The following is a 283,180-nucleotide window of genomic DNA, read 5'->3' as shown; positions in this document are numbered from 1 at the left end:
TAACCTTTCTTGTCCAAGTTGTTAAGTGAATCGTTGCAGTTGTTAAATTAATAGCCTGATTGTTAAGTAAATCAGGATTTCCGATTGTCTTTGCTTGTCAGAAGATCTCAAAAGGTGGCTCCCCTGATCCTAGGACACAGCAATTGTCAGAAATATGAACCAGTTGCCAAGCATCTGGATTTTGATCATGTGACCATGGGGCTGTTGCAAAGGTCGTAAGTGTGAAAACGGTCATAAGTCACTTTTTAGTGCCGTTGTAACTTTGCACAGTCACTAAGTGAGCTGTTGTAAGTCAAGGACTACCTGTAGTCCTTTTTTTCTGTGCTGGTATGACTTCAAATCATCACTAAATGAATTGTCATAAACTGAGGACTACCTGTACTGCCACGTTACATCACTACAGCAGGAGCAGTACCTATTGCCATTGTGTTTCTGAATATACTTCAACATGTGGATTATTAGGGTTAACAACGTATATATAGATATGGGTATAACATAAGGAAACTGGATGTAAATTTTAAACAGTGATTTGGAAAGGAGGATTAGAAAAATTTGTTATTAAATATTATGGATGTTTAGCTAGAACAGGACATAAGGATTTAGTGTTAGTGGAGGATTTTAGAAATAGTAATTGAAAGGCCATATGTGGTTATGTATTAAATCTTGGTAAATGTTATGATGAAGGACGCTTAAACAATTATAGTCAAATGAAAATGGAGATATGATAATGGTGACATGATTAAATATTTGAGTTAAAATGCTTGAGTTAATATGAATTATGTTTGTTGACTGTGGAAAAGATGCACGGAAGTCTTTTTGTAACCAACTGATACACTTTCTACAGCATGTAAAGAAGGATGTTGTGTTTGTTTTAAATTAAAAATTAAAAAATATATAAAAAAAGATTGTTACCTGTATATCTTTATATGGCTCAGGGATGGATATCTAAGACTATCATCCGAAATAATCACTAAATGGCAGAGCACCTCTTAGAGACCCCACCTGCTAAAGGTGTGCTGAGAGGTCGGCTAAAGGGAAATATTCTGAATGGCAGTTCCCCTTTTATGGAGCAGCTCCAGCCCAAGGATGACCCAGATCACAGCCCCTATTCTGATGGCCTATCAAAAGCTAATAAAAACTTACAGACCTTTGGGGAATGATTGTAGAGCTACAAATATGTATGAATACAAGAACGGTAGTCCTTGCGTATTGGGATCGCCAATTCTATTGCTATGTTCCATGGAAGGGTGGGGGTGGTGGGAGTTAAGTAAGACATCACTTGCCTGTAATTTGCAATTTTACTGCTGGGTTCTCCACTGACTTTGCTTGTTGAATATTGGCTGTGAAATGTGCAAATAGAGATCATGTGACCGCAGGAAGCTGCAAATCAGCCATTGCTTGCAAAGTCCCCAAATCTCCGTCATGTGGTAGTCATAAATGTGAAGACCATACATAAGATTACTTTTCAATGCTGTCCTAACTTTAAACAGTTACTAAACATGGCAGTTGTAAATCAAAGACTACCTGTATAGGTACACACACTATATATTTATGTCAGTATATTATGTGTTCTTGGTAACCTTTTATTAAATATTACTTATTATATTTTGTTAACAAAGATGTAAAATGTATATATATTCTTACTGCTATTTCTGTAAATCACCAGGATCCGTGCAGACAGAAGCAGTAGATATGTTAGATAAACAAATACACCCAAATAAATGAACTACACAGTGGCTTAATGTAATGGGAGAACACACTTGCACCCAGCTAGATTAGTTTTAAATTAAAATCAAACTATTCAGATTTGAGAATAGTACCATGCCTTCAGTTAATTTCTGTGTCTGGACTTGACTTAATATAAGAAATTATGAAAAATGTTAATTGTATTTCTGGTTTGATCTTTCCTCTGCCTCTCCCTCCTGAAAAACAGACTCACAGTTTGTAAAAAAAATATTGTAAAAATCTTTTTGTGAGACCACCCATGCTACAAGGACTCATTCAATTTATGACAGTCCTATACTTTGCTGATAGAAAGTGTTGTCTCTGTAATGTTTCCTAGTTATTGTATTATGCTACTTGAATCCGCAGCAACACAATTTTTAGCAGCAATGCAATTTTTAGCATAGCTATGATGCAAAAGCACTGCATTCCTTATCTTCATTGTGTACATATTAACCATAATTGGTTCCATAACTCCATTAGCTAATTTCAAGTTCAATATGTCTGTTGTCTCATCTACTTAGTAACATTTAATTTAAAAAATACAAAAACTTTTGCTGACACTTCATAGACATCACTTAATGAAAACAGTCAATCTTAACAGCTGTGTAAAGGCGTCTTGGTATGTTAGTACTGTTATTAGTATGTGGCTAATGTGGCTAATGTAAAGTTCAGGTTGTAGTAGAAAACAATTTCTAGTAAGTTCCATATATACTTTAAACTGGTATATCTGGTTATTTACTAAAGAGGACAAAATTAAACAGCAAGAAAAAGGTGCTTGTTCTATTTCTTTACCTTCCATACAGTATAAATCAAGAAGCTTTGATTAGAAAAGAGGTTTAGAGGATTAGAAGAAGGAATAGAAAGGCAGTTTACAACAAGTTACAAACATCCCATTTTGGCTGCAACATTTATTGATGGTTTAATTGTACTTCGTATAAGATTTGCACTATTTCAAGAAAATGTGTATTTAAAAAAAGAACTAAATTACTCTCAAGCAAAAATTTGGACAATTGTCAAACAGCATTTAAAAATTGCATTAATTTGCTGCAGATGCAGAAAGGGCTGTAAAGCACTGTAAAGTGGTATATAAGTCTAAGTGCTATTGCTATTCAAAAGGTTAAAATAAGACATTGCATTAATTAATTTTTCTGCCAACTTACTCAAGAAAATTATGGTAGCCAATTTGCAGAGGAGGAAAATTGCATGTTGTACTCAGATCATGATGAAATTATCTACATTAATTTAATTGTTTTCTCCTCTTTATCAAATTACAACATTTAAGTTGCCATGAAAAAATGTTCTTTAACCATTTAAAAAATGGTTACCTTTCTGGATAGGTGACCTTGATCAGGATTTAGAAGGAGTGTGCCCTTCCTGATCCTATTTGAATTATTGGCAATGTTCAATAACATTGACACAGTTGTCTTCTGGAATACCTTTGTAGGCTCGAGAATAACGTCACTATTTTGCAGAAGTTCTCCTTCCTAAGTAAACAAAGTCCATTAGAGCAGTGTTTCTCAACCTTGGCCACTTGAAGATGTCTGGACTTCAACTCCCAGAATTCCCCAGCCAGCATTCGCTGGCTGGGGAATTCTGGGAGTTGAAGTCCAGACATCTTCAAGTGGCCAAGGTTGAGAAACACTGCATTAGAGAACCTCAGTGAATAATGCTCAGATTTACTATTACTCCATTGTGGGATACTGTGGCATTTAGTCCTCTCCTCCATGTTACTTAACATCAGAGCCAGCCCGGAGCACCGGATACCATTCCAGTATGGTGCTCCAGAGGGCCCACCCTCCTGCCCTCACTGCTTACCAGTGTTTAAAGGCTTCTGCGCTTCCGCACAGGCGCATGGCACGTACAGGGCCTGTGCAATGCTCCACAGAGCAGCTGGAGTGTTGCAGAGGTGCTAAGCCGCATGTGCATGCTATGCATGTGCCCACGCACACTGTGCACATTCATGAGGATGCCGCCAGCCCCGTTCCAACCGTACAGGTTGGAATGGGATTTGAAACGCACCATTGCTTAACATCAACATGAAACCTCAGGGAGAGGTTATCTCCAGGTTGGGCAAGGCTTCATCAGTATGATACATCAGCACCTCAGGCCAGGTAGGATACAGAGACTGTGAGAACCTGGTTCATCAAACAAGCAAGATGGAATTACTGACCCTATCTTGGCTGGAGCTTAAGCACCAGATGGGGTTACTCTTTCTGTAAAGGAGCAAGACTACACAATGGGGCTCCACCTAAAGTTATGGATCCTACTGGAGCAGTGAGTACAGTGGCTAGAGACCCTTTTTAATACATTTATTCAGCCACCCACCTCACATACTTGATGCTGAATGGTATACGAACAAAACAATACAACAAAAACCCAACAAAAATCATTAAAACCATAACAGCTATTTAAAAAACAGCAAGCAGGAGAGTGTGTTCAAGTTTTCTAGAAATACATCAGCTTTATAGGCTGCATACCTACATTACTAAATCTCTGGCTAGATGTCAAAGCCATGTTTTCAGCCCCCTTCTGAAAGGCCAGCAAGGTCACGGCCAATCAAGGCATCAAGATGTTCCAAAGGGCAAGTCAGCTCCTGGGTCCAGTCAGATGACATTCTTTCATAAACAGGACTTGCATTTAAGACTTTGTCCACCTTTAGCTGGTATGCCAACTGCAAGCCTGCTTGGATCAAGAATCCCTGAATACAGTGCTTGCCACGCAGAGGTAGTATTCAGCTGGTTCTCTCCGTTTTGGGTGAATCGGTAGCGGTGGCTATGGGAGGCTCCGCCACCTGCCCCAACATCCTGTGCGAGCACTGCACATGCGCAGAAAGAGGTGTGCATGCACAGATGTGGGGTGTGCACTCACATTTGCCAACCGGTAGGAAAAGTAAGTGAATCCCACCACTGTTGCCTCCTCATGCTTAAATACTGCAATACATGAGGTTGGCTTTGAAAATAATTCAGAAGCAGCAACACTTAGCTGTGTACTGTAACATAGATAGTATGTTTCACTTGCTGTGCTGGTTGGCCATTGTTTCCTGCTCCAATTCAAATCACCGGTTATCACCTTTAAAGCCCTACATGGAAGAGCTCCAGGTATCTACTGGACAGTTTCTCCTGCCAAGATTTGACCTGCTATGTACATTTTTCTATGGAGGCATAATGAAGGATTCCATATCACATGGAGTGGGGAAGATTGGAAGGGGATCTTGACAACATGACTACTCTGCAGCTATCCCTGGGCTGTGAACACTTTGCATTTCAAAGTACACAGTACGGGAACATCTTCATATTTCAAAAAATTATTAAAACCTGCCTGTCCCATTGAACATTTGAGGTCTAGGGTCCATGGACTCCTTTGTCAATAGAAACTGAATACTGATTTGACTGAATCAGAGGTGGGTCCCTACTGGTTTGACCCGGTTTGGCTGAACTGGTAGTGATACTGGTTCAGAACCAGCAGCGACCCAGGCTGGCCACGTCCCTGAACCAGTCGCCATCACCACCATCGTTTTGGGGAGTTCTGCGCATGTGCAGAACAATTTCCACTGAATTGTGCATGTGCACCCACAGTGCGCAGATGAGTGAACTGGCAGTAACGCCGGCTAGAACCCACCACTGGACTGAATGTATTATCTCTGAGGGTTTTTGGTTTGGGTTTTTTTGCAAATAGCCTTGAATTTGCAGAAGTAGGCAGTGTATAAAACTAAGGCATTACTTTTTTTTAAGTAAAGAAGACCCTATTAAGAGTTTACACTATTGCAAGCCACCATGTGACTTCTGAATTTAAATTTAAACTGAAATGCAATGGGAAAATCCTTAAAGTGATTTGGAAACAATAATTGTTCTTTTTCAATATTATAAAATGTACACCAAGACCTTTTGCTCATGGATCTACCTATGTGATCACTGACAGTCAACAACAACCTGATGGCACATAATAATACCATTGCAATTAAAGGTATAGAAAACAATCCATGTAGAAACCATTCTTTACTTTATTTTCATTGTACGTACATACACATTATACACATACAAGGAAATTCACATAACACCCAGAGACCAGGCCCAACACACATAACAATCCCCAAACACACCTCCACCCCCCCAAAAAAAAATCTCTGCCCCTAAATCACCCAAGCGTCCACACAACAGACCAAGTAGAGCAGTCCAGCAGTCCAATGGTGGCCCTTTAGTTCATTGTTGAGTACAATTATAGCTCTGGGATAAAAGCTATTCAGAAGATGTGTGGTCCTAGTTTTAATTGTTCTGTATCTTCTGCCAGAAGGCAACAGTCTAAAAAGATTGTAAGCAGGATGGGAAGAGTCTCTGAGAATGTTATGCAACTTCCTCAAACAGTGAGATGCGAAGATGACATCCAGGGCTGATAGCTGGAGCCCAGTGATAATCTGGGCAGTTTTAATGATTCTCTGTAGAGCTTTTTTGTCCACTGCAGAGCTGCTCCCATACAATGCCAAGAATGCTGTATGTCAGGACTCTCTCAAAGGTGATGCGATAGTAGGACAGAAGTAGATGCTGAGATAGATTTATCTTCCTTAGCATTCTCAGGAAGTACAGCCTCTTCTGTGCCTTCTTCACAAGCATGTTAGCATTCATGGTCCATGAGAGGTCCTCTGAAATATAAATGCCCAGAAATTTAAAACTACCAACCCTCTCCACCTCCTCACCATTTATGTACAATGTACGTCTCTCTTCCTCCTGAAGTCAATTATAAGTTCTTTATTTTTTTGGTGTTAAGTGTAAGATTATTTTCTTTAGACCACAATGTCAGCCCTTGTACTTCCTTCCTATAAGCAGACTCATTCTTATTACCACTGTTGTGTCATCTGCAAATTTAATAATTGTGTTGGTGTTATACAATGGGGGACAGTCATGTGTGTACAAGGAATAAAGGAAGGGGCTTAGCACACAACTCTGGGGGGCTCCTGTGCTTAATATCAGAGTAGAAGAATGGTGAGATCCCATCCTTACTGACTGTGGCCTATCTGTCAGAAAATCCTTTATCCACAAACAAATCCTCTGATTTATACCCAAATTGGACATTTTAAGAAACAACCTATTGGGTAGAATGGTGTTAAAGGCAGAGCTATAATCCACAAATAGCAACCTTACGTGTGTTCCTTGTTGTTCCAAATGATTTAATACAGTATGGACAACAATCAACATAGCATTATCAGTTGATCTGATGTACAGAACATCTGGTTTTAGGTGGTAGATATCTTGATGGTCACATTTCTAAAAAGGGAGGAGAGTTTTCATTTGTGCTCAATAAAAAAAATCAAATTGTTTTCTTTTGAATAGAGCCTGTTGTGGATAGAGCATAAAAGAAAGCCAAGAACATCAGCAAGTGACATAAGGTAGGAGAGAAAAAGCAGGCACTGGAAAGACAGAGCAGAATAGTGACACACGACACGATAAAATATGACCTCAGCAGTGGTGAAGATAGCTGCTGAACAGCTGGAAGGGGTAGATGAGGCAACTGCTGCAATCTGGGATTTTGCAATAGCAGTTGAGAGAGAGGAGGACAGGAGGGATTATGGAGTTTTGGAATACAGCAATGGTGATAGGCAGTTGCTCAAAGATGGGCTGGTGAAAATACATTAAGCTGGGATATCTGCAGTTGTTGCTGAGAGGATAAGGGGAAGTGAAGGTACTTGGAAGATGGACAGGACAGTGAAAAATGCTACACTGAAGATGCAGAGGAGATAGCCTCAAACCTTTCACTACTTGCCCCACCTGGATTTTTTAAATCTGAAACAGCATGATCTCTTCCCATTCATAAATTACACTTGCACAAACTTTAAATTTGTGGATTTCTAAATAATCCGCCCAACATGCAATGCCACAAATAAGTCAATCCCATTTTAGTCTGATGTGATGTGCAAACTCAACTTTAGAGATTTTATATCTGCAGAAAACTTCTTCCATGTCTGGTGCCATTTCTCCAATGTGCTGTGATAAGTCATATACCTCATATTGGTCTTTATTTCTGCTCCGTAGAGATCATGTAATGAGGCAACTTCCCTAACTGTCAATAAGATGAACTGACTGCCAGCTAGAAATATAACCCACTGCATTATTGCCATGTGCAAATGACATGCTAAGATGACAAGTGTCCTATTAACTAGACCACTGGCACCCTTTCCCCATCTAGCTCTTTAAAGAGGACTGGGCTTGGCTAAAGCTATGCATGTCGTTCATACTTGAAGCCTCTATCATTTTTGGCTAGCACTAGTTGGAATTTGAAATCAAGTACTTGTTAAGAGATTGACTTATTGTACTCCTCAAGTGAATGGGGTGGACCACTCACTGGTGGCCAAGAACTGCAATTTTACTTTTTCAAAATGTTTTAGTCCCCGGGAGCTGCTTTGCCAATGGTGCAACAATGATATTGGGGTGGACTAGATTAGTCCATTTTCTTTGGATTGAGTTTAAAGAGTCAAAAACAGTGATTTAAATACATGTAAATCACTCTGCCTCTTATCCTTCCCTACACATTAGTGAGGGTGCATTACCAACTTTTTTTTTTAGTTGGGGTGGTTAAACACACACATGAAGCCATCCATTATGCCCTCCCCGAAAAACCTAGAGGGGAAAAATAGTGGCAATGCCATGAGACCTACAAAATGGATATTGAGGACCTAACATGAAATCTGAAGATGTTCATAATCCAACTGCAAGTTCATGGAGTTCATTGTTCAGTATTAAGCACCAAGGCCAAGCAGACATTTGACGAACTGTCAGGCTGCAACACTGAAATTAAAACATATCTTAAATCCTTAAAATAAGATTTGAGATAAGTTTCCATTGTTTTCTGCAAATTCAGCCAAAGGTTGAAGATTAACACAGGGAGAAGAGTAAATGCTGAACTAATTACAGTCAGATGGCAGGACATGCCCTTCGAAATAATCAAGTACCCCTGTACTTGTCCAGGCCTATCCAGAATTTCACACAGAAATCTGAGGTGTCACTTACCACTCAGGTTTAAAAAGTATTTTTTTTTCCTTTTGTGGCGTCCTTGGTGCTCTCTGAGTTTGCTTGCTGTCTTGCAGATGTCTCATTTCCCAGACTAGGTAACATCTTCAGTGCTAGTGATGATGTTATCTAGTTTGGGTAATGAAACATCTGCAAGAAAACAAGCAAGCCCACAGAGCATCAAGGACCCCACATTTCAACCCTGAGGTGCAAATATTTCTCCTTTATTGATTTTCATTTTTTTTTTATTTCTTCCATTTTCATGGCCATCCACTTGCCATCTGGATAACCATTTGAGGGTTATAAAACAGTAAAAGAACACTGAAATAATTAAAACCTGTCACACTAGAAGCAACTCATATTCAAAACATTAAAATAGGGCTCATATAACAACCTAGTGCTCTGCTGTTTAGTACCTTATAAACTCTAGATTCAAATGCAACAAAAGCAGAGTGCAGGCATCTTTAGTAATCTTTAGATACAACAGCAGATATTTGCAACCAAACTGTTTCCCACAATACCTTAATCTAAGGGTAATTTATCCATAGTTTGCTCAACCAAAGTGCTGGTGTTCTTTTCACCCACTAAACCAAAAACTAGCCAAACTAGCTTGCTTCACTGAGTATACTAGGCTGACATGTGGTGGGCGTGTAATTTGTAATTTGAAATATGCTTGGCAGAGTTTTAATTGTGTGTACGGTGCAATGTAGTGAGAAAAAGAGAGTTCCATTTCAGGAGAGACATACTTACAGTAATAACTTTGATGCAACGGTTGACTTTAGCGTGACATCTAAAGATGCTCTATGAGAAAAGAGATTGCACCCCTGAAATTCAAATTGATCTGATGTTAGATTTGAGAAAAATTTCTATTACAGGTAGTCCTCGACTTACAACTACGATTGAGCGCAGAATTTATGTTGCTAAGTGAGAAATTTGCTCCATTTTACAATTTTTCTTGCCACATTTGTTAAGCAAATCACTAGAGTTGTTAAATTAGTAAGGCGGTAGTTAAATGAATCTCATTGACTTTGCTTGTCAGAACATCGCAAGACTCTCGGGACACTGTAACAGTCATAAATATGAATCAGTTGTCAAGCCTCCAAATAAAAATCACACGACTATGGGGACACTGCAACGGTCATAAGTGTGAGAAATGGTCATACATCGCTTTTTTCAGTGCCGTTGTAACTTCGAATGGTCACTAAACGAACTGTTATAAATCAAGGACTACCTGCACTTTCCACAAATTCAGCAAAAGTGAAAGGTTAAAGACTCCTTAATGCTATTAATCACACCTCTATACTAGATGTAGGAGAGGCAGTTAGTTGTAGCAGTTAAGGCATCAGGCTAAAAACTGACAGACTATGAATTCAGCAGTGGGATTCATATTTTATTACCACTGGTTTGCGCCCCCCCCCATGCCCGCCCCCTTCCACGCATGCACTTTGCTTGTGCCTGGGCCTTCTGTGCATGCGCTTGGCCTCAAAAATGTGCCTAAATAAGACAGGATAGAGCCAAGGCAAGTGGGCAGGGCCACCTGTGATTTCTGGTACTAATTTGGGTGAATCGGTCCGAACCGGCTAAATATTACCTTTGTATGAGTTATAGTCCTGCCTTAGGCACAAAGCCAGCTGGATGACCTTGGGTCAGTGACTCTTTCTCAGCCCTAGGATGGACGCAAAGACAAAACACTTTTGAAAAACCTTGTCAAGAAAACTGCAGGGCTGTCCAGGCAGTCTCTGAGAATCAGACATGACTGAACAGAAGAAGAAAAAATTCAAGATGTGTGGATTTTAACTCCCAGAATTCCCCAGCCAGCATGCTGGCCATGGAAACTTGAAATTGAAATCTACATAACTTAAAGTTATCAACATTGCCATTGTTCAGGCAGTCAAAAAAAGTGGCTGCATTTCCCCTCTATTTGGAAAATCAACAATCTTTAAATTGAGCAGCTTAATGCCTCTAAACATCTAGGGATCTACTTTCAGTGGTCTATATCCTGCAAACTCCAACCTTCAAACTTCATGCTCCATGTACATGAAGCGTCTAATGCAATAACCAAATACACAAGTTGTAACCATGTGTCTGCAGTAGTTCAACTTTTCAAAGCTATATGGCACACAATGATTTCCTTACTCTAGAAACTACCCAAGTTGCATTCCTAAGAGCTTTGTTTTAATTTCCTGCCCCACTTTAGTTTGAGCCTCATTGAATAGCTGTGGACACTGAATCACTGAGTCTGTGCCAGTTAAAATATTAGCTTAAACTTATCTAGAAGCATGAGTCTTTAGTTCACCTTATTGTACATTGATAGACAGATTCAATTCCCCATGGAAGAAACAAATGATAACTGTTCTCATATAGATTATTGTGAGTTTACCCTCCAATCTGTACTTGTGTTGTGGTTGGACAAAACCTGGAATGAGGTCAAACAAAGAATCCTCAATCATGATGTACTAAGGAATAGTCTTAACATCTCATTCTCTAGAAGAGAATATTTGCAACTCAGGGTTGAGCTATGAGATCCTTAGTACTCTCTGACCTGGATTGACATTTCATTGCCCAACGAGGTAACACCATCAGTGCTAGAAGGGTGTGGTGTTTGCTCTATCTTTAGCCCAGTGGTAGGTTGCTAACCGGTTTGCTACCAGTTCGCTTGTGCAACGCTTCTGTGCATGTGGGTGGATGGAGCCTTCCGCTGCCACCACTACCGGTTTGGCTGTACCGGGCTGCACTGGGAGCAACCCACCTCTGATTTAGCCACTTGTATATAAATAAAGAGCAAACCCTACTCTCTTCTAGCACGATGTTGCTTAGTTGGGTAATGAAAGGTCTACAAAGAAAACAATCAAACTTAGAGAGTACCAAAGACCCCACATCTCATACCTCTTCTTAAAACAGCTCACATTTTAGCATCTCCAAACATTTTCATTATATATTTGTACCCTAATATAGGGAGATACTCAGATTGCTATTGTTAAGACATGGTTCTCAAGGGCACTGAGGGGAGATTTAATTACATCCTCTATCAAGAGCATTTGTGCATATGTCTCAGTCTGACACTGAAATTGAAAGAATTGTACATGTGCTTCTGTTTTCCATCTACAAAGGGTGGAGTTAATTACTGCCCTAATTGCTGATTATCCAACTTGTTCTAACAGCCGATTAGTTCTAACAGCCATCACGTGTTTCTTATTAAATGAGACCCATAAAGTCTCTACAAATGTTCTGTGCCATAGCAATTGTTGTCAAAAAGCATTGGGCTGGAAGGTAATGGGTGAATGCCTAACTTCAACTGTTAATGGGCTTGTATGTTAGATATGTTGGCCTAAGTGTGCATTCTTTAATAAAATAAATATGATATATCGGTAGATACTTTTTGACTAAGACAATTAACTGGTATCATCAGGAAATGAAATAATGTGCAATGAGTACAAAATGACTTAATTTTCAAATTTCCTTTAATCAAACTCTCAATCAGCTAAAAATGAAGCTACATAATCCACATGAAGTAGCATACAGAATCTAGTTATCAAAAATGTTTTTCATACCCAGATGACTTAAACATAGAATTTCAAATGAGCTTCTTTTTAATTAAGAATATTAGCAAGCACTCAAGCTGGTGTTTTCAGGACATGATAGAATTCCAACGATCATATATCATAGATCATTTAAGTGACTTTAGATCATTATACAGTACTAAATGTCAGTGTTCTCAATCAGGTTGCTATACCTAGTATTATTGTTATTATTTAATCTTCAATTCGATTCAGACTGATAAAGACTTAACAGTTCAGGTTCTAACCAAAAACCTAAGAGCTATCAAGGTAACATCTAAGTCAGTGGTTCCCAACCTTTTTTTGACCATGCCTCACCTAAGTATCAGGGGTGGGTTCCGGCCGCCACTACTTCCGGGTTTACTCAGGGATGCGCTCTGCGCACATGCTGTGCATGCATGCGCACTGCAACAAAAATTGGTCTGGCAAAAACAAGATGGTGGCACCTATGGTGCCATTGAGAGAACCGGTTCAGGGGCGTGGCAGGCCTGGGTCGCTGCCAGTTCCTGGCAAATTACTACCCAGGCCTGGGTAGCTGCCAAGTTACTACCGATTCAGTCGAACTGGTCCGAACCGGTAGGAACCCACCTCTGCTAAGCATCTCTAAAATCCTGGTGCCCCACTCCCACGTGTAATTCTTATTTTACTCAAAAAGTGAACTCTACCCATGTGGAGGAAGCCTAAAAGGCCATTAACTTGGTTTAAACAAGATTCAAATCGCCCACATTAAAAATCAAATTGCCCCCCCCCAATTGGGAACCACTGCTCTACTTATATAGGCAGTTCCAAGTACAGTGATTTTTTTTTACAAAATTAAAAAAGTCATTTATTATTATTGTTGCTATTATTACTATTATTAGCACAGTCAGCCAGATATATATATATATATATATATATATATATATATATGATTTTTACAACCCCTGGTAAGCCCCAATTATGGGAGGAAGCTAACAGGTTCAAATCCCAGTAAGGGTATGGCTAGCTGATGAGAGCTAAATAGCTTGAAATAGATCTATACTAGTCTCCCTTTATATATATATATATATATATATATATATATATATATATATATATATATATATGTGTGTGTGTGTGTGTGTGTGTGTGTGTGTGTGTGTGTGTGTGTTTATTTGTTTTTTTATTTATTTGTTTATTTGTTTATTTTTATTTTTATTAAAAAAAACACAAATATAATAAAAGGCAACAGTAAAAATATTGGGTTTCTGTCGTGATGGACTCTTGTGACGAGCCGATTGACAGATGTTGGAAGCAGTTAGCTTCCTCCCATAATTGGGCTGTGTGTGTGTGTGTGTGTGTGTGTGTGTGTGTGTATGTATGTATGTATGTATGTGTATATATATATATATATATATATATATATATATATATATATATATATATATATATATACACACACACACACACACACACACAAAATTTGTGTCCTAACTTTTTAACAAAATGTACAGAATGTGTCAACTTAAATACCACGATTTTTAAATTATATAAAATTACAGCAGAATTTAAAGCTAGACACAATCTAGTGGGTGTATATAATCGCTGACGCTCTGGCTTCTTACTTTTCTAATTGCACGATTGCTATTTAGATATAAAAAAATAATCTGCACATACGGGCTTGGGACACCTGGTTATTTCCACAATTCGCTGGACGAAAAAAAAATCAGCGAACGCTTCCAATCCCTTGAACGAGCCAGCATCTGAGGAACCCTCCGATGAATTCGAACTACAGCTCCCAGCATTCCTTATCGTTGATCTTATTGGCTGAGTCCGCTGGAAGTTATAGTTTAGCAAGGTCGGAAGTGCCATGTTGAAGTGCGTCAAGTCTCTCTAATGTTTTGGAGGGAAAGAAACTACAAGTTCCAGAAGCCACTGGGGCCCCACATCCGTTTCATACCTCGTCTCTTCTCGGCTAAATCCTGATGCAAAAATGGCTGGAACTAGCACCGGGTTCAGAAATAATGTCCCCAATTATGAGACGGTGGATCTGAACAGTCGGGCGTTCCACGTGGGCGGTTTTGGAGCTCTTTGGAAGGAGGCGCTGCGCCAGGAAGACGTGTCTCTCCAGCAGGCAGAACCTGAGGACGACGAGGCGGCGGTGATGGAGGATTTTCTCTGCACGCCGGAGATCGCGGCAGAGCTGAAAGCTGTGTGCAGGTAGCTCATCCCGCTTCCTGGCTAAGTGTGTCGAGTTGCAATTTTGAGACGTACAGTTTAAAACTCATCGCTTGAATGCTTTTTGTTTTGATCTCAGTTTTAGAATAGAATAGACTAGAATAGAATAGAATTCTTTGTTGGCCAAGTGTGATTGGACAACACAAGGAAGTTATCTTCGGTGCATAAGCTCTCAGGATACATAAAAGCTAGAAATAATAAATCGTGATCATAATCATAAAAATGCATTCATAAATCATAAGATACAACACTTACTGATAGTCATAGCATAATAAATAAGCAATCAACATACATCATACTAGGAAACTAAATATAATATAAATTGTAAAGAACAAACCTGTGTTTGTTTGTGGTTTATGTACAAACAAACCTATTATCAATTACAGCTCATCTACACACATTCCTGGTTGGTTGGTTGGTTGCTCCATCCATCCATCCATCCATCCATCCATCCATCCATCCATCCATCCATCCATCCATCATATTTGTATGGCCAATCATCTCACAAAATATGACCATGGACACAAAAAATAATAAAAACATTCCACAATTAAAACGTTAATAATATTATTAAAAGGCTAAGAGAAAGCATTAGATCTTATAAACAAGATAGCTACCTCATTAAACAATTAAGCCCTACGACCCCAAGCCTGTTGACACAGTCAAGTTTTGAGGAACTTCCAGAAGGACATGAAAGATGGGGGCTAATATTCCTTCAAGGGAGATGATGTTTCACAAGATGGATATGGGTGACAAAAATATTCTGCTAACCCTTTCTTGATGATATGATCTCACATCTAACCCTGGTTGAGGAACAGTCGATGGTCAAGAGAGTCAAAACTTTCCCCAATACACATTCTCTCATATGGCAGCTGACGATCACCCCATTCTAGGGCACATTGACCCAGACAGGTTTGCTGTGGGATCACACCTCATATCTGGCTGCAGGTTGTGCATTTTTGTAACTATTTGTGCTGTGGTAACAGAGAGATGAGATTCCTTAGTAGTGCAGTCAATTCCTTGCATACTTTTGGCAATACAGAGCTGGTAGAATGTGGATCTTACAGAAGATAGAAGATTAAATTAAAATCATCACAGGATTGCTGTGGCTACCCTAAATATCAAAAAGTTAGTGTTCTTATGGCAAGAACTTTTAAAAGGGTTTTGTGATTTCAGTCTCTGTCACAAAATTAGATTCCGTGTGAACTGGGGAATTACTACAAAGAGTTTTCAAGTAGTCTCTGAGTATCTTCTCCAGCAAAGCAGAGACTAGTTGTAGCAAAACTTGGGGGCAGTTGTAGAAAAATATTAACCTTGATCTATCTAAAATCGTTTCCCCAAAGTCTGATCTGGAACAAAACTGGAATTCTGGGAGTTGAAGTTACCAAGTTTGAGAAACACTTGGAACATAAGAGAGATGGAAGATAATGAGTAGGGAAGGCCTGAAATACCCATAATCCTTGACTTGAAACATTCATTTAGTGACTGTTTGCAGTCACAATGGCACTGAAAAAAGTGACATGACTGGTTTTCACACTTACAACTGTTGCAGCATCCCCACGATCATATGATCCAAATTTGGACACTTGACAACTGGGGTGTATTTATGATAGTTGCACCATTTGTAACCTTTCCATCTGGCTTCTGAGAAGCAAAGCCAATGGGGAAGCCAGATTCACTTAAAAATTGCATGATTCACTTAACCACTGTAGTGATTTGCTTAACAACTGTGGCAAAAAGGGCCATAAAAGAGGCACAATTCATTTAACAACTGTCTTGATTAGTAACAGAAATGTTGTGATTGTAAGTCGAAGACTACCAATACCGCTAGTCCTCAATTTATGACCACAATGGAACCCAAAATTTCTGTTGTTAACTGAGACATTTGTTAAGTGAGGTTTGCTCCACTTTCCTGCCACAGTTGTTATGTGAATCATTGCAGTTGATAAGTGAGGAAACTGGTTGTTAAGTGAATGTGGCTTCCCCATTGATTTTGCTTGTCAGAAGGTCGCAAAAGGTGATCACTGAATCTTGGGACACAGCAACAGTCATAAATACGAGCCGGTTGCTAACCATCTGAATTTTGATCACATGTTCATGGGATGCTGCAAAGGTCATAACTTTGAAAAAGGGTCATATCTTACTTTTTCCAGTGCCATTGCAATTTTGAATGGTCACTAAATGAACTGTTCTAAGTTGAGGACTATCTGTACTCTAACTCCATTTGTTAAGTAAACATACTGCTGTTGATTGGGGAAGGGATTGTCGTGTGTGTGGACATAGCTGTTTCCTTATAGGAAGAGCAGTAGCTTAAAAGAGAAGTGGTTCGAGAGAAAAGTATTGCAGGAAGCCGATAGAGTACGGGTGTCAAACTCGCGGTGTCCAGTTTTTCTCCTTGCAGAGCTGGGATGAACGTGGCCTGAACGGGCCTGCAGGCCTGCATCCGGCCTGCGGGCCTCCAGTTTGACATCCCTACGATAGAGGCAAAGAATACACGATCAGCTTCTGTTTATGTTTAATGGAGTAGTGTGAACCTCATTAATGACCATAGTAACAGTATCATAGAACTGAAACGAACCATCTTCAAAGAGACCTCGGAGAAGAACCTGCTTGAAATCTAAATCCTGCCCAACTGCACATTCATGACATCGGCTGGTAGTTGGTTTCCCATTGATTAATGACAAATACCCACCACCCCATATTCCTGAAAGTAACCTGCATTATCTTCTGGGGAAGCGGCAATGCTAGCAGCCATGTTAGAAAGGCATGATTAAAAATACTGCTTTATATCAATATCTTTCCACCTTCTCAATGCCTGACAGTTGCATCGATGTATTTGTGCAGAGGTTTTTTTAGAAGGAGCATGAAAGTGTTCTGTCTTTACCTTTTTCTAAAATATTTTTTGAAAAGTCTCCCACCTTTATATTCCCTGGCAGTTTCCCATTCTGCTTACCGCATAAGACGCACCTTTTTCCCTCAAAAAAGAGGATGTAAATCTGGGTGAGTCTTATACATTGAATACAGCATTTTTGGCCTCCCGAAACCTCACCCCCTTTGCAAAAATGGATATGCAGAGGGTTTGGGAGGCTTGCAAAGTGTTCCTGGGCGCCGGGGAGGGCAAAAATGAGCAAAAAATGGGCATTTTTGCTCATTCCCCCTGCCCCCAGGATCACTCTACAAGGCTCCCAAGCCTTTGCATGTCCCTCCCCTTTTTTCTGCAAAAAACGTGGCGTGCAGACGGTTTGAGAGGCCTGCAGAATGCAAAAACTTTAAAAAAAAACTTTACCTTTTCAAAATCATGGTGCGTCTTATACTCCGGTGCCTCTTATAGTCCCCAAAATATGGTAATTTCCAAATTTCCAAGTCTAATCAAGTTCAGACAAGATTGGCCAATATTAACACCCCTTGAGTTCTGTTCTCACTTCATCAAGTCCTATTAAATTCAGGGACTCATGTTTTTTTCAGTGTAAACATAGCTCTGAAGTCCTAATTATACTTTCAGCCTGATCATGTATACATTTGCTTAGAATTAAGCCTCTCTGGGATTAATGGAGAACTATAACACAAAGTATCGATACGGATTTAATGGCAAATATTCAGTCAATCAATAAAACGGTACTAGCAAAAATGGAACGGTAGCTTCCCTCAAATGTACTTAGGCTACATTATGGACCAGCTATTGCTGTCTGCTGGGCTTTGTCATTGCCTACTGAAAACTCTGGATGAAGACTGAAATAGATTTAAAGTCTATGGACTCTGTGTTTGAAGGGTGGTAGGAATGCTGTCAGTCCTGGAATTCTTCTAACTGTTCAGCTTCCCTTTGGAATTGCAGCCTTAGTGTTTTGTCCTTATCCACTGCAGCAAAAATGTATACTGTCTCAAAGAAAAAGTACAGTAATTTGGTTTCTATTCCATCTTTCATTCAGGTGTTTTGAAAGTTGTGGAGACGATGTTCTCTCCACCCTATTTTTCTATGTAACTACAACCTTGTGAGATTATGAAGAGAGAGTGATGGATCCCAAGTCACTCCAGTGATCATGTAAGGGTGAATGCCTCTGTTTTTGATAGGAATGCTCTGCTTAATATTAGAAGGGTTGAGAATGGGATGGGATGGAAATAGGAATAGGAGAACAGAACAGAATAGAATTAGAATTAGAATAGAATAGAGTAGAATAGAATTCTTTATTGGCCAAGTATGATTGGACACACAAGGAATTTGTCTCCAGTGTATAAGCTCTCAGTGAAGAGGTGGGTTACTCCTGGTTCAGCCCAGTTTGGCTGACTCAGTAGTGGAATTCAGGCCTGGGTTGCAAGGCTGCCACACTCCTGAACTGGTTCCCTTGCTGCCGCTCGGTTGGCGCCATTTTGGTTTTTAGTGACTGCGCATGCACAGTTCACTGTAAATTGTTCTGGGCATGCACGCAGAACAATTTACATTGAACAGCGCACATGCGCACAGTGCACGTTGTGTGCCCATGCAAGTGGGTTGCAAACTGGTAGTAAAACCGGCAGCAACCCACCACTGTCTCAGTGTACATATAAACAACAAAGTGATAGGTCCTATATCATAGATCGTAGTTACAATCATTAATCATAATATACAAGTGATAAATCATAGATACCAACAAGAGAAGGGACAGTAGGAAAGATTAGAATAATATCAATGCAGCCTACTACATAGATAAATATATTCAGGCCTAGGACAGTGCTGTGAGAATTATGTATTCAGCAGAGTGATGGCACTAGTGGGTGGGACTATCTTTGAATCTAATTGTTTTGGCATGCAATACTTTATAGTGGCATTCAGAGGGGAGAAGTTGAAACAGTTGATGTCCAGGATGTGAAGTGTTTTTAGATATTTTCTCAGCCTTCTTTCTGGTTCATGCAGCATACACAATGGAAGGCAGGCTAGTTGCAGTTGTTTTTTTGGCAGTCCTGACTATCCATTGAAGTCTATACGTGTTCTGTTTGGTTGCTGGCCAAACCAGACAGTTATTGAGATACAAATGACAGTAATTCCTCTAAATATCAAAAAATTAGATGTCAACTCTACAGGTGCACTATGACCTCTGGATGTGTTCTTTCCACATGAACATATACTGAGTCCTTTGGAATAACATTATGCTATGTGTGTGCCTATATGTTTTAGAACTGTCCTAAAATGAAATGCAAACAGTTCAACTGACCGAGGCAGATATTGCAATCTATTAGGCTCTGTACAAACAGATTTTGCAAGGCACTTTCTACTTTGGCTATTTCTAGGAAAGACTTTGGTCAGATATGGTATGAAGCAAGTAGAAGGAGATGGACTTTATTTTGAGGAAGACCAACTCTTGTTTTTTAAAATAAAGTTCTTACATCTGGCTTTTGTTTATAACAAGACATTTCTCCTGACGTTCTATTTTGTATATTTACCGTATTTTTCAGAGTATGAGACACACCTTTCCCCCCCCAAAAGAGGGTGAAAATCTGGGTGCGCCTTATACACTGAATATAGCATGTTTGGCCTCCTGAAACCCTGCCCTGCACATCCACTTTTTTGCAAAGTGCTCCTGGGAGCCGGAGAGGGCACAAATGAGCCAAAAATGGGCCCCTTTTCAAAAAAAATGGGGCTGTTTTTGCCCTCCTCAAGTCTCCAGGAGCACTTACAGGCCTCCTACATCCTCTGCACGCCTCGTTTTTTGCCTCTCAAACTCCCCACATGTTGCATTTTTGCCCTCTCCAGCCCCCAGGAGCACTTTGCAGGCCTCTCAAACTCTCTGCAGGCCCCTTTTTCACAAAAAATGGGGCATGCAGAGGATTTGGGAGGCCTACAGAGTGTTCCTGGGTGCTAGGGAGGGCAAAACCTCTTTTTTTAAAAAATTACCTCCTCAAAATCTTGATGCGTCTTATACTCTGGTGCGCCTTATAGTCTGAAAAATACGGTATATAGTTTTATTGCAGCCAAAGATGTGGGAAAAGAGAATAAGCATCATTAAGATGATGTTGGGGTCATGGGAAAACTTCAAAACATATTAGCAGATTTAGAGCTGCTAATTTTTGTCTCAACTCCATATTTCTTAATACAGGAATACTTGATTTTTTACTAAGAGAAACAGGAAACAGTAACTAGTTTTACTAACAAAGGCTGTTCTCCTATACAAAATTAGTACTGGCTCTAGAGGTTACCGGTAGTCTGATAGACAAAAAATGTTTTGTTTAATATTGTGTGTTACTGTATTATAGAACTGTTAATTTTTTATTTTGCTTCCCATTTTTTTAAGCATAAAAGACAATTCATCTTTCAGATGAGTACCAGCTGGGGGAGTTTTAAATTGAGCAAAAAACGGGGCGTTTTTTGCTCATTTCTGCCCTCCCCAGTCCCCAGGAGCTCTCTAAAAGCTTCCTAGAGGCTCTGCACAACCATTTTGGTGAAGGGGTTTCAGGAGGCAAAAAATGCTGTATTCAGTGTGCAAGACGCACCCAGCTTTTCAGCCTCTTTTTTGAGGGAAAATGGTGCGTCTTATACTTCGAAAAATACGGTATTTATATATTTACAGGTTGACTTTTCCTACAATTATGCAATTAATTTTTGTATTGTTTTTAGCATTGCTGCACTGAAGAGCTCTGATAAAGAAGATACAGAAGTGATACCTGAAGATACCAACTTAATAACTCTTAAGTATATTGAATTATATTTTCAGTTGCAATTCTGATTAGTTGGAAGTTTGTTCTAATCCACAAGTAATTTTAAGAATAGTTTATGAACTAAGGCAATGGGCAGATGGATACAGCGTTCCAAACCAAAGTAGACAAACTATGATATGTTAGTTTGTCTGATTGCATACTACTAGTATAGACTTTAGGTCATTATTCAGTACTAAATTTAATTTAAATTTAAACAAATTGTCATAATTGTATTTCACTATACGCTAACATGCAAAGAGATGTTGTGTTTATCTCTGTAAGGCCTTGGGTAACCTCCTCTTTACAGACTCTTTGGATAAAGCCAAATATTCTGTTTACAACTCTTCCCAATAATTTTATGACCACATATTTGATTCCAATAATGCTTCCATTATGCTGGATCGTTTACTGTATTATTGAGGGTTTTTTTGCTAGCACAAAGCTGGCCTACATCTGTATTGTATTCTCGCTATCAGATTAAATCTGTTTCCTAAACAGTTTGTAATTTATTATGTGTTTATTAAGCTGAATCAGCAAGGCCCTGGACACCTTTGGAATGTTGAATGCATGTCATTGGTGCTCTTGCAAACTGCCTTGGCCAATTATCAAATGCCTATTGAGGTACAGGGGGCAAAAGAGACATAGATATGGATGTTCTTGGCTATACCCTTCCTTTAGAAAAGCTTATGTCCTCAAGAGTGGTCTTCACTTACAGGCTTTGGGGAAATAGCTAATAGTATTTAAACACATACATGATCTATATTGATTAAGTAGCTATGAGAAAATGGGTACTATTGTAGTTTGTTATTGCTTACAGTTTTATTGTTTTTATTACATTGTTTTTAAATTGTGATTTGGTATTTTTGTACTGCCTAAAGCCTCTAGAGCAGAGGTGTCCAACCTTAGCAACTTTAAGCAACCGTGGACTTCAGTTTCCAGAATCCCCCAGCTAGCCAGCTCCCATGAATTCTGGGAATTGAAGTCCACAAATCTTAAAGTTCCCAAGGTTGAAATCCCTGCTGTAGAATGAAGCAGTATATCAGTCTTACAAAGAAATGTCTAGTTAACAGTTGCACAGTTGCTCTGCATTGTTTGGTGCAGGGAAATGGGTGTTTCAGAAGAGAAGAGAGAAATAAAAACGTAACTATAGAGAAGAGATGTAACATAAATGATGTCCGCTTGCCTATTGATTTTTTTCTTCTAATTTTTCTTCTAATTTTCTATAAAGTTCCCAATCGACCTTATCTGAGAGGCTGAGGCATTTGGTCCTATCAAGTTAAACCACTTATTTTGATTATTAGTTGTTCTGAGGAATGAGCTTATCTATATCAAATACCAAAATAGCATTAAAAGTGATTACTGCTCTTTCACTGTGATTAGCCTTCTTCAAATGATGTATAGGTAGTCCTTGACTTATAATGGTTCATTTAGGGACTGTGCAAAGTTACAACAGCCCTGAAAAAAGTGACTTATAACCATTTTCCACACTTACAACCGTTGCAGTATCCCTGTAGTCACATGATCAAAATTCAGACCCTTGGCATATTTATGATGGTTGCAGGGTCGCTGGTCACATGATCAACTTTTGTAATCTTCTGAGAAGCAAAGTCAATGGGGAAGCCAGATTCACTTAACAACTGATTCACTTAATAACTGTGGCACGAAAGATCTTAATGTGAGACAAAATTCACTTAACAAATGTTTCACTTGACCACAAAAATTTTGAGCTCAATTGTGGTCATAAGTCAAGGACTACCCGTATTTTCAATCATCTTGATCAGGGAGAAGTGATGCAGAGTACAGATATGCCTCCCTGGGCCCCAGGAAATTCCCCTCTTCCCCCAAAGTGTCAACAATCTTTAATAATCAGATTGCAAGCCACTATACTGAAAAATAAAATATCAGCTTTTAACATTATGAATGTTTGCTAATTAAAGTCAAAGTACATTAGTTTTGGTCATTGACCAGCTTTTTATTTATTAATCACTGACAAGCCCAGGGACAAAGTTAAGGGGGAGAAAAAAGGGCAAAGTTGTGCATCAGGGGTCAGAAGAAATGATTGGGAATCGTTTTTTGATTGGACTTTCTGGTAAATGGATTTTGTCTGAACATGTCTGCGTGTTCTCAGAATCCCAGATGACTGATCAAAATGGACTACTCCTGTATTAAACACTTTGCAGAGCTGCCCAGGATCATCCCATGTATCCATCCAGAAAACACTTATCTGTGAAAGCATTCTGTGTAATTGGTTCTCACAGGGTGTAGTCAAAAAGCTCAAGATGGTAGTTAATAGTAGTGTGGTGGTGTGATTGGATCTCCACCTATTTTTTTAAATCCCAGATTAAAAAACAGGCTGAGCTCTATTTGCATCATCCTGAACATGATGTTGACTTGTTTTGATCCTATTTTGCAGATAGCTCATATCGCATTGGAATAAAAAGTTGTTGAGTTCTAATGTGGTGCTTAATTCTATTTTTATACGTTTGATTTAAAAGAGTATTAAACCCTACATTTAGATTTAGGGACTTATCCTTCACCTTCTTTCCTTTTCTAAAAAAAGATTAAATCATGGCAACTGAACCAAAGTTTATTAAAACTGAGATGTTTACTTGGGTGAGTAATGAAACATCCCAGTTTTAATGAACTTTGGTCCAGTTGCCATGATTTAACCTTTTTTAAAGATACTTTTGAGCCTGGGTGATTGAGTCTTCATTTACCCCTTCTTTCTTTCTTCTCATTTGTAGAATTCGGCAGAAAGCTCTGGAAAGACGAGAAGAAACCATCCTTGTTGATCGTGCATGTAGACAAGAAACATTTGTTCATGAGATGGTAAGCCTTCCTTTCTCATTTGCTGCCCTTCCTGTATCAATAGAATACAATAAAATAGCAGAGTTGGAAGGGACCTTGGAGGTCTTCTAGTCCAACCCCCTGCCTAGGCAGGAAACTCTATACCGTTCCAGACAAATGGCTATCCAACATCTTCTTAAAGACTTCCAGTGTTGGGGCATTCACAACTTCTGGAGGCAAGCTGTTCCACTGATTAATTGTTCTGTCAGGAAATTTCTCCTCAGTTCTAAGTTGCTTCTCCCCTTGATTAGTTTCCACTCATTGCTTCTTGTTCTACCCTCAGGTGCCTTGGAGAATAGTTTGACTCCCTCTTCTTTGTGCCGACCCCTGAGATATTGGAACACTGCTATCATGTCTCCCCTAGTCCTTCTTTTCATTAAACTAGACATACCCAGTTCCTGCAACCATTCTTCATATGTTTTAGTCTCATATATCATATATTGAAGTTATTCCAATTACATAATAATTACAGAATTTTGGATTTTACATTCTAATCTCAAGAAAGCTCTGCCCCAATAACTGTCAAAGGGTGTCATTTGATGGAAGTGGCATGACACATCTTAACCTTGTGTCTTACTGGAAACCAAGTGTGACATTTTGGCAATTTAATTGGCAGTCCATAGCCTAGGAATTTGACTGAGGATTGTGTGGGAAGTAAGTGCTGCACCCTTTCACTTGTTTAACTAGCATGCAACAAACATTGGAATCGTTCCATTAAGATGACTTTTATCATTCACATTACTTGATCAAGTTCTACTTCAAATAGATTTGTCCTGCTTTCCCAACATACTTGGAAGATTGGTAACGGCAGATAGAATATCTATGCAGGTGTTTTGATTTCTATTATCTGAAGCATCTGACTCACATTCCAATGTATTTTCCCCCCTAGGAATCTCATGCAATTGGAAAAAGGCCCAAAGATCCTGGGAATATGATTGACAAAGCTGAACTTGTGTTAACTCTCAACATTTTTTATCCAGTTATATTTCAAAAGGTTGGTAATTGAGCTTAGCATCTATTTTAATGGCTTCTTAACAAATAGATCAATTTATTCTCCGGAATCTTGTGTGAGGAATCATAGCCTGCTGGTGTGTGGTCCTTTGGCAACATGACAAAGTAGAATCTACTTTTCTGCAGAAAGATTTCAAAACACAAGGTGCCCTTTATTTTAAAGAAAAGTAATTCCAGCTTTGGCTGGATCCCACTTAATTAGGGAATGTGCTAATCCTTCCAGAATTGCCATAGAAGGTGAACCAAAGGTGCTTTTTCAGGAGGCAACTGGACTTTCTTGTTTTTCTTTCATCCAAGAAACTTCTTCAGCTCTGACTAGATTGTGGGGACAGCTGGTCATCTGCATTCTTTTAGAGAGTCATTGAGGCCATTTGGAGATTTATTTGTGTTCTTAGGGTCACCTGAGGAGTGCAAATGGGTGTGTAGCCTTCTTGGCTGCAGGATGTTTTCTGCTTGGTCTGGTTTTTTTTTGCCATTTGAGGTCAAAGGGACTCTTACTTGCCAATCAATACAGGGACCCTATTGAAATGTCTGCACTAATGATCGAATTCTGTGACTAGATCACATATCACACTAAGCTAGAGTTTATTTAACGCTAGGCATTGTTGAATACAATTACAGTTGAATAGAATATGCTTAGCTAAAGCCAAATGAAGAACAATATGTAAAGTTTGTGTTGTTTGCACCTAAATGTATTTCTCATTAATGTTACTAGATTTGGATTGCAAAAATTCAGATTACTGCTAGACAGCCACAAAGACATTCCCTAGATTTGGAGAGTTCAGATCTGGTAGCCTTCATGATACAAACCTCATATGTTGTAATTTTCCAATATGGATGATATTTACTCTTGGTTTCTTGGACGAAACAGTCTAAGGCTGTGATGGTTAACCTATGGCATGCATGCCAGAGGTGGCACACAGCGCCCTCTCTGATGGCACCCGAGCCGTTGCCCCAGTTCAGCTCCGGTGTGCATGCGTCCGCACCCCCTGCCGGCGAGCTGGCCTTCGGGTCTGCTGCGCATGGTGCGTGTGGGGGTGTTACACATGCATGCATAGTAGGGCACATACGTGGCGTCACATGTGTATGCACAGGGGTGCTGTGTGTGTGTGGGTCATGTACACATGCATGGGGGCACGGTGCATGCGCAGGGGACATGTGTTGCATTTTGGGGGTTTGGGCGCGTTTGCGCTTTTAGCTCTTCGTCTGGAAAAGGTTAGCCATCACATTTAGATATGGAGAAGTAATGATAGAGTTGACTGGTTATATTCCTTGCAACGGGCTGATTGGCTGGTTTCAACTTACTAAACCAGAACTACACTATGAAATAACCTGATGTGTAAATTCTGCCTGTTCAGAAATGTTTTGATTGATCTTGTTTTGCCCTCTCTATTTTACAGCATAAGCTTCGGAAGCCGTATCAGACACTGTTGGTCCTCGGGAGCCAAAAACTTACTGAGCTTCGAGATTGCATTTCTTGTGTTAGTGACCTTCAGATTGGTGGCGAGTTCAGCAATAATCCTGCTCAGGCCCCAGAAAATATCAGCAAGGTAGCATAATATTGATTTCTAAAGCCTTTCCAAAAAAGAAATTTTAATTTCAAAACAGTTTCTTAAAGTTTGAATTATTGATCCCTTGTATGTTTATCAATTCCTGGGGAAAAACAAATGAAGTGTTTTCTTCATTTGACAAGTAATAAGTAGGTGAATTTAATGTAAGTAGGAACTGAATGGGGCTTTTTCTATTTTTAAGTCAGCCTTTTTATTTTTCTGATTGATTTATGAATTATACTTTTGGATTGCTTAATATCTGGAATTCTCAGAAAAGTGCCACAAAAATTAAAAATGTAAAAAAACCCCTAAGCATTCAGCCATGATGATAAATTAAAATGACACGGAAAAAGGCTGATGGATATCTAAGACAGGAGAAAAAGGGAAGGAAATAAAGTCTCTGTGCTATCAGGTCGACTTGATCCTTGTTTCCTCTGAGGAATTTTTGTAAAGGAACAATTTTTCTTTAAAAAAACCCTATGCATGTTTTTGTATTGATAGTATTTTAAAATTTACATTTCTTTAATATAAAACTTTAATATAAAACTTCATATTTCTTTAATATAACACTTATTTTTACAGAAAAGTATTAATCATAATTTTGTTGAATTAAAAACAATATTGCTAGATTTGAAATGTATAGAGTACTCTTAAGATGATATGCTTGGAAGGTAGTTTTTGAGGAGTTGATGTGCCAACTCCTGGTTTTCTATAAAAGCAGGACGACATGCTGCTGTTTTCTTGTTGTGTAGCAGGAAATCTGTCTGAATCACTTTTGTGGTGGAATGTAGTCTGGATTCCAGCAGGGAGGGGCTGCATTCGAGAGGACAAAGAGGCAGCAAAATTTGGAAAGTTTGGTTGAGAGAACAAGAGTTAAAAACTCTCCTCCCTAGGGATTCCCAGAGTATATTTATAGCAGGAGTGGGCAATTGATTTTACCAACGGGCCACATGAACAAGTGTGACTCTTGGGGATGGCTGTCGCCATTCTGCCACCTGCACTACTGCTGCCCCACCCCCTGTCGCTGCTGTGCTGACATCCCACCTTCCAACATTGCCACACTGCACTGATGATGCTGCAGGCTAGACATGGCCCGCCCACTGAGCAGATGTGGCCCACAAGCTGTAAAATGCCCAGGTCTGATTTATAGTGATGCGAATGGTTACTTTAGTTTGGCAAGATTTCTGCCTATAGATCAGGAACAATGAAGGAAACTACTCAGCAGGAACTCCATGTGTCTTTCTTGGTTCTTGGGGCCTGACACTTTGAAGGGGGTTTGACAGTTGTAAGGGTCAGGTCAAAAGGAGACCCATCTATTAGAAGCAAATATTTTTCCACTCAAGACTGGATCAAAGATTCCTAGAAGGCAAGTAGTGGTTAAGAGCAAGAAAGACTCCATCTCCATCTAGTCTTGCAGCCCCCTTTTTCTGGCCCATAGAGTGCAACCCACATTTATCTTGATGCATTTTAAGGAAAGCACTAGACTATGTAAATGCTTCCATTGAGTCTTGGTTTTTTTTTCTTAAAATGCATCAATCTATTGCTAAAAACCTGGCTACTGGACACAATAATGTGATGTAATGATGAGTTAGGTTGGCATTTCAAAAATTTAACTGGAGCTGAAGAAGATGTGATAATCATCCATATATGTAATTCTGTGTATTCTAATTAGCAAACTATTTTTTTCCTCATCTTTCTTCCTTTCCCCCAGGATCTCTACAAGTCTGCCTTCTTTTACTTTGAAGGTGTTTTTTATAATGATAGCAGGTATGCTGAATGCAGAGATTTGAGCAGGTAAAGAATAATTGACATTTGTGAACCCTAGTCTTACTAACCTAGACTGCCTCTCCATCAAGTTAGTTGCAACTACCGTGTTTTTCTGACTATAAGACACACCGGACTATAAGACATACTGTATATACTCAAGTATAAGCCTAGTTTTTCAGCCCACTTTTTGGGCTGAAAAAAGCCGACTCGGCTTATACTCGAGTCAGTGAAAAATTTGCCCGAAATGGAGGAGAAAAAGGGGCGGGGCCATGCCGCTGGGTGAGGCTCGTGAATGGCCCGGCGCCCCTGTGAGTTTCCCCTCCCTCTGTGTCAGTTTTCCGCGCAGCGCGCACCGCACCATCCCCCCTCCTCACGTTCTAATGTAATGCAGGGCTGTCTTATGATTCCCCTTCCTCCCCCTCCTGCCGCTCTGCAACGATGTCCCACCTCCTCCTTGTTATGGCAAGCAGCCACATAGCTATGTCCCACCTCCTCTGGTACAGTGATCCAATGATAGGAATCACTGTGCCGTGTGTCATAGGAGGCGGGACATCGCTCCCGCGGCTGCACGGGACATCATCATCACAGCGGGACATCAGCATCATGAGGTGAGTGAAGTATTTCATTGAATACACCGCTAGTTTACTGTTTTTCTTTGAAATAAATATTCAAAAACATTATTGGTATCTATTTTTATTTTTGAAATTTACCGGTAGCTGCTGCATTTCCCACCCTAGGCTTATACTCGAGTCAATAACTTTTCCAGTTTTTTGTGGTAAAATTAGGTGCCTCGGCTTATATTCGGGTCGGCCTATACTCGAGTATATACGGTAACTAAATTTACAGGAGGAAATTTAAAAAAATAGTTTTCGGCCTCTGCCCATCGTGTTTTTGCCCTCCCCAGCTCCTAGAAGCACTCTGCAGTGTTACACATGGCCCGTTTGCATCAAAAAGGGACCTGTTTTTGCCCTCCCCAGCCTTCAGAAGCACTCTGCAGTACTCTGCACGGCCTATTTTTGCCAAAAATGGCTCATTTTTGGGCTCCCAAGCCCTCTAAGCATCACGTTTTCACCCTCCCAGATCCCCAGAAGCAATCTGCAGTGCTTCACACAGCCCAATTTTGCCAAAAATGTTTTTGGTGAAAATGGGCCATGTGAAGTACTGTAGAATGCTTCTGGGAGCCGGGGATGACGAAAACACGATGTGCAGAGGGTTGGGAGCCAAAAAAATGGGCCCGTTTTGACAAAAACAGGCCATACGGAGCACTGCAGGGTGCTTTGGGGGCTGTGCAATGTACGGAAGAATCAGGAGGCCAAAACAAGACTATAAGCACCTAAATTTTCACCAACTTTTAGGGGGGGGGGAAGTGTGTCTTATACTCTGAAAAATATGGTATATGGTTGAATTTACTGATTTAAGAAGATATATATTTCCATGACAGTTTGCTTCTTGATCAGGACTTAGTAGATGACAGATAAACTTAAAGGGTAGACAAAAAGGACAGTTAATAGGAGAAAACTCTTGCCTTCTACTAACCAAGATCTCTTGATTTTCAAGATCTTTTGAACTCTGAAGACAGGGCTTTTAAAATGATGGGACTTGGATTGCAGAGCAAAATTTGGAAGCAGATGGATTAAGCATTGCTCTTTTGCCCATTGATTTGATTGTCCAAATGCTCTGCAGTGCATGCTTTATTTTTTCTCCAAAAGAATTTCTAGTTCTGGTTCTCAGCCTTTGGTTTCCAAATATTGGTGTGATATCCAGGAGTTCTGAGAATTATCACTGTTAGTCTTCCAGTTGGAATTTGCTGCATGTCTAAATGCATTAGAAGTTGCCTCCTGACCCTTGAATAGGTTGCCTCTTATTAAAATTATGGAGGTCCCACTATCCTTTGTACAAGTTATGTCTGATCACGTTACTTCTCCTCTTAAGGCAGCAGTATTAACAATGTAATTGTATCATGTATTTTCTACCTGATCTGTTTGTAGTCCCCATGGATCATGCTCTAGGGCAGGGATGTCAAACTCAAGGAGTACTTAAATCTGGCCTGCGGGGGTGCCCTGAAAACAGCGAAGGACTGGCCCACAGTGCCTCTGCCAATGAAAATGGAGCTTGGCAGGGTTGCGTGCAGCCCTCCCAGGCTTCATTTTTGGCTGGGACGGCCTCCTGCGGCCCTCTGCCAGCAAAAACAGAGCTGGGGAGGGGGCACGCATGGTCCCCCCAAGTTTCATTTTTGCTGGCAGAGGACCACACCCACACGGGCCCGGCCATGCCCCCCTCCCCCAGCAACCCTGAGGTCAAACACAACCATGATGCGGCCCTCAGTGAAATCGAGTTTGATACCCCTGCTCTAGGACTTAATTTGAATGTTGTCCAGCATGTTGAAACAAAATGTTTTTTTTTTGGTTGTGAGGAACACGTTTTCTATTCTAGCTTGGACACCTGGTTTATTGATTTTTTTTCCCTCTTTGATAATTACTCTAGCAAAAATAATGGTAGTCCTCAAATTACAACCATTTGTATAGTGACTGTTTGAAGTTACATATAGCCATTTTCAGACTTCAGGAGCGCTGCAGCATCCCCATGGTCACATGATCAAAATATGGGCACCTAGCACTGGCATGTATTTGTTACCATCGCGCTGTCCTGGGGTCATGTGATCACCATCTGTAACCTTCCCAGCCAGCTTCCGACAAACAAAATCAATGGGGGAAGTCGGATTTGCTTCATGACCAAAGGATCCCCTTAACAACTGCAGTGATTTGTTTAAGAACCATGGCACAAAAGTCATAAAAAGGGGCAAAGCTTACTTAGCAACAAAATTTTGGGCTCGGTTGTGGTTGTAAGTCGAGGGCTACCTATCATCAATTTAGAGAATGAAAATATTGTCTCTGCTAATTTCAGGACAATTATTGAATGGTCAGAATCCCATGACCGAGGTTATGGAAATCTTTATGCCACTAAAATGGAAGACTATACCTTTAATGATTTGAACATAAAAATAGGTTTCCCGTACCTTTATTGTCACCAAGGAGATTGTGAGCACATTGTTATTATCACAGATATCAGGTAAGACCCTTGTTTCTTGGAATTTGAGATTCTTTGTGTTTCCATTCTTCATGTGCTAGCATTGCAAAAGGGGTTATTACCTATAATTATGCTTTCTCTGCTGGTGTTCTGGGGATCCATTACCTTTTCATCTCCTCCCCAATCATCCCACCATTCTTGTTTGATTCGTACAGGCTGATTTGCGTGTGGAAAGGTATTTAAAGAGAATTCAGATTCTTAGTTCCTGCTTCCCTTCTATTCACCCTTGCTCCTTTGTTTGGGCATTGGCTTTCTCTAAATGATAGGTGTATGCTTATTCTGCAGCCTTGGTTGCCTTGAAACAAATACTATCAATTATATAAAGGTGCCTGACTCTCTTTCCCTCTCATTGTACTAAGGTAAAGGTTCCCCTCGCACATATGTGCTAGTCGTTCCCAGCTCTAAGAGATGGTGCTCATCTCTATTTCAAAGCTGAAGAGCCATCACTGTCTGAAGACATCTCCGTGGTCATGTGGCCGGCATGACTAAATGCCGAAGAGCACGGAACGCTGTTACCTTCCCACCAAAGTGGTCCCTATTTTTCTACTTGCAGTTTTACATGCTTTCGAACTGCTAGGTTGGCAAAAGCTAACAAATAATGGGAGCTCACTCTGTTATGTGGCACTAGGGATTCGAATGGCCGAACTGCTAACCTTTCTGATCGACAAGCTCAGTGTTTTAGCCACTGAGCCACCACGTCCCACTTCATTGTACTAGTGTAGACTAATCAATTCCTTTCTCAATCTTTTATCTGACAAGGCTTATTCATCGAGATGACTGCCTAGACAGAAGCCTCTACCCCTTGTTAACAAAAAAACATTGGCTATGGACTAAAAAGTGTTTTGTGTGCAAAATGTACACAGCCAGGTGAGTAACAGCGCAGATGTTTCCATTGGAGAAAGTAAATTTGAACCACACATACACACACAATAAGAATCAAAATCACTGTAGGCAAGCAAAGCATTCTGGGACTTGAAATCTCAAGGTTGCCAAGTTTGAGAAACACTGAGGTAGCATATGAAATAGGCTTTTTGCTCAATTTACATTTTAGAGCAGTGTTTTTTTCAATATTGATAGCTTTTGTGTGGATTTCAATTCCCAGTTTTCTTGGGGAAATTGAAATCCAAACATCTTGAATGTTTTTCCCCCCCTTCGGTTCACTCGTGTCCAGTTCTCTGAGATTGCCTGAACAACTCCTTGTTGTTTTCTTGACAAGGTTTTTCAGGAGTGGTTTGTTATTGCTTCCTTCCTAGGACACAGTGTCATCTAGCTGCCTTTTTGCCTAAAGTTAGACTAGAACTCACAATTTCCCAGTTTCTAGCCTGATGCCTTAACAATTTCACCTAACAATTTCACCAAAGTGGCTTTCTACCTTAAAGTTACCAAAGTTAGAAAACACTATTTTAGAGTATTATCTTGAAAAAATATTACTGCTTGAAATGCATCAAGAATATAAATAAATCAGCCTTAAATATATTAATTAAGCAACTATTTTGTGTTCTTTGTTTTTTTTTCTTTATGCCCTTGGAAACTGAAGATTTGATATCATTTAACAACCATTTCAGGCACGTAATACAAACAAGAACCACTTTGCAGTTAATTATTTATCTAAAATTATCATGTGAACCCATGCCAATATAATATATTTATCTTCGGAGTTTTGTGTTATCTCTCACCTATAACCCCGAAGCAAATAATGTTTCTAACTAAAAGCAAATAAGATTTGAAGTAAAACAATGTTGATTTATTGCTTCATCTTCCTGAAATACTGTAGGTTTCAAGCAGTGCTATGTGTTTGCTTTTTTCAGTAATAGAGGTAGCATCTCATTTTAAAGCACAGGGGATGTGTATTCATAGAAAATCCTTTTTTATTAGCTTCATTCTAGATAGTGTTTTCTGCTTTCCCCATTACAGTTATTTAAGCAGTTGCCTATCTTACAGAAATAACCCTAGACAGCTTACAGGTGGTTAGAAACATAAAAACAAAGGAACAAAACTAAAATCAGGTTAATGTAGTAAGTAAGGTGCTGGGTGAGAAAGCAAGGGGCTGTGAGTTATAGACATGAAAGTGGGCTAGGTGACTTTGGGCCAATCACATTTTCTCAACCAAACCCACTTCATATGGTCGTTGTGGGGAAAATGGGATTATCAGATATGTTCTGTCCCTTGACATAGAAGAGAGACAGAGATAGAGAGACAGATAGAGAGAATATAATAAGTAAAGAAAATATAAGCAAAAGTTCACTCCAAGAAACAAACTATCTAAGGTATAGCAGGGCTGCAGTAATAACTAAATATCTTGGATACAAAATCAACAAACGAAAAAAGCTAAACAGTGCACCACCAAAATGGTAGATCAGGTTGCAAAATAAGAACAGCCTGTTGAGATCAGATGAAAGCAGGCTAGAACAGATGAAAGATGTTGAAGAACAAGAATGTCAAAGAATCCTTGATCAGGAAATATTACTTCGAAACAAGGAAGATTAAGGCAACCTTGACTGTAAGGAACCTAAAAATAACAACCGTAGCCAAGATCAGCAGATACAAAGCTCAAATTGCACGTTGTAGGCAATATTTCCGCTTTCAGTTGAATCACAATCATTTCTACCAATCCATCAATGGGGAGGATGCAGAGAGCCAGCCAACACCTGACAAAGAAGAATGCGTGCAGTTCTGGGAATAGTATGAGACAACCCAACATTTACCTATCCCATATCCTTTGGGTAGATGGATAAAAATGCCTGATGCTGTCTAAATGTCTGGCTGACTGTGCAACCAATCATATTAAAAAAACCAAGGCAAACACCCACAACAGAAAATAAAATAACCAAGGCTAATCATCGTATCTTCCACTTTTTCACTTGTGAATGGGATCATCCCACACTGACCTGAGTTTGAGGAGAACCAGGTTTTTAGAGCCTTGTAGAAGGTCACCAGGGTTGGGGCATCCAAATCTCTTGAAAAACATTGTTCCACGTTGCCCATGTAACTACATTTAATAGGTTAGTAACAAAATGCAGAGCAATACATTTGTAGGTAATTTGTTGGATTATTTGCTATTAATATTATTCCATAAATGAAAAACTCAGAAAAAGTGGAGAACTCTTAACAGTATTGCTGCTTCTGACATGAAGCAGGAAGCGATCAGAGATGTATTCAGCCAGTTCTGACAGGTTCCAGCATCTAACAACCAGAGAGAGAACTAATAGTCATTCTGGCTCCCTCTTATGGCCGATTGAGGAAAAATAGCAACCAATCACATTTTACAGTATGATTTAAAGAAACATACAACATTATTACATGATTTATATATTGCCAACCCAACCGTTAGATTATATTCCTAACAAACATCTTTCTTTAGTAGGGGGAAAAACTGAAGTCTGGTTAGATACATGTCTATTTTCAAAATTAAAAATTGGCAAGCTTCACTCATTTTTAATATTTAGGAGCCTCTGCAAATGTGTGTTTAAATATGCACTTAGGAACTGAAGCAAGCAGGTTTAGAGGTACCTGAACATGGAATGAATCTTTATTGGTTGGTAACTTATGGTACTATGGTATTATGCTTATAATAATATAATTATGGATTGTAGGTATTTTTGATAATATCAATATTTTTAATGTTTTTAAAATTATGGTATTTATATGTATGTTTGTAAGCTGATTATAGAGTCAGATATTGATGCAACTTCAAAGCAATGAATGAATGGATTTCTTCACAAAGTGACCCTCTTTGCATTGGACCTTACAGGTGGGTAACCAATGAAGACAGCCTTGCTCCACAAGAGCCCTCATTCTTTTGTGATGTCTGTTTCCAAACACTCCATTATGATGCAGATGGGAACAAGCTGGGAGAGTTCCTTGCCTACCCTTATGTTGATCCAGGAATTTTCAACTGAGGTCAAGAAGAAAGAAGACCAAATCATATGGTATCATCTGCTTCACTGCCTGTTGGAACATAAATCGCCCTGTAATTAAGCAATGGACAACTTTTTCAGTATTTCTGCTTTATGTTTACACGCACACACACTCACGCATTCCAATTTATTTTTACATCTTAATCCTTGTCCCAGATACAGTTGTTCATAATCTTATTTCAGAGGCCAATGAAAGTTAAACTCTCCTGCCTTACACTCAGAGGTGGGTTCCTACTGGTTTGGGCCGGTTCAGCCGAACCAGTAGTGCTTTGCTGGCCTGGTTTACCGGAACCAGCAGCGGCCCAGGCCTGCCATGCCTCTGAACTGTGTCCCCAGTTGACGCAGCATATTTTTTCCCATTTTTTTAATGTTCTGTGCATGCACAGACCTATTTATGGACAACTGCACAAAATTGTGCTTGCACCAAACGGACAGTAAGGCCAACAGCAACCCACCCCTGCTTACACTAGTATCAAAATCGAGGCAAGTGTAGTGTGTGTGTCTATCTTCTCTTTCAGGAGAAGAATTACTTGGCAGAGAAAAGACCAATGATGAGAATGGTGTCCCTGCTCCAGTTTGGCATCCTGTGACAATGGATCCTTATTCATCTCTCTATTATTTTGTTTTTTGAAGGGCAAGATATTTTTTTTGAAGGATATCATCAGATTTTTAGGGTTTTTTTTTTAGTTTTGTTGTGTTTTACTATTAACTTTGTTAATAAATGTTCTCTATATTTTATTTAGCAATCATTTTATTAGTGGTTGTAACACAGCATTTCAGGATCGCAAAATTGACAGTTTGGTGTTTGGATCTCTCCCATGTTTTTGCTAAGAGTCTCCGGCTTCTCTCTGTGAGAGATTAAGCATTGCTATGCAGACGATATTGCTGTGCTGCCACAATTAATTCAGCTATTTCACATCACTCACTTCTTTTGGGAATTCATGTGCATCTCAGTTGCTTTGAGTGGCTGACCTTTCAAATATATTTATTTAAATATAATTGGATTTGTGAGCCTTTTTTAAATAACTTGCCTCCTTGGATTATTTTCCTATCTTTCCTTCTATCTTTTCTGTGGTCCTTTTGCCACTCGTGCCTCCCAAACTATCCCATTTTCTTATTTGTTCTAATGCCTTCCAGGAAATAGAACAAAAGGATGACCAAGAACAAGGTGGGTGGGGTTAGGGATAGGTTATCATGGAGAAAATCTGTGCGCCTGCTAAGACTAAAAAATGACTTGCTGCCACATAATAAATCAGTGGTAAGGAAAATCTGAGTTATAATCACCCACAGTTCTAGATCCTGAGAACATCCTAAATGAGTGCATATTTCAGTATCTGCAAGTCCATGGTATGAACTGGGGAAATACGGTTTGCAAATACTTTATCAGATCAGCCACTATTAAAGACTATGGGTGTGTAGCAGTGGTGGGATTCAAAAATTTTACGACGGGTTCTGTAGGCGTGGCTTGGTGGGCGTGGCATGGCTTGGTGGGCGTGGCATGGTAGGTGTGGCAGGGGAAGGATACTGTAAAATCTCCATTCCCTCCTGATCAGCTGGGACTTGGGAGGCAGAGAATAAATAGGGGCAGGATCAGTCAGAGGTGGTATTTACCAGTTCTCTGAATTATTCAAAATGTCCACTAGGGTTCTCCAGAACTGGTCAGAACCTGCTGAATACCACCTCTGGTGTGTAGGTGTATGTTACACTGACTCTATTGCATCCCTACCTTCACTCCTATAGCGGGTTTACACAATGAACAATAAATCAGGTAGAAAACATTACAACTCTAATTCCACCAATCCCAGAAGCTGCCATGGGGAACAGCTGGGTCTAGTTTGTATTCAGTATTGAAGGAAGAAATGACTCCTCTGAGTCTCAGCCAGAGGACCCAGCTGTCAAATTCTAATTAAATTTTCCTCCCACCAGCTGTGTATTTGTGTTTTGGCAACTTGTTTAATGATGTTAGCATTTAAGTGGTCAAATATCAAAGCCCAGATTGTAGCAAAAGAAATAATTTTTCTTCTCTTCGGATCTAGTTCATTATCAGGGGAGAGGGAGAGAGAGACTCCATTTTGGTTTGACTTATCATATTTACACTGACGATTTATGATTAGGTGTTCTGCATCCTTAAAATACGTTGAATATTGGGGCAATTTAAACTTATTTAAAACCAAAGTTTAAATTCCTATGTTGGTTGAAATCGGGGAAGGAGTGAAAGAATAAGCTTGCATTGAGAATGCAAGAATTCTCCCAATCCGATGGACCACTCCACGAATTCTGATTCCTAGGCTGCGTTGGCAATGAGACACACACGCACACTGCAGGCTGGGTGAAAATGGTGGTTTCTGGCTTAACCAGAGCACTTTTTATTAGGAAAGTTCAAAGAAACTGGTTCATCGGTGGTTAGTACAAACACAGGATTTCACAGTATGTTACAAATCACTTCTTGATTACACATCATGGCAGGGAGGAGGAACAAAAGGTTTTACTGTTGCTTTGATAAGGAGAAATGAGGAGGTATAGAATTATAAATCACACAAAGAGCTACATTAGGCATCTGGGAGTAACTGATTTGTTACATGAAGCGGCAAAAGGATGCAAGGCTAATTCTGTGTGTTTATATCTCAGATAATAGAGGCCTCTCATCTCTGTGTGTATCTGTGTATTGCTATTCACATAAACACTTGAAATGAATTCGGCTTCCTTATCTAAAAGCTTTCCCAGGACTGTTTTTTCCATATGGCTCTTGGCAAATGTTCACTGGGATCAATTCAAATAGTTTATTATTCTCTTGATCTCAGCTAATCTACCTGGCCAATTATGGGGCAGATTCCCACATTTCCTCCTTTTTTATTTTTTAAATGGAGGGGGCAATTGCCATGGGTTGTTTCTTTCTCACAAATCCCCCTTCCATTGGATATCCAGGAATTATTAATTCTGATGTGTTGACACTTATTAATAATGCGTGATGCTTCTGGATAGCAGCGTCCGCAATACTTTGCATAGTGGATCTCAATAATGGTATTATGCATGGCAACATAGTTAATCCCAAAAATATCATTCCGATAAAAAATAACCCTTGCTTCCAATTGTTAAAAATACCTCCAAGCCAACCATCAGTGTCCAATATGCCTTTCCAAGTTTGTACAGGAACATGTGCAGTTTGTATCATAGTTCGAGTTATTTTTTCTATTACAATTCCAGAATCATCAATTTGTATACAACAATTACTAAGATTAAATTTACCACACACTCCGCCCTCGGCAGCGAGCAAATAGTCTAAGGCTAAACGATTTTGCATAATATAAGTTCTTGACAATACACTTTCTTTTGCAAGCTTAGTTAATGCCAATGCAGTTTCATTTGTAATTATTTCTAATACAGCTTGTAATCTAATAATACGATTAATCATATATATCGGCGTTCTATATCCCCATGATCCGTCTTGTGCCCACGTCGCAGGATCATAATATGCAATAATTCTCTCGGGGCCACTCATCATCCTTCCAGTTACCTATTTTTATCCCTTTAGAGAGATCTATTGATCGTTTTCGTCTTTCAAGAGTATCATATACAGGGACTCCCAATTTCTGTTTTTTCTCTATAGGCATTAGGAAGAAAGAAGGTTGAATTGCCCCCAAAATGCATGAGCCATACCAACCTGCGGGTAACATATTATAGGCAAAATTACCACATATCCAATATAACCCATCAGGTGAATTCCACACAATAGTATCATTCTCAGGGTCTGAAAGTCCTCGTAACTTAGTTACTTTCAGCAATGAGTTTTCAGGTTGGGTCATATTAGTTTGTGAAACCCAAGTGTTATTTTCCCACTCATTAGAACATTTTAGAAATCCCATAGGTTTATTTCTTTTAGTCTGATTATTTTTATTTCTGGTATAACATATATGACCTATTATATGGGAGGTAACTTGCCAGGTTTCATTGAAGTTGTTATTAAAGGTGAAATTCCCTTTCCATTGAGCTATTTCAGTATAATTTGCTTCTTGTACATGCCATGGCCAGCGATCTCCCATAGTGGTTCCTCCACATACAAAACAATTTTTTAACATAAGTTCTGTAGCAACTTCTTGAGCCAAATTAATAAACATATTTTTTGCTTTTGGAGGTGTAGGTAGATCGTTAAGTTTAGCAATCTCCTGCTCATAACTCCAAAAAAACTTTACAGGTTGATTTGTTAATTTTGTTGCTTCAGTCTTTACAATAATATATCCATAAGGATCCTTCCCTGCTTTATCTATACCAATACCATAATGATAGTATCGGGTACCTAAAGTACCTGCTACCTGCGCAGAAAGGCAGAGTGGTGTGCAGTGATGGGATTGACAATCAGTAGTGACTGGAGTAATAGAAAGATCAAAATTATTAGGTCCATAGCCACTTGTATACCAATATACACTCGGTAGGGTATAGCCTCCATGTGATGAAAGTGTCGAGCGAGTGAATAAATATCTACGGTTTTGGATATATGATTGTTCCCATGACTGTCCTCCACAGGTTACCCCCGCGGATCCTGTTCCTTGCCCTATATCAATTGCTAAACATGTATCAAAACAAACAATAACAGGTGCTATTCCCTTTGAAACATTATGGGCTATGTACCCTGATAATCTTTGTGCTGTAAGAAATTGATGTTTTAAACTAGATCCTCCTTTATAGCCATAAACATAGATGCTACTTGTTATAGGTCCTACCGCTTTTGGTTCATAACATTGTATCCCATTTGGTGTATAGCACTGATTGTATTGTGTATTATTATGTGTGCATGGTGGTATTAAAGTTCCATTGCATTCAGGTTTCATAGTATAATATATTAAGGTCATAGAAATTTTTGTGCCTTGTTTGGTTTTTTGTAAACAGGCTGTGCAAATGTCCTCTTTTATCTCTCTTTTTGTAAGGTGGCGAAAGCTGCCTCCTCCTATCTCTTGTTGATAACTCAATAATGTTAAGAACCACTCACTAACTGGGGGAAATTTTATGCTTGCTCTTGAAGTTACTTCTGTTTTTATCATTTTATTAGGTAACCCTTTTTGATATTGTATGCATTGATACCAACCTATAGAATTCTCTGTAATTTTTACTTTAATGTGTGATAAACAGCTGTTCTCTTTCGGGTGTGAAATACCTCTCACATACTGGAATGCCTTTTTGAATTTTGCAGGCAAAAATTGCCATGTAATTAAACACGCTGCAGCTGGATTTTTCAAATAACAAGTTTAAGGTAACTTGTGTATTGGCTTCTCCGTATGTATTGTGAGGGTAGATGCATATCCCTTGAGAATTGCAGTTTTCCCCATTGGAGTACGGAATGATCGCTCTTTTTGAGCGGTTGTGTGTGAAAGGAATTTCTTGAATATCCCCCACTATTCCCTTCTTATTTTTGCGTTCATATTCACATGCCTCCCATACAATTAAAAGCACAATTCCCACCCCCAACATCATTAGCAAAAGGTGCAACAGAAAATGCTTACAAGACATCGGAAGAGCCCAAAAATCCCAAAATCCCATTTCCTGTCCAGGTGACGGTCCTCTGAAAAATGGGCATCTTGGTTGTCATGCTCTTGGGACATAAGGACGGCCAATGACTTGCTCCGGACGGATTTTCATTTTTAGCACTAGACGTCAAAAGAGGGATCAATAGATCTTACGTGATAATCGTTAGAAAAAGGATTATCGATAGCTTGTTGTACTGTGGGTGTAATACGAAGTTCAGTAGTGATACGGGAGGGATCGGTGTAGTTAAAATATTCCTCAAGATATTGTTCAATTATCACAATGTCACACGGGATTTTGCAGTCAACACACAGCTCACAGGAATAACAGGGAGCAGCAACAGGCTTCGCAGGGGCACGGGCAGAACCAGCATATTGGTCGCAATAGAAATTTTAGTCGTCTGTTGCTTGAAACAAAAGGGATAGGCTTGCTTCGGGATCCTTTGTATTACCCGTCTTCACTGATTTCTCATGAAACGGTCGTATGCATCTTCCAGGAACCCACAACACTCTGTCCGGGAGTTGCACGGCAGCGTAACCACGTCCCCAGGTAACGAGCTCCACTGGGCCCTTCCACTGAGGGTCTGGTAATTGTCTGTAATAAACAAGAGGGCGGGGAGAGACTACGCTATTCTGAAAATGTCTTTCCCCAGCTGTGGAGGCTATAGGTGAGCCTGTAAGATTTAAAAAATTCTGTGTGTATAAGGCTTTACTTAAACGGTTTTGGATTTCAGGCAGCCCTATCTTAAAGGGGCCTTGCTGCTTATCAAGCATCATTTTTAGTGTTAAATTTGCTCTTTCTACAATTCCTTGTCCTTGGGAATTGTATGGGATGCCAAATTTATGGACAATTTTCCATTGATCACAAAAGGTAGCGAATGCAGCGCTACTGTACGTGAGTCCATTGTCTGTTTTAATCTCCAGGGGACTTCCTAAAACTGAAAAAGAGCGCATACAATGGTTGATCACTTGTTTGGTTGTTTCCCCCCGCTGTGGGCTTGCAAAAATAAAACCTGAAAAGGTATCCACCGTAACGTGAATATATTTCCAGGGTGCAAAAGGAGGATATTGAGTGACATCCATTTGCCAAATCTCACAACGCTTAATTCCTCGGGGGTTAACTCCCATAGGAATTGCGTTACCTTGCCTGCTATAGGTTGAGCACTGCTGGATAATTGCGGCAGCCTCTGTTTTTGAAATTCCAAACATCTTCATTAAGGCTTTTGCATTTTGATGAAAGTACTCATGGCTTTCCCATGGAGTTGCAAATCCAATAAAACTTTCTCTAGCGGCTTTGTCTGCATAATCATTTCCTTCTGTTAGTATTCCAGGAAGTGACTGGTGACTCCTAATATGAGCCACAAAATATTGAAATTTTCTATCCATAATTAATTGTTGTAACTGTAAAAACATATCTAACAATTGCTTATCTAAGGCTGGTGAAAGATAGGCATCAAACAAATTATTAATCACTTGGTAAACATACAATGAATCCACAATTAAATTAAATGTTTGGTCTTTTAATTTCTCAAAAGCTAATATAGAGGCAGCCAACTCAGAACGCTGTGCTGAACTCTGAGGGGGGGGTGTGGTAAGTCACCCATTGTCCTGAAATTTGATACACACAAGCTCCCCTATTTTTAGTTCCGTCAGCGAAAACTGTGACTGCATTTTTAATTGGCAATTTACTTTGTAAGGAAGTCAATTGTAAATGTTGTAGATCCAGTAACAAAAACCTATAGTCTGTGGGATAGTGGTATTTAATTGTCCCTAAATAGTCACTTAAGGCCAATTGAAGTGCATCTGATATTTGAAAATATTTCTCCCACCAAGGTAGCGGATATGGAACGTAAATAGTTTCTGGATCCGTTCCCATTACAGCTCGAGCTCTCTCTCTTAACTTTATAATTATCTGGGATAACAATAGAGGTTCTGTTGAAACTGTTCTCCCCGGGGTGTTTGACAAATGTATCCATTCAATCACTAACACTTTTTTCTGTTGTGTTTGCAACAAACACCCTGTGGGCAAGTTTTTTGTATTGAAAATAGCTGCTGAAATAGGAACGTGTAAAATCATCCTATCTACCCATTTCTTTGCTAGGGCCGCTTCAATGACCTGAATACACTGTTTCTCTCGGTTCCCTATCGTGAGAACTACAGCGGGCTCTTTTCCTCCTGCCAAAAGTGCAAATAAGGGTTGTAACTGACTTGTAGTTAATCCCATGTAAGGGCGTGCCCAGTTAACTGAACCCAAATATTGTTGTAACTGTACCAAACTACATTTATCCATTTCAGGTAGTTTTGGAATTACTGGTGAGGCATGGGATGTCATTATTTTATGCCCTAAGTATAAATATGGTGGCATGGTTTGAATTTTTTCTGAAGCAATTTTAAATCCTTTATCATTAAATCCTTGTATGATCTCTTTTATTACTTGTGAATGTGCATCCTGTGCATTCTTTTCTATTGCTAGCAAGATATCATCCATGTAGTGGTAAAATAGGATACCTCTATACTTGGCTCTAAAATGTTTTAAAATATTATTAATGTAATATTGGCAAAGCGTTGGGCTATTTAGCATTCCCTGGGGTAAAACTTTCCACTGATACCTTACTGTTGGCTCACTATAATTTAGTACAGGAATTGTAAATGCAAATAATCTTCTGTCCTTTTTATGTAGGGGTATTGAGAAGAAGGCATCTTTTAAATCAATAACTGTTAATTCATAATTCTGAGGAATGATGTTAGGATTTGGCAGACCGCATTGCAAAGGTCCCATGGGCTGAATTACTTCATTTATCTTTCTTAAATCTTGAAGCATTCTCCACTTTCCTGATTTCTTCTTAATTAAAAATACAGGAGTATTATAAGGGCTATTTGACAATTCTATTTTTTTATCTAATAACAACTGTTGTACAATTTCTTTTAAGGCTTCTAATTTAACAATAGGAAGTGGCCACTGATCAATCCATATGGGAGTATCATTTTTTAGTGTAAGCTTCATTAAAGGATCCATTTCATTTATACTTAATACAAAACATTCATTACCATCAGTTCAAAGAGCTATACGTAAGCCAATGAGTTCTATTTTCTCAATGTCCCTCTAGGTCTGAAAGCAATTACACACACACACACGCTTCTCTCTCTCCCCCCTTCTCCTGTTTCCTTTCAAAGAATGACTCAGGGGGAAAGAGGGGGGTGAAACTCACGCACGCAATCACTTAAGTTAGCTCAGGGCTGAACGATTCTACAAACAGCTATCCTGCTCTTTAAAACATGTTTTCTCTCAACAAATTTGGAAATGATAACACACAAGCATACACACATATACCATTAAACAACTTTGCAACTTACTGTTTCTTACTGCCTGTGTAAATTAATTTCACATACAGAAATCCCACTTCAATCATTCTTCAAGCAGCGGGGATATTCAAAGAGCAGTTTAAATCCTAACTACTCTTTTTTCCCTCACGGCTTCAAGCCCAAATAAACTTAGCTAGCTGATCAAACATCAATTAAATTCAATTCTCCTCTTTCTCTTTTACCTCTGTTCACTTTCTTTTTCTCTCTACCTCTCTCTCACTCTTTTATCACTCTTTCTCTCATTCCAAAGTTAAGGTTGCCCCAAACTGAGACAACAAATCTCTCCCCCACAAGTTAACATGCAATTTTAAAACGACCGGTCGAATACGTGCCTTAATTATAGAACCTGGGATGGACACCTAAGAATTTTTTTAACAGACATTACATCAAAGTAATCAAGTCCAATTACCTAGGTCTTCCCATTCAGTCAGGCTTTACCTCATTACTTACTAAATTTCTTACTTTTGCTCGAAGTTATGCCCATTCTATCTCCTTAAGCACATCATTTGCATCTGGGTGGGGCTCGAGCTCTACTTTTCTTTTAAAAAACAACTATTACAGCTGCAACAATTTTCATCTGATGGTGGCCAGAAAATCAGCAAATTTGTTATAAAATTGAACACTTTAAAATCCCTGTCTTTTGGATTGAAGACATCTTATCTACAATTACCTTGAGGGTGCACAAAAACTTAGGCACACATTCATGCACGCACAAAAACATTTTTTCTCCATTCCAATTCAGATCTGACACGGGCTTTTGTAATTAGAGCTGCAAAAGGTGCAGGTTTCTGAGAAATGAAACATCTGTGAAAAAGTTTCAGGTGCTCAGGCAGAAAAATGTGCTCAAAGCAATCAGAAGAGAAATCAGAAGAATCAGTAAGCAAGAACTCCTTGAGACATGAAATTACGATGAGGAAAGACTAAAAGTGGCATAATGAAATAGAAATAGCCGGAATCACCGGAGGAAAATAGGAAAAGCCTGGCAGATTCACTTGCCAAGAGATTGAAATGAGAAGGAAAATAAAAGGCAGCCTTTTGTGTGGGGCTAGCTGAATGCCCCAAAATTAGTCCCCCGAAGCATAATGCTGAAGAGCTTCAAAGGCTGAAGATAACAAAGGCATGCATACAAGGGAAAAGAAAGCCTTGGATTCAGAGTGTGAATTTAGCAAAGAGGTTTCTGAATATAGCGGGGGGGTGTCTGGTCCCCCCATCACGGCTTGTTCATGAGTTTTTAAACATTCCGTGACGATCTGCCAAGTGGAAAGTATTTTCGCTGCTGAGTACCATTCATTTGGCAATAAAACATAATTTTCAGACAAACTCTGCAATAAAACTTGCACATATGGAGACAATAATCCATAAATTGTTATGGCTGATTTTAAATCTTTTAAAATATTATGTGACAAGGGGGTGAACACAGGATTTTGTCCTGCAAAATCAACAGGAAAGGTGGCTAACATTTTCAAGTCATCCAATTTTACATCGTCCCCACTTCTCTTTTTTTGCATTCCTGCAGTGAGGGGACCGAGTGAGCACTCAGTACTTTTTAAAACTGGATAAATATTAGATTTTTCTGCCTGAGGAACTTGTTGTTTGATCTCTTTTTCCTTAATTTCCTCTGCAATTTCTGTTGTTACTTTTTCATATTTTGGAGGAATATCAGATTTTTCTGGGGTGTTGGATTTTTCTTCTTGAGGAGTTTGCTTTAAAATCTCCTCTTTGCTTTCCCTTTTCTCTCCCCCTACAGCTTTTGTTGTTATTTCCTCATACTTGGGAGGGGCAGTGGGGTTTAAAGATGCTAATTCATCTGCCTGCTTTTTGGAAAGCGTGAATGTGTCTCCGTGATGAAGACAGAGAGCGGTTAAAACAGCCTTCCAGCTGATTAATATGATTGTGGGTGCTCTGGGCTCCTCGTGTAAATAGGAGCCTATTTTCGTCCATGTGTCTATATTAAGGGATCCAAATGTTGGATAACACGGACAGTTCTGCCAAATGTATCTCATTAATTCTTTAGTGTCTTTCTTTGTGGGAAGTTCAGTTTTATCCTTTAATATAATTTTATGAGCTCCAATAATCTGTCCAATTTCCTTAAGGTGAGCCTTCTGCTCTCTGGACAGGGGTCCTGTTCCCTTAAGGTGGGCCTTCTGCCCCTTAGACAAACCTGTCCCCATACTTACGAAATGCGCTGAGTAAGAGATGAGGATATTGGGCACGCTGTGGGTCCGTCCGACCTGTCCGGGCCTCCCTGCGTCGCACCTCGACTGACTCCTGGCGTTGTAAAATGAATCACGTCGGGGTCACCACTTGAAAGAATAAGCTTGCATTGAGAATGCAAGAATTCTCCCAATCCGATGGACCACTCCACGAATTCTGATTCCTAGGCTGCTTTGGCAATGAGACACACACGCACACTGCAGGCTGGGTGAAAATGGTGGTTTCTGGCTTAACCAGAGCACTTTTTATTAGGAAAGTTCAAAGAAACTGGTTCATCGGTGGTTAGTACAAACAAAGGATTTCACAGTATGTTACAAATCACTTCTTGATTACACATCATGGCAGGGAGGAGGAACAAAAGGTTTTACTGTTGCTTTGATAAGGAGAAATGAGGAGGTATAGAATTATAAATCACACAAAGAGCTACATTAGGCATCTGGGAGTAACTGATTTGTTACATGAAGCGGCAAAAGGATGCAAGGCTAATTCTGTGTGTTTATATCTCAGATAATAGAGGCCTCTCATCTCTGTGTGTATCTGTGTATTGCTATTCACATAAATACTTGAAATGAATTCGGCTTCCTTATCTAAAAGCTTTCCCAGGACTGTTTTTTCCATATGGCTCTTGGCAAATGTTCACTGGGATCAATTCAAATAGTTTATTATTCTCTTGATCTCAGCTAATCTACCTGGCCAATTATGGGGCAGATTCCCACAAAGGGGCAAAATAATGCAATGGGGGCAAAAGAACAATGTTACAGTACTTGTCAAAATGAAGCTTTTTGCCTGAGTTTGCAAAGGTAAGTACATGACTTATAACTCAGCATTGTAAGATTGCATTCCTTGTATATTTTTTAATTCCGTGTATATTTTTTAATTCACAGAACTATATTCAGACTTTTCAGCTAAATGCATTCTTCTGCTCTAGGATTTGGTTAAGAGCGTGGCTTAATATACTGTTCTTTGCCTCCCACAATACTGTCACACTTACTTTTGTTCCCATCCTCTAAAACTGGGCTGCTTTAATCTCAGCAACTTTAAAAATTAGTGGACTTCAGCCAACATGCTAGGGAATTCTGGGAATTGAAGTCCATACGTCTTAAAAAGTTGCCAAGAGATTGAGAAACTCACTCCACTGTGGCCTAATTAATTGCTTGCTTGCTTGTATTATTGTAGCAATTTACATGGCGGTATGAAAAGGTACCTCTATTAGTGGGATAAGAGAAAGAACAGTTGCAAATTAGATGCTTCTAGTTTCAAACTAGGGACATGGTGGCTCAGGGGCTAAGACGCTGAGCTTGTTGATCAGAGAAGTCGGCAGTTTGGCGATTCGAATCCCTAACGCCATGTAACAGAGTGTCCCAGCTTCTGCCAACCTAGCAGTTCGAAAGCACATAAAGATGCAAGCAGAAAAATAGGAACCACCTTTGGTAGGAAGGTTATATTTAATTTCGTTGTATTTAAGTACAATGACAATAAAGATTATACTAAGGTAACTGTTCCGTGCGCCTTTGGCATTTAGCATGACCATGGAGACATCTTTGGACAGCACTGGTTGTTTGGCTTTGAATTGGAGATGAGCACCACCCCCTAGAATCGGGAACGACTAGCGCATATGTGCAAGGGGAACCTTTATTTTTACCTAGTTTCAAACTAAAGCAAAGAGTTCCAGGAGTTTCAGCAGCAGAGGATTGCCATCTGCTCCTTTTCCGAATGTTGCATTTCTAGACTTCATATTTCATGTTTTGAATACATTCTAGCCTAAAAAGCATTTCACTAACACTATATGATAGTGTGTTTCTAAATTGTCCATATCATTTTAAGTTAGGATAATGGGATTAAAAAAAAAAACCCCTGCTACTGTGATTCTAGATTCTTCCACCTCTGCACTTTTCTATCCAAATCTATGATTTCCTTGGTTTGCAAAATGTAATAAAACAGTTTATAGCATTTCTTTGCAATAAAAGCTCTGCTTGGGCAGTCCCCAGGCAGAGAGAAAGAGATTTCCCAGAAAACGTAGACTCAGAATATTTTCCCATGGAAATGGGTATGAGTCATATCAGCACATCCTCAGAGTTCATAGTTTTCATACACAGGTTTTTGGAGATATTACGTATCTGATATGGGGGAAAATGTTGCCTACTTGAGGAGGTCTGAATATTTTGTATTTTAAGAAACTATGTTTAAGTTCTGCTCTTTGGGGAAAAGCTTTTGAACGGCAGATTGGAACAATTTCAGAAATGGGCTTCTCCCAAATGATACTGCTTTCTGTTTTTCCTCCTATGGCTTTTGGTTTGAGGGCTGGGGTGATTTCAGATTTCCTGCACTGCAGGTGTCCACAGGATGATCATAATATACATTACACATAAAAAACCAGACAGTTTCAATTGCATTGTCTTGCTTCTTTTGACCCTATCCTGTGGCCCGGAATCAAACAATTGGCCATAGATGGCTGGCCTTGCCTGCTTCACCCTGGCACCCCTGCTGCCCCACCACAGGCATTCCTGCCTGGCTGCCCCTTCCTCTTCTTGTGACCCCTTGGGCACACCTGCTACACTGGCTTATTTGTGTCTTCAAACCCATTGTCGACATTTATGCGTTTCTTGCATTGTGTTTTCATCCAGTATACTGCAAGCTCTATTGGGAGGTGGTGGGGGCAATGAAAAGTTGTGAAACTTAACAATTGGCAGTTTTATTATTGCAACCTATGCTTTTGATGGAAAAGTCAGCTATTGAGCAGCTTTCCCACTTATTACCCACCTACTGCAGAACATCTTAGATCAGTGGTTCCCAAACTTGGCAACTTTTAAGACTTGTGGACTTCAACTCCCAGAATTCTCCAGCCAATTCTGGGAGTTGAAGTCCACAAGGCTTAAAGTTGCCAAGTTTGGGAACCACTGTCTTAGATAGATGGCAAAGGATTACACTTGTTTCCTGACATGCAGCCAGGAAGTAACTTGAGTAGCATCATTGTTTTATGTATGTTGGGCCTGTGTAGTAGCCACTAACAATCTATCTTCTCAGCTCTTTATTGCAAAATTCTTGTTAAGTCTGAATTATGTAATTGCCTACCAGTTTTTCTAGTTATATTTTTATTTCCAAAACTGTATGGGAATCTGATGGATATTATATTTAGGACTGTTTCTGTGCAAAGCTTGATGCCTCTGAACTCATTATTTGTATATATCCAAAGGGAAAGGTTAAAAAAATAAGAATGCTACCCAAGTATTGCTTTTGAATGTGCTCATGTTTTTTTTTCTACTGTATGCCTATTTTTAAATCACTAAGGGAGCTATGTATTTACAATCCTAGTGAGTTTGTAGATTTTACAGATAATAGTTTCCATGATCATGTTCCTCTAAACTTCGCATACTTGAGAGAAGCTGTACTCCTTGGTAACAGATACACACACAAAAAATTGGAATACACTGTAGGAGGAAAGATATTATCATCTTGCATTCTGCTAAATAACAAATAGCTCTTCAAGTGAGGCAGATTCTGTAAGAGGACATGATATACTTGAAAGAGGAGGGGCAGGTATTAGATACAAAATGAACCATGAGACAGTACAGTTTAGTCTCATTAGCAGTAACATTGGGGGGAAAGGAAGAGGCCTCCCTGCCCTGAAGAATGTAGGAATCACTTGGGTGTCCCTTGGGCAATGACACAGAGTCAGCTAATTCTTCCATGACAGCAGCCAGACAATCCTTGAGATCTCCTGGCTTAAAACACATCACTATGAGCAGTAACACACAGTTGTTTTGAACGCATTATGGCAGGGGGCAATGCTGTTCGCATGCTTCATCAACCCAGCGTGGTTTAGGAGAATGGCTATTTCTCCTAAACTGAAGATGGGCTTCAGCACAAGTCCAAAAGCTCGGAAGACAAAACCTCTGGTCTTGGTGACCGACACAGATTGGATCTTGCAAAATTATCCTGGGACACGTATATTCCCCTTAATTCGTAACGGCTGTTTCATTTATTAATTTGTTTCATAACTTCATCAGTGATGAAATCACCCATTCAAAAAAGGGCCTCAAGAGTACTACTACTACTTCTGATTTTGTGGCAGCTCTGATTAACATTGACAAATATTTCCTTCTAGAAAGCCTCTCTGGGTCCAGAACTGATGGGGTTAAGTTGCATTGATTAAATTCAGAAGGTAATCATGAGAATCAATTGGTTAGAGGTGATAGTCTCCCCTTCAGGTGATATGATGAAGTACAGGCCAAACAGCCATTTGTCATGGATACTTTAAATTGAATAAATGGGCAAATAATGAAATAAATACAAATTGGATTCCTGCAGAGAATTGGATTTGACTCTCTACCATTCTTAAGAATTCTACAAACCTCTTGCCTGCATTTGACAAGGCTGCTGAAAGCACATTGCTTTTATTCTGTCAGGCTCAATGGGAACATTGGAAGAAATTATATAAAGGTACTTTGGATTTTTTTGGGTCATCTCAGGTAAAAATCTAAATACTGAATAGAACAGAACCAACTTTGCTGTAGGAAAACTGCTGGCAAAAAAACAATTACTTTGACAAATAGACCGGATTTAGTTGGGGCCCTGGAGGAAAAAAAAAACCCACTTACTGTAATTCCCCTTAAGATGGTTGAGGCAGTTAAGAAAACACAGAATGTGGCCTTTCATTTTTAGCCTTTCCCCTGACCTCATCCTTGCTAGTCATATGACTGAATAAAGTTATTATGAAAGGGTTGCAAAGAATTCTAAAAGCCATGCTTTGCTTGTTGTCACCTGCTATGTATTTTACAACCTAGCTGCATATGTTAGTGATTTCAACAGCATTTCCTTTTCTCCAGGGAAATGAAACGTGCAGTAGCCTGCAGTGCTATTTTGCAGGTAAAAGCAGATGGTTGATCTGCGGGCTAGTTCAGAGAAAATGCATGGTAGAGAGCCATTGCCCAACTTTGCAGAGGGCATTAATGGCCTGGAAAACTGGAAGGGCCAGTTGGTATGTTGAAGTCTTTGTGTCTTGTAATACTGCCCTTTAGAAGTTCCTGCCAGCTTGTGCCCTACGGTGGATGTTGGCCATAGACTGCAGGAGAGGATTGGCCAGGGAACTTGGGGCAGGAAGCATAGGTTGTTCCAGGGAGAGGAAAAGGAGATGGCCTTCCTAGGAAGGTAATCTCTGTCGAGCAGAGAGAGACAAGAGTGTGAATAACAAGCTCTGTAAATCAAAGGATATGAACAAAAACAATGAAAAACTTCATAAACAGCAACAAGAAAGAAGCAAAACAGGTTTTTGATTGCTTTTAAAGGGTTTTTTAGATTTCCTCACCTGGATATGATTCTGAGGAACTATTTTCCAACAAGAAAATGATGTTCTGTTTAATGAAAACTGCCATCTAAATGGCCAGAGTAAAATGGCTATTTCACAATACTAGTGTTTTGTTCAATAAACTTATTTTTAGTAGCAGAATGTCACTCATTTTTAACTCACTTTTCAATTTGCAAATCAGTTTATGAAAAGGGCTAATGAAAATGTGGATTCCATCCTTCTGAGGTCAGTAAAATGAGGACCCAGATTGTTGGAGGCAATATGTTGAGCCTGTAAACTGCTTAGTGCGCTGTAAAGCATTGTGAAGCGGTATATAAGTCTAAGTCTATCGCTATTACTATGCCAGGCTACTGAATACTTCCTCATATAGCAGTTCTGATAATTTGAGACTATCTCTGCAATGTATCCCCCCCCGCCACCCTTCTATGGATTACATGGGAACACTTAATGTATTCTTTCTCAATCTAGATGGGAAGGCTGGTTCAAGAGCATAAACAATAAAGAACGGAAGTGAAAATGGGTGTGTATAAAATTTTTATTCTCTATTTTGAATTATTTTTACACAAGGGACTAGACCAGCTTAAAATGGATGTGAGGAGTCCAGTATGTGGTAAGAATCAATTTGATATGTTATATAAATGTAAGAAATTTGGGAAGTATGGATTCCTAAATTTTCTCTTACTGGCTTTGGTTAGAATGGACAACGGAGCAATAAAGTTTAATAAGAACATTTTCCCATATCTATATTATAGCTTCTGGTTAATACAATTAATGGCAAAAGCAATTAAAATGCCACCTTTATCCCCACTGCTTTTCTTTATTTTTGTCCATAAAGGGGCAAAATCAGTGATTGTTGAAGTATAATTTGTGCAAAGTTAGGAAGATAAAAGCATGCATGCAAAATCTGTAGCAAAATCTTTCCTATCTCATTAATCTTTTATTTACACCCTCACTTTTTTAATTGAAAATGTTAACAATGGTAAGAATTAACACCAACTAAAATAGAACAAAAATAAGAAAGAGAAAGGGAGAATTAAAAGAAAAAGCTAAAAATGCAAAAAAAAAATCTTCAAAATTAGAAAAAAAGAAAAAAATGAGACTGGCTTCCAATGTTCTTCAAAGCATTGAAATTGTAAATACAATTATTTTAATCTCTCTAGTTATATAATGACCCTTATTCTATAATCTATCCTGTGTAATCATCAAATCCATAAATTACAAGTTTTTCCCCTTTTTTGCAATAGTCTGTAAGGGATTTCCACTCACCAATAAATACAGATATTGTTTTTTCTCTAATAAAACTAGTCCTCTGAGCAAGCAGTCATTTTCACCAACCACCCATATTTGTGCATATAATAATCTCGCTGTAGTTATGATATATAAAGAGTGTCCCATGATTCTTTTCTGACTTTTCCTATTCTACTAATCTGAGCAAAATTCTGCTTATTGGTTATGTGGCTCATATTTTGTTATTGTATTCTAGCCAAAAGCACATGGGTTCTTAAAAGTGTCTCCAAAGTTTTCCACTATAACCAGGAGTTTCAGCATTTACAGCCTAAATGTGATTATGTTAAGGCTAACCATAATCCCATTTCCACATTGAAAGTTCTAAAATACTGTAGCATCAAAAAGTGCTTTGTGATCTATATTACAATTATTTTAAATGTAATAGTGCCACCTGCTGTCCTTGTAGCAACATTAGAGTAACTAGTTTCAAGGAATGCAAAGAGGTTTGAAATAGAATGCAATTTTTGCCTCAAGAAATACAGATGTGTTCATGTGACAATCAAGCTCAGTGCTTTAGTTCCCCAGTCACAATAATCTTAATTAAAATAAATGTAAAATATTGGATTATAACTATAAAATATCATATTCCCTATTGCATTGTTTTCAGTGGGCAGGCTGTTTTTTTCTGGCATAGATGTATACACACACATCTGTATGTTCTGCAGTACAATCGATAGCAGTTGTCAAATTCATATCCCGTGGGCAGGATGTGACATGTGCTAGCTACACTGACCCCCATTTTAGTGAAGAGGGAAAAAGTTGCCATATATCACATGATGATGTCACGCAGCAAGTTTGATCCCTGGATGTCTATATGGTATTGATTACATGTACATTTCTCACAGAAAAGAATAGAATTTTAACCATCAACTAGGAAAGTACACTTACTTTGTTAAATACTTTTGCTGTCAATTACAATACAAATACTTCAATGGTTTTTTTACCTTGTGAAAATGAACCCCAAAAGAGTACTTAAATATTTCCCCAAAGAGACATTGGGATTGAAATCTCCAAATTTGCCATTAAGCAAAATATATGACCTTAATCACTATAATTTGATATTTTGTTATTCTAACCTGGTAAGGAGCAACAAGGATCAAAATGGAGGGGAAAGTGAGAGATGGTTGCCTAGTTTGGTTGACTCATTTGAGAAATACTTCAGGTTGTACAGTTTTAACTGTCCTTAAATGTTATAGCGAGACCCAATCTGTTAAAAGAAGTTTTAAGAGCAATATTTTAAACGTCATTGTGGGAATATAACTTTGATATAGCAATAGTTGGTCACTAAGGCTGGAATCAACTGAGATATTGCCAGTTAAAATGTAGAAGGTTTTTTAAAATTAAAAAATGGTTTTAAGACAATATGTTATGACCAATGTGCATCAATGCCGACTGAGATACATGAGCATCTTTAGTACAGTATCAAGAATACAGAAAGCAGGAAATCAAAGCATATTAAATTGGCACAATTACCTCCAAAGAACAAAACTAGCTTCTTTTTTAATAAACCAGACGAATATACTCATACATAACTTCTCCAATGCTACAAAATTTGTTCAGCTTCTTACAAAACACAGTAAACCGACACTTTGGCAAACAACAACTCTGAAAACTATACACAGAAAAACATGGGTAAAATAGATTTATACAAGTAGAGCATTTTGGCAATTTAAAAGAAAAGTTACTTTTCTTATCATTAATCAAAAGGTAAAACATATAGTAGTCAGTAAAGTTACTATAGAACTAATCCTGAAACATATAAACACTTTTAAATCTCTAAAAGAATATGATCTTTTCATCTGAACTATTTTGATTATTAATACTGAGCCAAATGCTATCAGGATGTTTAAATACTTTGAAAAAATGTTTACCTTGACTTTACATACCCCTCACAAATTGTACACATTAAAAAATTATGCCTATAAAATTATTTAAAAGTTATAGCATTCTCTAGCTGCCAACCCTTAAGTCCTCTTTAATATGTACTTTACAAAAAATTATGTTTCCTTTATTCATTTTCAGCGGTGGAACCCTTCGTCTTTTCTTGCTCTCTTCCATCACTAGACATCCTATAGAAGAAACACAGTACCAATTATGGAAAACTTCACTTTGAATAACTGCAGACAAAAATATTTTGTATCTTTCTAAAATATATAACTTGGATTGATTATAAAAATGTGTTTGATGTATAAAATAACTATACTAAGTGTAGTATATATAAGAAAATAATTGAGTTAAAAATAAAACTATAAATAATATTTCATTTCTGCTGTTCAGAAGAAGCAAACAAGAAGTTGTATAAAACAGAAGAAAATATTAAGATTATAGTAGAGGTCTGGAATTGGTCCTCCCTTGCCTTATGCCAAATAGATACTAATTTCAAGAGAAAAATTGGAAAAAGGGTGGAATCAAGATTCGAAATGCACATTTCACTAGAGCCGTGATGGCGAACCTATAGCATGCAGAGCCATCTCTGAGGGCATGCAAGCTGTTGCCCTAGGTTAGCTGCAGCGTGTATGTACACACCGGCCAGCTGATTTTCAGCTTTTGAAGGGCCTGCGGTGGGAGGCAGTTTTCTCCCTCCCCATGCTTCAGTAAAGCCTCCGAAGCCTGGGGAGGGGGAAAAATGGGCCTAGAGGAAGTTCAGAAACAGGCTATTTCCAGCTTCCGGAGGGCCGCTGGGGGAGGCCATTTTCACTCTCCCCAGGCTTCAAGAGTGTGTGTGTGTGTGTGTGTGTGTGTGTTGTGCGTGCATGTAAGGGGCAACGGGTGGTGGTGGTGGTCATGCGCGCATGTGAGGAGTAACGGAGGTCGTGCGCACATTCATGGGGGTGGGACGGAAGGGAGGCCATATCACATGTGTGTGCTTTCGGCACCCGAGCCAAAAATGGTTAGCCATCACTGCACTAGAGTTTTGCCTAGTTGGTCATTTTCCAAATCCAAAGTACTATCACAATCGGTAGCTTTCTAACTAATCCACCTTATTAAAACACTGTCCTGTCCCTGAGTGGATTATGCACATTTTACAACAGCCAAAAGATTGTTGAAGTAGCATATTTTCATTATTTTTTTAGGATTGGAAACCTTGTACTTACTTTTTCTTATTGCCAGAATCTAGCTTCTCTTTTTTTTCATCTGTGGTATCCCCATTTTGTTGTGACTGGTTTGTATCTTGACCTTCAGAAGCACCATTCATTACCTTTGTGCCTTTAATGGTTTTTTAAAAAAATATTTATTAGCATGTTAAATGATTCAAAAAATAAGTTAATTACACATCTACCGTTTTTTTCGGAGTATAAGACACACCAAGATTTTGAAGAGGCAAATTTTTAAAAAAAGTTTTTGTACTATTCAGACCTCCCAAAAATGGCCCATTTTTTGCAAAAAGGACGCATTTTTGTCAAAAAAAGGGCATGCAAAGCCTTTAGGAGACTTGTAGAGTACTCCTGGGGGCTGGGGCAAAAATGGCCCATTTTTCGCTCATTTTTGCCTTCCCAGCCCCCAGGAGCACTCTGGAAGCCTCCTAAACATTTTATAAATCTCTAAATTAGGGGTGTCAAACTAGATTTCATTGAGGGCCGCATCAGGGTTGTTTGACCTCGGGGGGGGGGGGGGGGAGAGTGGGCATGGCCAGGGTTGGGGTGGCCAGCTCATTGTAACTCGTGTCAGGGTGCCTGTGGTGGCCCGTGCATTCTGCCAGAGAAAAGGCACTGTGGGTCAGTCCTTCGCTGTTTCCAGGTTGGCCCCGGAGGCCAGATCTAACCACCCCGTGGGCTGGATCCAGCCTCTGGGCCTTGAGTTTGACACCCCTACTCTAAAATCTTGTAAAGATAGATGGAAGCTTAACATATCTAACTTTGTAGAAAAGCTTGGGACATTGTTTTGATGTACAGGAGGAATCAGAATAACTACTGCCTTGTACTATTTACCTTGTATTCTACACAAACCACTTTACAGTTTGAGCTGAGTAATATTGAGCACAAAGTTGGACCCAATTTAATTATGTACCAACTTGTTATTTATTGTATTATTTACAGTAATATACTTTAAGATGCTTGCTATTCCCCTATAGGGAGATCTTATGACCTTTTATTTAACAAAACTACAAAGTTACAACAGCCTCAGAAAAAATAGCTTTCAACCCACCCAAAATAAGATTTACATAGCCTAAAAACAATAATATCATACATCTATGTGTTTGTTTGCGTACATTTCACTATTAAATGTTTTTTAACATTGAAATGGTTTAATTCTTCTCCAAAATTTAATGTGATAAAAATGTTTACATTCTGATTTTCAATATAAATGTGTTTTTATTCTTAATTCAGAGGTCTCAAACTGACATATAAATGATTATATGCATCACAGTTGGGACAATGAACATATGCATTTTTAGTGAATTGTACAGACCTGTTTGTTCTTTGTCTTTTTCAGATTTCTTGTTTGATCCTTTCTTCCACTGTTCTTTGGTTTTGTTTGCTTCTTCATGCTGTTTTTGCTCAGCTAATGACTTATTTAGTACTTGTGAAAGAACAGAATCGCCTTCCCCAACAAGAAACATAGTCTTGAATTTATTATAGAGCATAGTGGATTTTTCCATTATAATCTGGCTAACCTTAAACTTTCGTATCTGAAAAGATATTTGGGCGGGGGGAAGCATATATTTTATAAATGAGAGTACAACATGTAGCTGTTGAATGCCGTATTTTGTGACAATAGTTTGTAATGGATAAACCAATGGACCAATTGTAGTACTAAACTATAATTTTATTCATGAAAAATTTAAGATTATAATGAAAATTCATAAAAGGTTATTATTTTTAATTAGCTGCTGAACTTACTTTTTTGAGTGTGGAAATCATTTCTGCATGCTTCTGAGCTTGTTGCATTGTAACTTGAAGTGATGCAAGTTCATCCAAAGCCTCAATGCATCTGTTCACATCCTATTATAACAACATTTGAAGTTTCATTTCTTAGGGGGGGAAAACTCACTACTGTTACAAATTTAGCAAGACATTAAATATATGCATGAGTTTAATATAATTTTACAGGAGAAACAATTAAATGATTTTATTATTCACTGAAGTTTTAAAATATAATTATATTTTACTCTACTTTAGTATCAGTATAGTATCTCAAGTCTCTGAGAGTTGTAGTAGTAACAGATTGTATAAATATGCAAGTGGGTCTAAAATGGTTCAAAAATCATACAAAAAAATGAAATAAATTACATACGAAGTAAATAGCTTTGTGACAAAATTTGCAACTTTGTTTTTCTCATTACAAAATGGAGTCAATATAACATACATACAAGATGATCAATCTGGAGTGAATTCTTTATTTCTGCATGTATCCTTTGGAGCCGAGAATCCATTGACGTCTCTAAATGTTTTTTAAAAAGTTAAGGGATAAGTATTTTGAATATTTTAAAGTAAATGGCAGAATATATATCAAAAGGGTGAACCAATAAAATTATTTGAATTATAATCAAAATAATGTTGTATGCATATGGCTGAAACGTAGGGAATGCTGTTTGCTTACAGAGAAAATAAAACTGTTTTAATAAAACCAACTGTTCAAAGCAACACTACTTATGTTATCTACATATAGAAAAAAGAATAAGTAGATAACTAAGCTATACGAGAGGATGCTGAAGAGTATAATAATAAAGATCCTGCAATGTTATTTTATAGCTCACTTTTTCTTTGGGATCTAATTCAGAACACATATCATCCTCTTCTTGCAGTATTTTCCTACAGCAAGAACTTGGGAAGTAGGTTGGGCTGAGAAGTGTTAACTATCTGAAGAGGAACTGGTCCTTAACAATTTCAGAGCTTAAGCTACAAAGCACAGCAAACACTATGCAATATACAAACAGGAAGAGCAAATCTTGACCACTATTGCAGCTTTCATGACATAAAGCAAATTTATCCTACTAGTCAGGCAGAAATTAAGAAACGGAAATGGAAGATAGATAGATAGATAGATAGATAGATAGATAGATAGATAGATAGATAGATAGATACACACACACACACACACCAGGGCTGGGTTTCAACCAGTTCACGGCGGTCCCCGCCAACCGGTTGGTCGGCGAACCCGGAAGTAAGTAACTTCCGGGAACGGCGAAGGGCCCACCCGCCCGCCCTCCTTACCCGGTTTTGACGAGTTCTGCGCTTCCACGCATGCGCAGGATGCATACAGCGCCTGCGCGATCCTCCAGGAGCAGCTGGAGCATCGCACAGACACATGCGTGCGCTGCGTGTGTGCACGAGGATGCCACCGGCCCCGTTTCAACCGAACCGGTTGGAACGGGGCGAGAAACCCACCCCTGACACACACACACACACATATATAAAGAGAGAGAGGGGGGGAGGGGGAGAGACCATCCAGACAGATTTATCATCACAAATACAACACAAATGTAACAAAGGCAACAGTAAAAATATTGGGTTTCTGTCTGGATGGTCTCTTGTGACGAGCAGATAGACAGAGAATGGAAGCAGTAGACTTCCTCCCATAGTTGGGCATACCAGGGGTTGTGATTCTAAATACATACCTATTTCCCTGGCTCAGCTGATAAGGAGGAGAACCTTGTGGCTTAGTAGTTAACACATCTGCCTAAGATGTAATACAGCACAGGTTCTAATCCCAGTAAGGGTATGGCTAGCTGATGTGAGCTAAATAGCTTGAAATAGATCTATACTAGTCTCCCTTTATTTATTTATCAGTACAAATACAACATATATATATATATATGCAATTTCCGTTTGCTTATACATATATATTGATATATATAAGCAAACAGAATTTATATATATATATGTTGTATTTGTGTGTGTGTGTGTATATATGTGTGTGTGTATGTGTGTGTGTGTGTGTGTGTGTGTGTGTGTGTGTGTATATATATATATATATATATATATATATATATATGTATATGTGTTTTTTTTTATTTGTGCTGATAAATAAATAAAGGGAGACTAGTATAGATAAATAAATAAAGGGAGACTAGTATTTATCAGCACAAATAAAAAAAAACCACAAATATAACAAAGGCAACAGTAAAAATATTGGGTTTCTGTCGTGATGGACTCTTGTGACGAGCGAATGACAGATGATGGAAGCAGTTAGCTTCCTCCCATAATTGGGGCTTACCAGGGGTTGTAATAATCTAATATATATATATATATATATATATATATATATATATATATATATATATATATATATATATATATATAAAGTCACATATTTAAAGTTATATTTATCAGCACAAACATAACAAATATATATACCGTATTTTCACCCATATAACCCGCCCACGCAAATAACCCGCCCACGCGAATAACCTGCAGATTTTCAAGATCGTGTAAAATGTTTCCCGTATACCCCGCCCACTTATATAACCCGCAATGAGTAAGCCATCGGCAAACATTACATTAGCGCTATTCCATCGGACCTACCCATTAAAACCAATCGGAGGAGAAAGCCTGGGCGAGCTGGGGAGGGGTTGGAGGAACTCAACTCAAGGGAGAGATCTTGAAATTCAATAGAAAAAAAAATGCTTGGGTTTCGGGACGCCTTCGTGAAAACCCCACCCCTGGCTATGGGCAAAGTGACCAGGAAGAAGCAGGAGGTGAGAGGAAGCCTTCTCTGGGCTTGGAAGTCCGGCAGGAAGGGAAGGGGAGGAGGCGGCGGCGCGGCTGTGGCTCCGTTTTCACACACACACACACACCTCCCTTCTGCTTTGCTCTGTGAAAGGGCTTCACTGCCGAAGCATTTTGGTTTAAAAAAAAAAACACCGTCCCTTTCTCTCTCCAGTTAACAGGGCCAACCCAAGTGGTGCATTTTATCTGGGAGACGCCACGCAACGAGGGAATCTCCTTTTGGGGGGGGGGGGTGAGACGCTGACAGAAAAAGGGCAAGCAGTGGCCGTGTGAGGCGGCCTTGAGTGCTCCAAACGATCTACCGTACTGGCTGGCGAGGTTAGTTCTCTAAAGGCCGTTGAAAGCTCCGGGGAAACCCCTTTTTCCGCCCTCGGAGCCCCCGGTGCTTCCTCAACCCCCCCACACTTTTTCCTCTTTGGTTCACCCCACCCCCGCCCTCAAGGGCCCGGGACTCTGGGAAAGTGTGCAGCTGGGGGGCTGGGGAGGAGGAGAGCGTCTACCGTTCCTCACGGGAGGCACTTCGAGCCCCGCCGTATCTGAGAGGCTCTTAGTCGTCGGTGTGGAGAGGAGAGAAAGGTTAAAATGTTTTTGAAACATAAAAAGAATCCTTTGTGGGCAAACTTAAAGCTGCTGGGCTGCACGGGCTTGCTGTAAATTGAGGGCATGTTTTGCCTTTATTTATTTTGCCGCCTCCCCTTCCCTTCCTCGGAGGGGAACGCTCGGAGCAAAAGGGACCCCCGCCTCGTTAAAGCCGCATCCGACGCTTCACCTACAAACGATCCCGATTCTCCCGCGTCCTTCCTTCCTTCCCTCCCTTCAATGTACCGTACTCTTCCTATAAAGAGAAGGGAAGCGTGAACAAACTCCGGGCAGGAGATGGGCTCGCGTAGAGGTACCAGAAGTTTAACCGTTTCACCTAAGCCACAGCTCGTCCTCTCTTGGGACAGCCTTCCGCCGACATTAAAACGATGCGTGAACTTGCGAAAAACTGTGGCAGGCACGGAGGGGAGGGAGGGAGCGAAAAAAGAAGCGAGAAACGGATATTTTCTCCCTCTCGCGAAGGGGGGAGGATCTGGTGCTTTCCGGCTCGGGCTCCTTTTCTCCCTTTTCCTGCTTGGGTTTCGGGACGCCTTCGTGAAAACCCCACCCCTGGCTATGGGCGAAGCGACCAGGAAGAAGCAGGAGGTGGGAGGAAGCCCGGATTCTGCAGCCCCTCGCCTTCTCTGGGCTTGGAAGTCCGGCAGGAAGGGAAGGGGAGCAGGCGGCGGCGCGGCTGTGGCTCCGTTTTCACACACACACACACCCCTCCCTTCTTCTGCTTTGTTCTGTGAAAGGGCTTCACTGCCGAAGCATTTTGGTTTAAAAAAAAAAAACACCGTCCCTTTCTCTCTCCAGTTAACAGGGCCAACCCAAGTGGTGCATTTTATCTGGGAGACGACACACACACACACACACACACGACACGTGCAGCAGGAGGAGCGGCTTCCTCCGCGCTCTCGGCTGCCACAAACGCCACGCAACGAGGGAATCTCCTTTTGGGGGGGGTGAGGCGCTGACAGAAAAAGGGCAAGCAGTGGCCGTGTGAGGCGGCCTTGAGAGCTCCAAACGACCTACCATACTTCGTTTTCACACACACACACACACCTCCCTTCTTCTGCTTTGCTCTGTGAAAGGGCTTCACTGCCGAAGCATTTTGGTTAAAAAAAAAAAAACACCGTCCCTTTCTCTCTCCAGTTAACAGGGCCAACCCAATCCCGCGTCCTTCCTTCCCTCCCTTCAGAGCGAGGAAGCGGCAGCTCGTCCTCTCTTGGGACAACTTGCGAAAAACTGGAGGGAGGGAGCGAAAAAAGAAACAAACGGATATTTTCTCCCTCTCGTGAAGGGGGGGGATCTGGTGCTTTCTCCGCTCGGCGACTAAGAGCCTCTCAGATACGGCGGGGCTCGAAGTGCCTCCCGTGAGGAACGGTAGATGCTCTCTCGCCTGCCAGAAGGGAGCAAAAAAATAACAAAGGAGCGGAGAAAGCACCAGATCCCTCCCCCCTTCGCCAGAAGGGAGCAAAATAAGAAGCCAGAAACGGATTTCTCCCTCTCGTGAAGGGGGGAGGATCTGGTGCTTTCTCCGCTCCTTTGTTATTTTTTTGCTCCCTTCTGGCAGGCGAGAGAGCATCTACCGTTCCTCACGGGAGGCACTTCGAGCCCCGCCGTATCTGAGAGGCTCTTAGTCGCCGAGCGGAGAAAGCACCAGAAGGGAGCAAAAAAGAAGCCAGAAACGGATTTCTCCCTCTCGTGAAGGGGGGGGGGGATCTGGTGCTTTCTCCGCTCGGCGACTAAGAGCCTCTCAGATACGGCGGGGCTCGAAGTGCCTCCCGTGAGGAACGGTAGATGCTCTCTCGCCTGCCAGAAGGGAGCAAAAAAATAACAAAGGAGCGGAGAAAGCACCAGATCCTCCCCCCTTCACGAGAGGGAGAAATCCGTTTTCTGGCTTCTTTTTTTGCTCCCTTCTGGCGAAGGGGGGAGGGATCTGGTGCTTTCTCCGCTTGGCGACTAAGAGCCTCTCAGATACGGCGGGGCTCGAAGTGCCTCCCGTGAGGAACGGTAGACGCTCTCTCCTCCCCAGCCCCCCAGCTGCACACTTTCCCAGAGTCCCGGGCCCTTGAGGGCGGGGGTGGGGTGAACCAAAGAGGAAAAAGTGTGGGGGGGTTGAGGAAGCACCGGGGGCTCCGAGGGCGGAAAAAGGGGTTTCCCCGGAGCTTTCAACGGCCTTTAGAGAACTAACCTCGCCAGCCAGTACGGTAGGTCGTTTGGAGCTCTCAAGGCCGCCTCACACGGCCACTGCTTGCCCTTTTTCTGTCAGCGTCTCACCCCCCCCAAAAGGAGATTCCCTCGTTGCGTGGCGTCTCCCAGATAAAATGCACCACTTGGGTTGGCCCTGTTAACTGGAGAGAGAAAGGGACGGTGTTTTTTTTTTTTAAACCAAAATGCTTCGGCAGTGAAGCCCTTTCACAGAGCAAAGCAGAAGAAGGGAGGGGTGTGTGTGTGTGTGAAAACGGAGCCACAGCCGCGCCGCCGCCTCCTCCCCTTCCCTTCCTGCCGGACTTCCAAGCCCAGAGAAGGCGAGGGGCTGCAGAATCCGGGCTTCCTCTCACCTCCTGCTTCTTCCTGGTCGCTTCGCCCATAGCCAGGGGTGGGGTTTTCACGAAGGCGTCCCGAAACCCAAGCAGGAAAAGGGAGAAAAGGAGCCCGAGCCGCCGAGCCAGCCCACTGCCGCGAGGAAAGTGGTGGTCCCAAGCTCTCCCTTTAGTTAATCTGTGTAAAATATTTTACGTATACCCCGCCCACTTTTATACCCCGCAGGGGGGCGCTGTGCATGTAAAAACGCATATAACCCGCGGGTTATATGGGTGAAAATACGGTATATATGTTGTATCAAAATGCTTACATAATTTCATTCAGAAGGTTAATACTGTTTACATTACCAAGTAAAAATACTTTAAGAATTAGAAAACAAGCTTTGACCACTGACCTCGTTTTTTCTCTATCTTCTTAATTTCTGGTTTCTTGCATTCTTCTCTATTCTGCCTATTCAAAATATTCAATTTAAATTAGACTACAGATTCAAAGAATAAAATGAGTACAATGTCATGCTAATCATTACAAAGTAAATAACTTGAATAAATGACTGATTTTGTTTCAGAAAGAATGTAAGACACAACATTCATCAAATTGGGAGGTTGCTTATGATTTTGTATAAAATCTAGAGTATTACATCGAGTTCTAAATAGCTATTGCATTTTTGCCCTTCTCCATCCAAGCCAGCTCAGAGTTTATTATAGGTAAAAATAGGAAAGGGAGCATCACAAATACTGCCTTCAGCTCCTAAATGAAAAGGCACTGTACAAATCTAATAAAAAGTTATTTCCCTAGTGCTGCCATTATCTCAGTCAATGTTTCTAACATTGTTCTGATTCAGAATGAGATAATTAATGTAGCATAATAGCTGATTTCATAAAGTATATCGAACTGCAGGATATGAAGCCCTTGGTTGCAAACAGCCTTTGAAAGCTTTGTGTTGTATCCAGAAATCTCCCAAAATTATTACTATTACAATCTGCAATTTTTATGTGACAGAAGGGAGAATTATTAAATACTGAAAAGTAGATCAAATAACTTTTAAAAATTTAATTAAATCAAAATTTAACCAATATTAAATCTTAAAAGTTGGACTAAGCTCCTGACAATGATTTAGGTTACCATCACTCTTATCCCAGAATAAATTCTACACTGTTGTCAGCTGAGTCCTAGTTTTGAACTGGAAATGGATATGAAACAAAAACATTTTGGAAGCCCAATCTGAAAAGGCCCATGAACAAGAATTCGCTAATAGGGATGATTTTTGTATTTTTTAATAAACTAAACAATATACAGACAGATTGCAAAAATCATGTTCAAACATTGTTTCTATAGTACAGTGTTTTTCAACCTTTTTTGTGCAAAGGCACACTTTTTTCATGAAAAAAATCCCGAGGCACACCACCATTAGAAAATGTTAAAAAAAATTAACTCTGTGCCTATATTGACTATATATAAAGGTTTTTCCCACGGCACACCTTACACTATGTCACGGCACACTAGTGTGCTGCGGCACAGTGGTTGGAAAACACTGCTATAGTATGATATGGATATTTTGAAAATCGATTAATGTTGAAAAATAATTATTTTGGAGCTTTTGCATGGCCCTATGATAAAATAAAAGGGCTTATTTCATGTTCCTATTGTTTCCTATTATGGAATACTAAGAAGAAATGAAAAACCCTATTTATTTCAAAACATCATGTTAGAACATTTTGGATGCTGTTGTAATTCTCTAATAAATAGCCTGATTTAGCTTTCTGGTTTGATTGCAGTTTTTTATTATCAGTTTCATGAGGAAAAAATGAAATTTGCCCACTGGTGTTTTTATGTAAATCTTAGATAAAGTTAGTTAGCTGTTCTTCATTTTCTTCTGATATGGCAGAATGGTTAAGATGGAGCTAGGGAGAATCTTGCACAAAGCCATCCTCAACTGGGTAACTCTGGGTTACTTTTTCAGCCCAATATATCTCATAGAATTGTGACCAGATTCTAAAGAAGAGTGTGCTATATTATATTGTCTTGAGAAAGGCAGATAAATAAAAGAAAAAGTTATAAAGCTAAGTAATAAAAGACTGAATTATACAGTACATGATTCTTACTGAATTATTCCTGTAGCCTTGGAATGTGAAAAGGTAATTAATCATATAACCATTTAATGTCTATAAAACTAACTGCCTGATATACTCACGATTCTCCCTCCATTTGTTCTTCCTGTTTACGTTTCCTTTCTGCTACTTCACGTTCATGCTGGCCTTTTAAAATGTTTCTTCTATGCGATCCTTGAACATTTCTTCCTTTTTTCTTCTTTTTCATTTTAATTTGAACAGGAATGAAAGGTTTTAGTTGTTGAAACAACTATTATTGAAACAACTGTTTTAGTTGTTGAAACAACTGTCTATTCTAATTTTACACCAGGTGAATGATCCTGAGTAAAAATTCTATCATTCTTAAAAGTTACATGTAATCTACATTCCATTGCATTGCTTCTCCACTGCATTTTAAAAATTTACTAATTCCTATGAAATCCTGTTTTACCCAGGTATTTGAAACTGAATTAAACTTTCAACAAAATGAAAAGAAACAACTGAGCCACGACTGCAGGAATATTTCATGATAATTTAGCTTTCATAGTGCTACTGGATGAAAGAAAAGTTATAGCTGATGAGAAGCATCCTAAGAAAAGGCAGCATCAAATATAATATGTCATAATGTCAGTATTTATATTTGAATTTATCATGAATCTAAACACTCCTATTAACATGGGACTCAAAATACATCAAATAGTATCATCTTACTGTAGGAGATGACTAGGCTGTGCCTGACAGCAGAGTCAAACATATCATCAGTCTGGAGTCCTTACCCCCCACCCGAAAGAGACCTATGTCCGTCCCCGCTTGAAGTCCGCTGATTCTTATCTGCCATCAATTTGCCTTCACTATTAGTAGATCAGATTCTTGTATACACTGCATAGAATAAATTCTCAATGCTTTTGAACTCTAGCCTGGCTCCTGGTTTCTTGTGCCTGACAGTACTTAATAAAAAATAGCTCAAGAAAAATTGCTATGCAATATATAAAGGACATTTGTCTGAATCTGAAATGAAAGAAATAAAATTCATATACTTTATTCCCTTCTTGCTCTTCTCCATCGTCTTCACTATCAGAGGCAGATGCTGATCCCACTTTAGTAGTATTTTTCCTTTTCAGGTCTGTGTCTTTTTATTTTCCTTTTTATCTGGGTCTTTTCTAATTTTGTCCTCCTCTTTTTGACTCTCGTCATCTCTTCTCTGCTGTTTTTTGGGTGGCTTCTCTTCAACACTCTTTTTCTTACCCCTATCTTCCTCATGAATACTAAAATATATCAAAACAAAATAAATATTAGCTTCAAATTTAAAAATTATATTAAAAAAGCAAATTTACCTTTAGTTCTGTGTTTGCTAAAAAAAAAAGTATTATCTCTTGATATGATAACATCTACTTAAAAGAAAATTGATAATCAAACTTTGAAGACAGTGAAATCTTTGGCAGTTCAATAAACAAGCAGCTGAATGGAGAATCCCGGTGCTTGAAGTAATGTTCATCAAAATTTCAGAATGATGTATGCTGCATACACTTTCCTTTAGGTATTTTGGGTTATCTAGTTTAAAGAAAACTATTGCACTTGTTTAAGAGAGCGAGTCTGTTTATCTGTAGAGTTTAAAGAGATTCCCTTGCGATTGCACTTATGACTGGGTCTTCTGGAATGCGGTTTTCAGATTCTCTACTCTAAAGGTCCATTTGAGATGACCCCCCCTCCCTCAATTCACAACGTAGAAGGAACAGATACTTATCAGAAAAAAATAACCACCCAAGTTTCATGAGGGGAACATCTATTTTAACAGGAAAACAGAATCTTTCTTACTGATACAATAATCTTTTAATCTAAATCCTACAATTCACCTTCAAACCATTAGCCCACCATTTATTTTTTATCATCTATAAATGCCACAATATTTTGATCCCCCCAAAAATCTGGACTAATAAGAACAAGTGATGGGTCCAGAACCTCAGTAAGAAAAATACTCATAAGGTATAGTCCCCACCTTTTGACTGATTTCTTTTAGGACTACTACAGTGGCATTTTAGGTAATGTATGCATTCAGATTTTTCTGTGATAAAATAACATCTTTATTCTTGGTTTCACTGTTCTGTTTGGGATTTTATTTTATCACAGTAATTTAAGAATGTTTGCATTATTTTTATGTTGGCTATTTAATTATGACATAGTGAGTGCTCTTTTAAAAAAAAAAGTACAAAGGCTCACAATTCTAATATGGGATTGATGAACCACAAATAATTTGCAAAATATATTGGACATAACTGAACTTAGAAATCTGGTTGCTGTATTAAATGAGATGGAAATTCCTCTAAAGCAGATCCATGAAGTATGGCAAAACTCTAATGTAGATACAAATAATAATAGGTAACTAGGCAGATGACACTTTAGATTTTTCAAGGATCTGTAATACCAGCTTTTGGAAGCAGTCAACTACGAAAGCAGTGATTCAAATTTCTAACCAACAAAGCCTGCCAAGAATGCTTTCAAGCACTAAAAGTTATTGAGAAGTCTAAAAGAATGCTTAAGGTCACAATCTATATGAAAATTGCATGGGATTAATTCTCTACATGTGAGAAAGAAATAGTGGATAACAATGAATTATATATATATTTTGTAACAATATGCATTTCAGCCTCATTAAGGCAGCTAAATCTAGATCCAATGCATAGAATTCTATACAATATCTACACTTAAACATGGTATATTCATATCGCTATAGAACAAACAGCAACATTTAAAAATAAGCTTACCTGTCACCCTCTGGAGGACAATGTGGTTTTATCAATTTGGGTCTCCCTCTTGGTTTCGGAACTTTTATTTCAGTAGCTAGTGTCATTTAAAAATGATTTAATTAACTGTATTAACTTTCAATATCAGTATTTGTCCAAAGACAAAATTTAACCATTAATAAGTTAATAAAGCGTACTTATTAGAGTATATCTCATAAATTTAATTTTATTTAAAATGCAATTCCTTCATTAGAATAATTCCTATTAGAAGACAATTTTTCAAAATATATTTTAAACCAAGATGCTTATAAAACAAAGCAAACTAATAATGACTTAAAGATAGACCAAACTGCTGTTACTCTTCTTGTATTACATAAATATAGCTATTAATGAACACAAGTATATACATTTTATACTAGATATGAAAATAAATGTTGACTCTTCATAGATTCCACCCTTTATTCAGGAGTTTGCTTGCAACAGAAGCTTTTAAACATTAGAGTTACATAAGGTGCTTTACTGAAGAGAAGTCATATTAACAAAATATCTGGCTCCTACAAAATCTAGCTATATGTATTTTCTTCAAGTTTAAAATTCTAGGCCTTTTCCTCCCATCCATCTGAGTCCACATATTTTTGGCTATTTGCTTCCTGTTCCAGAGAATTCTCAGCTCAATATTTATGTAATAAACTGACCACGTATTCTCACCCACACAAATTTAGGTCTTACAGAAGTCTAGTGGAATAAAAATACTGTATAGCTTTATGAACTAAGGCAGGCATGCCAAACCTGCAGCTCAAGGATGCACACGGTCCTGGATAGCTAGCAGTAATGGAAGTTTGTTATTTATATACATTAATTATATTATATATTATATATATGGCCCAAGACAATTCATCTTCATTCAATGCAGTCCATTTAATTTAATTCAATTTAATTTTAAAAATCCAATATGAAAAAGCCTTGTTTGATTTTTTTCAATCACAAATATTATTTGCTTTGCAAATAAATTCACTAATGCTTATTATCAAGCAATACTAAGGAACAGAGTATAATGCCTAGCAGAATGCATGTATCAAAATTTCTGTTGCTTTCTTTCCCTTTTAAGAATGCTTTATGTGTTATAACTCACCAGCAGGCCTTCCTCTTTTAGGACTAGCTTTTGGAGCTGTAATTGTTGCTGTTGCTCCTGCCACCACCACTGCTGCTTCTTCTACTTCTGCCTGTTTTTCAGCCTGTGTTAAAATAATGTATTTACGTAAACTTGACCGAATTATACTACTGGTTCCAAATGGAAAATTACTTAAAAATGAATTACTGTTTTATTTCTTTTCAAACTTTGGAAAATACTAGCAAAATTAACAAAATGCTAATGAAAAGCAAAATCCAACAGAGGTGTGACATATGTGCACACTAAGGCCTGCACAAAACCATGTGTGTCATTGCATTTTGCACCAACTAGAACTTCCAGATGCTCTTCAAGGGCAGCCCCTTTCTTCAAGAAATGAAAACACAATCCCAATAATCCTTAGGAAGATGTTGGAGCAAGTAATAAAATAAACCACTTGGAAACACACTGAAGACAATGTTATAATTTTAAGAGCCAAAATGGTTTTGTCAAAAATAATCATGCGAGAAACATCTTGTTTCCTCCTTTCAGAAAGGATATAATATATTTGACTTAAAAAACATTTGACACAGTTCATTGATTTAAATGAAGTGGCAGCCTGGGAGCAGAAAAGCAGAAATTTCTACCCACTAGGAGACCACCATAGGTTTTTTGAATATGAGTAGAAACAAAATGGAAGATTCCAGTGCTTATTAATATGGGGTAGAATAATTCTCTGTTTGTCTCTCTTGCTTCTATAATCTGTTCATGTTTTGAAGTAGGTGAAAAGAAAACTAAAGAGAAAAGTAAGATGTCTTTGCTAGTTTAAAGATCCATGCCTATTTAAAGTCATTTTGTGAACTGAATGACCCTTATTTTTCAGACAAACTAACTTTTCATGCTCCTTGTGGAAAATATATTTACTGGATCTGACAAGAACAATCTTATAAATGCCATAGCCTAGCAAAATATCTGAAAGAGTATTCTTTATTTAAAGTATATATTTATTGTTTGAAATAAAATCAACATCGTAATATATCTGTATAAGTTAATAAGTATTACCTTTCTTTTTCTCCCCCTTCTAGCAACTTTAGGGACTGACGTATCACTTGTTTTATTCATATCCTATGGATAAGAACATTATTAAAATCATTCTGAATTACTGAACTTTGAGTTCTTAATACTCAAACTAACATTTTAACATAAAACAAAACTGCAATCAAATTTACCAAAAAATCTACACCAAAGCAGTTATTAATTTAAATCAATTTGCAATAAATATATATACTGATTATTAATAGCCTCTACTTGACTAATATTCCTCCCAAAATAACACTTAGAATTCAAAGAATCAGCAAAGTACTTGAGGATATTTAAACAAGTTTGACAACAAAAGTTTCAGAAGCAGTTTGTAGGTCACATTGTTCTAATTACCACTTTTAACCAATTTACTATTAAGAAAACCTAAGTATATCTGCTCTAAAATAATTTTAACTAAGCCTCAATGTATCATTTTCTGAATCTATCAATCAATGAATATGTAATATCATTTGGTGATTTTCTTTGAGAAATAGCAGAGCTGTAAGTATGAGTGAATGAAAAATCCCAATTTTTCATATTGTGTGAATTAGAATGCAATAAAATGCAGAATAATTCAAATGCTTTACATCAACATACTTCACTGCTAGGTTTTTCTGGAGAATCATCATCTTTTAAAGTTTCCAGTTCCTTTTCTTCAATTTCAGCTTCAGAAGTTTCATTGTCTGGTTTAGCAGATCCCTGAGAACAAGACATCAGAATATTTTTTTATGAACATGGTCAAAATAGCTCTTATTCTTATATTCTATCAATCCGTCTTAATTTTCAGAAGGGATAAATAAATATGCCCAAATATAATATTTGTCATGTTTTAAAAACTCATTTTTATATTTACTTGGAGCAGGTAAACGTAAAATATTTTTTCTTGAATATCCTCATTTCAGCTTCTTTGTTCTGCAAAAAGGCCATTGTTGCTATCAGAGAATGCATCAGATGTTTAACATATGAGAGATGGAACTTACAAAATTATATATACTATCTAATTAATATTTAAAGACATTAAGGCTGAACCTCCCATTCTGGTATTCACTAGACAATAGGTTAAGTGAAACCAACAAATCCTATTTGTCTCACATTTTCAAGTGGCTTGTAAAAGCTGCTGAGTTATCATCTATTAAACTCAATATGCCTACACTCAGAATTAATTCTTCCTTGAGTATGATTGCCCTTGTCTGAAAACAAAATTAAGCCTTTTTAATCTTCAAACCAATGATGCACATCTTTAGATTTACTCAACTATTATTTTGATATTTAAATTAATTATATAATAATCATATAACAATTAACCTGAGTTGCACAAATATTTAATAATAGTTTGGTTAAATTCACATATTGAACCACTATGTGATTGTTTAGTTTAGTTTGGCACATTGTATTACTTGCTAAATTGTAGCCAGTTGCATTTTATCCACTAAATCATTTATATACAGGCTACCAGCTATTTGTTCAATAATTATAGCTAAACTATGGCCTGGGGCAAAGTACAAAGCCTTTTTTAAAATATGAAATTGAAATATTTTTTTCTAATCCTCTAATCCATAGTCAGATTATATGTTTGCTAATAACAACCAAATATAATAAATATACACATATATACATATACAAAAGTCTGCAACCATATTTTTGAGATTCCAAGGGAAAATATTACCAGAGGAAATACGTATGAGACAGTATGCATTTAAAAGTTGATGTGATATTGAAATCAAATGCACACATTCAAGTTTCAAGAGCTGGAAGCCCAGATAAAATTTTATGAAGTATCAGCATTACTATCCTCTCTAAACTACATTTTGATTTTTAAGTTGCTCTAATTATTGTACATATCAAGGCAAAATTGATGTTTCTCTTGGAGCTTGTTTATAGAATCACTCCCTCAATGAACCACTAGGAAGAACAGCATCAAGGATACATTCTTCGCATTATCAAGTTTTTTGGCATTTGCTATCTCTTTTCATTCTTATATTGCTTATTATATTTGGTTAATCATGCTTATTATATACAAAGTATAATTTTTATACAATATGTATTTCTGATCTGAACAAGATAGTCTATTTGCTTTCTCCATATAACAATGGTAGATGATTTTTTTTTTTGAAATTACAGATTGCTCACACGGTAGTACTTGAAAAGGGAGTGGAAAGATAACAAAGACTTTCCTGCAAGATACTGACCTGGCTTGTATATAAATTAAATCATTATTTTGAAGAAACTACAGTGAGTTTGCATAAGCTAAGATAAAATGAAACAAGCAATATTGAAGGGTAGTTTTTAGCATCTACTTTTGGTTTGAACTATTGCTGTTTGTAAACAACAAGATGTAAGTTATCATATTGTACAAATACAATCACTACTTCAAACTTCAACACTCAGCCCTAACTTTCCCATAGCTGCAGCATTGATGACACAAGGTTACATTACAGGAAATGCTGGAGACAAGTTGAACCTCCTGATACTGCCACAGCAGGTGCAGACTTTTAAAAGTTTCACAGATTAAAAAGCTATGGAAAAAAGCCACAAGCAAGTGTTATAATTACAGTATGCACATAGTCCCACATTTTCAAAACAATCCTATAACAATATCCCACACAGAAAACAGGCATTTCATTTTTTCCCCCTTCTAACACTGTTTACAATTATCAATTTTTCTTCCTTCCCTTTACTTGGGATTTCTTTTTTTTAATCTAGTTCCAAATAAATGATTGAAGTCCTTTGAATAATCATGCCAACACTTCAGGCAAACACAGAAAACTGGCCCAAATTTTGGAAAAAAATAGATTCATGCAATTGCAGAAAAAAAATGCTGTTTGCCAGCTGAGGTTGAGTTTCAACTCATTGTAATAAAAAGAAGTAAACTGAAAAGAGGATAGAGAAAGGGTTAATCCTGTTTATAGATACACTCCTATATATTTTGACCAACAAGCTTAACATATTCAATGAAGCAATGTTTAAGTGACAGATCACATAATTTGAAATTAATACTTCACTTTAATAATTCCATTTAAGGATTCTTACAACAGTGAGCACAAACGGTATGTGCTATTTTTGTACAAGAGAAAATGTGCTTACTAGATTATGGTTCAGTGAGCTATTTGAACTCCCCAAATATGTTACGCATCAGTGATGGGTTGCCCATTTTTTTACTACTGGTTGGGCGCGGTCCCGTGACACTTCTGTGCATAGTATCTGGGCGAGCCTCCAGGAGCAACCCATCTCTGTTATGCATGCATAAAAAAAATAAAGTTAAGAAATCCAAACTCTCACTCAAAACCAGCTACTAGTCCCTACCAGCTGGCCTGTTCATTAATTAACCTTTTCTTATCATTCACATGAACTTCAATTACTACAACAGAACAAAACATTGCACCTGTAGTTATGCTGCATATTTATATTACTCTTATATAGTCTAGCAATATTTACATTTTCCTACAATGATTTCTAGCATTTGTCTTTAACCCCATCTCTTCTTTTTACAGATATGCATAAGGTGGTCATTTTCACTCAATTATTAACCCAAGATCTTTTTCCTGAGCAGTCACCGGGTATAGTTGTAATAAGGGACATAAAACTGATGAGGTTGGATAATTAGATCCTTATAATGGTGTGATCAACAGTTAATAATTAAAGATAGATGTTCTAGTTTTCACTGTTAGCAAAAACTTCATCTCTTCAATATTTATGTTTGCCGTCTGCTGCTAAAAAAGGGCTTCTGCCAAAAGATCACACATTGCCTCCTTGGTAGCGTCCGCCGAGTCCCGCCCAGCCGCCCTGTTTAGGATAACCCGCTCCCTCCTAAATAGGAGGGAGACGGGGAACCCCCTGCAGGGTAAGGCTGAGGAGTATGGTCAGTTCTTGGCGGACAAAGTTGCTCGGTTTCGATCGGAACTGGACTCCTCTCGCAGATCCAGCCGAGACACAAGGGAATGACTTGGCAGACCATCTCTGGGTTGAGTTTCAGGATGTTGCCTCTGGGGATGTGGACAAGGCTATGCGAGCTGTGAGTTCCTCCACCTGTATACTGGACCCGTGTCCCTCTTGGCTGACTGCCAACAGCAGAGAGGTGACACGAGGCTGGATCTAGGCGGTCGTTACCGCCTCTCTTCGGGAGGGATACCTCCCCACCGCGCTTAAGGCGGTGGTGGCGAGGCCCCTCCTGAAGAAACCGTCCTTGGATCCAGCAGTTCTTAATAACTACCGTCCAGTCTCCAACCTCCCCTTTGTGGGGAAGGTTGTTGAGAAGGTGGTGGCCTTACAGCTTCAGCGTACCTTGGAGGAAGCTAACTATCTTGACCCCTTCCAGTCTGGCTTCAGGCCCGGTTACAGCACAGAAACCGCTTTGGTCGCATTGACCGATGATCTCTGGAGAGCCAGAGATGGAGGCTACGCGTCCATCCTGGTTCTCCTTGACCTCTCAGCGGCTTTCGATACCATCGACCATGGTATCCTTCTGCGACGACTGCGGGAGGTGGGGGTGGGCGGCACTGTTTTACAGTGGTTCTCCTCCTACCTCTCGGACAGGTCGCAGTCGGTGTTGGTGGGGAGGGAGAGATCGTCCCCGAGGCCCCTAACCTATGGGGTGCCGCAGGGCTCGGTTCTGTCCCCCCTGCTATTCAACATATACATGAAACCGCTGGGCGAGATCATTCGGAGGCACGGGATTAAGTACCACCAATATGCGGACGATACACAGTTGTATCTGTCCGCCCCGTGCCAACTCAATGAAGCGGTGGACGTGATGAACCGGGGCCTTGAGGCTGTTAAAGACTGGATGAGAGCTAACAAACTGGTGCTCAACCCGGAAAAGACCGAGTGGCTGTTGTGTTTTCCTCCCAAAAATTCGGCTAACGTTCCATCAATCAGGCTGGGGGGGCAAAATTTATACCCCTCAGACAGGGTCCGCAACTTGGGAGTCCTCCTGGATCCACAGCTGAGTTTTGACCACCATTTGTCAGCTGTGACCAGGGGGGCATTTACCCAGGTTCGCCTGGTGCGCCAGTTGCGGCCCTACCTGAACCGGGAGGCTCTCACAACAGTCACTCGAGCCCTTGTGATCTCTAGGCTGGAATACTGCAATGTGCTCTACATGGGGCTACCCTTGAAGAGCATCCGACGACTTCAGCTAGTCCAGAACGCGGCCGCGCGAGTGATCATGGGCGCACCACGGTTCGCCCATATAACACCGATCCTCCGTGAGCTGCGCTGGCTACCTGTTGATCGTCGGGTGCACTTCAAGGTCCTACTTACCACCTATAAAGTGCTCCATGGTAGTGGATCTGGCTATCTGAGAGACCGCCTCCTGCCAATTACCTCCCTGCGTCCCATCAGATCGCACAGGGTAGGCCTCCTCCGAATTCCATCCGCCAGTCAGTGCTGACTGGCGACTACGCGGAGGAGAGTCTTCTCAGTTGCAGCTCCGACGCTATGGAACAACCTCCCCGTGGAGATCCGTACCCTCACCACAGTCCAGGCCTTCCGCACAGCCCTTAAGATCTGGCTATCCCGTCAGGCCTGGGGATAGGATTTATTCTCACCCCGCCCGAATGTTGAGTGAATGTTGTGTTTTATGGTTAATTTTTTTACTCACGTTTTTCTTTTCTTTTATGTCTCGTCTTGCACTCCCTTCCCCCATTGTTGTAAGCCGCCCTGAGTCCCCTCAGGGAAAAGGGCGGCCTATAAATGTTCAATAAAATCTAAATTCTACTGTTTAGTTTTTTGCCTGTAGGCAATATTTCAGATCACAGGGCTGATATAGCCACTTCTCTGTAAGGAATATAAAGAGGATTCAAACAAAGTGATTATGTAATCCACAGTAACCAAAACCTCTTTTGAAAAGCAACAATATTAATGTTCATTCTGTTCTCAATGTGTATGAAGATAAGGCTAATTTAAAGAAAAGCAAATAGCACATCTCTTCACTAGACATTCATTTTATTTCTTAGAAGCAAATTAAGCTATTCATAAACAAACTTTTATCTTAATACTGTTGTTCTGTACTCAAAGTACTTTTCATTTTCCCCTTTAGTCAATTATAGACCAAGATGCTGACATTTATTTGAAAGTAAATCTAACTGAATTCAATTAAAGTTAATTATTTAATAAAACGGAAACTCAAATCTTGATTTTTCTTCTTTGATTGCTTTCCCACTTCTGTTCCTTTACTCAATTTTAGCCTTCTTGTCCAAAATTTTGTAATTTTTCCTTCTACTGTATTTCACACTGCTGTCTTCAGTCCATTTCTCATTTGGAAAATCTCCTTTGGAATTTTATTTGTCTTCTTCAGTTTGATTAGCCACTGATGAGAATGCTGAGGGCTCTATTATAACTATTAAACTGCATTGTGCATTTGTACTTATTAAACAGTTGTATCTATATCCAAGCATATTTTTATGGTCTTGTGAGCTACAGTCTTTGATATGCCAACAGTCCAGCATGCACTTAACTCAGATCTTCTTTTGGCGTGCCTTCTATATTCTTGTTCACAACAGCATTTGACACAGAAGTCTAGGAATCAGTTGACAAAGTTGAGCAGGTTCTGAAGACTTTCCTTGTTCACCAAGGAAAACCCCCTTTTATTATTTATTTTTTTAAAAACCTCTAAGGAGTGTAAAACAATAATATAGTCAAAAATCAAAGAATATGCCTCAGCTGCCCCTTGAAATGGTTCTTCAAGATTTAGTGTACATACTTCACAAGAATTGGAAATGCAATCTTTTGAAACTGTATAGTTGTGTCAGAGTCAAATTTGTCACTTTCCTCAGGTTCAGAACTACTCCATCTCTTGGTTGTAAGTAGGGAACAGAAGTAAGAAGAACCCAAGGAAGATTGTGAAGAGAACACAGATATTGCAAGTGGCATGGGCGGCCAACTGGTCAAAAGACAGCTACCATGTGACTGATAGGAGAAATCAGGGAACAAGCAAAGAGACAATAAATAATACTGTGCTATCCATAGTGAGGATCTAGGGGCACTTGGGAAGTTCCCCCAGGTCTAGGTTGAATCAAACTATCAAGGCTATCTATCATAGTGCCTCTGTAGAAATGGAAATTTTGAGTGGTAGGAGAAAAGGAGAAAAAATTGTAGTAAGACACACTTGTATCAATTCTTCTCAAATCCCTGCTAACAAACTTCTAGTGCTCCAAAACTGTTGTAAAGATCCTCCAATCTCTATAAGAAGTACATTTTAGGGCTTATTTCCTTTTGATGTGCATATGTTTATTTCTTGTTGCCTCAGGTTCTATTATAAATTTCTTCCTTTACTGGATAGACTTGACTACAGGCTGTAAACCTATTAAGTTATAAGATGATTCATTCACACTTCTTCACTTAACCTTTTACTTAGTGTATATTTTCCATACCTGGCTGCACTTGTATATACTGTATAGGCATCTTCCATTAAAAATGTTTTTTTTAGCAAACTTAAAGTGCCTTCATTGTGTTCTTATTTGATTTGGTTTTCAGCAAACTTGAAAGCAGTAGAGTATACAAGGCTTGAAATTAAAATTGAATGCTTCAGAATGTGTAAGTATACAAAACAGCACCTGTCTGTAATTCATTACAATCACCATGTCTCTTTTAAACTATGGAGCTATTGTAGGAAGATGTTGACTGCAGCCACAAGACTGTATTTATGGAGATTCTCAGTCATCCGGGTCATGGTTGTCCCAAAGATGCCCCCCCCCCCCCCAAGAGTAACTGGACTTTTTGGGGAAGCTTCTTAGATGAGAAGCGAAAGGTCTTCAAAGAACAATCAGATCTTTCAGAAGTCCAGTTGCCTATTGAAAAAGCACATTTGGGACAACCATGACCTGGATGATTAAGAATCTCCATAGGCATTCAGCTCCTTAAAACTTTAAAATCACTTACTTTAATAAGAGCTGTTAATTTTCTTCGCTTGGGACCCATTTTTTGTTCATTTTCTTCTGTAGTGTCTATGCTTTCTTCTTGATCTGTTTCTTTAACAACTGTAGTGTTAATTGATGGCTGAGACTGAAAAAATGCAAAAATGTAAGTAACTGAGCAATAGAGACTGGAAAAAAAGTGCAACAATATTTTCCATTCTTGTCAGTTAAAAGAATGTCCATATAAATATTTTATATTGCACATCAGGGTTGTGTGTTTGACCTCAGGTGAATCGGGGGGGGGGGGGCATGATCAGCTCGACGTCACTCATGTTGGGGGCGACATGAGCTGTTTTCGGCTGTGATGGCCTCCTGCAACCCTCCTCCAGCGAAAACGGTACTCCAGAGGGCTGCGGGCAACCCTCACGAGCTCAGTTTTCAGCTGCAATAGGCACCACAGACCAGTCCATCACTGTTTCCAGGATGGCCCTGCAGGCAAGATCTAAGCACCCTATGGGCTGGATCCAGCCCATGGGCCTTGAATTTGATACTCCTGATTTATCTGATTTCAGGGCAATGTATACAGTATGGTAAACAGAAACATCCAATTCTAGTTAATTTCAATTTGCTACTACCCAAGATGTCAATGTGTACTAGTCATTTCATTTTTCACTATGTAAAGGTTTCCCATGTTCATACTTTTTAATATCCCCAGCTCTTAGTAGCATGTTGAGTACCACCTGATACAAGGTCTCCATCATCTGATACTATCTGTTAGTCATTTTATACTATCCGTAGAGTTTTATTAGCAAAATTAAATGAGCGATTTTTCAATTACATTCTCCATACAGGTGAAGGTTGCCTTAAAAATTGTCAGTAAAATTACCAATTACCTCCAACATCTTCCTATACCATTTTTGCCAATTCAAGTGTCTCCCTGCTTTAGCTGGCTAGGTGATATGATAATCAAGCGTTGGATGACTCAGCTGGGAGCCTACATTGTTGATGGCAGTTAACGTGGCCTAGAAACCAGGAGATTGTGAGTTCTAAGCCTGCCTTAGGTACAAGAGTCAGGTGGGACTTTTGGCCAGTCACTCTCTCTCAGCCTAACCAGGGTTGTTATGGGGAAAATAGGAGGAAGGAGTATTATGAATGTTTACTGCTTTGAGGTACTTATAAAGTTACAAAGGCAAGATTTAAAAAAATATAATAAATAAAGAAACACTATAACTTTCTTCTCTTGACTCATCTCTCTTAGGAACATCTTACCATGAGGATGGTCTAAGAGCATCTCATTATAATATTTAAATATAGCTGTTCAGTAAGTAACAATGAACTAAGTTTAATTAGGTAATACTAAATGAATTAATTACCCCGGGTGGGATTTTAGCAATTGTTCTCTTAAAATTGTTATTACATTATTTTTAAAAACTTGCATCAGAAAAAAACCCTAATATTTTCAGGCTTGCAGGATAAATGTTAAGTTCAATGAAACATAAAATTCAATTAATTGTAATGACTGTTGTACAATGGAAATCACTGCCATGTCAATGGTATGGCATACATTATATTTTTAATGATAGAAAACATGGAATCAAGCTTCTCCATCACTCTTTCTATGTGCTACTTTGGTTTCTAAACGATTTCCACAATGTAGAATGTTTCTAGAATATTTTGTATACTCCTGGAAATGAGAGATATACATATAATACTTATATCTCTCAATTATTTTGTCAGGGAATAGAGAAAAGAGGGCTTTCATTCTAAAATCTTCAGAACATTCCTTCTCTCAAGAATAAGCAGAAATTTCCAATATCTGGGAACAAATATTTATAACTGTGTGAGATGTCAATCACGCAAATAGCATATAGGTGCTGGAAGTCCTTTATAACTATTGCTTCCTATGGAAAACAGTAATAATGGATGTTACAGGAGAACTGGCTTTTGACTATATAATGGGTAGCTATTATGGTCTACTCTGGTAAGCTTGGTCTATTCAACTACAATGAAGATGTTTTGAGATTTACTTTTTCTATAATCTATCCAGTACTTTGGATTATAGCACATAGAAACATGGATATTCTGAAAGAAATCTTGAGATGCAAATTATTAATAGAAATCAAATTATAAGATAACTTACCGGCTGACTGGAAAATTTAACTTTGGGATTGTTCTCAATTTCCCACAATCCTTCATTAAAGCCCTTCCTTTTATTTAGCTTGCCATATTTGTCTTTATTTTCAGTATAGGGAAATATATCTTTTGGTCCCAAAAATGCACTACAAAGGAAATAATGGGGAAAAATCTGCATAAGAGTATAATATTTACTCTTTACAAAAACTGTTTACAATATTTTTAAATGCTAGGATTTTATACCACTTTGGACAGGAATAAGTACTCTTGATAAATATAGCATACTATGTGTCTTCTTACTAAATAATAATGAGCCATGCAATATTTACTGCTATGCAATGTAAAACTGGAAAGGAACAAGCAAGATACTGAAGTTTATATTTGATACCAATTAATCCAATAACACTCAACTAGCTCAGCAACATTGTTGCAGTGACAACCAAACAGAAAGAACTGTATAATGCAAAATAGCTATGCTATGCTATATAGCTATGCTATAAAAGCTATGCTTTTATGCATATTAAGTTAGTCCTCCTTTCTCTTAACTCTTCTCTATTTGGTATTACATTTCTGCCTTTCTGATAAAGAAATATCCAGATAAACATTTGTTTTAGTAGAATGCAGGCAATGTACTGTTTCATTACAATACTTAATTTTACTGGTAGTTCTGGGCAATTATGCAAATTCTGTCATAAAATTGAGGCACCTATGTGACTGGATCCAAGTTTATAATGGTTACTAAGAGAATCTGAACCTATTCTTCTGAGTGGGTGTTTTTCGCTGGAAACTGGCAAAAAAGTCACACATTGAGGTCACGTGACTGTGGAATGCTGCGAAGTTATAAATGTGAGCTAGTTATCAAGTGCCTGAAATGTGGTCATGTGATCACAGGGGTGGGGTGGTGCCATATTTTATGACACCCAGAACTGTCGGTAAGTTGAGGACTATCTCTAGTACTTATGGCAGACATAAATGGGTGCTAATGCTAAAGTTATATCTGTCTAATTCTAAGCACTTGGAGGCACGGTAGAAAACAAGAATAAAATCATCACCTTCTAAATGAAAATCAAAAGAAAGCCAGCTTGTAAGCAAAGAATGACTAAATTCTCTTGTTGCATAAATATTAACGGAAGAAATACGTTCTTGCATTTTAAAGTTGTACTGTCTACACATCATCAAACTATAAGAATTGTAATGATCTGATATTGTAATTAGGCATGTTATCTGCCTATTTATCTTATTCCAGTTTTAGAAATGACCTTTAGAATAAAAGGCTTGGTGGCAATATTTTCAGACATTATTAAAAGAAATAATAAAATATTAGGGATTATTTGTCCCGTTGTCTAATGTAACTTTGCCCCCAAAAGACTTACGTTCATGAGTGCCAAAAAAGAATATAGGCATTTTATTGTCGGTGGTTTCACTGCTCCATCAGGAACTTCATCAACCTACAGCAACAAACAACAACTAAATAAAAAGATAAATCTAATCCAAATATTTATAGGTAACAAAGGATTTTTAAAAAAGCAATGTGTTAAATGCAACCATAACATTTCTGTATTCTCATGAAAACTATAATTTGCTTCCATCCAAGACTGAAAAATGTGATTCCTCTAAGATTTACTTTAATAAGACAGTCCCTTTTAATAGTGGCATGCTTGGGACAATGAATGAATGTATACAATATCACTTAATAGAGATTAATCTAAGTATATTTGTGGCAAAAGCTTACGCAGTATCTGAACATGGGAAATATAGATTTGTATATTACATTCATTCTGTCACTTGTAACAGCATCCTATTTGTGTCTATACTAATAATTATGGAATATTTTCAGATTCTGACTTAGTCTCTTCATCTTGCTCAGAGTGACTCTGGATAATGAGATGGGTGGCATATAAATTTAATAAATAAATCTAGGTCAAGGCACATGAAAAACTAGTTGTTTTATTCAGTTTGCTTTATTTGGGCTTAGTTTAATCTATGTACCCAGGTTTACTGTTCTTTAGAAGAAGTCTACTGACAGTTTACAATACAGGAAATATTATTTATTTTAATGAAGTCTCCCCCAAGTCAAGCTCAACTTCTAGTTCCTGTCTAAGAATATATGTGCTATTTATGTTTATTTTTCTTTATAAACAGCATACTGGCTTGCTACTTTTGTGGATTTTTTTTTTTAAAAGTCTTGCCATTTCCTGGTAGTCTTCCATTCAATGATACCCAAATCCAATCCTGTTTAGCTTTTGGGGATCAACCAGGATTGGAGAGAAACTACTTATTTTGACTTTTATTTTCAACAGTCCATTATTCTAAGGAACCATTCAGTGTCAAGATAATAGAAGGTTGCATGGTATAGTTGCCTGTATGTCAACGAAGAAAGTTTAAAGGGAATATCCAATATATAAATGCTCAATTAGATTTTATCCAGAATAGTTATTCTATTTATTTAACATGAACAAGAACAACTGCTAACTATATGTCAACTAACAGCAAACTGAGATCAGTTTTTTCTATATGTTCAAACTTGTCACTGAATTTGATACTCATTAGTTTTTCTACTTTAGAGCCATTTAATTCTCCATTTATATTTCATTCTACCTAGATATATACTTCATTAATCAACAACAGTTAACCACACATCAGGTATGAGCTTCTGAATGCTCATGGCACAATACAGGTGTGAATCTTTGAGTGCTAAAACTTTTTTGGTTTCTTGTATTTTAGCATAATCATGTAATTGCTAAGGATGTGGTACACTTTGCATCAGAAACCTAATGGTGCTTTGAAGTGGGTATAGGCATGCATACCATAACTGTCAGTGTCTTCTTAAATAAGATGCATCTTGTAGAATTTCCTGATAGCTGCCAATCACAGAAAAATACCTTATTTGAGCTAAGAAAGGGCCCACAAGCTATTTTGGAGCAGGCATTGGTGCACTGTCTGTGCCTTAAGCCAAATGCATATTATTCCTGGGATCATGCAACTGTGTAATCCCTGGTAACATAGCTTCGTTTGGTGAATGGAGGAACGCTATCTCCAAACAACATTTTGGTTGTACATCTATGTTTTCTTCTGGAATACGAGATTCATATAAAAAAGGAAAACAATGCAAACATAAACCTTTCTGTCTCTATTTACTCATTAATGCAATAGTCCCTTAACATATTGAATAAGCATGTTATAATCCAATTGTGATCATTTATATTTGTCGGATGTAAACTGTTTAGAAAGTGTAGTTTGGCATTAAAATGAAAAAAGAGAAGCTAATAAATTTTACCAACTGCTACTTCTACTACTTCATGTTGTTAATCAATAGTTTGAATGATGTAATTAAAGGAGTGAACATAATGTGTTTAGTTGTTAGGTGAAAAAAGGGAAAATCCAGAATTGACGGGTTCTAATATCAAGACAGATTTTGTTCCACTGGCTTACTACAAAGCTATTTACTTCTACTATAATTGCTAATCTGAAAAAAAAACCACAACGATAAAAGAGTTCAGCTGCAAAATTATGAAGACTTGGCTGTGAACTACGGTAGTTTTCTACATTTTGAAAAGCTGGATCTGTGGTTTGTTGAAATCTTAGTTACATTTAACAGCAATTATATAACTTTACTAAACACTTTTGGGCATCTATACAATTTCTGCACTGCATTCAGTAGCACTAGTAAATTATCTGATATTTTAAAGCTAACAGTAATAAAATTATACATTTAAGAGTCCTTTAAAACGAGGCTATCATTTTAATTACTTTTAAAAAGCTTTCTCTACAAGGAGGTTACCAAGTTACAAACCATCTGATTTGGACAAAGTCAAGGTTACATCCCTAGTGCTGAAATTGTAGTCACACAACATGCTAACTCATCAACATACTGAAATGTCCCGGTCCACACCTTCGCCTTTCATTTTGGCGAAGATCAGGTCTCCCGGTTTGAAATCGCAGCTCATGCTGCTCCTTCTAAGCAATAAAACTCAACAGGTTGAAGGTGCTGAATTGAATCCAAAAGTAGCCTGCCACTTTTAGGGTACTGAATCGACACTATGTACCCGAAGAAGTATATCAGAGTAACAAGAGTTGGAAGGGATCTTGTAGGTCATCTAGTCCAGTAGTCACCAACTGGTGGTCCATGAGAAAATTTTGGTGGTCCGCAGAAAAATTATTTGCATTTTTATATTGCACTAAATACTATTTATTTTTTTTAAAAAAAATCATAGTAGTGGTCCGCAGGATTTAAAATTATGAATTAAGTGGTCCCAGAGATCTGAAAGGTTGGCAACCCCTGATCTATCCCAACATCTCCCCACCAAGCAGGAGTCTCTATACCATTTTTGACAATCTCTTCTTGAAAGCTTCCAGTGATGACGGACCCAAAACTTCTGAAGGCAAGCTGTTCCTTGGGTTGATTGTTCTTACTCTCAGAAAATTTCTCCTTAATTTTTAGGGTGAATCTCTCCTTGATCAGTTTCCATCCATTATTCCTTGTCTGGCCTTTGGGTGCTGTGGAAAATATGTTGTAGGTCACACCCCATCAAAACAAGAAGGCTAAAAAAAGAAGCATGTGGGGTATCTGGGTATGGAACTGGGTTTGTATAGTTTAATGAAAAGGACTAGGGGAGACATGATAGCAGTGTTCCAACATCTCAGGGGTTGCCACAAAGATGAGGGAGTCAAGCTATTCTCCAAAGCACCTGAGGACAGGACAAGAAGCAATGGGTGGAAACTAATCAAGGAGAGAAGCAACCTAGAACTGAGGAGGAATTTCCTGATAGTTAGAACAATTCATCATTGGGACAACTTGCTTCCAGAAGTTGTGAATGCTCCAGCACTGGAAGTTTTTAAGGTGTTGGATAACCATTTGTCTGAAGTGGTGTAGAATTTCTGCCAAAACAGGAGGTTGGACTAGAAGACCTCCAAGGTCCCTTCCAACTGTTATTCTATATGTAATGACACTTCCACAAAACAAACACGCCCCTCCCCCAAACTAAGGCCAAGGAGATACATTAAGTTCAAAGGGAGATTTTCAAGGACCTGCCAGGGACCCCACAGAGCCAAAAGGGTCGATCGGCCAGGTCCTGAACCATCCGGAGCCTCCCCACCCCCTTTAAACCGGGAAAACAGCGGGAGGCGAAAGGAAAGGAAGGGACAGAGCCGAAAGGGGGCTTACCCGGGCTGGCCAATGGGGATAGCCTTTCATTTTGGCGAAGATCAGGTCTCCCGGTTTGAAATCGCGGCTCATGCTGCTCCTTCTCGCGGCGCTGGCGGGGAGGGGGAAAGGCGAGTCAAGTCTGCGGAGGGAACCGAGCGGGGCTGCTGCAGGAGAGCGCCGTCCTCAAAAACATAAGCCGCTGTTCCGCGGGCGGAGCGAGGGAAGGAGAAGGAAAGGCAGTAGGGGAGAGGCTGAAGGGAGCAGCGCACGGCTCTTAAGCCCACCGGTGCCCTTCACCCCTTTCCCCCGAAGGGTTCGGGGTTGCGCCACAGAAACCTCCCAACCCGCCCTTCTCCCGGCGGCGGCGGTTCCCGCCAACCCAAGCCTTCATCCTTCCCGTTTTGGCGGGAAGAAAAGTCCCCATCATCAGGAGAAAGAAAGAAAAGGGCAGCCACCCTCTTTCTCCCTGCCGCCGCCGGAGCGCGACCATCCCCGATCCCCGCTTACCTGACCCGCGCGCACGCGCGCCGAACCCTCTCCCACACCCCCACCTCCTCCTACCCCGCCGCGGCTATCCCGTTGCTCTACCTTCCCCCTCCCCCCGCAATAGCCAAACCGCGGCCGCCGCGAGATCGAGGGCGCGCACCCGCCGCTCCTCGCGCCAGCCTCCTCGGAGGCTCGCTCCGACTCGGCGCGCACCAAAAGATTTGCCTCGAAATCAGGGGGTGGTGAGGGGGGTGAAAGTCAGGTGGGAGAAGCTGCGAGTACAGTTCTCTGGCCCGTCTTGGTTTTCTTACTGGGTAGGGGATGAGCGGTGTATTGAAGTCGAGAGAGAGAGTGGTGGGGAAAAGTCCAAGAGCCGGCCCAAGAGCCTCATTGATCGGGATCCTCCTCCTTCGAGCACAATGGTTCGCTCCGCCTTTTCCTCCTTCTGTTGGCGCGTTCTTGCAAGGCCGAAAGGCAAACAAGAGGGAGTTCGTTATCAGCGCGGGGGCGGGGTGTGCTTCAACTTTGAATGGGCCTAATGGTATCGCCAAAGGGTCAGCCGCAGGTTCCCTTAACATCCTATGCAGAGCCAGGTTTTGTTGGTGTGGGGTACTTGATCCTGCTGTGACAAACAAAAAAACAAAAAAAGGTCATATTTATTGGGTATCCTATAATGCTCCGTGGATAGGACATAAAAGGTTTGCATTCAACCGGATGCAGAGTGTTTTCTTCGGGAATAAGTCAGCCTGGCTTTGATAGAAACTTGCTCCGGATGAAGGTTTTGCCAAGTATAATTTTAGTAGGTTTGTAGTAGGATTCATGCTCTAGGTCGTTAGTTTTACAATTTTTCCATTCTCTTCCGAGATGAAAACAAGGCAGTGAAATGTAAAAATCATGGCTGAACTCTCCGGAAAATGCTGCCAATCCAGGCAGATTTTTTTTTATAATGATAGTTAAGGACGTATTAAGATTTTAAAAAGTAAATACATAAATAATATGGGTTTTAAATTGCACTGTACAATATGACTTGATTAAAGTTTTGTATTAGGAAATTGTGTCGCCAAGCAGAATCTTGATGTAGCTTTTAATAACAGTAGCTATTAATAAAAAAGACTGTTCATATAATATGCTTTCTGACTAATAGTTAAATTTATACTTAACTCAGTTTTGTAGTATATCACACTGAGCCACAACGGCTGGGTTTTCATACCTTGCTTATTTATCAAATTGTTATCTCACAAATGTGACTCTTTTATGTTTAATTTTGCCAGTATAGTTACTACTAAACTGGTGTGACTAAAGATATTTAACTCACTGGCTCTTTTCAAACTGATTATGGCATTGTGAGTTCAATATTCTGTGCCAAAATTCAGCAGAGACCTATCTTCATTTTTGTATAGAACGCATACTAGAATGTAGACTTTTCAATGTTGATTATTTTATAGGTATGACTAATTTATACTCTACCTTTCTTTCAGAGGTTTGAGTCATGTTTATAATCCTGGCCCCATTTTTGCCCTACAAAATAATGTGTGAGCCTAGACCGAGAGTGACAGGCACAGAGGCACAATGGGCCTTCACAGCTGTGATAGACCTGAACCAGCCTAGTACTTTAATCACTATATCATTCTAGCTTTTTACAAAATAACTGTAATTAAATCTTTTCTGCTAGGTTTGCATAATACTCTAAGCTAAAATGTGATTGTTTTGTGGCTCAGAGTGTTGTAAAATGCAGTCAGTGAGGTTAGTTTTCTGTTTCTTGAAGTAATAATTGGATTTATTTGGTATACAGAATTTATTAGCTTTGTGATAAACAGCTGCATAAAGCAACATTGTGCCTCGGATAGCAGCATGAATCTCCTCAGGCTGGATGGGTAGGAGATGATGCATGTGGCATGACAGAAAGTGACCCAACTCTCTTCCTGATTTTCCAGAAGTCTTTGCTTGATTGCCAGAGGGAACAGAATTATAGATCATCGGAATATTGATTTAATCTTATATAACATGTATGTACCTGCCATCAATTCAAATCCATATTCAACTAGAAAATAGGTACCCTGGAACCTATTTTTCCACTCAGTTAAATTGGTCATAGTCTTATAATGACTTAAAATACTGCCATGAGCTTCAAAAAGGGAATAATGAATACAAATGCAATAAATCTAGTGCTCACATCTTCTAAATAACATGAAATGCTGCCATTTCTTCATGAGTAGCTTTGTGCAGGTGATACTAGCTGGATTTATACAATACACTAATATTAAACACAGATGGCTAATTCAAAGTGTAAGGTAAGCATTGTCATATTAGATACAATTGTATATTCAATATTGAAAACTATGATGGTACAAAGAACAAAAATATATGCTGTGAAGTTCAGAGTGCCATTTCATAACCTAATAAGTGTCTGTAGTTGCATTCTAACTAATATATACTTAATATGTTGCTTTAGAAAAGTAGCCTTGTGCAATATAAAATTATACTGATTGTATTTGCACAAGACACACTAAGGAATGAAATACATAGCCACATTTTATGCCAGTATATACTGCAAATTCAGTTATTGAAGGTTTGAGTAAAAGAAGAAATCTTGCATTCCTTAATGAAATTGGCTGTGCTTTCCAATTACTCTTGACTCCTGGTAACTGCCTGAATGAGTCCCTACAGTTTCCTTGGCAAGTTTTTCAGAAGCGCTTGCTTTTGCCTTTTTCCTAGGGCTGAGAAGGAATAACTGGCTGAGAGTTATCTAGCTGGCTTCATGGCTGAGGCAGGACTTCATTTAGTCTCCTGATTTCTTTTGCAGTGTTTAAAACGATCACATCTATTGGCTCTCCTAATGAATCTATTAATTTTTTATAGCTACTCGTCTCGCTTATGTGACTGTGGGTGGCTTATGAAGTTAAAAATCCAGAAAACAATACACCCAACTCCACCCCATCCCAAAATTAAAAAACAAACACTTAAAAACTTTAGAACATAATCTGTGGAGATTATGTTGTATCTAAAAGTACAACCTCTTAGCAGGCTTTCCACCAAGTTCTGAACCAATTGACAAAAGCCATGTTTTCAGGCTCTTCTGAAAGGCCAACAAAGTAGGGACCAATCTCTCCTCAGGGCAAATGATATTTCAAAGGGTGGGCTGTCAGAAAAAGGTCTCTTGGGTGCCATCAGCTGACATTCCTTTGTAGACTGGATCTGCAATGTGCCCTTTCTGCCAGATCTCATGGGACTAGTAGATGTAATTGGGATGAGGTGATTCCACAAATATCCCAGCCTCATGTCAAGTAGGGCTTTGTAGATCAGCAGCAGCTTGAAGCAAACTGATATCCAATATAGCTTGCAGAGCAGAGGTGTAATATGTGCTGATTTAAGCACACGTAATTGTCCATGCTGCTGCATTTTGCACTAGCTGAACCTTCTAGATTCTCTTCAAAGTCAGGTCCATGTAAAGTGCATTACAGTAATCCATCCATTCATAAATCACTGCATTGAATACAAACAAAAATGCATTTCAGAAACCAAAATTAGTGCTTTCCATTATCTGAATGTCTAGATTTCCAGATTGGATACAGAAAAAGCAGTACTGCTAGAGCAATGTTGAATTTATGTTTTTCAGGAACGGTTTTAGGAGTATAAACAGATTAGAGCTGTCTCACAATATTTGCTGGCATGCCTGCTTTATTGTGACTCTTTAAGGAAAAAAACTGGAGCAGATTAAGTCTCTGTGTTTAGTTTTGAATAATAAAAGCAGGCTACCTTCCTCCTAGGCTAGTTCAAATGCAGATTTAAAAGAAAACAGGTATAATAGTATCCACAAACTGTTGTAGTTTTGCTAATGTTTTTACCCCACAGGGAAAACTTTGATTTGAGCTGAATTGCTTTGGGTACAAAAAAAACCCCCTCTGAAACTATTGATGCTATTCTTTTAAAAATGATAAATGTTCCTGCTGTAAGGGAAATAGCTCCCAGGATTAGATTGTATTGTAAAACATGCTTACAGGATTATGTTCAAACTCTGACAATTAACTTCAACCTTGTATCCTTTCTCCATCAGTTTCCAATAGCACCATCTTCAAAATAGGAAAAAAGAAGAGTAGAAGAATATACTGTACAGTTACCTAATACAATCCATGTAATTGAGTCAATTCTACAGAACAAGAAACAAAATAATATGTTTTAAATTATTACTAATAAAATTGGAATCTGCTGATCATGTAGAACTCTTGAATGGTTTGAAGGCTCATTTTTTAAAAAAATGTATTTGTGCTTATACGTTATATCTATAGATACATCCTACTCATATCAGTGGATTTTGTACATTGGTTAATTTCATTGCGTTCATATGAATGAGACAACTAAGTAAATTTAATGATTCCATTATATAGACTAACTTTGGGAATATTGTTTCTGAAAGCTTTATTTCATTGTATTAACTTTTGATGGGAAATAATAGCCTGGATTAAATGAATGTATATCGTTATTCATCTTGCTTCTAAAAAGATATTTTAGCAGCAATGATTTCCATCTTTGTAGAAGAATGCACTGAAACCTATATTGTAATGACTATTGTCTTGCTTAAAAACTAACTGTAAGGTATACTTGAACCAAATATTCATTTGACAAGCAGCATAGATAAATTAGATCTCCCAAAGAGGCCAATTGCCGCTCAAGAATATCTCACTTTGGCCAAAGTTGACCTTCATCTTATGCTTTCTTAATTCAAACTGATACATACCGTAATTTCACAAAATGTAAAGTTCTTCAGGTAGTGTAGAATATCATGTTTTACAGGTAGAATTGCCTTTAGCAATTAATGGAAATATATTCCAGGGCATAAAAAATAGTTGCTCGGAGTCAAGGATTTCTTTAGGAATGCATGAAAGTAAATAACACAATTTAGAAATGTCTGTCTGTTTAAAAAGAAACATTTGTTCTAAAATAGTCCAAAAATTATAATCTGCAAATATTCAAATTAAATAGTAATTACTATGCACAAGTACTATAGCAGAAGGCTGAATTTCTACCTATATTTTCACAATTTCTATTTTATATCCAATTCCTCCAGGAATAGGCCAGGAATAGTGGACACGCGTCAGTCCTTAATTTTGGAGTTGTTTCTTTCTGTGACAACCTTGATTAAGAGACTGAAGTAGTGTCATTTTAAAGATAGCTTGTCATTTAAATTCAGATATTAAGTTGAAACAATATTTTAACACAATTTGTTGATTGTTAGCTCACCTAAACCCTAACTTCCATCCTGTTCGGTCCTGGGCAGAAGAAGTTAACCCTTTCTTCTGAATATAGACACAAGTACGATGGGATGCTATAGAGAGCCAAAAATGGATTGCTCCATTTGTGGTTACTTTTTCTTTTTTAATAACTCTCCCTTTCCTATATGAATGCATAAAATAAGTATACAAAGTACCACTTCTGTGATGGTTCTTATTTTGACTGGGCCACTGTGGATCTTTTTTTTTTTTTCCAATGTTGATGTGAGTTGGTCAAGATGCTGTTTTCTGGGAAACTCAGGCTGCTTTCAATCATTTTGATTTTTTAATATTTTATTAATCAGATTTATATTGCTGCCCATATTATACAAAGCGATTTTGGGCAATGTGCAACCATAGAATAAAATGGCATAGATAAAAAAAAAAACATTTCAAATGAGAATAGTATCATTTAAACCCCAGAGAATGCAAAAATACCAATCACAGTGGAACCATTTATGGTTGTCTATATTTTCCAAGGACCCCCAGGCCTGATGATATAACCAGCTCTTGGGGGATTTTTTAAACAATTGAAGGTTGCCTAACTTGGTGGGGAATGGGGAGAGCATTGTGTAAGGTGGGTGTCAAGGCAGAGGACACTGGCCTGAGACGAAGTATAAGTCCTGCCCTATGATAACATGCCTTCACCACAAGAGCTAATGGAATGGGCTGGTACAGTTAGGGAAAGGCAGCACCTGGAATTGGGCCGGAAACAGATTGAAACCAACACAGCTTATGAAGATGAGGTGTTATATGTGCTCTTCAAGGAGCACATATAACCTGTGCCTCTGTATTCTGCACCAGTTGAAGCTTCTGGATATTCTTCAAGGGTAGCCCCACGTAAAGCACATTAACAGTATTCCAATCTGGAGGTGACTAGGGCCTGAGGGATTGTGAGTGGAGCCTCCTGATCAAAGGAGTACAACATGCATAATATGAAGCTGTGCAATGCTCCCTCAGCCACAACCTCTCCCAGTTCTTTGAGGAATAGTGAGTCTAGGAGCCCAAGATTGTGCACCAGATTTGTCTGGGACAGTATCACCAGATCAGCTGCAAAAGTCATACACAGCACTAGATTAAGCTAGACAGGGCTGTCAAACTCCTGGCCCATGGGCCGGATGTGTCACATGTTGGCTATGCCCACTGCCAGTTTAGTGAAGGGGGGGGATCCAGATAGGTCATGTGATGCTGCTGTACCAATATAAGTTTGACCCCACCGAGCTAGTATTCTTTGGAGACAGTGTAAGACCAAAAGAGAGAGTGGATCATAGATGTTCCATCTGGGGTCTTTGCAATATGCGCTCTTGAAAAGTAATGATTTATTGTGGTATATGGAGTCAGTGAACACAATTCATTGTTTATAAACAATTGTAATCAAATGACACTCCGCAAGACTGCTGTATGAATTGCAATATATTTTCTTTAAAAAATAAAGATTTTTTTATTTTGAATATTACAGTTGCAATTTAATAAAAATGAACTGCAATACGTAAAACAACGTGAAAATACATTCGACTGGATCCAGGAAGCTAAAATGTTAGTACCCGTGCTATAGTGCCGAGGACAGCAAAAACAACTCACGCATCTATTTTCTTCCCCATCCATTATTAGCGTCCACCCGTTAACAGCGCCTATAAATTCTTAAAGCGGCAAACAGAGCGGGAGCAAAATGTTTACAACTCCTTTAGCGCATGCCCAGTTTAGCTGATTGAAGCAAACAGAGTGCGGGCGAATAAACCTCCCGTTTAGAACGCATTACGTCACAATTTCACATTCTTCCAATGGGTAGCCTGAGACCGGAAAAAGACGGGAAGCCGCTGAGCGAACCGCTAGTAGTTGTTCTCTAACCGGAAAAAGCCGTTGTAAAGGCAGTGTGAAGCTAGCATGAATGTCCGGGCTTTCCTGTTACTCTCTGGGTCCTAAAGCCTGCCCAGAAAAAAAAAAACCCGGTGCCTTGCAGATTGTTCATATCCGATAGCTTGGCGATCTCATGATTCCTGTTTTCAAATACAGGCGCGGCAAACAGGTACGAAGATGGGAGGGCGGCAGATTTCGACGGTGGTGTTACGGTAGATTGATAGGAGGGAAGAATTGAAAACCAGAAGGAGGAGGAATGTTTTGCTTGGGCTGAAGACAAACAAACACCAAAGATGTATTAATTGCAGGTCTCCGTTGGTTAATCCGGATTGATCAACAAGGTGTGAAACAGGGATTGCAAGCAGCGGTAATAAATCCGGCAAATTCTCCTACGGTTGTTGCCCTTATAAAGAGGAATACTCGTTTATAGGAAGCAGGATGAAAGTAATATAAATTCACTTACGGAATCTTCCGTAGCCCTGAGGCGGTATAATGAGAAAACTGCCACTTGTTGAACCCTTGAGGTTTTTCTAAAACTATGAATTAGGGATTTAGGTGTGAAGAAGTTATCTCAAGTCCTGCCCGATGTGAACTTGCTCTATATAAACGATAGAAACTTGACAACGTACAAATGACAGCTTTTGCCCCTCTTTCAAAGGTGCTTTCCTGGTAGATGATATAAAAATCTTACTCTATGCCAACTGATTTAGGGATGGTTCCGATTTGTTTCAACCATTTAAAAATAAGATAAATAAGACTTGTTGCTAAGCAACTTGACTTGAGCACAGGAATGAAGCTTTAGGGCAGCCTGATGGCAAAAAGGAATGATGGGACTCTAACTGGGTATGATTTTGACGTCCCTCTATTTAGTAAACATTAAGGAGATGGGTTGTATCCACAGTTCCATCCTCTCAGCCCTTTGAGGTTGGCTGGATCGGGAAACAGACACACAAAAGATCCCAGAAAAGTCTCTTTATTGTTGCACTGTGTAATAACTGAGTCTTGAAAATTAGACATATTGTCTCCCTGTCCCAGTTTCCCCCATATCAGAGAGGATCAAGGTGGAACAATCTTGAGTTTCTCATTCCCTTTCAAGGATTTGTTGATGTTTACACAGCAGCTGTTGATATACTTTCTTCAAGACCATCTTGTACTCACATACTTTACACCAGGGTTCCCAAACTATGAGTTATACCTCCCTTGAGGGAACTCCAGAGAGAATCCATGTGTTTGTGCATGCAGAATGGTTTAGTTACGTTGTTATAAGGTGTACGTTGTCCACCTTTCGCAAAGTTTCATATTATCAATTTAATTATTTGTGTTCATTTTTACATTTGTTTTTTTAGGGGAAGCATGAACATCAATATTATATTAAAGAGAGATATAAAGGCAAAAAGTTTAGGAGCCCTGTCTTGAATTGACGAGCTAGGCAGTCTGTATGATCCAGAAAATTTATTTGGATATAGTTTGGGGTCTTTGTTTTGAGTTTTAGATTATGGTAGCAATAAGGATCTGACAAGATTTATGTTTTTTTCTTAAGCCTATTTTTTATTTCCTAAACTGTTCCTTAAGCCTATAATCTATTTTTGTAACATGAAGATGAGTGGAGATGGAAATAATAAAGTTAATAAATAAAGTTAAAGTTAATTTTATGATTCTTGGGATTATCATTGCTTGCTTCAGTAAACTATTGGGCATATACTTTAATAATAAAGAATTCTACAATTTGTGATTAAATCCGAATACATTACTGAAAAAAATGATGTGACCGAGATGTTTGTTTAAATTTGTGTATTATAGGAGTTGGAAAACAAATGATGTTTGAAATCTTGTGGTGCAGACAATATTACCTATGACAATAGCATTGTATGCTATTCAGAGAACATAAAGCAGAAAATTAGTTGTAATGGATTCTCAAGTGAATTACTCTGTCTCTGAAATGAAACAGTGAGTTTAATTCCTATAATTAATAAAAAATACAGTTATGAAAATTTCTATTCTCTGAATAATACTCTTGACCATGCAATTTTCTGCCAATTTTTAGTTCTATAATATGAAATTTCTAATAGAATGTTAACTGCAGGAAATGCATATTTGGGAAAAAATGTTTAGTACAGATGGCAATTGAGAATGTACAAATCATGCTATTAATACTTCATAATTTTATATTTCACAGTAATATTACTGCAGTAGCTAGCAGGTAATTTAAGCCATCCATAGTGCTGGTGTTTTAGTGGAAGTTCAGCTTTCTGTAGGATTGTGTTAGCTAACTATAGTTGCTTTTAAAAGTAATTCGCAACACCTGCATCATAAAATCATTAGCAAGTTTTGGTTGGAAATAACACACAAATATGGGATTGTGCTATAAATGTATCTAAGACAACATCCATTGATAAAGCATTTCTGAAATTCCTTTAAGAATATACACACATACATATAAACATGTACTATACCACCCACCCACCCCAAATGCATATATGGTTTTAATGGGTTTCAGTCCAGTTTTGCTAATTAACAAAACATCACTTATCAAAGCAAAAAAAAATAACTTATTTTCCAAATTCTGTATTTTACTTACCAAATACAATGGCAACTATTAGGGTAACAAAACTGATAAAATTTCAGCTTCTGTTCTAATGAACAGGACCATTTCAACTGTGAGATTAAAATTATTCAGAGAAGTGTACTTAGTCCCCTTCAGAAGTTTGTTTCCATTTTCTCTTCAAGATGTGATATTTCATGAAATCTTTTTAAAACTTTGTGTATTGCCTGCTGACAATTAAGGTTTTTTTTTTAAATGGAGCAGCTTGGCTTTTCTTCTTGTTTTATCATGTTTATATTTTTATTTTCCTGCTTACTATCATGTTATGTCATATCTGTATCACTGTTTTTATTCCTGAATTGTTCTGCCAGTCACTTCCTATGTTATATGAAAAGTGGATGCAGTACTTTAAAAAATTGCTTAGTTTTCCATGGTATATTATGTAAAATAAAATGGGTATTTTATCACACTGTCAATGCAAGGGAAAAAACCCTTGTTATTCCATTGGAGTGGTTGCCATAGTTACCTCATTAACTTAGGTATAAGATTTCATTTCGTTTTGTGAACTTCTCCCTTTTATTTGAGAAGCTGAATGAGGTTTGTGAATTAAAAATTATATGCAACTTTCATATATTTTATATTTTGGTGCCTAAAAAGATAACATTAAGAGAGTTGTGTGTGTGCACCTTCCACTAATTATGAATTAATAGTAATTAGAGTTGAGGCTGGATTCATCAGGGTAAACTTATTTTCCCTGGACATCAAGGAAGCCAGTCAACATCTCCCTCTGTTTCTCATTTAAATGAATGTATAGGGACTGGCAAAATGCAAAACATCTATACTTTAAAAGCTTTGCACACGAAATATTTTATTTGTTGCAGTTATCATGATAAGCCATTCCTCCTGGACTTTCTCCTACAAAATTATTAGAACTGCATTATTAATGATCAATGCTGCCACGTTTTTTAAGTAGAGTAGAACAAAATAAACATTATTTTTAATTTTATTTCTTCAAGAGAGAGAAAGTAACAGATGTAAGGTTTGAAAAAGATTGACTTTTATCATGAGTGGCATCATTTGTGTTTATTTCTACCCTGTCTTCATTTTTCAGGGTGACTCACAACCCTTTATATATATATATAGTTATTTATCAGCACAAATACAACACACACACACACACACACATATTGATTGATTGATTGATTGATTGATTGATTGATTGAATGGGACTTAGTTCTGAGTAAGAAATTCAACCTTGCTGCCTTGATTATTTGAAAATTCAGAGCTGGTATGACTGAGATCATTTGTGGTGAAAACCCCTTGTATTTTTAAACAGGAACTTTGGAAAGACATTTCTCCACAAACACAGTGAAGCTGATATGGAAACAAAGGAAGATCTGAGAAGGAAACTCCATCAAGCCAAGAAAGATAAACTTGACATAACCGCTAAGCATAATGCAGAGGTAACAATTTCATTGTTGTGGGGCTGGGTGTGCAACATAGTTATACAAACTACTCATCCTATTGATGTTGAAGGATGGCCTTCTCCATCTTGACACATTTCTGATATATCTATAATGTTAATGAAAGGATTTGTATTAGACTTGTGTACTCTTGGACCCTGATTTAAAAGAACTTCTCTCAATCTTGTCCCAGTCCAGTCTTTGTGGTATTAAAGTTAGTACATCTCTTAGAACAGCTGTAGCATTTTTTCATTTTGCAGACTCACACTAACGCATAAAAGAGGAAGCTGCTTTAATGAGTACCAGAGGTACTGTGCTTCATGAGATCCAAAGGACTTTTAAGTCATAATCAGAACATGGGAAGCCATATTTAATATACTTCCGAATGTTTCTTTCTTTGTTTTTCTTGGAGTTTTTCCACCTCATTTTTTTAAACGAGAAACCAGAATAAGGGTATAATTCTCATAATTCTCATGGGAATAAAACTTCATTTATTTTTTTAAAAAAACAAATGGTAGGTTGTATGAGATTAAACAAAAACTCAATAATCTAACTTAGTGGGATCTTCTAAGGTCGATGTGCTTCTAGCATTTTAAAAAAATGTACATAATTTGCTTTTCACGTTGGAGTTCCCAGCAATTGTTTCTAACATAGCATTTTTTATTGTCCTTTATTTATAAAATTGTATCAATAAAATTTGTTTATTATACAGTATTATACAATGCATTATGTTATTTTTGTACAGTGGTATTTATACAGTGTTGACTAGAGATCCTTAACACTGTAAGGTTTAGATGACTTAGGCTATTCAAAAGAAAAAGAAATGGCATTATATACTGTGTAAGTTTTCATGACCCATATCTCTTGGCAGGGTTTAGTGATTGTGGTCTAGAAAGCAGATTTCTTGATGTTTCACTAGGAACTCTACAGGCGCCGTCCACATTTGCCAGGAAATGTCAATCAATCTGTTTTCTAGACCACAATCACTAAACCCTAAAACCCATCACTGCCCAAAAGGTATTAATCAGTATGAACTGTTTAAGATGTTGATCTTAATAAACATAGGATTATTTAGCTTTTACAACCAAAGCTGAATGTAAGGGGATTGTTGTTTAAGAGATACAAGTCAAAAATTCCCGAGGGCTCATGGATTTAATTAACTACTTAGATTCCTGCTGTAATTTCCATTTTGCTTGTAATACAATTCCTGTTGGACTTGGAAGACTGGAAATAATGCATTTCTCCTCAATGGATGAATAGCTTGGAGGCTGCGTACAGCTTCCACCTCATTGAGATTGTTCTGCAGAAATTCAGCAGCAAAATTAGGAAAATTTGATTTTTTGATTTTTGCATGTTTTTTAGGCTTTAAATATAGGAATAAAAGCTGTTTGCCTCCCTGAAACCTCCTATTCCTACCTTTAATCTTTACCATATAAAAAATAACAACAACCCAGCTTCAAAAAGCTTCCTATCTTCTTCTCATTTCACAAATATGAATGGATAATTTCCCGCAGTCCTTATAAAGTTGGGGTGCTAAGATAAGCTCCCCAATTTTCAAAAGTGAAATATTTTTTAAAAAGCAATTTCCAGTGTTATTTCACACTGAACTGCATTGCTGTTCACTGATGACTGGAAAGGGATCATACAATAACAAGAATATAGGCCTGGCTGGTAAGTTCTCACTTAACAACTGCACTTGGGACCAACATCTCCCTTGCTAAGCAATGCAGTTGTTAAGTGAAACATCACATGACCATGTCTGACTTATGATGCCAGTTCCATCATGGTTGTTAAGAAAATCACTTGTAGTTGTTCAATGCAGCATTACATTTTCTGTGACTTGCAAGTTTCTGCCAGCTTCCCGATTCACTTTATTTGTCAGAAGCTGACTGTGAAGATCGCAAATGGAGATCATGTGAGCCTGGGGCAGAGGAGGGTTGCTCCCGGTTCAGCCCAGAATGGGCAAACCGGGAGTGGCAGCGGGAGGCTCCACCCACCCGCCCGGATGCTTCTGCGCATGCATCCACAAGTGAACCAGTAGTAAAAAAATTGGCAAATCACCTCTGGCCTGGGATTATTGTAAGTTCAAGGACTGGTTGTAAACCTACTTTTTCAGCACTGTGGTAAGTTTGAACAGTCCATAAATAGGGTAGGGTAGTCAAGGATTTACCTGTATAAAATAATTTAGAGCAGAAAATAATAAAGAGTCTTGACATGCAAAGCCTGTCTTACATTGCATATGAGCTACTGTAAGTCTCCTTAATTCAATAGTAAAGAAAACACTTCAACAATTAACAAGTGAAAAGTTTGAACTTAAAATCAGCTAACAAAGCAGCATTCAAATGAAAGGAACATTTGAAGTGAAAAAGTGACTGACATTGTGAAGGAAAGTATGATGAATATCATGCAAACTTCGTGGTAATTTAATAGACTTAGACTTTCACGTTCTAATTTTCAGAACGTGAAAGTGAATTATGAAGTTGCTGGTGGTAATAGAAATGAAGCAAAGATCTGCATCCTGATGATAAAGAAGCTATCAATGAAATTGATGAAACAGCACAGTAGATCCTCAGCTTTGATGGCACAGAATTTTTCTAGAAGAGAGCGTCAAAAAGAATATACACTTCCAAAGAGGAAAAGACAATGCAAGCTTTTAAGGCTGTGAAATATCAATACATGCTTTTGTCTGGAGCTATTGTAGCAGGAGATGACAAACTAAAACTGTTTCATCATTGGAAAGCCTTTCTCCATTTAAAGGCATCAAGAAGACTATTCTTTCTATCTATACATTATTATCCAAATCCAAAACCTTTTGGAACTCAACAGTTTTATTTCTAGACTGGAGATTCATCAATTGTTTCATTCCTAAGAGGGAAACACACTGCAAAGAGGAGGACATGCCATTGAAGATTTTTATGGATTTGTAATGTTTTACAGTAAATATATTAATTGCTAAGTAGGTAATTTAACAATCATGTAAAGGCATTTTGGCATCTTAACAATAGTCAAAAGAAAGAGGAAAAAAGGAAAATCAAAATGATTTCCACAAACCCTTCAACCCAATTTGTTTCAAGGCATCTGAGTGTAAAGAGTTACATAATGAAGGTAAAGGTAAAGCTTCCCTCGCACATATGTGCTAGTTGTTCCTGACTCTAGAGGGTGGTGCTCATCTATGTTTCAAAGCCGAAGAGCCAGCACTGTCTGAAGACGTCTCTGTGGTCATGTGGCTGGCTTGACTAAACACCAAAGGCGCACAGAACACTGTTACCTTCCCACCAAAGGTGGTTCCTATTTTTCTACTTGCATTTTTACATGCTTTCAAACTGTTAGGTTGGCAGAAACTGAGAAAAGTAATGGGAGCTCACTCCGTTACGCAGCACTAGGGATTCGAACCGCTGAACTGCCGATCTTTCTGATCGACAAGCTTAGCATCTTAGCCACTGAGCCACCGCGTCCCTGTTAGTTACATAATACGGGTATTCAAAAAATAATTTATGAGTAAAGTTACATGTAATTTTTTTAAAAAAAGTGTTATTTCATTTATAGCTATCAAACTATGAAAGCCAGATTGCAAAACTACGAGCAGAAGTTGAGAAGAGTGAAGCTGTCCGACAAAGTCTGGAGTATGAATTAGCCGTAGCAAGGAAAGAAGTTGGCATAGAACGGCATTCATCAGAAGAAAAATTAGGCGGAGCAAACAAACAAATAGAACAGCTGCAAGGTAAATTCAGAATATTTACAATAAATAACGAACAGATTTGTGAACATATCCCCTATTAACATAATTTAGTAACAGTGCTTTCCTGACATAAATAGGGAGTTATTATTTTAGGAACACCTTATAATGTTCAGGTCTGAATCTCCTGGATCTTTCCCATTTTGTTACCATTACTGATTGTTTGGTTAAGATCATTGTTATGTTCCTTACTCAATTTCTCAGATGTAGAGTTTTTAATTTGTTTGACACTTTTTTCATAGTCAGTTTCATTGATTCTGAATTTAAAGTCTATTTTTATATATGTAGAATGTAATCTAATAATAATTTGTAATTTCTATAATTTTTGCTTGGTTAAAAAAGATTCTCTTTGTATCAATGATGCATTCATTTTTTTATTTTATTTTGTTTTCTAACAGCAGTTGCTAACAGTTTAGAATAATGATTCATAAAAATGACATTTGTAATATCTACATTTACTAAATCTTGTATTTTTAGTAATGTTTTATTACCCATCACTTATATCTCTTATACTTTAATGCAGTAAATACATCAGAATTATTGTTTTTCTTGTCTCCTGATTCTAATATTTCATTCAATATTTCAAGAGCCAAGGTGGCGCAGTGGTTAAATGCAGCACTGCAGGCTACTGCTAGATCAGCAGGTCAGCGGTTCAAATCTCACCGGCTCAGGGTTGACTCAGCCTTCCATCCTTCCGAGGTGGGTAAAATGAGGACCCAGATTGTTGGGGGCAATATGCTGACTCTCTGTAAACCGCTTAGAGAGGCCTGAAAGGCCTATGAAGCGGTATATAAGTCTACTGCTATATTCCATTCTATTCCATTTTCTTTATTCTGGTTTATGTTTAATAGAGTAATATTTATAAGTATCTTCATAGCATCCTATATTATACATATTTCAATTTCTACCTACTTATTAATTTGGAAATATTTCTGGATTTCTTTAAAAAAACAGTAATCTCATTTGTTTTTAATAACAAGAGAGTCAGTGTCTATATAAATTAAAGATGGGAAAATATTTGGTCCCAAAGTCCTTGCAGAACTCGTACATACATAATTTTGAAATTGTTGTGATTCTGTTGGGTGCTCATTACTACCTAATTAAAAAGATATTAACATGATGATTATGTTGTATACTTGGCTGAATAGCAGCTTTAAACCACAGCTAGTGGATTATTTGCTTTCCAAGTATAATAAACTGATGCCAAGTAAGCACATTCATAATTTACGTATAACTAGTAGCATTTTTCCTCCATTTAAATTTACTCTTTTCCATAAATCCATTAAATTTTATATCCTTTTTCCTGACCAATATTAATTATCTGTTCCTGCATTCCTGCAATTGTTTAATGTAAAATGTTTATGCAAAAAAACTACTTGTTCCTTGTTAGGGCTGTAGATTGGCCCCAATATGCATGTGCTTGTCTGACTTACTGTGTTCTTAATGACATTGCAGGACAGTATCTGTCTAACACTTCAGCCTTGGCCACTTAGGGATAGACCTGTGGTATCTTTAAGATTTATATATTGACATTTTAATTTCATTGGTTTAAAAGCTCTGACTTAAATACTTTAAGGAGACCGTTATGAAAATAAATAGGCAAGAAATTGTAGAAGACAAAGTACTTGTTGAGTGTTTAAGGCTAGATATTTAGCCTTAAATATAGTTTTATATTCATGGATTGTTTACAAAATTATCATTTGGGATAGTATGTTGTCTTGAGTATTTTATTTATTTGTATCCTGCCATCATCATCATCATCATCATCATCATTATTATTACAAATAATAATGGTAAATACATCTAATATTCCTTCCTCCTATAAAAACCCTGTGAAATGGATTGGGCTGAGAAAGAGTGATTGGCCTAGGGTCATCCAGCTGGCTTTCATGGCTAAAGCAGGATTTGAACTCTTAGTTCTCCCAGTTTCTAGCCTGATGCCTTCACCACTAGACCAAACTGGTTCTTTGGTGTAACAAATATGTATAACAAAACATCTTCATTAATAGAAATGTCTTTTAACCTGTTTTTGTGTGCTGTTAATGTAAAATGACTAATTTGAAAGGATTGTTGCTTTTAATAGAATAGTTATTGCAATGTTCATTGTAAAATATTTTTCTTTTTGCATATTGTAGGAGAAGAACCTATGCCATTTTAATTCACATTTTAATTGTATTTGAGAATCACTTTGAATCTCTTTTCAATAGAAATCATCAGAGCTCTTCAGCAGAAATTGAATGAGGCAGAGAAAACATTTCACATCAATAAATGTCAGTGGGATGATAAACAGCGAAGATTTATCAATGAGTTATCAGAAAAGGAGTTGCTTATTAGTACCTGTCATGCTGAATATGAAACCCTTTTGAAGGAAAGGATGAGATTGGATGATATTTTGAAGGTAAGCCTTTATTTAGTGGTGTCTTCAGGGAATTCATGATTGATGGTGATGGTTATCATTGGAGCGGTATACTCTATGGCAGTATTTTTCAACTTTAACATTTGAAGATGGGTGATCTTCTGCTCCCAGAATTCCCCAGCCAGCCAGTTTGGCCTAGTGGTGAAGGCAAACACTCCATAGAGTATAGAGCTTCAATGATAACCATCATTATCAAGCATAGCTGGCTGGGAAATTCTGGGAGCTGAGGTCCACTCATCTTCAATTGATCAAAGTCGAGAAACATTGTCTATGGTATATGTCAACATAGGACGTACTGTATGTGTAAAGGGTAGGGCTTAGACAGCATAGAACTCTAGGAGCTGAAGTCCACCCATCTTCAAGTGGTCAAGCTTCAGAAACACTTCTGTATGGTATGCATCGGCATATCTGTCCAAAAGGTCAGTGTGGTTGCAATTCTTCTGACCCACTTTATGGCTGTTGCTGTATTTAAGAGAAATTTTATGATTCAGAAGAACGTAAACACATAATAATAAGAATATTATTAATGTAGTATTTTCTGCTCTGTTTTTCCACAAAAAAAGTTTCTTAGGCTCAAAAAAACACCACCTTGCAGTTTAAAAGATATGACACAATCTGAAGAGGGATTCAATGGGAAAAAGAAAAGAGAAAGTTTTGGCACTTGCTTCTGATTGCAATATTCTGGAACTGACTATCTGAAGGGATCTTTGCTTTTTGGCAAAGGGTTTACCTTTAAAATGAGTTGATGATTACATGTTTTCTAAAACACAGTGATAGAGAGAGATTAGTTTTTGTCTTGCTCTGCAGGATTGGGGGGTGGGGGGGAGGATTTTAAACTCAGGCTTGTTTCCCTGGCTAAATATAGTAAGTCTTATTTTTCAGGCACAGAGGTAAGCAAACTGCTAAAAACTAGATGATTAAGTGGAAGATTGATTTTTTTTTCTCCTTTGAAATGACAATGTTCCTTGAGGTGAAGGAAAAATGTGTTAATGGCCAGTGAAGAGTCTAGAGGAGTGGTTCTCAACCTTCACTATGGACCCCCATTAAATAATTTGTGTAGCCATGATCCCCAAGACGTAACTCAAGATTTAAATAATAATAATAATAATATTTCTTCAAGCCTTCATGAACCCCCAGGAGGTCCACAGGCCACTGGTCTAGAACATAGATAGCCAACCTTTTATTTTGCTTGGACCTCATTGAGTGAAGAGGAATTGTCTTGGGCCACATATAAAAGTTATAATATAGTTAATGTACATAACTTACATAATGTTAAACGTATACAATCTGGTCATCTTCTTTTAATGACCCCATAATCCCTTGCGGAGTCTGGGCAACTAGAATGGAGCCAAGTGTTTACTGGCTGGATGCCCTTTCTGTCACCAATGCAGAGTTATATTCAGCAGATATATTCTCATGGTGCCTAGAGAGAGAAATATCTAACTTTGCCGAGGATCAAACTCATAACCTCCTGATGATGAGGCGAGAGCGCCACCTCTAGGCCACTGTACCACTCTTAAAAGTGTACAGTCTGGTGGGGTGGCATTATTAGCTGTCCAGGGACACATGTAGCCAATGGGTCACAGGTTGGATTTGCATGGTCTAGCGTGTGGTGTTCTTATAAATTGCATTCCTTGCTTCCTCCAAGACATTCAAGGTGAAGAATGTAACTTCCTACTCTCATCTAAGAGTATAGGTTGATGTTCTTTTGGGTAGGGATGTTCTTGTCCAGGGTAGCCAGATGTTTAAAGCAAATGTTTCATGAAAGAAAAAAATAGTGATTTGTAGCTGAATTCAGCAGGGTCAGTTGAGAAATAGAAAAGAGTGAGAGCTTTTCACACGTTAAAAATTAGCCTGATCCACAAAGCGGAGATGGACATGGTGTAACAATAGTTTTTGCTCTGCAGTTCCCATCAGCACCACCTGTTCTATCTACAGGAAAGGCTTGATGGAACTTGCAGTTCAATAATGTTTATAGTGACCAAAGTTACTGTCCCCGTGGTAAATTATTTGCTTGAGGCAGAATTTCAAACCTGGTTCAAACAGAGTTTAGGATTTTGATTTGCAAGCAGAACGGTTGGAGCTGTGATTTGTTCAGATACAATGGCAGTTTTTCTTGCTTATTAAAGAACGATGTCTCGCTTTCCCTTCCGTGTAGCAAAAAAATATTATTTTTCTTTCAATCTAAGTAGTTTCAACGGCAGGTAGTCCTCAAGTTGCAACCACAATTGAGCTCAAAATTTATGTTACTAAATGAGAAATTGGTTAAGTAAGTTTTGCCCCATTTTACGACTGTTCTTGCCACACTTGGTAAGTGAATGACTGCAGGTGTTAAATTAGTAACACAGTTGTTAAGTGAATCTGGCTTCCCCATTGACTTTGCTTGTCAGAAGGTCGCTAAAGGGGATCATGTGACTCTGGGACGCTGCAACCACCACAGATATGAGTCAGTTGTCAAGCGATCTGAATGTAAATCACATGACCATGGGTATGTTGCAACGGTCATAAGTGTGAAAAATGGTGATAAGCCACTTTTTTCAGTGCCATTGTAACTTTGAACGGTCACTAAATGAACTGCTGTAACTGGAGGACAACTTGTACTGTATCTGAATAAAGGTAGAATCCATTCCGACTTGATTCACTGAGTGCACAGGAAACCTCATAAAACTGTTTCCTCCTCTCCCTGGTAAAATAATGAAATAATAACATGGATCTGTAACACCATGTTTGATAGCTTTAATTAATTCCTGTATGTATATATATATAGCTCTATGTAAAGCCTGCAGTATGTTATGATTAAGTTCATTTTAACCTGTGTCCTCACCAAGGAGACTTTGGAATGCCAGAAGGAACAGAAGGACATTATAGAGTCAGAGATCATGAAAGTGGCAGAAGAAGAATTTAGGTGTCAGGCAGAACATTGGAAATCAGAAAGAAAGGAACTCCAATTTTTGTTGCAGGTATCTTTTGTTTCGTTAGGCAATGCTGCTAAACTAGACCTAGTCATATCTTTATTATAAGCCAAAAATAGTATTGGATTAATTGTTAAAAATACAGGTAGTCCTTGACTAATGTCCACAATTGAGTCCAAAATTTTTGTTGCTAAATGAGACATTGGTCAAGTGGGTTTTGTCTCATTTTACGACCTTTCTTGCCACAGTTGTTAAGTGAATCATGGCAGCTGTTAAGTTGGTAACACAGTTGTCAAGTGAATCTGGCTTCCCCATTGACTTTGCTTTTCAGAAGGTTGCAAAAGCGGATCAGATGATCATGGGACATAAATATGAACCAGTTGTCAAGCACCCACACTTTAATCACATGACCATGGGAATGTTGCAACAGTTGTAAGTGTGAAAAACTGTCATAAGTTATTTTTTAAGGGGTGTGGTAACTTTGAATTGTCACTAAATGAACTGTTGTAAGTTGAGGACTACCTGTAATGGCAGTACTATTATATTATTTCCTGTTAGCCTTTTGCATATTGTAAGCTGATGTCTCTTCTTACAACACGATAGTCAATCTATAGTGGTAGACTGTTCCTTCTCCTTAATTTTAATCTTTTCTTAAAGGTATCTGTTTATGCTATCTTTGGCCAGAATATCTCAGTCACAATAATTCATAGATACATATAAAACTAATAGCAGAAAATAGCCATTGAGTCTGTCCTTTGAAGTTTTTTTTGGCTTGGTCCCCCCCCCACTTTATTCGTTTATCATTTTTAATTATTATTTATATATTTTATTAATGTTTATTTTTTATTTTTGTTGGATGATGGAAAATTGTTTATCCCAAACATGTTTAAACTTACTGATAATTGATCCACTATCTCTGCTGGAAGTTGGTTCCAAGCTTCCACTTCTTCTTTCTGTGAAGTAATACTTTCTAACATTACTTTTGAACTTCCCTGCTGACAGTGTGAGGTTATGCTCCCCCCATGTTCTTGATTTTTGCTTAATATTGAAAGGGCACTAGTAGAGTCCAAGTTTCTAGACCAAATGATTATAGTACTGCATGTCTTAGATGGGTATGCCGTAAGAGTTAGTTAGACCATGGGCTGCAGCTAGTGCAAGGTAGTTAAGGAGGCAGCCTACTGCAAAAATATTTTTGCAGTTCAAAGGGTAGGATGCTGTACAACAAGATTCAACACTTTTACTAAAATATTAAAGTCTGCCTAGCCTGGATATCTGGTTGGTCAACTTCTTTATGTACTGGCCTAGTAAAAGCAGGGATGTCCTCTTTCATGAGGCTGTATCTTTAGAAGTTTACAGTCTTCTAAGAGAAGGTACTCCTGACCCTGCTAATAGAAGTTTCTCCCTGTTCAGTTATGGTTGGCATCACAAATTGTACCAACCGAAGATTTACTTGTGCACTCAGGTTGTTACATTTGGATTGCTAATATTTTTGTAAAGTAGTTTTAATCTAAAGTAAATTTATACTTTTATTATATAGAACATAGAATAACAGAACAAAATAACAGTCTTTGCTAACAGGTTGCAGAAATGGGTATCTGTTGCTGCTGAAATGTTGAATTACAGTTCAGCCATGGTAGTGTAGCCAAAATGAAGGACACAAGGATTTTTAATTCAATTATCTCTGAACAGCCACAAATTACTTACTGTTGGGTAATAAAGTGTCTGTTTGTGTGTATGTGAGTTCATAAATGCATATAAAATCAAATGGGGGAGGAGGCATTAATTTGATCTGATTATGGTGAGTGTCGATCCTTAGAAGTCACATAGATAGATTCTTCTATGCCAATCTGTCCTAAACCTGATTATTCAGGTCTACTATCTGTGTTTCCCCCAAAATAAGATAGGGTCTTGTTTTCATTGGACCCCCGAAATAAGCACTTGGCCTATTTATTTTTGAGGTGCAGGAGGCGGCGAGTGTGGTCACCTCATGGCTGTTGCTGTTTTGCAATATTTTTGGGGAGGTCTTATTTTTTGGGAGGTCTTATTTTAGCACATGAGCTCAAAAGCCCGATTGGGCTTATTATCCAGGGAGGTCTTATTTTCAGGGAAACAGGGTAACATTGCATCCACTGTAATTAAAACTGGCCATATTGCTGCCAGGCATCCTCTCATCTTTCCTTCGATCTTTCTTAGCATTATTTATATTTTTAGGTAAATCTGGTATTTGTTCATTGCTACTTCAACAGTTTGATTTTTAAACTTTCCCTTCTGTTATCTGTGAGCAATTATACTGCAACTTTGAAATGGAAAATCTAGTCCCTTAAATAAGTCAGTTGAACCAGATGCAAGCTATGGCTTGTAAATATTATTTTAGACGTATCTGTGAAAATAGAATAAAAATGATTGTCTGTAGCGAAGAGAAGTGCAATCATAAGCCCTTAGAAGAATTTTTAGCAGAGGGATATATACCGATGGGCTTTTAGAAGATGTATATCAAATCTTTTGCCTACTTCCTAAAAGAAGATTGGATTTTCTGTAACAAATACAACAGCATCATCTTGTGGCTAACAGTCCAACATTGCATGAGAAAGTTCTAAGCTTACTTATAACAGAGGAATCTTTATTTTAGTTATACACTATAGACCTATTTTAATTCCACTGGAGTTGTGAGGATTAAGTATTGAAATCAATATCCTTTCACATAGTGAGATTGGATGGTAAGAAATAACTACATTTTATACTTGCTGTGCTTTCAAATGCCATTCTAATGTAGCAGTATTACATTTCAGGGATCATGGCTTGCTTTAATAAGCTGAAATGTCAATACATCTTTTTTTGAGCGCATGTAATCCCTTCCTCCCCCTCCACCTTTTTGCATAAGTAAAACACAGCTTCTTTCATCTGAACTGGAAAGCTATGATTTAATGGATTTGGAATGCGATGAACCTATTGTTTGCATTCATACATTGGTTTGTTAAAGCCATAAATCATAGTTTTCTGATTTGGATGAAATTGGCTTTCTCCTGCATGACGGGAATACCAATGTATCATTGATTTGGCTTATTAAGCAGATATATGGTCAAATTGATGCACGCTATCCGGTCATATTGTGATTGATTCCTCTCTTCCACTTTTTAATGTATCTGTAAATTTAATTTAGCTGTTATTAGTTTAACTTAAATTTCCATTTTAATCGCCATTTCAGAATTTTTTTTTTAAAATGTTTTTGTTACCTATATGACTGGTGTCAGTGTACTTTGCTTTGTAGGAGCTATTTATCACTCCCAGTTTAAATTTGGCTTTCATAATTGGCCCTCTCATTTACAATTTTGATGAGTGGACATTTTAAGTGGCAAAATCTGCACCAATTTTATTGCGTAAAATTCTCAAACCACCTCCCAGAACAAGCTCTGATGCCATTGAATTTGCAGATGTGCTTGCCTTTGACATGCAATGAAAACCTGGCGTAGTCCTTGACTGATGGAAGTCCCATAAATCTTTTTGATTGAAATTAGCATTAAGTTGCAACAAAACAGAACGTCATTTTACTAAAAAAAAAAAAGGGTTGCCTGCTGAACTATTTAAATGCAGTTAATGGCCTGTTATACAAACAAGTATTTGCTAGTCCATTAATAGAACATGAAGACATCTCCTTCACGAGGTGAAGAGACTGACTGGGAATGATGGAATTAACATCATTCTAAAAGGTAAATGTAAATGTTCCCCTTGCACATATGTGCTAGTCGTTCCCGGCTCTAGGGGGCGGTGCTCATCCCCTTTTATAAGCCGAAGAGCCAGCACTGTCCAAAGACATCTCCGTGATCCTGTTGCTGGCATGACTAAACGCCAAAGGGACATGGAACGCTGTTACCTTCCCACCAAAGGTGGTTCCTATTTTTCTACTTGCATTTTTATGTGCTTTTGAATGGCTATTTTGGCAGAAGCTGGGACAAGTAACGGAAGCTCACCCTGTTACGTGGCACTAGGGATTAGAACCAGCTGAACTGCCGACCTTTCTGATCGATAAGCTCAGTGTCTTAGCCACTGAGCCACTGCCTCCCCCACATCATTCTCTATCCTACACTAAAAATTGTACATATGTATTTATAGCATTTGTACTTTGACAGATTCATGATGAGCTTCTGGCAATTTATTTCAGAAATCATCATTAGCAAACCAATGTATACTAAAGCATCAAAGATGAACTAATCAGTGCATTATTACTAATAAAATATAATGCCTGTAAATAATTAAGTAAATGATATATTTTTCTAATAAAATCCCAAATGCTTGTTGGAAAAGCTCTGACTCTGTTTCCATAAGGCAGCGGTCAGGTCCTGAGTGACGAGCAAACAGAAGAAACAAGAAATAAGAACATATTAGGATGTCTGAAAAGATATTTATTGCTGACTACCCGATAACCTGGCGTTGCCTGGGTATTTATTTATAGGGGGGAAATGTCCAGACCAAACGTAATTTCTAAGATTGGATTTTCCCCCTTACCAGAAGGAGCCCGCTTGTGGAGTACTGTTAAGCTGTTACCATGGCAACTCCAATGTACTGTACAATAGAAGTCAGTATATCAGTACAGCACAACAGGCTGTATCTTAACAGAACACACACTTCAATGGGTGCTAGGAGTGTCTTACCCCCACAGTATTTTTCTCTAGAGAGTAAGTCATCTGTGTACCAAATCTTGTTGAAATTGCTTGAGGCGTTACAGAGTTATGCTGGAATACATACATACATACATACATACATACATACATACATACATACATACATATGGGATAATATAATAGAATTCTCCAACTCAACCTGTACTTAGCATAATCTAAGCATAAGTATTCAGAGTCTCTTTTTTATGCTATCCCCTCCAACTGGGCTCAGATGTGTCTTTTGCAACATTCTTGTTTCTTCCATTCTGCCCACATCTATTAGATGTTCCAGTCCACAAAGATGAGGCTAGATAACAGTGGTGAGTTTGGACCGTTTCGGCTGAACCGGTAGTAGTTTGGCGGCCTGGGTCGTTGGAACTGGTAGCGACCCAGGCCTGCCACACCCCCAAATCGGTTCTCCCGGTGGCACCATAGGCTGCACCATCTTGCGTTTTGCTTCTGCACATGCGCAGAGCAATTTTATGCAGTGTGCATAAAGCATGCATGCACATTGCATCCCTGAGCAAAGCGACAGTAGTCTCTGCCAGAACCCACCCCTGTTAGACAAACTTCAAAAGGCACTAAGTCACAAAATAAACTCAACTAAAAAATTGTAGGCCTCTTTTGCCTCATCTCATGAAGGTGGTAACAACAGGCAGTTTCTCCCAGTTTTGTTGTATTAGGTAAGAGGTTGAGGAAGGCAACTTTTCAGCAGCTCAGGTGCTAACCCACATAAAGAACTTGATAGCATGTCACAAGCATTTTGTATTGTGTGTGAGAACCTACTGGTGGCAAATATAGGGCTCACAATACAGTTGTATGTGCTCATGACAATGACTGCCTGGTTACAAATTAGCTGCTGTATTACTTGCTAATTGGAGTTTCTGGGTGGTCTACAAGGATGGCTCTATGAAGAGGACATTATGACATGCCAGTGTGAGTTGCAATAAGAATGTGAATCACTGTTGTGAAATCCTTTTGTTCTAGATAGGATGACTAAAACTTCTCCCTTTCCATCTGGTAGTAACTGTTAATTCACAAAAACCCATAAACAACAGACCTACTTTCTCAGGGGTAGTGCCTCTCGCCCAAGAGACATCATTGGGGCTGACAGACAACTATGAGAAATAAATAACTTTCAAGAATTAAGACAGTATTCTTAGCTGGACTTGAGGTGATGATATTCAGTTGGAAATTATGTGCTTCCAAATCAATGGATTATGTGACCGGGTGATGGCATGGAGATGCTGAAACCATGGAAAGGGGTCGGGGGGAGAAGACTGAATCTAGGGCTCTTCATATTGGAGAGGCCGTAGGGCTGACCATTCCTATACCACCATCCCATGGAACTGTCTGCTAAAGGAAGACTGGAATGACTGAAGAACATTGTAGCTCATAGCAGTTGACAGATTTTGTTGCACTGTGAGGTAGCAGAGAGTAAATCTGCTCTCTTCTTTCTTTCTCTATGCAGCCTCTATCCCCACAGATAAATTGATGACCAGATTGATCAGTATCTCTGGGCTGAGGAGAACCTGCTTGGAAAGAACCAGATGCTTGTGCTGTCAAAGCAAAATGGCCCCAAAAGGCAGAGACTAAAGGGGAAGAGTTGGGTCTACACCAGGAGTGTCCAACCATGGCGACTTTAAGACCTTTGGGCTTCAATATGTCTCTGGGCAGGGGAATTCTTGAAATTGAAGTTGCCAAGGTTGGTTACCCACCTGGTCTTCTTTTTGAAGTGACCAACAGGTGCTTAACTGATTTCACCAACCAAATGGCAGGCGGGGAGGGGGGCGGGTGCGGAACAATTGCTACAGGAAATTTAGATGAAAGTGGGGAAAGGGCTAACTTTACCCATTGAGCTAAGTTGTTGCAGCGGTTGGTTCTATTTTTTGTTCTGTGGGAATCCAACTTCATTAAAGCATGGTTTAGGGTCATGCATAGATTCAGGGGTTAAGTTTTAATTCAATAGGAGAGAGGCCTGGTTGAATTAGTGGGAGAATGTATGAAGTGGTTGTTAGCAATGTTCCCTCTAATTTTTTTTTCAGTGTGTGTGGAAAAGTATAGTGTTTGAGCGGCACATTTTCATGCCTGAGCACCTGAAATTTTTCACAGATGTTTCACAGAGCAATTGATTTATAGGATCCGAATTGGAATGGAGAAAAATGGTTTTGTGCGTGAGTGTGTGTGTGTGTGTGTTTGAGTGAGCGAGGGATCCGGTAAGGGAACTGTGCCTATTTAGAAAAGGTAAATTATTGCAAACAAGATCAGTCGAAGATAAGTATGGGGACAGGTTGGGCGGTAGAGAAAAAGTGATAAAAGAGTGGGAGAGAGGAAGAGAGGAAGAAAAAAGAGGGAAGAGAGAGAGAGAAAGAGACAGGAGAGAGAAAGTGACAGAAGAGTGGGAAAGAAGGAGAAAGAGAGACAAAGAGAAAGAGGGTGAGAGAGACAGAAAGAGAGGAAGAGGAGAGAGAAGGGAGAAGGAGAGAGAAAGTGACAAAAGAATGGAAAAGAAAGAGAGAGAAAGAGAAGAGAGACAAAGAGAAAGAGGATGAGAGAGACAGAAAGAGACAAAGAGGAGAGAGAAGGGAAAAGGAGAGAGAAAGTGAAGGAAGAATGGAAAATAAGGAGAAAGAGAAGAGAGACAAAGAGAAAGAGGATGAGAGACGGAGAGAGAAGAGATGTGCAAATATTCTCTTTGATTGGTAATTTTATTTGTCCATTTACTACCCAATACTCTCATTTCTCCTTAAGTTCATCAAGAATTCCCTTCTTTTTATTGAATTTATCACAATACCTTGAGAACAACTTTTTCAGCATAGCTTTACAGCTATTTAAAATATATAGTAATTTAGGTCATGTTTTGAGAATATTAGTCTATTTCTAAGTCACTAAATGCAAAGAAACAGAATTCAGAAAGTTGGCTTCCCTTTTTGTAATTGCCAATTGCCTGCTTAATTTTCTACCTACATTGTTGATAACTGATATTCACTGTTGACCCAAGAAGCCCATCGTAGAAAGAAACCCTCCCTATGAACTTTGTTGGGTTTCCATGGAATGAAGTTTGATCTTTTTCTCAACCATACAGTAGCATATTCTTTCTAAGGAGGATATAATCAAGATAGTCCATAATTGCCTATCAATCTAACAGTATGGCGATTGACAATCTCTTTATATTTCAACTCTAACTCTTTCAGTCTTAAAGGTTTGGTGAGGAGAAATCCAAAAATTCTTTTAAAGAGGAAAAAAATGCTTGCACAATTGCATCCATGAAGACATGTATATATACACAACATACAGAGAAACAAACTTAACAAAGTGCTAAGTCTGCCCACTAACGCTCTCTTTCTCTCCCTCTCTCTTGTGTGTGTATCATTCCTTCCTTCAGCCCAACACTCTCGCTGGCATCCTGGCAAGACAAGAGGGATTGCAGAGGGTCTCCTCGAGTCTAGGGCAGTGAGTCATTCGATGGGAAACTTGCCTCTTGGAAGGAATGACCCGGCTTGACTCCCACTTTCGATCTGCTGCCCAACGACCGAACGGAGAAGCGAAGAGGCAGGAGAGACAAAGCAGGAGCCAAGTCGGGTCATTCCTTCCAAGAGGCAACTTTTCCATCAAATGACTCGCTGCCCTAGACTCGAGGAGACCCTCTGCAGTCACTCTTGTCTGACCAGGATGCCAGCGAGAGTGTTGGGCTGAAGGAAGGAGGGATACACACACTCGCACTCTCCCCCTCCCTCCCTCTCCCTCTCTCTCTTGCAAATGGCAAATCCAAGCAGCCGCTGCTGGGAGCCCGTCCTATGCCTTCTCCCAACTCCCACGCCCCTTCTCTCAGCTACTTTCTGCCTTGTGGACCTAGAACTGATTGCTGTCTCCAGGCTGGCTCTCCTCTCCTATTATCGTGGAAAGTGTCTCACAAAAACCACTGCGCGGCAGTTGGAAACTACTGCACAGTGTTTTGTTGCCAGGTGCACGGCCGCACAACCTTGCAGCTTAGAGGGAACATTGATTGTTAGTACAAACTGAAGCTTGATGAAAATAAAGGGTTTAATCCAACATGGTTTTGAGCAGCAAGTGAATAGAGATGGTGAGATTGGAAAAACTAAAAATATTAGAAGGCATGTTACTGTTAGGCCAACCAGTAGGGACCAACCTGCTTTGTTCTACTACATCAGGCTGTCACCGTGATTGGATTAGAAGGCTTGTTCTACCGTAAGACTGCAGAGCTAGTTCTAATTTGGTCATCTTTGAATTGTCCGTTTTTTGTGAGCCTAGAATCTGGGATTAAGACTGCAAATGTTGCTTCAGGGAGAATAAAATTACTAGTTTTCAGTGCAGCTTTAAATACTCTGATCTTGCTGCTGAATTCTTATCAGGCAAACAAGCTAATTATATCTTTCTTCTGCTCACAGAGGAGTTGTAGGCATCTGTGCTAAAACAAGACCAAGAAGCTTAGAAATTAATGACAGAGAAAGCATTGAGTTAGACAGTTAAACAGTGGCAGTAAATACATGCCCCACTGAGATCGTTTTGACTGATGTAGCAAGGGAGGAGGTGAAGTGCTCTGGCAGACTAATAACCAGCCTGCCATGTTCCCCTTTCTAAATTGATTTAATGCATTGCAATGAGAATTTGCAGATCTGAAAATCCATAGTCTCAAGACCTTTGCTTTTAATTTTCATCGTGAAGCTCTTTTGGATTATGTTTCTCGGTGATTAAAACACAGAACTATTCAATGATTTCTGGATTGGACTTGCTTTACATCATTACATTCTCCTCCTTGTCACAAATGCTCTTACATAACAAAATTGAGGCAGAGGAACATGCTGCATTATCAGTTAATAAAACAACGAGCTGTTTACTAAAAGCAAAGCCTTAAAGACAAAACATCTCAGGTTTTGCAGCTGACTTTATTAAAATATCACTTCTTCGGTACAGGTACCATATTTTTCAGACTATAAGATGCACCGGAGTATAAGACACACCAGGATTTTGAAGAGGTAAATTTAAAAAAAAAGTTTTTGCACTCTGCGGCCTCCCAAACCCTCTGCATGCCTCATTTTTTGTGAAAAAAGGGGGCATGCAGAGCTTTAGGAGGCTCGTAGAGTGCTCTTGGGGGCTGGGGGGGGGGAATGAACAAAAACGGCCCATTTTTTGCTCATTTTTGTCCTTCCCAGCCCCCAGGAGCACTCTACAAGCCTCCCAAACCCTCTGCATGTCCATCTTTGCAAAGGGGGTGGGGTTTCAGTAGGCCAAAAATGCTGTATTCAGTGTATGATGCACCCAGATTTTCACCCTCTTTTTTGGGGGAAAAAGGTGCATCTTATACTCTGAAAAATACGTTAGTCCTTGATTTACAGCAGTTATTTTAGTGACAGTTCAAAGTTACAACAGCGCAGAAAAAAGTGACCCATGCCCATTTTGCACACTTACGACGGTTGCCGCATCCACATAGTCACAAGATCAAAATTCAGATGCTTGACAATTGACTAATATTTATGACCGTTGCAGTGTTCCTGGGTCATGTGATCACTTTTGTGACCTGACAAGCAAAATCCATGGAGAAACCAGATTTACTCAACAACCGTGTTACTAACTTAACAACTGCAGGGATTCACCTAACAATTGTAGCAAGAAAGCTCGTAAAATGGGGCAAAATTCACTTAACAACTTTCTCACTTAGCAACAGAAATTTTGGGCTCAGTTGTAGTTGTAAGTCACCGGACTACCGGTGTTGAAAAAGAGGTTACACTCTGTGTGATGGTAGGAGTATATACCCACTTTTGAGCTAAGGAATATATTTGGCTAGGCTTGATGCTAGGAGGATTCTCTAAAAACTTACTGTATCAGCCAACAAAGAAAGTGAAACAAAGGCAGAAGCAGAAATCGTTTGAATTAATGGAATGTTACGTTTTAACTAAATATTGCTATAATAATTGCTCTTGTTTTTATCTGTTGCAGTAATAATAAAAAAGCTCTGCGGTGATAGCTTTTTGAAGGACCCTGGGACGCTCATGTTAAGCATAATTGATCATACTGTACAGCCTAGATCAGTGATGGCTAACCTTTTCTGGACCAAGTGCCCAAGTGCGGTCCCCGCATGCGCCCCCTTGCACATGTGCGCACCTCCGTGCAACCCCACCCCCCTGCATGTACACGATTCTCCTCATGTGCCCCCTCCACGTGCAGGTGTGCCCCCTTCCCACGTCCCTGCATGCATAGCAGAGACCCATCTCCCAGCTGGCTGATGGGAGGTGCACGCACATGCGCGGTGGAGCTGAACTGGGTGATGGTTCGGGTGCCCACAAAGAGGGTGCTGCATACCACCAGTGGCCTAGATGATTGCATGTGCGTGTTCCCCGCACGCAATTAGGAAATAAAGGGAACCAGCAAGGAGCAATGGTTAACACGTAGGATTTATTGTGGAGCGGTCTGGATACAAATATATATTAAAATTGGAATTTCTCTGGGTAATCTTCTGGACTCAGTGCAAACTGGCACTGATGCTGAGTGCCAGACATTGGATGAGTGGGAAACGAAGCAGAAACTGGCTTGATACCCGTGGCAAAAAGGTGGAATGTAAAGGAAAGGAATAAATTAAAAAAACAACAATAGCCATAATGACAATAGAATAATTTTAGTCCTGTTACTTTTACCCAGACGTACTGTGTTATGTAAGTCTGTGCCGAATCTGAAGTTGAAACAGTTAAAATGGCATGCAAACTTCTAAATGTCCTAGGTAAATGGAAGTTCTTTAGGTAGTACAGACGAAGAAAAAAACACCACTAAAACATTTTACTTAGAAACTTATTGATAGTGCAGATCCTGCTTCTAAGTAGTGGTGTTTGGGGCTACTGGTAGTCAAAAACCATGGGGACCTTTCAGTGGGACAATTGCCAATTAATGTGTGGTTCTGAATTGTGTGGACTCTTGATCCTACTCTCCGATTTAAAGACCAAGAGTAAAGCGTCTCCAAATCTTTCTCTTCAGGGAAAATGCTGAAGTTGGAACTAATTATTATTCTCCCACTAGGAAAGCACCAGCACAGTGCAGAATGTCCACAAAAAAGTAGAAGAGCTAGAAAGAGAACATAATGGCTGTTCAGAAGCCTTGAGGCGACAGGCCAGCGAACTTCAGTTTGGTGCTGAGCGAGAGACTCGGCTTAGAAAAGAACTTGAGGTAAGAACTTCACCAAATAATGAGGTTGGTATCCGATAGCTACCTTCCGTTTTGTTCCTGGGGTTTGTTTCATTGCAAAGGAGTTGTTGAGAGCGAGGAGACCTTGTCGAGGCCCTTTGGAGTAAAAGTTGATAAGGAAATACCAGTGAAAGGCCTAAAGGAAAGGACAATACTTTAAAAAGCAGTTTCTTCCGTAATTTAAGTCTGATGAAGGAGGCTTTTCTCTTGTTTGCACAACTTTGATGTAATGAGTTTATAAATCCCTGTGAAAGGCTTTGGGCTTTGGCCAGATATTTCCGCTCACATGAGAGAGGGTTTTGTCAACTCCTGTTCTGTTTTGCATTGTGTTATACGGGTAATCCTCAATTTATATCCACAACAGAGCTCAAGATTTCTGTTGTTAAGTAAGACATTTGTTAAGTGGATTTTGTCCCATTTTACAACCTTTCCTGCCACAGTCGTTAAGTGAATCCCTGCGGTTAATAAGTTAGTAACCCAGTTGTTAAGTGAATCTGGCTTCCCCATGGACTTTGCTTTTCGGAAGGTCGCAAAAGGTGATCACATGACCTTGGGGCACAGCAATGGTCGTAAATATAAACCAATTGCCAAGCATCTGAATTTTGATCATATGGTCAAATTTTGATCATATGGTCATACGGAGATGCTGCAGAGGTTATTAGTAGGAAAAACGGTAATATAAGTCACATTTGTAGGTGCTGTTGTAACTTTGGTCACTAAATGAACTGTTGTAAGTTGAGGATTACCTGTATTCTATTTATATTTGGCTTTGTCCTGATACAGCCTCATATCCATAATTTTAAAAGAAGAGCTTTTATTACAGAGGTTATCTATTTGTGGTTTAGGCATCAGATAAGAAACCAGGAGAGTGAATTCTAGTCTCACCTTAGTTACAAAACCAGCTGGTTGATTTTATGAATATAGATACAGATATATTCAATAAAATGGGAAACGGGCGCCGGGAAGTGATACCCTCTGCCAGTTGAGTGCCCCCCAGAGGAAGTCTGTCGCATAAGCAGAAGTTGGCTGAATAGAAGAGGCCTGAACGCTCCACAAATAAACCTCTGAAATAAATTGGCACAAGACAGCGATCTCCAGCCTGACGCCTTTTGCAGAGCAGCTCCCATTTACCCTCAATCCTAGAAATTATAATTCATTATAATACTGGCAGTCCTGGACTTGTCCCCATAATTGAACCCAAAATGTATGTCGCTAAGTGAGAAATGAGTTAAGTGACTTTTGCCTCGCTTTACGACTTTTCATGCCACGTTTGTTAAGTGGATCACTGCAGTTGTTGGGTTAGTAACCCAGTTGTTAAGAAGAATCTGGCTTCCCCATTGACTCTGCTTGTCTGAAGGTCACAAAAGGGGGCGACGTGACCCTGGGACACTGCAGCCATCGTAAATGCGAACCAGTTGCCAAGCATACCAATGTAAATCACATGATCATGAGGATGTTGCAACGGTCATAAGTGTGAGGTCACTTTTTTCAGTGCCGTTGTAACAGTCACTAAATGGAACTGTTATAAGTCGAGCTCTACCTGTACATCCGGAGTGTATCAGGTTGGGTAAGAATGCCAGGAATAAAATAGGGAGGGTAGATATAGAGATAGGATCCACTCAGAGGTCGTATTCAGCAGGTTCTGACCAGTTCTGGAGAACCGGTAGCGGACATTTTGAGACTGGAGAACCAGTAAATACCACCTCTGACTGGATCCGACTCCATCTATTCTCTGCCTCCCGAGTCCCAGCTGATCGGGAGGAAATAGGGATTTTGCAGTAACTCCCCTGGAGTGGGGAGGAAATGGAGATTTTACAGTATCCTTCCCCTGCCACGCCCAGCAAGCCACACCTGCCAAGTCACACCATGCCCACCAAGCGACACCCACAGAACCGGTAGTAAAAAAAATTGAATTCCACCACTGGATCCACCCCAAATCATCAGTGTGCTATAGAATACAAAGAAAAAGAGGTTGCCCAAAAGTTTGTTTGGGAAAAAATTAGAGTCCCTTGAGAGGTTTTTTTTTTTTTTTTTAGTGAGCAAACTAGTTTGCTTGGGCCTATGGATCTACGCTAGTGGTCTCCAACCTTGGCAACTTTAAGACCTGTGGACTTCAACTCCCAGAGTTCCTCAGCCAGCAAAGCTCTGGGAGTTGAAGTCCACAAGTCTTAAAGTTGCCAAGGTTGGAGACCACTGATCTACACAGTTCAGGGATAGTTTTTTTTAAAAAAGAACAATTAAAAAAAAGCCTTTTTATTATACTAATATTGAATTAAGAAAAACCTTTAAAGTCTGGAATTACAAAGGAGATGAAATTAAATGGCTTGTGGTTATACTCAAGAGCGGAAAAGATTAGGCATTAAATAATAAATCCTAGCAGTTTGAGATAGCTGTTGCCCAACCTTATGTGGAAAGCCCTCTAAATTTTCCAAGAAGAGGCTAATCTGAGTATTGGGTATTATTTTTCTTTTAGGTAATTAAGATATTTTTAAACACAGCACATGTCAATCTGATACCAAAAGGAAAATGTTGTTTTAGCGTTAGTGTTCCTTTGGTGCCCTCTAGTGGTTTTTGAGGTCAATTGTAGAACATGTAACCTTGATTCCTTGGTTTAACATTTTTTCAGTCTATACATTTTCAGGCATCCTTATCTCTATTAGAACCAGAAAACTGCTGATATGCAATTTGCATTTCACACACTCTTGGCTTAATTTTTGCTTCTTTTTCTTTTTTGGTTTTGAACCGTAGCTTTTATTATGTATGGACTAAACGTAATCTGAAATATGAGATGAAGGAAATATTTTAAAAGTTTATGTGGAGGAGATAAGAATTTATAGTCTGAATAAATTATTAGGTTATTATGTTTTATGAATCAAGAGGCTACCAGCTCAGTTATCTGGAACTGGAATCCTAATTTGATTTATTTACCTGCCAAAATCCTATAAAAAAGAAATGTGTTGTAAATAAAAATATCACTTCCTGGCTTCTAGACGTTCTCTTTATTGAAGTTAGCACATGCTGCCAAACCTGCATTGACTTTATAGATAAGTCTTTATTTTTTACCCCAGTGTCTTAATGTTGATGGTACCATTAGGTGCTGGAAGAAATAATGGGTCTTAATGTGTTTAGATGAGCATTTTTTAACTAGTATGAATGTTATCAGAGTAAGTTATCAGAAAAACAGAGTTGGAAGGGATGTTGGAGGTCTTCTAGTCCAACCCTCTGCTCAGTCAGGAAACCTTATGCCTTTTCAGACAAATCAGTGTCAGAACAGTTCATCTGTTTCTTTTAGAAGAGCCAGAAAACCTTAATTTTTTTTCAAAGAAAAACTGGGAATAAAATTTCAAGCAATCTACTCTGGAAGTGGGGATTTTTGTAGTAAAAGTCTCTTTATTCATTTGTTAGCTCATAACTCCTAGAATAAGGAGAAATTTCCTAGCAGTGAGAACAATTAACCAGTGGAACAGCTTGCCTTCAGAAGTTGTGGGTGCTCCATCAGTTGAGGTTTTTAAGAAGAAACTGGACAGCCTTTGTCCGGAATGTATAGGGTCTCCGGCTTGAGCAAGGGGCTGGACTAGAAGACTTCCAAGGTCCTTTCCAACTCTGTTATTCTGTTCTGTCCTGTTTATCTCTTTGTTAGACTTTCTACAAGAGGACAGGTAGTCATCCTTTCAAGATGGTAATTGAGAGTGGCAACTTTGTTGCTAAGCACCCTGGTTGTAAAGCCTGATGTTACATGACTGTGCCAACTTACAATGGTCATTGCAGCAGTTCCATTTGACTTCATTATGAAAATCCTGTGCGGTTGCAGTGTGTTGTGGTCATGTGATTTGCTGTTCGAGATTTCCTGCATGTTTCCCCAATGACTTTGCTTGTTGGAAGTCAGCAGTGAAGGTGTCAAATGGTGATCACGACTGCAGGATGCTGCAATGGCATAACTGTGTGTCAGGTGCTGAACACCCAAATTATGATCAGGTGATCATGGGGATGCTGTAATGGCTGTGACAATGAGGACTTGTCATAGGTCTTCCTCATTCAGCACTGTCCTAAATTTGAAAAGTCATTGAATGTTGTTCAACAAGGATTACCCCTATGCAGTATGGATTGATTATGGAGGCTGTGTAAATCATTTAGAGGTGTATTTCATGGAAGCAACTGTTCAAAATGACCGTTGAAAGGATCTAAAACCAGCATCCTCTCAAATGGCCAGAGTAGTCACCACAAGAACTGCTATATGTTATGAGCGTATAGGACAGTAATGGCTAACCTTTTTGTCGTGTGCCGAAAACGCATGCGAACAACAGCGTGCATGATTGACAGCATGCACATGCGTGCTCACCCCCCTGCACCGGCATGCATGACCCTCCCCCCTGCTCCTGCCCCCCATGCATGCGTTCATGACCCTCCACGCCCCATTTTGGGCCTAGGAGCCCTCCCTGAAGCCTCCTGGGACCAAAAATGGGTCATGGGGGGCACACCATATCCCCCACACTTCCCCCGTGAATGCGCGAGTGTCCTCCCCACTTCCCACGCATACGTGGTAGAGACCCGATAATCAGCTGGCCGGTGGGAGGCCTGCACCCCCCTGTGGCCCATTTTGGGGCTAGCAGGCCTCCCTGAAGTCTCCTGGGACCAAAAATGGGGTGTGGGGAGCATACCGCCCTCCCCACGCTTCCCCCCGTGAATGCACGAGCAACCCCCCCCTACTCTACACACATGCGTGCGTGTCTCCAGCATGTGCGGTAGAGACCCGACAATTAGCTGGCCAGCAGGAGGTGTGTGCGCATACGTAGTGGAGCTGACCTGTGGTGATGGCTTGCGTGCCCGCAGAGAGGGCTCCGTGTGCCACTTGTTCGTCGTCATGGGTATAGGAAGTCCTCAACTTACGACTGTTTGTTTAGTCATGTGATTAAAATTTGGACACTTGGCAATGGGCATGGGTTTATGACAGTTGCAGTGTTCCAGGGTCATGTGGTCACCTTTAGCTACCTTTTGACGAGCAAAATCAACTGAGAAGCCAAGTTTATTTAACAAATGTGTTAAATAAATCTAACTGAACAACTGCAGTGATTCATTTAACAACAGTAACAGTAGAGGTCGTAAAATGGGACAAAGCTCACAACAACTGTCTTGCTTAGCTACATAAATGTTGGGCTCAGTTGAGGGTCACAAATCGACGAATACCTGTATGGGTTCAAGGACAATTGATGATTTGATCATCCTGCTGAAGTGAACTGTGCATCAAGCAGTGCATTTCAAGGGCCTTTTACTGGTTTTCTCAAAGGCCTCCTCTGAATTGTTTTACACAGATATTAATTATAATTTATAATAAAAACTGGAGAGGTTTAAAAACATGGCCACCCTAGAGAAAGTGTCACAAACCATGTAGAGGCCAAGGTTAGGCAAAATAAGGAACCTTGATGGCCTTTTAAAATGGTTTCAAAGGCGTTTGTGAGCAGTCTATTTGTAGGATACTGGATTCTGAATATTTCTACTACTATGGCACCACCCACTGAGAATACCTCCAGGCAATAAAGTTCTTATGAAACAAATATCTGCTGATTTATATATGAGAAGATCACTTAGGTATGCCGAATGTGGCCCTTGTAAAACTTCACAGAACATGAATCAATCTGGAAGTAGTTAGGAGCCAATGCAGTTGAGCAAAGTTTGGATTGATATTAGTCGTACTTTTGAAGCTGAGAGTTTCGAGAAGCACTTGAGGGGTGGGTGTGTGGGTGTGGGCGATGTTAACCTCTTCTTAACTTTTATTTTTTTAACAGCTAGCTATGGCCAGAGTAAAAAAACTGGAGGAAAACATTGAGGCAGAGAGGGCTGCACATCTGGAATCCAAATTTAATTCTGAAATAATTCAGGTAAATTGAGAAAGCACCATGTGGAACCGATAAGTGAATTGCAGGCTCTTTGCACACCTGGATAGTCAGCCCGGGTTTAATTATTTTATATTTAATGTTATGCTTTTGTGTATGAAATGTTTTCCTCTTTAAAGAGAAATTCCTTGAAAGTGCTTGGACAATTGGTTTGTAACCAATTAACCAACAAAATAGAACATGTTGGACAACATGTTTTATGCCTCAGTCAGCAAAGTGAAGTTTAAACACCCCGGATTGGGTCCTAAATTGATGTAGCCTCACAGGCCATCATCCCAGACTGGATCCACAGTTATTCTCCTAAGGTTAAATCTGTAAAATACCATTCAAGGATGGTAAATAGTGATGAGTTGGCTATAGGGCTATGTAGCCTTCTTCACTATTTGTCTGTTTGTCTTCCTCTGTTGACCAATTTTGTTGTATTTAAGTACAATGACAATAAAGATTATATATACTTATGATCTCAAAATTCATCCTGAAGCAGAACTCTCACAATGCAAGTTCTGTAACTAACTGTACACCCTGCTTTCAAGTCTAGGAACTAAACTGAATTCTTCAGGCTGATCTGCAGAAAATAGTAAGAGAATGAAATAGCTTCTGGGTGCTCCATCACTGAAGGCTTTCAAAAGGGACAGCCATTGGACTGAAATGATATAGGGCCCCCTGCTTGAGCAGGGGGTTGGACTAGAAGACCCCGGGGGTCCCTTCCAACTCTATTTTTCTATGTTCTATGAATACCTCTAGAGCAGGGGTGTCAAACTGAATTTCACTGAAGGTTGCATCAGGATAGTGTTTGACCTGGGGGGCTGGGAATTGATAGGCGTGGCCAGGATGGCTGTGGCTGGATGGCCTCCTGCTGCCCTCTGTCAGCAAAAACGGAGCTGGGGGGGGGCGCATACAGCCCCCCTGAGCATTGTTTCTGCTGGCAGACAGCAGCAGGATGCCATCCAGGATAAAAATGAGGGCCCAGAGCTCCGTTTTCACTGATAGAGGCAACACTGGCTGGTCCTTCACTGTTTCCAGGGCGGCTCCGAGGGCCAGATCTAAGCACCTGTAGGCAGGATCTGAGTTTGCCACGGGCCTTGAGTTTGACCCCTTGCTCTAGAGGGATTACAGACTACAAATATCAAGGCAAAATGATGCCCACAGGATACCATGTCTCTTTTCCATTTTAGTCATGAAATGTACCGTATTTTCACGACCAAAAGCCGCACCGGATTATAAGCCGCAGTATCAATTAACGTTAATTTTTCAAACTTTTTCCACATATAAAGCGCACCGGGTTATAAGCCGCACGTTTCCCGACGCTTCTGGACATCTGTTGCAGTCGCGAGGAGCGGAGAAGAGCGCGAAGGTTCTTGGCGCTCCAGGAAGCCACGAAAGCAGCTGGGAGAGGCGCACGGCTTGGTTTATCCTCCCAGGACGTCGCAGCAGCAGCCCCAAGCACACCGATCTCTGTGTTTTTCGCATCGGGGCATGCTCTTGCAGCACACCCCGATGCGAAAAACACTGAGATCGGTGAGTTTGGGGCTGCTACTGCGACATCCAGGGAGGAGAAACCAAACCGCGCGTCTCTCCCAGCTGCTTTCGCGGCTTCCTGGAGCGCCAAGAACCTTCGCGCTCTTCTCCGCTCCTCGCGACTGCAATAGATGTCCAGAAGCGGCTTTTGGGGCTAATGGGGATTGGATTTCCAGCTCGATAGCCCCTGCCGCTTCTGGACGTCTATTGCAGTTGTGAGGAGCCGAGGAGAGCGTGGAGAAGAGCGCGAAGGTTCTTGGCGCTCCAGGAAGCCGCGAAAGCAGCTGGGAGAGGCGCGCGGTTTGGTTTCTCCTCCCTGGATGTCGCAGCAGCAGCAGCCCCAAACTCACCGATCTCATGCGAAAAACACTGAGATCGGTGAGTTTGGGGCTGCTGCTGCTGCGACATCCAGGGAGGAGAAACCAAACCGCGCGCCTCTCCCAGCTGCTTTCGCGGCTTCCTGGAGCGCCAAGAACCTTCGCGCTCTTCTCCACGCTCTCCTCGGCTCCTCACAACTGCAATAGACGTCCAGAAGCGGCAGGGGCTATCGAGCTGGAAATCCAATCCCCATTAGCCCCAAAAGCCGCTTCTGGACATCTATTGCAGTCGCGAGGAGCGGAGAAGAGCGCGAAGGTTCTTGGCGCTCCAGGAAGCCGCGAAAGCAGCTGGGAGATCTTTTTCCACATATAAAGCGCACCGGGTTATAAGCCGCACTGCCGGTTTTGGATCAAATTTTAGGATTTTCAGTGCGGCTTATAGTCGTGAAAATACGGTATATGTTTCTGAACAAATAAATCTGAGAGGCTTGCCATGTTGATTCTATGTGCTTTCTCAGTTCTCTGTCAAATTCTGAACCAAGGCCCTGTGAAGGAATGTGTTTAAACCTGTGTCCTAAGTAATTTATATCATTAAGATCTTTTGCCCCATTGCCAAGCACCACAACAGTGTACAAAGCACCAAGCTAAAAGAAAATTGTTTGTGCACTGTTCATCCAATAATAACTAAGAAAGACGTACATTTCCTGAAAAAGGAAAAGCTAAGCAATGCCGATAGGCATTTTTTCTCATCAGTTTTCTCTGTAAAATTTAGAATCTGTTGGATCCATATGATTCTTTTCAAATGTTTCGAACTGTTTGCACTTTGGTGTATATGTCTCAGTGCTTTGATTTTTCTATTGATCATGCTCCAACAGAGTCATGGTTAAGGGCAGCAAAAGCTCACTCTGATTGGGCAATTGGGATTGTGTGTTTGTGTGTGTGTGTTTGTGTGTGTGTGATGATTTTGGCCTACCTGTTTGGTCTTGCCTCGTTTTGATCTGACACAGAGCAAAGCTCTGCAGCCTCTTGTAGCCTTGATTGTTGTTTTCCTGTGATTTTTGCAGTTACGGATCCGAGACCTTGAAGGGGCTTTGCAAGTGGAGAAGGCCAGCCAAGCAGAAGCAATCTCTGACTTGGAAATGTTCAAAGGCAAATTTAGAGAGGTGGAAAACGCCTATGAGAGAGAGAAGCGTAATGCTCACGACAACTTGGAAAAATTCAGCATGTGAGTCTGGCTTCTTTCCTGATTGAGAATTGGTATTTCTTGAGGGGAAAGACTGACATAGTCCCCAAAATACTCATCTGCCCCCACGGGTCACAGTCACACAGCACAGAACAGATGGTAACTTTAAATGGGTGATGTGATATGGAGTTAATGCAGTTGCTGCGTCATTTGGCTTCTGTAGTGGTCATTTTCACGATCCTAAAAGAATTCCATGCCTATGGATCCCTTTGAAAACTTAGGCTGCAATATTTTGCCAGGTGTTTTGGTTTAACTTGTAGATTGTTCAGTGCTTAAGTAAGGCTTAACCCAGAGGTGGTATTTAGCTGGTTCTCTCCGGTTCGGGCAAATTAGTAGTGGTGGCTGTGGGAGACACTGCCCACCCGCCCTGACATAATGCGCGAGCATTGCACATGCACAGAAGGCGGTGTGCATGCACAGATACGGTGTGTGAAACGAGAGTTTGCACTTGTGTGCTCACTTTTACGAATCGGTAGGGTAGGTAAGTGAATCCCACCACTGGCTTAACCATTTGGAATTTTCAATATTTCAGCATAAAGATGAGTAAAATGTGATATGCTTTGCACATATGTTCTAAAACAATATAAAGAGAACCAAATTCAACATATGAGTCAAAATATTACACTTGTTCATTTCTTCATTGAGGAAAATGATCCAAATGATCTCCGATACATTCTCTAATATGTACCTTTTGGAAATCCTTTAGTAGTGATACTAAAATTAGATACAATGCATTTGGGATAATAGTTAGTTCCCTGGAAAGCTAAAAATGTTAGTTAAATTAATATTATAAAATATGCAATAATTTTATTATTAACTTTAAAGATATAGCTATTCATATAGATATAGATATAGATTTATAGTTAGTCTTCATCCTTAGAAGGCTATAACTGACTACTCCTGATTTAGTAAATGTGCAAAATGAGAACTCAAACCAGTGTTTAAAACATTTCCTTCCTTCCTTCCTTCCTTCCTTCCTTCCTTCCTTCCTTCCTTCCTTCCCTCCCTCCCTCCCTCCCTCCCTCCCTCCCTCCCGCCCGCCTTGCCTTGCCTTGCCTTGCCTTCTCCCTTGCTTAGGAATGTTAAAACAGACCCTTTTCCTGCTTGTAGGAAGAGTTAGAGCAGTATTGAGCTATTTCATGCCAGGCCAGAAATGGGAAATATAAAAAAATAAAATTTAAATAAAAAGTGCAATAAAGTACATTAGAATACATATTGAGTAAATATTTCTGAATATTCCTGTCTTATTTTTTTAAAGATGGTCTCACTGCACCTTACAGAATTCTTTCTTTCACATATCTGGTATTAAAAAGAAACTACCAATTCCCTCCATGTTATTTTACTCTTATTACAAATAGCCCAGATAAAATATTTCATAGATAATATCAAACACCATTTTTTCTTACATCACTCATAAATTATTGATCAGATTGTTTTCTTCCAGGATGTTGATTTCAAACAAAATATGATTTATTGATTCTTTTAGATTTCTAAGTGGACCTGTTAGTAATTTTCAGTATGTTAGTCCAGAATTCCAATATTGTTTGAATATTCTCTTAAGCGATGGATATGCATATTGGAGTAGAAATTTTAAAAAAGAACACCCATAAAAATTCTCCTTTATAACTATACTCCAAATGGTTTCTGTCTTCTTATCAGAATATCCTTGGCATTTTACTACTGCAATACATCAAAGCAATCCCATAGGTGTAGGAAGGTCTGTGTGAATTCTTTTACCAGAGGAACACAATATTAGCCCTGCTGGATTCATGTTGGTAATGCAGAAGGGTAGCAAGGCTTGAGGGTGGTTCCTCTTCCCCTCCCTTTATGGTTCTTATTCTTTAAATGATTTTTTCTTTTCTCCGATTTTGTTTGATATTGGAGACACTCCAGCAGCGGAGTTGGCCATCATAGCTAGGAACAACATTTGGATTACATTTTCTCATGTTATTTTGAAATGTATTCATTGTTCTGACCGAGGCTTCCCAAAAGCGTGAAGCTGACTCCACATCCTGATAAACCCCCTTTTATTTAGTTTAAAGTCAATTCCTCTCCAGCAAAGACCTGGCCAACAGTTTTTCAAGAGATTTCACAACTACAGACCTTTATCAGGCTTGCAGAGTTGCCAGGCCGATATCTTCCAAACACTACTCTGTAGCAGATAATACTTGGCAAGAAGTCAGGAACAGATCTTCACCCTAATGAATTGAACGAATTATCTTCTGCAAACTCCACTCCCCTTTCGCTCCTCTTTATTCCCTATGGGAGGGGCCATTTACCGTCCACCTGTGCCTTTAATCCTGAGTTGGCTCTTGTTCCTTAGCTGTTCTCTTCATCTGGCAACTCTGCACATGTGCACGTTGGGAACAGGCTCCAGTTGTTCTTCTGCCCCACTGATGTCCAATTCCAGAGGCAGCTGATAACTGTCAGATGGCCCTGGCTCCATCTCTGCCTTCGACGTAGAGCACTTGTCAGAGTCTTCCCCAGAGTCTATGACTGGCCCATGTCCCTCCCCAACCTCCTCACTGTCCGAATCTGCTGCCAGATCCACTGGCTGTTGGCGGGCCACAACATTCATTGTAAAGAACATGAAATGAACATGAACAGTTTATTACAGTTAGTCCTCAACCTACGACCACAATTGAGCCCGAAATTTCTGTTGCTAAGCGAGACAGTTGTTATGTTGTTTAAACATTCACTAAATGAAAGATCGCAAGTTGAAGACAACCTGTATTTCAGATTTTATCTTTTAGCTAGCCAAATATATTTGACACCATTCAATGAGTTTAAATAATCTGATTATTCCCAGAAGATGTACTGGATTATTGAAATAGATAAAGGGTACCACATCTATTGACCTGCTGTGCCCAGTTCACCCTGTGGAAATGTTAGTGTTTATTTTATTTATTTATTAGAAAATTTATATTGCTGTCTACTTGCACATGGCAATTCAAGGAGGCTTACAAAGATGTAAAAACACAGTATAAGAGAAATAATAATAAAAAAGAAAAATAATAAAACAATAACCCCCCCACCCCAATATATATTGCTAGTCCATGTATAATGTGCCATACACTAAATAAATATGAACCCCCTATAGCTTATGATTGCAGCATGTGTGTCTATTGGTATCTTAGCATTTCTTTAGATTTTTTTTCTGGTTTTCTTAAATGTTAGTAAAATGATAGCATAGACGTGTTGTTGGTTCGTCGAGAAGAGTATATAACAAATTTAAATCTTCCCAAAAATGCTGATCTGTGTTTTCAGATTACAAAGGGAGCATCTAGCTGCAAACAAACAACTAAACGAAGAGTTAGAAGAAAAGAAGAAAGTAATTAAAGACCTCTCTGAGACACTCCAGGATAATGAAAAAAGTTACAAAGAATTACAGACTGAACTTCTTCTGGTAAGAGAGAAACCCTGAGGCATTTCTTTTATTGGTGCGAACATGCTATGCTTATTGCTATATTCTTTTTTCTTTAGGAACCTTTCTATTAAAAAAAAAACATTTAAAAGAGTGTCTAATCTTGTTTAAGGCTTGTGGACTTCAACTCCCAGAATTCCCCAGCCAGCTGAGGAATTCTGTGAGTTGAAATCCACAAGTCTTAAAGTTACCAAGGTTGGACACTCTTGTTTTAAAAGATACCCTTTGTCTATGTGTATCAGACTTGTAACCAAATCTGTTCATGAAATAACACAATTCATAAGTGAATAGGTTCAACTTGTGGCCAGCTCAACAGTATAAGTCAAGGGTATCAAACTTGATTTCATTGAGGGCCACATCATTGTGTTTGGTCTTAGGTGGCTGAGTGGGCGTGGCCAGGGTGGGCATAGCCAGCTTGATGTCTGCGGTTTGCGCATGGCCCTTCCAGGCTCAGTTTTCAGCTGCGACGGCCTCATGCAGCTCTCTGCCAGCAAAAACGGAGCCAGGGAGGGCTGCTCACAGCTCTCTCTAGCTCCGTTTTCATTGGCAGAGGCACCACAGGCCGGTCCTTTGTTGTTTCCAGGGCAGCCCTGTGTGCCAAATCTAAGCACCCCATGGGCCGGATCTGTTTCGTGTGCCTTGAGTTTGACACTCCAGTATAAGCATATATTTGACAGCATCCATTAAGGACCAATAAAATGGATGTTGTAATTGGGGAAGGAAAGAATATGGATGTTTCAGAAGGAGCTGCATGTTACACAACTTTTTGCATGCAATGCACTACTCATGAGTCCGCCTGATCACTAAACCTAACCTTTCAATTTTTGCATATTTTCCCCTCAAAATAAACTTCTTTTGAATCTGAGTGTGGCTGTTTTGAGGTTTATATTGGTTTTTCCAAAGAACCCATGATTGGTTTGCCGAAGATATGAACAAAGAGAGTTTATATACTGATCTGGAATTTAGCCTTTCAGGTTGTGTCAATGCATTCTTGGGAGTATGAAAAAAAGTGATTTAATTTAAAATGTTCTACTCTAAGCGGGTCGTGACTTCTTTTTACTATCCCTGTGTGTAATCCAGATTCATCATTTTATCCCAAACTGTCATCAGGTACAAAATCTAGTTGTGAGATGAATGTAATGGCGGTTAAATATGGCTATGGATCAGTGGTGGGTTCCTAACTGGTTTACTACTGGTTGGCTGAGAGGGTGTTTTGCGCGTGCTAGCAAAGCGAATAGCGCCCGCCTGCCGCACATTGCTGCACATGTGCAGTTGATTGAAAACTGTGCAAAAATATGCTGGCAACAGCAGAAGAGACTGGGGAAACGGTTTGGGGGCATGACAGGCCTGGGTCACTGCTGGATCCAGCATCCTAGGCCGCCATATCACTACCGGTTCGGCCAAACCGGACCGAACTGGTAGGAACCCACCACTACTATGCATCCAGATCCTTTCAGGGTGTTAAAATGAAACACACAATGGCTCTTTAAACAGCACCTATGAAGTAACTGCATTTCATCAACTGAATGGGAAAGAAAAGGGTTGTGCTCCACATAATATTCTCCATATCATTTTTAAATTTCCTATCAATTAGCTAGAAAAATAGCTGGAGCATACTAGTAAGGGGAGCCTCATTTAGTCCAATATTCTGTTTCCTGTAGTAGCTAGCCATCTACCTAACAGAAATCTAAAAAAGGGTAGGAGCTACCTCTTCCTAATGTTTTGCAGCTGCTAGTACAGTAAGAGACGAAGAAAGCTACTTTTTGTTGTAGAAATAACAAGTAGTCACTGATAGCTTTATACCTTATTGCACGAGTGTCAAACTTGCTGTGTCATGTTGCCATTACATGACGTATCACAATGTTTTTCTCTTTGTGGAGTTGGAGTAGGCGTGGCCTGCATGTAATCCATGTGGCCCATAGGCCACCAGTTTGACTCTCCTGCCTTATTTACCTAATCACCTTTTAAGCAGATCAGCTTGATAGCTACCATTGCATTCTGCAGTAGTGAATTCCATTGATTAAGTAGATAATGTGGGAAGACATATTTCCTTTTGACTGTCTGGGCCTCTTCTCCTTCATTGAATGATTAGGTTTTTCAATATTAAGAGGGAGAATTCTTTCTAATTAGGTGACAGGTGTGACCAAATAGATGGAAAAAAGTTTTTTAACCTTTGAGCATTCTGTTTTTCCCTCTACAACTTCACATTTATGTTGAAGTTTTTTCCCCCACATACCCATCGTCGATAATAATTCTCTAAATTAAACTTAGATACTATGGATTTAAGTATTCTGTGGCTCCATGTTCACGTACAAGTGGACTGAGAATAAAGGGGACTTTGAAGTCCTTAACACTTAAATCTTTGTGTCTTGATATCTTTTGCTTAGATTGTATAGCTAAATTTTGGATTACATTTCACTGCTTTGGTTTTGTACTTTTTCTGTCTATGACTGCATATTTAAAAATGGACCATTTTTTAGAATATTGTTCTGTTTTAAAATAATTGAAAAAACACTCAAGAAAGAACTTTCGTTAGACATTAAATAAGTAAGGGTTTTAATAGTAATTTTAGTAAACATATAATTAAAAAAATAAAGAGTAATACACACTAAAAAGAATAAAAAGAAAAAATGGAAAGTGGAGAAAAATAAAAAATAGAAAGAAAAATAGAAATGAAAGAAAAAAAATACAATATACTAAAGCAAAAGAAAATATACAGAGATATCACATCAGCCATCATCACTACAAATGTAAACAATTTTACTTTTAAAATATACCATAACAAATGATGTTGTCTTTTCATATCTCATTTCTTATCTATAAATGAATCTTTAAATCCTTATTATTCAATCCTGATCAGCAGTAGGCATATCAGAGATAGCAACATATCTATTTTAACCTTGATCAAATAACCCAACTTTATATTCCTTCCTTTTACTTTTAAGAATCTTGATCTTTAAAAATGGAGCTGTCTTCAGTACATCATTTCTTCCTTGGAAGTGCCAGGTTTTTTTTAATGCTATAATCAGTTGGTTCCATTTTTGCACTGAACTTCTTAATTTGGTATAATGTACAAGTAAGTGTTTGATGTGCAAGAGCAAGATACAATTTGTTGCTCCGACATTTATATTGGCACACTGGAGGATTGTTGAGAAAGTAGTGTGGGCCCCTTTTACTCTTTGTACATGCTAGAAGTAACAGTATAGAAAGTGTTATTTAGCTGGCGGAGGCAATATATATATTCTTCCACATGTATGCTTGAAAGAAGTTACTTAGCAGACCTTTGTCGATTGAACCACCCTTTGGTTAATGCTGTATCCATTATATATTCGTAATATTAAGGTAAAGAAAACAATACTTGATCCATACTCTAACATCTTCCAAGTTGAGGGGGAACAATACTTGTTTAAGAGTCTCATAAACAAAGAGCCCCCCCCCCAAAGTATAGAATCAAACCATCTGTAGGTACTGTTTACTGGAGACCTTTGTCTTCTCTAGAAATACCCTTGCTTGTAGATACTGCTGTCTAAAGTTATAATAAAGTTCTTGATAGGATGTGCTACCAGACCATCTCCAGGTGTTATTTGTTCTCCCTGTTTATTAAAATCTTGGGAGGCTACTGTGTATTATAGGCAGTCCTTGACTTACAACACTTCATTTAGTAAACATTCAAAGTTACAATAGCACTGAAAAAAGTGACTTTTTTACACTTACGACGGTTTCAGCATCCTCATGGTCACATGATCAAAATTCAGATGCTCAGCAGCTGGTTCACATTTATGACACTTGCAGTGTTCCAGAATCATACGATCATGTTTTGCGTCCTTCTGACAAGAAAAGTCAATGGGGAAGCCAGATTCACTTAACAACCGGGTTACTAACTTAACAATGGCAATGATTCCCTTAACAACTGTGGCAATAAAAGTCGTAAAATGGGGCAAAATTCATTTAACAAATGTCTTGTTTAGCAACAAAATTTTGGGCTCAATTGTGATCGTAAGTTGAGGACTCTACCTGTATTACTGGCTTTCAGAAGGTGTGCCTGCTGTTATTCTCATAGTTCCTGGCATGCTGAAAGGATGTGGATTGGAAATGTTTCTCTGTTAACATTAATATTAATTCAAAAAAATCCTAAATAGTAAGTCACCCTAGTTTGAGTCTATTGCTTTCAAATCCTAGCATACCTATTGAACAGAACATTATTACTATTAGATAAACTTTCCTCTTTTTGCATATCAGTTCTTTCACTGTGCTATCTTGATATACTATGAAAGCAGTAAACTCCATTTTAATTCTGATTTTGAAGAGAGAAAACAATGTACTCCCTTGCTTTGTTGGGGGGGGAGGGGGAAGTTCAAACTTTAAATTGAACAATGGAAACCTCAAGTAGATTCATTGTTGGAAAACACTTAAATGCACTTCTCCATTTCAAGAACCTTCTGTGGATCAAAACTTATTATGTGCTCTCTTGCTATTTTATCTGCCCCAACTGGTATTAAACCTCTTTGTGGTCTCATTCACTGACCATAATTTGGATACCCTTTAGCTGCTTCTAGACTATTAAGTATGGAAGCAATTTAAATTCATATACTTTTAAGACCAGTTAGGGGACTATTACAATTATCTAGTCTGACCTCATATGCATACTGGCTACAAAATTCATCCTGGTTGAATTGAAGTGTACCTTCCACAGAGATTTCATATTTCATTTAGAAACTCCATGCAGTAAGTTGTTTGATAAGTGGTTCACGGTAATCATACACAGTATATGAAATTGAATCTCTTTCTTTATTTGTAACTTTTGCTTTTAGGGATTAAAATGTGTTTCACGCTGTATTTGCATTGCCAAGGCCTCAGTCTCTAATGCAACCCTGAAACATGGTTGAAGGATATAATAAAGCCACAGGGTTAAATACTTGTCCATCTTTCTATAGGTGATTAGACCACAATTAGAGGTTATGCGTTTACTGTTGTTACTTTTGCCTAACACTAAATTCTAACTCTAGTTAATAAGCTGTGATGGACTATTAGTAAAATGAATGGGAAGAACTGAAGTGGAATAGAGCTTCATTCCAAGGTCCATTTTCAATTACTTCAAATAATAAAATAATTATATTAAATAAACTATTTAATCCTATACCTAGAAATAAGATGGGTAAATGGTTGCAAACAACCTGGAGATAATGTTTGAAGGCTAATTTTCTAAATCCACTTCATTCCAGCTTCACGTTCAGTTTTGGGACAGGCATGGACATGGTTGCCACACAGGTAGATAGTGCCGTCTGAGCTTGGTTGTTTTCTTGCAGATATTTCATTACCCAAACTAGATAACATTATCAGTGCTAGTAGACAGTGGGTTTGTTCTCATTTTATATTCTAGTGCTCACTGTGTTGGTGTTGATGGAAGTGATCTTGTGGGTTCTTTGGTTGGGCTGTTTATTATTAGTTTCTTTGGCAACTTTTGATTGTTTGTCTAATGTTAATCTTGATGTTAATCTATGCTCATCTGGGTGTTGATAGCTGATGGAGAGATGTTTTGGTTTTTCTGTTCCCTTTTTGGCTTGTTGATTATTATTATTTTTTGAATCGTACATAAATGTTGTTTATGTCTATGTGCATGTTGATGCCTGATTTGTTAAGAGTGCCAGGCTTCCAGAATTCTCTAGCATATTTGCACTTGCTGGTCACAGTTCCTAGTTGAACCTATGGTTACGTCTGGTCTGTGTGCTATGAAATTAAGGAGTTTTCATCATGTTTTCTTACTGTTACTTGCTATTCATAGATACACGCAATCAAGGAACTGCTGAATAAGCTAACAGTAAACAGCCCAACCAAAGAACCACCAAGACTACTCTCACCAACATTGACAGAGCAAGGCAGTAGAATATAAAATGAGAACAAACTCCACTCCCTGCTAGCACTGATGATGTTACCTAGTTTGGGTAGTGTAACATCTGCAAGCCAGTAGTGAAATTCAAATGTTTTTACTACTGGTTCTATGGGCATGGCTTGGTGGGCATGGTGTGGCTTGGTGGGCGTGGCTTGGTGGGCGTTGCAGGGAAAGGATATTGCAAAATCTCCATTTCCACCCCACTCTAGGGGAAGGATACTGCAAAATCTCCATTCCCATTCCACCCTGGGGCCAACCAGAAGTGGCATTTGCCAATTCTCCAAATTACTTAAAAATTCCGCTACTGGTGCTCCAAACTACTCAAAATGTCCGCTACCGGTTCTCCAGAACCTGTCAGAACCTGCTGGATTTCACCCCTGCTGCAAGCTCAGGGAGCACCAAGGACCACTCACTGATTAGACATTCTGGCAATTGCCTAGTGGGATTCTGGACACAAGGTTGCCTTTGCAAATTTTTAAAGAAATATAGAGTCAACAATTTATTCACTTAGTTAAATTATAAGATGCATTTCCTCCAGGAGTTCAAAATAGATATAATTGTTTCATACTAGTGCTCTTAAAGTTGTATTGGCTACTAGTCCATTGCAGGATGAAATTCAAAGATTTGATGTTAGTTTTTAAAAGCTGTGAATGGCTTAGGACCAAAGTATCTCCAGAAATGTCTCCTCCCTTATATACAGTATATGCTGAAGCTCTTTGGTCATTTTCTGGGTAAATTGAGGCAGGTAGGTATATGTATAAGACTCTCGCAGTTGTGCGGCTTTGTCTAGGAAACATACATCCTTGGAAGACATATTTGGCACTAATATTGTTGTCTCTTCAGGCTAGGTAAAAAAGTTCCTTTTCTGAAGGAATCTTCATCTAATCTGATGTGCTCAATAAAATTGAGCAGTATCTTCAACGTCTGAGGGTTCCTGATTTTTTTTACCAAGCTTCATCTCCCTTTATTATTACTTTTCTACTGTGTTAGACAACCATGGGCCTAAAACTATTGGTGACCATCAAGCTAATTTGAAAATCTCCACATAAGGCATAATTTTAGGGTTTTGGTAAGTTCAATATCTTCTGCTTGGGAGAGATTAAAAAGAAGAACGCAAAAAATCATGCCTCAGTAATATGTACATTAGGATAGATGAACATACATGAGGACATAAGCAGTCTTTCTTCAGAAATCTTCGTCGGGAAAAATATCAAAGATACTGTTTTAAAAGGAGTGAAGAAGCAAGAAAGCCCCCAAACTAGGCCTATGTCGAATCCATGAATCTGCAGCAGATCAAAGTCATTCTCAGACAGGAATTTGTAGACTAAACAAGGTGTTATTGTATATATTTTTGTATCAGATTATACCTAATATTCAGGAGCACAAGAAATAGTTGTTCTCACCCCAAATTCTGGGAACACAAAAACCATAATCACCCATAGAGGGTAACAGATTGGGGAGGGGAAATGGGGACTGTCTGAAAAAAAAATGATGCCTTCATCAGTCTTTGATTAATCTGCGGGAAACAAATTGCCCAGAAATGTTTCCTCCTGTAGGACATTAGTAGACAGTCTCAGAATTTAAGTTTTCGAGGAGGCCCCGTTTTAGTATTGCCACATTCTTCTTAAGCTATGATCCTTCCCTTGTGTATGGTATTTTAGTAGAAGTCTGGACTTTTTTTTTCTGCTTTTCCCATGGTCATCCCATGAATGCGAGGAGCTTATGCTGTGAGGCCATTACCAATTGCGATCTCTGAAGGGTTGTCCAACAACCAACTTTTCTCATGTCTGACTTAGTTCAGTATTGGAAGTGACAGCTAGAAAGGGAGGATTATGTGATGTAGCCAGGGAGTTTTGCACAGCCGTTGCTGGTCTTGATTATATTGCTTGCACTTATTCTGATAGTTCCCAGATTGCTGCGTGGGCTAGCAGGGATCAGCACTGGGAATTGGCACTGTCCCCACACAGCCTCCAGATCATGTATAGATGTGTGTGTCTTGTGTGTGTCTTGTGTGTGTGTATATCCGTACGGCCAATGACACTTGAAAACTCTTCCAGCTGGAAGTATTTAAATACATTTCCGAGTAGGCTTCTGCTAAAATGAGTCCTCAGAATTGTGAACGATCATGGAGTCTTTGTTTTAGGATGCATAAAGTTATAAGGCGATTGCTTTATGAAAGCTGGGCAAGTTGGATCAGAAGACAGAGAATTTATGCTGCTAAAGAAGATAGAGATGTAGATTTATTTATAAGATGTAACTTGCAGTATTAGGTTTGTTATCTGTTTTGGAGGACAAAAATATTTTGGATTCCTCTTTCACCCAGTTATTTATTTTATAATTTTTTACTCCATTTATATCCATATATCTGCAAACCTACAACGATATATTTTTAGCTCTAACTGGGCCAGTATTAGCAATAGCACTTAGACATATACTACTACACAGTGCTTTATAGTCCTCTCTAAGCGGTGTACAGAGGCAGCATATTGCCTGCAACAATTTGGATCCTATTTTACCAGCCTTGGAAGGTTGGAAGGCTGAGTCAACCTTGAGCCTGGTGCAATTCGAACTGCCAAATTGCTGGCTGCCAGCAGTCAGCAGAAGTAGCCTATAGTACTGCATCCTAACCATTGCACTACTGTGACTCTCTGATTATCAGAGGTCAAATTAAACATAGCACTGCTATATGATTGGTACCTAACTGGTTATTGTCCAAAGACAGCTCGTTAGAAACAAATCACCATATTTTTAGGAGTATAAAACACACTGGAGTATAAGACGCACCAAGGTTTTGAAGAGGAAATTTTTTTAAATAGTATTTGCACTCTGCAAACCTCTCAATAATGGCCCATTCTCCCCCCCCCCCCGCCAAAAGACATGAATAGCCTTTGGGAGGCTTGCAGAGTGCTCTGGGTGGAGAGGGGGACAAAAACAAGCAAAAAATGGTCCGTTTTTCACAAAAATGAGCCCATTTTTCATAAAAAGGGGCATGGATAGCCTTTAGGAAGCTTATAGAGTGCTCCTGGGGACTGTGGGGGTAAAACTGAGCAAGAAATGGGCTGTTTTTTGTTCATTTCTGCCCTCCCCAGCCCCCAGGAGCTCTCTAAAAGCTTCCTAGAGGCTATGCACAGCCATCTTGGTGAAGGGGGTGGGGATTCGGGAGGCAAAAAATGCTGTATTCAGTGTATAAGATGCACCCAGATTTTCAGGCTCTCTTGAGGAAAAAAAGGCCATCTTATATGCCAAAAAATACAGTAACTAAGCTAAATTCAGGCCCGCCTGAAAATTAATAGGGCAAGTTAGTCATGGCTAAACTTTCATTATAGGTAGTCCTTGGTTACTACTATTTTCAACCCTTCAACCAGAGGTGGTATTCAGCCAGTTCTGACAGGTTCTGGAGAACCAGTAACAGAAATTTTGAGTAGTTCGGTGAAGTGGCAAATAGGCTGGCCCCACCCCTGGTACCTCCCAGCCTCCCAGCTGATCTACTTTTGTTGTCCTGAACAGGAGAACAGAGCTGGAAAGTAGGTTAGTGGGGTGGGGAGGGTATCCTTTTGCAGTATCCTTCCCCTGCCATGGCCACCAAGCCATGCCCACCAAGCCACACCACACCCACAAAACCACACCCACAGAACCGGTAGTAAAAAAAAATTGTATCCCACCACTGCCTTCAACCCTGTGATGGTATTCAAACAAGAGGTACCTTTGACTTACCCTTGGAGTTCCAGACATTGCAGTATCACATGAGCACTCATTTGAAATGTTTTGCGGGCTTCTGACAATCAAAAATCAATGGGAAAGCCAGCAGGAGGTTTCAAATGGCAACCACGTGATGTCTTCAATTAATAACTTGCAGTGATTTGCTTAATGATAACAATCAGGATTGCTGGAACTTCTCTTGTTAAGCAACATTCATATCATGTTGCAGCTTATGGGCCGGTCGCTTAGCGACAGAAATTCAAGTCCCAATTGCTGTTGTAAACCGAGGACTGCCTGTAGTTTCCACAGGAACTACATTCAAAATTTATGCAGATTAAATTGTTTGTCTATTTTCTTCCCTTTGGGAAATTTATGTGAATCCCTGCAACCCTGCTGGAAGATTCCCCCCCTCTTTTTTTTTTTGCTCATTTTTAATACCATTCTTCTTGGCTGATTTGATAATCCAACTTTATTGGTATTTACCTTTTTAATATTAAATATTAAATATTATTGGGGAATTTTAAGATAAGAATGAAACTGCTATAAATTTTAAGCATTAATAGATTCAATATTTTCTGGAAATCACTGAAAATAATAGGTTATCTATAGCTAGATAACCACAGAAATTCAAGAACAATTCAGTTATTTAGCATGGGAGGTGCCTCCAAAATAAATACAATACATGCAATATTTTGGATAAAACTGGTGGATTTGGCTATATCACCAATTTGGATAGTGATAAGCTTGTCATATAGTTGGGCTGAAATAAAAAAAAAAGTAGATAAATGTTATTTTTCTATCTTTTTAAAATCCTTTCTGCTGAAAAATGAACGTGAAAGCTATTCTCAGTGAAAAGTGCATGTTTCTCTTGCTTATATGATAGTCTCTGGTGGGCTGGCTAATTTGTATGTGTGCAAAGAAAGAGTAAGCTGAACAAATATTCTCTGTACTATTATGAAAATTTAAAATCCCCCAGTGAGCTTTCACACATGATAATTTATATTTTAAGACTCATCCATTGACACTGCAACTGCCTTGTATTTTCCTAGTTGTCATATAAGAAGTGGAGATGGAAATAATTTGGTGTATGCGTGTTGTAATGATTTGTTGTTGATTTTTGTTACCAATGAGGGGTAACTAGGCAATTTCCTATTGTTTTCTGGTTGTCTTCCCAACTCATCTGTTCACTTTAATTTGCAAAAAAATATGCAAAGAAAGATGAGATTGCACATCACTTTTCAATCACTTATTACTTTTGCCCAGGGATAAATGCCCTGAGCCTATTTTTTTTTTCCTTTTCCAACAACCAGAAGGGGAAAAAACTGAAACATTTTTAAAAAAAAAGATCAATCTCCTTTCTTTTATGGCTGAAATAAAAATATTGCTTTTGATATCCCACCTTATATGTATAATTCAGCTACCCAAAGCAAGGCCTTCTATGTGCCTTAGAAGTATAGATTATATACCTTGGGAAATAAATAATAAAATAATGTAAAAATCTGTGGGAAGGGAAATTGCGCATTCAAGAGCCAGTGAGGAGAATGTTATATGGGACAATTTTTTTTAAAGAAAGTGTGAGTTGTGTTCATTTGGAGATTTGAAGATGCTGAGCTTGTCAATCAGAAAGGTCGGCAGTTCTGTGGTTCGAACCCCTAGCAAAGTGAGCTTCTGTTATTTGTCCCAGCTTCTGCCAACCTAGCAGTTCGAAAGTATGTAAAAAATGCAATTAGAAAAATAGGGATCAAAAATAGGGTGGTAAGGTAACAGCGTTCCGTGCTCCTTCATGCCAGCCATATGACCACGGAGATGTCTTCAGACAGCGCTGGCTCTGGCTTTGAAACGGAGATGAGCACCGCCCCTGGCATCGTCCGTCAGGAACGACTAGCACATATGTGCGAGGGGAACCTTTACCTGTATCCTAAAGTTCACTTAACCATTAAGATGAACACTTATTTATTGGGGTTGTATCCTCTATTTCCTCCTAGGAGCTTGAAGTGTGCATATCATTTCATCCTTAATTTTGCCTGAAAAACAACTCTGCAAAATAGTTGAGCTGTAGGAACCTGGGTCACCTCAATTTTGGGCCAACACTTCAAGTCTTACACTGTGCTGTTGTATGTTATGAACCCCCAAAGCCCTAACATTCTTAAATACCTGCCCTAACATTCTTACACACACACACACACACACACACACACACACACACAGACGTGAACAAAGTGGAAATAGGTAAAGATATCAGATTCGGATTTGAATCACGATGGGTTAATGGTCCACTGGAATTCTTGGTTGTATTTAGAAAGCAGATTGCTTTTAAGGTAGAGGCAAAGTCAGGGATGGAATTGCATAGCAGTAGAGAGCTGGCTTGGGAATGCAAGGAAGTAGAGAAAATGTCAGTCTGCTAGATATGAAGCACGGTAAGGAAGAGAGACTAAATAGACAGGGAAGATTAAAGGGACACATGGGCAAGCAGTAGGGTTTAGGTACCGGTTAGGGAGCCATTCAGACAAGCCCAGATTCAAACTTCTGAGTGTGGAAAAGCCAGACTAAACCCAGAAATAGTTCTCTCCAAGTCAGATGAATAATCCATGAGGAGCTATGCCAGAGTCTCAGAACAAAATATCCAATTTCCCTTTCTTTGCTGCAGTGATCAATGGCTCACTTTATGCGGCATTCGATGGAGTTATGGGAAGCCAAGCAGCTGCTGTACACCAGATGAGTTCATTAAGTTAACACTTCCTTAATGACTGCCTGTCATTCCTTCATCACAGGACTCGTTCAGTATTGCAAGTGAGCAAGTTTGCCAATACCTGTATTAAAAACACTGGCTGTCCTTTTGTAGTGCCACCCTGTGGGCAAAGCATCACATAGCTTTTCTGACCAGTCGCAGCCAATCAGCACTCGTCTACCCCCAAAAGTGCTTCTGACGATAAAAATACATCAGCTGCATCTTCAGATGTGTTGCTAAATATTCATAACTGCTTATATTAAAAAGTAGTAACTTCACATTTTATAACATGCCAGACATTTTTGTTTTGATTGAAAGAGATCCATACAATTAAGTTGATTTATACAATTCTAATAATGCTAATAAGCTCATCTTCCAAAATAAATAACATCTCCAATTTAGTTCTGGTATATAAATTAAATGAAGGGGGCAGGAGGGAGGGTTGTTGGCAAATTGCTCCATGTTTTAAAAAAATGCTTAAGGTTTTATCAGAACTGCGGCCAATTTCAGCAAATGAAGCTAGCTGTCCCAATCATTCTTTGGGGAAATATTTATTTACTCAATGATATGATACATAGCTAACTTTTGTACTGATATCCAGGGCAATAAACAATCTTGTTTTGTGAAGTGGTTTTACTAATGCAGCGGTCACTCCTGAGTGTATAACAGTGTTTTGGCAGTGGGTCCAAAATGATAATGAAATATCTGTGAAAGTTGAGAAAATTAAGATAAACTGGGCTTGTGGCAATTTTATTGCTGTCTGCAGATATAAAAGATACACAGCCATTCGTTCAAAAGAGAGAGATTGCTTCATGAAAAGGTATACAGATAGTCCTCAACTTACAACCACAATTAAGCCCAAAGTTACTGTTAAGTGAAACATTTGTTAAGTGAGTTTTTGCCCCATTTTATGACTTTTCTTGCCACAGTTGTTAAGTGAATTACTGCAGTCATTAAGTTAGGGATACCATTGTTAACTGAATCTGGCTTCCCCATTGATTTGGCTTGTGAGAAGGTGATCACATGACTTTGAGACACAGCAATGGTCATAAATATGAACCAGTTGCCAAGCATCTGAATTTTGATCACATGATCATGGTGATGGTCATAACTGAAAAACAGTCATAAATCACATTTTTAAGTGCCATTGAATGGTCACTAAATGAACTGTTATATGTCAATATGTGTACTTCCAGATATAGAAGTCGATTTCTGTTTTATCCGCAGTGACTCCCTTGCTTCAACGACTTTGCTGTGTTTTTTGTGTTTTACTTTCGTGTATTGTACATGAATTTTTTTAAAGCTTTCCATAAGGTATTTGAATAGTTTAGGATTCCCCAATCTTGGCAGCTTTAGGTGCACACGATCCTCAACTCCCAAAATTCCCCAAACAGCATGGTGGCTGAGGAATTCTGGGAGTTGAAGTTCATAGGTCTTAAAATTGCCAATGTTGGGAAAACATTGGGTTACATACCGTATTTTTTGGAGTATAAGACATATCAGAGTATAAGATGCACCAAGGTTTTGAAGAGGCAAATTAAAAAAAAAAAGCACTCTACAAACCTCCCCAAAATGGCCCATTTTCACGAATTCTATTCTTTTTTTGAAAAAAAAGGGCATGAATAGCTTTTAGGAGGCTTGTAGAGTGTTCCTAGGGGTTGGGGGCAAAAACAAGCAAAAAATGGCCCGTTTTTCATAAAAAAAGGGCATGGATAGCCTTTAGAAGGCTTATAGAGTGCTCCTGGGGGCGGGGCAAACTTGAGCAACAAATGGGCTGTTTTTTGCTCATTTCTGCCCTCCCCAGCCCCCAGGAGCTCTCTGGTTGTTAAGTGAGTCACACCCAATTTTATCACCTTTTTGCCTTGGTTGTTAAGTGAATCACTGCAGTTGTTTGTTAAGCAAAATCTGGTTTCCCCCATTGACTTTGCTCATCTGAAGCCAGATCACAAATTGAGATCATGTGATCATGGAGATGCTGTGATGGTTGTAAATGTGAGAACCAATTGTGAGTCACTTTTTTCAATGCCGCTGTAATTTTGAATGGCCGTTAAACAAATGGTTGTAAATTGAAGACTAACTCTGTAAATAAATATAGTTCTACAGCTGGAGAAGACCTTCATATTGCCTAAAACTATAAATCTGTTCTAAATCTGTGGCTGTGGGAGTCACCCATATTTGATATTAACTGTGAAGTGATGAGTGATTAGCAATTATATTGTTTTTGATGTAGCTAATGGCTTTTTATTTTCTGTATCCCCCTTTTTCCCCCTCTACACTTTTGGAAGTGGGTGTTCTGACCTAGGCTTCCCCAGCAGCACGAAGCTGAGTCCTAAATAAACCTTTTTAATTTAATTTACAGTGAATACCTCTCCAGCAATATCCTGGCCCACAGTTCTCCAAGATAGTTCACAATTACTGACCTTTATCAGGCTTGGACAGTGGACAGGCCGATATCTTTCAGATGCCGCAATACTTGGCAAGAATCCAAGAATGAACTAATTGTCTCCTGCAAACATCCCTCCCCTTTCACTCCTCTTTTATTCCATTTGAGAGGTGCCATTCACTGTCCACCTGTGGCCTTACTCCCAAGACGACCCTTGTTCCTTAGCTGTTCCCTTCGTCTGGCAACTCTACACATGCATACACTGGGAACAGACTCCAGCTATTTGTCTGCCTCACTGAAGTCTGACTCCGAAGGCAGCTGATAACTGTCAAAGGGCCCTGGCCCCATCTCTGCCTCTGATGCAGAGCATTCGTCAGAGCCTTCCCCAGATTCCAGGACTGGCCCATGTTACTCCCAATCTCCTCACTATCTGAATCTGCTGCCAGGTCTGCTAGAGAGCCACAACACTGGGATATTTTGGGAAAGGAGGACATAGCTACACTACTGTATAAGCAGCTGCATCTTGGAGTTGACCCTCCTAGTATTTTACAGTTCATGTGCGCAGAATTTTCCAGCCAGCCTATTTAGGGTCTCCCCAGCACACTGCAGGAAAGGCTACAGAATTCCTTTCTGCTTGTTATGCTGAAGGTTATCAGTGCTGTTGTTGTCAAATGCGGTTGTCCTCAGTCTTTCTACTTATTGGTATAGGACACGATGCTTAAGAACCGTATAACAATCAAGGATTCCAATAGGGAAATAAATTACTTTTTAAGTGGGTGGCAGGCAAGACGTTTAATGAGCTACCGACTTTGAAAGTCACTTTGGAACAGAATGAAGATCACCGAGGGAAACTTTACGGTAAAATAAGGATCACTGACTGTGCTTTTATTGAAATGGCTTCCCTTGTAGTGCTGCGTTTTCATCTGGAGAAGTCTCTGAAGGTTAGAAAGAGCAGGAAGCATTGGGATTAGTGTAGCTTTCTATCTACTCAGTTTCTGCATCCGTTTACTTGTTCTGCTGTTAGCATGCTTAGTCTTTAAGACTAACGAGTACGGTCTTCTCTCTGCTAGGGAGAAGTCCTCTTCCAGTCTATGGCATTTATCTTTGCAAAATCGATCTTTGACGTGAGCAATCTTAAACTCAGAAGCTGTAGCCTAGTTTACATATATATTATGTCCCCAACACACGCACGCATGCATGCACACACACACACACACACACACACACGTTGAAGAGATAACGGAATCACTAAAAAAATTGCATATAATTCTTCTTTGTTATTACATATGCCTGATTTAGATGTGTTTACAGTTTTACCAATACAGGTAACAGATATTCTGGTACTTAGCAAAACCTGACTGATCTCAAACAAATACAAAAAAACCTGAATTTGGTTAGTGTGTGGACAGGAGACCAGCAGAAATCCCAGAGTTTTAGATAAGATTAGTTTAGACTAGACTAGACTAGATTATAATATACAAATATCAAGGTGACAGGTGTGACTGCATGATGAGAGCCCCAGCTTTGATGGCACATAAAAGAGGGGCAAATTTGGCTGTATAGTTGCAGCCACCATCTTGATTGATTTGCCCGCTTCCCACACAGATAGCCATGTCTTGCCTCTCTACCTATGTGTCTTCCATCGCTTATTGCATTATCACGGTTATTTTTAGAGGGAGCGTAGTCAGCTCAGAGCTGGGCAAATTCTAAGCTCCAGCGGGGAACTTTCTTTCCAAGCTTCTTCAGCCACTGTTCTTCCTCTTCCTAGCCATCTGCCCCTCTTTGCATGCTTTACTTATTTTTTTCTATTCCACTGTCGTTCAGAATAATCTTTCATGAAATCATAGTCATTTCATAGGAGCAATATCTACCTGGCCATCAAAATTGGACTTTCCAGTTGTTAAAAATTCCAGCCATACTTTTGCTGATGATTATCTCGGGTTATTCAGAGGCCACTCGTTGAAATCTTTGCTCATTCATCCAACAAAGATCACAAACTTGTTATATTGTCATTTAGATGACTTGTTAGTTTTCCAGATGTTGCTCAAGGAGGTTCTGTCTGTTTCAGCTAGAGCTTAATTTGAACATGCAATAAATCATAGGTTGAAATGAGTTCACATCTGAACTCATTGGAAGAAAGACTGAAAAGAATTTTCTAAACATATAATGTATCCTCATAAGCAACAGGTGATATAATTTAAGACCTGAGTGGATGGTTTGCTTAAATTTGCAAAGTTAGCTTTTTACTCTTGATAGCAAATATAGTTGTCATGTTTATGAACACAATTGTGTAGCTTTTCTCAATCTACATTCCTCAAAGTATGAGAAAACTCAAAATTTCCAAATAATAAAAAAAAAAATAGAGGACAAAAGAAGAAACAGCATATATGAACTCATTCTGGCCAATCTTTAAATGCATCTGTAAATCTTGGCACATGGAATAATATTGATTAGCCTTTTTATTGCTTTGGTAAAGAGACAAAGTGTTAAACAAAAAGTGAACACCTCAGTTTTCCGAGATAGTAAATGTAAAATTCCACTGTCTTTGAAAAGAAATATTTAAGGCTGCTTTTCCTCATGCTTGATAAATATAAAATATTTGATATAGTGAACAATTCCAATTTGCAATATATAATTCAAGACTACATCCACAAATTTAAACTATATTCATCTTTGTAAGATCATGCAAACAAATTTATTGTTATTAAGCCAAAATGAAGCAATAGCGGGTAACCCTTGAGTTAATGGCATTTTATGATTCTATGGAATGTCCGCTAAATATGATCTTTGTTATTGTTGTTGAGTTAACTGCAACAGGATAATACTTAATATTCTTTAAAGCCACTGATTTTTTAAATAGGAGATATTTGACTTCTTTATTCCAAACTCCTGGCAAATAATGCTAGCAAAAATGTTTTATCATTTATTAAATTAAATTAAACAATTTAAATTAAATTAATAAACCATTATTTCTTGTTTATTAAAATGTAGTGTTAGACTGCTCTAAAGTCTAAAACAAGTGTCCAATACTGATAATAATTTAAGGGCTTTACACTGTAATGTTTTTGCATCAGGAGGAAATTATGATCAAATATTTTAATTACATGTAATTTATTGATAGAATGCATCTCTATTCCACTTCGACTCTTTCAGTTCTTGATGGTCATTTTGCATTTCAAGTTCACTTTAAAATTTGATTTTAATAAGATGATTCAAAGTGATAATCTTTTATCTAAGATTATCTGTATTAAAGTATCTAAATCTATATATATAAAAGTGAAATACCACTCACGCAACATCATGAAATTTCCAGAACCGTAAAGCCTACAAACTTGAAATTTGGCATGTATGTCCCTCTTGGCTTCTAGGTCCTCGCTAAGAAAGGATTTTTCAAAATGACCATCAGATCATTAGTATTTCTTACATTATTATCAACACTCTCTGATGCTAAGGAATTAGACATTCTACTCCCCCTCCCAACCTGAAAAGAACTCTGTTCCAACTGCCACTTGGGTGTGGCCAGCGCATGACTCATCCTGCCTGCGAGCTGGGAATTTGGAGAGGCCTCTGTGGGGCAAGCCTGAGGGAGAGAAGGGGAGAGTAGAGACGATCATAACTACTCATTAGTTTTCAAGCTGTAAGTGTCGATTTATCAAGCCCAATCACATAGTTTTGTAGCAGAGCATGGATATTCAGCTAGCACTTTAAGATAGTTAATCCTCAAATTACAACAATTCATTTAGTGATTGTTCAAAGTTACAACAGCACTGAAAAAATTGACTTATGACTTTTTTTCACACTTACGACCTTTGCAGCCTCTCTATGGTCATGTGATCAAAATTCAGACACTTGGCAACTGGCTCATATTTATGACGGTTGCAGTTTCCTGGGATTGTATGATCTGATTTGCGACTTTCTGGCAACAAAAGTCAAAAGAGAAGCCAGATTCACTCTACAGCCGTGTTACTAACTTAACAACTGTAGGATTCACTTAACAACTGTGGCAAGAAAGGTTATAAAATGGGGCAAAACTTACTTAACAAATGTCTCACTTAGAAATTTGGGGCTCAACTATTACCCAGAGGTGGGTTGCTACCGGTTCGGCTAGTTCGGTCGAACCGGTAGTGGTATTTCGAACTGGGTCGCAGAACCGGCAGTGATCCAGGCTGGCCACACCCTTGAACCGCTTCCCTGGTCGCCGCTGTCATTGCCAGCATGTTGTTTAGTAGTGCACGCATGTGCGCAGTTCACTGTAAACTGTTTTGCACATGCATGAAGAACAATTCATATTGAACAGCGTGCGAAGTGTGCGTCTGGCGTGCACGAGCACAAAGCAAACCAATAGTAAAACTGGGAGCAACCCACTTCTGCTACTACCTGTAGTTTTGTCTTTTGATTGTAGGGCTACTGTAGCTGGGCTGCGAAGTCTGGATGACCATGAGATAACCACAAAGGAACCCCCAAATATCTAACATACTCTCATCTTAGCTCATTGAGATTTTTGCAGTGGTCTTATCTCTCTGGGCTTAAACCTGGTTTTCTTATTGTAGTTTAGCACCTTAACCACAAAGGCACGTGTCAATAGTGATTCTATCAAATGGTGGCATTCATTTGGATTCTGAGTTTAGGGCATGCAGTCATTTTGAGTGCAAACAGAATGATTTGAATATGGAGTGGCATGGTAGGCAGGTTGAAAATCAATCTGATGTTTTATCATGTAACTAAACGTAGTGAATACCTCCAAGGCTTCGAGGAACTGATGGTTCTGCAGCTGCGTTTAGCTGCATTTGGCCCATTTCAAGGTATACTGTTTGGTTGTGTGTCCTCTTGGTAGTTGGAAAGGCATTTACATATAAATTGAGTCCCAGGTTTGACAGGCTGCAACAGAGCGGCTCTTTGATTAAGTAACAGTGGAGAAAGAGAAAGCTCAATTAGCTGCAAATTACACCAAAGTCAGGCGCTAGCATCTGTGTGTTCCTCTTGCACCTTGCTGTCAGGATTCTCTTGCTTATATACCTTTTTCCAGAGGATCAATATATGTTGGACAAGAGGCAGAATGCTGCCTGGGAAATCCAAGCCTAAGTAGCTCATTCTGAGTTTCTCATTCACATTGTTGGGAAGCTCAGATATGAAGAACAACTTTTCTTAGTCTATGCATACGTTATTTTAAGTTGCTTTCAAATAGAAAGGACATTTGGGGAGCCTCATGTAACTAGGGGGGCTCAAGGGAGAAAAGAATGCAAGGGGTTGGCTGGATAAAGGTAAAGATTTCCCCTATCCAGTAGTATCTGACTCTAGGGGGGCAGTATTCATCTCTGTTTCTTAGCCGAGGAAGTCGGTGTTGTCCGAAGACATGCCCCTGGTCATGTGGTCAGCATGATATTGTTGGAAGAAATATCCATCTGGGTTCAGTTCCAAGTGGGGAGAAAGACACTGGAAATATGGTGGCTGTTTGAAAAGATGGTTTTAATGGTAGACAGGATCACATGCCTTGAAGATGTTGGGTGAAGAAAAAAAGGGAAGAATGCTGAGTGTGCCTGAGTTTTATACCCACTCTGGACTTTTGAATTTGAGCTTGTATTGTGATTGGTTGTCAGACTCCCATGGGGCCATGCAGGGGTAACTCTGTAGGCTGTCCTGAGTCCCAGGTTTGGTTGAACCCTGCTGGGTGATGTAATCTTCCCATGTGCCATGTGGTGAGATGGGTAGAGGGGTAATCCTGCCTTTGTTGAATCTTGGATGAGGGCATTTGCCTATGAATAGACCTAGCTATCTCTATCTCTTAAGTGCGGACATATGATGTGGGCTATTGTGGGTGGTGGGGGCTATTAAGAGTGAGTCTGTTTTCTGCCTTAAAACATGTTTCTCCATTTCTCATCCAGAGAAATATAATATTCTGCCTTTTTAATATTTCCTATTATATTTCATTTTTCTAGGAGAGGGGTGAGTGCTAACTTCCTACAATATCATGCCACAGCGCAGAGTATGTGATGAAACATGAAAAGCTCTTTCTTTCCCACTAAAGTGGTACCTATTTATCTACTTGCATTTGCATGCTTTTGAACAGCTAGGTGGCCAGAAGCTGTGGCACGGATGGGTGATCGCCTCATCATGTGGTGCTCGGATCTCGAACCCAGGCTGTCAGTGTTCCAGCTGACAAGCTCAGCTTCTTAACTGCTAAAGTCATTGCATCCCCAATTGGCTGGAACTAGAATGTACACAGGATTGCTGGAAATTTTTAATGTATATGTATATCTTGGGGTGGGGGGGATGGGGGGAGAGAGAGACAGACAGAGGGAGAATTTTGAAAAAAATCAAGTAGCCAAACTTGATTTACACAGGGCCAACATGAATTTAAGATGTCAATACAGAAAAGTTGCACCAATATAAATATATTAATATATGGCAGATTAAAAATAAAGCATCTGTGTGAAAAGATAAACTGCTCTGTGCTGTTTGAACAGCTTGCCTAAACCTTTTGTGCTGGAAGAGATTCTGCTGGTGCACAGTTTGAGTATCTTCTGATTCAAATGCATATACATGCATGAAAATATTTACTTTATTGGTGTGACATTGCTTTTTATGCTGTTCTGTGGGCAATATGCTTTTTCTGTGGGGACGGCAAAATAGGGTTGACAGAATTCTGTGTAGTTCAGCATTCTAGCCTATTTATACCCTGTAAAAATTGCATGCATCTTTATACTTCTTTTTGGAATACTGATGTTTTAAGAAAGAAAAAAAATCTCGGCATGAGAATTCCATCGGCACTGGAAATTCTTTGTGATGTATAGTACTAACCATCACACAGGGAAGACCATGTAAATGCTACTGGGGATCAAACACTGAAATGTATATGAATAATATATTAGTAGATATACAGAACATATAATTAAAATTGAAATGGTAGAGCAAATTTATAAAATATTTAAGCAGAATGGTGGAGAACACAGAAGAGATCCGCATACATTCCAGTCAGTCATGATCCACTGTTGGCTCATAACGGAGCTCAGTTAACAGGAAAAAGATGTTTCTCACCATAAAAACCCTGAATCCTTATCTTCAGGCTGACTTTTTGTTGTGGGAAGTGCTGATAACTCAAAAGCTCAGATGACTGTTACTCAAAATTGGATTGTGGGTCACTGGAGTAAAGAAAAAAAAAGGAAAAGAAAAGAAAAGAAAAGAAAAGGGGAGTTGACCTGTATAGAGGTTTTAGAAAGTTGACACAAATTGAAGTAACATATTTTTCCTGTTCAGTTTAGAAGAAAAGTTGATAAGGGATCTATTTTATTTCTTCCCCCCTCCCGAAATAAACTGCCTGTTAATGTTTTTGTTTTTATTTTTTTAATTATTTCCAGTCAAAGAATAAAAATAATTAAAATGCAATCTAGAGAAAGAAAAGTACATGACAAAAAGGGGAGGTCTAACAAGAAATATGAAATACTATGCAATCTTTTGATAATTAACCAGTATTTTCGATCATAAACCAAACTCTGACCCGGTATCTACTAATATCAGTGACAAATGACTCATTTTGGCAACTTTTTATAAGTTGTGCCCTTCTTTACAGATCATCCTGCAGGGTTAGTTAAAATGAAAGTTGTGAAACTGTAATGATGTTCGTCCATCGTGTTCGAAGTGGACCTTGACATCTAACAGATTGTGGGCTGTCCATGATATATCCGCAGGTGACTGATCAGGCCTATATGGGCATGAAATGTTCTGCCACAGATCGAGCAGACATGTGTGGGCACCATTGTTGCAGCATTTGCAGCTCTGGCTTTGCGGAGTGCCCCCTTCTCTTGTGCTATGGTTGTTCTTCTGTCCTCAGATGTCTGGCAGCCTTAGTGGATCAGTGTGCGCCATGTTGAACAATCTTGTGCCAGGGTTTCCCAGGAGGTGGTGTCAATTTCAAGGGACTTGAAGGAGGCTTTCAGCGTGTCTTTGTAGTGCTTTGTATTGCTTATTAAACTGTAGCACTAGATATAATACAGTTGTACTATAACAAAATGTGGAAGACCATCTTAATGGTATTGTTCAAGTTTTATCTCATAAGTAGGAGCATGGTGGCTTGAGTGGTTGGGACGCTAGGCAGGAAGTTAGCAAGCCTGTTTTCAGGAGGGGTAGTGTGTCCATCCTGACTGTACTTGATCTCTTGGTGGCTTTCAGTACCATTGACAATGATCAGCTCTGAGGATTGGGAACAAGTAGCATAGTTTTATGCTGCTTCTCTTCCTTCCTAAGGAACTGACACTAGCTGGTATTGATCTGGAATGGGAGATCCCACTATCAGCCCTACTGTGTGGGATGCCTCAGGGTTCACTGTCTCTCCACTTCTGTTTAACGTCTACATGAAGCCCCTGGGGGAGATCATTCATTGTCAGGAGGTGAGGTATCATCAGTAACTTGTAATACTCAGTTAGATGCCTCCATCTCTGGCAAACTAAGCAAAGCTGTTTAGCTCTTTGGCTTCCTACACAAGAACATTTTCTCAGCCCTTTTCTAAGAAAATAAAGGAAAATACTTTGGATCTTCCTACCCCAAAGCCCTAGATTATGGAACTTAACTAACAATGTGCTGCTCATATACAACTGCACAGTTTTACATGTAGAAATGGTAAATATAAAGAAAAAAATAAAAGTAATGAAACTCAGTCTTTAGATATGAAAAGTGGAAATAAGAAAACAAGGGCAAGAAACAGTCACATACAAAGAATTAGGAATAAAATCAATATAATCAGTTCACTTGCTATATCCTTGAAGAAGATCTTGGATTCCATACATGTTTATTGCAGAGATGCTGGCTGAAGAAAAATCTTCTCACTGTTTTGATGTATGCAAGAATTTTTGGTTCCTCTGACTTCTTTCTTGCTTTGCTTTTTTTCTGAATACTTATCCCTAATCTCACAGAATGTGAATGAACACCAACTGCCTCTTTAGAGAGACTTTTTGCTTTGCCTGGTCAAGGATGACATTTCATCTTCATCTTCATCTCTAGACTGTCATCTAGAGGGTCTAGGACAGATCGCCGTAGCCAACTTGCTGGAGCCATCTCCTTGTGGCCAATTTGCCATCTTGTTGTGGCTATTTCCACACGGCCATCTCGCTGTAGCTAGTTCACCATGAGTCAACTCGCTGTGGTTAACTTGCCATAGGACAGTTCCTTGTAGGATAACTCAATGCAATGTTATCCGCCACTGGCTTTTCGACATTATTTCCATTTTTTGTCAATAGAAATAATGTTGAAAGAACAATTGGAGATAACATTTATTGCAATAAGTTATCCCACATGGAATTGTCCTGCAGAGGGTTGTCCCACAGAGAATTGGCTGCAGCAAGTTGGTTGCGGCAAAATGGCCGTGGCGAGATGAACACAATGACTTGGCTCTAGTGAGTTGCCCTGTTCCACATTTAGACTAGTGCTTCTCAACCTTAAGAACCTTAAGATGGGTGGACTTTAATTCCCAGAATTCTCCAAGCAGCCATCCTGGGAGTTGAAGTGCATGCATCTTAAAAGTTCCCAAGGTTAAGATATGCTGATTTAGACACTACATCAGGAAGGTACTTTCCTAGTTATAAATGCAGAGTCTAGTTTTCACCAGTTGGGCGTCCTATAGGTGAGATTACACAAAAGAAGTTACTTTGGAAAAGCAAAATTAAATACATCTACCAGACATCTCAGCAGAGGACCAATTTATCAGACTTCTTCAGGGGCACCTTGGTGCCATGCCAGATTTTGGGATTGCCATATTTCCTAGCCAGGATGTCTTTTGCAACACAGAAAAATATGAATGGTTCCTGGGTAATGTTTTAATTAGTTCCTGACGGTTTACTTGGACTTTGCTCTAGCAGCAGAACATTAAAATGATGCAAAATCCACCATTTACCTGGAAATTAATCTGGAAAAGCAATAATCATGGCACTACTTCTTTGATATATTTTCCACTTTTTTCTTCAATTTTGTTATTTTGGTAACGGGAAATTCCTCTGATTCGTTTTTGTTTCACTTAAATATTATTCCACGGTGTGTCCTGCAACAGTTTTGGTGGTTATGAATGACTCTTCTATGCCCTTAATATCTATCTTCCCCCCCCCCCCTTTCTTCTCACTCCTGCCAAATGAAGACCAGGAAACGCCAGGCCTTCCTAGCAGAGACATGTGAAAACAATGTGAGAGCACTGGAGTCACTTCTGGACAGCTTTACTATGTCAAGCCAATGGACAGCAGGTTAGTTGAAGCTATGAAATGACAGATGCATTTGTCAATGTTCCAACATCACTAAATAGGGGAATTCTGCAGATGCCTCTTACATTCCCTCTTCTCAACATGCTTTGATTCGATGACATGCTAAGAGCAGCTCTCACAGCAGTTGAGTGGCCTCACTGGCTGGGATGGGGTGACTGAATGCAGGCCTGCTAGTGTCAGCCCAAACTTGATTTACAAGTGTTGGATTGTTTGCGATTGGCTGGGAAAGGTTGTGGCGAAAGCCAAATGAGAAAAACGTCCTGACAGCAGACTTACCAGGGGAACAGATGTTTTTGATTGAACTGAGCCAAATTCACAGGCAACCTTCAGCTACTTAAAGGTTGTGTGTTCAGAAAAAAAAGTCATGTAGGACACAGAGTTTATCACATGACTCCTAACAATGTTAGTTTAAAGTGATGCCAATGCAAATTCCACCCCAACCCAAGTGCAGAAGTTGCTTTTTCCCACCTCATTGTCTGCCCTGCATCATCAGTAATGTTAATTTCAAATGGAGGAAAGTGCTGAAAGAAATTTCAGAGATGAAAGGTCTTTTTCCCTCATTCTTTTGAGATTTGTTGTTGAGCCACTGTAATTCCATCTTTACACACATTTGTCTTCCTTTCCAGTTGGTCTGGTTCTGGTAGACAGAAGAGTAACCAAGCTCACAAAGGAGAGTTTAATTCTATTCTACTTTGGGTAAACACTTGCATTTTTCAGAGGCAGAACAATATGCATTAAAATAATCTCCTAAAATGGTATCAAGTAGTCTTAAGCATAGCCCCCAACCCTTTTCTTTTTTCTCCAAAAAAGTGGAAAAAAAGAACCATGTTTACTGAATTCCCCCCCTCTTCTACTCTTTCTGCATAAATCTGTCCTATCACTTGTATTATTTTTCAAGACTAGGCTGCCAGTGGGCCACCCACATTATGTCAGAGGGGAAGTAATTCTAGACAGAAAGGATCCTGATAATACATCTTTTTACAATGACAGAAGTGGCACTGGAAGACTTCTGGCCTTCAGTTCCATGGTGATACAGCCCCAGTTTGTATTAATCACGATTTGGAAGCAGGGACTTTCCCACTACATAGTTGAGATTTGTTTTCTTCTTTCACACAGCAGGGATTTACTTGCTGTTCCCTCTTGCATTTCAGCTTTCACTGCAAATGAGTATTGATGTAATTACCATGAATTTTTCATGGCCCTCCTCCAACCCAGCCGAAGGTTTGGAACCAAAATCCGTTCTGCATCTGGGGAGATAGGGAGACACGCAGGACAAAGCTTAGAGAAACCAGGGGAACTGAGACTATTGAAATTGGCTAGGAGCGCATTTCCTTCTTTTCAGAAGCATTGAATAAATTTCTGAACAGAGCATTTTGGAACAACTTGGTTAGAGCAGAGGTTTTGGCAAAGGAGATTGAGCTGCCTGGAAAGAAAGAGCCAAAGCAAAGCAAGTTGAAAAGAATCATTCACATGAAACATATGCTTTGGTATATAGGTATTATTTTTAGTTTTAATGTTAGAGTTGTCTTGGGGGAAAAGATGATGATGGGAAATATGCCATTATCTTATTTTTTGGGACAATTTTTTGTCTTCTTTCTATAGACTTAACATTTTTGTAATGTGCCACTACATCAAGCAGATTCATAGGCAGGTTATGTCTTGAGGCTGAACAGAATAGGTTCATATTTGGTTGTTTCCTTAAGTCTTTTGACCAGGGTCATGTCTTGCTTTTCAGCACATTGAAAAAAGAGAGATCAAATGAATGGTTATGGCCAATATAATAAAGAACAGTGACCCAGTTTTTGTGTAAAGCAGGGGTGGGGAACGATGGCCTGTTTATGACTTGTGGACTTCAACTCCCAGAATTCCAGAGTTGAAGTCCACAAGTCATAAAGTGGCCATCGTTCCCCAACTTTGGTGTAAAATAAACCATACATTAAATAAATAATTTTTTGTGGGGCTGAGCATTTCAACACACAGTCTTCTAAGAGTAATATCAAGTACAGTGAGTATGGCAACTATTGTGGTTTGCTTTAGTTTTGCTTTAGGGCAGGAGTGGGCAACTGTGGTCAACTTTATGACCTATGCACTTCAATTCGCAGAATTCCTGAGCCATCCATGAAGTCCACAGGTCATAAAGCGGCCATAGTTGCCCTCCCAGTAGCGTAGCACTGGGAAGAGGCGGAAACACAAGGCTGTGCCCATAGACAGATCTGTGGATTTGTTTTCTAAGGAGATCCTAGAATATAGAGTAAAGAAAAACTGCCTTGCCAGAACGTAGGAATCACAGAACTGGAATGGAATTCATACTTAAGCTGCCTTTGCTTATGAGTTTTAGAATTTTAAAATATTTAAACAAATAGAAAGAAACATGCAGTGTGAGAAGCGAGCTCATAGCCATCAGTTTTACCTGTTCTGTGCTTCTGATGAAGTGAGCTGCAGCTCATGAAAACTTATGTCTTTTAATAAAATTGGTTAGGTGGATGAGGTGCTACCAGACCGCTTCTTAACAGATATATAGGACATGCAGTGCCTTTTTAACATTAGGTTATATTTTTTTCTTTTAACGTCTTACCTATTAAGTTTATTATTCCCTCTGAGGAGCCCAGGAAGCTTCTCATCCCAGATAAAATATTATTACATTTTAATATCAAGTGTCTTACTTCAGGTTATCCCTTCTATCCAATATATTTCTCATAAAACACTTGTGCTTGTTATATTTATTTAACGTTTCTTAGTACATTACTTTTTCTTGAGGCAAAGGTTAATCAAAAGACCAATTGTTGCTCTGATTTGCTGGCAACACGTACAGAAGGCTTCCCCACACTAACACAGATCCAAATTATAATCCATGCACAAACTCACACTCTACACTCCTGTGTATACATTTTTGGAAAGTATATATGTTACTAATGGGCATGAGAGACTGCAGCCCACAAATTTGTTTGAAATTTGTATTGCTCTATTGTCATTGACAGATCATCATTCCGTGGTTTGTTTTAGGCTGATCATGGTCTTGGAAGCACAGTTTATCCTGGTTCTGTTGCTTTCATTGGGCTGAATTCAGAAACTGGCATTAGGGGACAATTGTTCTGTATCAGTCATTTAACTAATGCCTCTTCAGGGTTCTACCTTATTGCTCAGTGTTGCTCAACATCTATATGAAACCATTCTCAAAAAGTATCTGGAATTTTTGAGAACTGGTGAAAATTACTTAAATTTCATAATGGGTTAGATAAAAGAGAATAAGCCGAAATTACATCTAATCAATCTAAAGAGATTGTTGATGAGTATAAAACTGAAATTCATCTGGCTTTGAGTTGTTTTGGACTTCCCCAAAGGTGCAGATTTGCAGTGCTTCTAGATCCTTAACTACAGTGATGCCTGTAACGAAGAACAGTTTGTATGTTGTCTGCGCAGATACCTGTGCCAGCTGTTTTTCTTCATGATCTGGTCAGTGATGGCCATGTTGTAATACAGGATACAAATCAAATAAATAATATCAAAACATTCTTGAGTTAAACACTTTCATTATTCTCTCATTTCAATAACTTTATTTCACTTTACTATTTGTATTTCAACTTTCATGCCAAAGAGACTGGAGACATCCAGGGGAAAATGCATTAGAATATTCTTTGCCACAAGTTGTGAAGGCTTCTGACTTTCATGGTTTTTATCAAAAATAATTGTGGCTGTGGCAAGCAGAAATTTTGGTTGCAATAACAACAATGAATGGATGAGAAACAGGAGAGGTTCAGTGTAGATACAGAGCACATTTTGGATTGAAGCTCCTTGGAGTTGCTTTTTCTTCAAAATAAATTTAGTCAATTTAAAGAGTTTTATTTTTAAAGAAAAGAAATGTGAATAAAGTGATATGTCCTTGGCTTGAAGGGTCTTTAATCTTTAGAATAAAGAATTGTGCTGGCTTCGTGTTTATTTAGTTATTTCTCAAGATTTTTTTAGATTTCTTTTTTATATGACAATGATTTTGAAATGTGAGATGCAGAACGAATGGTCTCCAAAACCTATATGTATGGAACAACTCTCTTAATAAAGGCCATACCTTTAATATCTCAAGAAATCACAGTGATTTCCAATCATCTTCAGAAAATTACTTGCATATTCTTTTAGATACGTTTCATAAATACACATTTTTATAGAAGCTAACAGTGCTCAGTTTTGAAATATTGTTATAGAATTGAAGATTTTGGAAACATCTGTTTAGCCAACATGCAGCATAAGACCTTGCTGTATTTAATGATCATTTTCACTTATGCCTTTTGAAAGGCAAAAGCACAGTGGCTAAAAGTATATGCAGATCATGCTGTATATCCAGATCATGCTGTTTCCTGTAACTTTAGAAAATTATTTTTAAAAAGAATAGCACCCATTCAACCTATACCTGTGTATGCTATGTACAAGTTCATTTTGAGTGCCAGTTCTCAGGAAGAGCAAAGCAGAGCAGAGAAGAACAGAACAGAACAGAATAGCTGTCAGGGTTCCAAGTAATACCCCCATAGCAAACAAAACTCTGAGGCAGGTAGATTCCTCAAAGAATAGTTTCATTGGATGTATCATATTGGCACTGTTTTGGTGAAAACCGATTCTGAAGTTTTCTGCGGTTTTTCACCTAATTAAAAGTAAAAGTTTTTCCTCTTCCTTAAACAATCAGCCTCATGGTCCAATTAAGGTGCCGTCCGGGCGGCTAAAAATGTTGCTACTCCTCTCTTTGGACAGGTGCTAGAATGTCCTTGGTTCCCAGGGGAAAGTATTTTATTTTGGCTACAAAACCCCAGCTATCTCTATTCCCCCCCTCACTATCCCTCAGCTCCAGTGTGGCAACACTGAAGCCTCAAAATGGCTTTTGTCAGGTCAGCTTCAGGGCTGCAATAGCTTTATTTGGCCAAGTGTGATTAGACACATAAGGAATTTGTCTCCTGTTCAGAAGCTCTCGGTGTACATGCAAAACACAGAGTAATAATGATAATGATATCAATAAGAAGTCAGTTATCGTAGTCTGAACTCTCAGACATGGGGTGCTAATGAAGTGGCCATTGTTTGAACTATTGATTTTACACTTGGTTACAGATGACATCTTTGCTGATGAACCATGATTAAACTCTTGATTAAGGTCTGCCATGACTTAATTAATGAATAGTGAAAAAACAGTTTTTGGGAAAAAGAGGAATTAGGAGATGCCACTATTGACAAATGTGGCCATCAGCTAAATTAGGTTAGATAATCATTTGGGTTTTATTTTTCCTTTTTTTTCTGTACAGGGTATGAGAAGAAATAATATTTTGAGGTTTCAAGTCCTTTAACTTGCACCCAGGCAAAATAGGAAGCCCTGCGGTCCTTTGGCATAGAAAGAAAGTTTCTTTCCAAAGTGCATGGCAGAACATGAATCATTGAAGGCACGAATGTTCTGCGCTTGAAAGCAAATGTTTGTTTCGTTTGGAGGATGATCTTTTTTGAACGACACGCAGACTTGCAATCATTAGATACCTTTAAATAAGATTGGAGGTAGGCCTCAAGATGTGTAGGAAAACAAGCCAGAGTTCATATTTTTTCATGTGGTGAACTGTAGCCATAGCGCAAAAATTCTTCTTCAGCTTTATTTGATATTAAAGAACAGATCCACCAGTGTGCCTTGGAGAAAACACAGGGGTTGTTCAACATTCTGTATTGTCACTGGAGCCCAACTGATTTAAATATCTCTGTTGCTCTTGGAGATATTTTCCTGTCTCTCTGTTCAGCTCTAAGGGTTTTGTTTTGATTCTGCATTTTTCTTCAGGCATTCACAAGGACAAAGATAAACCTCCGAGCTTCACTCTTGTCCTTGAGACTTTGAGGTGTACCTTGACAGATTACCAGAACAAGCAGGAAGAGGCATCTAATGAGGTAACAGTTGCACTGCTCAGCTCCACGTATATTGCCTTCAGCCCACAATGCTAGAGATTCCTTGCTTGTTACAGAGGTCAAAACACTGGGAATGTTGAGTTGACAGCTTTGCAGAAAAGAAGAAGAAATAATCTTTTGTCACAGCTCTTCCTTTAAGCTTGCCCTGTGGTCATGATTCACTTTAACTTAAGAACGTGTTTAGCTCTGTGTATGTATTTATGTGATTATTATTATTTTTTGCATTGAAATGTTTCAATGCCCAATTATTTTAAGCTAAACTCTGTGCGTGACTGATTTTTATTACCCATTTAAGATTTCACATACAGTGCAATATATAAAACTATGTTCACATAGTTTTACTACAAGTGTTTACACGCAGTACAAATTGATAGCAGGTGGAATAAATGTAGAGACTGTAGCATCGGAGGGGTAAGTGTTAGAATTTGATTTCTTGTTGTTTTAATGTAAATGTAAGCATTTTAAGAAAGATGTTTCTGGAGCATTTTTGTTAAGGTCCTCAAAGGAGAAATAGTTCAACCTGGTTTTAGCTTTGTTTTTAGTGTTTAAAATTAATAAAATAGATCCTTGTGCCCCCACAGTGTATATAAGCAGGTATTTTTTTGAATGATTTCAGTTTGGATTGTAATGTTGCATTCACTACTCAAGGATAAACCTAATTGAACTTTATAAGACTTCTTATATCTTCATCATATCTCTTATTACCTTCTCAGAATGTTCAGTTCACTTTAATGAGGTTATTGATAGATCTATAAAACATATCAGTTTTATGCCACTTGAGTACATGAAAAAGATTAGATTTTTAGCAAACTGTTACAATTTTGACTTAAATATACAAAAATACAAACTTCTTACTTTAGAATGTGTTTGATCCACTCTAATACTGAAAACAAGAGCTAAGTTTAAAATCTTTTGCAGTCAAATCTTTCCTGCTATCTGAGAGCCACCAGATAAGTCCCAAAGGGAGCAGTTACATGTCTTGGTATACTATCACCCTTACTTGTTTCTTTTGTTAACAACTCACATGCTTAGTGGCCTTTGGAGGTGAGAGGCCCTTAATTCCCACTGTGAATTGTTATTTGGGAGAATGAACATCACCTGATCTTCAACACAACTGAAAAGCCAACTCAGCAGGCTTTGGCTGAGGAACATGTTTTGTTGCGAACTGATGCCAGAGACAGGATAAAAAAAAAGAAGAAAGAAAAATTCTGTCAGCAAGAAGAATGAACTGTCAGGAAAATAAATTGCAAGCAGCCCAGGGCCAACAGATGACCTGCCACAAGACTTCCCAGTAGGACTCAATGGGACTGACCCTGAAGTTGTCATATGGCGCCAGAGACCACAGCATATCCTCCTGATAGGCAGATGGGGTAGCTCTGTGCCCTTTCTTTGCCTTCTTGATAGCAGTCCTGTCTTCTGGTGTTCTGTTTTCTTTGCACTGTAATTAATAGCTAAACTTTTTTTGTTTTGAGCAATTAAGCAATAAGATAACCAGAGCCATAGGGGGGGGGGGTATTGTGCTTGTAAACTTTGCACAGCCATTTAAAAAATGCTTATCATGATAACCTTTTTCTACTGATTTGTTCAGTTAGAGCAACTTAGTAGTTTTACCACTTAAGCCAAGTCAGGCTGAGACTGTGAGGCTAAATGCATTTATCTATAGGCTCCTATTGAACTTAAAGACTTGCAAGTAAATGTGTGTGCAACTGCTGCATTAAATTAATAAATTATTTGGGGGGAATCCAATCCTTGCAAAATGGAAAATATACCCAAGGCAACTAAAGATACTAATATAGAGCAGACAGGGACACCACCAGAAAGGGAACATCTTTAATTTAGTGTCAAACTGCCGATTGCTGTGATATCGGCCAGGAAAATCAGTCGGCATGAAATTTCAGTTTTACTCTGTAGGCAATTAAAATGAAATTTCATTTCTCTTGAATATGATGTATTGTTTACTACATTGTTTTTTTGCTAGCTAGAGAAAATGACAGCTCTTTCTGAGAAGATGGCAAAAGAACTTGAGGCTTCCCAATACCAGCTAAGATCTCAAAGTCAAGAACTTCAGGTATCTGTGTCTTTAACATATCTGTTAACTTAAAGTTAAATAAATGTATATTCTTCTAATAAGTTTTGTCTTGATTGTAGTTATAACCTTGAAAAGTTCTAATCAAAGGACTTGGTGGTGCAGCAGGATACCTTCAGAATATTTAAGTCTATTAACGTGTGGTGATGGTTTTGAAAAATGTCAGTGCAACAAGCCTAAAAGTAAAATAACACTTCCACAGAAGTCCCACAAGTGGGACTTGTTTAATTTAAATTTAAATTCTGTGGTTTGCTTTATTGTAATTAACCATTGGAGTAAACTGTCTTGTTTGTGCGACATCCAGACATGTATATTTGAAAAGAGTTATCAGATAAAGAAGGTTGTATTTTATTGCATGAAGCATTTATTTTTCCTTTTTTATATACTATTTTAGGTAAAACATGACAGTCTCATTGATAACAAGAAGGAGTTAAATAATCTGCAAACTAAGTGTGCAGACAGAGAATCCTTAATAGCTACATTAAAAATGGAACTACAAAATGTATTGAATTGCTTGGAGAAAGAGAAAGCGTGTTGTGCAGAATATAAAAATGAAATTCAGACACTCATGCAGGCTTATGAGAAAAATACAGAGGTACTACCAGAAACAAGATGTCTGTCAAAATATTATTTAATCTTTACCTTTCATATTTCTCTATATCAGATCATTTGTTTTGTACATAAAGATTTATGCCACTGCAATAAGAAATCTAAATGATTGCTTTCCAATGTTTTTGTGGACTTTTATTTCTGGCATTATGTTTTGATTTTATTTTTCCATTTAAAGGTAACCTGGCTTGTTTTTCCATTTTCCCGCCATTTTTAGCCTTTTGTTTCTGGTTTCTTTCTCATTATTGCCTTGAATATTTTAATCCATATGTAAACTACACAAAGTTTCTGGGAATCGGGTGGCATATAAATGTAATAAATTGTTATTGTTACTAGGATTTAAAAATATTAACTGCTCAACTTATCTGATTCTTTACATTTAAAGAATATCGTTGTTCTCTTGAGACAAAAATGTAAATATATGCCTAAGGAATTTTTGAAAGTTAATGTTTAGCTGAATGCAAATACACACTTTCCAAATATGTCTGCATTTGGAATAGATTAGCTGTTTAATCCCTTGGCACCAATCCCTATTAACTGTTTCAAATGGCAAGTCCAAGAGATGAGAAAAACCTGTATCATTTTACTCACCCATCAACAAAGTCAACTTAGCTTGCCTATTTTGGGGATAGCAACTGATTGTAGCATTGTGTATAGTAATTGTTTCATGAAGTGTTATTTTGAAACATGCTTTCCACCCTGATGTTTATCCTATTTTAAAAATACATCGTTTGCTTGTGTTTAGAGTTTCATTTTCTTTTGCGCTCACAGCTTTTCTGCGATAGGTATATTAAATGTATTCTCTCTCTCTTTTTTAAAAAAAATCGATTGTGCTGCATATTGAGCTCATTATTCTAACGAATCTAAGAAAGAATGCCAAGCGACTAAAAGGAAACATTATTTCCACCCTTCTTCCAGTCTGGGATTTAAATTGTGTCCATATGAATCAGCTGGAATTGTTCTGCTCATCAGATAGTGATTAAAGTAGAGGAAACTAGAAGCCTGACAATATTGTAAAGTCAGCATGTCTACAGTATTGTGGTTGGGTTTAACATGTGTGAATTGATTCTAGGCCTTTGGATTCCTTTTCCAGGCCAAATGGATGATTACTATGCTTGGTTTATCACAGCCCAAGCAAAAAGGACAGAATGGCGACATATTAAATTAACAAGGAGAAGTGAAAGACTGCATGGAAATGCTTTTGTTTCTATTTTCGCCATGTGTTGTTGGTGTTTTCTTCTGAGCGATTTAAACACCGAACTAGGGTTTGAAGAATCACAACTGTAATTCTGCTTTTAGTGCTTTTGTAAAGTTTATTTGGAAATGGCTTGGGTTGAACTGTATCTAAAGCACACTAAAAGCAGTGGAAATCTTTTCATTGAAGATAGTGGGGCTTCTCCCTGTACAAACTCTTAGTATGATCTTTTTTATTCATTAAAAAAATGCCCTCAGCATTTTATGAATAGATACAATAATAAAAGTACTACAAGGTCTGATTCTCTGTAATCTTTAGTAGGCTATGCATTCTAAACTTTACTAAACAAGGGGAAACCCCTCACTGTTTAAATAAAAGGTCTTCAGGTTGTGCCCTAGTGTAAATATAATAGGCTATTACCTATTTTGTGATTTTGATTGATTTCTTGAACTTAGATCATCATTTTGGAACACTCATTTATTTTTATTTATATTAAACTTTTCGATGTAGAAATATTTGCCATTAACTCTTTCTTCCTCTCCCCTTCTTTTCCTCCCCCCTGAAAAATATGAATTGCATTTTGCAGGAGAAGTTAACTTTCCTCCATACTTTGTACCAGCACTTGGTAGCAGGCTGTGTTCTTATAAAGAAATCAGAAGGCATCTTGGATAAATTCTCTTGGTCGGAGCTTTGCACCGTCTTGCAAGAAAATGTTGATACACTGATCTTAGACCTCAACAAGGCTAATGAGAAGGTACTGTCCTCAGGCACCAGACACCTCTATTAAATTCAGTGACATTTGTCCACATCACAATATCGTTAAAAAGGACTGACATTCATCTTATTTCAAAAAGAATTTGGGTGTTAATAATTCAGTACCGTTAATTATGGCTTGTCTACAGCTCAGTTTGATGCCATTGCTGTGGGCATGTAAATGTGACTGAAGTCTGTATGAAATCTCTAAGCTCCAGCTTCTGTTCAGGACTTGCTAATACTATTAGCCAGTGTTAGCCACAGGGACCTAATTAAAAGAAAATAAATTAATCTTACTGATGAAGCTATTCAAAGGACTGAGTCATTTACACTAATAAACCAACTCTTTATCTCAGCATAAAACAGAAACAAAACGCACTTGTTCGAGGAACATCCTCTTTAAAATATTTGCTGTTGGGTTGGAGGAATTATTTGAGGAAGGAAAAAAATGTTTCCATGAAATGCCAGATGCTCTTTGATCCTTTTGGATTTGTAAACATATATCGAAATTGCAAATCTATACATCATAAGTTTAAAAAAGATAATGTTTAAGAAAGCTTAACAATGAAGTTCAAGGATATGTTGACATGAGTTGACATTAGCTGAAGATTAGTAAAACAAGGTCAGACTTTTTTTTTAAAAAAGAAACATTTTTGCTATGTACAAATAGTTGTACCACCTATCTTTTAACATTTCCATTCCTCCGCATTCCTGACTTGTTCACTATTGCCATAGTTTTCTGTGATCTAGGAGAATTATAGAGTTTGGTCCTCACTTAGGTTAGGCTCCCCAAGGGTAGGAAGAAAAGCATTTCATATGAGCCGAGCCATTCATCTCACATTCAGGTTTAAGGCAAGCCATAGGAAATGAAGTATAACTCTAAGGAACTTTATTTTTAAAGTTTAAGAACCAGTTGATGCAAAATGATAACAGAGAGTGCAATCAGAAATTCAACTAATGTCTTAACCTAGAAGAAACCTGCTGATATGAGCTTCTGGGCAAATGTCCCAGATGGAGTAGAACGTGCTTCTAGGAGTTGTCAGGAGGGCTTAACTAGATTTGTATTATTGGCTAACTTTGAGCAAGTATAGTTTTAGTCTGCTTTTTAGTCCTGTTAGATGAATAAAGTTCAATTCAGTTTTTAACAATTGAAGAAATAAAATTGGAGGCATAAAGGAAAAATGAAATCAAGGGCTTATAAAAAGTGTGGCAAAATAATATGGTATTGGTTGCCTCCTTAAAAGGTCTATTCAAAAGGTCTTTGTTTCGAAGGCCTCTGTATTATCCAATATGAAAATTATTTTTGATACCCGTTAAAAATGGACATTAGCACATTTAATCATTAGCACCATTTTGTATGAAAAGTTTCTTCTGTTCCCACTACAAACTATTTGTATGGTTTAGCTGACTGCCAGTCTTTTCCCCATGAAAACTCTGTGTGGTTGCTGCAGCTACAGCATCTAATGTTATTATCTATAAAAAATGTGATATGTAAGACAAACAACAACCCAACCACAACCTTCATCATTTGGACTGCTTTCCTATACAAATGTATTACCCATGGAGTAACATCATATCCTTCGTTAGTTTCTGTTGTATATACAATACTATATAATAGCAGAGTTGGAAGGGACCTTGGAGGTCTTCTAGTCCAATCCCCTGCCTAGGCAGGAACCCTATACCGTTTCAGACAAATGGCTATCCAACATCTTCTTAAGGACTTCCAGTGTTGGGGCATTCACAACTTCTGGAGGCAAGCTGTTCCACTGATTAATTGTTCTAACTGTCAGGAAATTTCTCCTCAGTTCTAAGTTGCTTCTCTCCTTGATTAGTTTCCCCCATTGCTTCTTGTTCTACCCTCAGGTGCCTTGCAGAATAGTTTGACTCCCACTTCTTTGTGGCAACCCCTGAGATATTGGAACACTGCTATCATGTCTCCCCTAGTCCTTCTTTTCATTAAACTAAATACCCAGTTCTTGCAACCGTTCTTCATATGTTTTAGTCTCCAGTCCTCTAATCATCTTTGTTGCTCTTCTCTGTACTCTTTCTAGAGTCTCCGCATCTTTTCTACATCGTGGTGACCAAACTGAATGCAGTATTCCAAGTGTGGCCTTACCAAGGGATTATAAAGTGGTATTAACACTTCACGTGATCTTGATTCTATCCTTCTGTTTATGTAGCCTAGAACTGTGTTGGCTTTTTTGGCAGCTGCTGCACGCTGCTGGCTCATATTTAAATGGTTGTCCATTAGGACTCCAAGATCCCTCTCACAGTTACTTGTTATTGAGCAAAGTACCACCTATATTGTACCTGTGCATTTCATTTTTGTTGCCTAAATATAGAGCCTTACTCTTTTCACCATTGAATTAGATAATGCCCAATGTTCAAGTTTGTCAAGATCCTTCTGTATCTTAAGCCTATCTTCTGGAGTGTTGGCTATTCCTGTCATCTTAGTGTAATCTGCAAATTTGATGAGTTCCTCATTTATTCCCTCATCCAAATCATTGATGAAGATGTTGAAGAGTACTGGGCCTAAAATAGCCTTGGAGTACTCCACTGCATACTTCTCTCCATGTAGATGCAGTTCCATTGAGGACTATATGTTGAGTGCGTTTGGTCAGCCAGTTACGAATCCATCTGGTAGTGATGCTGTCTAACCCATATTCTTCTACTTTATCTAGTAATAGGTTATGGTCTACCTTATCAAATGCTTTACTGAAGTCCAAGTAAACTATATTGACGGCATTCCTCTGGTCCACTAATTTTGTCACTTTGTCAAAGAATGCAATAAGATTAGTCTGGCATGATCTGTTTTTGACAAACCCATGTTGGCTTTTGGCTATTACTTTGTTTACTTCTAGGTGTTCGCTAATTCATTGCTTGATTATCTTTTCCAGAATCTTTCCTGGTATTGAGGTCAGGCTGATAGGTCTATAGTTTCCTGGATCTATTTTTTCCCCTTTTTTGAAGATGGGAACCACATCAGTTCTTTTCCAGTCCTCTGGCAGTTGCCCGGTGCTCCAGGATCTCTGAAAGATATAGTTCAGTGATTCTGAGATCTCGCCTGCTAGTTTTTTCAGAACCCTGGGGTGTAATCCATCCAGTCCTGGTGATTGAACTGGTCTAGGGTAGACAGGTGCTCACTTGCCATTGTCTTCCCTATTTCAACTTGTGTTCCTAATCTGATTTTTGTGGTGTTGTTTTTGATAGGTTGGACTGTTTTATCCCTTTGTGTAAAGACAGATGCAAAACACGAGTTAAATAGTTCTGCTTTCTCTCTGCTGCTTGTCACCTTCTTGCCACTTTCTCCCAGCAATGGACCAAATGTTTCCTTAACTTTTTTCTTGTTTTTAACATGTTGGAGGAAGCTTTTTTGTTATTTTTTTTACTTTTGTGGCAAGCCTTTCTTCATTGTGAGACTTAGCTTTCCTCACTTCATCTTTACAGGCTTGGGCTATTTGCTGATATTCTGCCTTAGTTATGTCCCCCTCTTTCCACTTTTTATACTTATCTATTTTTTGTCATTTAATTTGCCAGAGAGTTCTTTATGCAGCCATGCTGGTTTCTTTTGGGAGCTGTTATTTTTCTTTTTCATTGGTATTGTGCTAGACTGGGCTTTTGTAATCTCATTTTCCAAAATATCCCAAGCTTCTTGAGTTGTTTTCCCCTTGAGGATTCTCATCCATGGAATTCTTCCCAAGCTCTAAGTTTATTGAAATTAGCTCTCTTAAAGTCTAAGACTCTTTGTTCTACTACTTGTGTTTGCATAATGTTGAATTCCAACATTGCATGGCCACTTGCCCCCAGGGTTCCTGTGGCTTCAACACCTTCTATCATTTCCTCTCTCTGTTAGTGAGAATTAAGTCCAATATGGCTGATCCCCTTGTTCCCTTCTTTACTTTTTGGGAAACAAAGTTGTCTGCTAGGTTTGTTAGGAACCTGTTGGATATAAAAGACTTACATATTGTGTTTCCCTGAAAATAAGACAGAGTCAGAGTCTTATTTTCTTATGACCCCCTGAAATAAGTGTGTGGCCTTATTTTCGGGGAGGTCTTATTATTTTTGAGGCGCAGGAAGCGGCGAGCATCGTCATCTCATGACTGCTGCTGTGTTGCAACATTTTTGGGGAGGGCTTATTTTTTTGGGAGTGCTTATTTTAGCACATGCGCTCAAAAGCCTGATTGGGCTTATTATCCAGGAAGCTCTTATTTTGAGGGAAACAGGGTGTTATTAATTTAGGAGGGGAGTGTTTCAGCATGAGGCCAACTCTTTGAAAACTGCAGTAGCAGATACAAACAACAAAACCAACAACTTGCCCAGAAATAGATCAAGAATTGCATACTGTATTGCGAAAATCCAATCACTGTGCTCTCTTTCAGATTCATGTTGCATTAAAAATTGGTAGACTGGTACAGAAATTTGGTCCTAAAACTTTCAGCATTAGAAAGGGTAGTCAAGTATAGATAGTAAAAGATCCAGTCACAGGTGACCAGCTGAGGAAATTTGACTGGAAGGTTTCCATTGCTGAGAAATGGTACTTAATTCCTTGTGGGTTATGGGATTAATTATAGCACCCTAAATGTATTATTAATGTCTGTTTTAAAATAGAACTTTGTTTGAGAAGATTGAAGGACTTTTTTTTAATGCCAATCACGTAGGTATCACACCTTGAATATGTTTGTAAGAATAAGTCAGATACAATGAAGGAGATTCAACAGACCCAAGAAGAGACTTTGAAGAAATTTGTAGAACAGATGAAAGCTCAAGAAAGCTGTTGGTTAAAGCAGAAGAAAGACTTGGAACAGCAATATTCTGGACTCCTTGAGGAAGTTCACACCAGAGCCCAGGTACAATATTTCTGTCAGGAAACTATTAACTTTTAAATTCATTCTTTAAATATTTAGGATATTATTTTGGCAGTTTTGTTCCAATGCATTTTAAAACTGCTTGGGAATTTTACTACGCTTTGAGAGGTGGGTGTTTTTTTGGATTTATGAGAAGGCACTCCAGAACCTACACAGTCTTGGAATCCTGCAGTTGTATTTCTCATTTAGTTACCATGCAAAAGTAACCTACAGAGTAAAAGCATTGCTTCTTTGTGTTATTACGACGAGTACCAGATGCTTGCCCCCCATGATAACTATTTTTCTATGGCTTCTAGCAGTAGTTTCTGAAATTTACTTTAAGGTGAACTGTGTCTCAAGCATAAGCTTGTAGGCAAGTTGCTAACAGTAATAAAAAAGATATTGAAAGGCAAATCTTCCAGATTAGACAGGAAAATAAATTAAACTGGTATATCTCAGGGAAATGGATGCTGTCCCAGATAATTTCTACTTCACTTATTTTTCTGAACTTCACAAATGCTAAAGACCATTACCTTTTTTGTGGATATTGTAGAAGTCTACAACAAGTATTCCTTTGGAAAGGTCATTATTGTTTCAGTTAGTTTAAGACATTGAAAAAAATGGATTACTAAACCAGTTTATTATGTAAGACAACACACACCATGGATCAGAAAGGATAGATGTTTCTTTTACTCTCCTAATATCACCATGGGCAAGTGCTCACTTCCAATGGACTCCCTTATGTTCTCCCCTTGGCCGTTTGGTCAGTGTCCAATAGTATTCAAATTCATTGTTTTGGTAACAGTTCTGGATTTGGCACCTCTTTAGTGGATGTTTGCATTCCGTTCTCACGGTTGTGTCCCAGATCTCTCAACCATTGTCTCTGATTGGCACTTCTATTTCCTGTCATTATCTTTCCCTGTGTTCTTTTGTCTCCCCCCTTTATGTCAAGATGCCATTAATGCGAAGTGAACCTGAAGTAGTATGATGGCAGATCTGACACATAGGCACAGAGTTACTTGGGGTTGCAAGTGGATGAACTAAATTATGGTACGGATGCATGATTGGAAGTCTTGAAAGACCAGGTTGGGGATAGAGTGTAACGGAGAAAATCTATTTGGTTGCTAAGAGTCGACACCCACTTGCTGGCATATAATCAATAAATCAATAGTTGGGCGTAGAAGAGGGAATGAAAATGATAAAGATGAGTATTAAAAGAAGAACATTCCCATCTGTAATTTTGCCTTTCTCCATTCTTCTCTCTATTCTCTCTCCAAATAATGGTTACCTGTATGAGAATAGATGAACTGTGTTTTCAAGTGCCACAATCCTCTGCATTGTTGCAACTGCAAACCCCTCCCATCCTTCTAGGGGACCCCTCCCCCCCTTGTTATTATTTACATTATATTTATGATCTAAATCAATTCTACTTCTATTTTCTTTTAATTTCCCCTTTTATCAGTCTCTTCTTTTTAAAATATATTTTTGTTGAACATTTTAATTACACTATTAAAAGCAAACGCAAACTAAATTCAAAATGAGGAGAGAGAGAAAGCTAAAACTTATATATACAGTATATAAGTTATTTCTGATCTTCATCACAATAAGTATAAATAAACTTAATAGCTCTTTTCCCCCTATAAGGTTATAAACAAATATTTCTTCTTCCCATGCCCCATCCCTTATCTACAGTATATGCAGATCCATCAATTTATCAGTCCTGATGTCATAAAAAAAAGTCTGAAAAGGTTTACCAGAGCTTTGTTGAAACATGCCTTATTTTAATCTTGGTCAAACAAACCAATTCTATATTTTTCACTTTTACTTTTAACAATTCATTTAGGTGTTGCATTGGAGTTAGTGTTTAATTTTTTGATTCTTTATCATTTTTGTGCCAAAAACTAACATAGCTATACCTCTAGAAATTCAACAGAGTGGCAGATTATTTGAGAGAGAGAGATGTTTAACAAATGCCCTTCTCTCTATTTAGCTAAGAATTTTCTAAATTACGTTAGCTTGTTTAGAATTCAATGCTAGAATCTTTTTTGGGGCTACGGGGTGAATGATATCAGGAAAAGGACAAAAGTAAAGCTGATATGTTAATACAAGTCAAATGATCATGGTGGGGCACCATGGCTACAAATTTTTGATACCTATCATTGGTTTTTAATCTAAAGGAATAAAATAATAATAATGGACTGTTATTTTCAGAAATGGTTTTCAAAAAGTGGTTTGAATCTATCCCAAGTACAGCATCTTCCTGCTATTCATGGAAGCAATTTAGCATTTTAAAGGCTTTCTTGTTAACCTGAAAGTGAATTTTGATTGCTTTAAGAATCACATTGAGTTGTCTCCTTAAGGCAACACCTCTTTTCTAAGGCTTACATGGAAATCTAGGGATCCTGGTAGTAGAAATGTACTTTTTTCTGAATAATACTGATCTTGTGCTGATTCCAAAACCACTACTTCTGAATAATTGTTGAGTAATCACAGCCCCACTGATAACTAATATATCTAAAGCTACCCAAGGAATTATGGTGAGTATTTAATCTATACAAGGAATAATTTCATTATTAAGAAAACTAATATTTTTGCATCAAGAGACAGGGACAAAGATAGAAATGTATCTATAAACAACTGAAAGCAAATAAGTCCTTTAAGGAATGTAAATACCAAAACTTCACCAACCAGAAAGAAAAAAAAAGAGTCTATAAGAAGGAAAATTACCTCCTTTGAAGTATTGACTTGCTCTTTTAAGGAGCAGTGCTGATATCAGAACAGGTGAATTAGCTGAAGGCCGGACTATTCAATATTATCAAGAAGAGAGTTGTAAGAGGGAAAAATAAAATATAGTTGGAATAAAGAGAAGCCTTTTGAAGTTCAAATATCATTAATTCACAGTTTGTAGTCCTGCGCTCTAGCTATTGATATAGACCCAGCAAGAAACAGGATAAAAATTAGAGTTGTACATTCAAGGGGAGTGACTGATCTCTCCCTCTCCCTTTCCCTCCCTCTCTTCCTCCCTCCCTCCCTCCCTCCCTCTCTCTCTCTCTCTCCCTCTCTCTCTCTCTAGAATTCTTGAAGTGCATTCTAATGTAGTAAGCTATTTCTCAGGGTTTCTCCAGTCCAGAAAATCTTTTAAGGCACACACTTTGCTGTTCTTTTCAAGGAATTGTGCTTTCAAGTTTCAATAGAAACATTTGGTATAGCATAGTGCTGAGACAAATGTCAGAAATTTATTTATTTATTCATTCATTCATTTGTTTATTTATCCATCCATCCCTCCTATAACAAAGTTAGATTAGCAAGAAGAATACAGAGTAAGTACAAAGTAGTTGCTTGGATTTGACAATTGGTAGTCCATTCAGTTCATGCTTGCATGCTAACCAGAGTGCATCACATGGGGTGGACTAGTTGCACACTCAGAAAATTTCAACAATGTTCTACAGCATCATTCAGGGCTTCTCCCTCCACCAATGTTGCTTTGTGCTCAAGCATCACATTGGGGAAAGTCCAGTACCAGCTGGGTTCACACTACTATACAAAATGGCATTATTTCCCCCCTGAAGTGGTACCTATTTATCTACTTGCATGTAGCATGCTTTTGAACTGCTAAGTAGGCAGATGGTGATATGTGCTCACTCCATCATGCAACGCTAGGGCTTGAACTGCCAGAGTACAGACTTTCTCTAACTTCATTAAGCCATTAAGACACCAGGCTGTTCCTAAAAGGAAATAAAAGATTGATAAGTGCAATCAAATCAACCAGGTTACTTTTAGGTGTAATTTGTAGAACAAATCATGAATTATTGGCATCAAGTAAACAGGTTAAACCTAGACAATTAAATCATGGGAAATTTAAAACAATGGAAAGGGAGAAGAGTTATTGTAATACTATATGACATGGACATAGGAAAAAAAAATCCCAAAATTCCAGAGATGAAAAGATCCACACGTCTTTCAGGATCAGTTGTTGTGTTAGCTAGAGAAAAACTGGATGAAAGCCTTGGGCAACAAGATGGATGTAGCTGACTCAATGCAGAATTTCACTGTCAAGCAAGAAAAGACAAGAAAAAATATTCAATCATAAGGAGGAATATTGCGAGAAAAGAAAAATGAGACTCTTTTAGAGAAGATCAGATAAAATCACAGGCAAATTTACAGCTATGACGGTAATACTTAATAGTAAAAGAGACCTGATAGAAGAAATGAGATTAAAAGAAGATGGAAAGATTGTCCTAAATCCTTTACAGGTGGGATTATAGAGTGCCAAAACATCTGTAGAGATAATATATTCAAGTACCAACCTGTCTAGAAAATAAGATACTACAGGTTAGTAGATCACCAGCCACAGATGACATTGGAATGAGACAACTCGCTGCCGCCATCTCACCACCCCCAGCTTGCCACTGCTAACTCCATACGGTGAACTCACCACAGGGACAACTCACCATGGGCAGCCGGAGGGAGAAACTTTATGGTGGCGAGTTGGAAGAAGTGAGCTAGATCCAGTTGATATAGCCACTAAACTTTTAAAACTGCAGGGAAAGAGGTTTTGTTTTTTAAGTTTTAATAGCTGTACATCAGAAATATGGATGAGGGACATGCAGTTGAGACATTGGAAGACAGCATCTGCTATTTTGTTTTTGTCAGTGTCAGAACATTGTACTACAATCTCCGCCTCTTTGTTGTAGGGCATGCATAGGGCAGAGCTTGTGTAGCAATGCTGCAATATTGTTTTTTGTTTTTGTTTTGTTATCATTCTGTCCTCTGTTGTCCTTAGCCTTGTGGAGATCTCTGTTGGAAAATAGAGGCATAGATACTCGAACTAAAAAATAAAGGATAATGTAAGAGGGTGTGCAAATTTGTGAATCCCTATTAATTTCTTATGCAAACAATATTTGGGTTGAGATCTTCACCAATGAATGTCACCATTTAAGCAGAGAGACATGCCAAATGAGGAAGCTGCTTTCGGAAAAAAAGAAGGCCAGGAAATCAGATAGCTAACATTAGATGAAAATGGATAAGGCAGGAAAAATATAAAGAAACTTATCTTCATTCACCATAGCAACTTCTCCAGTAGAGAAAATAATGCAGTAATGTGGAACATATAATCTTAAGGACAAGAGTTATGACAGAACATGCCATTGTTCTTTTGAGGAATCTTTAGAATAAACAAGAAAGTACTGTAGTATTTGGAGAAAAAGACTGGTTCAGGCAAGAAAATGAGAAAAAAATGCCTGTTGCATCCACATTTTTTTAATTTACACAATAAAAATGATTATTAGAATTGTGATAGCTGAAATCAAAATTGGAGGCTAAAACACTAATAGTTGGGATAATGTAGATGACATTACTTTGTTAACTCAAAGTAAAGCAGATTTAGAAGAGCCATTTATGAAACTAAAAAGTGAGAATCTGAATTAATGTTAACTATTAAGATGTTAATTAGGGTGATCTCAACCAGCATGCTCAATGAACTGATGAAGTGATAAAGTGAAGATGGTAGAGTTTTGTTTATTGGGTCCAAGAACAAAGATGGGCAGTATGATGGAGGAGTTAATAAGAGGTTAACTTCAGAGAAGTCAATGACAAACTTAAGAAGTCAAACCAAACCGTTATAGAAGTAAACATGACAGACTCAATAATTGATAATACTGGAAAAAGAAGATTGGCAAATTGAACAGAAGAAAAGAGAACAGAAGAGAAAAATAATGGCTAAAGTAGATGAAGAGAATCTAAATGAATGCCCTTTGAAAGAACTACAAGAGGAATGTTTGTCAACCACAGTAATTTTAATATGTGTGTCACCTAACTAGCTAAACGTGGAGCAGAAAATAGTTACAAAAGTACTGATCAGAAAAACATTCATCTCGTCTGCTTGTATGAATATTGTGCCTTCTTTCTTTTAAGTACAGTATCAGATTTTGTGCCTGTCCCGGAGTTTATACAGTATTCACTCCTAATGTCTGGGCTTTGAAATGGAACTTAGGGAAAGGCATGTAACGTAATGCATTTATAGACTCCTAAGGATAAATGAGAATAAATTAATGTAAAATTAGATCTTGTATTTCTGTTTAATAGAAACGTTAATATCCATTCTGTTTCCGCTTTATATATTCATTACATGTGTGTACAAATACAGTGATTGAGGATTATCCTCATCATTGTCACTGCTTCTTTATTTGTTTTATTATGTATACAACCCAATCATATTTCACACATTTTTGCAAAGTGGTTAACTGACGGCTTCCTCCCATCTCCTTTATTCCTTTTCTTTTTATAAAGGATACTTCTTTTTCTTACAAAAACCACAGTAATGCTCCAACAAGCTTTCCTGATTGGAACATTTTCTAGTACAATTATGGACAGTTGCAGTCAAAATTACATTTTATGCTCCATACTATTGTGCTCTATTTTGTATTTGTTTTCTTCCTCTTCTTGTTTAAATGCAGCTATTCTTGCTCAGGAATTAAAAGCAATTAAAAAAATGCAATAAATATGAAATATGAACTAAAATATTTTTAAGGCTTTGATGAAGGGAAACCAGGTGGTCTTTAAGAGGCACTATAGGTGTTTCCCCGCCCCCCTCCCGCAGACAGCTCTTAGTTTTGAAGAATAGGGCTTTTCAAGATTAACCATCTTGAAAGAGATGAGTGATACAGAAACGAATACAGAGATGTGATGTTAAGAATCACACGTGGCTTGCAAAATCTTTCCAAAAAGCTCACTCTGAATTGTAGTATTGAATATAACAGAAGATGGAAATTATTGCTATGGGAAGTCATTAGTAAACGTCATCATTATGTAAATCCAGTTTCTGTTTTATGTTTGGCTTGCATGTCTTCTGTTTGAATATTTAACTACTATACTATAAAATCCCAGTCTGTATTTATTCTTTCAAACAGAAAAAGAAAAGTTTTGATGACGGAGAGTGCTTGAATCTTGCAGGACTTCATCTGTTTCTTCTATAACAAGAGACACAGGAAAAGCCGAAAGTATCTCTATTTTACTTTAAATGACAAGCACTCTATGTAACAAAGGGAGAAATAATCAAGAGGTTTACACCTCTTGCTGGTCCAAATTTCATTCTTTATGGTTTATTAAAAAAAGAAAGAAAACCACTCATGCATACACTCAACTGGTTGGTTCATCAGCCAACTAACTGGTATTTAATAAATGATGAAAGTTTGTTTTCTATAGGTCCTGTTTATAGCAAGCTGTAGGTGATAATAGAAAGATTGGGATACTGATTTTGTTTATTGCAGATTCAAATCCCAGTTATAACAATGACTGAACAGTCATGTGATTTCAAAGTACAAGGGATTGCGACAATAAGGAGGAAATTTTTTATAGATAGTCCTTGACATGACCACAATTGGGACAGGGATGGGACCCAATTTTATGATAATTTTATGGCGGTCATTAACTGAATCCTGAGGGTGTTAAGCGAATCTAGTTTTTCCAATAGGTATTTTTTGCTGAAAATCAGCAAAAAAAAAAGAGTCTCAAATCACAACCATGTGACCTTAGAATGCAGGGACAGTCATCAATATGAGCTGGTTGCCAAGCACCCCAATTACAATCATGCGATTGCGGGTGTGGGTGTGACACCATAAGTGCGAGTACAAGTCAGAAGTCCCTTTTTCCGAAGCCAACCTAACTTAGAATTGTTGTTAAATGAGCAGTTGTAATTTGAGGTCTCAACATTTTAAATTGTGAAGAAGGGTAACGTAAAGCAGTCATCATATCCAGCTCTAGTTGTGTTGCCTTTCAGCCAAAATAGCTTTTGGATGCTTTATGTTAGTGACACAATTGCCATATTTTATTTTTTGGTTTGGCTAGTGTCATCGTGAAAATAATTTTCTGCTGGGAGCTGCTGCAGAGTCAGCATAGTTCTTGGATTTCACTTATACTATTTGTACAATCTTAAGGCTTCTTCTGACTTTTCCCACACAATAGCTCATATCTGCCCAGTTTTTCTTTTGTCCTCATGGCAAATATTGTTGATTTAAATGGAGGGAGGTTTTGGCTGACTTTTATACCTCCACGCTCTATTTCATAACCATTTTTATGTTGATTTTTTTTAAGCTTTAAAATCTGATAAAACCTGAGAAATGGCATGTTCCGGCTCCCATCTATAAATTAGTGACACTTTGGGGGGAACTAAACGTAGACATCGTTCCTGCCCTCTTGACTAGCATTCCTCCAGAGCAATAGTTCTTAAACTGAGGTAATCTGGGCATATCCTGGGGTTAATATGGATCCATTTGTTTGCTTGAGAGTCAAGGATGCAGTTTGGGAACTGCCACTGCCAAGATCCTTATATAAAGCAACATAGTTTAGGATTTTTTTTTGAAAGGGTGTGTGTGTGTAATGGCATTAATCAAGACTAGGAAAAAGGGTCACTGAGTCCAATAGTTTAAGAACCACTTCTCAAGAGGTTTGAGCAGTCCTGGGTCTGCTTTCTTTCAAGCCAACTCTGAAAACGTAGCTGTTTCCCCAGGCCTTGAGCCAAGATGGGATGTGTCTCCACCAAGGGATTGAGTTTGCATGCAGGGTTAGCTTTATGGCTATTCCTCTTGTTATGACCATCTTTTTTGGAGGGCTGGTCCTGAATGTGATTGTTTTTTTTTAAACTTTGTACAGCACCCATGATCAGTGAGATTTGGACGGCCCTAGAAATCTCAGTTAGACATTTTTAAAACTATAACAACTAGGCAATGTCTCTTAGTCGCTCAAGCTCATGCCCCTCCATTCCGTAGCAAATTTCCATCCGTGGTCATCATTTTTGGTGGGAAATCAAAGTACCTGTGGATTTCAGAAAAGCAAAAGCAATTTAAACAGCTTGTAAACTTCCTTAAACTATCCAGACCAAGATTAAAAATAATGAGAGAAAGACCCTTACTTAGCCTTGTAGACAACACAGGATCTCCTGAATGTACATTCAGCTGCTGAATATAACAGGAAAAGGGCGAGGGGGGGGGGACCCTTGATCCCTAAGTAAATAATTAATATTCTACACCATCTTTTCCTTTGAATTTATTCAGGCAGACTGGCAGTATCTTATAACATTTCTAGGGAATTTAAAGGGCTTCCAAAGGAAGTTCCTATAGGAGATGACCAGGCTGAGACAGAGGGAGGGGTTGAATGTGCCATAAGTCTGCGTACCCACAAGACATCTAAATCCAACCCAACTTCAATGCCTCTCTTATCTCCCACACATTTCTTTTAACGGTCAGTTGGCCAGATTCTTGTAGAAATCTTAAACTTGTAATAAATCTTTATACTCATTCGGACTGCTTCAGTCTCCTGACTTCCCTGGCGCATGTCATTAATCTGACCAACTCAGAGTCAAGGGAAATGTGGGGGAGATAAGACAGGTATTTAACTTGGGACTTAGATCTCTTACACATGTAGGGACTCATGATTTACAATGCAATCGACTTTTTTGGTTCAGCCTGGTCATCGCCTACAGTTCCACAGTGGTAATCATAGTGAGGACCATGGAATGTATAAAGTTACAACCAATTCAGATTTAATCTGGATCTTGAAAAACATTTCTTTGAGCAATCCTGGATTCTGACCTACAAGTTCCAGTTGCCATCATCTCCCACCTCTTTATTCATGAACTAAGAAGGTGATTTGGAGCATTAGTAGGGCTGTAGCTTAGAGGGACACGGTGGCTCAATAGCTAAGATACTGAGCTTGTAGATCAGAAAGGTCGGCATTTCGGCAGTTCGAATCCCTAGTGCCGCATAACAGAGTGAGCTCCTGTTACTTGTCCCAACTTCTGCCAACCTAGCAGTTCAAAAACATGTAAAAATGCAGGTAGAAAAAATAGGAACCACCTTTGGTGAGAAGGTAACAGCGTTCCATGCACCTTCAGCATTTAGTCATGCCGGCCATACAACCACGGAGAGGTCTTCGGACAATGCTAGCTCTTCGGCTTTGAAATGGAGATGAGTACCGTCCCCTAGAGTCAAGATCGACTAGCATATATGTGCGAGGGGAACCTTTACCTTTACCTTTGAACAAAGTCATCATTTGATATTCTTATACTGATATCTCTGTAAAATTCGTTCTCTCATGTTGTGCGTTGTAAGAAATATTAAGTCTTTATGCTGTAGTTAATGTCCTTTAAGGCTTGAGGTTTTTCTTCACATTCATTTTTCTGCTTGTTGGAGTAGCAGGTTTTATAGTTGTGAAAAGTAAAGCGATGTATGATTGATAAAATAAAACAAAGAAGATTCTCTTGAAAATAAAATTCTTCCTGAGATATAATTAATCTGTGAATATATAAGTAGGGGGTTGATTACAAAGTAATTAAAAGATCACCTTTACTTTCCTCTTTCCAGCTGCTACCTATCTATTTCTGTCTCTGCAGGTTTTCCCTAGTTCACTATTCTCTTTTGCTAAACTAACTTATCCCAACCATGTGTCATCTTTGCAAAGCAGGATAATTTTTCTTCTGAATCATAGATCTTGCTTGTTTTCTTCTGTATAGATAACATGATTAAGATGTGCTGTACTCTTGGATTTACTAGTCATTAAGTTAAGCAGGAAAGAATAATGGACACTTTCTTGTAATGTGCCAGGTCGCAGCTTTAACTAGCAAATAGTGAATAGCTAGGTCAGCTTCAGCATATTATTTCAGACTGATTCAGACTGAGCAGCTGATTGGCGGGTGGATCGGCCTGCCGGAATACCCTTCAATCAGCTGTTCCAGGCTGCAGAGATTGCCACAGACCATCGCCTCCTCCGTGCTTCATGATTTTGGCTACATTTGGTGTATAAGACACACCCAAATTCTCACCCTCTTTTAGGGAGGAAAAAGTGCATCTTATACTCTGAAAAATATGGTATCTACCCACCCACATCTCTGCCCCTTAGCCACCATGCTCTGTCCTGCAATTGCTATAACTAAAAGCACAGATCATAAGTCAATTTTTTTTCTGCACCATTGTACTTTGAATAGTCACTGAATGAATGATTGTAAGTCAAGGACTACTTGTATATTTTAATTATTGTAGCAACAAAACAGAAATTAGTGTTGAAGTAATGTTTAAAGTCTCTTTTGTTCCACAGATGTGCATCTTGATCACTGCAGTTTACAACTATGTGATTCCCCTCCCCCCATCCCCCAAGAAAATGGGATTTATGGATAGTTTACTGATAATGGCATTAAGGCTGAATCTCAAAGCTTGTTCAGAAATGCGTTTTGATATAGCCAATATGATGTAATGGTTGGAATGTTGAACTTGTGTTCAAACTTATTCTTATCTATGAGAATCAATGTATGACTTTGGCCTACTCAATCAACTGTCAGCCAAACACATTTCACAGAATAGATATAAGAAAAGTAGATCAGCTTCATTTACTCCAGACCGGTCATCAGTAGACTGATCAATTCTCATTCTGTATCCATATTTTGTAAAAAGCTAACATCTTTTTCCTCTATCCAATACAGAAATATCAAGACATGGCAGAAAAAGCCAAAGAGAAGTTCTCTGCTACTGAAAAAGTCCAGGAGCAATTAGTCCTTGAGAATTCACACCTTAAAGCTTTGTTGACGCAGACTCAGAAAGAACATAGATCTCTGCTAGCAGCTTGCGCGCTGTTGTCCGGGGCACTGTATCCCCTCTACTGTCGGTCCTGTGCCCTCTCAACTCAGAGAGATGTTCTCCAGGATCAGGTCAATACCTGTGACATGTTCAAGCAAGAAATCAGGAGACTGGCCAGTGCATTGTGTGAAACTGAGGAGAGGAGGCAAAGCAACAGCAAGGTGAAGAAGAAAAGGCATTCCAGAAGCTGGATACACCTTTTCCGAAAAAGTGTTATTGCGGTGCTGGCTGTCCACAGGCTTCAGATTTTGTGCAGCCAGTCGTGCAGCTCCCTTTTCTCCTGGGTAGATGGTGTCAGAGAAGGCATAGCAATCCCTGTCTGCATTGGAGATTCCAAGGATGTGCATAATCTGTCAAGTAAGATAACATGCTAATGTTTTATATATGTTGTGTCAAACTACACTTTTAGTACTTAAAGTAACCATCCTACTAAGTTGGGGGAGAGGAGAACTGATGCTTCACAATTTGAGGGGAGAATTTATGTTTAAAATGTCAAAACTAAATTTAGTAAGTGAATTAAATCAATTGAAACCCCCAGCGTTGGTATAAATGTATTGGAATGTTTACTGAATTGATAATAAACTGGAGCTGAATTTAATTGCATTTGGATAAGATAGCATGCTAAGTAAGAATTATGATGCTTGGGTTCAAATGTCATATTAAACTATAAGAAGGAAATCTTTCAATGGTAATTTTATTAAAATTACTATTGCAAGTACAATTAAAAAGGTGAACTAATAGAAACTAAAAATAATAAAAGAAAAAATAGAAAGTGCAGAAAACAAAAATAGAAAAAAAATAGTAAAGAAAAGAATATAGATAGCAAAATGACTTTTCCATTCATCACAAGTTTAAACAAATTTTAGTACCTTAAATCATCTTCTCTTAAAATACAACAAATTGTTTCTTTTTCATACATGTTATCTCTTATTTATAAAAAAAATATATCCTTAAAGGTTTGTTGTTTCAGTCCTGATCATCAAACATCCTTGTGGTGAGATGGGCAAAAAACAAATTAAACAAACAACAAAAAAGGGTTACAAAGATGACATCATAAATGTTTTAACTTTGATCAAATAAACCAACCTTATATTCCTTCCTTTTACTTTTAACAATCTGTAGTCCCTTCAAACAGTGTCCTAAAACTTGTCATTTTTCTTTTTTTCCCCACAAAATTCTTCAGTGCTTTAACAAACTTCTTTTGTTAATGTAATGTAAAAAAATTGTCCAGGTCACTCCCTTGGTATTTTATTTGTATATCCTTTTTAATTATTGAGAGATCGGTTAGTTCTTTTGTATGTCCAGTATTTCCATATCATTCTTGTAGCCTGTCATTTTTAAATCCACTTTCAGATCAATCACAATCTTGTTAAAGTAAAATTTGTTCTTCTTTTGTAACTGCTTTGAAACATAGTCTTTCTACAGAGGCAGACACTTTTAAAATTAACTTGTGGGTACATTGATAAAAATGAACTTGCCTATTCATTCATTTTATTTCATGTGAAGCTTTATATCGATCACTAAATCTATACTTATGGTGGATGTATTTAATAATTATACTTTTAACTTCTGATTTCATGTGGAAATTGTTTGTTTCACCTTTCTTTGAAATATATTAGAAAGATTTTATTGTGCATTTTTCGGAATTAAAACAGTTTCTTTTCCAAGAACAATATGAAAATAAGACTCCAGAAATTATTTTAAAGTATATTCAAATTTATCATATTAAAATCAAAATTAAATGTGCCCAGTTCTGATTTCATACCAAGCTATAATGAATTGTGTAATTAATAATGTCTGTTTCTATAGGATGAAAAAAAAATATTTTCCCCCTCTCTTTTGTAATGTAGGACAACAAAAGGAGGAGATTCACTGCCTTCAAGCATTCAGTTGGTTTACCAGTTGTGACCTTCTTACTGCAGTCCTTAATTCTATGGCTGAGTTACAAGAAGTAATTAGCAAGGCAGGTAATGTCTGAGTTTCTTCATTGGATTAGCCTTGATAAATCAATTCCTTTAAAAAATAGGGGTGAGGCAAACTGTTGATAGCATGAACTACTATTACCTAGAAATAAGTGAACTGGCTATAATAACAATAGCAATAAATCTTACATATCACTTCACAGTCCTTTACAGCCCTCTCTAAGTGGTTTACAGAGTCAGCATATTGCCCCCAACAATTTGTGTCCTCATTTTACCCACCTCGGAAGGATGGAAGGCTGAGTCAACCCTGAGCCTGGTGAAATTTGAACTGCCAAAATTGCAGGCAGCAGACTAGCCTGTAGTACTGCACTCTAAACACTGCAACACTGTGGCTCATAATTATAGTTGGATGTTCTTATGGGCATTTGAAAGAACCAGAATGGTCCAAATCAATGCAGAGTTCTATGAGTCTGGTGAATCAACTCCTAACTTGATTCCTTCTTTCTTATTAGGCCAGCGTATGTTTTCAGTTGTGACCACTGTAATTTAATTAAAGGGTTCTCAAACTGTCAATTAGGACTTCCTGAGCAGTTTTGACAACTTAGAGTAAGGCACACTATTTTTAAAAAAAATCACTATCTCGCAAGAAGAAGGGGAGCATTGCCAAAACTTGCTTGGAGTCTGCTTAGCCCACTGTCTAAGCAAGCCAGCTGCAGAATTTGCCTAAGCAATGTGAGGGTCCATTTTGACAACGTCCCTGCTTTGTTGGCAAAGGCAAAGCAGTGAGGCTTTCAAAACTCATTTTAGGCTCTTCCTATGCAGATCTTCAGTGGGCAAGGTATAGTATAAGTACCACCATGTCAAAAGATCCTTGACTTAAGCCGTTATTTCTGAGTTTGCTTACAGAGTCCTGCACTGACTTTAGAATAGAATAGAATAGAATTCTTTATTGGTCAAGTGTGATTGGACGCATAAGGAATTTGTCTTTGGTGCATATGCTCTCAGTGTACATAAAAGGGAAAAAAGAGAGGAAAAAAATACATCAGGAATCATAAGATACAACATTTATTGATAGTTATAGGTTACTAAAAAGTAACAATATAAATCATAAACATACAAGCAACATGGTTAAGTGATTGTCAATACTATGTTTTCAAATACATTTTCCAAATTGAAAATTGAAAAATAAGGAGCTGCAAGAAAAGATGTGACTTACCTTAGAATTACAGATGGTTTTAATAAAAGAGCTGGATAAAAAGCATTGGTTCATGACTTTGATCAACCACTTTGCACGTAGTAGTAGTGGTGATAAATGCAGTGAGAATAAGTGATGCAAGAGTGTTCTACGTTTGCAGTTAATACCTGAACACCTCTGTACATTACAATTGGCAATTTTTAGAAACAATGCAGTAATGGAACACATGACGTCCTGTACTCATTCACACATTAATTCTATGCTTATGCTCAATAAATGAATGTCTTAATATACCCAAACTTCAGGGAATTAAAAAGTAGATGAAACAGGTAGTTCTTGACATACAACTGTTTGTGTAATGATAGTCTAAAGTTACAAGGGTACTGAAAAAAGTGACTCATTACCATTTTTCAACTTAATAACCGTTGCTGCATCCCCATGGTCACGTGATTTACATTCGGATGCCAGACAACCGACTCATACTTGTGACAGTTGCAATGTCCTGGAGTCATGTGATCCCCTTTTGCAACCTTCTGGAAAGCAAAACTATTGGGAAAGCCGGATTCACTTAACAGCCATGTTACTAATTTAAGAACTGCAATGATTCGCTTAACAAATGTGGTAAGAAAAGTCATAAAATGGAGCAAAACTCACCTAACAAATTTCTCATGTTAGCAACATAAACATTGGCCTCAATTGTGACCGTAAGTCGAGGGCTACCTGTACTGCATAAGCCAGTTAGTGTTAAAAATTCCAGCAATAAAGGCCATGGCATATTATAGGTGTTGAACATCTAGCAACATTTCTAGAATGTCTTATTTGTGCCGAAGACTGATGCCTGCAGACTGGATGTTGTGGCTCAGAAGCTGCTGACCAATATTCACATATATGATTCTGGGTAGAACTCTTTCTGCCCATGCGGGCCCATTTTTTCAATTCACCCCTTGAAGTGATGTTTTAGGTGACTATGATTTTACTGCTTAAGAAATGTCACGTCTTGGCATGCCTGTGCGAGGTGAAAAATATTTACACTTTGCACCAGCTCTCTTTGGTCAGAATGCATTTCTTAATCAGGTTGGTGGTGGGGTGGTGGTGGAGGGGATTGCAGGTTGTTCAAACATAGTTGCTCAAGCAAAGATGAATTCCACTGAGGGCTCCAGATGGCACATCTTCAAAACTATCTTCAACGAGGCAAGGAGCTTTACCTTAAGTTAAAATGTACAACAACAATCCATGATTTGAAGAACGCTGCAAGTAGTTTCATGTGTCGAAGGGTACTTGGGTCCTGCTTTGAAACCTCAGCCAACTTTGTTTGACCACAGCTTTTGGAAACTGAGAGTGGTTTCAAACTAGCTAGATAGGATGTTGAGGTCTGCTATTCAAAGGCACATATAAACATACAATCCCACTGGGCACGTCGCACAACCTCTAGAGTGCACGTAAAGTAGCTTTTTGGAAGCAGGCCATGGAATGTATTCTTACACGATGGCTATTTTTTAACACTAGACTCAAGTTTACAGGGAAGCCAACTCTGTTGATTTGACAGAGTGATTGTGAACATTTGCAGTTCGGAATTTCAAAGGTCCACGATCTTTTTGGCATGTAAATATCAGGGAGGAATTTTATCCTTCTCCTCCTCCTTCTCCTTTGTTGAAGAAGAAAAATGCATGCCATTCTCCCGTCACCCGAGTAATATTTGTCACTTTTCATTGGGTTTTGCTTCACTTGCTTCATTTGTTTGTTGCTCTTTGTACTGTAACTGTTTGTATAAGACATTTCTCACACACTCATCATAACATAAATTATTTAGTGCTTTTACTGTAATTCCTAGATATTTGTGGCCAGGTACTTAAAGTGTATATATTCTTTTCCCTCTGGTTATAGATACAGCAGAATACAGTACCTTCTGGAATTGTGTTCTATTCTCATTTCACCTCTCAAAACCATGAATGATTCTAACTCATACATTTCTTTGTTTTAGTCAAAACCATTATTCATTAAAAATTGACTAGAGGTGATGCTTTGCTTTTAGATAGTATATGCTTTTCTGTCCTAGATAAGTTTTCTTTTTTCCCTGTCTCTTTTTAACCCTTCAAATCTGTCTGGCAAGCCTTAAATACAATTGTTCTGATATTAATCTGAAAATTGTGTTTATCACAGTCTATACTTCTAATTGTATATGGAATGATATGGTTAAGTATTATGATATTTCAACCTGTGTGATTCTAGTGCTTGACCAGATTACAATTTTATTTAAAACTCTTTCCAAAAGAAGATGAAAAAAATATTTAAAACATTATCAGATTTTATTATTTAATTCAATTCATCTCCCAGTCTCTGATTCCATACAATGACTAGAAAAGCTAAGAAATTTACATAACTGTTTTGACATTTCTAGTTGGAATTTAAGATCAGATTCCAGCAGTTGGTGCTTTCCAGATGTGTTTGGACCATATCTTTCAGAATTCTAGAAGTTTCCAGAGTGATCTGAGGAGCCTAAGCTTATGCTCTCAGAGAAGAACCCTACCCTGTCACCTAGGACACCATTTCTGAAAACAATATGGCTTTTTAAGCCCAATTTGTAAAGAAAGGTGAATGGTCCATAAATCAAAGATTTCTCCAATAAACAAACAAACAAACAAATAAATAAATCCATCCCTCTGAGTAAGCCATCCAGCAAACTTTGGATCTCTGCCAAGGTGACATGTAATTGGAAAATATTATTTTATAGATGAACAAGTTTTGTACATACTAAGATTTTTAAAAAATGAATGCTGCGCTTATTATTTCATAGAAAATAAATTGATTCAGCAGCACCTACTTTATTCAGATGTTACCAGATCAGTTTACATCTGGTAACAGATGGAAAGAATTTTCTGGAACTCTTATTTGTATTTCATTTTACCTCGAAAATGAAAATCACTTCATTTTCATTCTTAGCAGTGTGTGTATATGAGAGTATGTGTCTGTAGGAAGCTGGCTTGCTCTGAAAATATGCCTTGAGAGGCTTTCTACTTTAAACTTTAGAACAAATATTTTAATTCTCTACAGCAACAAGAGATCTGGTATTCTCCTGAATAACTATAAGCTCTGCCATAGTTGTCATCTTACCCTGATAATATCACAAGACAAGTAATGACAGATTAAGACCTGACTTGCAGAGGGGAAACTAAATTACAAGACTTTTATTAAGGCATAAATAAACCTATTAGCCATTATCTAGAATACCAATTAGTAGAAGGAGCACTGACAATTTTATTTATCAACATTAAACACAATTATTAATTACAGACCTGACGAATCTACCAGTAAGCAGAACATGTTGGGTGTGCTGGAGGCTTAAGCCCATTATATGAGAAGGCTGATTACCAGAACCCTATGGGGAAATAAGTAATTGTAGTTGTAAAATTTTAATTGCCTTGGAATAAGGTAAATTATATTCTCTTGTCTTAGAATATAAATAGTATGGCATTAAGGTACAAGCCTCAGTAGTTTTAAGCAGCACATGATTTAGACATCCAAGCTATAAGAAACAAGAAAAAGAAACAGTTATATTTGTAGCAGTTAACTTATTTTTTGCTTTGAATTAGTAAATTCATTGATGGTGATAAGCAGCTTTGTGTCTGCTCCTCCGGCAAGTCTTAAGTGTCATATATTGTTACCTTTGGATTAATGAAAGAACAAAAATGCCCCAGGGTTGCATAAGAGCATATAGTTGTTCAACCAACCAATCCATTGTTTCTCTTGAACCAGTGTCTGTTATTGAACATGGAAGTGCAATCTGAATGGTTATCAATAGGAATTTAATATCTCTATCTGTGAAGCTGGACCAAAAAAAAAAAAATCTTTCTCACCAACAGCATTATAGCTTCAAAGTGAAGCAAACCTTCTATTCCAAAACTATTTGCATCACACCTTTTAAGAGGTTTATCTAGAAAGTTTCATTCGGCCTTTTCTAAAATTCAAATGAATTTTCATGAAAAAATATTCTGCAGAAACTGCCTGGTTTTGATTGTAGACTAGATTGCTTGAAACCACTTCACTAAAAGAGGTTTTGGGAAATCAGCTACGTGGTAAACAACCCAGCTTTCTTTTTCAGTAGAAATTCAGTAGAATTTCTTAATCAGCTTTCAGTGAAATTGCTTAGAATGGGAGCTTTAAGAAGACTCTACCCTATGCAAGAACCTGTCATCGATTATTACCGCCATCAGATATTTCCAACCCCCCTTTTTAAAAAATGTGTCCACAGATACAACCCAACTCTATTTACAGACTGGTTCTTTTTCTTTCAAAGATATGAAATCCTGGCTTTCGGGGCACTTGCTCACCAACGCAGCCAAAAATTCTTTTTCAAAACTTATGGAGAAACTTTGCGTTGTGATGGAAGTTACTCCAATGGACAGCAGCCGGAGTATGACTTATGTAGAAAAAGACTCCTTGGTTCAAAGACTGGCTCGTGGGCTCCATAAAATAAACGCACAGACCCTTGAAGCTGGCATAACTGACAGGACCCCTGCTACGGTTGGTATGATCAGTTACATTATGGAAGCTTTCCCATTGTGCTGAAATGTTAATCCTTTCTTAGTTTTACTCATCAGACTGCTTAGCTCTCTAAAGGAAAATTAAAGGAGGTGCAAGAAAAGAGGCAATATTTTTCAGGCTTTCCCTCAATTTGATATTATTTCAGTAATTCTTTCCCAAAACCTTTTAGCATTGTTTCTGTCATTTGCTGCTCAAGGCAATGTGCAGTGTTCTTTTAAAATGCCCCTGTAAGGTAATGGATGATTTTAATTTCAAAAACCCTGTGATTACCCACTGCATATTCGGGATGCATGCTGTTACCAAAGACATTTCCCCCCCAAAATACAGTAACTGCTCTCCATACTTATTTTCATTTTAAGAAAATACTGTGTGTGTCTATATCTATCAATCATCTATCTATCTATCTATCTATCTATCTATCTATCTATCTATCTATCTATCTATCTATCTATCTATCTATCTATCTATCCATCCATCCATCCATCCATCCATCCATCCATCTATCTATCTATCTATCTGAGTTGCTTTGAGAATACTTTACACTTATGGCTGAATTTAGAAAAGGGAAGCTTCGTCTTAATTTGCTCAGGTATTCCAAGCTACTGATTTATTACCCAATCAGCATATTTTCTAGATAACACATTGTTCCTGTTCTTTTTTTAATACCAGAAAACCATAGCATTCTTGCAGAAGCAGATATTTGAATTTACACAAAGACTGCACACAGCAGAAGTAGAACGGCGGTCATTGCGCTTGGAGCTCACAGAATTCAAACGGAATTTGAATGAGATGAAGAAAGAGGCTGACAAAGCTCATAGTTTTCAAGAGCAATTATATGTGTTTAAGCAATCTGTAAGTCTATTTGATTAGAAGGAGGGAGGGAATAATCAGCTTTAAAGGAGGGGATTCTATTTAGCATGCTTTAAATATCCATTGAAGAACTTCTACGTACTTAGGTGGGATTCTTCATTCTTGCTTTCCCTAACACTCGCACAAACCCCTCTCTATGTCTTGTGAATTCTCAGCTGGGAGTCAGTTCTATTAAAAGAAAAGGCCAAAGACACTCCTAGTACAATTAGTCCATTATATTGCAGAATAAGGTAGGTTAGTCAATAATCTATTCAGAAAAGCTGAATTCTTGGTCTGTTGAATTAGGCTGTTTGCGCTGTAGGAGAACTGGAATTTGAAAACTCAAATGATCTATGGACAACATCACTCAGTATGTTTTTATATACATTCTATGTGTATTCCACACTGCATTTTGCAAATGGTTGGCAAAATTGGCGAACAAAGCAAGTCTTCTGCACGTGCTGCAAAAGGTCTACATTTACCAGGTCTACATTAGATTGAACAAGTGATCTAACAAGGATTATTACCTGGCAGCTATACAGGAGGCAGTTTATTTGCAGATGGGCAGTATTTGCTGCTGCTTCATGTGACTGAAGGTGATCACCATTCATGAAGGTCCGCCTGTTGTCACATGTAGTAGCTTGGATTTCTGAAGGCTTTTCCTTTACATGTCAACATTGCTTGTGTCGAGGACCTTTGTAAAAGCCACATGTCTTCTGGAAATAGTCTGAATTCCTGGGAAAGGAAGAATAAACATTGACAATACTAAAGAATAAAACAGAATAGAATTCTTTATTGGCCAAGTGTGATTGGACACACAAGAAATTTGTCTTGGTGCATATGGTCTCAGTGTACATAAAATAAAAAATACATTCATCAAGAATCATAAGGAGAACACTTAATGATAGTCATAGGGTACAAATCAGAGGTGGGTTGCTTCCGGTTTTACTACCGGTTCCCTTTGCGTGCACTTTGTCTTTGTCTTAAGCAGAGAGACAAAGTTTTAACTGTTATATATTTCATTTTGTCTTGCAACATGTAAATTGACAAGAATGGATAAATAAGGACTAAGGTTCTATAGGTTGGTAGCCAGTTTTTCCAGAACATTTTAGGCAGTGCCAAATAAGACATTAGATGAAGTCTGGGTGACTCTGTAATTAAACACATGGAGCAATATGGAGATTCTGTTCAAATTAACTCCTTTTGTAGAATAAATAGTAATAGTAACAACAACAACAACAATTGTAGTTTCCTGCAATAACACCAGCAGAACTGCAAAAAACATTGCTACTTGGAACATCGTATATTTTAAGAAGGTACTTGGTTGATACCTAGGACGCTGGCAGCCACCTGTATCAACCATTAGCATCAATCAATGGTATTTGTGATGCTTTTTGAATGTTCAGTTAACTGAGTTTCATGTTTAATAAATAAAATATAATAATAATAATAATTATAATAATACTAAGTGGAACTGCAAAAAACTATGCTACTCGGAACAACATACATTTTAAGAAGATACTTGGTCGATACCTAGGATGCTGGCAGCAACCGGTGTCAACCATCAGAGCCAATCAGTGATATTTGTGATACATTTTTAAATGTTCAGTTGACTGAGTTTCATGTTTAATGAATAAAATAGGTAATATTACTACTAATAGTAGTAGTCATAATAATAATAATAATAAAATCTTTCTTGGGATAATTTGAAAGAAAAGCTTTCTTGATGCCTGCACTTCTGCTTCAGCTTTTTGAGAAATCTTGCAAATAAAAATCACCTGGCATTAACATTGTCTAATGGCCCTGGCTTGGAGAGAAGAGCCTCTCTAGGGCAAATATATTGAGCGTTTTAAAACTTTTACATTAGAATGTTGCATATTGGCAAGTGGGATACTGAAAATCAAGCATATAAACAATGCTGCTGCTTCATGACAGAACACAATTTATTTCCTTTATCAGAAATTGATCACCCACGAGAGGTTTGAAAGTGCATGTGAAGAACTAAATAATGCATTACTCCGGGAGCAGCAGGCCCAAATGCTTTTGAAGGAACAGGCGCAGCAGCTCCAGGAGTTGCAATTTAAACTGGAATTGCATTCTTCGGAAGAGGCAGACAAAAAACAAACTCTCAGCGATGCTGTAAAGGTAGGATGGTATTTCTTCAAAAGTAAAAAAAAAGAAAAGAATAAATATGCGACATTCACTTGAAAGCAATGTTTAGGTTTTTAGGAAAACAGAAACGATATAAAGTGTAGCCGCTCAGGTAAACAGAGAGCTGATGTAGGAAACCCACCCAGATAGAAAGAGAAAAACAGTCCGTGTTGAGGGAAGAGTGGAGGGGGACTTCTTAAAATTAAATAAAATATAAAGATTGAGCCTGGGTTTGTTGTTAAGAAAACAAAAGGACACAGGTCCTGTCCATTCCTCCTGGCCCCAGTGTGTTGAATTTAAAATGCATGTAGTAATTCATTTCATCCTTCTGACATCTTTCAAAGAATTAGTCTGGACAAAGAGGAAGTTGTTTAAAATCAAAAAGGAGAAAGCTCATATTTTTGTGGTCAGCTCCTGATCCTTAAGCCATGGTTATTTTTCTTCGTTTGTTCTTCAGAAGGCCAAGGAGGCAGTTAATTGGCCAGTTGCTCTACAAATTTGCAGTATTTATTACATATGCATGTTTCCCTCTGGGGAACGGGGCAAGCTATGTAATCAGCGCATTTTCCTATATAGCTCTGCTGTTCTACTTACTACTTCCTGAAAAAGAAGATGTAACCGGTTTTCCTTTAGAGGTGGGGGCCGATGGTGGCTTTATTGCTGCAGCTCTTTTTCTCTTATCAAGAAGGAAAAGGGGGATGAATGGGAAGGAAATATGGCTACTTGTATTGCTCAAACAGCTCAATATTGCAAGGCACAGGTCATCCTTGACTTATAACTACAATCGAGCCCAAAATTTCTGTGGCTAAGTGAGAAATTTGTTAAGTGGGTTGGGGAATTTTACACACTTTTCTTGCCAAATTTGTTAAGTAAATCACTGCAGTGATTAAATAAGTAACCCTGTTGTTAAATGAATCTGACTTCCCCCTTGACTTTGCTTGTGAGCAGGGGATCACAAAAGGGGATCATATCAGAGGTGGTATTCAGCAGGTTCTGACAAGTTCTGGAGAACCAGTAGCGGAAATTTTGAATAGTTCAGAGAACCGGTAAATACCACCTCTGATTGGCCCCGACCCCATCTATTCTCTGCCTCCTGAGTCCCAGCTGATTGGAAGGGAATGGGGATTTTGCAGTATCCTTCCCCAGCCATGCCCAAGCCACGCCCACCAAGCCACGCCCATAGAACCGGTAGTAAAACAAATTGAATCCCACCACTGGATCACATGAACCCCAGGACACTGCATAATACATATGAACCGATTGTCAAGCACCTGAATGCAAATCACGTGACCGTTGCAACTGTCGTAAGTATGAAAAATGCTCATAAGTCACTTTTTTCGGTGCTGTTGCAACTTCGGACAATCACTAAGTGAATTTGTGTAACTCGACGGCCATCTGTACTTTCATTCCAGGATTGCCAACATCTCTTTGCAAGACTTCTGCCTGGAAATAAAATTGATGTCTACAGAATGGCAGACTAATTTCCTGGCAAAAGTGGGAAGACACACACCCTCTCCAAATCATCTTTAATGGCCACACTGTTAAAATAGACAAGGAAACAGAACCAAGAAGTAAATGAGTCTGTGAGAAAAATGAAATGCTGTTTATCGAAATAAGTGTAAGGGTGAGGGAAAACAGAGTTGATTAAATTAAATTTTAATTAAAGTTAAACTAATTAGATACAGTTAATGAAGTTAATCTCTTAATAATTTGAGACTTTCTTCCCCTTCTGTTACTTTATCCTGATTACCATTCCAAGTTTGAACAGGGTGTCAAATGTTGATGCACCTGGGCAGATCACCAGAGGAGATTAATCATGCTTGGATATTAAAATTAGTGTTTTCAAGAATTGGATGTTAAAATTAGTGTTCAAGAATGTAAACAGATGTTATTATTTAAAAAAACCATTTCTCGGTATAACTGGAATCAGTGAATAACATGTCAAAGATTATAGCAAGTGGTTCTCAATCTTTTCTTCACCATGGACCGACCCCCTTTAAATACCTTTTGTGGCCACAAACCATGGCCAGTGGTGTATTAACCATTAAGCAGACTAAGCATGTGCTTAGGGCACCAGGCCCAAAGGGGGCACCACAAAGTTGAGAAAGGAAAAAAACCCGATGAAGCTTGGCTTTGTTTATACAGTATGTGCAAAGGAGGGGGGGGGGCACTAAGATTTGCCAGTGTTTAGGGCACCAATGAGCCTTAATCCGCCAGTGACCATGGCCATAGACCACCAAGACTTAACTCAAGATTTAAATCATAACATTTCTTCAAGCCTTTGTGGACCCCCTGTGAAAATATCACAGCAAGGGTACACGAACCACAGGTCGAGAACTACTGGATTACAGGTAGTCCTTGATTTACAACAGTTTGTTTAGTGACCATTCAAAGATACAAACGCACTGGAAAAAGGTGACCGTCTTTAACACTGGCGCAACGTGCACTAAGTTCACCTGGTCCAATTAGACTGGGTGTTTAGCAGGATTCACTGGACTGGGGATTTTCTGTTTTTCACTGAGTTGTATTGTGTTGTGGGGGTGCATAAAGGGAGGCTCAGCCAATCTCATTGTACACATGTACTTTGTCAATAAAGGTTTGAATTTGAATTGAGTTGAATTGAACTTACAATCATTGTAGCATCCCCATGGTCACATGATCAAAATTCAGATGTTTAGAAAGTGATTCATATCCAGGAGACATGAGATCACCTTTTGCAACCTTCTGACAAGCAAATCAATGGGGAAGTTAGATTCACTTAACGGCCATCTTACTAACTTAACATCTGCAGTGATTCACTTAACTGTGGCAAGAAAGCTGGTAAAATGGGGCAAAACTCACTTAACAAATGTCTCATTTAGCAACAGAAATGTTGGACTCAACTATAGTCGTAAGTTGAGGACTACCTGTATAGTATTTTTCTATGTAAAGCACAATGTAAACAAATAAAGAATAATTAGGAATAACATTCAAACTTTATCCAGTTTTTTCCCCTAGAAAAACAAACTGAATAGTAAGATTCTTCACAAAGATGACAGCTAATTATAGAAGCACCTAACTCAATTGATGCATAAAATGTACTGATTCAGAAAACAATATTTATAGGAAAAAATATATTTTGTCTATTTATTCATTGAGTTTGAAAACCTGTAGTTTTTAAGAACCTTTAATATTAATGATTATAAAGGCATCAAAGAATAAAGTTGATAATTATATACCATATACTTTGGTTTGTAAGATATATAACATGTATTACTAAGTAGGCAATGTACATTATTCTGTTATTTTCATCCAGTAGGTTTAAAAACTCAGTTGATTAATTTTGCAGCTTTATCGGTTTTAATTATAATCCCATATTTTTTTATCTACCCAATGGTATATCCCATAGAGACAGGCATGCTTGCCAATTATGTTTCAAGGTCAGTCAGAGCTAAGCATAGTTCTTAGATTATTTCTTATAATCTAAGGCAAGGAAAGATAGTAGCCTAGCTTTCTCATTTTGCAACAAAAATTTATGCTTACAAGAGCAAGAATATATACTGTTTTGCACAATAAAACTATCTGGTAATTTCAAACAATAAAACATACTGCTTGAAACATTTTCTATGTCCACAAATACTAGAAACACCTAAGGTTTTTTGCTGTTTTTTTAAAAACATGTGGCCCTTCATCTTCTCCAAAATGTATGGCTGAAAATATTTCATGAGAGAATTTTTGTTAAGTTTTATATATTGATCTTAAGCATATATCATCCATGCAGACACTCAAGGCACATAGTCAGTCATAAAAATAGCAGATGCATACATCACTATTACAAATCAAACAGCAAATAGCAACATTCAAAGGCAGGAGTGGCCCAACCAGAATAAATCATGATAAGAGAACTGACAAGTTACTGATCTAGTGAAAAGTATCCTGAAATGACAGTGTCTTCACTTCCATTAAGTCAACTTGCTGGGGACAAAGAATTGCACAAAAGAGGGTTGAAACAATCTTTGGTACGGTAGGTAGTCCTCAACTTACCACTGTTCACTTAATGATAGTTTGAATGAAGTGCATGTAAAGTACTCCTGGCTATCACAAAAAGTTGCCTACATGGAAATTTGCAAGCTGCTGCCTCTGCCTCCTAAAAGAACTTCTTGTTTCTTGAGGGTGGTCAAAAGAGCTCCCTGCTAAAGGATCTCTGTGCCTGTTCGCACAGAGCTGAAATCCTTTGGCAGATCCCATTTATCTCTGTGGGCCAGCTGAAAGAGCTCCCAGCTGAAGGATTTCAGCTCTGTGCAAATAAGCACAAAGGATTTCAGCTCTGTAAGCAAGTAGAGAGCTGAAATCCTTCAGCAGGGAACTCTTTCAGTCAGGGATGAGAGGGAGCTGAAAGAATGTTTAGCCCCAGAGTGGATAGGCAGCTCAGTAAGAAAAGGAGTGCAGGGTGCCTTGGGGTGGGGAAAGCTTGGCATAGGTGACATATAAGCTTCACCCCACGGGTTAAAAAAAACAAACCCTGAATCATTTTCCAGATAGAGTCCATTTGTCTCTTCCAGAATACCCAGTCAGTATTATAAGCAGTTGTATTGTCTGGATGCTTCCAGAGACTGCCAGGTTGGAAAACTGCCCATCACAATTAGAACTTGTACTTTACATTATAATCTACAGCACGGGTGTGTGTGCGTGTCAAACTTGCAGTGTCACATTGCCGTCACGTGATGTATCATTTAGCAACTTCTATGCTCCTGACTGTAAGACGAGTTGATAATTAATGCATCATAGTAAGGTTGCAAGATTGTATTGGGAAGTATTCTGAGTGATTACCACATAATTATGGGATTCTTAATGAACAGGGATAGAAGCAGGGGTGGGATTTTACTGGTTCGGACTGGTTCTGGTGAACCGGTAGCTCCGACCATCAGCTGGGAGCGAACCACTTCGCTCTGATGATGAAGTGGGCCTGCCCGCCCGCCCCTGTGCTTAACTCACCTATATCTTCTCAGCTGAGCCGCGCAGAAGAGCGGATTGCCGTGCCTATTTGCCTCCCCAGCGGCAAAATTGCATGTGCGTGCAGTATGCGATCACCGAACCAGTTGTTAAACTGGTAGGATCTCACCACTGGATAGAAGAATATGTCATTGCAGGTTTTATCTATTATCTTCATATGCAAGGATTAAGAATGGTTGGTACTAAGTTAGTACTAAGCCTATCATAAACTGAAACATTAGCATCTATAGATTTAGAGAATGATAGTAAAGCATGCATAATCTCAACCTAGTGCCTGAGTAGACTATAACTTATTGCTTTTCCCTTCTCCACCCATTGATTGAAATACTTTCAGGCACTTGGAGTTTAGCAATGCCATAACATAATACTGGACTTTGTACATTCCAAATGTATTTGCTAGGAAAGCTGTCTGATTGTAAGAATTCTCAATCCTACTGCCAAGTGTAATCAGCATATGTTAGGTGCGGCTCTCTAGACTGTGAGTGTTCGTTTGTGATTTTCTTTGTCTCATCCTTTTAAAAGCAGTTGATGAAAGTCTCAGATGCGAGTGAAATGTTCATTGTAAACTCAGAACATAAATTTGGGAGTTTCGTTTAGCAATACAAAGGAATGCTTCTTTTTCTTTTGCCTCTAGATAATAGGCTAGATTTAGATTGCTCGAAGGAGCCTTGATGAGTGCCAGTAACTGTGTTGTCACTTTGGCAAGAAAGAGCAATTCTAAACACTATCTATTAAATTAAAAGCTGTTGTTCATTAAAGAACATAATGTAACTGATTATTCATTAGCGAACAAGTTAATAGTAGACTGTTAATCAAATGTATCATGTTAAAGCAAGCCAGAGAGAGGACGAGAGATCCCCTCTGAATTGTTTGGAGACTAAATTTCATAATTCATTCATTAGTTAAAGGATTTAGTTGTTTAAAAGTTTTGCAGAATGGGTATACTCGGCACCTAAATAATTGATAAAAATTGGTATGAAACAGACATTTCTACCTGCCCTTTGTGAGTAACACAGATTCTTATTCAATCTGTTCTGCCTAAAAAACAGCCATTCTCGTGTAGTATGACAGTGTCTTTGGTAGATAATACCACCACCACCATCATTTTAGCCATTGTCTATCCACTGCAAGATGAAGACCTCTTCCGCCAATTGGACCTGCAATACGATGGTGTCATAGATCCATCTTGCTTTAGGTCTCTTTCATGGACGCTTTTTATCAAGTGGGATCCATTCTATAACTCCCTGGTCCACCTGCCTTCAGTTCGTCTTGCTATGTCACTAGCCCATTTCCATTTCAATTCTTCAACTCTTCTGATGATATCATAGATAGTTAATGTAAGTGTAATCATCTCACTACCTCCTCAAACATATGAAAGAGATGGGAGAAAGATATGCTCTGAAGTTTCCTCTGTGCTGATTTTTCAGATGTTTGCTTTCTCACTGTTGCTATGTCATGTTCAGAAGACCATGGTGGAATTCCTAGGCAACTTTCATTAGAGAACTGAGCTTGATGTTGTGCATTATATGTTGCATCATCCTAAGTTTGAGATGAGATAAGATTGCTGAATGATGGCTCAGTGGTTAAAGATGTTGAGCTTGTCAACTGGAAAGCTGACAGTCCAGATTCGAGACCTGAGCACTGTACGATGGGATGAGTTCCTGTTCTTGCCCAAGCTCTTCAAACCCAGAAGTTCTAAAGCATGCAAATGTGAGTAGATAAATAGGTACCACTTCAGTGGGAAGGTAACAGTGCTCCATGTGCCTTTGCATATAGTCACGCTGGTTACATGCCCACAGAAGTGTCTTAGGACAACACTGGCTCCCTCAGCTAAGAAACTGAGATGAGCATCACCACCTAGAGTTGGACATGACTGGACAGGGGAAACTTTTACCTTTACCTAAGTTTTGTATTATTTGGGATGAAGATTTCCAATACAATCTATCATAGGCTATTAAAAGAAAGCGCATATACCGGTGTATGAATATTCCCTAACAAATGAAAATGCATTTTGAGGGTTTTCCATGCTTTTCTTAACTTAAAAATATCTTCTACGCCTTTTTTCTTTTCCATGGTAATTTTTTTAAAGTCTGTCATTATAGGCTTAATAAATTACTTCATTTTGGTAATTATACTAATAAACGCTTCTGTCCATGACCTTGAAATGCAGAGTGAAAGGGAAAAAGGTCTGTTGATATAGATATGGACGGGATGAAACTGTTTATCAAAGCGCCAAAGTGTACTTCCGTTTAATTTATCTGATATATCTGAAAATGTTTATGGATCTTTAATTTTTATTCAGAAGACAAGAAGGCTTCTTGTTAAATCCAGTTTCCTGAGAGATTTTTGTTAGTGTGCTGAATGAACTGTACAAAGCAGCTATATTAGCTTGAGAGGTATAGAGAGAATCAATAGACTTATAAAACTGCATAGAAGGTTTTTTTTTAATGGTTTAAACTCTATTTTTTCTAGTAGCTTTAATATCAATACCCAGGACTTTTCTTTGGCTTCTGCTATTCCAGTTCTTTATGCGTAACAGATTTCTTTTAAACTGGAGTGTTAATGTATCCCGCAACTATTTTGTAAATGTCTTTATTAATCTTAAGCACCTTTCCCCCTCTTTTCCTTATGTGTGAAGCTTGTGTTTATAGAGTGTTTTAAAAAATGCCTATGAAATCATAATGGCTGTTCAGATAATGGTGTTGCTCTCTGTGCTTGGCTTTTTGCTTGCAGATATTTCATTACTCAACACCATCACTATGAGTGAAAATTGGATTTGCTTCCTGTTTATATACAGCAGCTTGCCCTGCCAATTTTGGTGGGGCTATGTTTTTTTCCTCTTGGTCGCTCCATTATTAGAAAATTATTGTTGTTTTTTTTCCTGGTGTTAACTGTTGGTGTTTCCTGGTATGAGTTGCTGGAGAGGATATGTTCAGTGTTCCAATATTTGGGGGGCTCCTACAAAGACGAGACTATTTTCCAAAGCACCAAAAGGCAAGGCAAGAAACAATGAATGGAAACTAGCCAAGGAGAGAAACAACTTAAAACTAAAGACAAAATTCTTAACAGTGAGAGCAATCAACCAATAGAATAGCTTGTCTTTAAAAATTGTGAGTGCTCCATCACTGGAGGCTTTCAAGAAGAGATTGGACTGCCATTGGTCTGAAATTGCCTGAAGTGATAAGGTACCGTATTTTTCGGTGTACAAGACGCACCAGAGTATAAGACGCACCAAGGTTTTGAAGAGGCAATTTTTTTTAAAAAAAGTAGGGAACTAGATAGAGGGATAGACAGGGAGAGAAACAGAGAGAAATACAGTAGGTAGGGAGAGAGGGAGTAGTTAGGTAGGTAGGTAGATAAAGGGATAGAGAGAGAGAGAGAAAATAGAGAGTGTAGGTAGGTTGGTAGGTAAAGGGATAGAAAGAGAGAAATACAGTAGATAGTAGGGAGACAGAGTAGGTAGGTAGGTGGAGAAAGAGAGAGAGAGAGAGAGAAATAGAGAGAAATACAGTAGGGAGGGAGGGAGAGAGTGTGTGTAGGTAGGTAGGTAGAGGGATAGAGAGAGAGAGAGAGAGAGAGAGAGAAATACAGTACACAGGTAGGGGAGAGAGAGTAGTTAGGTAGGTAGATAAAGGGATAGAGAGAGAAATAGAGATAGAGAAATACGGTAGGGAGGGAGGGAGGGAGAGAGAGAGAGAGAGAGAGAGAGAGAGAGAAAGAGAAGGTAAGTAGCAGTGGTGGGATTCAGCCAGTTCGCACCACTTTGGGAGAACTGGTTGTTAACTTTCTGAGCAGTTTGGTGAACTGGTTGTTGGAAGAAATCATTAGGGCAGATAACCGGTTGTTAAATTATTTGAATCCCATCACTGGTAGGTAGGTAGGTAGAGGGATAGAAAGAGAGAAAAAGAGATAGAAAGAAATACAGTAGATAGGTAGGTCTTTCTGCTGGCACAGCACTTGATCAATGTAATTCTCATCAGTCAGTTAAAGAGCTTTCCAAAAGGAAAAAAAAAGTTTTTGCACGCTGCAAACCTCCCAAAAACAGGCCCGTTTTTTTTCAAAAAAAAAAAAAAAAAAAAAAGACATGAATCGCCCTGCGGGGTGGGGTGGGGCTTGCAGAGTGCTCCTGGAGGGTGGGAGCCCCCAAAATGAGCAAGAAATGGCCCGTTTTTCACAAAAACGAGCCCATTTTTGTCACAAAAATTACATGCATAGCCTTATGGAGGCTTATAGAGTGTTGCTGGGTGCTGGCGGGGGAAGGCCTGTTTTTTTACTCATTTCTGCCCTCCCCAGCCCACATGAGCTCTCTGAAAGCCCCCATAAGACTATGCACGGCCATTTTGGTGAAGGGCTGGGGCTTCGGGAGGTGAAAAATGCTGTATTCGATGGATAAGACGCACCCAGATTTTCAGCCTCTTTTTTGAGGAAAAAAGGTGTGTCTTATACTCCAAAAAATACGGTATCTTGCTTGAGCTGTGGGTTGGACTGGAAGATCTCCAAGGTTCTTTCCAATTCTATTATTCTATGTTATATGTCTTTTTGTTTCCTTTTTAGCTTTTTTATTATCTTGTTTGAATGGTGCGCAAATATGGTTTATTTCTATGTGTCTATTGACGGCTGATTTGTCTGAATGCCAAGTTTCCTGGAATTCTCTAGGAAGCTTAACATTTAGAGAAATGTCAGCAAGAGAAGCATGCTACAGGTCCTGTCTGTCAGGGAACTATATGATGGGTTAGAAGGGGCATGCCTTCTCTGCCATTGTGCCCACCTTATAGAACATTCTTTCCCCATCAAAGTTAGGTCAACTACATTCCTCATTATTTTCCAAAAGGCTTTCAAGGCCTGGCTTTGTTATTAGACCTGGAGTCTCAGGGAACCAGTGAGATTTTGAGGGGACTCCATTGCTAATTGAATCGTGTGTGTCTGTGTGTGTGTGTCTGTGTGTGTGTGTGTGAAACTTTTAAAGTCTAACTATCTTTGACAGGTTTATTGTTTTATATGTTTTTTTGCTCCATGCCACTCAGTCACTTCTTCTGAGAGGGGAGACAATATAAATTTGATAAATAAACCACTAAAGATAAAACCCCATCCTCACTGCTAAGAGAAACTTAAGATTTTCTGTGAGCTAATGATTACTATGTAGTCTAAACTGCTCCATTGTGCTCCAGAAGTCAAATAATAGTACTGAACTTTGATGGACTTTTTTCCCAACTTCTTTTATCAACCTGTATTGAAAAAAACTCTTCATAAAATTTACACTTCAAAAGATACAGATATTTGTATATTCTAACAGCTATTCACAAGTGTAAACACATTGCATTAGTCCCTAAGTTGAACTATAAAAGTGGTGGACCAAAAGTCAAAGCATTTTATAAAGGTAAAGGTAAAAAGCCGTGGTGGCCTAGTGGTTAGAATACAGTGCTGTAGGCTGGCTCTGCTCACTGCCAGAAGTTCAATCCTGACTGATTCAAGGTTGACTCAGCCTTTCATCTTTCCGAGGTCGGTAAAATGAGGACCCAGATTGCTAGAGCAATATGCTGATTCTGTAAACTACCTAGACTAGAGAGTGTTGTAAAGCAATGTGAAGTGATATATAAGTCTAAATGCTACTGCTATTCTCCTGGTCCAATCCTGTCTGGCTCTATAGGACAGTGCTCATCTCTATTCTTAGCCAGTGGAGCCAGCATTGTCAGAAAACAATGGTGCATGGAACTCTATTACCTTCCCACCAAAGTGGTACCTATTTATCTACTTACATTTGGAAGCTTTTGAACTGTTAGATGAGCAGGAGCTGGGGCAAGTAACAGGACCTCATACCATTGCGCTCAGGTCTCAAACCCAGGCTGTCAGCTTTCCATCTGACAAGCTCAGCTTCTTTAACCACTGAACCTTGTACTGAACTACTACTGGTTTTTCCCCCCATGTTGTCACGCCTTTGAAGTGGGCCAGGTCAGCGAACAGACACCACAGAACCTGATACAATTCTGTTGCTGTGAGATAATTTTGTGTTTCTTTCTCACTATTTCTTCCTTTTTACACAAGCTAACTGTTGTACACCTTCTTCAAGACCATCCCCATAGTTTTCTATAGATTGCTTCAATGAATGGGTTTGTAGGACTGCTATATTTCGATTTAAGTTTTTGGAGAGCCTTGTTTACATCACCAGAAGGATGGGTGAGAGCGGAATCAGTGTAAAATATATGAAGATGCCTATCAGAACAGGCTGCTGATAGTTGTGCTACAGGAGAATAATTAAGTAGGGCCATAGAACCAATAATGGGGAGAGAAATGTGGATTAAGTCTGTCAGGGAGTAGAGACACTTTTTCTCTGGGGCCTATGGAAATTGTGACCCCTCTTCTACTAGCTGGGGGAAAATCCCCATGCCCCGACCTTTAATGGTACCTATCAGCTGCCCTCAAAAGTACCTGGTTCATGCCTGAGTAAAATTTTGTGTAGCATTAAGACCTCCAAGGTGCAGCAATTCTGCATAGCACTTTTCAAAAGGAATAGCAAGACATGACATTGAATGGATTTTTCCAATGCTGTGCTTAAGGGTAGGTATAGTTGCTCTGTGCCAGCTGCTTTTCTTTTGTGTAGAAAATTGTCAACCAACGCGTGGTGATAACTGTTAAGGCAAGGTTTCCTTTAAGTCAGTTTCCACTCTGGAGAATTCATGGACTCATCCTTGTAGTTTCTGTGGTAGCAGTAGAGATTTGGCCATTGGCTTTGTGTGGGTCATTTTCATTATTATTATTTCCCAGTTTGTCCCAGAGCACTGTCCTTTCCTAACGACCTACTTTCCAAGTGCAAACCAAGTCCGACCCTGCTTAACTTTTAATTAGGTGCATAAATGTAAACATAATATCATCAAGATGTTTGGGTTGCTACCATTCCTTGTATTTTGCTTTCTACCATGCTCTTTTTTAAAAAAAATGCATGTGTTGATGTTTGGTGAGAGAGTAAGGGTTTGTAACTAATCCTATCACAAATAGACATGGCAATCCTGGTGGTTGAAATATCAGCTGTATTTAATGGTAGAATAATTGGTCTCACATAATTAAAATGAGTTTTAAAAGTTTTTTGCACAAAAGAGTACTCGCCATTTCAGCTCTGTTAAAAGTGAGCAATCCAGAATGGGCCTTTGTTTTGTTTTTATTTTGTTTTTTCCAGTCACACTCGGCTCCTTATTCAACTTCAACTTTTGAACAGTTTGAGCTAGTCTCTGGCCCCGTTTCCAGATAAAGGTGGTTATCAAGCTTTGAAATTTTCTTCTTTTTGTAAATATTAAGGCCCAGGGAGCAAAATAAACGGATATATTGTGGATTAAGTGAAATATCTCAAGGCTGTGCTTTTCTGATAAGTGAACCTGAAGTGACCTTTCTCAGACACAATTACAGAGCTGTATGTTTTTCCTTTAATTTCATCAGGGGTTTAATTAGTATACAAATAAAACTTCTCTTATCTTCTTTTCTACCTAATTGGCCTGTCTTCCCTTCGATACAAAGCATGTGAGAGTGGGCTGTAATTAGGGTGACCGTGTTAACCTCCCCCCCTTCTCAAAAGCACTCCTGCCTCAAGGCCCAAAAAACGGCGCTTTGGATTTATTGCTTTGCAATCTCGGTGATTCTCCCCTAGGCTTTCTCATGAGCAGAAGGGCTTTGGGTGCTGCCAGTTCCCACTGCTTAACGGGGATCTTCATTCTTCTCCCCTCTAAATGTTTATTGATTATCTCACTGTTCCACATGCGGCTTCCAACAACTTAATATCAGGTGACAGTCAAGAGAGTTTCTCCAAGTAATTAGAGTTGAGCATTGGGGGAACAATTAGGACCGGCGTTATTAAACTTGATTTATCCTATTCTCTCCTGAACACTTTCTGGGATAGCAGAGCATCACCCTTCCTCAATCTATCCTGGTTGAGAAATTAGTGGCTAACCTGCTGCTTATCATTGTTTGCTTGCTGCCTGGAGGCTCACCCTCTTGGTTTCAGTCATTCAGCTGGAAATATTAGAGTCCATAAAGTTTATTGGGGTTTTTAATTAGATCAATCGGAAGAAAAGGATGGTGGAGGGAAGGAGGAGGAAGATTTAGCAACTGAAAATATGTGACTTCAAAATACTGCAGACTGTGGTCAAACAGTTTTAATGGCTTATCTTTAACCCCTGAAGATCAGGACTTAAATATAAAGAAGAAATTTTCTTCTGAAATCATTTATGGAGTAGTAGGGGTGACTGGAAAGAATCTGTAGCCAGAACATTATTTTGTCTATTTATATCATGGGTGGTTTATTTAATGGGTGTCCAGCCTTTTGGCTGCCCTGGGTCACATTGAGTGAAGAGGAAATATCTTGGGCTGCATATAAAATATATAATATAGTTAATACATATATCAATCGTATAATATTGTGAAACATTTATGATCTTGTGGAGCCACATTACTAGCTGTCTGTGGGCGCCTATGACCATGGACTGTGGGTTGAATACACCTGCTTTACTTGGCTTTAGGTTTTCACTTTAGGTCTTGTAACAGCTTATGTTAATGCCTTGTTTTCAAAAGCAGTTATCACCTCACAGAAGTACTGATGGTGGAAATAAATATTTGATGCGTTTGTATCTTCTCAGAGGCAATTTGATATCCTTCACCTTGATATCCCAAGAGAATCTGTGTGCTAAATTGGGACACCATTATTGATAACTGTGTTCTCTGATTGATTATGACACTGGTAGGTGCTCCACCTTCAGGAGATGATAGCTTCAATACTTATCTTAAAAGTAATTAAGCAAGAATGCAGAGTTGCTCCTTTAATTGTCCATTTTTACAGGAAGTCCCCAACTTAGAACCAATCATTTAGAACTGCTCCAAGTTACAATGGCCCTTAAAAAAAAAAGACTTACTACTTGCACTTAACATCCATCACAGCATCCCCAGAATCACATGATGAAAATATGGGCACTTGACAATTCTCATGTACAGGTAGTCCTCAAGTTACGACCACAGTTGAGCCCCAAATTTATGTTGTAAGTGAAGCATTTGTTAAGTGATTTTACCCCATTTTACGACTTTTCTTGCCACAGTTGTTAAGTGAATCACCGCAGTTGATAAGTTAGTAACAGGGTTGTTAAGTGAATCTGGCTTCCCCATTGACTTTGCTGGTCAGAAGGTCGCAACAGCTGATAACATGATTCTGGGACATGACAACCATCATAAGTATGAACCAATTGCCAAACATCTGAATTTTTTATCATCTGACCATGGAGATGCTACAACAGTTGTTAAGTGTGAAAAGTTGTCATAAGTCACTTTTTTCAGTGTCATTGTAACTTTGAACAGTAACTAAATGAACTGTTGTAAGTCGAGGACTACCTATGTTTACCATGGTTTCAGCACCCAGGGTCATGTGATCACCATTTGCAACTTTCCCAGCTGGCTTTCAGACAAGCAAAGTCAAAGGGGGAAGCTGGATTTGCTTTGCGACTGTGTGAGTCATTTAACCGCAGTCATTCATGCAACAACCATTGCAAAAAAAGGTCATAAAATTGGGCATAATTCATTTAACAACTGCCTGCCTTACCAATGAAAATTCTGATCCCAACTGTGGTGTACAAGTCCAGACCTATCTATATCAGCATCATCATTCCAGCTTTGTCTAAAAGTGAGTTTTGCTCAGTAAAGCTGGCCAATAAATCTACATCCTCCTTCCTTCCTTCCTTTCTGTCTGTGCCGCAGTCTTTGTGTCCAGGATACAATGTCTAGAAGGCAGAACTTGAAATCCTAAAACATTTTGCAGTGAAGAAAAATTGGCTGTCGGTTATTGCAAAACAAAAGTGGTTCAACTTACAAAGAGGCATGCTGTTTGCACAATTGGCACAAAAATGGTTTCTATGTTGAAAAGTCAAGGATTTTAAATTGGTGGAGGGGTTTTCCTCTACGTTTGGAAAGAAACGAAGTCGAAGCTGAAAAGATTTCTAATTCTATAATTCAGTGGCAATAAATTTGTCCTAATCAGGGATAAAATGTTGAGGGTTGTACTTTATTTTCACTGTTTTTCTAGTGACAATGACACAACGGACTCAGAGGTGAGTAGAATAATCCAAATTCTTAAGAGCTGTGCCATAATTCCTGCTGTGCGTCAAATGCTCTTTTGCATTTGGAATCTGGTCTTCCCTCCATAAAATTGGGACACAGTGGCTCAGTGGTTAAGACGCTGAGCTTGTCAATCAGAAGATTGGCAGTTCGGCAGTTCAAATCCCTAGTGCTGCATAACGGAGTGAGCTCCCATTACTTGTCCCAGCTTCTGCCAACCTAGCAGTTCGAAAGCATGTAAAAATGCAAGTAGAAAAAATAGGACCTTTGGTCTTCCGTGCGCCTTCACCGTTTAGTTATACTGGCCACATGACCATGGAGATGTCTTCAGATGGCGCTGCTTCTTCGGCTTTGAAATGAAAATGAGCACCGCTCTCTAGAGTTGGGAACGACTAGCATATATGTCCATATGTGCGAGGGGAACCTTTACCTTCCCTCCATAAAAGGCACATGAGAGCTTGTTCATTAAAGTCCTGGAAAAATTATCCTTTTTGAAAGGATTTCAGACCCAGTTAGTCCTATCAGTAAACTTTGTTTATTCCTGGAAGAAAGGTGTAACTGCAGATTTAAATTGTGGTTTGTTACTCCAATTCTTGTTGCTGGGATTTAAAAGAGCAATTTTAGAGACATGGTGAGTCCTTGACCTACATAATGGTGGCCTCTACAGATAGTCCTCAACTCATGACCACAGTTGGGGCTGGAACTTCTGTCAATAAAAAAGTTAGAAAGATTTGCAAAGCGTAAATATGTGTATGTTACCATCAGGGTATGAAATTTTATGGAATGCCCAAGAAATCTATAAAATGCTCAAAATGGTATGTCAAAGTATGACATGCTTAATATTTCAAACATTTCTGGGCATTCTACGCAGTGGCAATAGGCAAACTGATAAAGTAAAAAATATTCCTGCTAAAATTCCATTCTAGCTTTCCTTCTTGCAACAAATAGGTCAATACTAGTCTTTTTCTCTTGGTTTTTCAATAAGAAAGTCCTGTACTTTATTTTGCATTTTGTCCTTCATTTTCATGTATGTCTTTCCAATAAAGGGTTAGAACTAGCCTAACCCTAACCCTTTTCATGACTCCTTTCATACTTTGCCAAAATAGTTCTTGTCAATCTGCATAATGGCTAGGTATTATATACAGTGCCTACAGATATTTCGTACTTTTTCTAAAAACATCACGCATTCTATAGATTTCCTAGGCATTCAATACAATGCCAATGTCAGCGTTCCAAATATCATGCAGAATTAAATCAGAGTCCAAGGCAAAGCTATCCTTAAGGTTCCAATTTAATAAGACAGACATGTTGGCATCGTGCTATGGAATCCCAATACTGGAAATGACATCAGAATTCCACCCAGTTAAAAGTTCATGATCTTGTCCCCACACCCACAATCCATCACATGGTCCAATCTTCTTCTTCCACGCTGGCATCCACACCCAGCTGCTTCCGGTCAGGTGTACTGGTGCGGAGACAAAGGAGGACCTTGGCTTCTAATAAAGAATGAAAACAATACATTCCACAATCTCACTCCTGTCTATTCCCCCCTCCCATCAACTATACTAAAGAAACAGCATAATGAAATAAGAGAAAGTGTGGCAGGCCAAAATTCTAAAAGGAATATAATTGCAGACCTGACAGCCAGCTTTTTACGTATTGCTGGTAGCATATACAGTACAATTCCTGGCTTCATTATAACATTTTTTAATTTGTCCATAAAGCATATAGGAATTTATTCCAGCCACAGAAAACCTTTAAGTAAAGGTAAAGGTTCCCCTCGCACATATGTGCTAGTCGTTCCTGACTCTAGGGAGCAGTGCTCATCTCAGTTTCAAAGTTGAAGAGGCAGCACTGTCCGAAGACGTCTCTGTGGTCTTGTGTCTGGCATGATTAAATGCCGAAAGAGCACGGAATGCTGTTACCTTCCCACCAAAGGTGGTTCCTATTTTTCTACTTGCATTTTTACATGCTTTCGAACTGCTAGGTTGGTAGAAGCTGGGACAACTAACGGGAGCTCACTCCATTACGTGGTGCTAGGGATTTGAACCACTGAACTGCCGACCTTTCTGATCAACAGGCTCAGCGTCTTAGCCACTGAGCTACCACGTCCCTAGAAAACCTTTACTAATCGTCATAGTAGCAAAAATAAAATTCATTTATGAAAAAGCATCTTTAGAAATTACCTCTTTGTGCAAGTAAGTATAAATGCCATAAGGAAGAAAGCATATTACCATGAAGCAAATATAGTGCTGACATTAGAAGAATGTCTGTAACGACTTCCTTTGGGAGGAGCCTGTCGCCAAAGGAGCTCAACGGAGCCCCTCTCAGAGTTCTGGTCTGTATATCTAATTAAGATCAATAGATATCACCCCTTTCTGGCAGAAAGGGGCAGGCAGAAGCTCAGGTGCTAGGATTTATTCGTAGTTCACAGCCCCCTTTCTTTTTTTTTTGGGCTGCGAACGGAGAAGAGATCCAGCGTAACTGAGCTCTTATCTCCAGCCAGTTCCTCGCAGCTGCCTTTTTGCAGCCCTAGACAGGCGACCCCCCCCCACTCAGGACAATGATAAATTGTTTAAAGCAACTTAAGCTAACACGAGCGGGTCTCACTCCTGTGATGTTTTTTTTTTATATAACTATCTAAACACCAGCCTTGTTTTTCCTTTGAAACTTCTCTGTGCAATTGGGATACAAAATGGCGTTTTTACTGTGTTGGTGATTGATGACGTAATTAACCGGCTTTATCTCCCCGGAGACTGCTACTCATTAACAAGCAAAATCTACAAATAATTTATTGAGAACTGACCAGCTGAAGACACTGTTTATCTGTTTATTCTCAGCTTTTATCTATAATGCCTCCCAGGTCTAAGCAGGCAAAAAAATCCCCCCCGCATGTGCTTAAAGAACTTGTTAGTAAATCGCTGCCTTTGTCTCCTACACCACCTACTGGAGATTCCTTGACACAGGAGCTTTTCTTTCAAATAATTAATGACTTTAAACAAGAAATTAAAGAATTTGTGCTGGATTTATGCGATAAAATACAGACTAAAATTGCCCAAATAAAGGCGGATATGTTTGAAGTTACGTCTACTTTGACAGATTATATCGAAGAAATGGAGACTAAACTGGAAACTTTGGAGGGGGCTAATTTTAATTTGACTTCTAATATCCAAGCATTACAACAAGAGATTAGAGATACTCAAACACAACTTACAATGATAAATTATAACAGAAAGGCGTCTGCAATAAGAGTCAGAGGACTGCCCGAAAAGAAAGGAGAGAACTTGAAACAGACGTTTGTAGAAGCTTTCAGCCAAGTGGTGGGAGGTCCGGGACTCAATTTTGATTGGAATATTCGAAAAATCTATCGCCAGAATTCGTGTGTAGCAGAGCAACGACAGCTTCCAAGAGACATAATTATATACTTTTTCACAAGAGAATCCAGAAATGCGATCACTCAAAAGTTTTACAATAACAGGCTCCGAATCGATGGCCATGATTTGTTTGTCTTTAAAGAAATCCTGCTCCAGATGCTGCAAGCAAGGAGAGGCTATACTTTTTTAACCCAAGAACTTAGAAATCGTCAAATACAGTATAAATGGGAAGCTCCAGTTGGAATCACAGTTACATTTGAAAATCAAAGATTTCGTATTAATTCTGTTTCGGAAGCTCGGGACTTTTATTATAAAACTCTGAAGGCGGGGCTTCTTGACTCACTCGGAAACACGGAAGGACAAGGTGAAGGAAAGACAAGCAGCAAGTCACTTGGTTACAAGAAGGAGGGAGTTGTTCTCCCCCTACTGGAGAGGCAGAAGAGCGGAAACTGAGGATTCAGTCATATTTTCAAAGCAGCGGGACACGTGGTTATAAGGGAGAGGGTAGCCTTCTCTTTCCGAAAGGGCAGAAGAGTAAAGAATATAGATCCAGCGATGTCTTTAAAATACTTTCTAAGCTTTTGGACTGATTAAAACTTTAGGATTTCTGTTTGGTATGAAATGGTAAAGCTGTGTACTGATGAGGAATGGAAAGAAGCATTGCTTATTCTAGACAGATATTATACGGGACTTTTACAAGACTTATTTGAATCTCAATCCAAACTGCGCATGAAGTGTTTTCTGTGAGGAAAGCGGGGACTAAGATTTATTTGAATTGCGGTTTGGGATGAATGGAGTTGGGAGGAGTGGGGCAGAAAGGAAGGTGGAGCGGGATATTGATGAAGGGATCTTGGGATTGAATGAACTGGTATGGATTTTGGGCACACATTTTACGGATTTACATGCTTGAAGTATAACATAAAAAGCTCAGGATTTTAAAGTGAAGAGCGAGATCCTAATCTTATGCAATTTGGGCTTGGGAGGAATGGAGACGTGAAACGAAGGGTAGGAAGATGAGTAGCGAAAGTATGATTAGACTGCTCTGTATTTGAAGATAAATTGATTTTTGTATAAACTAATATTTGAATATAAGGTTAAGAAAGGCTATCTGGAGAGTCTACAGGAAGATGGGGGTAAATATCAAAGAAGTAAGGGACGAGGACAAAATATAAATGGAATGATTCACACTGTTTAAATTTTAAGAATGATGGGAGGCTGAGCATAATGCAAAAGATTTTTAAATTTTTTTATTTTATTTACTTTTTCGTTTTTTTTTTTCTTTTTCGGAGTGTTCTTTTTATTTTATTTTCATTATTATTGTTAATAAGATATTTTGAAGGTGAATGGTACTGAACTGTGCCGGGTGTGGGACCTGGGAAGTCGGAGGGGGTTAGGGAGGGGGGTTCATTGGGGGTGGGTGGGTGGGTGGAGATATAGTTTCAATATATAGAATAAGAAGAATACACTTGTATACTGTTGATCCTTATATTTTCTTTTTATTTTTCTCTTTTTTTTTCTTTTTGCTTTTTTCCTTTCTTTTTTCTTTTTAGCGTAACTGAATAGATTAAGGAATAGAGAAATGCACCATAGTGAGAAGTAGAGGAAAGGAAGAGGGAGAAGTAAGGAGGGAGGAAGAGGGGAATGTAAGGAGGATGAGAGGGGAAGGAGGGTGAGGAAGGCGAGAAAGGAAGATAGGAGGGGAAAGGGAAGTAGGAGGGGTGATCGTTGGAGGGAGAAAGGAAAGTTGGAGGGGGAGAAGAAGGGGTGTATGAAAGCGATAGGTTGGGTTTATGAGTTGTGTTTAGGTTGGGGTTTTTCTTTTCTTACTATTATATTATTATTATTGCAAATATCCAGTATATAAGTGAATGTACAAAATTGAAAATGAAAATGAATAAAACATTTAATAAAAAAAAAAAAAGAAGAAGAATGTCTGTAACAATTGTCAGACCGTCCAACACTTGAGAAAGCCAAATAAAACGAAGCTTTGAATTGAAACTGTACCACAGCAGTTCAGAACCCTTTGAAAAAATATAACCTTACAGCAATTCATATAAAAGACTTGTTTGCATTTTGCATGCAAAGTTGTTTAGTGGTTCTCCTTTGGGAAACAGTTTGCATTTTATCCATCTGAACTAATTTTCTAGTTGAAGCATTGACTATTAGAGCCTATCCTGGAGCAACCTTGAAGGAAGAGAAACTATGCAATCCATTTTGAAAAATGACAAAAATGTGTATATCGTAATGTTTATAATTGGAACTTTACTGAACAGTTAAAAGAGCTGTAGGATAGGTAGGGTTTCCTCCCCCCCCCCAAATTACTTCTTCTATTTCCTGCTTTTCCAAGCAGCAATTTTCTTTGTCTTTCCACCTATGGATCTAGATGCTCCATGTTCTTTGCTGTGGGAGACTATTTTTTGTAGGCTTCCCATAAAATCTAGCTATTGCTCTTGGAGCAGAATCTTGGACTACTCCGACCTTCGGTGCAATCCAGCATAATTCTTCTTTTAATTCACATTAATGAACCCTAAGATAATACGTATATATTTATGGAGCGCCTTTAGCATATGTGTTCATGTACAGATCGGGACAGTTCTTGTTTTTATTATTAATATAAAACAGTTAAATCTGCAACGTTCTGGATGTTTAAGAGGAATCCTGTGCTATTTTCTTCTTTGAAAATAGCCCCAATCTATTTCACAGTCAGTCTGTACTCCTCTTTGTTTAATAGCCTATGGCATAAATTGAAGTTAATTATCAGAGCTGACAAGTAACTCTGTTTTCTGTCTGCTCTCAGAGTCTCTCCGAGGCAAAGATGGAGCTGAGAAGAAAAGATCAATCTTTGCGTCAGCTCAATAGACATCTTACCCAGCTGGAGCAGGACAAGCGTCGGCTGGAAGAGAGCATCCATGATGCAGAGAGTGCCCTCCGCATGGCAGCCAAGTGAGCACGGGGGGCCTTGGGGAGATCACTTGAAACAGACAAAAGATCAATTCTTACTTTCATGCAAAGGATTTTTAGTCCTGGATAATGCAGCGCTGGAAAACAAAAAGTACAGCTGCCCGTCTTTGAAATGGTAGTAAAAGATCCTCTTGAAGAGAAAGAACTTAGTTCAAGATATTAATGGCCCTTTTCAATCATTTCAATGTCCTCGGACGGGTCATGATCAACAGAAGCATGAACTTGTCTTGAGTTTTGCCCCTAAGGTCTACCTGGGTTGAACGAACCATCAAAGGTCAAAGTGGTTTTGATGGGAAGAGACATTAGTATATGCTGGTATAAATGCTAGTTGAATGGTACAGCACATGTATCAAAATACTCATGTACCTACAAGTACACCAGATGTGGTGTTCAGCAGGTTGTGACCAATTCTGAAGAACTGGTAGCGGAAATTTTGAGTAGTTCATGGAACCGGTAAATACCACCTCTGACTGGCCTGCCCCCCCCCCATCTATTCTCTGCCTCCCGAGTCCCAGCTGATTGGGAGGGAATGGGGATTTTGTAGTAACCTTCACCTGGAGTGGGGTGGGAATGGAGGTTTTACAGTATCCTTCCCATGCCACACCCACCAAGACATGCCACGCCCACCATGCCACGCCCACAGAATCAGTAGTAAAAAAAAATTGAATCCCACCACTGAAGTACACATTGGCCCTGAGGTTGTAACAGCGCACAAGTACAGTCATTCTTGTATCTCTTGACTAAAAGCTCAGAATTGGCAAGTAATAAATGAATAGAAAAAGCAAGCAGCCCATCGTTCTTCTAGGGCAGTGATGGCTAACCTTTTCATTGCTGCGTGCCGAAAGTGCACTACATAATGCAATACGCATGCGACCCTGCGCATGCGCCCACAACCCCTGCATGTGCCTCCTGCTCCCCCACACATGCATATGCTGCCCCCATGCTCCCCCACTGCCGTGCATACACACATCTCCTGCATGCCCCTGCACACCAAGCATGCGCAGCAGAGACCCAATAACCAGCTGGCCAGCGGGAGGTGCACACGCATACAGGGTGGATTTGAGCTGGGGCGACGGCTCGCATGCCTGCAGAGAGGGCTTTGCGTGCCACCTCTGGCACACGTGCCATAGTTCACCATCACGATTCTAGGGTAATCAAAACAGTCTATACCAGAAAGTACACCTAGTACAGCTTTCATACAAGACAAAACCAGCAACTTTTCAGCAATATTTACACAGACAAAATAGCTTTTTAGATACGTTCCCTGTGTCAAGTTTTTCTTCAGATTTAAACGGGTAAGAAAGCGTTCCACTAAAGATTAGGGCAGATAAAAACTACATGAGATAATCATTGTTAGTCCATGCTTTTGAATCATAGACCATGTAGAAAACCAGGTGTTATATAGATGTACCCACATACTAGCACCCAGAAGATGCTACAGAGTTTCCAGAGACTTTCACATTCATGTTCCACCAAATAGCCTATGAGTGAAAAATATTTGAAGATAGAAAGGTTTCTTCATCTGCACAAAATGGATTATTTTGATCTAGCTGTTTCCTTCTTGCTCTGGTTCTTTCAGTGGTGCCAAGAAAATTGAGGTTACGCAGCCACTTCATCTATCTGACAGGTTTTTTTTTCTTACGTATTTAATTCATGGATTGATGACTAAACAAGAGCGTTTTTTACTCCTCAAAAATTCTTATTGAGTTGTACTTGTAGAGAATTCTAGAATTTTTTCAACATTTTCTGAACTTCTGGAAGCATGTGCAAAAGTTCCATAACAAAACTTAGAAAGACAGTCATCCCTTCCACTTGATACCCTTTATAAACTAGACGTGATATTAATCAACCGTATGCAAGAAACATAGAGTTGACTCTAAAGCAGCAAAAAAAGAATGGAAAGTATTGCTTGTGCTAGTTACTTTGTAGTTAATTCAGCTAAACACTTTTGTATATGACACTGAAATTACCTGAAGACGATAAATTTTGGGGCAAAGGCAATGATGAATGTCACATATAAAAGCTGCTCTTCAGCTTCTGTTCAAAGAAATAATATACAGTTAAAAATTAAATTTATAATGGAAATGGTGATAGGTAACTAACAAAAACATTCATTATAAAAATAGACCACAATACAAGAGTAAAAGCAACAGAATAAAACTTTAAAAGTAAAACAGGAATAAGAACAAGATCTTTTTATTTATTCAACAGAGACAAAGAATTAATTGTTAGTCATATGAAATCAGTGGAATCTATCTTTCAAAATGTAAGTAATATTTTTTTATAACGCTTCATCATCTGCTGGTATAGCTGTATTTCAAGCAATTGTACTTTCTTAATGCTTTTTCTGCTAGAAAATGCTAATGGAACTTGAAAAATATAATTGTAAAATAATAACCAGTCAAAATATATACAATAAAGTTCTCACTATTATATGCTAGCAAATAGGTTTGTTTTTACAATTAAAGATTTAGAAAATACACTCTTTTTAATTTTTTGTGGTAATACTCTCACTGTAGTACTGTACAAAAATATCCAAATAATAGTATGTATTAATATTTTAGTCAGTTATTTTTCTGGCCTGATTTTCTAGATTGCTTGTGTGTGAGAGAGAGAAGGGGGGAGGGAGGGAGGGAGGGAGGGGGAGAGAGAGAGAGAGAGAGAGAGAGAGAGAGAGAGAGAGAGAGAGAGAGAGAGAGAGAGAGAGAGAGACTTTATAGATAATGTTTTTTTAAAAAAAACCCATCACAGCACAGATTTTGTATGCTTTGGTAAATCATTTAAATATTCCCAGCCATGTGATGTTGAGAGTGACACCAGTAAGGTATCTCTGTGTTTTGGATCACTAATGTTGCTGTCAATTTCATCATATCACCACTGGAAATGAGCAAATTACTTTCAGTCTTTAGTGTTCAGAAAATAATTTGTGGTTCTTTCTAGTTCAGGAGCACATATTTATGCCTATGCTCACATGCACACACAAAGGGATTGTCCCCCCACCTCACACAGATTGTAGTGTGGGCCACACCTTGAGGGAAGGATACATTCTGTATCACATGTAAATGAAAAGCCAAAAGAGAATATTAAGAAGGCATACTTCAGAAATAATCTCAGACCAATTCTTTAATCATTTGCCCTCTAAGATGAGCTGTGTTAGAATTTGGGAAGCTCAAATAACTATTTAAAATGCCTTAGCCAGCTTAGCAGAGCCTTACAATGCTTATTTAACACAGTGGCTTATGTTTTTGAGTGAAATGGAATATTAATCTGTTTTTGTCAAACTATTCAGTTGAGGATGAGTTTCTTACTCCCTTTGGATTTGGTGACCTTTCCTTCTTTTCCCTGGTTCTAATCTAGCCTTCAGTTTACCATTCTCTGACTCTGAATTCCGAGTACCCAACCAAATAATTATGCTGGCTATGGATTTTGGGAGCTGAAGTTCCAGTAGTCTGGAGTTACTAGGTTGAGTTATGTTGTTTAAAGCCTTTCATGCAGTTTCTTCTCTACGGCTTAGTTTATTGCTAATGCATCCTGTCTGTCTGTCTGTCTGTCTGTCTGTCTGTCTGTCTCTCTCTCTCTCTCTCTCTCTCTCTCTCTCTCTCCTATAACCATGTTGCTTGTATCTTTCAATTTATATTGTTGAGCCAAGGTGGCCCAGTGGTTAAATGCAGCACTGCAGGCTACTGCTAGATCAGCAGGTCAGCGGTTCAAATCTCACCGGCTCAGGGTTGACTCAGCCTTCCATCCTTCCGAGGTGGGTAAAATGAGGACCCAGATTGTTGGGGGCAATATGCTGACTCTCTGTAAACCGCTTACAGAGGCCTGAAAGGCCTATGAAGCGGTATATAAGTCTACTGCTATTGCTATTGCTATTGCTATTTTATTTGTTTCATAGTATGATTTGATAGCTTATTAGTAACCGTGACTATCACTGTTGTATCTTTTTATTCTTGATGAATGTATTTTATTGGCTTTGTGGCTTTGGATGTTGCCCCCGAAGGACAGCCCAGATAGTCCGTCCTTGATCCTGGGGGGTGAAAATTTACACCCCTCAGAGAGGGCCCGCAATTTGGGGGTCCTCCTGGATTCGCAGCTGACACTGGAACACCATCTGTCGGCTGTGACCAGGGGGACCTTTGCCCAGGTTCACCTGGTGCACCAATTGAGGCCCTATCTGGACCGGGGGGCACTTCAAACGGTCACTCACGCCCTTGTCACCTCAAGGCTGGATTATTGCAATGCGCTCTACATGAGGCTACCCTTGAAATTCTAATTCTATCTATCTATCCATCCATCCATCCATCCATCCATCCATCCATCCATCCATCCTTTGACAAGAAATATGGCACTGCAAACAGATATAGCTAGAAGTCATAACATTGGTCTTGAGAAAATAATTCTTTAGTACTATAATTAGGAATTATGTTTCATATTTGTTTCTGTATTTTGGTGAGCTGGGCAGAGAGCTCGAGTGACTGGCCCAAGTTCACCCAGCTGACATTCATGGCTAAGGCAGGACTTGAACTCACAGTCTTTCTACAGTAATAAATACATGTAATAAATACATTTAGACAGTAGAGTGTCATTGAAACTTCTAGTGCACTGTCAAAAAACAAAGCCTAAATCGACCTAATATAAAGGAATCAACAGACTTCTCAAGAAGATATTTTTTAAGTCTCATCCGTTTTTCATTCTAGCCAAGCAATTTCCTTTTCAAATATAGGGACAGCAAGCAAATTTCAATTCTCTCCTGAAGAAAGAATAAATTTCTGATGTTGAGGTTTGTCCTTCAGAATCTATTATGAATTTCAGACACTTGTTCTTCATGGTAGTTAAAGGTGTGACTAATTTGAAAGGAAATTTCTTTGAAACCAATAGACCTACTCAAAAGTAAATGTGCATCATCTTACACAAGTTGATTAGTAACTGGCAAGTAACCAGTTGTCAACAAGTAACTGGCTGGATGGAAGAACAGTAGTAATCTTTTAAATTTAACTAATTCTAGTAGTCCTTGACTTAGAACAGTTTATTTAGTGACCGTTCAAAATTATAACACTGAAAAAAGTGACATGACTCAGATGTGCACTGAAATTCAGATGCCTGGCAACTGATTCATACTTAAGACCATTGCAGTTTCCCGGGTTCATGTGATCACTTTTTGCAACTTTCTAACAAGCAAAGTCAATGGGGAAGCCAGATTCCACTTAACAACTAGGTTATTCACTTATCAAGTACAGCGATTCACTTAACAGCTGTTGCAAGGAATGCCATAAAATGGGGAAAAACTTACTTAAAAAATTCTCATTTAACATCATAAATTTTGGGCTCAATTATGGTCCTAAGTTGAGGACTACCAGTATGTATGTGATTTGTACCAAATCTTAAAGGTTTTATGGCTATAAAGCAAACTGAGATTCTGTATCGGTTCTCGCTGTTAATGTAATTCAGAATATCAGCTGAAACTAACATATACTTTGTTCAGGGGCCATGTCACCTAACCTAACTTAACCTAACATAATCTAACATAACCTAACATAACCTATCATAACATAATATAACATAACATAACATACATAACATAACTTTTTTCCTAACCTAAAACCTCATATGTATCACTAAAAGAAGTATGGAAAGTAAAGTGGAGATATTTGTTGGATATTATATATGTTGGAAACTACCTTACTTATGCATGTAAAAGAATGAAAATAGATTCATGAACAGTGATCCCCACATTACGTTTGTATTTCATTACATCTACTTTTCCAAAGGTAATTTTTATTTGTCCATCTTTGAAAAAGTTGTCACCAGTGGTGGGATTCAGCCAGTTCGCACCTATTCAGGAGAACCGGTTGGTAACTTTCTAAGCAGTTCGGCAAACCGGTTGTTGGAAGAAATCTCATTTTGTTTTTTTCCACTTTACAGGGCTAATCCTATAAGGAAGGCAGGAAAGAAACATTTTGGTGTTGTTTCTAGCCTAATCTTTATTGCCCTGCTTACAGAAACTGCCTCTCTGGTTAACCCTTATTACATTGTAACAGCTAAGGTGAAGCGCCCATCAAAGTGAGTGATGTTGAGTTGGCCATGCCCACCCAGTCACATGACCACCAAGCCCCACCTACCCTGCTGGTCATTAGGGCAGAGAACCGGTTGTTAAATTATTTGAATCCCACCACTGCTTGCCACTGTCTGAAATTAGGAGGCACGGCCCACTCATATAACACAACATGGAGAAGAATGCGACACATGTGTTTGTCTTTTTTAGTAAAGGCTTGTATCTTCTTAAGATGGCGCTTTGTTTTTTCATCTGAAGAATCAGGTATAACAACTCATTTAAAAACCCAAGGATTCCGGCTCTCTAACAGAGAGTATTCCAAGAATTCTGATGATTTTCACACCACATAATTCAGGCTTGTTTATTGTAATGCCTTTATCATAAAGGTCAGCACCAATTGTAGCTGTATCAACATAATGTTGTTTGGTGTTACTTCTGGTGCTCAGCATGGAGGCACTGTTGTGTTATTTTAGTATTCATTTTGTGGCACTTGTATCTTTAGCTGTGTATTGAACCTTGAAGCAGTGTTGAGGACTTGAATTATCCATAGTGAATACAGATAGATCAGAACATCCAAATCAATCAACTTTTAAGTGAATTAATATGTTCAAATAAAAGGGCCAGGGAACTTTATTTATTTGGGATTATGCACAGATGTACTTATTTTTATTCACTGTTTATTGGTACAGCATGCTAGGTTAGTGCCCTTGTAATTTGGTACACCTCTTATTGTACTTTACTTTTTTTGAGAGTTATGACCTTGTTTTTACTTGGGCTGGAAATACAAACACAGTGTTTCAAACAGCCTTGGCAGGAAAGTGACAGATTTTGGAGTCAGTGCTTAGGTGATTGAACCTATTCTTGGCTTTTGCCTACCAACCTGCCACCTGCCACCAGTGAAACAAGCCAGTCGGTACAGAAACTAACAGGAAAATACCAACGTTTTGAAAGCATAACATTTGTTAATTCTTAAGATTATCCCAATGGGGAAAAATTTTGTATTGCTTGTTTTATCTTCATTCTGATTACATTGAGAGATTCTTTTCTACCCTTCCTTTGAATAATCCCATTTGCTGTTTAGGGAGCTATTTGCAAATACTTTAAGCATCTTCTTTGTTTAGATTCCCAGTAACCTGATTTTCTTGATCTGTGTTCCCAAGGATCAATTGTGCAGGACATACAGGTGTTAGCACAGCTGGCTTGCTGATGACATCTCTGTCCAGATAGCTGCCTAGTGTGTCATCACTCATATCGTTCAGTGTCATTCTGACCTAGCCAAGCTAAAAATGGCACTCTAGCTCAAGAGGGATTTAAAAACCTTGACAAACTAAAGATAAAGATATTGCAGAATGTCATATCCATGTGTTTTAACTGTTTTAGCTGAGACATATCTAAGTAACTAATGCCAGAGCTTGTCTGGTTTAATTTTTAAAAAAAATCTGAAGGGTTTTTTTTTTGTTTTGTTTTTAATTCATGGGTATTGCATACTTTGCCTTAAGTGAGGAAACATCCTTGTGTGGAGTACTGTGAAATTAGTTAATGCAGTTATTTTCTCCAGACATGGGTTCACTTCCAGCTCAAGGTCAATGCAATCTGTTCATCAGGGACAAATTATTGTGCACATCCCACAAATACAGAATAGCTTTGGCATAGTGTGTAGTGTTTGCTTAAAAGGGCCTGGATCAAATTATTCTTTCACCCAACCGAGTTCAGACTTTAGTATATATTCTGTTTTACATGCTAGGAAAAAGTTTGCAGAATTATATTATATTATATTGAATTTTCTATTGATAAATAATAGAAAGCTGTCTCATTTTAATTCTGGCTGAAATGTTGACAGTGCAAGGCATATGTGTGTCTACTAAGAAATAAATCCAATCAGTTGCAGTTAGACCTATGACCAGAAGGTTTGCATAGGATTGCATAGTTATTCTTGTACAATCTTTTTATTTATTTATTTATTTATTTATTTAAAAAAACAGGCAATTGACTGAATCATGCAGTGATACTGTTTTCTCACGGCAATCCTATACTTTCTGACCTAGGAATAAGTCTAACTGAACATGTTGGGCTATTTCTGAATTATTGAAAGCTGGACTGGAGTGGACTGGACTAGAATGTAAAAGCCCATATACTGTAGAAAAGGAAATTTGGAAGAGACCTGAAGTCATCCAGTTCACAGCATCTCCATGGAGTAACATCCTTCAAGTACCAAATAAATTATCTACTGTACATCAAATCTCTTACAGATGAACTTGTCACTATCTGGAGGCAAGCTTTAAAAAGGATGACAAAAGTGCCTCTCTGATGTAAAGCAAAATAGCTACCGTATATACTCGAGTATAGGCCGACCCGAATATAAGCCGAGGCACCTAATTTTACCACAAAAAACTGGAAAAGTTATTGACTCGAGTATAAGCCTAAGGTGGGAAATGCAGCAGCTACCGGTAAATTTCAAAAATAAAAATAGATACCAATAATGTTTTTGAATATTTATTTCAAAGAAAAACAGTAAACTAGCGGTGTATTCAATGAAATACTTCACTCACCTCATGATGCTGATGTCCCGCTGTGATGATGATGTCCCGTGCAGCCGCGGGAGCGATGTCCCGCCTCCTATGACACACGGCACAGTGATTCCTATCATTGGATCACTGTACCAGAGGAGGTGGGACATCGCTATGTGGCTGCTTGCCATAACAAGGAGGAGGTGGACATCGTTGCAGAGCGGCAGGAGGGGGAGGAAGGGGAATCGTAAGACAGCCCTGCATTACATTAGAACGTGAGGAGGGGGATGGTGCGGTGCGCGCTGCGCGGCAAACTGACACAGAGGGAGGGGAAACTCACAGGGGCACTGGGCCATTCACGAGTGTCACCCAGCGGCATGGCCCCGCCCCTTTTTCTCCTCCATTTCGGGCAAATTTTTCACTGACTCGAGTATAAGCCGAGGCGGCTTTTTTCAGCCCAAAAAGTGGGCTGAAAAACTAGGCTTATACTCGAGTATATACAGTAAGAAGTTTCAGGCAATGTTTTCGCCTAAGCACATTTAATTAAAAAGGGGGATGATAATAACCCAACAGACTTGTGGCTGATTTATTCTAAAGAACAATTCCTTCCTGACTTGAACTGTGGTCATCTGATGCCATATGTAAATCAAGATAATTGTTTTAGACTTTGCACAGTATTATCTCTGGATGCACTTTACTATGTTATCTGAATAGGAAATACCTACCAAATTAGAAGTGTGACAAAATAGTTCTGCAGTAAGGGGAACGAAACAGAGCAAGAGATTAAAAAAGCCAAATGTATCACAAAATCCAGGCAAATTTAAGAACTTTCACTTGAAAAGAAAAAGTTAAGCATGACGTTAAAGCTCTCCTTTAATTCAAGAAGACATAGACTCTGTTTAATGTGTGGATATATGTGTGTGGGTGTATATTTTCTTTTACTTTTTCCCCATTTTTATCAGTGAAGAACATCTTGTGATATATTAAACAAATAAACATTTAAAATGAATTGGGATTTACAAATTTAGGTTGTTATTGATAGTTAGACTTTAAATTTGTCTTTAACATGCAGAAATTCACTTTTTCTAAAATACTAAAATCTGTAAAGTAATTGCATTCATTTTAATCTCATCTTTCAGAGAGACTGCAATGAAACAAAATGAAAACAAAAGCAATTTTATAGTTACTATAAAACAGCAGTAATATTAAGCAAAGCACTTCTGTAGTAAAGAATAATACTTCAAACTGAGCTAAGAAATAAACTGAGAGGCAATTTGTTGTCAAACAGAATTAATAGTCTCATTTGTATATTTTGAACTAATTGATATCTTGGAAGAGCTTTGTGGTAACATAGGACTTTGGCCTCTGAGACCCTTGGGAAAACCTTTATAAGTTGACTTGAACAAATTGACTTGAACAATTAATGAAAGCTGTCTCCCTCTTGATCCACCATTCTTCTACCCAGTTGAGCTAAACAAATCAAGAGTACGTCTTCAATTTTTGTTGGGCCAATAACGTATTGGAATATTGTCATGGTTGCTGCAATCATTAAAAGTCTATACTGTTTCTGGAAAAGAAGCCTTAGCCTTTCTTAAATTTGGAACACAATATTTAACATCTTTTAGCATTTAATCATTATGAAAGCTAGCCACTCCTTCCCATCGTCAGATTTTCCCTATGCCCAGTATTTTGAGTTTTGCTCTCACTTTAGCTTCTGTAGGTGAAATAAGTCATGTTGATCTTTCTGATGAGTTAGAGAACTAAAACTGATTTTAGAGGTTACTGATGATTACATTTTATCCTGCCAAACAGATCTGGCTTCTGTATATGGAACTCTTCCCTCACTCTTTTAGAACATAGAATAATAGAATTGGAAGGGACCCCAGAGATCTTCTAATCCAAGCCCCTACTCAAACAGGAGACCTGATATCATTTCAGACAAATGATTGTCCAGTCTCTTTTTGAAAATTTCCAATGAGGTATTCCAAAGGTGCTTTTTCAAGAGGCAAATGGACTTTCTGTTTTTGTCTTTGAAGACCTTTCATTTCTCATCCAATAAGCTTCTTTAGCTCTGACTGGATAGTGCGGAATGAAGTTGTTTCTTGAAAAAGCACCTTTGGGAGAACCATGACCTGGATGACTTAGAATCTCCATAAACTTCAGTGAAGGAGCAACCACAACTTCTGAAGGCAAGCTATTCCATTGGTTTATTGGTCTCCCTGTTAGGAAATTTCTCCTTGGTTCTAGGTTGCTTCTCTCTTTGGTTAGTTTCCAACCATTGTTTCTTGCCTTGCCCTTTTGGTGCTTTGGAAAATATTTGAAACCCCCCCCCCCCACGTCTTTGTAGGAGCACCTCAAATATTGAAACAGCACTATCATGTCACCACTAGACCTTCAGTTCATTAGACTAAACATAGCCAATTCATGTAGCCATTCTTTGTATGTTTTAGCCTCCAGCCCTCTAACCATTGTTGCTCTTTTCTGTGCTGTTTCCAGAGTCTCAACATCTTATTTTATATTGTAGTAACCAGAACTGGATTCCAAGTGTCTTCTTTATCTTTCCAGCAACTTTTTTATTTCCCAGCAACTCTATGAAGGTAGCTTGAGGTGAAACATGGTAATTAGACCAAATCACCCAGTGAATTTTTTTAGTTGAATGAGCACATTAATTTGGTTCTTAGGAGCTTTCATTATAGCAATACTTTATTCACACTGGTTAATTTTCAGCACCTCTTCTACCAAATACTAAATCTGAAATTTGTTAACTACTGGAGAATGTCTTTGATACAGTGAATGCCTAATGTCAGAGGTTTTGTTTAGAAAACTCCAATTTTGCTCGAGCTAGGAAAGAGCATCTCAGAAAACTATGTCATATGTTTTTTTTTAAAAAGTTCTACCTCCCTCCATTCATTTACAAGAAGTATTTATTTCTTCTAATTGTACATTTATAAGATTGGAAAACACAGATACATTTATAGTTTACTTTATTTCCAAAGCCCACAAATTATGAACAAATATATCAATACATTATAGTATCTAGAGGTTAACATCTGTGCCCAGTAAATGTTCAACATTCTCTAGATTATAATGGATATAGGTAAAACCAACAAATGTAAACTAAGTGTTGGAATCATGTTTATCAGTGTAAGTAAATATTGGCTTATATTGAGCAAACAGAACAAGTCAGAGTCCTTGGACTATTTTCCAAAAGCTGAAATGAAGAGTTGTTCACTCCTTCTATGTATGTTGTAGTTTGTAAACAAGGAAACAAATTCCCCCAAAAGGTGAGTTAAACACTAAATAATTAGACTTACATTTATAAACATGTTGCTAATTCTAGATGTTTATGTGTCTAGTTTGATCAATTTCAGTGCACATCTGAGACATGAGCCTAATTGGGATCCAGACTCTTTGGTCCAATGTATAATGCTTATGTCCTTTTCTGCTTTTGCTTGCTCTAAAAGCTTTAATAACATTTCTTTTCAATTTATGAAAATGTGTGCTGTGTGTGTTTTTAAAATTCAGTTAAAAAGTGAGAGTGAGAATATTGAAGCAGCCCATTTTTAAAACTGCAGCCTCTGCATATTTGTTGCTTTGCTTTGTAGTATCGTGTGAAGTGTCAGGGATTTCTAAACCATGGTGGTATCATGCCTTCCAAGTTAGCCTGTGATCCCCAGAGCTTTCAGTGGAATGTCCTTTGTCTTTAGCTTTCATTATGAAAACCCCATTTTTGTACTTTGTTCAAAGAATAACGTTGCCTTTCTCTTTTCTCCCTAGCATCTATGCCCTACCATTCAGCTGGGAAAGCTCCCATCAAGGAGCTAAAGGTTATTAGGATGATAAAATCCAGATCCTCTGACTTTTAAGGTTATAGCTTTAAAAGAATGGCAGAGGAGGGTGAAGGAAAACAAGATAATTCGGGCACCTGCTTTTAATCATTATTAGAGCAGCTTGCTATGGGAAAAATGGCCCACTCACAATGGCCTCCATGGACTGTTGCTGTGTTACATTGGGCAAGGTCTTTTGAGAAGGGAGGAAGAGTCCGCGACAAGCTGGACACAGTAATAGCAATGTGGAATGGTAGTTCCTTATTGTTTGCTTCATGTAAAAATATTTTATATTTGTTTAATATTTGTTCAAATTGAGTATTTTTTAAATTACAGCAAAGAGAAAGGTTTTTAGCAATGGCTACATATGCAAAATTCCCCTGCCTATCATAGCTACTGCAGACAAATCTGCCTTTATTGTATCTGTTTGCATAAATCATCTGGAAAATGTTCCCAGATGCACCATCAAATAGAAAATTTTAATTACAAGCTAACTTTTGACACCTTTATTCCCCTCCTTTTCTCACCAAGAGTCTCGTCTCAGTTCCCCCAGAAAACTGCCTCTGTTTCCAAAATGTAGAAATTAGAAGCAAATAAACATATGTAGCCTTTACACTTTGGAGCCTTTTTATCTAGTGTTACCTTTGAATATATTTACCCTCCTATATATAAATTTCTTTACCACATGTTTGATCTGATTCATTAATTTAAAAAAATGTGTCACAACTAACAACTGGTTTGTAAACAACCATCTTATATGTTTAGATGCTTTCACTTTTTATCTATTTCCCTTCACCATCACCCAAACAATGGGTGTCTATATACTGTCTCAGGATCAGTGGTGGGTTCCTACCGGTTCAGACCAGTTTTCCCGAACCGGTAGTGCTGCCTTCAAACAAAGAGGGAAACGATTCTCTGTTCCCACCCACCCACCCTGCGTTATACATAACTTTATTTTCACTTCTGAAGTCCAGCTGATCCAGGGCGGCAGCTTGAATTGCCACTCCTCAGCTGCTTTCATTTTTTTCTGAGTAATTTTCATTTAATTGTGCACACGCAAGCAACGCGTGTCTGGCACGTGTGCTCAGCGAATCGGTAGTAACGCCAGTAGGAACTCACCACTGTTCAGGATAATACGTTTTGTACAATAGATATAAACCAATAACTGTTTTTTTTAATATAGGTATGTATGTTTGGATGCATGAAAAATTAAAGAATCTCAGTTCACAATAGAAAATATAATTTTTATAGCAAGCTTTAGTCTTCTATATTTTAGAATATATTTTGCAGATTATATGTACAGAAAAATATGTAAGTTTGGCTTTGTATTGATCACATCCATATTCAGGAAATCCTAAAGAAAGATTGAACTAAATTTTGCAATTTCCTTCACAGCATATTCCTATCAAAGTTGGGAAGCATCTTATCTTCTTGGGAAGAAAATATTTTTCTTTGTGTAGAAAAAAACCCCCAGTGCTTTAAGGGGGATATATGTAGAGCCCCTTCATTCCATTTTTTTTCTTTTGTACAGTTTTGTTAAACAATTTCTTTTAGTTTTGAGGGATTATTTTCAACCTCAGACAGAAAGGACACATGTATAATGTCCTACCTTCCTGTAGCTTTGAAGTCCTTGAAAATCTACAGTTTGTATGCAGCATGCCAGATTTTAACCATACACTTAGGTGCTTTCTTTTATGCTACAGATCAACACTGTGGGAAAATGTGTGAAGGGGATATTCTTTTGTAAGTACACTGAATTAGTGGGCATTAGTGGAATTGTAAAACCTCAAATATCTACTTTTCCTTGAGCTGCACTATACCATTCCAGACTGCAGAAAAGATTGTTCACACAATGGAAATGTATCTTCCTATAACCCCCCCCCCCCCGAAAACAAACAGATTTCACAAGGGTACCTAGCATGTCAGGAAGGAAAGCAGGGGAGAAAACCCTTCTCCTATACAACAACGACAGTGCTAGTTGTCCCTATGAATTTATGTTTATGCTATAATAGCAATATTCAAAAAGCATAATCCCCAACTCAGTTTGAAATTGGATGCTTGGAGTGAGCTAGTGAAAAAGGGGGAAAGGAGCATTATGTATAACTGAAGCATTTCTCTTTCCTTTGCCCATGTAAGGTTTGAATTTAATAAACAACCAAAAATAATCAGGACAACACCACCACCCCTTAGTTAAATAATTAAGGAAAGAAAGGAACGAAGGAGGGAAAGGAAAGGAAGGGAAGAAAGAATAAGAAAGACAGACAATGAAGCTCATTCTAAATAATTAAAACATTAGGATAAATATTTGGACTTATGTAAATCGGAGTTTTACATCTGATGAACATTTACATTCCTTTTGGCTGATGACCTAGCCTTATACAGCATTTTAAGGATATGTTTCTTCTTTTACTGTCCAATTTATTGTTATAACCTAACGGCAAAGGACCAAAGCAGAAATAAGTAGAGGTGAAAGGACTTGGCCCTGCCACTGTTGTATCTCTGCAGCGTCTACATTGTTTATCTCTCCCTCTCTCGCCTCACCCCCTCTTCTCCTTTGCGCTGTTCCTCCCCTCCTCCTTCAGTATTAGCAATCTGCTTTGGTACTTTGACATCAGGGGTTTCCCTGGTGAATTTTGTCACAGAAAAAAGAGAATCATCAATATCGCAGTTAAACTTGACTTTCAAAGCTAATAGTATCTCATTTGGGGGCTCAAATTTAATAAATTTTCTTTGATTCTGGGTGCATTTTTAAACATCAAACAATGAATTGGCCAGGGTGCAGTAAAATATTTAGATCTATTGACTATGGTTCAGAAGGGTAGAAGGCAAAACACTAGTGGTTTGATGTTGATAAATTCTTAGAACCTTAATCCACATTAACGTTTTCTTTTATCTGGATGCACATTGGCTGCAGTGAGAAGACGAAAAGCTAACATATATAGTCTATAACAATTCAAGTGAGATAATGTATTATTATAGATATAGTAAAATGACATTTGTACTACATTAGACAATATGACTATCTGGACAAAATTATATATACCGCAGAAGGCCCAAGAGATGGTTTTTGTTCTTCTAGACACTCTTCCCTAAACCTAGAATAGTTCAGATAGAAATGTGTGGAGGGCCCACTCCGTTATAAATATTGCATTATAGTGCATACGTTTGACAGCTACCAATATTGCCAGGAATTCTTTATATCAACCAGGGAAATGTAAGATTCCCTATTCCATAGACCAGGGGGCAGAGTATGTAGATCTCCAGCATTTGATTTAACACATCTTTAGGAATTGCGCATGCGCGAGCGCACACACGCGCACACACACACAAACACACATCCAAATTAGTAAAAAAGAATGATAAAAGCAGTGCTTTCTTAAACATCTTCATGACTTGCATCAATTACGAGCAAGGCAGGAGAATGTGGCTGGGACGATTTATATGTCTGTTTCCATTCTAAAAACATTGCTGCTGCATATTGCTTCTGAAATACAGGATAGTACAGTTCAGTTTAATTGCTGCAAGAGTAGAGTTTGCAAACTAAGAAGGCAAAATCACATGTGCAGCAATTGACTTCCTCCCTAATAAAACAAAAAAACCCCAAACATTTGTATATAACACAGCACTGCCTATTTGGAAGGAAGCCTTGTTATTTGTATTCCAAAGTCATCACAAGTTATGACCCTTTGTATTTTCTGTACCTTTCCCTTCAAGGAATATGAAGATAAGAAATTTCCATTATTTCTATGTCCCTTAAAAAAAATCTTACGTAGTTTTGTTAAAATCCATCCAAATCGAATTAATCTCAATGATTAGTTCAAAGCACACTAATAAACTAGGGGTAATGATGCTGGATTGTTGTTGTTGTTGTTTTAAATGTTGAGATAACCTGTTTAACCTAATTTATAGTTTAGAATTCACATGTAATACTGACACTTGTTACTTACAAGTAGAAATAAATGCTTGTGACTACTGGAGATGAGCAGAGTTAAATATGTGTATGGATATTTTTCTGGTATTACTGGAAGATCTACTGTGATATTCAGCTGAAGGCCCCCTACCTAATAGGCTCATTCTGTAGTATCTATGTCTAGAATCTGATCTTGTATAAACAGAAACTAACAAACAAAAACTCTAAATGTTGCCCATTGTATTTTTATAGATGAGTGAAGGTATTGCACACCTTAACAGAAGGTGGCAGTACAATACCAATTGCATAAGATTGTAGTTGTCCACACAAGTACACGGATCTCTCTCATTTATGGTGCTCTGCGTTTTGTTGTTTCTTAAACATCGAAATATTTTAAAGCCCAATTACTTGGCATTGGAAAAATTATGTGTTTTCTTTTTGTTCCTATTTATTTGCTTGTGTAGTCCTTACTACTGTTAAAATACTTGATATTTGAACTTAGTGTTTCTACAGGCACTTATGACCACTTCTTATTAGCTGTTCTGCAGCTGAAGTCTTAAAAATATTTCCATTATCTAATCTAATTTTGCCACATCACACCTTCATTAACTTAAAAGTATTTTCTTTGATGAGAGTAAGATATTTATGTGAATATGAGAGCTTTAAAAAAAAGATGCTTGCTGGTGGCGTGTTTGCTGAAATTAATGTGGTGACGGTGTCCATCTTATTGTGCATCTGAATGTCTTAAATCTAGACCCCGTACATTCCACATAGAGTTGCTTGCTGCCCCACTTGAACGGGGAGCCTTAAGTGACTTTTCTTTCCTATCTCATTTCAACCTAGAGAGGAGGAAGCTTTTTCTTCTTAACATTCTCTCCCAGCACTCTGAATTAGAGATTTATTTGCAACGAAAAATCAATTAGTCCTAAATTTATTCATGGATTTCAGGTCCAGCGATCAATGCAAGTCCACTCAGTGGACTCAAGGGGACCCACTTCATCCCAGTTAATGTGTCTGAAGGGGAATTACCATTGATACTGTTTTTTCCCTTTTAGGTCAGAGATCAGATCTCGCTGTCATGGACTACAGCAAGCAGGAATGACTTCGCCCTGCAGCTGCCTAAGCTGCACCTGGAGACCTTTGCAATGGAAGGGCTGAAAGGCGGGCCAGAGGTTATAGCATTCCAGGTCAGAGTCTTCCGTAACCTTTCTTCACCACCGAATGTCCCAAAACATTAACCCATGCTAGAAATAAAGGTTTCCATGAGGTATCTGTCAATGATTAAGAAATGTGGTTTCTAACTAACTACTGCTTGAACCAAATCATTCATATGTACATACATACATACATACATACATACACACACACATACACACACACACACAAAAACACACACAAACACACACAAACACACAAACACAAATTTTTATGTTTTAAATGAACTATTCAGGTACTGAAAGAATGATTCAGCAAAGAAAAATGTGCCTAATATATATTCAGGGGTGGCTGCAAGGAAGAGAGTCTGGCTTTTTATTTTTTATTTATTTTGGAAGAATAAATATAAAAATATTCCAAGAGGCTGAGGAATAAAAACAGTTGCTGTTATCGATGTCACAGGCTGTCATCAGCATTGTGCCATGTAAGAGAAATAAAACGAGTTTGAGGTGCATCACATGAACTGACTGTTATGCCAACTAGAGTTATTCAACTGCTGACAAAGATTCTGGGGTTTTCTTTTAAATCTTTTTAGGCGCTTTCTGAATGACAGTTTCTGATGACAAAGACTACCTAATCAGAAAATACTTCGCTTAAAATGCAATTTCCTTTCCGTTTATTCAGAAGGATCCCAGAGACAGGTTGTTTTAAGTGTTTTTGTGAAAGGATTTATCTTTCCATAGTCCTAGTACAGTTGTTATTACAACTAAGTTAATAAAACTCTGCATTTTGTGCCCGGGCAAACAAACATCCTTTCTGTGGGCATCAGTGGGGTATGGATGGAGCAATTTGTGAAAGGATTCATCCTTCCATAATTTTAGTAAAATTGTTACTAAAATTAAGTTAATAAAATTCTGCATTTTGTGTCCAAGCAAACATCTATCTGTGAGTGTCGGTGGGGTTGGGATGTGATGGGATCAGGGGTGAAATCCACTTACCTTTGCTACTGGTTCGGTAGCAATGTGAACACGTGCCACCTCCGTGCACACACAGGACGTTCCGTGCATGCATAGAGCATCAAAACCGGACATGATAAGGTCTGGGCGGGTGGGTGGAGCCTGCTACCCAGCGCGCCTGAAAAGATAAGCGAAAAGTGTGGGGGGGGGGGGAATCTGATGTACCACCATTTAGATTAGCTGATATAAACAGCGCATCCCAGCTGATCGTAGGAAAAACTGGTTTGCCCAAACTGGTTTTTTATTACCGGTTCAGGTGAACATGTAGCATTTTTATTACCAGTTCAGGTGAACTGGTCCGAACCAGTAGCATTTCACCCCTGGATACATGGCCCATGTGTCATGGCAGTATTTGAATAACACAATTCACGCCAATTGTACAAATATATTCTGATGTGAAGTTGTCCTTCCTTGTTTTGAATTCCTGATTCCATTTCCTACACAAAGTATGGTTACAGCAGAAAAATCATGGTGCAAAAATATTCCTTTGGGAAGAGGCCTAGTGCGGAAATGTGTGACATTTATTAGATAATACCAAAATACTTATCTTGCAAATAGTTATCATAAATTGAGACCCAAACTAAGTCTGACAACAGGCTATCCACAACAAGTTATTTCTTTTTAAAATGAAATAATCCATTCAAATTTAGGCATAGAAAGAAAGGAGTAAACTCTATCCCACTAATGTAGAAGAATGAGTCACACCTGCTCAAGGTTTATATTTAGCTCTATTGTTATTATTATATGTGATCTTTGGTGAGATCCACAGCCTTTGGGGCTGGTTGGTAGCTCAACAGCTCAAGTCCTAACCAAGGACCTAGGAACTGTTAAGGTAACATCGGAGGATAAGCTGTTCCAAGTAGGGTGGTTTTTTGTAGAATCAGAATGTTCAAGTCTGATAAATTTAAAATTTCCAAATAGCGAGGTAGCCCTTTAGGTATTGCTCCAAGGGCTCCATTTACAATCGGGACAACACATGATTTCTTTTTCCACAGTCACTCAACTTCAATTTGCAAGTCCCGGTTCTTTGTGATTTTTTCTTGCTGTATTCGTGCATCTCCAGGTATTGCAATGTCAATGAATCATACTTTTTTCTTTTCAACTATTGTTATGTCAGGTATGTTGTGGGCCAAGTGCCTGTCAGTCTGAATTCTGAAGTCCCACAAGATCTTGACTTTCTCATTCTCTAAAACCTTCTGAACCTGATGTTCCCAGTGGTTTTTGCTGTACTCAAATCCAAACTTTTGGCACAATTTCCAGTGAATGATCTTAGCAACACAGTCATGGCGTTGTAGGTAGTCAGTTTGTGAAATTTTGCTGTACCCAATGATCAAGTGGTCGACTGTCTCGTCTTTCTCATTACAGAGGCGACATTTGCTGTTGGTGGTAACATGTTGAATTTTTGCCTTCATGCAGTTTGTGGCTAAGGCTTGTTCTTGAGCTGCCAAAATAAAGCCTTCTGTTTCTTTTTTCAGTGCTCCTGATCTTAACCAGTTCCAAGGTAGCTTTTGGTCAGCTTTGCCTTCAATACTTTTCAAGTATTGGCTATGCATAACTTTGTTTTTCCAATTTTCAGCTCGCTTTTCTTTCTTATATTCAGCTTTTGACTTAGTTGTCTTTAAAAGGCCTCCTTTATTTACTTCCTTAATGATTGGTTCTTCACTTTTCTGGATGTAATCATTCAAGCTCTGTTTTTCTTCTTCCACAGTCTGTTTTACTTGTAGGAGTCCTCGACCACCCTCTGCTCTTGGTAGATATAATCGGTCAACATCACTTTTAGGGTACAAAGCATGATTCATTATCATAAGCTTCCTTGTTCTTCTGTCCAAATTGTCCAATTCCATCTGGGTCCAGTCAATTATTCCTGCAGAGTATCGAATCACAGGAATAGCCCAGGTATTTATCGCTTTTATGATGTTTCCTCCATTCAATTTGGACTTTAATATCTTGTGAATTCGTTGAATGTACTTGGTTGAGGTTAATTCCTTGACTTTATTATGCATTAAGTCAGGGGCCTCTAAAATCCCCAAGTACTTGTAGCCTTCTTCTGGTTTTACTGCCTTTATCATTTCTTCATTCTCAAGTTCTATTCCATCATCTTCTATGACCTTGCCTACTTTGGTTGCCATTGTTGCACATTTGTCAATTCCAAACTGCATTCCAATGTCTTGGCTAAATTCTTTTGTGCTTTCAATTAATAAATTCAGTTCAGCTTTTGTTTTACCAAAGAGCTTCAAATCATCCATGTACACCAAGTGCGAAATTTTCAGTCCTTTCTTTGCAAGTTCGTATCCATAGTTCATCTTCTTCAAAATGATTGTCAGTGATAGCATTGAGAGTATAAAAAGTAGGGGTGAAAGGGAATCGCCCTGGAAAATGCCTTGTTTAATTTCACCCAGTACTTCTTCATTAGCTATAAGCTTCATTTTCCAGAGGTTCATTGAAGTTTCCATGATTTTTTGTATGTTGCTGCTGATGCCAAAGATTTTCAGGCATTTCTTGATCCAGCTATGGGGAACTGAATCAAATGCTTTCTTATAGTCTATCCAAGCCATGAACAATTTGGTTTGTCTTTTCTTTGAATTATTTAGGATTAGTTTGTCAATCAGCAGTTGGTCCTTTGTTCCTCTTGAATTTTTGCAGCATCCTTTCTGTTCTACAAGAAGCAAGTTGTTGTTGTTGTTGTTGTTGTTATTTGCTCCAACTTCTAACCATGTGTTTATTTAGAAGTAAAGGTAGTTTTCTTTCTGCTAGCACATTAGTTAAAAGTCTGAATATTTGTTTCACTTTCCAGCAGCTGACTCCATAGATGGTAATGGCCATATTGCTGAAGAACATGTATATTTCTTTTCTGAGGTGACAGCATATATATTGAACCTATTACTTCTGGTATTTTTTCAAATGTATGTGTGTATATGATTGACGTCTAAATTATATAAAGAGAAGAAAGTAATCATTATGATATTGATTGCATTTTATGCTTGTTATTTTGTACCATGCATACGTGAAGGCCTTACTATCTCATAGCTAGCTGGTTAGTTTGTTTGAATTCTACACCACTTTCTTTAAAGAACTGAAGATAGCATACATAGTGCTCCATCGTTCTCTTTTTTCCCCTAAAGACTAAGGTGTTTTGGAAAATAATTTGCCCCCCTTTTCTTTGTGGAATACTGCTATCATGTCACCCCTGGATCTTTTCTCTACACTAACAAAACCCAGTTTCTGCAACCGTTCTTCATATGTTTTTGTCTCCAGGCCCTTAATCATCTTAGTTGCTCTTGGCACTTTTTCCAAAGTCTCAACATCTTTTTTGTAATGTGGTGAGCAAAACTGGATGCAGTATTCCAGGTGTGATCTTACTAAGGATTTATAAAGGGGCACGTGATTTTGATTCTATGCCTGTTTATACAACCAAGGATTGTTTTAGCTTTTTTGACTGCTTTCCCTTCCTTCCTTCTTTCCTTCCTTCCCCCTTCGTTCCATCCTCCCGCCCTCCTTCCCACACTCCCTCCCTCCCTTCCTTCCCTTCTACCTGCCTTCCTGCCAGCTTCCCTATTCATTTTTCTTATGGGAAGGGGAGAAAGTCATTGGGGAAGACAACAGGGATATGGAGGTTCAACGCCACCAGGCACATTGCTGCTACTGGATAAGAGAGGAAACGCGAGGTTGCACAGAGTTGCACTTCAGGAAATGCTACATGGAGCTGAACAAGAGGTGCTGGGTGGTTTGCAAAGAGCACATGGGAATTGTAGCAGATCAGGAGTGCATGGGGGATCATGGTATGTGAGAGGTGCCACGCTGGTTGGAAATGGTGTTTGCAGAGGTGACACAGGATAGATAGGGTGCCTGGGGATGTTTGGGTGTGTGAAAGAAGTGCTATGTGTGTCATTCCAAACTTTTGCAACTCATCAACGAATAAGATTCAACTTAATTAAGTGGTAACTTATGAATGCTCTATACACACAAACATGCATGCATACTTCACTTTCACAAAATCAATGTAAACTTTATGGGATGTAAGAGGGTGAGGAATAACCAGAAAGAATTTAGGATTATTTATTTCTTCCCTTATCCCTTTGTGATGAGGGAAATGACAAACTGGGAAGGTGAGGAGAAACTTCATTTTGCTAGCACTCAGGCATTGTAGCAAATGTAGACAGGTAACATATAAAGTACCTGCAGTTTATCAGTGTGGTACCTCCTGTTTTTATTTTTGTTTTTGTCTGAAAACTGCTACAGCAAGAGAAGGAGGGTGTTAGCTAGTTTTATAGTAGCAGGAGGAAGTGTTGACACTGCTTTTGAGTGATAGAGTATAATCATTATAAATTTATAAAGGGCTTATGTCCTCCATTTATTTTATGTAAATTATGCATCCATGTATGATGTAGTCATGGCTTATCATATCGTATTGTACACAGGAGCAAAAGATTGCTCTTCTAATCAATTGGGCAAAGATAAATGTAACATAAAGTGATGTTCCATTCCTGCTGCATTTTCTGCTTCTTTCAATAGCACTAGTAGATCTGCGAAAATAAGCATTTGCGACCCAAGGGAAAATATCTATCTACAAATACAAAGATAATTACCGTATGTTGTTTCTTGTCTGTTTGGAACATTGTGGCAAACGTTGCATCTTAGAAAAATGTACTCTACAAGACTTTTGAAGGCAAATAGAAGTGCTTTTTTTTCCAGGTGGTAGCACTCATTATTTTCCATTCAAACTGATGGTGTGCCGGCATGCAAAATACACAGATCAACACTATGCAGCAGATTTGAAGCCCATAGACTGTCTTACCGTGGACGGTTTTAACACAATTTATTCCTGCTGAAGATATAAATACAATATTGTTAGGTCCCAAAGCGTTTCGTGATTTGTATCTCTCTCTGGTACCTTCGAAACCGATCTACAATGAGATTGTTTCACTGGTCTCTGGCACCAAGAGACCGGGGCAAATTAATTTGCATGAATTCCCTCTTTCCAAGCACAATTATAGGTATTGACCCAGAAAGCCCTAAATAACCTAGGACCAATATATTTGACGGGTCCTCCTATCCTGTACAAAATTGCCTCCTTGCCAAAGCTTGGTTTCTGGCCTTCCTTGAGCATTTTAAAACACGGTAATTTAGGGGAAAATTGGGGGTGGAAGTGGATTTAGTCTACGCTTTGTTGTTTTTCTTCTAAGAGATGTTACTGGTTTGATCACTGTGTCACAGGAAGTTTGATTTTCTTCTAAATTGTGTTGGGCTTTTGGAAAGGGATACAGTGTTTATTTTATATAATGTATTTTTCAGAGTATAAGACACACCTTTTCCCCTCTAAAAGAGGCTGAATTACTCCGAATGTAACTTTTTCTAAGCTTTTTTACAGCCCTAATGAGGTGCAAACAAGTGAAGCGATCTTCCATGCTTTGCCTGCTTTTCTCATTGCTGCTCCCTCCGAAGATCAGCTGTGCTTTAGAAGCTGCTTTTTATCCCCAGCTAGGAGATCAAAAAGCCTGTGCACGCGCATGCTCAAAACCAGCAAACTTATGTGCTGAAGCTGACCAGACTATGGATGCTAGCTAGATGAATACCTTGTAGGCAGAATTTTTTCCCCTATTTTCCTCCCCCCAAACTAAGGTGTGTCTTATACTCTGGTCCGTCTTATACTCTGAAAAATACGGTATGTTCCCCAGGGGCTGAGGAAGGCCATACTTTGTGTAGACCAGTGCTTTTCAACCTTGGCAACTTTAAGATGTGTGGATCACTCTTCTTTATGTTGCCAAGGTTGAGAAACACCGGTGGAGACAGTTTGCGAGGCCAGTTCTTGACATCGCATTAAAAGAAGAAACAGGATGATTAGGTGATGGACAAAGAGTACAATTTGACACAAGGAAAATTTTTATTACTTCATTTCAGACTTATGTCCCTCCCCAAAAGATAAAGTCTTCTAGAGCCAAGCTCAACTCTTGCTGATTTTGTGGGTTTGTGATTCATGTTGTTTCCTGGACCACAAAATGGGAATGGTTTCCTCATTGTCTTTTTTCCTTTGTCTTTTCAATTTAGCCTTACTTGGCTTTTTGAGATCAGCCAAGTTAATGAGATGCTACTCTTAGCTAGCTAAGTTTGTCTGCAACATAAACTATTAATTTGCTGCTTTGAGGATGAAAGTACTAGTTGAGGGTAGGGCACATACCTCTCTTTTTAAATCACTTATTTAAAATCTTTGTAGTCTGTGTGACTATGTTCATATATAAAGTTTTTTTTCTGTCTATAACCATGATGGCGAACTTATGGGATTTATTTTAGGTAGAGATGGAAAGATATAAAGAAAGAGATAGAGAAATACAGTGATAGAGAAAGAGATAGAGTGATAGAGTTTTTAAGTGCACAGGATCATGCAGGGGAAAGCTACATTACACTTTGACATAAGCAGCAAGTTATATTAAATACTTCCATGTAGAGAAAAGTTGAAAGTTGTCACATTCGTTCTTGAAAGCTTTATTTTGAGGTTTAAACGGAGAAGAAGTCTTATTTTTGATAGAATGTTTTGCATGTGGAAATGAGCAACTAAGGTCACTTTTGAAGCGCCTTAAAAATCAATGTGAGAATATTGACTAACAGACTTGAAAATGTTGGGGAATGAATTTTTTCAGTCTTGTCTTTGACTAAGGACAGATTCAGTTGTGTTTGCCTCTTAACAGCCTGTCCCAATCCTTTTACTTTTTAAGGCTACCTACCTGTCTGAAGCAGCCTGGCGCAGTGGTTAAATGCAGCACTGCAGGCTACTGCTAGATCAGCAGGTCAGCGGTTCAAATCTCACCGGCTCAGGGTTGACTCAGCCTTCCATCCTTCCCAGGTGGGTAAAATGAGGACCCAGATTGTTGGGGGCAATATGCTGACTCTCTGTAAACCGCTTAGAGAGGCCTGAAAGGCCTATGAAGCGGTATATAAGTCTACTGCTATTGCTATTGCTATTTTCTTGTCCTTACAAAATAGTTTTGAAAGTCAAACATTTATCTGAAATTTCATAATGTAGTAATACTGGATTGGCGATGGAACTGTCAGTTTTTTTTTATGGAGAAGAATATAATTTGATGGGGTGCTAAGGTGGAGATCTGGAGAAGGAAGGCTGATCTGCAACTTGAGCGAGTTTATTATGGCTTAGTGATTTAGTGATTGATTTCATTTGCTGTCAGTTAAGCCTCTACTTAATGTCAAGTTTTTTGCATAATGCATTGAAATAAAGACTGATGAAGTTCTTCAGAGAGATACCGCTTACATAAACTGACCCTGATTTGCCCTGTTCTGCATGACAATTTAAGTGACAGCAGTTAAAGGAGAATCTTCCAATGAATATGCAACTATAGTATTAAGGGAAATGCAAGGAAAAATGGCTCAGAATATAAAATGGTGCATTAGAAATTGGCTGGATTATTAATTCCACAATTCTTCTATATTGAAGAAAGAGGATGTGTTAGGTGTCAAGTAATATTCTAAATAAAAAATTAAAGGGAGGAAAAAAAGTTTAGGGGAATTTAATATTCAAGATGTCTGCTGAATGTTTGCTTGGCTTGGCAGGCTACATTTTAAGAGTGTGCTAATTTCAAATCTGAGGCTTTTGAGACTTTAGTTTTTCATTTTATTCTGATGCAGTTATATGGGGGGGGGTTGTATGTTTTTGTCTATCTGTCTATGTATGTTGTTTCTGGTCTGCAGAATGGATTGGTGATCTAGTGGAAATAAATGGTTGATAAGATCAGCTATTGAAACCTTAGTACAGTTTATTAGTAGTTTGCGGCATCACTCTCAGGAGGCATGCTGTGTTTCCCCCAAAATAAGATAGAGTCTTATTTTCTTTTAACTCCCAAAATAAATGCTTGGCCTTATTTTCGAGGAGATCTTATTATTTTTGAGGTGCAGGAGGTGGCGAGCATGATCGCCTCATGGCTGCTGCTGCATTGCAATATTTTCGGCAGGGCTTATTTTAGCGCATGCGCTCAAAGCCCTATTGGGCTTATTATCCAGGGAGGTCTTATTTTCAGGGAAATGGTACATTTTGTTACTTTACTAACTTCCTTAGAGGCATGTGTTAAAAGTGTCATGTTCTTTGTTCCACACATTGATAACGGACTTGAGAAGGGTTGATTTCATTTCAGTCCCTCTTTTAACACATCATTGGTAAAGTACTGTATTGCAAAAAATGGGAATAGTTGGCAAGATAATGATAAAGGATACAAGTTCAAAAAATGGTTCTGAAATAGAGTTGAGAAATCTTTGCACACCCTAATAATGTGACCTGCACCCCAAGGAGGCAATATGTGAAGACAGGGTTAGTTTAGAAGAAATGTTTAAAGTGTTAGCCTTAGAGGAACAGAATCCTACTTTTCTTTTGGACTGTCATCTTCTGAGTTTACAACTATAACAAAGTAATTAACGTTAAGCACATTAAAATGACATGTATCTAAGGATTTTTTTAAAAAAAAAACATGAATACTATGGTTGTTATAAGTGTCACTGTGTGCAAGCCTGAATGTAACCTTATGTCCCCTTTTTTCAAATTAATAGAAGGTGCAATTTAATATGTTCCCCTTCATATCAAACTTGTAGTCATAGTTGGACATCATATTATAATTGCACTTTTTCTGGGATATATTGCTTATCTTGCCAAAGCTGAAATGATTCGATGTTTTAACCAATAGCATAAATTACTTTAATAGAGAGCCCTGATCTTCTTAATGCCATCATTTCTCATCAAAATGAATGGAAGAGGGGTGTGTCATGACAGTAATTTAGTCAGAGATATGGTTAACTTTTATTACAATTAAAAGAACAATTCCCAAGATTCTTGTATGCCTGAATTATTTTGTTTATAACTTGTATATTCTCAAAAGCAATTAAAAACACAAGAACACTTTTTAGGGATATATTTGTGACCTATGTTCAGAACACAATTCTAGTACACAAAACATTATTTGAACTTGCAAAGAGACAAGATACAAGTAGATTAGACATCTACTCAAAACCATCTTCAATCTGATAATGAACAGTTGATGACCACTTTTCAGCAAAACTGTTAAATATAGTATAGTATCGTCAAACCCACATGTAATAATTTGGATCACCTTTCTCCCTTTTATAAAACAAAGACATTTCCTCTTCTCCTGTCTTCTAGTACGCCACCTGTACCCCAGTGTTTTCCAAAGATTAAAGTTTGGCTAAACTATAAATAAAAAAAAGACCTTAAAGATTTGGTCAGAGCATCAGCAAGTTTGCAAATTTCCTCAAAACCCTAGAGTGCAATCCATCTGGTCCTGGATATTTAATCTCCTTCAAAATAAATAGGTAACCTCTGAACACTGTTGCTCTAAATTTCACATTTCAACCCTTCCCAGTTGGAGCGTTGCAGAAGATTGAGGATTATAGGACTTGAGCAGATATGCTTTAAAAAAATATATTATTACCTACTCAACAAAGAGAACAATATGGTCAGAATTTATGCTGCCACAATTTCAATTTCAATAGCCACACTTAAGTACCAAACTGAAATTATACCGGTGTCTCTCTCTCTAGCATGAGAAATTCAACAATAATAAGTAATAATTAGTATAATATTTCTAAATAATCATATACTACACCACTCTTCCAAAGCATGGTATCATAAAATAAAACTGATGAGAGAAGATCAACTGATCAAATACTAAATATGTGATTATAGTAATACTAACATGTGTCAGAAGGGATAAAATATTTTGCACCTCTCAAGCTTTCATTAGTCAAAGACATGCTGATTTGGGAGTATTGTTGCTATGTTAGACTACCTACAAAGAATTATTAGTTTTGATGAGGCACCTTAACTGACTCTGCCTTCGTTCCAAAACACAAGCAACCTAAATTCAGATTGGTAAAGGACATAGAGGGAGATTTCCAGAAATGACTGCAAGGTCCAAGTAGCCATTTGAGCTGTATCTTTATAAGTGATTGTCAATTCTTTGTTCTGATAGCGAATGCAATTCTAAAGCTTATCAGAAAAAGGAAGATGTTGCTACCCTGGCAAAGTAACTTTGAAAGATACCATAGTTTGCTAAGATAAACATTGCTAAGATATCCACAATTACAGTATCAGCAGCACATCTTTTTAATCTATTTCATGGTACTCTCTCCTTCCACTCTAGCAATATTTTTCTTATTAAAGAGGGAGATCCAGGGAAACCTCAAAGCAGATATCTCAGTGCAACAGTGCAACACAAAAAGGGAAGAAGCTGCTTACAGCTGGTGGTATCTTCAGACACACACACACACACACACACACCATCTGAACCAATTACTTGTTTAATTGGATAACACACTTTAAGAAGCATTTAGCAAACTGGAACAGGTTCAAAGAAGAGTAATGAAGATGATCAGGAGATTAGACATTAAATTTGAATGAAAGATGTCATTCAGATGAAATTTTCCATCATTCCAGAAGGTAGGAATGTAATAATAATGAATTTACATGATAGAAAGGCAGTTTAGCTAGAAAACATTCAAGAGACATAAAGTTCAATGAGATGTACAGACTGAAGGCCAAATTGTAGTTAACTATCTGGGAATTCTTTCCTCCTGCTAATAGTCAAGCTCAGGTGGCCTACCCAGAAAAGTAGTGTCCCCCTCCTATCTACCAACTCCACCATGGATGTTTACAGTCCATTGGTGAATTTCTGTAGTTTGAGCTTCTACATCAAGCAGGCAGTAGGACTTAATGGCCCAGATGCCCCTTTCCAGGGAAAAAACTGTTACTGCAATGAGTAACTCTACCAGTGAAATAACACTACCTTTTAAAACTGATTGCTAAGACTTAATTATTGAAAATATTTGCACTTTGATGATTCTCTAATCATAATAATCATAATCTCTCTTCCTCCCTCCAAGTATATTTAGAATTGGAGGGGGAGAGTGAATCCAGACCCCTGCTCAAAGCAGGAATTCAGTTTAAAGCAAGTTTAATTTTAGAACACAGTATTAGGACATCTATGCTTGGCAATAAATGCCCTGATGGCTTTTATATGCCAGTCTATTGTGGTTTCCAGTAGAAACACTTTCCATCCTATCTATCAATTTTCAATGATTGCTCTGCTCGGGTTCCTTGAAAATCCTGTTGTTATTGAGAGCTTTGTCTTCTTGGGGTATCTACCAACATCTTATTCTGGGAGGATGGGGGGGGGGGAGAGAAAAAGTATAGGACATTAATCTACAGCCACTTAGTTCTCAGTCATGATGACTTCAGTTCTCATTTTGCATATTTAAATGTAGTCCAGAACAAGAGTTGGGCCAGGGAGGAAAAATCTATGAAATGGAGAATACCAGATAATGGCAAAGAACAGTTTTCTCTCTCTCTTTTCTTTTCTTACAGGGAGGGTAGAGACAGATATTGCCTTGCTATCATCTTTATTTATGTATTTATTTAATATATAAAACGCAAAGAAAAATAGAAATAGGTAATTAAGGAAAGGAAAAGGAGAGGGGAAAAGGCCATGTGAGGTACAAAGGAATAAAGAAAAAAAGGCATTGACTTCCGACTCCTCTTAGCCCAATACAATCTAAAAATAGAATAACAGAGTTGGAAGGGACCTTGGAGGTCTTCTAGTCCAACCCCGTAGGCAGGAAACGCTAGTTATATACTAACGTGTCAAAGCAAAAAATTGAAGCTGAAGTGTTTTTATCTTGTAGAGATTAGATAAGAGGTTATCCAATCTCTACAAGATAAAAAACACTTCAGCTTTAATTTTTTGCTTTGACACGTTAGTATATAACTAGCCATTTCTATAACAACAAATCCATCTAATTGACAAAAACCAAAGTCAAAGTTTCATATATATTTTTTCATCACAAGCACAAAATACAGAAGTGATATCCAAATGAGAAATGTACTTAAATATATTCTCTTCTTTGAATAAAATAATCAATTTAACCATTCCTGCTTCCTTACTATGGAAATAGTATATGTTTGTATTTGTGCCTAATAATCTTTCTGAACTATCACCATTTTTATTAACAAAGTTAACAAAATTTCATATTCTTTCAAATTCTTTGACCTTACCAGGAAAAATACTCTTCTCTTTTTCTTTTTCATTTGAGAACAGTTTTCTCAAATGATATTTCTCTTGAGACACCCAAGTGGTTTTTTTTTTTTTTTTGCACAAAAACACCCAAGAGATTGTTCTGTAGCCACTACAAGACTGAAACCCAAAAGGATTTTTACAAGTACATTTTTGGGAAATTCTGCACCTCACCTACCACCTTTTTCTCTCATACCTTAACAATAAAATGGTGCATGGAACTTTCATTTCCTTTGTTAGCTTCATCTGCTGGATGGGGGAAAGTTTCACATAACTTTTGCACACACTGTAAGAGAACTGCAAAAAAGGGAGACAAGTGACCTTTGAGGTGGAAAGTGGGAGGCTAACCAAAACTTCCATTGAAAATGGCAATGAAAGCCAGATGCCTTCTCTTGCCATTATTTTCTGGCATGTTACATTAAGCATCACTAACTGCACTTCAAGGATGATGGGTATTTCATTCATAGCAAATAAAATAAAAGTCCTATATTGCAAAGAAGGTGCTTGATTGTGCCCTCTTGATGGAATAGATAATTTACTCCAAATGCTCAAAAAATAGGAGAGTCTATAGCATTTCAGACAAATGGCTATCTCCTCTTGAAAGACACCCACAACTTCTGAAGGCAAGCTGTTCCACCGGTTGATTGTTTTCACCATTAGAAAATTTCTCCTTAGTTCTAGGTTGCTTCTCTACTTGATAACTTTGCATCCATTAATTCTTATCTTGCCTTCTGATGGTTTGGAAAATGGTTTGCCCTTTGTGGCAGCCCCTTAAATACTGGAACATTGCTATCATAATCTCCTCTAATCCTTCTTTTCATCAGACTGGACATACCCAATTGCTGCAACTATCATATGTTTTAGTCTCCATGCCCTCTTTCCAGAGTCTCAACAACTTTTTTATATTGTGGTGACCAAAACTGGAAAGATGTGGTTTTATTAAGGCTTTATAAAGCGGTACTAATGCTTCGTGTGATCTTGATTCTATCTCTTTATTAATGCAGCCTAGGATTGCATTGACTTTTTTGGCTGCTGCTGCTGCACACTTTTGGCTCATATTTAATATCTAATTTAATAATATACAGTATATTCTTCAAATACATATTAGGTTAACTTATTTCCCACTAATACTCAGAAATTTCCTAAAGGCTGAAACCCCAACAAAGTATTAATTTGGATATTTCTTCTTTTTTCTTTACAAGAATACGAAATACTTTTAATGAAATATTTTTAGATTTGTAATCATTTTTAATTTCTCCATTACCTTCTTATTTTTTGCTTTATGATATAATTTTATATGAACTAGTTAGCTTGGAGATTTCATTTCTATTCTTTGCTTCCTTACATGGATACAACTTGGACAAAAATCTGAGTCTATATATCCATCTACTCTTCAACTTCATTGACTCGTATTGGCAACTCTTAACATGACATCTTTATATTAAATGTTTGTTCTTTTTCACTCTCTCATCTAAACACATAGGTGCACACACTAATATACACATTAAACAAATATTTGGAGAATAAACTTATAAAAGACTGGACACTCTTGGGAATATTTTTTTGCTGAAAATGGAAAAAATGAATTGGTGATTTATAAATTTTCTCATTAAAAGTGGTTGAATATAGGAAGAAGGGAACCATATAATATAATCTTAAATATGGAAGAGAGCTAATAAATTTGCTTGTCACTACTATAAAGGAGATTTATATTTTTCTTTTTCCATCTGTATTGGGTTTTTTTCACTTTTTCTTTTTTTCTTTTATCTTTTTCTCCATTTCTATTTATATATTTTCATGATTACATATAAACAAATGTTCGCTCTGGAAACATTTGGAAATCATGATTCCTTTTTCTCTTCTTAAATATTTCTTTCTTTCAAGTTCCCATGCTCACAGGAATTCCTTTGGTTTTGTTTGTTTTTTTGCAAAGTGAAACTACTATATTATTGTATATATTTGGCAAGTGGTTATATTTGGAAGTTGGTTTTGCCAATGGGCATTTCTTCAGTTGGCAAATTCTTTAGGAATCATTTGTGTTATGACCATGCTTACTATTGCCACAAGATGTTTATATATTCTTAACCAATATATAATTAGAAGGTAAGAAGGCAAAAGGACAGGAAGAAAGTCCCTCTGGTAATAGATTTTTCCCCCTCTTATTCCTTTGGTTTCTCCTGAATAGTTTGTTATGTTTCTACTGTAAAATTGGCAGCTGTATGTATGTTTTAAATGTTATTAACCTACATCCTGCATTTCAATTTAAAGTGGCTTCTTAATGCTTAAAATTCTTTAGCCTTCAAAATAGCTTGGCTCTATTTCCTTCTCCATTGGCATCCTTCGAATGGTCTTTAGTCTGGAAGGGATCTTGATTTTTAAAGTGAATGTGCCATATGAATATTTGTGGGTTGTAAAACCTGCTTGCTATGTAATAGCTGGTAATACTCAGCTGCTTTTTAATAAAGGATATGATAACTGGTACAACTGTACTTTTCCTGTTATTTATAATGAGGTAGGCTAGTATCATATGTCCTTTGGTTAGTTTTCCTGTAGCCATATTGCTTCAAGAAAAAAAGAATCAAGAAATTGCATACTTATGACATTATATTCCTTTTTAGACATCTGTTTCAGTTAAATTGTGAAATCAGTATGTAGGTTCACAGTTTTACTGTTTTGTTCTATAGAGGATTTCCTACCTCGCCCTTCTTGCTGTGCACTTTCAGGGTTCATTAAAAGTTGTTCCTAAAGATGATTGTATTCAGAATGTCATGATAAATTCGTTAAAATCAGTAGAGTGAGACAGAAATCATCATCATCCATCTTACACAGACCTGGAAGTCTATGGAAATGGCAATGCAAGCTTTTTGAATAGGTTATACTTATATGTGAATTGACACTGCTTTGGCTATGGATTTTTCAAAAGTCTACAATAATGCACTTAAACCAAGATCCACACATAAATGAATTTACTGCAGAAGTATCTAAATATATCCTGTAGGCAATTTAAAAGGATTATTTGCAAGGCTGAACAATTTGTGAGTTATTCCTCTCTCTTCTCCATTGTTCAATAGAATGAAGAATTTATTTAGTATTTATTTAAGATTAAATATAAACTGAATTTGAACATGGATAGTCAAGTCCCTTCTCTATGATAATTTAGATGACTCTCCACATGCAAACATGGAAGGTCAAAACAGTAATTTTATTTTTCTCTTGTATAGATGATTTTAGAAGACAAATTAGCTAGGAATTGCTTGGGATTCATTACCCCCCCCTCCACAACCCAAATACAAAAGTTTAATACATTTTAGGTAGAATGCTTGTATGACTCCTAGAAAAATATTTTTCCATTATATATACAACTATCTGCACATAGAATTTCCCTTGCCACTGAACTCCACATCAGAATTATGCCCCACCATTTAATTTTAAATAAATGGTAGTTATAAATAACGTGGTAAAAATATTAATCTCTGTAGTTTGGAGACAAAGGCCCAGTGAACTTTAAAACACAAAAACTCTAGATTGTTTTTTTCATCATCTTAAGGAGCTTTGTGCAGATATATCCCCTTCATTGTACAATTAATGAACTAACTAAAATTAATTTTCACGAGATTGTCATCTGGTATTGACAGAACTAAAGTAGAGCTTTGTATTACAGGTTCTATACACTCTTTGGCCCATAGTCTGTAGTAAAGTACTTTTCTCTTTTTCCTAAACAGAAACCTTGATTTTTCTTAATTATCCCCCAGGATATTTTATGCTGACTCAGCAATAAATCAGTTCTTGGCAGCACACTAATAAATACAGTGGAGTGGACTACTGGAAATACCATCTTTCCACTGAGATTTAAATATGAGGCACTGAGCACTTGATACTGAAAATTCCAAGGTTCCTTTTGGGAAACAAGGAAATGTTACCTCAAAGAACTTGTCCAAATTAAAATGTATATTGCCCTGTTGAAGTTTCACTTGGGAGATTAAACTGGATTATTACAAGATTCATAATAGCTATAGCGTTTTTTAAAAATTATTATTGCATGAAGGTGTTACACTTAGCGCTTTAGACTTTTGTATAACTTTTTGTTGTTTGCACGTATAAAACCCTAATTTTCGCCTTTTATATGTAAAAAAGAAAAATTGACCTCCTAGAGAAGGAGACAAAGAAACATAGAAAATGCTTATTTATTTTTCCATGATACCTGAATATACTTAAACCTTGAGATAAAGTATTTTAAATTATTTATTGTTCTTTTGTTAGATGTTATCTATGAGCATTTCATTTAAATTGGGGGAAAGAACTTGCTATATTGTTGACTATACAGTAGTCACTTACGCCTCTTTATTTACAGCTTTTTACCACATGCATTGACATTATCTACAAATGCTGCATTTGAAATGCACACTCATTGGTATCATGGGTGAAAACTCTTAGTTTTATTTCTATTTAATAGCAATGGCAGAATGCATTAATTGTGGTGCCTATGCAAGCTGCTTTCATTTCAGCTTTAGCAAGAATAGCACATTTGGCATTTTGATTATACAGGTAGTCCTTGACTTAACAATAATTCACTTAGTGACCGTTACAACGGCACTGAAAAAAGTGACTTATGGCCGGTCTTCACACTTACAAACATTGTAGCATCCCCATGCTCACCTGATCCAAATTTGGATGCTTGACTACTGGTTCATCTTTGTGACGGTTGTAATGTCCCTGGGTCATGTGATCACCTTTTGCAACCTTTTGACACATAAAGTCAATGAGGGGTCCAGATTAACAATGGTTCACTTAACAACTGTGGCAAGAAAGGTCATAAAATTGGGCATAATTTACTGCACAAATATTTCACTTAGCAACAGAAATTGTGGTCGTAAATGGAGGACTACCTGTAATTCAGCACAAAACAATTTGGAGAAGCCAATAATGCATAAACAGTGAAATCTGCTAATACACTTCTGCAGAAATATTCTTTTTTTAAAAAAAAAAATCCACACGAGTTAAGTTTTGAATCTTAAAACAGTTCCAAGAATATGTATGGATGTACTTGGTATCTTAAACATGAATATTTATGTTTTCTGGCCTGATCATTCCCAAACCCCGAATTGCTTTATTTGCGAAAATATGGCTAACAATCTTCACTTATTGAGGTTAATAGTTTTTTTTTACTAATATCAGCTTTAATGCTGTTCTTACATTTGAGAAATCAGTGCAGATCACTTCGGAAGGAAGCTATAACCTAAAAAAAAAAAAAAAATGATTAACCAGTTGTAAAGAACTCCAGTAATCCCAGCACTGTTATACTATTTGGGTCAGATATCAAGTTACCAACACTGCCAGATCATTTATACTCAATTGTGCTGTTAACTTTATTATCAGTCGGATCAATATTACACTGCTGGGACATTCTTCTTCTGTATATCTGAAGAGAATTATTTTCCCAGCTATATTGTAATCAGATTATTTATTTTCAAAGGTCTGCTACTTTCTTTAGGTTCCATGCCAAATTAAATCCAATTCCTTTTCAATGTGAGGTGGGAGAATTAGCAACTCCATTCATTTTCAGAATGTTCATACTTAACCTCTGATGGTATTCTCAGCTTGGCTGAATAAAATTAACCGAGGGATGAGTTTAAATAGAACCAATAAAGCTTTATGTACAAATCAAAACACAGTGTTTATTTAAACAACTGAATCATAATGTACCGTTTGTAATTTCAGCATACAAAAAGATATTTGGCATACAGTATTTTCTATTCTAAGGTAATAATATTTTTCTTTGGGACAGCATCTAAGGTTTAGTGCTTGTATATATGTTTACACACACACACACACACACACACACACACACACACACACACACAGAGTTCCTTTTCAGAAACATATAACTCAGCAAAATGGCATATCTTTTATACAGAAGTATAATCATTCCTTTTGCTTTTCCTTTAAGGCGATGATTATAAGTTTCATAGATGTCTATCAGTTTGCATGCTCCAGAGTCTCTGCATTAGAACGAGAAATAACATCCCATCGGCATCACATTGCAACTCTGAAATCAGAACTCCAAACAGCTTGTCTTCGTGAAAATGAAAGCTTACACTCAGTAAGTTTCTGGTTTTCTTTTTTTCCACACAATGGTTTTTTTAATTTATGTTGACACATTATTTTCTGGAAGCCTCCTTTTGCTTATATAACTGGGTCAGAAAAAGGTTTGTTACTGGGTCACAACATATTTTCTGATTAAAGAACACATGATTAATTTGGCATATTTTCTGCCCTGCGCTATAAGAATATATCCAGTTTAAAAATAATTTCATGTCTGTGCAGTACTGCTCATTAGAAAATTTGGCCTCATACAAGTCTTAAGAAATTACTTTTCAAGAATTTCAAGGAGAATCAATATTAAGGTGATAAGTTTAATACACATTTCTTTTCTCGGTTTCTAGTATATGACCAAAAGGAAGAAAATCTTCTATTAAACAAAATGCAAGATGTTTTTAATGTCCAGAAAAAATAGACCAATAATAATACATATTGAAATAGATGTATATGAAAGAAAAATATCAGATCCTAAATAGCAAATTAATCGTTGATCAAATCAAACTACACTGACCAAGAACAAATTCATATACAGGGTTATCTTCAGCAAGTCAATCTTTTGTCAAAGTGACAAAATGTGTGTTGTGATGTCACAGCATAATGTTCTGTCTCTTAGTACTTAGTACCACCCCGACATTTTCATATAGACAATAAGTGAGCACATAACTTCAATCCAGGGTTTTAAATCAGGTACACTGGGCTTTTTCTACTGAACTAAAATAACTGGGGTGGGGTGGGGTGGGGGTGGGGGTAATAGATGAGGACACATGAGGAATCTAAAGTTCTTCACTTTTAGGGATTCCAAATTGATGGTATATTTTTTAACATCCCTTTTACATTTTCAAACCTTATATGTCTTCTGCATGCCATATTAAAATCCTTGCTACCAAGCACAAGAAATCAGGAATCAAGGTGGTTAAGATGAATTATTGCATCCTAACACTCTCTATAAGAATCTGAACTACTAATGGTCAAAGCAAATTGGTGGTAGATAAGGTGGGCTGGAATTAGATCTCTTATGGGCACAAAGGGATTAAAGACTAATAACACACTTGACTCATCCTTCAGGCTCAGCCTGGCCATCTCCTACACCTGTAAATATTGAGCTAAATCTACTTAAAGTTGTGTGTTTAAATACAGTGTTATATCTAAATGTGGATGAGTCCTGCTTTTAAGAACTTGCTTAGAATCCTTTTACTCCATGAGAAAAAATATCATTTCCTCCCCCTCATCTTGTTTTTTCTTTGCGGTATAAGAATCTTGAAAAACATGTCACATGTTAGCAGATGAGAAGAGAAGGTTCAGATAATTATAAAGATGAATGATAGATGTTCCTTTTAAATGTATTTATTTTCTTTTAAATGGAACTTGTATTTGTTTGCTTACTTGGACAAATCCAATATGAGAACTTTACTTCTTCATACTTTTTGAAATAATTATGTATTGGTCAACATTGAATAGTTATCTGAACATTATTTGAAAAAGTTAAATGCAGTAATAAAGTCTACATGAAGAAAAATAAGTTAAGTCTTGTATAACGTGTGTAGGGAATGGCGCTGAAAAACAGGAGGAAGAATTGCTATGAAGGCAGCAATCAAATAATAGAGACTTCAGTACAAGACAAGAAAATAACATGAGAAATCACCTTAGACAAACCCTTCCTAATTTCACATGAGGATAAGTTGAATTGAATTGAATTGAATTTATTATATTTCTATGCCGCCCTTTTCCCCGAAGCGGACTCAGGGCGGCTCACAACCCAAGTCAAGGGGGGGGTACAAATAAGGAAAAAAACACGAACAAAACAATACCACAATTTAAAAACACACAACAACCATACCATTCGAGGGGGGACAAAAGCTCATTAGCCCCAGGCCTGTCGGAACAGCCAGGTTTTAAGGGCTTTGCGGAAGGCCTGGAGGGTGGTGAGGGTTCGAATCTCCATGGGGAGCTCGTTCCAGAGGGCCGGAGCAGCCACAGAGAAGGCCCTCCTCCGGGTGGTCACCAGTCGGCATTGGCCAGTGGATGGAATTCGGAGGAGGCCTAATCTGTGGGATCTAATCAGTCTATTGGAGGTAATTGGCAGCAGGCGGTCTCTCAAGTACCCAGGTCCAATACCATGAAGGGCTTTATAAGTGACGACTAGCGCCTTGAAGCGTATCCGAAGACCAATAGGCAGCCAGTGCAGCTCGCGGAGGATAGGTGTAACATGGGTGTACCAAGGTGCACCCACAATCGCTCGCGTGGCTGCATTCTGGACAAGCTGAAGTCTCTGAATGCTCTTCAAGGGCTGCCCCATGTAGAGCACATTGCAGTAGTTGGTGTGTATGTGGGAAATACATTGAGACTTACAGGATTCTCATAGCTGTGGCAATAAGAATAATCCTGTCCTATATAAAATGGTTTCTTAATCTGGTCTACTTGTTGGGTTAATACCTTGACTTCTCTCTCCAGTCATTGTGATTTTTTACCCACTTACACTCTATATTTTCTATTTGTTTCTCCTTTCTTCATTGAAGAGTTTGGTTCTAGGGTTTTGCTTTTATTGTTGTTGTTTGAAGTGATTAACTTTTGATAACTTTCTAAGGATGTCAGATTAAGCATATTTTTCAATAGTTGTAATTGTTGAATGAAGATATTTGATTGAAAAATTCCATCCCTGCTTGATATGGAAATTTTAAAAAAATCAACCTGTAATCAGCTAAGTTGAACTATGATCTTCAAGCTACCAGCTCTACATGTAACTTCAGATGACTTAATTTCTATTGCATGAAAGTCAGCTACAGTGCCAACTTAAAACTTCTGACTCTAACTACAGAATCATAAGGTTTAAGGTTTATTCGATTTATATGCCTCCCTTCTCCCAAGGACTCAGGGCGGCATACAACTTTGTAAACTATTATGTGATGTTGACATACTGCAATGCATTTTAATTGAAATTGCTTTTCTGAGCTGTTATAACGTGGCAAGTTTGGGGTTAATCTACAAATGAAAGCAAAAGTTTTTTAAAGTTCTCATAGTTAATAATTCAGTAAATATAACTAATCAATCTCATCAAGATAAACCGTGCCAATTCACTATCCACCATTTTCGTCTTTCCATTCCAACACTCCAGTGCTATGCTTATATTCATTTTTCCAGAAACAACTGACTATTGAACTTATGTCTGTATAAGTTTATTGCTGTTTGTCCATTTCTTCTGTATCTGCTTTTCAGCTGCTTTAATAATGTGCAAGCCAATCTCTCAGTAAGCTTCTTCTGTGCTCTTTTGTCTTGTCACTTAGTTTCTCCAATTGCCTGTAGGGACAGAAAGTTGAAACAGAACCAGCCATGTGCTCACTTTTAATTTGAATGGGAGAAGAAACCATTGGAGTTAGAATGGTTTAAGAGGAAAGGAGAAAGCTTATATTATCTTGTGGTGCATCATTTTCTTGAGGAACAAAAGACAAGGCTAAGACTACTACTCTTTTCAGCAACCAATCAAGCAAAGTCAAAACTTTCTGGATGAAAAAGTTCTCTCACACCTTGGGAATAATCACCTTGAATTTTCTTCTCTTTCAAATACACTAATGTATTTTTATTGTCTCAATGGGGAGAACTGTCCTTTTGTGTCCTCCACTCTTTTCAACCTACAAGCTGCTAACTCCAAAACTGGAGGGTTTACCTATGTTCAGTTTATTTTTTGTTTAGTTAGTTTGGAGTACAGGCTCAGGCATCCCTAAGCAGATATTTATATGTAGCCATCATAAATGCATATAAAGGAACCATCATAAATGCATATAAAAAATAGGAGCAACTAGAAGAAGAATGAGGTGCATGTAAAGAATATTCAGTACACCTGACTTTTGTTTTCCATTTCCTTGTGTCTAAGACTATTGCATGCCACAACATCCAGGCTTGTTTTCTTCATTACTGTGTGATTTGATTTTCTTCTGTGCTTTAAATGGCTCCTTGGCTTGCAACAGGTGCAAAGGACTAAAACATGAGGAGGAAGAACTGAAGATCTGCTTAAGAGAGGTCCAGCTATAGACAAACTATGAGTTAGTATAGTACTAGTCTCTGTCTCGGCAGAACAGCTTTGATGGCCCTGCCCTTCCTGTCCATAGCCTCTTCTGCTTTCAAGCCTAATGAGGAACATTTTTATTTTTTATCTTTTCTAGTCAAAATTGAAATCCTACTGTACGTCGTAATTTGAGCTTCCAGATGTAAAACAGGTGAGTCTTGATGCAGGAGTTATTTATCTGTTTGTTTCCCATCTGTTTAAATCTTAGAATCATGGCTTTATAATATTACGTTGCTCCCCAGGATACAAGATGGTTTTGAGATAGAACAATGATCCTAACCGCCAATGTCCTGAATGTAGACTGAGTGAAGTACACAAACATCCTCAGTTTATGTTTCCAGATTTTGCTTTGTTGTCTGCTGTGGGTTCCACTTATTTAAATGGCATGGTTTCATTTAATTGATCATAGCTTAAGACATGATAACCATGTTTGGACAGACCACTAGGACACACTTTTGACATACTTGTAGTTACTGATTCTGGTTTTTGTTAAGAATAACAAGACAAGAGTTTTCAATTGAAGCTATCTGGCTTTATCAGTTAGGTCCATTTAGAGGAGGATTGCTTGCTTGATTATATGCCATCAATTTGTTGCCAGGTTTTAGTGACACTCTAGATAGATTTTCTCTACCGTGATCTGTTCCCATCCTGGTCTTTCAGATCTTCCAATGATGCACTCATTGCCACTGTAACTGAGTCCATGAACCCTGCTGCTGGCCATTCTCTTCTTATCTTTATCAGTTTTAGAGACTTCTCCAGAGAACTACCTCTTTGCACAATGTGTCCAAAGTAGGATAATTTGAGTCTGCTTATTTGTGCCTCCAGTGAGAAGTCTGGGTTGGTTTGTTCATTTGTTTTTTTATCTGTCAATGTTGTTGTCAGGAATCTTCTCCAATACCAAAATCCAAAAGCATCAATACTATTCCTACCCTGCTTCTTCAAAGTTTAGAAAGGAGGAGCCGGGGTAGTATTCAGAGCAGAGTGCTGCAGCACGCTGCTTACTTTTTAACATCTTACCATTTTGTGCAAATGCAGCAAATGCAACACCATTATTTTGATAGGAGGAAGAAAGTTAGGGTGCCATCATAAATGTGAACCAGGACAAATTACATGCAATGTAGGTACACAGTTTAGGATCAGGATTAGGATTAGGATCTTAATCTAATTCAATCAAATTAAATCCAACCCTTTAAGTTTTTAAAAAAGTGTTTTAGTTACCTTGCTGTATTCACATATTTATTATAACTTCAGTGCAATGGTGAAATTCATTTTTCCACCAGTTCTTGGTGGGCATGGCAGGGGAAGGATAATGCAAAATCTCCATTCCCACCCCACTCCACTCCAGGGGAAGGATAATGCAAAATCTCCATTCCCACTCCCCATGGTATTTGCCGGTAATTCTCCAAACTACTCAAAAATTCCGTTACCGGTTCTCCAGACCTGTCAGAACCTGCTGGATTTCACCCCTGCTTCAGTGGGTTACTTCTTTGATTCGGGTTTTCTTGGTACTATCAGTATTTATCAAGGGAGTTGATTTTCTTTGGTGGACAGTACTTTGAATAAAGTTGAAAGAAAGAAAAGAAGAAAGAAAGAAAGAAAGAAAGAAAGAGAGAGAAAGAAAGAAAGAAAGAAAGAAAGAAAGAAAGAAAGAAAGAAAGAAAGAAAGAAAGAAAAAGAAATTATTTGGATCTTAGCTTCTGGGGAAGATTTATGGCAAACTAGATGTCTTTGAAAGAATGGGGATAGCATTGCAGTGGACATCAGCCACCAGGCAACAACTTTTTGCCTCTCTGGAGAAGGAAGAAATCATGAGATCTCCCACTTGCATGCTGGGCAGCTGTTCCTCATGAGGAGATAGCAGTTGCAAATTGAGGGATTGGAATAAAGTTCACAGCCATAATACAACCTATATGAACATAAGGTTCCCATGAGCCTCATTTTAACTACTTTTGGATGTAACTACTTTACAGCTAAATAGAGATTTTCAGAGCAGCAGGACAAGACAATTCCTCTTAGTCAGTTATTATTTTTCTGGTTTATAAAGGATTATAAAGGAATGAAGAAAAAAAGGTTTAAACACTTAAAATCTTTTGGCAAAAAGCTTATTGAAGAGAAAATATTAGAAAGTTAAAATAAAGTAGATAATTCTTTTGAAATATTTTTTTCATGAAAACATTTTTGAACCAACTGAAATTAAGCTAGACAAAAGAACCAGACTTTTGTGGGAAAGTTTTTTGGTTTACTATTAAAGACTACAAACAATGGTGGAGTTTGCAAAGCAAAAGATAAAAGTAACATTAGCCAGATTGTGATGTGAACTAACCATGGAATATTGAGACAAAAGTATTAAGAGCATGTAAAGATAAAAGAGGGGGGAAAGGAGGGAAACCTTGCCTTTTCTTTTTTCCTTATTTGAGACACTTTTGGGGTGGGAGGATTATAATATAATGGCAACCACGGAAAAGCGCCAAGGATGGAGTGGAGTGGAGGATCTCTAGAACAACCTGCAGAGAAAGAAACTTCATGTTTGAGCAACAGGGCAATAAGATGGCTGAATCATGAGAGCTTTTGGGGAAATAAGAATGAAAGACTTCTAAAGATGAAAGAGGAGATGAAAGAAGTTAAGAAGATGAAAAGCCCCGTAAAACAAGATTTTGGACATCTAAAACAAATGAATGACAAATAAAATTTTGGAGAGTAAGACTGGTGATTTGGGTGTTTTAATGTGAACTGTGCTGAATTGAGATCTTTTGACCTTCTGTAGCCATATTATCTTTCTAAGTTCTTTATCTCCCAGAAGTACTGAAAAATCCTAATGCAACAGATCATTTATTTGGATCTAACCCTAGACTCCTTGCTTACCTTCAAGGGAAAGCTTGGGCTTGGTGGCCTTGTTTTGATGTAGAGGACCTATATTCAAGATCTACTGTCAATTATGGAAGCTGAGTGCCACTGGACTATACTTTTATCTCTCAGCCCAATATATTTTTCAGAATAATAAGGAAAAAAAGGTGAAAGGCAGGAGTGCTGAATATATTTATTTATTTTTATTAAATTTATTTGCCACCCATATTTCCACAAGGCAACATTGCCTTGAACTCCAGGAGAAAATACAGAATATACTCTCCCCTTCAACCATATTTGGGTAAATAGAATACTCAGTTTTGATTGGAGCGGCAATATAAGCCCAGTAAATAAATACATAAATAAAACAACAAGACATACATTGATAGGAATTACTCCTCTAGTTCTGTTTTGTTTAACTCTTCATGTGCTTTCAAGTAAGCGATTGACTGCTACTCAACTGAAGTTATGAATAGTGCCAGTACTGTGAAGGGGAGGTTCAGAGTCTTGTAAAACTGAATGGACAGATGGGCTTTCAAATGCAGTAGAAATGTCCACTATTATCTTAAAAAAGACATTCTATAAATCTAAGGTATCCTGGATGTCCATTTTAATAGCCGAGCGTCATTAGCTTTTCTTAAGTTCAGTTCAGAGAATTGCTGTTAGATTCAGAAAGCTTTTGTAGCACTACAGTTGCATGCAAAATTATGTTTCGGTGAAGTGAACAGAACTTGACACAATCTTTTCATGGTAGAATAAATTCATAAATAAATACAATATCTTTCTGCAAATTTGAATGCATACTTACAATATATGCAATTGTTTAGAAATTCTGAATAATAATAAAAAAGAGTGGATAGAAAAGATGCAGAAATGTTTGACTGCGGTAGCTAAATATTTGCATATAATCATCTTATCCTAGAAATAAGAAGCAGTAAACTTTCCGGATGAAATTAGATATTGGCTATCTGCATAATAAGGTTACTTTATCTAGAGAAGATTCACTTGTCATGTCTTAAGTGTTGTTCTCTTGAGGATAAATGTAATTCATTCAGAGCTCAAAAAACACTGTGATCCTAATCCTCATTCTTTATAAAGTCTTGCTTCCTCTTTGTTTTACTCCTGCTATTGACACCAGATAATGGGCTTTATTGTAAATTCTGGGCAATTTTATAAATATCTGCTTATAAAGAGAATAAGCAAAATATTGAAACCTTTAAGCAATTAGAAGGAGCCCACCTGGCTGTAGAACCAGGCAAGTATATTGGGAGAATGTCCCAATAGTTACTCAGTCCTTCGGAATTTAGATTGTAGAAGAAAAGGGGAAATAGAAGAATTGGGGGAATGGCTTAGAGTGAGAGAACCTGAAGAGATGGAGGAATCACATGAATCCACAGAGATGGAAATTTGCTAAGGTCAGGAGGACATATGGCTTCAGATGAAGGCGGGAGAAAGAATAATGATCCCCAAGGGAGGCTGCAAGTGAGATAACAGCTGGAGAAAGAGTTGGGCTGTCATCTTCCACAGAAAATACCAAGAGTTGTTGTTTTTGGATGAACGTATTCATTGATGCTGTTATCCAATGTATGTTTCTGTCATGAATGCATTTATGTGGTTTTGTGTGTGATACTTCATTTGTTTCCGTGATAGGTCTTTGTGTTGAAATACCGCATGTTAAGCAAGGAGTGGAGTAGAAATGACATGAGTCAGTAAACTTTTAGATAGACAGTGTAGAATCGCCTGAGAATATTTTCATCTTTGGAAATAAGTCCAAAAAATAACATCTGTGGGTCTTTCCAGATCATTGTAAGTAGAGCGAACACAGTTCTTACTCATCTGTTGAAGGAGTCCTGACATATGTCTTCCAGACAGTTGTGATTGTGAGACACTGTATTTTCCCAGCATTCAAATGTAAAAGTTCCTTCCTGGAAATGTTGTTTTCAACTATGTTGTGCATGTAGTGTGATTTTTTTCTGGCAAAGGGTCTAAAATTTGCAGCAAAGTAGGTGAACAGTGTAGAATTCATTAGTTAGATTAGCAACAAGTAAAATCAGAATCTACAAAGCAAAGTTTAATCCAAAATATAAAGACAAATAAAGGATCTAGGCAAATGCAGGTAATAAAATTATTCAGTCAATAGGAGAAAATTGAGGGTGTGTAAAGCAAGCCCACCTTCTAGTTCTTAAGCTTCTTGAAAGAAGCTACTGTTCAAAAGAATGGCTCTATTTCTGAATGAGAAAGGACAAGGTTTTGAATACAGAAAGTTTTAAATGGATTATGAGCTCAGAAAATGTCGGTATATTGGATTTTGAATATTATGCCTTTGAAAGTACTTTTAAGGAATAAATACATTTTTGTGGGAAAGAAAAACTGTTTTTGATATTGGAAATATAACAAGGTATAACTTATGGCATTCGGAGACATTTTTGAGAAACAGTAATGGGACTTTGAATCAATAATGTCAGTTCTGTTGGGTTTTCTTGGGAACTATCTATTCCCAGAAAAAAAATGTTACAGAAAAGATGTGCAACAAAGTGTGTCCAAAAGAACATAAATAAGAATTTGCTACTAGATGGAAAAAAAAATGGATGAGATTTTAAAAATTAAGAAGAAATAAAAATGATAAACCGAGAGAACAGTTGGAATCATTTCTTTTTGTTGGACTAACAAGAGAGGCTCTTTAATGTATTGAAGAAATACAAAACAAAGATCAACAATCATCTAACTGGATTAAAAAACAAGATTATTCTATGTAAAAAGAGGGAACACAAGGTCAGTTTATTTGATCACAGTTGAAATGGGACATGTTATTTTGGGTGATTATTTGGGGACTTGCTGACCTCTGGACTGGAAAAATGTTGTACATTGAATTTGCTAACAATTAACATTGAGTTAAAACATTTTCTCTACAGTTACATTATGTATTCTAATCTGATAACATTTAAATTGGCTTCCCTATCTAATTGTCTTTCCACCTCAAGTAGGAAATATTTGTGATCTTATTCTCTTTAAAGGGGAAATCACCCCTCTTTAATGTAATTGTCTGGACTTTTGACTGATACCTGCATTAGAGAATATGTTACTTATTGGGTCTATGTATAGCTAAGAGACAAGTTATGAGTTTTATATCTATAATTGAACGGAGGAAGAGATAATGAAATTCTTATACTTGTCATGATCAGGGTGGGGAATTGCTTTCTTAAAGTTTTTTTTTCCTTTTTTCTTCTTTGCTTTTTTTGCACCTTTTTATTTTCTTTTTTAGTTATTTTTTTAGTTTGTATTTTTTACTACTGTAATTAAACTTTTAATAAAAATATTTTTAAACATGAATTGTTCTAATTTTACTCCTTTTAGCTGTATGACCACTAAAAAGTCATCAGTCTAATCAGTCTAAATAAATAATGACTAAGTCATTGTTTTCCCACACTGACTAGTCCCAGATCGCTGGGTTGTATCCCGTTGAGATGGCTTCCACTTCATGATCAACAGAAATGATGTCACTTGCATTCAAGAGCTCATCGATGAATTGTCCTTAGTCAAATTCACACATCCGTTTGCAAAAACCTTTCTCATGATGGCATCTACTGCAAAGTTGAATAGCAGCAGGGAGAAGGCACTTCCTTGGCATTCCCAGATTGCATGCAGATTTCAAATGTTTTTTGATAGTTCACCTTTGATGTGACCACTGCTGATTGACCCGTCACAAGTGTGCTGTAGGAACCATATGCCTTACTTGGTAATCTGTAGTGGCAAGTGTTTTCCAAAGAGTGGATTAGAGGCAACTGCAAAATGAATGAATATTATGACTCACTCATGTCCTTGGATTCATTCTTCCATAATTTCTGTAGTATAAATATCTGGTCACACCAGTCCTGGATTGGATGAAATCCAGCCATGGTTAATGGACCATTTGTTCTCTTCACTTTTGTGTTCAGGGTTGGAATATTTGTATGAATATTTTACTGATTATGGAAAATAGACTTAACAGTAATATATGCAAACATCCCACAAGTATTGCTAAGATTATCATTGATGCTATATGTACATCCTCCAAGATGCTGCAACATGGTGTATAGTGCTTGGTATTCTTGGTCTACAGCTTCTTATACTTCTGAAGCAATATCCTATACAATCTTCATTTCAGTTTTATCAGAAACAGATAACAGTTGATGGTATGATGGAGTTGTCTGTTTTGGATTCATCAACTAACTTTGCATCTCTTTCTTTGGTATTCATGTCCAAACCTTCATAGAATATCCAGATCTGGATGACTTTATAATACATAGGACAAGAGACTAGTTGCTTTTGCTTACTGTTGTAGAAAAATGATCTGCAGCTCTGCAGAATATTTTCTGGTTCTGCAACTATTTTGAAGCAGTTGGATAGGGCCACTTGAGTTGTTGCTTAAAGACAAGATTAGTCAGTCAAGACCTGTATGGTGTGAGAGTTCTGTAATTAAATGCTTCAGATATGATTGTATAGATATGTTCTGTGCATGTAAATCTAAATTTTCTCCAGGTACTAAAAAACCCACAACAATTTAATAGATGATGGATTTATTCATAAAGATAGGGATTTATATAATGACTAGAAATAGCAACCGGCTCCATGCTTAAAAGTACACTCCGTATTTAATATTCAAACAGGACCTTTCTATGTTTACCACCAAACTAATTATTCTAAATAAAAATTATATAATCCTGTAATTTAAAACAATTTGGATAGACATTAGTTCCAATTGATTTAGATTCAGATAAATATTAGAATTATTCCCTAAGGAAAAGATTATTATTATTATTTCTTCCTCTTCCTCCTCCTCCTCCTCCTCCTCCTCCTCCTCCTCCTCCTCCTCCTCTTTTCAACCTGGTAGCCTCCAATTACATATTTTATGGTTAGAGATAATAGTCTCATCTTCATCTGGATAATAGTCTCATCTTCATCTGGAAGCAAGAAACTAAGTAGAAAGTGCATCCTTCTTGTGGAAGAATTTTCCTGACATAATGTGAATTGCTATAAAACATTGTCACAAATGATAGAACAGTTATCTACAAAAACTTGCTATGTAGTAAAATTTTCTACAGCAATGGTGACCAGGAGGATCTGCACCAAATCAAAAAGTTGGACAAAGAAAGGCGTACAATGCAAATATACCTTAGATAAATGTTGTATGCCTGCATCATACTTCTTAATCTCTTAATATATTACATGTAATTGTTAAAATGCCACAATAGGGCTACCACTTCGAAAGTTGAAAAAACAAAGTAGTATAATCAGATAATATATCTGCATCCTTGATTTGTATACACAATATTTCCTTTTCTATAGAAAACATTTTAAAAAGCAGAATATGCTAAGCATGTGAACTTTTACCTTGTCAAGCTATTGGAAATTATAGTAATTTGATTTAAATGTTGCCTAAAAGGCAAAAAGAAAGTTTAATGGAATCCATGTGCAATTAAAATGCAGAACTAAATGTAATCAGACCACAATGACTGTGGCCTTCCTACTGATAGCCTTATTATGGCCTCAGAGGTTGAAAGTTTATATTAAAGTTACTAAATCCACTTGAATGAGATGATAATTCAGTGGTTGTTTAATTCAAACAACATATTTTAAGCATTAGAAGCGGTAACCAGTTTCTAAATTTTGAAGATCTCACAGTTATTTTCTTTAACAGATGGTAAGATGCATGTTTTTCTTTCAATTGTCTATTGTGACAATTGAAGGGCAAGACTCATTGCTCTCTTGAAAAAACATTTAAGGAAGATGGGTCTATTGGTAGGAATGCTTTCAGGGCCTGTTAAATCATTGTCTGAATCTCTGCATATATGTATAAAAATATGAATGATTATTTCAGAATTCATATTAGAAGACTCTTGTCATAGATAGTACTTTGTGCACCAAATGACAAAATGCATCTTTTTAGAATTATCATTGCAATCATCATCATCATCATAATTATTATCGTCGTCATCACCATTATCATCATCCTGAATTTAAAAGTAAGTAACTCCAAACTTATTTTCTCTGGACAGTTTTAAGAGTCAACATCCTGCGTTGGAGTTCTCTAATCATCATAGCACAATTTACAGTTGGAACACACAGAGAGCCAGTTCAGACCTGCTCATCTGTTGATTTTGGCAAAAGTCCTTATTCTCACTGTGTGCAGCTGCCTCTCGAGGGATGGGGACTCGGCCGAGAGCCGAAGGAGAGTGGGTCGTAGAGTTAATGAAGGCCGGAACGCATAAAGCTGCTTCTTTCCAACAGTTAAAGGCTCTTTTCCATTTTCCTTTGGGGGAAGGGCATTCCTCCCCCCCCCCCGCCTCTTGAAATGTATACACACAGAAATTAAATAAGGACTTCTTACATGCCACTGTGCTCTGAGCGAAAAAAAATCAGTGTCTGGCTTCCAGAAACGGTACCATCAAAATGTGCTTCTGATTAGGTGGTTTAATTACAGCTGTGAAAACAATGTTGATTTAGGGCTCCAGATTCCAGAGCACATCAGCTGTTACTTGCCAGCCTTGGACCGAAGCCACCATTCTCTAACTTTGCACTAGAAAAGTTGCATACTACCTTGAGCATATTTTTTTTAGTCAAGGTAGAAGAGTTACCCAAAGGAAGACACTTTTGTGGTTTTTTGGTATGGGGTGAGGAGACTTGTGTGTGCGGGATTTTAAAATAAAGTTTTTGAACAGTTGCTCTGATGTGACATAATAATGTAATTTTAATTGATTTAACTGCTTTTTAGTGGATATCCAGTGCGTTGGTTTAATAGGATAATTTTATGATATCTAATTTTCTTGACAGTTTCATTGGCAGTTTCAGGAAATAAAATTGTCATGTTTGCACTATGGGAAAATGGCTAGTTTCAAATCTCACAAGTTTAACTTTCCTTTGCTTCAGCAGGGTAAGATACCTTTAATTTATTTTGTGGAAGAGTAGGAGGGATTAGGCCATTCATTTAAATATGTTGATACGCATACTTTATTCCAGTGGAAAATTTGAAATTACACTCAGTCCTTAACAATATTTTTAAACACTGTAGGTTACCCTTTAAAACCAGGTTTTCCCAGGCAACTTTTTCATCATCTAAAATCTCAGCATGGGCAACTTAATGCAGGACAACTCACCAGGGCCAACTCACCACAAGACAACCTATTGTGGGACAATTGAACGGTTCTATTTAATTATTTAAAATGAATAAAAATTATTTTAATTTTTGCCATTCACATTTCATTCTGTCCCTTCTTTTGCATCCTTTCTGTAATGATTCTATTCCACCATATTTGATATTAGTGTAACTCTTGTCCTGCAGTGAATTGACCATGGTGAGTTGACCAGTAAGTGGACCATGGCGAATTGTCATAGACTGTGATGGCGAACCTATGGCACGCATGCATGCGCTGGCCAGCTGACTTCGGCTTTATTTTGAGGCTGTTTTTTGCCCTCCGGAGGCTTCCCTGAAAAACCAGCCCTAGGGGCAAACCGAAAGTTCAGGAATGGACTTCCAGTTTGCTCGTACAACTGTTTTTCACCCGCCAGAGCCTTCAGGATGCTTCCCTGAATTTGCTCAGAGGGCTGGTTTTTGGCCTCCAGAGCTGTCAGGGAAGCCTCCTGGAGGCCCATGAGGGCTCCGGAGATCGAAAATCGGCCCTACGGACAAACCAGAAGTCACCATTTCCAAACTTCTGGGTTCTCCGTAGGTCCATTTTTCGCCCTCCGGATGATTCGAGGAAGCTCCTGTGGCCTCCGGAGGGCATCCGGGAGGGATGGGGGAGGCTGTTTTCACCCTCTCCAGGCTCCTAGAAAGCCTCTGGAGCCTGGGGAGGGCAAAAAACTTGCAGCAAAAGCGGGTGGGGTGGGGTGTCGTGCGCATAGCATTATGGGTGTGGCACGCTGGTGCACGACCCCCCTGTGCTCCCCCTGCTTTTGGCACAGGAGCCAAAAAAGGTTCACCATCACTGTCATAGATCTTTGCCAAGTGCCTGAATTTTAAGCATGTGACTGTGGAAATGCTGTAATGGTTGTACATAAGAGGACCATTTTAAGTTACTTTTTTCAGTGCCTTTGTAACTTTGAAGGGTCACTAAAAAATCATTATTAGTCAAGGACTATTGTAGCATCAATATGTGATTCTAGCCGATATCAAGTTGTCTGGAACCAGATCACCAGTTGTCATGCTAAGATTCTGCAGGAATCCTTAGCATTTTGTAGATTGGGCTGAATCGTCCAATGAAATGGGGCAGCAGGGGGGAGGGAGAAATACAAAAATACTGCTTGAAAGGAAAGTTATTTTCAGCCCACAGAGGTCTAACTTTAGTCAAGTCAACTTTGGTATATAAAAGGAACAATATGTGGTACAATTAACAGGCATGCAACAACAGTAACTTAATTTTCTGTTTTCATTCATTATACATTCTTTCCTCGATCTGCCTTCCTCCCGTTTGTTTCCAAGTGACAGTATCAGAACCATTGTTAGACAAAGTTTCAACAATACCACTTGAATTGCAGCAGGAAGAGTGGAAAAGCTTGCGGCTGCTGCCTTGAAAACTAGATCAGGATGCTTAACCTTGGGGAGAAAGTTTTTTTTTTTTTTTTTTTTTTACAAAGAATAGAACTCAGAATATAATTGAACAGGCTTTGCAGAAGAAAAGAACAATTCTATACAAAAGTAGATACATTTACTTCTTTCCAAAGTCGGGCACTTTTACTTAGGTATTTCCTCCTTCCTTTTGAAGAAACTATTTCAAGATAAAGAACATCCATTATTCAGTGTTAAACTGTGGGTTAAACACAAAAGGATGGCAGATTTGTTCTGAGGTTATGAATCAACTGAGACTTTTGGAAAGAGGTTTTAAAAAAACTTATATTGAGTTTTTCTACTCAGGTGACACCTGAATCAAGGGAATCCGAGGTGCCTATTCATGCTAATGCTACTTTGACTTTTCCTCCCCCCCCCCCATCCCTTACGCTTCAACAAAGCAGCTGCGTATAAAACCAAGCATTCCTCATATTTGTAAAAGTACTACTTTCTGAGATTCTTCAGTAACAATATGTAGATGTGTAAAGGCCACTTTACATTCCACAGCCCAAGAGAAAGCTTTGAATTTCACTATTCCTTGACCGTACTGCTAATTGGCATGTTTTTGTATAAGGGAATAAATGTATACACAGGATCAATATTCAACTGTTATCTCTTGGTGTATACATATTTGTGGCTGTACAAATGGCCTTCCATCCCAGTCTAGATCAGATAGAAATGTTGCAGATTCATCCAAATAATCAGAAGGAATTTCAAATGATTTCATTAAAGGTATCACCTCAGAATTGTTTTGGACTAGACTTTATGGTTAGATGCCAAATGTCAGCTCTGGCCACAAATGCCTCAACTCTGCTCTGGCTGGCACACCACCTTCAGCCATTTCCAGTACAGGGTCTGCCTCTGTTCAGTTGGTACCACTTTGACTGAAACTATTTTAATATGCCAGAGATTGGTCTGCCCTTGGAGATTTCAACATGAGGAATGTCTCAACTTGAATTTAGAGTGGAGTAAAGTGCTGAAATCCATGAGCAGAGAGGTCTCACTAAAATCTAAGCATAGAATAAAGTGGCCTCTAGTTGAGATGGTTAGCACACTTGGCAATCTATCAGACAATGCCAGTTAAGAGGACCAGGCAGCAACATGAGAGAATCAAGAAGGTTGATCCCCAGAAGAGACATATCTAAGATTTGGGATCTCTGTCTCTTTGTCTGTCTCTTTCTCTCTCTTTTCCTTTATTAGCTGGAAAGAAATACCTTCCTGTGATTTCATTTGGTTTAAGTTTTAGCATTAGATGCTTGTTCATGCATTGTTTGTTGTGTTGAAAAAAAGTGTACATCACATCGTGAACTTTAGCTAGTGGTATGAAATTATTACTCCCATTACTTTGGTTGGTGCAGTCAGTCAGACGTTTAGATTGAATTTGGCATTTTTATCCATCTATCATAAGGTGACCAGATTTTTAGATTGGTAAAGAGGGACACCTTTGACCGGGGGGGGGGGACTTGATTAAAAATTTTATACGGAGCAAGAAAAATTTTCATACAACGCAAAAATAGTATTGTAATATTTTTTTTATTTCAACATAACTACAATTTACAAATATAAATTGTAACTGTTGCCAAACATCAAAATTTTGATCACGTGACCATGAGGATGCTGCAATGGTCGCTAAGTGTGAAAATGGTCACTAAGTGTGAAAAATGGTAATCAGTCACTTTTTTCAATGCCATTGTAACTTTGGTCACTATACCATCTTTCTTGCCACAGTTCTTAAGTGAATAACTGCAGCTGATAAGTTAGTAACATAAGTGAATCTGGTTTCCCCATTTGTCAAAAGGTGATTATATGACCCCAGAACACTGAAACCATCATAAATACGAATCTGTTGCCAAACATCAAAATTTTGATCATGTGACCATGAGGATGCTGCAACGGTTGCTAAGTGTGAAAATGGTCGCTAAGTGTGAAAAATGGTCATCAGTCACTTTTTTCAATGCCATTGTAACTTTGGTCACTAAGTCCATTATACCACCTTTCTTGCCACAGTTCTTAAGTGAATAACTGCAGCTGGTATTTTGTATTTTGACTAGAATCTTTTTTTAAATAGCCTAAGACAATTTAAAAAAAGAATCCACACAGAATAAATTGAAGTAAAACATTTCAAACTATTCTTTCTACGCACAATATATTTCAAAGTATTGTGCATAGAATTTTTAAACATGGTTTCACTTCAATTTATTTTGAATAGAATCTTTTTAAAAATAGTCTAAGACAATTTAAAAAAAGAATCCACACAGAATTTTAAAAAATCCTATGCACAATAAATAAAATATTATTTTAAAATACATTTAAAAAAATAAAAGAAAAAAACCCAGTTTACTTACCAGCAGGCTTGCACTCCAAGTCAACCCAGAATGATGTAGATGTTAATACAAAGAACTGAGCAAATTGAAATGGTGAAATTAGTCAGGGAAATATTTTTCAAAGCCACCATATTTTCCCCACACAACAACCTCCGTGCCCCTCCCCTCTGGAAAATCCAGGAAGTAACACTCGCGACCTCTCTAGCCAAGTGTTTCCTGCAGCTCTATGGTACTTGGTCATTTTTTCTTATAAAATGAGGTAAAAGGGGCGTGGAGGGTGTCCGTTTTGTTGCTTTAATTTTTTAATATCTTCAATGAAAGAACTGAGACAGAGAGAGGGATTAGACAGAGTGTCTTTTGTCTTGCCCCGGTTAGGATTTCTTAAGCAAATCCACTGGGCTTTCAACATGAAGCCAGAAAATTGGGACTTTTTAAAAACAGCCCTGAACACGGGACAAATTGTTATAAAGCATGATTGTCCCGCTGAAATCAGGATGTCTGGTCATCTTAATCTATCAAGTCCTTTCCAAGGCAGATGTTGTTGTTTGATGGTATTAAAGGTATCATTGCAGGATGTAAGCTTTCCAAGTAAAGCTGCCTTTTGCAATTGACTGAAGGTGATTTTGTCAATGCTAATAATGTTTAAGGGATGTTCCAGATTTTTTTTGGGGGGGGTTGCACCCAAAGCACCTATTACAGTTGGTATTATCTTTGCTCCCTTTTGCCACAGTCATTTTATTTCTATTTGTCTGTCAGTGATGTTCAGTATCCAAAATGTTTTGTCTTTCATATCAACAATTGTTAAGTCCAGGTGTTGTGTGGCAGATGCTTGACTGTTTGAATTCTAAAGTCCCAGAACACTCTGGTTTTGTCATTTTATATTACTTGGTCTCTTTTGTCATCCCACCAGTTCTTGCTTACAGGCAAGTGGTATTTCTTGCAGATATTCCTATGTGCCATTATTGCTACTTGGCCTGGTTATTGTTTGTGGTCCGTTTGTGTGATCTTTTTGAAGCAGCTAAGCAGGTGGTCCACTGTTTCTTCAGATTCTTTACAGAGGCAGTATTTGCTTTCTATTGCTGTCTTCTTAATTCTGACCTTGTATGCATTTTTTAAAGGCTTGGTCTTGTGCTGACAGAATTAGTCCCCCTGTGTCTTTTTTCAACTTGCTAGCTCTTAGACAGTACTTTTGCTGTAATTTTGAACAACATTAAGCAACGGTTATTAAGTGATGACTATCAATGTTTGTAGCAATCTTCTTCATCCAGGCGTTTGATGTTATTTCCATATAGCATCTTGATTTCAATTTTTACTATGTTTCCCCTGTTGTTGGTAAGGGTGATCCATTTGTCCAGTCAAACTCCATGGCAGTGTCTTGGCTGCATAATACTAAGCAGGTGTGGCCATGCTACATGTCAAAAACATCTGCCAGACACATTGCTTGGCTCTAGTTCTATCCTTTCTCCTTTACATGGGTGATCTGAACCTAAAGTCTATTCTGTACATGCAGGCATAACATAGTATTGTAAATAAGTTTCCACACAGCTCTTTCTTATATAAAATGTTTTGAGCTGGGATTCCCCCATAGGTGGGGATGAGTAGGATATATGGAGTAGATCATAGACATGCTCACAAAATGGTTAGTGTATCCACTCACAAAATACTTAGATACTAGAAGGCAAACTAAGGACTGTGTTGCAGTCATTCACCTTTAGTTACTTTGTAAGAATTTCTCAAGGGTTTATGGGAGATTATTGGAGCTTCAGGGCATGCTTTGGCTTTATAACATGCTAACTTTTCATTCAGTTTTTAATTGAAAAGAGCTTTAAAATGTGAAACTGGGTGAGGCAAGAAAGTTGGCAGGAGCCAAGCAATGTGTTGTGGAAACATCGCCACTCCCAGGCGTTATGCTGAGGACCCAGGACTAGATGCTGACCTGAGACCTAGAAGGCATGAGTCCAGAGTTCCTCTCAGCCAGTCACATTTCTCAACCTGACATACCACCCAAGATGGTTGTGAGGTTCGAGTTACAGGCACACAAAGAGTCATGTAAGCCTCTTCAAGCTCCTTAAAAGAAAAGTATATTATAACCGTAATAAATTCAATGTAAATATAAATCAATAAGATGTGTTTCCTGGAACTCTATCTGGTTTTTTTTTTTAAAAAAAAAGTTCTCCCCTCATGAATATTCTGAAGAGAGTGTACATTTGTACCAAAGGACAACAGTCCATTAATTCCTTTTTAAAACATAATACTTAGCAAGCTTTTGGAAAGTAGGAAATATTGATTTCTACTTGTTTAGGAGAGTTTGGTTGATATGACAATATCAGGGAGAAAAATACTCTTCTTGTCCTTAGAGAGTTGTCTGTAGTGACTGAGTGTACACATTGTTTTTCTTGGCTTATTAGTTATTGTCATATAGGTGCAAAATGAAAGTATAACCATAGATATGAATGACACCAGGACCAGTAGAAGCTGCAACCTTAACTCACCCATATTCAAGTTTAGAACTGATGAAGCTTGGTTTCTTGCTCAGTTAGCACATTTAAAGCTTTTATGCATATTAAACATAAACTGACATTGAGTCTAAAGTGTGACCTTTTTGCCTCTTGGCTATTCCTATGTCAACAATGATGAATCCTTTCCTCCCCGTGCAAGATTTTTTTTTTTTAAAAAATATATGTACTTTTCTGGCTGATTTCAGGTTTTATAAGCGTGAAATGTGTAGGATTTTCTGGTGGTTTATTGTTTGACTTGTTTGTTCGTTTGTTTATTTCCCTTTGGACCACTTATACCAGGAAAAAGCTGGATCAAGGTCAATACTGTTATACTTATCCAAAATATAATATGTGTAAAATCCGAACCAGGCTAAAAGATGTTTGAATGCATCCAGCTTTACTTCCTGACAACATTCTACTTCACACAGCTAGAGAACTGGTAGCAGAAATTTTGAGTAGTTCAGAGAACCAGTAAATACCACCTCTCACTGGCCTTACCCCCATCTATTCTCTGCCTCCCGAGTCCCAGCTGATCAAGAGGGAATGGGGATTTTGCAGTATCCTTCCTCTGGAGTTGGGCGGGAATGAAGATTTTACAGTATCCTTCCCATGCCTATCCTAGCCCTGCCACGCCCACCAAGCCATGCCTACAGAACCGGTAATAAAACAATCTGAATCCCACCACTGGATCAGACATTTACAGTCTAATAAAAAGTGGAGTGCTTGCTGTTTCTGTGGCAGAATGTAGCATGATATCTGATTGATTGGAAAACAAGGCTAAATATTTTAATTTCTTTATGCAACAAAATGCAAGGCACATTAAAAAAAAAGCAATGGGTGAATGCCATAGTCAATTTAAACATTACATTCAGAACCTCAGAGGTATCAGGAAGATTATCTGAAATCCAAGATAATGTATTCTGATTTCAGAATAAATCTCATATAGTCATCACATCAAAAAAAGATTGTCCTAAGTACCATAGCAGTTTATCAAAGATTCACTGTAAGTGCTATTGTTTCTTTTCACCAGAGAAAACATTCCAATTGAGCACTCCCCATTTCTCTGGATGCCAAAGTTCTGTTATGAAGTATTAAATATAGCTAATTTTAATAAAGAAACTAGATATTTTGGCTTGTGAGCATAGAATGATAACTTATAGATAGTACACAGCAGGGATAGAAAGATGTTTTGAATATGTCTGCAATTCAGAACCCACTTATGTAGTTCATTGACTAGAATTAGAATTTTCTAAAGGAACTAAGCTATAAATTTGGATCTACTTAGTTTTGCACACACACCTGATACTTAAGTTTGTTTTGGAAGGTTGGATGTAATAGAACCACTTTTGTGAGATAGATTAGCCATATAAATTTGATAAATAAATAATAGGTCTTTTAAAAAAAACTATTTCAGAAGAACTGTGTGGAAAATGGGTATCTTCACTATATAAAGAAACATAGCTACACAGGAAGTTGCATAGAGATGATCGGTGTGCATCCAAACTGATCAATTATGATAATTTGGGTTGACTATAATGTTCTTATTCCCCTCTCCAAATTCAGCTACTAAAATCTTTTTAAGATCTTACCCTGGTAAAACTTTCGGAAAGCGTTGTTCATCTACAATCTGATGTGTATTATACTGCCCTAGGTATATATTCTTTTATAGCTTTCTTAATACATGGCTCTGCTGTTCATGACATAAGATACACAATTATTTGCATGATTCTTATTTTTCTTTTTAAAAAATATGTGTGTTGCGGAGAGTGGGAGAATTATTCAGGCAATTAAAAAAAATTAAGTATCCTAATATCTGTTTAAGAGATGCCATTTAAATTAATGAATATTATATATTTCCTTTATGTTCCACATTTACTTTCTTCGATATGTATTTTAGAGAGTCCTATTCTTTTGACTTACAATGGCATGTATAATAACATTCATTATTTAAATACCTACTGATTTCTCTAGTGTAAGAAGATTGGAACAGAAACATATAAATTACATGTATCTTTTTTAAAAAACTAAACTTAAACACTACTATAGGAAATAATTACTTTGAGCCTTCTCCCCATCCTCTTGTGTCTTTTTCTAATTTTCAGCAAAGTTTCCTCTAAGCTTTATTTTTAATAATCAAATTCTTTCTGATGGTTTAGAGTTCCTGCTTTGGGGCGGTGTGTGTGCGCGTGTGTGTGTGCGTGTGTGTGTGCGTGTGTGTGTGTGAGAGAGAGAGAGAGAGAGGGAGGGGGAGAGAGAGAGAGAGAGAGAGAGAGAGAGTTTCCTTTACAAGGAAGCTCGAACAATGTGCTTTGAAGCTACCCTGCTTTGCTTGCCCACTTCAGTCGGTGCATCACTGTCATGTTGCTTCTAAGCTAACTGGCAAAAAAAAAAAGGAAGATAGTTAAACATCTCGCCGTTTATGAACAGGGAGAGGGCAAGCAGGCACCGTTGCACCTTGACCACCTATTATGAAGCTCTTTGCTGCAATGTCAAGTGAAAGCAAGTTAATTGGGTGAAGCTGTAGAGCATGTTAGGGGCATAGTAAGGGGATGCTATCTGACAGCTGAGTGTCAGCAGGAGCTATTCAACTGTGGCTGAGAGACAGAGACCTGTCACAAAGTTCACGCATGCTGCAGCCCAGTTAGGGAGTTGAAATGTGGTTTGGTCTCACTTTCTCCCTCATTGCATTCCAGCACCTTAAGATTTCACACTGGAGTGTCAACCCTTGTTCTCTAAGCTGTTTTTTCCTAACTCTTCTGAATTCAAATGATTGGACAAAAAGATGCTAATGTTTGGCAAAGTGAATGTAAATATCATCTTTCATTCTCGCTCCACGCTCCCCCTTCCCTTCTTCCTTCCAAAGCGAGAATCTACATCGGGCTCCAAGGCTCTGACAAAAATTAGACCGCCAGAAGGGCACTAGACAGACACACATGTCCGTAAAGGGTTCTGGAGCCTGGTGATTAAAGATCCCGATTACGATCTGGGCAGCAAAACTTTTGCCTCTTCAGATCTTTCACAAATGAATCCCTCACCTGAGCTTCCACAAGTATTATTACTCTGTGAAACAACAAAATGCCTAGATCTTGAACAGATGCTTAACAAGAATGATATACTGCCACAGTACCCAACCTGAACAGAAGCAAAACAAAGGAATATTCAAGATAAGGTACCAGCATTCTTAATCTGGTTCTTCCGGATGTCTTGAGACCCAACTCCTAAAATTGCCTTTGGATACAATGGCTGGAAATGTAGGCAGCAAATGCAAAGAAGCTTTTTAAGAATCAGTTAAAAACAAGTTTATTTTATTTTATTAAACAAATGTATGTGGCTGCTCAGCTCACACACTGATGACTCCAGGTGGCTTACAACCTTCCCTCTGTGCTCCTTTTCGTGCAATCTTTTTAAGAACCTTAGACGTTCATTTACATTTATAAGGCAATCAACATAGGTTTGGCTGCCTTTTGTTTTGTTTTGTTTTTGTTAAAGGGGCTGGTCTACAGTATTTGCTCTACTATTATCCTTGGAGACTATTTATCAGTAAAAGCAATTGTCTCAGTAAAAGTAAAAACCCTCCCAGCATATTAACCCTTCAGATAGTGGTGCATGCTTCTCTACAACTAATCTAAGTGCATTAAAAAGCAAAGGAAAATAAGGATACTGGAAACAAATCATCCACTTTAATCCAGAGATGGATTTCTTGAGTTATTCCAATATAGGCAACAATTTTATTGCACCCTCCACCAGTCCACTTCACTTTATTAAAGAAAGTGAGGGCTAATAATGGCCAAGGTCACAGTAGCCCTGATCTCCATCCCATGTTTTTTAATTCTACCTGAGCAATTTAGGAGAAGCAACCTGACCATAGAATAGAAACTTAGCCACCTCTCCGTCCACCCCCACACCATCCCCATCTCTATCAAACGTTGAATCCTTTTCTATTTCTATTGACTAGCTGCCAATCATTATGTTTCATACTTTTGTTGAGCGTGGCTCCCCAAGGAAACCTGATTTTTGTTTAACCTCTCCCCTTCTTTGGACTGTTGAGGTTGTTGGGGTTTTGTTGTTGTTGTTGTTGTAGTACTCCCTCCTGGTCTTCCCTTTTTCGTTTCTTAAAAAAAAAAGGTCTAGTTTTTGAGGAGGGAAAAAATGTGAGCCCCAAAATGTCCTTTAACCCGCAGGATAAGCAAGGTTGATTTGAAGAGACAATAGTGCCAGCAAACATGCACATTTAGCTGACCTTTAGCTCCTACTATTTATTGATGTCGTTTACTTAAGCAAGACATTTAGCTTCATTGCCGTTCTGCAGCATCATTTAAAATACACCACACATTTGTATAGAAGCTCATTCTTCACTCAAAGTAAATGAAGACATCCCAATCTTTTTCTTTTATTGTTTTTCTGATATTGTGCTGAAGTGTTCAGCTAAATGCATAAAACTTGCTGATTTAAATAATAAATGTTCAAATAGTCTGCAGAGATTCTCAGTCATCCAGGTCATGGTTGTCCCAAAGGAGCTGAAGAAACTTCTTGGAGGAGAAGCAAAACGTCTTCAAAGAAAAAAAACAAGAAAGTCCAGTTGCCTCCTGAGAAAGCACCTTTGGGACAAATGTGCAAATACCTGACTTTGATGAGAGTAGCACAGCTAGGCACTGTTAGACTAAAATCCAGCTGTCCCGAAGACTGCGTGTTTCTATTTTGTCTATAAATTCTTTTTTTAATCATTGCAGAACTGAAAGTATGACTACTTTTAAAGTATCTCCTGGCGGTAACCTTTTGAAATTGCTGCTATATAGGTGGGTCTTAAAGGTCCAACTTCCACCCAGCTCCAAAATAACCTTGTGTAATATCAGGAAATCAAAGAACCAACATCAAAGAAAATTGCTGAACTATGTGGTAGATAGAGCCATTGATTTTCCCTTCTTCCCAGTAACAGTAATGGGAATGGGAAGGAAAAAAATCTCTTTAAAAATCTCCCAGAATTCACAGTAGCAGAATTCCAAATACAGCCTTATATCTAACAACTTTATTTATTTATTTAATCCACCAAAGCCATGTCATTTCAACAATGGTGCATTGTGACTGGTCTGTTTTAAATTCTTCTGTGTATATATTTGTCTTGAGATTATATGTTTTAAAGCAGGGGTCCCCAACCCCTGGTCCGCAGACTGGTTCCGGTCCACTGCCCTTTGGGAACTAGTCCATGGAAGTGGTGGGCGTGTACGCACAGCTTCATTCGCAGGAGCTAGGATAGGAAACCATCTCCCTTGCTGCCACCGCCACTGCTGCCAGTCCATGGAGCCAGTAAGGTTGGATACAGCTTTTTTTAAAGTCACTTAACCCTTGATGTATTCCAAGAGCATCAATATACAATCTGGAAAATTTGCTTGAGTTTTACAAGAGATTTCTAAACAGGAATTCAGTTTGCAAGTAATTTCTTTTACTATGCATGGACTCTTAAGTATACAGGACTGTCCTTATGAAAAGCAAAAGATGGTTATTGACAACTTTTAAAATACTCCAGACAAAGAAGGGTAAAACTGGTAAATATTTAAATCTCACAACCATTTCTTGATACCTTTTCAAAACAGAAAACACTTCTGTTTTTATTTATTGTTTATGAGACTTACTTTAAATTTAAGAAACCCAGGTAATCAGATGTACAGATAAACCAGTGCATGACAGCAGACTTTGTAACTATATTCAAATATTTAAAAAGAACATACAGTATGTCATCAAAGCATCATATAAGCCAAAGAACCAACTGCACTTTTAGAAGTTGTTATTAATGGGCAGAGTCAATAGATACATACAGTATACTTACACCCCTTTAAAATCAGTGGGACTTAAAGTTATGCATATTTCCTGTAGTCCTCATTGACTGACCACAATTGGGACCAGGAATTTGGTCATTAAATGAAACCACAGTCCATGCTTACCATCACACCTCATTTTTCCTTTGCTTTACAAACTCAATAAGGTTATAAATGTGAAGATTGATTGTAAAGTTATTTTTCATCACCATCATAATTACAAACAATTGCTAAATGAGGCAATTGCTAAACAAGGACTACATTCTAGAGATAATAACTACTGTTTTTATGAACTAATTAATGGAAAATGTTTTTGTTGTCTTTTCCCTCCCCAGGATTCACGAAACGCTTCAAGCATCCTTACTGTGTCAAGCTCTTTACCCCAGCTAGATCAAGGCTGTCTTCCAGGGTTTTTGCCACTGAAGTCCGAATCAGATTATGATCTGCCTTTTACCTTGGCACATAATAGGTCTCCAATTTCATCATCCTTTCCTTCAAACCTGCATGTCATGTCTGCCAAAAGAGCAATGCCAAATGGATGCTAGAATCTAGTCATTTTGTAAGCAGCCGAAAGAGAATTAATTAAAGTCCGATTTTATTAGGATATTTTTAGCCTTTGAATTGAAGTTTGTTCTCTATGCATTTCTATGGCGTTAATTTTACATTCTTCATGGGAGGAAGGAGGGGGCCATGTTCACACATGCCACATATCCCATGGCTAGCATAGTAGAAGGGTCATTTTTTTAAAAAACTTTCATTTACTGTGGTAGCTCATTTTTATGTAATATATTTTTAAATGTTAAGGAATGACACATTTGGGGTAATTTTCCTCAGACTTTAAAAAAAATCAATAAGCCATTTTATTCTCTATCTATCAAAGTTGTTTCATACTTGTCTATTTTAAAACAGGGCTGCAATACTTTAATAGGATTGAGAGAGCTATTTGAAATGTATGCCAATGATTCCTGTCATTTCATGGCAGTCCTGCCATGGTTCACTGAGCCCTCTCTTCTCTCTTGTCAGCTCAACTGAAGACAAGCATTTAGTTGCAAACTTTAAGCAGGTTGTGCAAAACAGAAATGATGTGACTGCTTCTCCTCCTGCACAATTATGTCACTCCTGGTCAATGTGAGAAGGTCAGGTTGCGCCTTGTAAAGCTACATGATACCACTTGCCCATTTGAACAAGTTAAGTGCAGAATCCGGTCCCTAACGGCCGCCTTTTTTTTATCAAGTCGGCATTTGATCAGGAAGTAGAAACAATGGTGTAGGGAGATTTGGAGAGTACGTGTTTATGTGCTTTAATAAAGGCAGTTCTCAAGCCAGCATCACAGGTAATAAATTTAGTCCGAGTTTCAAGACTTTAAAGTAATGGCTGCTCTGACCTTCAAAATAAGCTCCTTTTCTTTGTTGTTGTTGTTGTTGGTAGGACCCAAGAGTGACGCCCATCTTTGATGCTGACAGAATTTAAAACAAGGCCATTGCCCTGCATTTTCTGCCTTGTAGCACACAAAAGTAAAATTGTATGTCAGGCCAAGATGTCGGGGAGCTGACAAGATGCCCCAGTGACATTTCAGCTGGAAAGAGCAAGTGTCTTGCAACCAAGTGGTCAAATATCAAATAATAGGTCAAGCAGGAAGGAGCTGAGTTCTAACCACAAAGAGGTTTCTGGTAACTTACTTGACAAGCTTTTGGGCGCTTTGTGGCTTGACAAAGTGATATTCTGTTGGGTATCGCTAGACAGTCTGTTCTTTATTGCCTTCAGAAGATCAGACATTGACATTGATTAAACTCTTTAACCCTTAAAGGTTAAATTCTGGTTGTATGCATCATTGTGAGGAAAGAACAAAAGAAATTTTGTAATATATACTATTTGTTATGGTATTAATCACCCCAACTCCCCAGCGCCATTAACATTTGATGTGTGATGTAGTTTTTGACAGGGTTATTGAATGCAAAATCTATACGTTAGATTGCTTCTCATTATAGATCAGAGATAACATTAGAAAAATAACATTGTGCTTGGTGGAATTTGTAATTTCTCATGCTTTGATAAGAGTAGGGTTTGATTCCATAAACCTGACTGCTAACATTTGTCTTTGTCCTATCATCCCAGAAGACAATAAATTTGCATATGTAATATACCCACCACTATCAGTAAAATCATGTAAATTCCTGACTGGTAATTCCAAAGCCACTCTGTAGAACTTTGAAATTTTTCAAGTATTTCTTATTTTAAGATATCAAGAGGGTTTTCATGCCTGCAGTTGCAACTGTGTTCATTTAAAAAATGAGCAAATCGTTGTTGTTTTTTTAAAAAAAGGTCTCTCTTCATAACATGTTATCTTTGGTCTATTTAAGGCAATATTTTTTTTTCCTTCTACGAAGAGAAAAACCAGAAAAGGTAACATGCGTTATTCCAATCAGAGGTTGCTTATCTTTTCCACATGGAATTTTAGCATGCTTTGTTTTGTGCTGTTTTTCATTTTTTTAATTATAGTATATAGTTAGGCTTTTTTAAAAAGGAGGTATAAGATGGAAGTCTGATAAGATTTACTTATCAGCTGTATAATAACTCACAGTTTGAGATTAAAATCAACATAATAATTTAAACATTATTGGTTTTGGAGAATTGGAACAGATCTGGTTTGCCTTTTTTTTTTACAGAGCACTGGAAATGCATAAGGAGTGTATGGATAGATATACCTTTTACAAGCAATGAGTCTTAATATTTTTAACAGAGAGTTTACAAAGCAAAGTGATCACAGCTAATATTCTCTGGAAGTAGTTACAGCTACATCACAGAACAGACATGAGAGCAGTAATCTTAGATCTTTTTATCACAGCATTTCCCAAGGAAACATGTATACTCAAGAATAAAATTTGTTCCCATTGCTTTATTCCCTGCTGCTCACAGCAATGCTTTCTTACCAAATTAGGATTTGCACAGTTCTGCTTATATTGCTATTTATACAAAATATATCTGTACTCATGAATTCATATATAAAATTCTCTCTCCCAATATTTTTTCCTCTTTTCTGATCTCAGCATTCTGATCAAAATTTAGGAGATGTGTGTGTGTGTATTTGTGTATAGATGTCAAGTTTATTAGCTCCACATTTAAAAATTAATTATTATAAATGCACCAAATGTAATAAAATCACAATTCTATCATCATTTTTTTAAATCCATGACATGCTTAGATGTTTATATAACCAGTGATGATATTCAGAACTTATCAACCCTGTGAATAGAAAACACACATTTATTAAACGAACTCACCATTAAATCTTACTACACACAGAATTATTCAGCCAGGTATAGGCATCAGGTCCACACAATCTGACAGTTTGGTCAAAATAACAACACAAGTGTCCCAACAGCATGACACAAGCCCTACATCTTTACCACTATGATATTAGGAGCATGTGCAAAAGTGGCAGAGCCTACTTCATTTCACTTATGTTGTCCATTCCCTCACATGCATACTTCTCCCCATGCCTTCAAGATGAATAGGTAGGTATGTATGTATGTATGTATGTATGTATGTATGTATGTATGTATGTATGTATAGTTCTGTGCACTTAACAACTGTGGCAAGAAAGGTCATAAAACAGGGAAAAATTCACTTAATAAATGTCTCACAAAGCAACAGAAATTTTGAGCTCAATTGTGGTAGTAAGTCGAGGACTACCTGTACTTGATTGATCATACCAGTAAAGGTATATAAAACTGTACTGTACTCCTTCAAGAAGTTTAACATGTATTTTTTTTCATGCAGCTGTAACTTATATATAACGAAAGATTGCAGTACTTTTCATAAGATTGGGAAAATTCTTACACAGAAAAGATTTGCTAGCATTTCTTAACAGAAATTAGAATTGCAATTCCATATGTCATTGATTCATTTTTAAAATTGGTTCTTAACATGCACCACTAAAACTAACCCAGTTAAGTTTGAATAATAATTGAAATTGGATAAGTACCATATCCAATGTCTAAGCTCATTCTATGTCCAGTTTATCTGCCTACTAGAAAACAAGCAATGTTTTTGAAGCTTTCTCAACCACAGCGTCTATCAAATCGGTTAATATCATGGATCTATTTCATGTCAACTGACATGGCCCAATTGATATAATTGTAATAAGGTTATATTTACTAAAATTTTCAGAACATTTAGAAAACATTTTTTTAAAATGAGCATCCTTATTTTAGTTGACAATAACTTCTCCACACTTTTATTTAATTTTTAAGTTTGGGCAGTGGTGAAGTTCAATTTTTTTTTACTACTGGTTGTGTGGGTGTGGCTTGGTGGGTGTGGCAGGGGAAGGATACTGAAAAATCTCCATTCCCACTCCATTCCAGGGGAAGGATACTGCAAAATGCCCATTCCTACCTCACTCTGGGGTCAGCCAGAGGTAGGACATTTGCCGGTTCTCTGAACTACTCAAAATTTTTGCTACCGGTTCTCCAGAACCTGTCAGAACGTGCTGGATTTCACTCCTGGGTTTGGGCTACATAAGATTTTAATCTAAGAGGTTTTGCATTTCAAATAGCTTCTTTCTTCTGAATGCACACAATCAAGAAACAATTATTGTATGTTCCAACATGGCTGTGTATAAGCACCATGTGAATTGTAAATTGGGAGGCCGATGAACGAAATTAATCAGAATGGAAGAGCATTTTAAGGAAGTAGATTTGACCATATTATATCTTAGCAATGCAGTAGGTTGGATTTAGCACAAAGTAGGCTTGAAATAAAGTAATTTTTATTCTGTTTCCAGGCTTAGTTTCAAAACTCGCCAAAGTTTTTACCATATTGCTAGCATACTTGTTTTCTAATCTACACTGTTTACTAGGGCTCCACACATGCTTTTCAGAATAATAATACAATAATACAATAGCAGAGTTGGAAGGGACCTTGGAGATCTTCTAGTCCAACCCCCTGCCTAGGCAGGAAACCCTATACTGTTTCAGACAAATGGCTATCCAACATCTTAGAATTTTTTTAGAATTTTAATGAGCATTTATATGCCGCCCTTTTCCCTGAGGGGACTCAGGGCGGCTTACAACAATGGGGGGAAGGGAGTGCAAGACAAGACTTAAAAGAAAAAAAATGTGAGTAAAGAAATTAACTATAAAAACACAACATTCACTCAACATTCAGGCGGGGTGAGAATAAATCCTATCCCCAGGCCTGACGGGATAGCCAGATCTTGAGGGCTGTGCGGAAGGCCTGGACTGTGGTGAGGGTGCGGATCTCCACGGGGAGGGTGTTCCAAAGCGTCGGAGCTGCAACTGAGAAGGCTCTCCTCCGCGTAGTCGCCAGTCGGCACTGACTGGCGGATGGAATTCGGAGGAGGCCTACCCTGTGCGATCTGATGGGACGCAGGGAGGTAATTGGCAGGAGGCGGTCTCTCAGATAGCCAGATCCACTACCATGGAGCGCTTTATAGGTGGTAAGTAAGACCCTGAAGTGCACCCGACGATCAACA

General features: G+C 38.3%; 3 protein-coding genes across 7 annotated transcripts; 2 read left to right on the top strand and 1 right to left on the bottom strand.

Annotated features, from left to right (window-relative positions):
- The first annotated feature begins 14,157 nt into the window (after positions 1-14,157).
- Positions 14,158-36,059, top strand: SNAPC3 (small nuclear RNA activating complex polypeptide 3). 4 transcript variants are annotated; one of them, XM_032214406.1, is made up of 10 exons: positions 14,158-14,458; positions 21,063-21,137; positions 23,887-23,971; positions 24,879-24,983; positions 26,401-26,550; positions 28,262-28,344; positions 31,222-31,386; positions 32,164-32,271; positions 35,156-35,333; positions 35,840-36,059. In XM_032214406.1, exons 1-9 carry the CDS (start codon positions 14,232-14,234, stop codon positions 35,301-35,303), a joined length of 1,146 nt encoding a protein of 381 aa, XP_032070297.1. In that variant the 5' UTR covers positions 14,158-14,231; the 3' UTR covers positions 35,304-35,333; positions 35,840-36,059. The 4 variants fall into 4 exon arrangements, with proteins under 4 accessions (XP_032070297.1, XP_032070299.1, XP_032070296.1 ...); XM_032214408.1 differs by lacking the exon at positions 35,156-35,333; XM_032214405.1 differs by having other exon boundaries at positions 35,156-36,059.
- Positions 36,060-53,192: 17,133 nt separating this feature from the next.
- On the bottom strand, positions 53,193-86,062 carry PSIP1 (PC4 and SFRS1 interacting protein 1). Its single transcript, XM_032212893.1, is given in 18 exon segments — positions 53,193-55,075; positions 56,102-56,213; positions 57,417-57,636; positions 57,848-57,949; positions 58,318-58,388; positions 64,200-64,255; positions 65,997-66,112; positions 66,930-67,027; positions 67,030-67,157; positions 68,655-68,730; positions 69,766-69,868; positions 70,804-70,866; positions 71,419-71,520; positions 78,700-78,822; positions 80,815-80,953; positions 82,177-82,219; positions 82,222-82,255; positions 85,972-86,062. Coding segments are annotated over 18 exon segments (1,719 nt in total). The 5' UTR covers positions 86,044-86,062; the 3' UTR covers positions 53,193-55,014.
- Positions 86,063-93,569: 7,507 nt separating this feature from the next.
- CCDC171 (coiled-coil domain containing 171) lies at positions 93,570-280,195 on the top strand. Of its 2 annotated transcripts, XM_032214661.1 has the most exons (26): positions 93,570-93,732; positions 95,364-95,510; positions 97,442-97,568; positions 101,115-101,289; positions 103,512-103,702; positions 118,320-118,466; positions 124,268-124,360; positions 127,275-127,435; positions 130,721-130,859; positions 155,698-155,800; positions 161,613-161,719; positions 163,716-163,805; positions 164,218-164,418; positions 166,214-166,381; positions 171,039-171,227; positions 182,695-183,205; positions 184,699-184,815; positions 190,260-190,486; positions 191,177-191,359; positions 193,316-193,501; positions 214,754-214,899; positions 217,129-217,183; positions 232,269-232,400; positions 251,412-251,564; positions 255,721-255,774; positions 278,022-278,102. In XM_032214661.1, exons 2-25 carry the CDS (start codon positions 95,470-95,472, stop codon positions 255,748-255,750), a joined length of 3,672 nt encoding a protein of 1,223 aa, XP_032070552.1. In that variant the 5' UTR covers positions 93,570-93,732; positions 95,364-95,469; the 3' UTR covers positions 255,751-255,774; positions 278,022-278,102. The 2 variants fall into 2 exon arrangements, with proteins under 2 accessions (XP_032070552.1, XP_032070551.1); XM_032214660.1 differs by lacking the exon at positions 255,721-255,774 and having other exon boundaries at positions 278,022-280,195.
- Positions 280,196-283,180: the final 2,985 nt, after the last annotated feature.

This window comes from Thamnophis elegans, chromosome 3, assembly GCF_009769535.1.
Source record: "Thamnophis elegans isolate rThaEle1 chromosome 3, rThaEle1.pri, whole genome shotgun sequence".
NCBI lineage: Eukaryota > Metazoa > Chordata > Lepidosauria > Squamata > Colubridae > Thamnophis > Thamnophis elegans.
This window is presented reverse-complemented; position numbering and strand designations above follow the sequence as displayed.

What these genes read in the sequence shown, in the direction of transcription:
- SNAPC3 (XM_032214406.1), top strand. Translation starts at nt 14,232, where the DNA reads ATGGCTGGAACTAGCACCGGGTTCAGAAATAATGTCCCCAATTATGAG. An exon ending in ACCAACTTAATAACTCTTAA is followed by an intron (nt 21,138 to 23,886) that starts GTATATTGAATT and finishes TCTCATTTGTAG; the next exon opens with AATTCGGCAGAAAGCTCTGG. An exon ending in AAACATTTGTTCATGAGATG is followed by an intron (nt 23,972 to 24,878) that starts GTAAGCCTTCCT and finishes TTTCCCCCCTAG; the next exon opens with GAATCTCATGCAATTGGAAA.
- CCDC171 (XM_032214660.1), top strand. Translation starts at nt 95,470, where the DNA reads ATGGATTCTCAAGTGAATTACTCTGTCTCTGAAATGAAACA. An exon ending in AACTTGGAAAAATTCAGCAT is followed by an intron (nt 127,436 to 130,720) that starts GTGAGTCTGGCT and finishes CTGTGTTTTCAG; the next exon opens with ATTACAAAGGGAGCATCTAG. An exon ending in CTGACAGGACCCCTGCTACG is followed by an intron (nt 190,487 to 191,176) that starts GTTGGTATGATC and finishes TTTTAATACCAG; the next exon opens with AAAACCATAGCATTCTTGCA.